Source organism: Doryrhamphus excisus, linkage group LG10 (assembly GCF_037039965.1).
Source record: "Doryrhamphus excisus strain RoL-2023G ecotype Guam linkage group LG10, RoL_Dexc_Guam_v1.1, whole genome shotgun sequence".
NCBI lineage: Eukaryota > Metazoa > Chordata > Actinopteri > Syngnathiformes > Syngnathidae > Doryrhamphus > Doryrhamphus excisus.
The window spans coordinates 12525005-12813362 of NC_136366.1; the positions used below are offsets into that span (position 1 = coordinate 12525005).

The following is a 288358-nucleotide window of genomic DNA, read 5'->3' on the forward strand; positions in this document are numbered from 1 at the left end:
TCTCCTAGCTTTCTCCGGGTACTTCCAAAAACATGCTAGGTTAATTGGAGACTCCAAATTGTCCATAGGTATGAATGTGAGTGTGAATGGTTGTTTGTCTATATGTGCACTGTGATTGGCTGGCCACCAGTCCAGGGTGCACCCCACCTCTCACCCGAAAACAGCTGGGATAGGCTCCAGCACCCCCTTGTGAGGATAAGCTGTAGAAAATGAATGAATGAAAGAACTTATTTTTTTTAAGTAGTGAAGTCCTATATTGCAGCTACACAGAAAGCTTTCTAGATCTTCCAAAATCTGCACCTCTTCCAGCTTGGCTTTCCAAATAGGTCTGTTTTAATTTATTCCACCCTCGGCCGCCTCTGGACACAAACACTCCACTTGTCCAGCTTCTACCAGGGCACACCCATATAAGGAAGTATAGCTCACTGTGATGTCACAGCGACCCAATGTTAGAAAAAACTTTATGAAACTGAGCATTTCAGGGCTCACTTCCAAACTTTGTCATTGTTTAACATGATCATTTATATGTTAGAAAAGTGGAAAAAGGTCCCCTTTAACAAATTCTAATTTATTGACGAGTCTAAGTCCTGAATCTAAACAACCGCAGCACTTCCTGTGCGAGCTCCCTGCACATCGACACAGCAGTCTGGGTATAGTGAGGGGGAACTACCGCTGTAGCTCTGGAGCCAAGTGTCCAACGTCCAGCACTACTATTTCTGAGCCGGTTAGAATGACATGTCACATATAAAAGCTGAAATCTCATTGGATGTAAAAATATCATGTGCTCATAACACATGCGGTGTTGAAACACAAAATAAGCGTTTCAAACAAAAATGTAGGGAAACCCAAACTGTAATTAACACAAGTGTAAAAAGAAGTTAAGCCCAGTTGCTAGTCATGTGTAAAAACAACAGATGCATAATTTAACCGCAGGAATAAAATTATTGTCTATAATGTGTAGAAAGAAGACAACCACTGTTATTAGTAAAGTAGCCATCTTTTGGACAAAACCCACAGAGATCCCTCAGTTTTCTATATCACTGGTCCTGTTTCTGGTCACATGCTCCAGTTTTACCATGTGACCTATAAGAACACAGATGTTTTTCAGGCATTGCTGGTGACGTACTAAATGTGTGTTTTGCTACAGAAATGGACCGACAAAACGGATTCTATCGGCAGGTAGATGTCCAGGACCACGTTCACTACATCGTGGCCTTTTTTGTCCTGGTGATCGGAACAGTGGGCGTTACTGGCAATGCCTTGGTCATGTATGCATTCTTCTGGTAAGTCAGAATCTTTTCTTTACTTTGCTTGTCTTCATTAAAACACACTCACTAAAACAATGACGCTGATGTTCGAGTCCGTGACCCCAAAACCTAAAACCTGACCTGAACCCAAAACAACGCATGACTCATTGTTGCTGCACTGTTGCACCGTACCAATAGAAAACATCCTTCAGTAGACATTCTCCAACTGAAAAAGCCTACTGTGTGCTTAAGACTAATATTAAAATATATATCAATATTCTCAATACAAAATGGACAAAAGCAGTGTTCTTTGGGATGAGCACATGGTTCGAACCAACGTCACAAACCAGAGACAGAATGATGGTTTTCACCCCGCGCCTGCAGGCACTCAATACCAGGAAACAGCCTAGTGATTTGCTAACGGTACTGAACAAATCAATGCATGTATTGTAAAGTACTTTTACAACTTCATAAAACTTCAATCGCACTTTTTTTTATGTATTGAATGGCTACAACAGAACACCAGGAGGATACATGAAGTACTCCAAAGTGTAATATATTTCTTCCACTGTACTAGGTTGAAAACTGCACATACTGTAGCCACTCACTGGGTACTACTTTAGCTACAAGAGCACCGTCTAATGCAGGGGTGGGCAAATATTTGGACTCAGAAATTGTAACAAAATTGTCTGGGGGGGCCACAACATATATTTAACACACACACACTATTTTATGCTTACAGTGAAGAAAATAAGTATTTGAACACCCTGCTATTTTGCTATTTCTCCCACTTAGAAATCATGGAGGGGTCTGAAATTTTCATCGTAGGTGCATGTCCACTGTGAGAGAGATAAACTAAAAAGAAAAATCCAGAAATCACAATGCATGATTTTTTAACAATTTATTTGTGTGATACAGCTGCAAATAAGTATTTGAACACCTGTGTATCATCTAGAATTCTGACCCTGAAAGACCTGTTAGTCTGCCCATTAGAAGTCCACCTGCACTCCATGTATCATCCTGAATCAGATGCACCTGTTTGAGGTCGTTAGCTGCATAAAGACACCTGTCCACCCCATACAATCAGTAAGACTTTAACTTGTAACATGGCGAAGACCAAAGAGCTGTCCAAAGACACCAGAGACAAAATTGTACACCTCCACAAGGCTGGAAAGGGCTACGGAGCAATTACCAAGCAGCTTGGTGAAAAAAGGTCCACTGTTGGAGCTATCATTAGAAAATGGAAGAAGCTAAACATGACGGTCAATCTCAATCGGAGTGGAGCCCCATGCAAGATATCACCTCGTGGGGTCTCAATGATTCTAAGAAAGGTGAGGAATCAGCCCAGAACTACACGACAGGACTTGGTCAATGACCTGAAAAGAGCTGGGACCACCGTTTCCAAGGTTACTGTAGGTAATACACTAAGACGTCATGATGTGAAATCATGCATGGCACGAAAGGTTCCCCTGCTTAAACCAGCACATGTCAAGGCCCGTCTTAAGTTTGCATATGACCATTTGGATGATACAGAGGAGTCATGGGAGAAAGTTTTATGGTCAGATGAGACCAAAATAGAACTTTTTGGTCATAATTCCAATAAGCGTGTTTGGAGGAAGAAGAATGAAGAGTACAATCCGAAGAACACCATCCCTACTGTGAAGCATGGGGGTGGTAGCATCATGCTTTGGGGGTGTTTTTCTGCACATGGGACAGGACGAGTGCACTGCATTAAAGAGAGGATGACTGGGGCCGTGTATTGTGAGATTTTGGGGAACAACCTCCTTCCCTCTGTCAGAGCATTGAAGATGGGTCGTGGCTGGGTCTTCCAACACGACAACGACCCGAAGCACACAGCCAGGAAAACCAAGGAGTGGCTCCGTAAGAAGCATATCAAGGTTCTAGCATGGCCCAGCCAGTCTCCAGACCTGAACCCAATCGAAAATCTTTGGAGGGAGCTCAAACTCCGTGTTTCTCAGCGACAGCCCAGAAACCTGACTGATCTAGAGAAGATCTGTGTGGAGGAGTGGGCCAAGATCCCTCCTGCAGTGTGTGCAAACCTGGTGAAAAACTACAGGAAACGTTTGACCTCTGTAATAGCAAACAAAGGCTACTGTACCAAATATTAACATTCATTTTCTCAGGTGTTCAAATACTTATTAGCAGCTGTATCACACAAATAAATTGTTAAAAAATCATGCATTGTGATTTCTGGATTTTTCTTTTTAGTTTATCTCTCTCACAGTGGACATGCACCTACGATGAAAATTTCAGACCCCTCCATGATTTCTAAGTGGGAGAAATAGCAAAATAGCAGGGTGTTCAAATACTTATTTTCTTCACTGTATAATTTTCCTTGAATTATTTGTCTAATTTTATTTATACTTTTGTACTAATTAAGACATCTGACTTGCAAGTCATGTTGCCAGTTTGTATATTAACCCTCCTCTTGTGTTAGGGTCGGCACCGACCCGTTTTACATTTTAATGCATAAAAAGAATCACATAACATTTGTTTATTGCATCAAGGCTTTTTGACTTTCAGGAAACTCTATGTCAACAAAATAAAACCAAAAAAAATTTTATTACTAAATTTTAAAATGGTTTGGTTGAAATTATGACCACTGTATTGTTAGCGTCGGTTTCGACACGGTTATAATAATATGACTATAAAGCAATGTTTGAGCCACAACTGAAATCATAAGTGTCCAATTAGCAACCAGCTCCTCTTCTCATCATGTAAGCTTCTGGGGATTCTCATTTTGTTGCTGAAAACTAACTTTTTTTACCTTTTCTTGACATTAATATATATGGGTCAAAATTGACCCCAACACCATAGATCAGGGGTCTCAAACTCAATTTACTTGGGGGCCACTGGAGCTAGGGTCTGGGTGAGACTGGGCCGCATCAGGTTTTCCGAAAGAAAAAAAACCAAAAACGCATTTATTGAAAACAGAAAAATGAATAAACTTTGCTTTGTTCCGATTAGTTTCCGATTAAAATTAACAAAGCATTATTAGAGCCCTGTAGACATGACAAAACACGACTATAGTCACATTTATACTCTTTATTTCCAACATATTGCGCAACTGCAGGGTCTTGAGACACATGCTAACTCGCAAACTAGAGAGCTAGCGACCTAAACGGTAGCCTTCAAGTTATTTCCTTTAAACTTAAATAGCCAAAAACTTACCACTTCCACACGGATAGGGAGGATAACTATTAACAGTTATTTAACCTTTAACATGAACATTAATCAAATGTAATAATTTTTTCTGGGTACATGATACCATACAGCATCCATATCAAACTTGCGCGGGCCGCACTAACATTAAACTTTCATATCAAGGCGGGGGTCTGAAACTAGTGTCCTGCAGCCACATTTGGCCCACGGGCCGCATGTTTGAGACCCCTGCGTTCATTTGACCATTTTTGGAAATTGAAATGGAGGGGTATAGTGACAAAAAAAGGCCTTCATGCCCACACCAAAAGTATTAAAACCAATATTTTCATGGATGAGGAAGCCTAAGAAGGTAACCAAGACATGAGAAGTAAATTTGATGGTAACTTATTGTTTTTAGTGTATTTTATAGCTGATTTAATACATGGGTCAAAACCGACCCGTTAACATAAGACATGATACCAGAAAGCTAACACAAGAGGAAGGTTAAAAGTTGAAATACTTAGAAAGCAACTGGCGGGCTGGATTTAAACGCTTGGTGGGCCGCAGTTTGCCTACGCCTGATATAATGTAAGCTAATGAAATATATTCAAAACTTACATCTTTAGTCTTTTTGTTTTGTAACCTGCTTAAAACATAATAATAACAAAGCTTTCTTTGCATAAACGGCGAGGTTAGTGAATGAATGTGCATGTTATTTACAGTATATATCATTACATACAAAATGTATTGCACTGTACATGAGGCGGCAAAGTCAAATCAGTTAGGCTTTGACCACAGGAAGAGATTAGTGTGAAACATCTAAAGATGGAACGGTCCACAGTCCATGGATGTGCAGCTGAGACTGACATGTTTTGTGCATTAAAGCAGCAGCGTCCAGTGAGGCTGGCTTCCCCAACCGCCGCATCACACGTACAGAGGACACGAGAAGCACTCTGACAGCTTAGACACTTAGAGTCTGGCAAACAGGAAAAATGAAATATCCGGTTATGCCCTGAGAAATGTAATGTATGGCTATAATATACAATGTGTGTGTGTGTGTGTGTACAAGGAGCTCGATGACATACTCCCACATTAAGTGGAAGCTAATGCTGGGAGTCACTAAACGAACCTATTGACTGACAGCACTGCTTTGATTTGGAAATCCTAAGGGATCCGGGCCATGGTGTTCCCCTGCAAATCAATGGGACTTCAAAGGTCATTTATAATTTGTTTTTAAACCATAGTGATTTCCACGCAAAAACAATTGAGTTGTAAAGGCCAAAATGCTTTACAGTGCAACAAAAGGAGGGATGGAAGACAGCACTATGTTTGAGAACTCGCATATAACTTCATTTAGAAAACACAGGAGCAACAGAACCAATATTGTAATAGCGGTAAGGAGCAAACTGCTCAGCCAGCTTTAATATCCCAGATGAGTTCATAGTTCATTGGGTCCAGCTCAGGGAGGCCAAGACAAACAACCATTCACACTCACATTCATACCTATGGACAATTTGGAGTCGCTAATTAACCTAGCATGTTTTTGGAATGTGGGAGGAAACCGGAGTACCCGGAGAAAACCCACGCATGCACGGGGAGAACATGCAAACTCCACACAGAGATGGCAGACGGTGGAATTAGACTTGGGTCTCCTAGCTGTGAGGCCTGTGTGCTAACCACTCACCGACGTGCAGCTATATAGATAGTTATTATTATTATTATTCATTCATTTTCTACCGCTTTTTCCTCACGAGGGTCGCGGGGGTGCTGGAGCCTATCCCAGCTGTCTTCGGGCGAGAGGCGGGGTACACCCTGGACTGGTGGCCAGCCAATCACAGGGCACATATAGACAAACAACCATTCACACTCACATTCATACCTATGGACAATTTGGAGTCGCTAATTAACCTAGCATGTTTTTGGAATGTGGGAGGAAACCGGAATACCCGCAAAAAACCCACGCATACAAACTCCACACAGAGATCGCCAAAGGTGGGATTGAACTTGGGTCTCCTCGCTGTGAGGCTTGCGTGCTAACCACTTGTGCGCCGTGCAGCTGCTCTGCCCAGCTCCCGTAAGTGTTGAACCGAGGAAGCAAGCAGGTCCAGATGGTGTATGCCCTCCATTGCAGATGTAGTTGGGGATGAGGCATGCCTGATGGAGATAGAGGTCGACAGTGTGTAGCTTCTGTCCTGTCCATCATTGCCAATCCACAAGCTCAATTGCACAGCAACGTTCCTGGGAAACTCACCGATTTTCACATCTTTTTAAACCTCTATGAAAAACGAAATCCTTGTTTTCTTTGCATGTTAGTAACAAGAAGCTACGAACTCCTCCCAACTTCTTCATCATGAACCTGGCCATCAGTGACTTCCTCATGGCCACCACACAATCACCCATCTTCTTTGTCAACTCCCTCTACAAGGGTTGGATTTTTGGCGAAACAGGTATACAGTATACATGTATACCGCATGCTTATGCAATATATAAAGCAATAATAATAATAAAGCAATATATGCTTTATTATTCCAATGGTGCTTTTCCCCCCACAGGCTGTAAGATCTACGCCTTCTGCGGAGCCTTATTTGGCATCACGTCCATGATCAACCTCCTGGCTATCTCCGTGGATCGCTACATCGTCATCACCAAGCCTCTGCAGGCCTTACAGTGGACCTCCAAGCGACGCACTTGCTTCATCATCTCCCTGGTCTGGCTGTATTCCCTTGCCTGGAGTCTTGCACCTCTTCTGGGGTGGAGTAAGGAGCTAATGTTCTCACACGGGAAAATACTTCCGATACTTTGCTACATTGTCATATTTTATCTTTTGAGGTTCTTACATCCCAGAAGGACTGATGACTTCATGCACGTGGGATTATGTGACGTCAACGCCTGCCAATAAAAGCTACACGCTGATGCTATGCTGCTTTGTCTTCTTCATCCCTCTGGGCATCATATCCTATTGTTATCTGTGTATGTTTCTGGCTACCCGCCATGCAAGCAGGTAAATTCACTCAACCTAGCTAAATAATCATTCAAGCTAGCACAACGTTGCTAATTCTGTGCTTCATTCCTCCGTTGTGTCGTGGCAGGGAAGTGGAGAAGTTGGGCTCTCAGGTGAGGAAGACGACTTTGATCCAGCAGCAGACCATCAGGACTGAGTGGAAGTTGGCCAAGATTGCCTTTGTGGTGATCATAGTGTTTGTCCTCTCCTGGTCGCCCTATGCATGCGTCACCCTCATTGCCTGGGCCGGGTAAATATCATGCAGTCTCTTTATGTTCTGATAACGTCTCACTTTCAACCAAATATAATAATAATAATAATAATACATTTTATTTGTATAGCGCTTTTCAAGATACTTAAAGACACTTTACAAAAGAATGAAGTTGAATAAAGCAAGTAAACAGAATAAAAGACACACCAAAATACAACATTCATTGGTTAATACACAGTTAACATGAGTAAAAAGCGGGGCGGGGCACATAAAAGTATGCAACAAAAGTTGAAATACTTAGAAAGCAACTGGCGGGCTGGGTTTAAACGCTTGGTGGGCCGCATGTGACCCCCGGGCCGTAGTTTGCCCACCCCTGATGTAGGGGAAGTCTGCATCCACAGGTTCCATCCATCCGTCATTTACAATAATTTTGCATCGTTTTCTGCATGTAAAATTCTATATATTGCTATCGCATTAGAAATATTCTCTATTCTCAATCATTTTTTTATTTTTCATGATGACGGGCCTCCCCGATTGCTCGTCGCTATCAAAAGTGAGGGAGATGATAGATTTTTTTTCACGTTCGGTTCTCAAACAGAATGATTAAAGTGGACTCTCGGGTAATAATTCTACTGGTTCTGGCTATGGTTTTTAACATTTCAGTTAAGGCTTGGAGAAGCTTGTCGTGGTTCGTGCAGTCATGGAACATGAGTAGTCAAGTAGGAGTGAAGTACATTTTTAAAGCCATATACAAGGCTTCTGCGTAACCGGCTTGACACTGGGACTAGTGGAGGGAATGGGGTGGGGGGGTCAACACCCCCCCTAAATAAATGGCTTGTCCGCCTCAAATGAAACCTCTGCTGTGTTTTCAAACCTGACACCACAGCACTGCGTATTAGTTTGTTGCATACTAATATACGACATATAATATACGTATTCCCCCTTCACATTTCTGACTGACATCTCACCATATATGCATGCCTACAACCGGCTCTGTGAGGACAGGCGGAATAGAAAACGGATGGATGGATGGCTAGGCTTATTTCCTGTCAGGGTTGGCCAGCGACTCAATCACATGAGTGCTTTTGGCTTAGTTTTTACACCTGATGCAACCCTGGCCGGGGGATTGAAACCATGCCCCCTGCCATGAAAGGCAGAAGTGTGTACCATTACCACACCAGGGATGAATATATTGTCTCCAGTGTATGTATACACTAGGGTGCATCAAATTTGAATGGGAAATTTTAAATTCATAATATCAATTTGGCTGGCATTCCATTTTTTTCTAATGGAACATAAAAATGTCTTGAGGAAATCCATTGAGATTTAGGGGTGCCACCTCACACATAAACTGTTGTAAAATTTCGGAAAATATGCAATTTCTAATGTGCAATTGACAAAAAAGTTGAGTACAATGAACTTCTATACAGCATCATTTTCTATAGGGTTATCAAAGGGGGCCCAAATAATAAATGGACTAATGTATATCAGATTATGTAGGACTACAGTACTACTCTCAATGAATATGAGGCATCAGCAATACTATAGCAATACTATATTACTGTTGTTGATGTTATGCTTGCTCAGCCTTTAGCTAACTGTCATTAGCAAACTGTAGCTAGCTAATGTTACCTACAGGAGAAGCAATAAGCACTAAATACCTATAAATATGACTACAAATCATTCAAATTACAAAGACAAAACCGCAAATTTGCTAGTAATATGTAATAGGAGTATAAATACCAACAAAAACATATGTATGTATATGTATGGTGGCACCCCTAAATATTCATGTATTGGAAAAATATTTTGTATGTGTTGTTTCTACATATATTGGAACACTTTTAGTACCCAGCCATATCAAAATTCAATACTTGTGTTTTTTGATGCACCCTAATGTACAGTTTATAATTCATATATCTGTCTTTCAGGTACGCCAGGGTCCTGAACCCGTACTCCAAAGCCGTCCCCGCAGTCATCGCCAAAGCCTCGGCCATCTACAACCCTTTCATCTACGCCATCATCCACTCTAAATACAGGTGAAAGCACTACATTCAGCTCATAATACTTAGTAGTAATGTGAGCTTGGAACAGATACAGAACCTTTTGTTTGAGTAATCACTGTGCTTCAACAGGGATACTCTGGCTGAAAAAGTCCCCTGTCTACACTTCCTCGCCCAGGCTCGTCGCCCGAGGGACAGCATGTCCGTGTCACAAAGCCAGTCCTCCTTCAGGCACTCCATGTTAAGCAGGCAATCGTCTGTTTCCAAAAACAAGTTTGTCCAGGTTTCCTCCTCCTTATCCACAATGGACACTGTAAGTATAGCCGCAAATACTCCAATCAATGCCTCTGTTCTAGATTGGTGTTAACAGCTGTGGCTGTAGGCAACCTGCTGATGTGGTTTTAGGCCAGTACTGTAATACTGTAATTAGTAGCAAACAGCACTATTATGGAAATAATTTGCCTTAAACTTCATTTTCATTTGACAAAATGTCAAGGGCCAATGAAACAAAGAAGCCACACTTTACAGCACTGACATGGTGTCAAATGATTGCAATTTTTATTCAAATTAATCACCGTTTTCAAATGAATTAATGATGATTAATCACCATGTGAAATATGGCCATTTTATTGTATTTTATGAACAGAAATTGGTCACCCCAAATTGGTATGAATGTGAGTGTTTGTCTATATGTGCCCTGTGATTGGCTGGCCACCAGTCCAGGGTGTACCCCGCCTCTCGCCCGAAGACAGCTGGGATAGCCTCCAGCACCCCCCGCGACCAATGAATCAATGAATGAAAATATACATGACAGGACATGAAATATATGTATTAAATGCTCCAAATGAACAGAAATTTGAAATCAAACTAACAGAAAAAGCATTGAAGTGTCCTTCAATGCACCACGCCATCATCTAATGTCAATGAGGAAGTGTCGTTCTGAGGCTGAACGGACTATAGAGATGCGTTTGTGAGATGGAGATGCATTCATGGTGTTGGAGTCGCACTGCAGTTGATGTGTTCAGGTCAGAATAAAGTTATAAAGGAGCTTCAGACTGTGAGTGAGACTGTGGGGATGCTACACTGTGTCTCTATATCCGCCATGATAGCAGAGGTGTGGCTTGCCAGGATGTAATTAATGAACTAAATCAATTTGTGTTTGTAGAAAATGTGACCGCAATATTGGGTTGTGTACATAAGTTTTAGTATTATTTATTTTTTAGTTTAGTATTATATATATATAGTTTAGTATTTAGTACACGTCCACATGAAAAGTAAAACATTTTGTTGTGAATGTGCAAAAACAAAAACCCTGCAGCAGGTTTGGAGTGATGTGGAGCTGGATCCAATGGACCAGAGCCGCTGTCTGGAGTCCAGCTGTTCCCTCGGAGCCCTGAAGGAGAAGGACCAGAGCCAAGATAAAAGACCACATTGTCAAAACAGGTAAAACAGACGCTCAAAATTCTGAATGACAATCATGAAGTACAATGATAATTATTGCAAATGTAGATTTTCACTGAAATTCTAGCCACCCTTTCGAGAACTCTAAGCACGCGATCAAAATTTGTGACCCGAGTGAGTCAACATGGTCATGCTCCAGGGTTGGGGGGAGGAAGAAGAGGAGAAACCAAGATGGTGGAACGTAGACATGTACCTGGAAGATCAAGAGGAGGCTGGCTAAAACATGAAGCAAAGAAGGCAGCAGAAAGAAAACCAGACATTGATGTCAGGGTCCTCGTGCAGCCAGACTCTCTTGGGACACAACTAAATTTGTTTGTCCTCTTGGACCCAATGACAGACTAGACTGTGGCGTTTGAGTGGAAAAACAAGGACAAGGAAAATGGAGTGGAACATGTCGAATACCATGTTTTCTCACGGAGTGGGCTCTGCTCTGTATACCCTGTTCCTCATTAAGCACCTTGAGAGTCATACCATTGGATAAATAAACACCGCACCCTAAATCAATGCTTTTTTTGTCCCCAGAGCATATTGTGCAGATAAAGTTACACACGATGAAAGACTGGAAAGTACCCAAATACCCCCAAAAATGGCATCGGGCAAGAGCATGACTCAGCACAGTTTTTGGGGAATACACAGGTTTTAAAGTATGATCTGTTTTAATTTAGTTGCAGAAATAATACTAATATCAAAATGGTCCTCACCCCTTACATTTTTCTTAATGCGAGCGACCCTCAGTGGCAAACGCTTGCACACCTCTTATATATGTTTAACCTTCCTCTTGTGTTAGCTTTCTGGTATCATCTCTTATGTTAACAGGTCAGTTTTGACCCATGTATTAAATCAGCTATAAAATACACTAAAACAAATTTGCTTCTCATGTCTTGGTTACCTTCTTGGGCTTCCTCATCCATGAAAATATTGGTTTTAATACTTTTGGTGTGGGCATGTGGGCCTTTTTTTGTCACTATACCCCTCCATTTCAATTTCCAAAAATGGTCAAATGAACCTCAAAAGAATCATATTCATAAATTGAAGGTTCTTTTGTTACCTGGCTATTACTGAGGGATATAGAACATATCTTTTAAATAAATTAGTTTGATTTATTTTCTCATTTTAGTATTAATCACTAAAGAAACATCTATGGTGTTGGGGTCAATTTTGACCCATATATATTAATATCAAGAAAAGGTAGAAAAAGTTATTGTTTTCAGCAACAGAACTTTAGTATAAACTGAAATCAAAAAGCAGAACAGGTCCAGATCTTGGTTCACTGTACTTCTTGCCATTTTTTTTCCATGATCCAAATTGGAAATGTGAAATGAGCCAGTCAAATGAGTGAATTCCCCTCACGTGTCTGGACCTTGTTTTTCTGCTGGTATACTGGAAAAGCGGTCAAAATGAAAATCCCCTGAAGCTTACATGATGCGAAGAGGAGCTGGTTGTCATTGTGTTGGCTAATTGGACACTGATGATTTCAGTTGTGGCTCAAAATATTGCTTTATAGTCATATTATTATTATAACCGGGTCGAAACCGACCCTAACAATACAGTGGTCATAATTTCAACCGGACCATTTTAAAATTTAGTCAAAAGAATTTTTTTGGGTTTTATTTTGTTGAAATAGAGTTTCCTGACAAAGTCAAAAAGCATTGATGCAATAAACAAATGATTCTTTTTAAGCATTAAAATGTAAAACGGGTCGGTGCCGACCCTAACATGTCCTCGCCTACTATTGAGGAAATATGGTATTTACCCATAAAATTGGACTACACCTGCACAATCATAATTCTGAGTGATATTTCCAACACTATTTATACCTTTAACTATGTGCAGCACAACCACAATAATAAACATATTCCTAAATAAGTGCTGTGCCACTCTTGACTGTTTTTTTTTAATCCAGACTACAGCAGTATAACAAATTAAACCCTCAAAGCATTTAGTTTTGGCTGTGTTGTCTGCTAATAGGGTTATGTAAAGATGATCTAATGGTATGTGCTGCAGCCTTATGTAAAGAACTGGTACACTTCAGTGGTTCAATAGGTTTACACTGGGGGAATTTGCTGCTGGGCTTCCTGTCTGTTTATTACCATATATTGACATGGCTCACATGCAGCTGAAGAGCAGCTGACCCGCAGCAAAAAGCATACATCTTATATCATCATTGTGGCTTTTCTTCTTACTTTGAAACAAGCTGAAATGTTCAACATCTTGCTTTCAGAATATGATTAAAACCAAGTCAAAATGTAATAGCCACTCATTATGTATAATAATACTCATAATCAAATGCTAGATTTTATGATTTTTTTATGATATTAAGAGGACATGATTTTACATTTCATCATATACATTCACTTCCTCAGATGACCAGTAGAGGGCATACTCGTATCTGTAAACAATTGGAAACCACGTGATATTTTCGATATAATTAAACATGAATAACTTTACTATATAAATATGTATAAGAGACTCATTATATAAACTAATAAAAGCACCATTTTTATACAAAAAGAGTTCAGGTAAAATAAACTGCAGTATGTCCCCGCGTATTAGTATTGTGTGCAACCAAAAATAAGAAGTACACGTCTACCACACGGACTACGTTAGCATACGTTAGCATCAAAACACTAATATACAACCAAAACAACACTCTTCATAGAAACTTATAAACCAACAAGGAATGCTGGGAAACCCAAATGTACATACACGATTAATTAATTTAATTTTTAGCATATCTTTGTTTCATACATTTGTATTTGCGCAATTCTTTCATATGTGGAAGTCACTAATAATAAAGATGATTTGTTGTGTGTAGTATTATTGACTACCACTAGATGGAGTCCGCGTACCAGCAGTGGTGTCTATTCAACGGTGATGTCCAAAATATACTCATTTATAAAGAGGCACCTTTTGGTTACTTATAAAAAAATTTTATGACAAATCGTAGTGTTGAAGATTAACTTAAGAATTGCGAAAAAATAACACGCTGTTGACAAAAGAAATATTAATGATATTCGAGTTTTAAAAAAAACAACAACATTTAATAGCATGAGAAGCTAGTGCTTATTTGTACAACTGACTTATGGCAATAGCTAACACTTCAATGTCAGCGGAAGTCCTCAAACAACAATGGCGGCGCTCAAAGACTCACCTGCTTATTCACCCTGTAAAACAAGCCGGAGCTTGTAACTGCTGTTCGGGGCCACTATCTCTCTTTCTCTTTCGTTCTCTCTCTATATCTCTCTCTCTCTCTTTCTCTCTCACTGCTGTGCGCCCTCCTACCCACTGGCTTACTTGCGGAAGTTCCAGTTCCGCTCAGGCTCTCCAGAGCTGAGAAGCTACCGACACCGCGTCTCCCCCACTCTCGAGAACCGGCAGAGAGCGTCTTCGCAAGGCAAGGTAAGCCGGGAACGTCAACCCTTCTCGGGGGAGAGGGCGTACGCTCGTGTCGCTTTGCCCGGTGCTTCATGCTGAGGCTTCACCACAAATATATTGAATGACTTTTAACCACATGCTGTTTTCAAATACGTATATTTAATATTATTAATCAGTTTAAGGAGAAAACAATGAGAAGTTAACAGTTTTAGTCTGTAATTTAAGAACCTTGATTGTTAGCTCTTCTTTAGTACTATAATCGCTAGTGTAGTGTAAACAAGTAAACTAATTATTACTTTCTCATGACTCTTCTAAGTGGGGTGTGGCTACAAGTGTATGGCTCTGGGAGAGTGCACAAAATTGGCCTCCATTATGTATTTAATTCCATTTAAATATGTTTTGAAGGCAAGTCCTGTCAGTGACAAGGCTCCATCCACACTGATAGCACCAAATATTTAAATACGCAGACAGCTAGTATAATTTCTGCACAAGAATTTGTCATATTTGTTCTAATTATATGTGTGTTATCGGTGTGTCTCGTAAATTCAGGTTAGAACATGCAGTCCTATTGGCACAAATAGGGCTAGCCGCATATGATAATAAACACATATCACTGCCAAAACTCTTTGTTGACGGTTTGTAGTCTAACATGACCAGGTAAGGCGTTGACACATAAAATTCCAAGTACATGCCTATTATTGTTATTTTTTTTCATTTCGCAGTTGTAAATGAACTCAGTGAGGACATGGAATGACGTAACTGGGCAACATTGCCACCTGACGTGTTGTGGAATGTGCATGACGTCTAAGAATCATGCTTTTAATAGCTGCCGAAACTCAAAAAAATGTTTTTTTTCCCTTCTATGAGTACCTACAGACTTTCTGAAAGAAATGAGGTTTGCCACTGCTGTAATTTGCCACATGCAGTAGAAAGGGCATTGAGGTCGCGTCTGTGATTGGTATTTACATTCAACACAGCCAACCCATGTTTGAGTACCTGTCAAAAACACTTTCTTACTCGGGGTTCATTTTGAAATTTAAGTTAAAGGAAAACAATCTTTCTCTTTTCTGTGCATTACGGCGACAAATTAAGAGCCTTATCATTTACTACGTTACTCAATATAGTCCATATAATCAGAGAAAATAAGATCAATTAGACAAATAAGATTTCTTGTTGTTTTTGTCTGGACGGTGTACTTCCTGCGATGGCTGTTTTCTCATCAATGTATTGTGATGATGGCTTTACACTTGCATTGCTCAATATAGTATACATAATAAACATACGTAAATAAGCCTTTAAGACCAAAATAAAACAGTGACAAATTAAGAGCCTTATAATTTACTACATTACTCAATGTAATCGATATAATCTGAGAAAATAAGATCAATTAGACAAATAAGATTTCTTGTTGTTTTTGTCTGGACGGTGTACTTCCTGCGATGGCTGTTTTCTCATCAATGTATTGTAATGATAGCTTTACACTTGCATTGCCCAATATAGTATACATAAAAAACGTAAATAAGCCTTTAAGACCGAAATAAAACTCCTACTTATGTTGTGTCACGGCAAATATGTTCCCTAGTAGATCTTAGTGGGAGGCGGACAGATGTGTGGAGGACAGGAAGTGACATCGGAGGTTCAGAGTTGAGTTTTAGCTTGTGTTGGGTTATGGCCCCAACAGTTTTAGGATTATTATTATTATTATTATTATTGTGCTTTTCTTGTGAGTTAATTTAAACTTGTATAAAATGCCTGTTCTGGCGATCACACCTGGTGCTTGTCTCACCGAACAGTTACTGACACCTAGTGGCCAATGTAGAATACTACATTCACAATTAGAATGCTTCTTGTGCCTTGTATTTGTGTTTATTTAGCCATTTCTGTGCTATGGAGCTATCATAGCTACTGGTCTCAGCCCACAGAGGATGAGAGAGTTCCTGTTTGTCTTAGCTCTTCTGATGATGCTGCCGCCTCTTCTTCAAAGGTCCAATACAGAATAGTATGGCTGTACCGTATACGTAAACGGTGTACTGAAAGTATATAAATATTAGTAAGTGACAGTTATATGAGCTCGTGTTAATGTGCAAGGCTGCGAATGCTGAAGGAATTGTTTTAATCCCTTGTTTTTCTGGGTGTGAACGTGCTGAAATATATGAAGTGCTATTCGGACAGATAAGGCTGAAAGTGGAGCTTTGCCAGAAGCCAACTTGAACTCTCCCGCATGGTGCTCTGCACTCTCTCATAAGGTGCGGCCGCTCATGTCTACGCATGAAATCATGTGGGATTGCAAAACAAGCAGGGACAAGAGCGCAATGTTTGTCTTGTCCATATTAGGGAGTAAGTACAATGATATGTGGGTTCAGCGTGATTTAAGAGCATGATGTGATATTCTGCAATTTACTGCTTATCAAGATGTCAAGTACCTCATATCCCCGTGGGCAAAGGAAACGCAATAGAAATGTGGATAACTCCCATAGTTGTATTGTAACCATGACTAATCATAAGTGCTGACAACAGTGATAACAGCAATAAATGCTGTGGTCAGTGTTGAAAGTAAGCAAGATAAAATATTGATTGAACTGCAGGTTGCTACATGATTGATGGGTGGCTTTGACAGAGTTATTTCATGGATTTCATTGCAGTCTATAACATTTTTTGAGACACATATCATGAAATAAATTACCATACATACATTTTCTATGCCGCTTGTCTTCATTATGGTAATCATGCTAAGCCGGAGCTTATCCCAGATGCCTTCGGGCAAGAGGTGTGATACACTTTGCACTGGTCGCCAGCCACACCTATGGACAATTATAGTCTCCAATTAGCCTAATATGTATATTTTGGAATTTGGGAGAATTCCAGAGAGACGGGAGTAAACCGTTACCATTACGTGAATATAAAGTGGTGTCAAAAAAGTGTTCCTGAAACGTTCAGATCATCAAACAAATCTTAATATTAGCATTAGTATTAATATTACTACAACTGAACACAAAATTAAATTCATTCATTTTCTACCGCTTTTCCTCACGAGGGTCGCGGGGGGTGCTGGAGCCTATCCCAGCTGTCTTCGGGCCAGAGGCGGGCTACACCCTGGACTGGTACAAAATTAAATTTTTAAATGAAACTATAAATTATTAGGGGACAATATGTCTTCATTTTTCCAGAAGACCCCCAAGATCTTTGGGAAAACACAAACAACTTTTTGGATGAACTTTTGGTTCAATTACATCTGGCGTAAAAAATCCACATTTCAGAAAAAGAACATCATACCAAAAGTAAAATATGGTGGTGGTAGTGTGATGGTGTGGGGCTGTTTTGCTGACTTGCTGTGATACATATATGGAACCATGAATTCTGCTGTCTACCAACAAATTTCGAAGCATTTGTTTGTGAGCTCAAGCCACCAAAAGGAAGTGGACTTGGACCTTGTTTTGCTTGAGCTGAAAGTCACCTTAAAGATGGAGACAGGTGTCTTCTGTTCGCCCGTGTCTCAATATGGCATTGTACGTTATGTATGCGTGTGTTCACGTGTGGCTATTTTGATGGTGAAAGCGTGCAGTATAAATAGAAGCTCCGTGCTTCCCAGGTGTTCACATCCTCGCTGTAACTTTCGCACATGATTTAGTTTCACCGCCGACCACTTTAAAGTACCTGTGGGCCGTCCAGACCGGCCTGTCCAAGTGACCAGTGATAGTCCACAACAGGTGGTGCTGTGACCGTGAGAGGGACGTGACATTTTAGAGACGACAAGGCATTATGACTCATGAATTGTTCATCTTATGTCTGCTCCCTGAAAATGTTCATGTTTTTTATTTCACTTGTGTATGGCTGACATCATACTACATGTTTATGGTTGGAAATTCAGTGTGTCTGAAAAGGAGTGGGAAGAAGCAGAGCTGGTTTAACCTTACCCCTTTTCCATGTCTTGGGGATTGCTGAGAGATGTTGATAAATGTTGACAGCTGGGATAGGCTCCAGCATACCTACGATAAAAACTGGATGGATGGATGTGTGGCAACTTCATTAATTTTTTACTGTTTATAGGGTCACAGGGGTGCTGGAGCCTATCCCAGCTGTCTTCGGGCGAGAGGCAGGGTGTTTTTGGAATGTGGGAGGAAACCGGAGTACCCGGAGAAAACCCACGCATGCATGGGGAGAACATGTAAACTCCACACAGAGATGGCCAAGGGTGGGGAAAGACAAAATAAGAAGCCAAAAAGTTACCACTTCCACACAAAATAGGAGGAGAACTCATTCATTCATTTTCTACCACTTATCCTCACGAGGGTCATGGGGGCGCTTGTGCCTATCCCAGCTGTCTTTGGGCGAGAGGCGGGGTACACCCTGGACTGGTCGCTGGACTGGTCAAACAACCATTCACACTCACATTCATACATATGGACAATTTGGAGTCGCCAATTAACCTAGCATGTTTTTGGAATGTGGGAGGAAACCGGAGTACCCGGAGAAAACAAACGCATGCACGGGGAGAACATGCAAACTCCACACAGAGGGTGGGGAAAGACAAAACAAGAAGCCAAAAAATTACCACTTCCACACAAAATAGGAGGAGAACTCATTCATTCATTTTCTACCATTTATCCTCACGAGGGTTGTAGGGGGTGCTGGAGCCTATCCCAGCTGTCTTCGGGCGAGAGGCGGGGTACACCCTGGACTGGTGGCCAGCCAATCACAGGGCACATATAGACAAACAACCATTCACACTCACATTCATACCTATGGACAATTTGGAGTCGCCAATTAACCTAGCATGTTTTTTGGAATGTGAGAGGAAACCGGAGTACCCGGAGAAAACCCACGCATGCACGGGGAGAACATGCAAACTCCACACAGAGATGGCAGAGGGTGGAATTGAACTCGGGTCTCCGAGCTGTGAGGCCTGCATGCTAACCACTCTCCACCATGCAGCCTGTCGGAGTAACTTGATATATCTTTCAGCTTCCTTTCACAGCAGATATTGAAAGGTCCGTTTATTAAGTCGCATTCCCCAGTTTTTGGGGCGGCCAAAGTTAAGTCTCCCTCTCCTAAAAGCCAGACGTGAATGCTAACATTCAAACTTCTGTCATCACCTGGAAGTCCCCTAACAATGAACCCTTGAAATCCATCAAAGTCAGTTTATTTAGCCCCACTATAATCCTGTTTGTTATTCTGCTTCATCCGGTTGTTAGTTTTCTCTTTAAAGGTGAAAACATGACCCAGCATTCCCGCTTTTCCATATAATTGCACTGTGCTGTGTGTGATATGTAGCGCTAATGACCCGGCCTTTGATCTCATGTTTTCATGTCAGCTTCCACCCTTTCTGTTAGGCAGGTCAAAGGTCATCTAGTTCCACCGGAGCTGTGGTTTGTCTGAAATTGTGCACTGTGGCTCATGCAATTTCGAGCAGGGCTTAATTGTGCATGAAATATTGCACATGTGTCTCACATTTGGAAGTGTCCCTTTTCATTTGCATGCACATGTGTTGAATCACAGCATCAGCTTTTTTATACATGCAACGTTTCCACCCTGGTGAAACATGAAGTTGCTCTAAGCTCTAACATGTCTTCTGCCCTTAAATCGACAATTCAATTTCTTACTCATCATTGGTAAGCTTGAGTAATAAGATTTATGTCTTAAGCACCAACAGAACCAATGTTGTACTGCTGATGATTTGACTGGCAACAACAGTATACTTGGTTTCATATCAATAGCTGAGTAGCAACATTGTAAAGCGCATGCAGAGGTAGACATAACCACTGCTGATAATAATAATAATAATAATACATTTTATTTGGTCTATATGTGCCCTGTGATTGGCTGGCAACCAGTCCAGGGTGTACCCCGCCTCTCGCCCAAAGACAGCTGGGATAGGCTCCAGCACCCCCGCGACCCTCGTGAGAAAAGGCGGTAGAAAATGAATGAATTAATACATTTTATTTGTATAGCACTTTTCAAAATACTCAAAGACGCTTTACAGAAGAATGGAGTTGAATAAAAGCAAGTAAACAGAGTAAAATATACATTAAAATACAACATTCATTCATTAATACACAGCTAAAATATGAGAAAAAGCCGGGTGGGTCACAGCAGTCAGATATAAAAAGTTAGACATTAAAAACAGATTTAAAGAGGTGGGTTTTTACTTGATCATCTGTACTCGCTGTTAAGTTAAGAGGAAGGAATGTACCACAATCGGCGTCTGCGGGTGCCACACCAGCGTCTATATTCATGACCGTGTTTTATGCGTATTTATTAATAAGATATATATTTTGTGTCTCTAGGTGAATCATGAGCTACAGCGTCACCCTGGCTGGTTCAGCTCCATGGGGCTTCAGGCTACAAGGAGGAAAGGACTTTGGTCTTCCCCTCACTATTTCACGGGTGAGTGAGAGAATCCACTTCCGCCATGACAGCCACGACCTTGGCATGCTGCCCATCCTTGCTATGACTTCTCAACCGCTCGTCATGTCCTGTGTGTTCATTTTAGTAAAACAAACAAGTATGCTAGGCCACCTAACCCTTCCACCTATAGCTTCTGTACACTTGGAAACCGCTTTGGTTTTGGACATTGAAATGAGGGATATCATCGTTAAGTTCCCGTCTCCACTGGAAAATCTGGCCTGGAATTTGCCATATGATGGAAACTTTAGAAAGCAGTGGTGGTTGTGTAATAACTATTCGTAACATAAAGCCTCATGATTTTAGAGCCATAATATTGGGAGAGCGCAGACCTCACAGCTAGGAGACCAGGATTCAATTCCACCCTCGGCCATCTCTGTGTGGAGTTTGCATGTTCTCCCCGTGCATGCGTGGCTTTTCTCCGGGTACTCCGGTTTCCTCCCACATTCCAAAAACATGCTAGGTTAATTGGCAACTCCAAATTGTCCATAGGTATGAATGTGAGTGTGAATGGTTGTTTGTCTATATGTGCACTGTGATTGGCTGGCGACCAGCCCAGGGTTAGACAGCTGGGATAGGCTCCAGCACCCCCGCGACCCTCATGAGGAAAAAGCGGTAGAAAATGAATGAATGAATGAATATTAGGAGAGAAATAGGCTGCCTGTGCATCGCTACACTCTCAATATTCCGGGTGTGGAATGAGCAGTGTTATTTATTTCCAGTGCTTCCTGTTATGAAGTTGTCATCTCCGCATCACGGTCCAGAGGTTGTTATTTGTTGCTCGCATTGATTACAACATATAGCCGTGCTGTTGCTTAACATCTGTGTGGTGACATTGTTACTGAGGGCTGCATATCAGCTTGGTCTATTTATGTCCTGTCACCATTATAAACATGGAATGTCGGACATGCTGTTGTCACCATGTCATGCATATCTCAGTAGAAGTTACGGTACGATACTACACTGCTGCGACACTAAAGGAACACTAAAATAACACATCCTAAATCTGAATGAATGAAATATTCACCATGTAGACACAGTTGTTCAAATGTAAGTGCTGTAGTACTTGTATGTAGTAAAGACTCAAAACTGTTATGAGTTGTCAAGAACTTGACTCCTGGCTGTGATATTTCCAGGGATTGGACATGTCATGGTTTACCAACGGGTGGCTTAAAAATAACACGAGTCGGCTGAGTTGCCAGCTCTAACCACATACTGTATGTTTCCCAAATAGTTGTAGTATTACTTGTATTACTAGTATTACTCCTACCTGTGAGGCCTTGTGCAGCATTCATTCATTTTCTACCGCTTTTCCTCACGAGGGTCGCGGAGGGTGCTGGAGCCTTTCCCAGCTGTCTTCGGGCGAGAGGCGGGGTACACCCTGGACCGGTGACCAGCCAATCGCAGGGCACATATAGACAAACAACCATTCACACTCACATTCATACCTATGGACAATTTGGAGTCGCCAATTAACCTAGCATGTTTTTGGAATGTGTGAGGAAACCGGAGCACCCGGAGAAAACCCATACATGCACGGGGAGAACATGCAAACTCCACACAGAGATGGCCGAGGGTGGAATTGAACTTGGGTCTCCTACCTGTGAGACCTTGTGCAGCCGTTTTTCAATCATTCATTCATTTTCTACCGCTTTTACTCACGAGGGTCATGGGGGGTGCTGGAGCCTATCCCAGCTGTCTTCGGGCGAGAGGCGGGGACCGGTTGCCAGCCAATCACAGGGCACATATAGACAAACAACCATTCACACTCACATTCATACCTATGGACAATTTGGAGTGGCCAATTAACCTAGCATGTTTTTGGAATGTGGGAGGAAACCGGAGTACCCGGAAAAAACCCACAAATGACCGGAGAGAACATGCAAACTCCACAAAGAGATGGCTGAGGGTGGAATTGAACTTGGGTCTCAAAGCTGTGAGGCCTGCATGCTAGCCACTTGGACGCCCTGCAGCCAAAAAAAAATGCTCTATACATCATGTTACAGATATCGGTATCAGCTGATATCAGTATATGAAATTGAGGGTTAGACATTATTGGCATATTGTTTTTTTTTTGCAAAAAAGCCGATATCGGATATCCCTAATTTCAATAATACTTGGCCATCTAACGTAGACTGTTGAATATCATTGAAAATGAAAGTCATAATGTGAGATGAGTGACCTCACTACCCCGAAAGGGAGGTCTATCGTATGTAACAGACACACGGAAACATCTGCCATTGATATGTTGAACCTTTATTTACTTCCACCGCCTGATGAGTGAGTAAAAAATTGCAGCTTGGACCGCAACGCTTATTTCATGCTTCAGGAAACACCCACGATGTAAAATGGAATACTTCAACTATTTCAACTTCTTTGCCTGGGTTAGACCAGAGTGATGATGTCATCCACCACGCTTGATTATGTCGAATAAATGACGTACAAGACAACCACAGGAGGGTACCAAGACACTGTATAGTTGACCTCGAGGTATGGAGCACATAGCACACAACATATGTGATACGTGTCACAACTTGACAGGACATCATTGTGGTTTCCAATGCATTGATGATAAACATGTGTGCATTCAGTTTATGAATATGACTGTTAAACTTGCTATTGGATGGATGACTTATGGACGTCATTATGGTGGGGGTGTATTATACTGTCTACTGTCAAGGCTCCGATTCATGCCTCTAATGCTAGCTGTGTGGTTTATAAAAGCAAATTACTGCCTCTCATTAGTTCCAGGTCAGAAATCCTTGAAATTTACAGCTGTGGCTGTAGGCAACCTTCGGATATATATTTTTATTAACTCCTCTGCATGCACTTTCAAATATTGTTGTCATATTTAGCATTAATACTGTCTGAGTAGGGCGGCACGGCGGTCAAGTGGTTTGCGCGCAGCTAGGAGACCAGGGTTCAATTCCACCCTCGGCCATCTCTGTGTGGAGTTTGCATACGTGGGTTTTCTCCGGGTACTCCGGTTTTTCCTCCCACATTCCAAAAACATGCTAGGTTAATTGGCGACTCCAAATTGTCCATAGGTATGAATGTGAGTGTGAATGGTTGTTTGTCTATATGTGCCCTGTGATTGGCTGGCGACCAGTCCAGGGTGTACCCCGCCTCTCGCCCAAAGACAGCTGGGATAGGCTCCAGCACAGGGACTGTCTGAGTACTTTGCTCTTTTTAAGAGTGAGAACACAAGTAAACATAAAGAATAATGTATCTCTTACCAATGGTGCCCCTTCTGATGTGCAGTGAAGTGACTAGACCGTTACGGTCATGGGGTATTATCGAGATTTGGAGCTTGTGAGGCCCTTTAAACTGAACAAAATCGGGTATGACAACAACATTTAACCCCTTGGCTTGAGCTGTAAAAAAATCTGGAGGAGGAAAGCATTGAAATAAATAGCCTGTGTTTTTGCAACACTGCCAGACTGCATAGTTGTCTTGAAATCTGTTAATGTGGTTTACATGGAGCGTGGCTTTTCTTAGAAACTTGGCAAATCGATCTTTGTTTTTATAAATTTTTATTACCATTATTTCTACTATCTATTAATAATACTTACTTATGTAATCTCTACTAGTGCATATTTAGTGGTTTCTCAATATGATCTGCTTGGTGTCCAAAGTTATGTTGAAGGCATCTGCTTTCAATCTGTGCAACAGAAGGATGTACAGTATCTTACCATAGTGAGTGAGCAGCAGTATATCTTCTCAATACTATAGAAATGAAAGTTGGATTTCCTTATATAAATAAATATAATAATAATAAAACGGCAAATAATAAAAACTTAAGAAACCACATATAGTTGGTGGGCAGACAAATTATTTTTTTCAGATTAAAATTAACAAAGCATTATTAGAGCCCTGTAGATATGACAAAACACGACTATAGTCACATTTATACTCTTTTTATTTACAACATATTGCACAACTGCAGGGTCTTGAGACACATGCTAACTCGCAAACTAGAGAGCTAGCGACCTAAACGGTAGCCTTCAAGTAATTTCCTTTAAACTTAAATAGCCAAAAACTTACCACTTCCACACGGATAGGGAGGATAACTATTAACAGTTATTTAACCTTTAACATGAACATTAATCAAACGTAATAATTTTTTCTGGGTACATGATACCATACAGCATCCATATCAAACTTGCGCGGGCCGCACTAACATTAAACTTTCATATCAAGGCGGGGGCCTCCAACTAGTGTCCTGTGGGCCACATTTGGCCCGCGGGCCGCCGGTTTGAGACCCCTGGTCTAAATAGTTGGCAACACAAGTTGATTGTCATGCTTACAGTCAATACTATTCTGTTGTGTTGTCTCTAGATGATAGGTTTCCGCATCCATCCTTCATTTCTCACAGGGATTGCAATGTTTAGGAAGGATGAAAAGCAAATTCTAAGTGTTCTTCCAATCAGCGGCCAAGTGAATGAAGCTAAACTTGAATGTGGCCTGGAGCGTTGTGACATGGCTTTGCTATTGATGTGGTTGTTTGCGGGGTGGAAGCCAGGGTGAGACATTTGAAATCCTCGCAGCTGCTACAGATGTTCAACATCTTTGCTCGATTTTATGTATGGTAATTTACAGGCTTAATTTACACACAGTCCAACAACTCTGGTGTCTATAAATAGAAAAAACTACAGTCGTCTGTCTGTCAACATGAGGTTGTAGTGAGAAGGCACCGACTATCATAGCTCACTAGCTAACATAACAAGAGGTTTAACCTGGCAGGAGATAAATTCAATTAACTATTTTTGCCTTTTAATTGCAGTCTGTGCTCCGTCAAAGAGGAACATCATGGGAAACAGTATTCTAGACGTGCACTCAAAGTCTTTTCATACAGACTCTGGGTTGCTTCTGACCTGACTACAGAGCATTCAGTGTTGAGCACAGGGTCGTGGTGCTTTTGTGTTGTTTTGTTTGTGTTGTCATGGCGATTTGACTAAGCGCTCCTGTTAAGGTTGGTTAGGCATGGCGGCTTTTCCAAGGGGCCTCATTTGAAGTAATAAGAGGCTGCCGTCAAACCATGACAACCTCCGTTCCTGAGCTCTTAATTGGGATGTTTGAATGCTGTAACTTATTTGGTGCCCTCTGGATTGTTGTTCTCTGCCTCTTCATTAGTGTACCCAGCAGTCCTTGCAGATAAGATGTGACATTCTGCAAGATAAATGTAATCTGTGCAGGTTGGAGGCGTGCAGGAGACACAGTAACCTGTTCCCGTGGGAATGTTGTATGGAAAGTAATGCACTGTATTTAGTCAACGTGAACCTTAACCACCAAAGAATATGACATTTTCAAGGCAAATATATGGCTTCATTTTTGGAGTGCATTCATGTGTGATAGGTTATAAAATATGAGCTATACAGTCATCCCTCGCAAAGTATGATTCAGTATTAATAAATATATAATCAATATAATAATCAATATAATATATAAATATATATAAATTAAATTAGAAAAACACTTGTCTGCACGGCGGTCAAGTGGTTAGCGCGCAGACCTCACAGCTAGGAGACCAGGGTTCAATTCCACCCTCGGCCATCTCTGTGTGGAGTTTGCGTGTTCTCCCCGTGCATGCGTGGGTTTTCTCCGGGTACTCCGGTTTCCTCCCACATTCCAAAAACATGCTAGGTTAATTGGAGACAGCTGGGATAGGCTCCAGCACCCCCGCGACCCTTGTGAGGAAAAAGCGGTAGAAAATGAATGAATATAAATTAGAAAAACTCTTTATGACCTTCACATTATTAGAGACCTGTGGTCATGAAATAACACCCCTATAGTCACCTTTACACTTGTATTACCCAATATAGTAAACCTAATAGTAGGCAATAAATACATCTTAGACATAAATAAGATAAGTTAGATTCCCTCATTAGCATTGACAGCATATTTCCTGAAGTGGCTATTGTTGTAATGTTACTGACACCTAGTCACCTTGTGTAGAATGCTACTCTAATGCTGATGTCTGTGGTTATGGAGTCAATCACATTAACAAGCAGAGAACACATGCAGTGAACACAGGAGCTGCTGTAGGCCACTCTCTAAGGCTTCTTAAAGACACAGGTTATGCTGTAGTGAGTGCACTTCCTGTCACGTCTTTTGAATGCCTTGTATTAGTATTTTTATGCTTGAAGATGCTTAATTTCGACCATGAATACATAAAATTTACTTACATATGCATATTTATTTTTAGTACTAGTAGACCATATTCAACCATAAAACATTCCAAATAAATAAAAAATAGAGGGTATATTTACATGAATCAATAAGTAAATAGACATCATTGTTAAAAATAAGTAAGTATTTTCTTCATAAAGTATTTTGTCAGAAACATTGTATTATGAATCCTGCTCTGATGCAACTGCAACGAGTCAACCTGCTCAGTTTCTGACGGCAGTGATGACATCATGTTAGTCTCAGGGCCTCTTCCATATAAGGTCAACCCTCTCAGACAAGTTGACACATGTGAGGCTTTATCGCCAAACACTTCCTGCTACACGACCTCTCATGCGGGAGATGGCCACAACCCGTCCTTCCTTAACGCCGCACTTGTTACTGGCAGGGGGCAGGAAGTTACACAGCGGGGAAGATTAGCTGCATTCCAAATAATCCATTTATACTGTTTGTCCGATGACTTCAAGGAAGCACTTTCGTTCGAGTCTGTTTCCTGTTTGTTGTGTCAAACTGTCCCTGTGCAACGTGGGTTGAAAATACAGCTCCGTCCGTGAGCCTCTGTTTTTTTTTTTCTAAGTAGACACTGCAAACAGAGGGATTCTATTATTATTCTACGGTTGTATTTCATGATCTAAAGTTAACTGTCCTGGCTTGTTTGCTCTTTTTATTGCACATCTTGAGCAGGACCATATATTCTTTTCATGCTTAGACACACTCACTTTTTTGTACTTCTAATTTAATCATCTGTATTGTGCTTCACGACAGGGTTTAAATCAGGCCCTCGGATTAATCAGGCATACAGGGAAGACTTTTACATGCCTGCTGAAGTATGGAACAACTTGTCATTACACAGCAGTAAAAAATAAGCAGCTATTATGTGGCTGGCATCCCATTCATGTAAGGACAGTTTGAGACAGGCTCTTCAACTATTTGGACACAAAGCCTTTCCATCCGTCATTCCTTTTTCTATGCCGCTTATCCTTATTAGGATCACGGGCGTATGCTGGAGCCTATCCAAGCTGACTTTGGACGAGAGGTCGGGTACACCCTCGATTGGCAACTTCTATATATGTTCTAGGAAGTTTGTTCCCATAGGAAATCATGGAAATAGAAATAATCCATTACAGTACAGGGGAGGGATGCTTCGATTTAGGGTTTTATGCTACCGATTACGATTACCCATGAGTTAGCTCGGCCGGTACCAATTCAGAGCACATTTTTCATCACTAGAGCTGTCAAATATGTGTGTTTTATTTCTGATTGCCAACATTTACATTTTACCCTACGTTGTTTACCTACCAGCATGGTCATAGTCTTTATGCTATTTTGTGTTCATTTGTCATTATATAAGGCATAAAGTTTGACTTCAACAGTTGTAACAGTTTGAACCTTTGGTCACCATCCTAAAGCTGGACACACTGTGTTGATGTTCATTAAACAACCACACACAAGACATCATTAGTGTATTGATGACACAGAGTAAATTGTTCAGTGACACAAAAGTTATTACGTACCCCATGAACGTTAGATACACTTGTAGCTTTTCTTCATGATTTTTAACTTTGTGTAAATGCTCCAATTAACACCTCTATTCAGTTAACTGCTGAATTGTGTATAGTTACCGAGTGGGGGTCTATAAAAGCAAATAACCAGCAGGGTCTCTCTTTAGTACTGGGTCAAAAAGCACAAACATAAACAGCTGGGGCTGTGGGCAAGCTCCTGGATTAGTTTTTGTTTAAATTAACCATGGCATCTTATGCACAAGATCCGAGTTCAATTCCACCCTCTCGGCCATGTCAGTGTGGAGTTTGCATGTTCTCCCCGTGCATGCGTGGGTTTTCTCCGGGTACTCCGGTTTCCTCCCACATTCCAAAAACATGCTAGGTTAATTGACAACTCCAAATTGTCCATAGGTATGAATGTGAGTGTGAATGGTTGTTTGTCTATATGTGCCCTGTGATTGGCTGGCCACCAGTCCCCGCCTCTTGGCTCCAGCACCCCTGTGACCCATGTGAGGATAAGCGGTAGAAAATGAATATATGAATGAATAAATCTTATGCACAACTGAACAAAATCACACTTGTGTTTGCTTTTTTTGCCTTCCCTGTGAGATCCTGGCAAGTCCACCACACACTTGCTATTAAACCCTTGTATAAAACACTATAAAGCCCCCCCCATCCTAATTTTAATTCATTCCTTACCATACGGGTGGCACTCATGGATGAGAAATTATGGAACAAACACTGTTTAATCCAATTGAAATAAAGAGTATATTAACTCAATCCATTTGTGTCTACAAACAGTTTACCTTATATAGTTGTACATAATATTGTCCCAACAGGGCAAACATTCTTTGTCACTCTCCATTAGTTTTACAAGCCACAAACACACCAATGCCGGGATAGCGAGCAAACAATCCAACAATTCCAATGTCTGCAGCTTTAACTGTGAGCTTTTCCTGAGCCAGGCTTCGGTAAGATGCCAAGGTGATTTGACACTGTGCATTATGACGCAAAAGAGGCTTTTTTATTGCGAGTGAGTGAGTCAAGACAGACGCCATAAAAGCTCTGCACTGAGTCAGTTGAGGCGTTGTGATCGCCTACGCAGCAAACATCTAGTATAGTAGCACCTTCAGCAGCTTTTCCCAGACGCTTGCGTAACGTGCACTTTTAAGACTCTCTGTGACATGCCAAGTCATCCCAGGAAGTGTGACTCCAAAGAAATGACTCACTGTCCCTACAAGTTTTTGGCCTCCACCTCTGTCACTTCCTCATTCCTTCCAGCTCCTTTCCACTATTGTCCAGTTGAAGACAATGGACGCATTCTTTTTGCCCCATTGTCTTCTTATTTTCACACCAGTGGAAACCATTACGCTGCAGTGAATGTGTTTTTTTCCTAACTAATGGGTCATAGGACAAACAGGGTAAAACCGTGATGAAAAAATATTAGTTACAAATATAAATGTAATATATTTAAGTTAAAAATGAAACTTTTCATTATTAAAGGGGACCTATTATGCTTTTTCAATGTTTTCTGACCTATAAATTAAATTAAAATGTTGTATTCTCGTATTAAATGATGCCAAAGTTTCAAATAATGAGGTTTGACCAATTGGAAGTGAGCCCTGAAAGAAGTTTGGGATGGCTCAAAACGCTCGGTTTTTAAAGGCGTGGTAAAACTGTCCCTTTTTGATGTCACAGGGGGGCGGACTTCCTTATATGGTTCATCGTAGGAAGCACTTGGGAGCTGTGACTAATTAAAGCCCGGAGGCGGGCCGTGGTTGGAATAAATTAAAACTGATTGTTTTGGCGCAAATCTAAGGAATAGGTGCAGGTTCAGCAAAATCTAAAAAGTTTTCTGTGCGGGTTATTGTGCGTAATGCTCTATAGGAGACCACAACTCAATACAAAGGGTCGGAAAATTAGCATAATAGGTCCCCTTTAAGGTAGGAAAAAAAATCCAAACCTGCATGACCCTGTGTGAAAAAGTGATTGCCAAGTATTGGGACTCCAGCAAACCACAGTAAGAGCCATTATCCACACATGGAGAAAACATGGAAGAATGGTGAACTTTCCCAGGAATGCCCCCTGGTTTGATGATCTGAAACATTTAAGTGCGACAAACATGCAAAAAATAAGAAATCAAGAAAAGGGCAAAGACTTTTTCACACCACTGCGCATCATAAAAGTAACTCGGTCAAGGGAGGATTCTGGATAGTTGAGTTGAATAGCCCTGGGTTATGTTTATTGTTATCTTCTGAGCTCTTGAAATCGGAATTACGTCACAATGTCATCTTCTGCTGAATGATGTGTAGACATTTAGGTCATCATGTGACACCTCTTATGCTCCATTCTCTACAAGAATAATGCAAATTAACACACATTTAACCTGATTTGTTTGTATTTTTGCATGCATTGTCACAGCTGACGGATGGAGGCAAAGCAGCCAAAGCCAAGATGAGTGTGGGAGACATCATTCTGTCCATAAATGGCATCTCCACTGACAGCATGAACCACCTCGAGGCCCAGAACAAGATTAAATCCTGCTCCGGCAATCTCAGCCTAACTTTACAGAGGTAAGAACCACAGCGACTGTGCAGTATGTTTAACTCTGATGACTTCTGTAAACACTATAAAACAGGGGTCTCAAACTCAATTTACCTGGGGGGCCACTGGGGTCTGGGCAAGGCTGGGCCGCATCAGGTTTTCCAAAAAAAAAAAAAACGCATTTATTAAAAACAGAAAAATATACAAACTTTTTCAGTGCTTTGGTTCCGATTTTCTACAATAAAAGCTCTGATAAAACATTCCACTGTTCTCAAATATCTTAATTTTTATTTTTTGCACAAAATAAGATGAAAAATAAATAAACAAATCAAGAATAAAGAAAATAAATCGATCAGTAATAAATAAATCTAATAATAATAATGAAACGGCAAATAATAAAAACTCAAGAAACCACATATAGTTGGTGGGTAGACAAATTATTTTTTTCAGATTAAAATTAACAAAGCATTATTAGAGCCCTGTAGACATGACAAAACCCAACTATAGTCACATTTATACTTTTTTTATTTACAACATATTGCGCAACTGCAGGGTCTTGAGACACATGCTAACTCGCAAACTAGAGAGCTAGCGACCTAAACGGTAGCCTTCAAGTTTTTTCCTTTAAACTTAAATAGCCAAAAACTTACCACTTCCACACGGATAGGGAGGATAAGTATTAACAGTTATTAACCTTTAACATGAACATTAATCAAACGTAATAATTTTTTCTGGGTACATGATACCAAACAGCATCCATATCAAACTTGCGCGGGCCGCACTAACATTAAATTTTCATATCAAGGCGGGGGCCTCAAACTAGTCTCCTGCGGGCCACATTTGGCCCACAGGCCGCGTGTTTGAGACCCCTGCTATAAAATATAAGCTTGCACATAGTAGGTTCAGGTTAGGGCTTCATGCTCCTCCACTAAGGCCAGACCACGTTTATTATAACAGCGAGTTCGTATTGCTGTAATTGCATTGGAACATCTGCTTCTCAACATTGTTAATTAAGCATGCAGACAAGCTCTGTAGACTGGCTGGGTTCACGTAGTGTTTAGCCCCAATCTGTTGAAGTCATCAGATCGGGCTTCAGCTTTGGTTTGTGTCAATCAGAGCAAAGGCATCAACTGTTCCTCTGCTTTGCCCATTTGGAGGACGAAGAAACCTGGAATTCTATAGCTTGTATTGCAACTATACTCCTGGGGGGGGGCAGGAGCATTCATTAAATAGGTTCCAAATAAACATGACACCTTCAAAATGTTTACCACGCATTCACCAGCCCAAATTAGTTTTACAGCCAAAAAGTAGCCTTGCATGCACACTCTGTAAAAACCCGATGACACAAAAAGTCAGAGGTCTATCACCACATTCAATCTAGAAAACAGTCTCCGGGTCTTAATTGTGGGAAAACGAGCTTAAAATAGCTCTGTGCATGCCACAGCTGCATGTAATCTTTTATGGGCAACAAAACATTGTGTTGAGAACACTACCAAGTATGCACAAAAGGCTCTTGTTTTTGGAGGATAGTTTGCTGTAAAATGTTTGTGGAAAATACCTGTGAAAAAAGCTCCTATGAATAAGAAAAAAGCGTGATTTATGATCTTGAAAATGACAGATAAGGCTCTTGAGTTTGTGATAATGTTTTTGGTGCCAAAAGATGATGAATGTGATTGAAATTTAGCCCCCACTCAGTCTGCAAGTCTCATATTTGCTTTGATTCCAAAGATAGTTATTTCAGTGGTCAATGTTTATCTACATCCTTCTCTAAACAGATCATGTAGCCCCTCTCTTTTCCTGTGTGCCACTACTTTCACAGCTCATGATATAACAATAAAATGCCTTCTTTTACTTGACATAACATCATGGATGTGACACTATACGTCATATATTAATGTGAAACTTGCTATGTTATGGTTTCTAAGGACATAACCGTCGGCTGGTTGGAGGGATTGCAAAGCAGCCAGTCTTTCCATGTAGTGCCTGGTCATAGCAGAGGTTTCTGCTCTATTGATGCTGATGTTATTCCATTGTTGCTAGGTGAGAGCTAAGAATTGAAGTAGGGGAAGGGGGGGTTTGGAAGCGCACTACAGTATTGTTATCCTATTGGCAGCGATTTAATTTTTTGAGGATGTCTTGTCAGAGCTGGATCCGGTCCACCTTTACAATTCAGATGCCTTAACCCTGGGAAAAATAAAAATATAGTATAATTCTTCGAAATGGATTGATAAAATACATTTTCAACTAAAGTGACACAAGCACGGGTCTTATTCATGTCTTAAATGGTTTATTTACTTTTTTATTGGGAATACAAGTATGAATGTGACTATTAGCTGGCGTCATGGCTCTACTGCCATTAAAGTATCCTGGTTGTGTACACTTCGTAAACAGACAAATACAACTGGCCAAGATGGAAGCAGTGTGCCAGCATTATTCAGTAGAAGTCAAGAACGGGGATCCAAGATGGGAATATTCATGCTGGTTTTCAGCCAATTTACTAAAAATAAAATAATTCACACATTGGGGGCCATTGTTAGTTGTTCCACGGTTTATTCTAAAAATAACATTTGTTATTAGTGAGATAGGGCGGCATGGTGGTCGAGTGGTTAGCGCGCAGACCTCACAGCTAGGAGACCAGGGTTCAATTCCACCCTCGGCCATCTCTGTGTGGAGTTTGCATGTTCTCCCCGTGCATGCGTGGGTTTTCTCCGGGTACTCCGGTTTCCTCCCACATTCCACAAACATGCTAGGTTAATTGGCGACTCCAAATTGTCCATAGGTATGAATGTGAGTGTGAATGGTTGTTTGTCTGTATGTGCCCTGTGATTGTACCCCGCCTCTCGCCCCAAGATAGGCTCCAGCACCCCCCACGACGCTCGTGAGGAAAAAGCGGTAGAAAATGAATGAATGAATGATTAGTGAGATATACTATTAGATATTACACTAATTTGCTTTGTAACTTATTTCAGGTAGACGTAGTTTTAAATGATATATAAATAATAATAAAATAATAAAATAATAAAATAATAAAATAATAAAATAATAAAATAATAAAATAATAAAACAATAAAATAATAAAATAATAAAATAATATTAATAAAATAATAAAATAATAATATTTGTACTGTATATTAGGAAGCTGACATTTCTTTGTCATTAGGACACATGACATATGATATTAAAAGACTTCTTAAGGGTTAAGTTAATGCTGTGATTATTGTGAATTGTTATGAGAAGAATAGTTGCCTCAGCTAGATGTAAACACTTTCTGGATTCCCACAAACAAAGCCAAGAAAACGCCTGCCCCCCAGAGGATAGAATTAAAAAGAAGTGCTGATTTATTAGCTTTTTAAAGTCAAGTTAAAACTCAAGCAACTTTTCTCTAAGTCTGATCCTTTGATTCATACTTTGAGTTGATAAGACCTGAGGTTTTCACGTCACGTCAACGGAGGCGTGCTTTGTTTCAGTGATGGAAAGCTAGTCCCAGAGCAGCCAACACTTTAGTTACACAATGCAGCTGTGGGAAGTAGCCTTAGGAAAGAATGATAATTGCTGTTTATTTATTGTCATTGAACTATGCGGCGTGCTGTAATCAAACACCATGCTCCCCAGAGATTTCAATGTTTGGCAGCACCTGGTTTTAAAAGATAATATGGAGCAACACACTATAGCGTGCACGGCAATAAAACCACATGTTCATTTTTTACATAAACTGAGCTGCTTGAACACAATCCAGGAAGCTACTCTGCTTTGGAGACGGAGAAAAATAATGGCAATACAATAAACGTGTAAAAATAAGCTGCTCTTAGTCATAACTGATGAACTCTTGACTTGATGTTTTGTTTGACTTTAGAGTCATGTTATTCCTGTATTTTTATGTATTCTGAATTGTCACAAATGTGTAAAAAGATTTTGACATATTAGTATGTATTAATGTGCCCTGTGATTGGCTGGCGACCAGTCCAGGGTGGGGGTACACCCTTGTGAGGAAAAGCGGTAGAAAATGAATGAATGAATAGTATGTATTAACAGCTCCAAATCAACACTCTAACTGTGATATTATGTGTTGCGTTCAAAGACACCCAATTAAGTTGAATTCACATGTTTTTAGTGCATTTTTGAGCATACTGAAATGCAGCAAATCGGACTTCTGCGAGAGAAGAAGAGTTACAAAGCGAGTGATAAGAATAGCCACTTATTGTTGTAACCTTGTTGTAGTGATGTTAACAGTGTCAGGTGACAACCAGGAAGTGTCTTTCCGATGATGAGACGTGTTTGTGAGTTGGAGATACATACATACACTGTATAGTGTTGGAATTGCAGTAATGACATAGTCATTGGGAAGATGTTGATATGCTCAGGTCAGAATAAAGTTCCAAAAGAGCGTCGTCATAACCGAAAGGTGTGGTTTTCCATGATATGTATTTGATAATCCCGCAAAAAAAATTAACACAATTAAATTAATTAGTTAACAGTTAATGTGTTGTTGACACGCTACTTTTTAACAGCCCTACTTCCAACACACAAGCGATGTGTGGTTCTTCTTTTAGCATTCTTATGGAATAAATGTGGCATAAAAGCCAAAGAAAAAGCTCAACAAAATAACCTTTGAGGTTCGCTGAACCAATATATTGCGTAACATCACATATGAACACCTTCTGTTGGACTTTTAAGGCATTTTGGGGGCCAAATTCCATGTTGCCTGGCACTAAACAGTGATTCCCAAACTGAGGTACGAGTATAACAGGTGGTATGTGGGATTTCAAATATTTTTAATCAAATTTTACCAAACACATAGCCTTCTGATATTACACCACCATACCCCATTTACACTTGGCATTCAAATAAAAAGTGCTGTTATGAATCACTGTTCAGCACTGTAGCCCTACTACATGATACAGATGTGTTTTTCCACTGCAGGCTACTTATTTCAACTCTAATCAGCGCATGCAGCGCATTTGGGTTGAACGTGCATAACAGGGGTTCATCATACAGCAAGATGGGGAGATGGTTTGGCTATGGTTACGACTGAAGGGGGGGAGTGAGAGATGACAGTCTAATGCTGCCTGCAGCCCCCACTGACTCCTGGCTGCCTTTGCCACATGTGGCGTCGTGGTCGGAAGACAAGTATGAGCGGACGGGAGCTTGTCCAAAAACACTCGCGGCTCCCTGACCAGCTCTATTTGTCAACCTGTGCAATGAAACGCTGATCATGCATTTTACTTTGATCCATGACATGACACATAGTGGTTAAGAGGTATTTATAATGGGATTTTATAGTACAGTACATTTAGTAGGGTCAAGTTAGGGTCTTAGTCTTCAGCTTTTAACTCCAGTGTTTCCTCAGGGGGGTCCTCCACACTGGGGGCTGTTCGGATCTGTTGAGGGGGTGCCATCCTTGGGTCCCTCCCTTTAATGTGGGGGTCCGCCCGTCTGTCGGAGTCGGGGGGCCCGGGTGCTGGTCCCCCGATGGCACGGCCTGCAGCTCCTCCCAGTGTGGACGCCCCCAAAGGTGGCGTTTCCTTGTTCCTCAGTGCCATGCCATGTCTCCCTACTGTGTGTGATTGTATGATTGTGTGTGTGTGTGTGTGGGTCTAGTATGGAGGGTGGGAAGGAGGGGCTTTCTTTTGTTTCTTTGTTTTTTCCTTTTAATTGTGGAAATTGTTTTAATTCTGTAAAGCACTTTGTGTTGCATTTCTCTGCAGGAAAAGTGCTATACAAATAAAGTTGATTTGATTTGAAGTGTCTATCTATAATGCCAAAGAGAAGCCAGAGCTTGAAAACCCTTTTAGTCAAACGCCGACCACTTTTATGTACTCGTATTGCATTACCGTACCCAAAATGAAGCGAACACTGACCTTAACCGTGATTATAGCGTACCATTACACCCTTCGTGATTAATGACACTGAAACTCTCCATCACTATGAAGCATGTGACAGCCGATACGATACAAGGGTGCATACTTCCTGCTTGGCATGTGTACACTATAAAAGCAGACCTGGGTGTTTTATTACTAAGGTATCCAGGCATCAAGTCCTCAGGCATTTTTTTTCTTTCTCTTTTATGCAATAAAACACACACATTTTTCTTTGCATTAGATCTCGCAGTGCCAGCAACAAGCTGTGTGAGTTTTACAATGGAGCAACTGAAAAGTTATTTCCTCCTATTTTAGGTTTTATGTCTGAAATAATGCTTTAAAAGTCAACAAATATTGAGAAATATTATCCAGGTCCAAAAAAATGTCTTCAAGGCACACAAAAAATATCCACAAATCTAGTGTATAATGTAAGACGGACAGGTAGCTGGCCGTTTGGGTTTCCGGGAGCCATCTTTTTCTATTTTTGTATAGTAAAATCTAAAAAGGGTGTGGGCTCTTGTCGAGCAAGATTTTGTGATAATGCAAGCCCATGCGAAGTCATGTGATGTGATCAGTCAGAAACGTTTTTCCTTGTGATAATCACTAGACGTGTGCCTCTCCATCATTCACTCAAACGTCCCGTGCATGCCAGACTGTTTTTTCAAGGATGGAAAGAAAGCTTTATCCCTAAGGCTTATTCCTCCATTTAACCTTCCTCTTCTTCCCTCCAGGAATTGTATTCATCCATGTGTGTGATGGAGGCGGTTAGCAGGGAAGTCAAGGTTGATGAGGACCACTTAAGCTCTCTTAGCTAGCTGTCATGGCCCCTTAAGTCATATACTGACTCAAATATAAGGCTTTTTTCCCCTAAAAAAAAAAGTGATGGACAGGTTAACTTAGGCACGTAGGCCACCCAGCTAGGAGTCCCGGGTTTGATTCCCTGCTCAGGCATTTCTGTGTGGAGTTGGCATTTTCTCCCCGTGCGTGTGTGGGTTTTCTCCGGGTACTTTGGTTTCCTTCCACAAAAACATGCTAGGTTAATTGGCGACTCCAAATTTTCCATACGTATGAATGTGAGTGGGCGGTACGGCGGTCGAGTGGTTAGCGCGCAGACCTCACAGCTAGGAGACCAGGGTTCAATTCCACCCTCGGCCATCTCTGTGTGGAGTTTGCATGTTCTCCCCGTGCATGCGTGTGTTTTCTCCGGGTACTCCGGTTTCCTCCCACATTCCAAAAACATGCTAGGTTAATTGGCGACTCCAAATTGTCCATAGGTATGAATGTGAGTGTGAATGGTTGTTTGTCTATATGTGCCTTGTGATTGGCTGGCCACCAGTCCAGGGTGTACCCCGCCTCTCGCCTGAAGACAGCTGGGATAGGCTCCAGCACCCCTGCGACCCTCGTGAGGAAAAAGTGGTAGAAAATGAATGAATGAATGAATGAATGTGAGTGTGAATGGTGTGAACCATCGTGAGGATAAGCTGTACAGAAGATGGATGGATGGACATTTGGAACTGAACTGTGTCATATAGAGGATCTTGTTATTTAGATTAGTAGAGAAGTAAAAATAACAGTAACTGTGAAGAAAGAAGTCCGGCGCCACCCCCTAAAAAAGTATCCCCATAATTTCCCTGAATATCCCTGTCCTACTCTTCATCCCTAATATTAAAATCCAGACGAAAACATCTTGTTGGATGAAATTTCATCATTCTGTATTATCATTTCACAGACATCATCGCATCCTGAACTCTTTCACATCATCTCCATGCCATAAAGTACAGTATGTCCTTGATGCAAGCCGCCAGGCAGCGAGACAGAAAACAGCATAGAGTTGAGCAGATGTCCACCAGAGGACCACCCTACTTGTGTTTGTTCAGTTTGCTGTGAGAAAAGACAGATAGGGTGTGAATCCACTCCGGCCCATCGGTGGCACATACAATACTGCACGGCGTGCTTCGTCGTCATCTTCCTAATGGAATGTGCCATTTGATCTCAACACCCCTTTGCTGTTTTCTTTGGCACTGCGTGTTGATGTTCCGCAAGCACGCTGGAAAATAAGCTTTGTGCATATGAACTGCTAAGTGGAAACAGTAAATGGACTGTAGGTAGAAATGACATCAACATCTGGCTCTGGAGGGTGGGGCACACTAATAGGCCGGTGTTGGAAAGGAAATACTCTAGACTTTGTTGACTGTTTTCCTATTATAGCAAGTAGGAGAGGGGGAGGGAGCCCAGTGACACTAATGTAGCTTGAGATTGGGAGCTTGCTGCATCACCTTTTGTTGTGGGAAAATGTGGGATCCTATGATGGAGTCGTTTTGTGCAAACTTTGTTCTTTGATTCACAATACTTTTTTAAAAATTATTTTCAGATTACCGTAAAACAGGGTTATAAGGGACGGCAGGGTAATAAGGGACAATTTTTGGGGTAATAAGGGACAATTTTTGTGAAAATGTTTAAAATGTAATTATGTCTTTTTCATGTTCAACAGGAAGCTGCTTTGTGTTGTTTTTTTTCAAAGAAGCATATTTTCTTGAACAAAACATTTTCCCGAAAATTGTCCCTTATTACCCCACCGTCCCTTATAACCCCGTTTTACTGTAACTTTTATGTGCAAAAAAGTCCATTGTATGAATCTTTAAAACTTGAGGGAGGCATTCCAGTGCCATAGTACACATTAATCCAATTAATCTCTCCTTGAAATGTCTGAAAAGTGCTGACATAACCAAAATAAAAATAGTGCCAAAGGACGGCAAGGTAATAAGGGACAATTTTGGGGGTAATAAGGGACAATTTTTGTGAAAATGTTTAAAATGTAATTCTGCCTTTTCATGTTCAACAGGAAGCTGCTTTGTGTTGTTGTTTTTTTCAAAGAAGTATATATTCTTGAAGAAATCGTTCAAAAAACATTTTCCCGAAAATTGTCCCCTATTACCCCACCGTCCCTTATAACCCCGTTTTACGGTAATTTTTATGTGCAACAAAGTCCATTGTATAAATCTTTCAAACTTGAGGGTGGCATTCCAGTGCCATAGTACACATTAATCCAATTAATCTCCCCTTGACATGTCTGAAAAGTGCTGACATAACCAAAATAAAAATAGTGTCAAGGCCAGTAAAACAACACCCCATGAGTTGCCACATCATATTAGCATCTCAGAAATACAATGTCCAGAAATAAGATGACTTTTTTGGTGTATTGTTGTGTCACAGAGTATAATTTTTTCCTTTTTCCTGTCTTTCAGAGCTGCCAAAGGAAGTTCTAAGGTATGGTGTTGGCCTTTAAATTGAACTGCATGTAATTGAACTGTGTCCTTCTGAGATCATTTGCTTTGCATGAGAGGCCATATTGTGTTAAATGTCACAAGCATGACTTTTATTTTGATATTGACGCGCCACTGAGTTTGCAGTGCTTTTCAATGCAGTAGTTGATAGTAGTATCTTCGTGTGCTGCATGATGTGTGTCCTCACCTCGATGCAGGATGAACCTCAAGAAATCATTAAGCCCGTCCCAATCACCCACCCGGCTCCCAACGCCACGTACACAAAGCCGTCAAGTCAGCCTGCGTACAACAAGACAGCTCGGCCATTCGGGGGCGACAGAGATGCGCCGACCCCCCCCTCCGTAGCATCCATCCCCTCTGAATCCTCCGCTTTCACGCCAGCTTGCGCCTCTCAACCGCCACACCCCCCATTCCCACTCAAGTCCAGCCTCACGGCGGCGGACTCTTCCCCCGCTCACTCCAGCATCAGCTCCCCATCCACGCTGTCCTCCTCCTCCCCATCATCTCAGGCCTCCTCCCCAGCCAGAGTGACAGCACCCACCTCCCAGCCTAATGTCCCGCAGCCGTCCGTGTATAACTCCCCCATCAACCTCTACTCCAACGTCAACGCCTGCGAGGTGGCCATGGGGCAGAGGCGCGGCCTTCTGGAGAGCCAAGGCCTGGTAGATCAGTTCAACGGGTAGGTACCATGAATCAAAGCAGTCCCATGTGTGCTTCCACAACAGGGGGGTTTCTCCTCGTGCTTTTGTCAGCAGCTACGGACGGAGGCATCTGTGGTTCACTGAGGCCACATTTAACTGTGCTACTGAAGAAAATGAGACCTTCCCTTCCACACACACATCACTCATCACCACGGTTTTCACACAATGCACATCTTGTCAGAATATTCCACAGGGTGAAGTCCTGGCAGTAGAACAGAGTATGGAGTTGAGAGATTGACCACAAGCTTGGCAGCATGGTTCCCTTCAGGAGAACACTGGAATGGATTGGAGGCCGGGTTGGGTGCCAGCATACTTCCGTAATAAATTATATCACAGGAGTCTGTGAAGTGCAAAGACTTTTTCCTATAGAACAGCATTATTCCAACCTTTTCCTGTAGCAGCTTGAAAAGAATAAAGAAAAACATTCAAATAATTTCTTATAGCATGAGAAAAATATCATTTAATTTAATTAATTAATTTTTGGGCAGCACGGTGGACGAGTGGTTAGCGCGCAGACCTCACAGCTAGGAGACCCGACTTCTAATAAATAGTTGTCCTCCCGTTCCGTGTGGAAGTGGTATGTTTTTGTTTTTCTTCACCACTCCATATGGAAAAGTTCACTAATTAGTGAGTGGTTAGCAGGCCTCACAGCTAAGAGACCCGAGTTCGATTCCACCCTCGGCCATCTCTGTGTGGAGTTTGCATGTTCTCCCCATGCATGCGTGGGTTTTCTCTGGGTACTCCGGTTTCCTCCCACATTCCAAAAACATGCTAGGTTAATTGGCCACTTCAAATTGTCCATAGGTATGAATGTGAGTGTGAATGGTTGTTTGTCTATATGTGCCCTGTGATTGGCTGGCCACCAGTCCAGGGTGTACCCCGCCTCTCGCCTGAAGACAGCTGGGATAGGCTCCAGCACCCCCGTGACCCTCGTGAGGAAAAAGCGGTAGAAAATGAATGAATGAATGAATAATTGATTTTTAGTTTCTAAGTTAAAGAGTAAACAGAGTGGTAGTGTAGGTACCTGTGGGTTCAGCGTGCCACACTTTGAAAAACCCTGATCTACATAGACCAAAGCCAAATTGCAACTTGGTGCTTATACAGTACTAGATTCTTTCCTATAGTCACAGGGTGTTTGCTTTACAAAAGCAAGTAGCACCGGATCTAAGACCACTGATATCAACAGCTGCCGTCTTACACTCTGCGTACTGTTGTTTACATTGAAGTCATTGGCTGGCTGACAGCAGTTTGCGCCTTACTATATTACAACATTGGTTCTGTTGCTGCTGTGTTGTGTTTTATACTTGCTACATTTCCCTTTCCGCTTCCTAATGTAGTCCCAAACATTATGGTATATGCATATAGTATATAACTTATTGGAATGACTTTTCACATCCTTTAGCCAAAGACATAATGAAATCATTTATGGTATGTCTCAAGTTGGTGTCAGGAATCTTGACACCAGTGTTGAAGAAACCAAACATTTCCCTGCAGGATAAAGCTAAGAAAGTTGAGGTGAATATGGAATGTATCACTTTCCAAATACAAATTCCAAGGTTGTCTGTGGAGGAAGTTGATGTCTTATCCTTGAAGGTTCAAATGTCCAACATGAAATTTCAGCTGTGTTTGGAATTTTATTTTTTTACGTTTTGTGAGTTTTGACCTCACGTCATGAGCTTTGGGAACAGATTTCGGGCAGATTTGGTCCCTTATTGATAAGGTGAGAAGCACCGTCATCTGGGAGAAAGCGCTGATCCTCCTCATTCCCTTTCATTGGTTTATCACATTATTATAAGCTCCTTCAAGGCTTCTGCTGCTGCATGTGTGCATGTTTTGTTGTGGTTGTCTCTATGCACACTCAGAAGGGGCCTTTAATTCCAAAGTATCAATCTATCCATACTTCTTCCTGCCTTCAAACCTTTCCTACGTTTCCTTTCTTTGCCAACAGGGGGGGGCGGAGACAGATAGGTTAGTCCTGTGAATGATCGTTTCTGTACCCGAGTGTGCACATTGCTGTGGTTTATGATTAACAGCAGCATGTACTGTATGCACCCTTTTTTTTGTGCCCTCACTTAGCAACCTGCTTTTCTATACTGACAAAAGTGAGTACGTGCCTCAGGTTTCGGCAAGCGTTTTATTATATCTCCTCAAGGACTGCACACAATGGATAGTCAACATTTACTGCTATAAAAGCTAACAAAGTATTACAGTATATACAAGTTTAATTTTATATTGTCACTCGAGAGGACATACTGGATCATGATCTTCTTGGGAATGTCACAGCACATTTGCAATCCCTGTTCCCCTTCAATGAGCTGTTGGCAGCACTCGTGTAGCCTCAGATGTGACACAAGCTTGAGTATATCAATTTATGTAGCATTATCCCTTTGGGAAATATATTCCAAAGGCTGAAATGTGAGGGGTCCCTCTTTTTTTGTGAGATACTGTATTATGAAGAGCTTGTACTTAATGCACTGTAGACCCAGTGCAGTCACACACACACACTTGTTCCATCTGTTTCTGTTATTGTATTGTTTATTCAGCGCCCACACAATCACTGCTCCTGTTAAGGACAGCCAGACTTGTCATGGCTATGATTACTTAGAATCAAACGCAGATTAAGAACTGCACCCTTTTGGACCGCCTTTTGAACTGTGTGCATGTAAACATATTCACTTGCACAAATTGATGTGCTCCTGCATTAAGACTCTCTATTCCAAAGATAACACTAATATTGTGATGGAGAGATGTTGTACTACTGCACTTGTACTACTAAAACTACAAAGTCAATTAGAAACACAAATCGGTAATACTGTATATAAACTTCGTATTGTGGGTGTCCCTCCCTGTTTTGGTCTTACTTTATGAAGTGTAATATCGCCATCTTATGGCGAGGCAGGGTATTGTCAATGTGATTGATTGAAGCACGTGTACCATGTTGTGACCATTAGTATAACTTCTTAACAACACAAACAAAACAGTAAATTTTTGGATAAAAAAGCCACTGACGTAATTCACAAATTGTAATCTGCATTCACAGAAAAGATTCCAACATGAATCACGCATCTGCCCTTAGTGAGGCCAGCAAGAAGAGACTGATCGAGGACACTGAAGACTGGCACCCGAAAACCGGTACTTCTCAATCCCGCTCCTTCCGGATCCTGGCCCAACTCACCGGCACTGAAAATGGTGTGTACCAACTTCATGACTTGGATTTTAAATGTGTACATGTAAATGTGAACATGTACAAAGTTCTAGCAACTACTAGTGTCATTTAAAAGAGCAGGAATAGGTTGAAGGATGCATCCTAAACAGCTGGAAACAGTTTTAGATTAGACCAGGAAGTGCCCTTGAGGTATAAAACAGGACAGACATGCACTGTAGCTCTTGAAACACGTATACAGTTCAGAAATTTGACTCAAATTGTTTTTCTCCTGTCTTCTTGCAGAGGAGGCTCCTGACAACAATGGAAAAAAGTAAGTAGAATCTATTTTTTTTCAGTCTATCCTTAAAAACAGCAGAATGCTCCTGTCATAGAAGATGTTTGAGTGGTGTTTCTGCAGTATGTCCTTAAATACTTCAACTTGCTGATATAGTTCATCTTCAAACAGCTATAATAATGCATATATATATATATATATATATATATATATATATATAACCTCATATTACAAATATACAACATAAGGTGGCTAGAAATATTTCAGTATTGAACAAAGCAAAATTTGTTCTCAATCAGAAATCACGCCACACTCTTTATTGCTCTCTGGTTCTACCATATCTTACTTATTGTGTGGAAATATGGGCTAATAACTATAAAAGCAATCTTCACTCGCTAAATGTACTGCAAAAAAGGTCAGTAAGGATAATTCATAATGCCGCCTACAGAGAACATACAAACTCCTTATATCTAAAATCACAAATACTTCAACTTGCTGATATAGTTCATCTTCAAACAGCTAAAATAATGCATAAGGCTAAAAACAACCAATTAGCTAAAAATGTCATCCAATACTTCTCTACAAGAGAGGAGAAATATGATCTCAGGGAAGAAGTACATTTGAAACACTTCTAAGCTAGGACTACGTTAAAAAGCCATAGCATTTCAGTATGTGGAATCAAACTATGGAATGGATTGAGTAAGGAAATCAAACAATGCACAACGATGAGCCAATTCAAGAAACAATACAAGCAGTTGATGTTTGCTAAATACAAGGATGAAGAGTCTTGAACCAGTCATGATGTGCTATATATATCACTATATTGACACTTACTATGGTACACATTATGTCATTGGATGGTCATATCACCTTGTACTTCGGTACAAGGTACATTTTTTAAAAAACAAAAACAAAAAAAACTTCAACTGTATTATGGAAAGCAGGAAGTGAACAAATGTAACAGTTACTGATTGTAAAAGTACCAGACGGAGGGGTAGGATTTAATAAGCTTTGCTTCTTCCTACTCCTTTTGGACATGTGGAACTGGGAACTGATTATGGGATGCACTCAATTGTAATCTGATGCATGTTCAAATGAAATAAAACCATTACCATAGTGTGCCTGTCACGGTACGTGCTGAAAAACATGAGCGAGCTTGAGATGACATCATCTTTTCCACCTGTCCCTGACTTTCCTTCTTTTCACCTGCCGATGTGTCTCTCTCTTGTGTTGTATTTGTGTGTGACGTCATGGATCAGGGCGAACAAGTTGGACCCAGAAGTTGTAGAACACAAGTACAACAAGCTCAGGGATTGGCATCACGGTGTTTCCGCCAAGGTGCTAAATGTGTAGGCGGGAGATGTTGTTTTTTTTTTCATTTAAGGCATTGACTCCAATATAAGACGACCCTGAATATAACACAATAATAATAATATTTGTCAAATATTAGTTATATTATTTTTTAAGTAAAATATTTTTTATATATAAAGTAATATTAGTAAAATATAAGTTGTATTAGATTTTTTGTAAAAAATATTTTTATATATAAAATTATAGTAAAATATTATAAAATGTATTTGTATACAATTATTTGTGACACCTCCTCTATTGTTTGTTAACTCACCCAACCTCACCTTTTTTCTCCCCATATATTAAATAATTAAACAAAAATTTAAATAACTAACTATATGATAATGTAATAATGATATAAATAATTGTATAGAAATAAATTTTATAATATTTTACTATAATTTTACTAATATTTTATATATACAATATTTTTTTACAAAAAATCAAATACAACTTATATTTTACTAATATTACTATATATATAAAAAAATGTTATTTTACTTAAAAAATAATATAACTAATATTTGACATATATTATTTTTATTAATTTACTAATTGTATTTTTTTCCCCACAAGTGGATCTTTGTGTCACTGGTGTGTGAGAGTGACGGTAAGAAACACTCTGACGACCTTTCATTTTTGGAGAGAAAAAAACGCTGAGTGGTTAGCGCGCAGGCCTCACAGCCAGGAGACCCGAGTTCGATTCTGTGTGGAGTTTGCATGTTCTCCTCGTGCATGCGTGGGTTTTCTCCGGGTACTCCGGTTTCCTCCCACATTCCAAAAACATGCTAGGCTAATTGGCGACTCCAAATTGTCCATAGGTATGAATTTGAGTTTTGAATGGTTGTTTGTCTATATGTGCCCTGTGATTGGCTGGCCACCAGTCCAGGGTGTACCCCGCCTCTAGAAAATGAATGGATGGAAAAAAAATGCTCCATAGTCTTATGCTGGAGGCAATGCTGTGTTTTAGTTTGTATCATAACTGCTTTTTGTGCAATGAACTGAAATATATTTTTGCTCTGACTTACACACAAAAAAACAACAACTTGACATAGTATTTTGGTGTATATTTGTATTTACTGTATGTGGTTATGTGTGCTGCTACACACTTTCTGTATCCTCTGCCTAATTTTCCTGTTTCTTTTCTGTTTTCTGTACTAACCACAATAGAATACATCTGTCATCTCAATAAATATCTATTTTTCTTCCTTCCTGTTGCCTTTTCTTCACATTGTATCTATTCCTTGCTATAACCACACACAAATTGACAAAAGCATTTTGAGATTTGAATGAAGTCACAATATTATACACTCTAAAGGGGGCGTTGTCATAAAACGTGAACCGCACATTTGATACTAAATTGCGATTTATTCCGAGTGTGTATTTATTTCCTAGCGATGTTATGGATAAAACATCCCAGAGCGTGCCCGCCTTGCCTGCAGCCATAACATATTCCAAGGCTCCGCCTCCTCGAAACGGCAACATCGTGGCTCCGTCTGCATTCAAGAGCCCCCCAGCCCAGAACAAGCCCTCCTCCCAGCTTGGGGGCCCAGCAGGTACAGGTATGGTAGAACTCATCCTCTGTAGTTACAAATACGCCATCAGAGGGCGCTGTGAACCACAACATAAGCCATTTTAAAGATTAAGAGCTGTATAAAAACCAAGTGGATCTTTTAATGAGCACAGATTAATGGCTTTCCTTGTGATCCCTTTTTGAGTCGGATAGATTGTGTAATTTGATGCTGTCGGCTGCACCCCACTGTAGCAGGGTCACGTCCTATTTGGTGGAAAGCTTCCCGAGACGCCTCTTTTGGAGTGGCTGCAGACAGTAAAGACTCTTCGGTTGTTGTAGTAAACACGTGCTTGACTTGATGTAAACAAACATGTCCAGTATGTCTATAGGTTCTATTCAGGACGGCAATAGTAAAGTCAACACCAATATGAATTGTTAATGCATATTGAAGCATAAGAATAATCCCTTTTATATGCAGTTAGGATCAAACAGATAAATCCACGACTCCCTGCTGTGATTCCATTTTGCTGTCATCTCATGCTGACTTTTCCCTGCTTATCTTCCACAGCCAGACAGCGATGACTCTTTTGCTTTAGTCCCCCCCCAACACCACCACCCTCTGTGCTCTTTACTCTTGCTCGCTTGAATTTATCCCAGTGCCAACTTTTTAGATAAGAACCCACAGTGAAAAAGTAATTTCACTCCCCTGCATTGTGCGTTCACTATCAAGATTGTATTCAAATGGGACTCAATATTTAGGCTTTAATCCTGATACACGTTAAAAGGCTGTTTTGGAAGTCATGGTACTTTTTTTGTTTACTGCAAAACAATTTATATGGTAGTACCTCACATTTTTACATTTCAAATACTTTGTTTAGTGTCACATTAATTCAGATTAAAATATGTGGTCTATGAAATATTGGCATTATTTTTACACACATGTTTTTGTATTATTTATTAATAACTAATTCAGTTTTTACATAATGGAATAGCAATAATAACAATAATATTAATCATATATATACAATAATTACTATAATGATACTACTATAATATCATACATTAATTTAATACTATATTGTAAAATACAATAACAATATAAAATCGAATTATATATATTATAATATTTGACAAATATTATTTGTATTAATTTACTAATTGTATTTATTTTTTAACTTGACTAATATTCTGTTACTAATCGTAGTTACTTGACTTAGTAGTAGTACTAATTTAATACTGTATTGTAAAGTTAAATACAATAAAAATATAAAATCTAATAATCACAATTAAATATTCAATAATTAAACAAAAATATAAATAACCAAATATATGATAATGTAATAATAATGAAAATAGTTGTATAAAAATAACTTTTATAATACTTTACTATAATTTTACTAATATTTTATATACAAAAATATTTTGTACAAAAAATCGAATACAACTAATATTTTACTAATATTATTTTATTTATAAAAATGTGTTATAACTAATATTTGACAAATATTATTTTTATTAATTTACTAATTTACTGTATTTATTTTTTAATTTGACTAATATTCTGTTACGAATAGTAGTTACTTGACTTGAAATAATAACGCTTCTGTTTGAGTGGTGGGTCTCTTCCCTTTCCCCCTGCAGCTCTTCTTTCTGAGGGCACAAAAACACTGACCTCCATCTTGGAAATGTTTTCACACAGACAAAAAGAAGAAAAAATGCATCCCTTTCATTTGTTACGTTATTTTCGCAGGTGTCCACACTTGACTCGGGGAATGTGTTTTTCCTCCCCAGTACAGGAGAAAAATGGATCTCCTTTCTGTGGTGGGTGGGGTTGCAGTGTGAGGGCCCAGATGTCTCATGAATCATGCAAGGACGACGGGAGATCTTCAGATGTTTTTGGCTTTTATCTTCTGACAAGACAAACATATCTGTTGTAAAGACGATAAGGATGAATTATATAAAAAAATGTTTACCGTAAATCACAGTATTCCTTCTCTTAGGCTTCCGTAAAGGTGCTGCCACTCCTTCGTTGGGCAAGGTTACCAACCCTCCTCCCAAAGGCCCAGAGCGACCCGTCCCACAACCACATCCTGAGGATCTCAACTCCCTGGTGCAGCGAGCCGAGCACATCCCGGCCGGAACACGCACCCCCATGTGCCACAAGTGCAATCAGGTCATCAGGTATTCATGAAAATATGAAAATATCACCATTAAAACACATCTTCTAGCTGAAAACATCTTCACATGTTTTCTGTGTCATGCTGTCCCATTTCAGGGGTCCCTTCCTGGTCGCCATGGGCATGTCCTGGCACCCCGAGGAGTTTGACTGCGCCCACTGCCACTCCTCTCTGGTGGACCGTGGATTTGTGGAGGAGAAGGGTCAGGTGTACTGCGAGTACTGCTATGAGCAGTTCTTTGCTCCCACCTGTGCCCTTTGCCAACAGAAGATATTGGGGGTATGAGCAGCCATTTTGATTTTTATCTTGTCTGCATTCAGTGTACATCTTTACTGCAAGTACTACTGTTCATTCGGGGAAACATATCCAACATGTACCGCATATGTATGCATATGTACACATATGTACACATACAGCTCTCATACCTTTTGTTTGTGTTTGTGTCCAGGAGATCATGAACGCACTGAAGCAGACCTGGCACGTGTCTTGTTTTGTGTGTGTGGCTTGTCAGCAGCCAATCAGAGGCAACATGTTCCACATGGAGGATGGACAGCCGTACTGTGAAATGGGTACATCTACCCACATTTTCATGTTTGAGCTAAGTATAGTCACTTCAATACAAGACTGATGTGTTTGCTGTTTATTACAGACTACTACAAACTGTTTGGCACAAACTGCCATGGTTGTGACTTCCCCATTGAGGCAGGAGACAAGTTCTTGGAAGCTTTAGGGTTCACCTGGCATGACACCTGCTTTGTGTGCACGGTAAGGTCCATGGTTTTGAACATCGCTCCATCATGCTATTGCGGTTTTGCAAAAAATTTATCTAATTAATTAATCTAATTAATCTAACGAATTAATCTAAACCGATAAGTGACTAAGATAAAATATATGTAGTGTTCTGGTCGATAGGCCCCAGTGATGTTACATTGATGACACATGACATTGACTACATTACTTTCACATTGTATGGTGTCAGCTCCCATTCAGTGTGGAAGTGGTAAGTTTTTGGTTTCTTACTGTGTCCTTCTTCCACGCTTCCTGCTAAAAACCTTTTCTTAAGTTTAGAATAATGAAATTCTAGGCTAACTATTTAGCACCGTAGCATGTTGCGTTTAAAATGGCGGCAATCTGGTGTCCCTGCATGGATCCTGTAGCATTACAGTTGAGCAATGTGTTGTCAACAAAGAATAATAGGAATGTAAAGTCGACTATAGGGGTGTTATTTCATGTCTACAAGGCTCTAATCATGTTTAAAAAAATATAAATATAAAGTCAGAAACAGGTTTTTGATTCCTAACTATGAAAATATTACATTTATTAATATTGAATCCTACCTATTCAGGTCAATAAAATACAATACAATGGCCCCTGACCCCACCTTTTGAACACCCCTGCAGTAGAGACTTTATCCGCCCAATTCAACTCAATCTCCTAACATGTTCGATTCAAAACTCAGGTTAAAAAAAAAAAAGAATAAAGAATGCTTTTGCAGCAGATTCCGTAAAACAGCAGAACACTCATATAGAAGATTGGTCAAAACAAGTGAGCGATGTACCGTAGCTACAGGTGTGGCGCTACACCTTAGTCTTCATAAAAGCACATCACATGCCTTTGTGTCATTCTCTCTTCAGGTCTGCACCGTTAATCTGGAAGGACAACCCTTCTTCTCCAAGAAAGACAAACCTTTGTGCAAGAAACATGCCCACACGGTTAACATCTGATCCGCTCCACTCAGTAACAGCAACAAAAAAAAGGGTGACAACCAAAATCATTTGGCAACAATATATGCAGTATCTTTCCATAACTATGTCAGTCAAATGCTAAATATTTAAATTTACCTGACTTGTATATGTGTGTATTTGTTTGTTTTATGTTTGTTTTTTTGACATTTTCTTTAAAGTGCAATTTTATGGATGTAAAAATGCATTTGGGCAGCATTCTCTTAGTTTTTTCAGTAATTTGAGTGGGATGAGGGTCTTGTTGTGTTTCCACAGAATAAGATTATAATGCTGACCCTGTCAGGGAAAAAAAACACATTTTGATATCAGTACTATTGTATTTCAATTATACAAGTATACAGTACATACAGTAGATGTACGAACTACTATTGATATTAAAAAGGCCATACATTCATCAGATAATTATGATAAAACTTATTATTCGTACTGTATTTTTTTCTCTGAAAATCATATTAAATCGTTAAATTAATTAGGAAGGCAGCTTCACTTTACCCGTCCTTGAGTAGAATAGCTGTACACATTCATATCTTGCTCATAATTTATATTTTATATATGTTTTCCTATGGATTGGCCCTTTCTGATGTTGATCATTTACAATATGAACACAAAAATATTTGTATATAGTCCTACAGACCTGCCATTTTTTATGTGCCTTTCTAATTTTCATATGTGGAATAAAAACAGTGTTATGTATTTTTTTTCCTCCTTAATCTGGTTCTAATACAAAGGTTTAACAAAGATGGTAATGTACAGATGCACTCAAACAAATGGATCTTGAGGATCTTGAGTGTGAGTTTTGTTTTGGAAAAAACAAACATTTAAAATTAATTTAAAATTTTATTTTTAGGAAACTGACATTTTTTTTACCCCAAAACCAGAGCTTGGATAAGAGTCATAACAATCTTAACAACAGTCAATCATAAAATACAGTATTCGATGTAGCAAATGAAAGTAGTCTGCATTTACAAAGAGACAAAAATAATATAAATATCTTTACAAAGATAATTCAAAACTCAAATCTCCAAACCATTGTACTATAACGTGATTGCACTTCCCCAAGTGACCAGAGGTGGTCGCTGTTGGCAGAAAGACACCCAGATCGAGCCTCCAAGAAAACAAGCAAAGAGGACTCTCGTGTGCCTGGAAGGTACGTCCTGTACAAGTCTTACAGTATTCCGCAGCACCGAGAGGACGCATGTGTTTTTTGGGGACGACCTCGAACTCTTAGTCTGAAGTTGGTGCCTAATTTGTACCTCAAATTAGAAGGTAAGACGCCGTAATGAAGTGGAGTTCGATCACAGGATGGCAATTGCTTGCTAACTCGCTTGTTAAGACAGTGGAAAGGTGTGTTTGATGCTGTGGGACAAACGGGACTCCGTCATGATGATGACGAGATGAGGGGGGGTTACGGGGGTGTGTGCATGCACTGGAGTAAGTTTCAGTCTGTCAATTGTTATAAAGATAGGATGTAATATTCATTTGGTAGACTTTGAAATGCATCTAAATCCACTGGACACTTTATTAGGTACACTTGCACAAGAGCAGCATTGCAATCAAAGAGTCAGACTTTTCCCATTAAACATATTCGCCATTATATGGTTAAAAATCCTGAAAAAAATGAAAAAGACTTGATCATTGTATTTCAGGCGGAAGTAGTTGTATTGGTATATTTAAAGTGAAGAAAGTTTTATTTTGAAAAGTAACAATTATTGACCTGTGTCAGGGTCTAATTGGAATTGGCTTGTGTTGAATCACTGACTGGTTTATATGATGGTACTTGAATATCCTTAAAATAATATTTTTCAGTTTTAATCATTCCCTAATATTATAATCAATCAGTGGCCACAGTTTTATGTATATCACAGATTGCACAACAATTGTTACTAAAGGTGTCAGATTCGGACTCAAAGTAACGATAGTTTACCTATACACGACTACAAATAACATCACTTTTCAAAGTATTACAATATGTCTGTACAAAATAATACCTTTTAAAGAGGCATATGAATAAAAATACTAATTTTAAATTCAACAATACATGCTGGGAAACACGAAATCTGCCGATTCCACATGCAAACTTTTCTGGGTTATACATCACGTGTGATGTTTTTGTGCCGGTACAAAATACTGCATATTTATCTATACAGTACTCTATTGAAGTTAAAGTAGGTAGTCCTCAACCTAAAGCCAGATGAAGTAAAAAACATTTACTCATTTCTAATTAGTTAGTCAGATTAGTTAGTCAGTCAACTAGACTTTCTTTATTGTCATTGCACAATAACACAGCAGTGAAATTACCAACCAAATGCCGTTGCCTGGCTCCCGTATAATAATAAATAATAATGTGGATAATAAATTGATGACATCAAATATGAACAATGTACAGCGTAAACAGTAATACAAACACTATAGGCGCTTTTTTTCTGGATACTACCACAAGAACAAGAAGAAGAGCCACATGTGTGCTAATGCAAGAAACTTCATCCAGGTCTTTGTTAAGCAATTGACAGCTCAACTGGTCTCCACCTAAGTGAGGGATTGTGACTAATTGGAGTGATCAAACCCACCACCAGCTGTCTTTGGCAGCAATAACTGTCCAAATGACTCTTGCGTTCATGCTGGGGATGTCGTGTCAAGTGAGGCAGCAATTTGGGGTCTACCGCACACTTAAAGTGTTTCAGTGTGTTGTACATGCAGTATAGACCTACTTTTATTCTGCAGATACAATAACAATAGCTCACTGTTGACTAATAGTTTGGTTGCGCAAAAACTACCAATGTCTCCATAAAAGGGGACGAAGCCTGCATTTTTGTGAACGTGCTCATTGAGGATTTTACCCTGTAGCCCACAGTGTTGTGCAAAAGCAACGACTCTGGTTTCCATTAACACGGAAGCACATGAACAATGCAGCCCGGTTACCTGCATCTGTTTTTGAAAAGACGCACTTCCTTCTGGTTATTGGAGACAGGAATGCAAAAACAGCTGCTGCCCCTAGTTGGATGTAATTTACCTTTACTCTGACATCTGATACCACACATCTCCTTTTACAGCTGATCAGGCATCTGTAAAGCAGAAGTGTAACTATCAAATATGAAGAAAGACGCCATTTTTGGGCCATGTTGATATCTTAAGAACTGTTCCAAACACACATTGGCATGACATCTATCAGACTTTATGCAGGGCAGGAAATGTCATAACGTCATCAGAATTGAAGACATACACAATGGCATGGCATCTGTAAAGCTGAAATGTATGCCTTGCTGTGTGCAGAGCAGGAAATGTCTCAATATTGAAGGAGAAGTGGACAAGGAAATCTGCCTATAGTGCCCATGCTACCAAAATATGTCATGACTTTATCACAATTGAAGAAAGAGATACAGTTTGAAGTAGTGTTCTAACACAATGGCATGGCATCTGTAAAGCTGAAATGTATGTCTTGCTGTGTGCAGAGCAGGAAATGTCTCAAAATTGAAGAAGTGGACGAGGAAATCTACCCATAGTGCCCATGGTACCAAAATATGTCATGACTTTATCACAATTGAAGAGAGAGATACAGTTTGCAGTAGTTCTAAGTAGTGTTATAACACAATGGCGTGGCATCTGTAAAGCTGAAATGTATGTCTTGCTGTGTGCAGTGCAGGAAATGTCTCAAAATTGAAGAAGTGGACGAGTAAATCTGCCTATAGTGCCCATGGTACCAAATATGTCATGACTTTATCGTAATTGAAGAAAGAGATCGAGTTTGAAGTAGTCTGAAGTAGTCTGAAGTAGTGTTACAACACAATGGCATGGCATCTGTAAAGCTGAAATGTATGTCTTGCTGTGTGCAGTGCAGGAAATGTCTCAAAATTGAAGCAGAAGTGGACGAGGAAATCTGCCCATAGTGCCCATGCTACCAAAATGTGTCATGACTTTATCACAATCGAAGAGAGAGATACAGTTTGAAGTAGTGTTATAACACAATGGCATGGCATCTGTAAAGCTGAAATGTATGTCTTGCTGTGTGCAGAGCCGGAAATGTCTCAAAATTGAAGTGGACGAGTAAATCTGCCTGTAGTGCCCACGCTACCGAAATATGTCATGACTTTATCACAATTGAAGAAAGAGTTTGATACAGTTTGAAGTAGTGTTATAACACAATGATGTGGCATCTGTAAAGCTGAAATGTGTGCAGTGCAGGAAATGTCTCAAAATTGAAGAAGTGGATGAGGAAATCTACCCACAGTGCCGATGCTGACCAAATATGTCATGACTTTATCACAATTGAAGAAAGAGATCGAGTTTGAAGTAGTCTGAAGTAGCGTTATAACACAATGGCATGGCATCTGTAAAGCTGAAGTTTAACAGGAAACAACAGTGAGTTATTTTCCGTCCTTAATCAGCACTTGCCAAACTTTGCTGTCAGCAGGTGACTGTCACACACAGTCCAAAGTCAAGTGCTAGTAAAGGTCCATAAAGTGAGTGTATAGCCCACATAGAGTGCTTTACTGTCCTTTGTGGGCACCGTTATGCCGTTTTATGATTCACAGCTCAGCGTGGCTTCAGCTTCAGCCGTAGCGTCCAGGCACTACGTCGGAGCTGTGCAAGCACATTTGGCTGTTTACGAGGATGTCCTGCAGAGGCGAGTTCACTGCTTAATGGAGAAGGAATGCTAATGAAATGATGCTGTAATGCTGCAAAAAAACACATTCAGGATATCGCCCACTGTTTGGCGGGGAGTCCATATTGTCCCCGGGGGCGATAAAATGCCTCACAGATAACATGATTTTGTCTGGAAAAATGTCCTGGGTTTAACTTAATATTTTTGATAATACTTCAGATCACAACATAGTCCAAAGACTTCATTCTTGCATGTGTGGTTTATCTTACAGTGCTAATTGTAGCATGTCATGCAGAATGTCAATTAGAACACTCCTTTTGGATGCCACACACACACACACACACACACACAGCAGTTTATGCTAAAATCCATATCATCCACTACATCTTCTGAAGGAAAGTGAACACCCAGTCTCGCTGGATCAATACAGCTTTTAGCTTTGGATTTCACTTTGGTCACGATCTTGTCAAAGTGAAACCACTCTAGTGTGTAGTCCGCCGTCTACGTGATACCTGTCCACCAAGTGCAGACATAATAGTACGGCGTTGTTAAAATAAGAAACTGTCAAATGAATGTATTGGTCTTTACTTAGTCAAAGTTCCTAAGTATTTGTCTTGACTTGGGCTCAAAATCTTGGTGTTGAATTGATCTGCGCTTCCCTAAGTTTTAGTATTGCCTTGGTGTCAGCTGGACTTGGTCTTGGTCTTGGCTGGGTCTCAAAAGCTTAGTCTTGGAATTGAATTGATCTGTGCTTCCCTTTGTTTTGGTGTTGGTCTTAACTCGGTCTCAAAAACGTACATTTTTGGAATTGAATTGATCTACGCTTCCTTAAGTCTTCGTCTTGCCTTGGTGTCAACTGGACTTTTCTTGGTCTTAACTCGGTCTCAAAAACTTAGTCTTGGAATTTAATTGATCTGTGCTTCCCTTAGTCTTAGGCTAGGTCTTGGTCTTGGTCTTGACTGGGTCTCAAAAACATAGTCTTGGAATTGAATTGATCTGTGCTTCCCTTCGTTTTGGTCTTGGTCTTGGTCTTGGTCTTGACTGGGTCTCAAAAACTTACATTTTTGGAAGTGAATTGATCTTCGCTTCCTTAAGTCTTGGTCTTGCCTTGGTGTCAACTGGACTATTCTTGGTCTTAACTCGGTCTCAAAAACTTGGTTTTGGTCTTGGTCTAGGTCTTGCTGGGTCTCAAAAACGGAGTCTTGGAATTGAATTGATCTGCCCTTCTCAAAGTCTTGGTCTTGACTTAAAACCAAAGGCCAAGGCGAAGAAGCAGCTAAGAAATAGGACTTCTTAATTATATCATCACCCTTCACTGCTTCAAAAAAAAGTATATCTGCATATTGTCTTTATTTCACCAGCTGTTTAATAGTCTTACATAATTGGTGGACAAACAACCATTCACACTCACATTCATACCTATGGACAATTTGGAGTGGCCAATTAACCTAGCATGTTTTTGGAATGTGGGAGGAAACCGGAGTACCCGGAGAAAACCCACGCATGCACGGGGAGAACATGCAAACTCCACACAGAGATGGCTGAGGGTGGAATTGAACCCTCGTCTCCTAGCTGTGAGGTCTGCGCGCTAACCACCCGAGCACCGTGCAGCCCTACATATTACATATTCACCAATACTGATTAATTGGTACTACTGTATATCAAAATTGCTAATAAATTGATATCAGTTTTTAATAGCCCCACAACCAATTACATGTAGCGGAAACCCCTAACACCCTGCAGTGTTTTTTTTTCTTAAGTATCCGTTGCACATCTCTATGCAGGATTTACTCATGTAATTTTTTCTGTCTGCGCTTTAATTCAGGAGAGGAGTTGTACCCGTCTACATGCTGATGAGTAGAATACTCCAGAAACAGAGGAGGAGGATGCACCTTTAAGGAAGAGGCCTACATTATATTGGGTGAGTATGAACCACATTAGTAATACCACAGAATTAATGTTAGAACCGTTAGGGCACCAATCATTGGTCTGTTTACCTCTCATTAACATCTCTATTCAGTCAAGTGTCCAGTAGTGGTAGTAGTGGCGGTCTGCAAAAGCAATTAAACGTCGGGTCTCTAAATCAGTCCTGGGTCCAAAAACATTGCCGTCAACAGCTGTGGCTATAGGCAACCTCCTGATATTTTGATTGACACCATGTTGCAGTCGGCATCAATGTAACGATAGGAGTTTTACAACATCAGCAACCTCATCTTTTCGTTCCGCTCCTGTCAAAACCTGAGAAGGACCTCTCGTCGTCTGGCTGTATCAGCGCGTCTAAGAGCTTGACGTAGCCCAGAGCTTGGATCAGATGACTGTATAAAAAGAGCCAAGCTAGCTCGCTGGCTGGCTAACCTGCTGCTACGGCCCCCGATTGTTATTGCAGGTGTCTGCAAGGAGAGCTAGCTGGTCATGGGCGGCCAACATCAATCCATACGAGGAGCTGTGGGCATGCATGAATAGCAGCCTCGTGTTGGCACGCCAGAATCTCTTGAAATGTAGTTTACTTGTGCTGGCCAAAAGCCAGACTGTGTGCAGAGGAAAACAAATGGCGGTTGTATTTTATGACATCCAGCGTGTACATGGATGAAGGTCTTTTTCTTTGTGTATGGAATTAGGACCACTCAAAAACTACACAACTGATTTTCATAAAGCTATATGAAGGGCGGAGTCACTGACCATTTTAATTTTGGCAGGGAACCATTCATTCATTTTCTACCACTTTTTCCTCACGAGGGTCGCGGGGGGTGCTGGAGCCTATCCCATCTGGTACACCCTGGACTGGTGGCCAGCCAATCACAGAGCACATATAGACAAACAACCATTCACACTCACATTCATATCTATGGACAATTTGGAGTCGCCAATTAACCTAGCATGTTTTTGGAATGTGGGAGGAAACCGGAGTACCCGGAGAAAACCCACGCATGCACGGGGAGAACATGCAAACTCCACACAGAGATGCCCGAGGGTGGAATTGAACCCTGGTCTCCTACCTGTGAGGTCTGCGCGCTAACCACTAGTCCACCGTGCCGCCCCCATATCATTTAAATTGAATTATTATTATCATGTCAATCACTGCCATCTACAAGACCCGAGTGGAACATTTTTAAGCACAACTTAATAACTGCATACATTTTAAAATGTTTTTTACTCCAATTTGCCAAACGACTCCTACGTAATCCCACTGTTTCTCACTTAAGGCCAAAAAGGTGGGTGTTCCCTATGTTTATTTGACTTTTGTGTAGCAATTGAAGCCAAACAAGTAATGTTGGCTCAGTGGGACCAACGTGGAACCAATAAGGTGTTGAAAAGGAGAAAGTTCAGTACTAGACTGAGAGCATGGAAAACCTCTCCCTGTTCACACACAAGATGATGGCAGCACCAGAGAGAGCCAATGCATCTCTAAATGATGGGAATATGGTCACGGTGGCTTGGTTTTCTCTTAGTAACACTATAACTGGAGACTGTAAATTTCAGCCAAAGATCAAGCAAGTAAAAAAAAAAAAAGAGTGAAAGGGAGACGGTCCTGCGGGGCCATGCAAAGTCCTTTAAATTGAACCTTAGTCTTCATCATAGAGGGTTCAAAAGGACAAGCTGGGATGGGGAGGCAATGTGAGGGAGGGGAACCGAAGACAAAGCCCCAAGGGTTCCTACTCGGGGATCTAACTTTGTCTGAGTAAACATGTCTGGAATGGCATACTCCGTGTATCGTGTGTGTGTGTGTGTGTGTGTGTCAAGTACACTACATGTGAAGTGTAGCTTGGTAGACATAGCTGGGATACAATATCACAGCTTTATGGAGTCCTAATCCACACAGTTACTGCAATTACTACGGAACTCCGCTAAGCGCACTCTTTAGAACAGGGGTGTCCAAACTTTTTCCACCGAGGACCGCATACTGAAAAATCCAAGTATGCAGTTTTTTGGGGATTTTTGCCGATCATTGTGAAACATCACATATTTGTTTCCCTTTTCCATGCATTATAATGCCAGAAAACAAGTTAATAGTATGAGCTGGCTAACAATGCACGTCATGGGGACGACGAAGCCCTCTTTAAAAAAAAAAACCTCTAACAGTGTTTTCTTGTTTGATATTACATGCTGTGTTCATGCAATAACAAGTACACTGATAACATGTAATACTTCATAATACTTACTTAAAACATTACCCAAACGTTTTTCCCTCGGCACATTGATTTCACATCGAGCGGGCATAGATACAGCGACAAATATCCACTCTCCTCAGGATGGCTGTGTCTTCCAGCACAAGACGTGTGCTCCAGTCCTCAGGTAAAAAAAACACTGATAGCAAACTCTCCTTGTTGAGTCTTCGTAGCAAAATTGAGAGACACGAACGGCCAGTCCGCCAGATGAAAATAGTTTTTCGTGTTAGCTGCTACAATAACAATATCACTTTAGCTTGGTTAAATACAAGTCTATTATGTAAACTGAGGTGATTTTGTGTGGGCTTTATCAAAATAGTCATTTCTCATGACGTCCACTGTTAGCTAGCTCATATTAACTAGTTTTTCTTGTGCTAGAATGCACAGAAAACGGAAACAAATATGTGTTCACATAAGGATTGGGAGTCACGGTGGTCTAGTGGTTAGCGCGCAGACCTCACAGCTAGGAGACCAGGGTTCAATTCCACCCCCGGCCATCTCTGTGTGGAGTTTGCATGTTCTCCCCGTGCATGCATGAGTTTTCCGGGTACTCCGGTTTCCTCCCACATTCCAAAAACATGCTAGGTTAATTGGCGACCCCAAATTGTCCATAGGTATGAATGTGAGTGTGAATGGTTGTTTGTCTATATGTGCCCTGTGATTGGCTGGCGACCAGTCCAGGGTGTACCCCGCCTCTCGCTCGAAGACAGCTGGGATAGGCTCCAGCACCCCCGCGACCCTTGTGAGGAAAAGTGGTAGAAAATGAATGAATGAATGAATAAGGATTGGGAATGATGGTTTTGAAAATTCCAAAAAAGTGCAGTTAAAGTACACAAATATTAAAGGTATTAATATTGATTACCAGGGAAATTAATTTACGGTGGTCGGGTCTGATGTACGTATATATTTTTGGCTAAAAAAACAGCTTTGATGTTCTCTAAGATGAAGTCTTGTGAGTTGTGAGTGTGACTTCCAGTGGTATTTTTCCACAGAATGTTTGGTTTTGTATTGACTCTTATTTGATGTACCTAATGACTTGCCCCCATGGGTAGTTACTGTATGTAGTGAAGCATTACAAATGGATTACCCTGGAAGGACATCACACTGCATCCAATTGTTTGCCCCCCCCCCCCCCCCTTTCTATCAGTGTAATACTGGACAGCTGTCATGATCGGTGTGTGTGTGTGTGTGCCGATAGTGGATCTGGCATGGAGAATGCATGTTACGTGGTGTGTTTGTCACCCTGCTCACCATCTCTGATCTTGACATCTGACCCCTAAAAGGGTATCATCCGAAAAGAATGTGTGCAGTCAAAGTGTTGCGTTAATGTACTGTGCCCAGAAAAAAACATGACTAATGTCTGCACAATAATAATGGATGATCATCCATCATGTTGACCGTGAGAGAGCTTTACCCGGCAGGGAGGCATCTATAAAACTGCACATGGCTGTCAATCACATAAAATCAGGCCCCCTATTATGCAAAAGTGACTTTTGAATGATGTTCTGACAGTAATATGTGAACCTGGTCATGAGAACCAAAGGTCAGCAAAATGTTATTGGCCTCACCTTTTGAGAGAAGGTTTTTGTGACATTATGAAGGATAAACCTCATTCGTCGTAGATGTCATATTGCCCCTGAGGTGCCCCAGCGCCCCTACGTAGAAGAGCCCGCCCTGTCTATATTGTCTATATCTTGGTTCCAACATTGCACCCTCCGTCTATAAATGATCGCTTTGTAGTCAGCCATGGCATGATAGAGTGGAATACTGCAATAAAAAGTTGTCCTCATGTTCCGTGTGGAAGTGGTATGTTTTTGGCTGTGTTTTTCTTCACCACTCCATATGGAAAAGTTCACTAATTAGTGAGTGGTTAGCGCGCAGGCCTCACAGCTAAGAGACCCTAGTTCAATTCCACCCTCAGCCATCTCTGTGTGGAGTTTGCATGTTCTCATGCATGGTTTTTCTCCAGGTACTCCGGTTTCCTCCCACATTCCAAAAACATGCTAGGTTAATTGGCGACTCCAAATTGTCCATAGGTATGAATGTGAGTGTGAATGGTTGTTTGTCTATATGTGCCCTGTGATTGGCTGGCCACCAGTCCAGGGTGTACCAGATGGGATAGACTCCAGCACCCCCGAGAACCACGTGAGGATAAGCGGTAGAATGAATGAATGTACCTGGCTAGGGTTAGCACAGGGGTGGGCAAACTACGGCCCGGGGGCCACATCCGGCCCGCCAAGTGTTTGAATACGGCCCGCCCAATCTTTCCAAAGTATTTCATTTAAACTCAATATACAACCTGGCATCATGGCCTGAGCCAACCTTTTGATGGTTTTATCAATTTCGTTTTTTGACATGGTCTGTTGTTTGTAAATTTTGTCATATCAATGCGGCCCGCGAGTCAAAAAGTTTGCCCACCCCTGGGTTAGCATATGCTAAGTCCAGCCTAGTCCATTAGGTGGCCATCTTGGATGTCCCTGCAGTGATCCCATAACCTGCTCAATATGGTGTATACAAAGAATAACAGGATCGCAACGGTGACTGTAGGGGTGTTATTTTGTGCCTACAGGGCTCTAATTATGTTAAAACTGTATTTTGTTTTATATGCTCTAACTGAATCCGACTAGCCTGCAGACACACTAAGTAGCACAGATCATAAAGTACTTCAAAGCGCTGAAAGATATTAAACGTTAGTGACTCTGTACCCATTTCAGTCTCTTAGATGATGTCATTGCATTTTGTTGCCAGAACATATGTCGGAGTTTTATGTTCAAATCTTTGAAATAAAAGTATTTGAAAAGTTATACTTCCTGTACTGTATTTCTAAGAAATGTGTAGAAGTGCTTCATAGACCAAGCAATAGCCCCTGTATGTTATTCTCCGAGTTCCAGATCCAGACTTTTAATTTCTCTGGAAATTCTGACCCTGTCCTTGGCGGTGGTCTCTCTGTGCGGCACAATCTATTTTTAGCAGATGGAGCGTAATAATATAACAGATCAAAAGATTAATTAATTGACCACAATGTGGACATTTTTCAAGAATGGCAATAGTTTTTTTTTATTGATGACATACAGTACATACATTGTATTATTTGGTGTTTTATATTAAAAAGCTTAATGGTCAGCCAAATAATTAGTTTTCTGGTACCGTTGAAGGTTTTTCCTGAGAAGCCGGTGTCATTGTGTAAAAGCCTTCCAGGCCTACTACCCAACACATGGATCCTTGTTCTCAGGTGTTCCCTAAACAGAGCTGTTACATAAAAGCAGGGCGGTCCATTTTTAGAAGGACATCCTTTCCTTTGGTTTATACATGGAGCGTAATTCCATGCTAATGCTGCACAGCTGTTGCACTGTAAATGTGATTAACCCTTTGTCATTGTGTTGCCTCTGATTTGGGTGCTGTCTCTACCATTTTCTCGCTGACAAACGGTAGCCTGGGCTCTCCTTGAGGGTGACATCATGGGTTTCAGGTTGCCTGTTTGCGGCTTTGGTTCCCAGGAGGTGTTTGGGAGGGGGGAGTCAAAGACCCAGGGAGCATTGTGTAGTCTTCTTGCCGACCTTCTGTTGTGTTATCTCTCTTTCTTTGCAATGTGCCGACAGCTGTGTGGACACGGTTTGTGCTCAATGTTGATAAAATATGGAATTAGCCTCTGAGGAAAAAAAAGTGTCACAAAACAACATGTCGTGTTGTGCGTTCACATTCTCGCTTTGTTCCATGAGATCACAGTTGTGGCAGATGCGGGACTGAGAATGAGAGCAGCTGTTTTGCTCCGTCCTCTCCGGTTACACACCCTGGCAGCGACCCTCTGTGCCCATCCCCAGAGGGGGCACGCCGCCGACCCTTAATCGTCTTTGTTCTCCCGGGGCGGGCACGGCGCTCCTCTGGCCTGTGCCGTGTTCCACCAGTATTCTTGGCACGGAAAGAGAGGGATGAGGCCGAAGGTGTCAAAGCGGAGAGTGGGGCTGGTGACAAGACATGACACGCAACTGGTCCATGTCTCCGAGGACCTGTGGCGCCATCAATTAGCCTTACTGGAAAAAACAATAGTACAGCTCATACAGATTGGTTTGCCAGCTTTTTACTTTTTCACGCTTTTCCAAGTGCTAACAAAATTAAAATCACAATTTAACTTTGTGAATATGGTGTGTACTTGCAGACTTTGGGCATATGAGGTTGTATTTCTAACTGTCTAAACAACAATGCCGCAACATAAACAACACAAAAATTCAAATAATATAACACCGTGAACTAGGCTGCATGGTGGTTAGCACGCAGGCTTCACAGCTAGGAGACCCGACTTCGAATAAATAGTTTTCCTCCCGTTCCGTGTGGAAGTGTTATGTTTTTGGCTGTGTTTTTCTTCACCACTCCATATGGAAAAGTTTACTAATTAGTGAGTGGTTAGCGCGCAGGCCTCACAGCTAAGATACCCGAGTTGGATTCCACTCTCGGCCATCTCTGTGTGGCGTTTGCATGTTCTCCCCGTGCATGCGTGGGTTTTCTCCGGGTACTCCGGTTTCCTCCCACATTCCAAAAACATGCTAGGTTAATTAGCGACTCCAAATTGTCCATAGGTATGAATGTGTGTGTGAATGGTTGTTTGTCTATATGTGCCCTGTGATTGGCTGGCCACCAGTCCAGGGTGTACCCTGCCTCTCGCCTGAAGACAGCTGGGATAGGCTCCAGCACCCCCGTGACCCTCGTGAGGATAAGCAGCAGAAAATGAATGACTGAATGAACACCATGAACTATTGACAATTTTTACATTTGCAACTGAACTGTGTGTGCATGCAAATACGTGCACGTATGCAAACATTGCACACGTGTTCATGTGTTAAAATTTCCTTTTCACTTCCTGATTCCTGCAAGGATTTATTTCAATGGGAGAGATGCAGGCCAGGTGTTTATAAAATGCACTTCTGCCATCTTTTTGGGCTTAAAACTGCACCAAACATGCTCTCTTCTAATGTACAGTTGCATCATCACGTCTTTGTGCCTTTCACGCGAAAACATTGAAACGATATATTTAAAAAAAACGTATAAATCCGTCTTTGGTAGAGAATGAGTTTATGGCATAACAGTGTTCCGAGTACATGTTCACGATGCAGTATTTCTGGATTCTGCTCGCCATCATGGCCGCCAAACCAATGAGTTGACATTCCTATGTATTTAGAGTCCTTGGTTTCTAATAAAAAAATGCGTAGTTAAGCTCTCTTGTTGCGATAACATTTTTGAATCTCGATTAAAAACAAGCTCCCATTTCGCACATTAACAGTTCAAGCGCCGGATGTTTACATTTAAATAGTACAGCCCCTCCCGACTCCATTGGGTGTTAGAGTTTTCCACATGTTAGCAAAAAGCACCGCATCAGACCTTAAGTGCTATAGTGTTCTGGATAAAATGATAAATAATGTAATACGTACTAAAATATGATATTAGCATCATAAAACCTCCGCTAAGAGATCTCGTAATTCAAGAGTGTTGGAGTGGATGTTGGAGTGCTTTTTTAGGTGTAGCCTTACACCGGGAGTGATGCGGCTCATCTTGGATTTTACAAACTCGAGACGCTCCCTGTTTTTTTTTTTTCTTCCAAGTGAAAATGACGTCTGATGGTGTCCAAGTCTTGCTCCCCGATGATCCCCCCCGCTCGCTGATGCACGCTTCCCGTAAGTGAAGGAGTGATGTTTCAGAGATGGATAGCATTTCCAGCACTTATCGACTGCTTTGGCAGCGGCAGCGGCGGCGGCCCAGGATGACACTGCGTTCAAATACATTAGCAAAGGGAGGGAAACTTGACAAGCTTCTCATGGAATAGAGTGGGTTCCGAAGTGCGGAGGGCTGATGTTAAAACGCTCGGCCGTAGTCCGACACGGCGGCATCGATCTCCTTTAGCTACTTCCTGTGTTTTCATTGCGTGATCGTTGGAGGAGAGCAAACAACAACCGTAGCTCCATCGCTAATGTGACCCCATCACCTCCTGGGAGAGACGCATTGACTGAAACGTATAATGCTTCTTTGCATGTCTGTCAATGAATCCTTTTCATGACACAGCAGGATTTTATACAGTCGTCCTTCCACAATTTTCCGGCTTAACTGGTGTATAAGACATGAAGAAGTCACAGGCCATGAGGTGTCAATGGGACTTGATTGCCAGAACAACAGGCTTTTATTGCAGCTTTGATTGGTTTCACAACAGGCACAATAATACAATAACAAGCATTCATTGTCTATGCCGCTTAATCCTCATTAGCGTATGCTGGAGCCTATCACAGGGCACGAAAAGACATACAACCACATAAGACACGGCGTACTTTTATGATGTCACTTCCTGTCTGAAAATAAATAAGCAGTCTGTTGGGGGTTCTAGATGCCTGACATAAGCAAAAAAATGAGTTCTGTTCACTTGTTCAGTTTAAGTTTATGAACAGGAACATGAACAAGAAACTGTCACACGCCAGCAGGTTTGTTTTGCTCTCGTCTTCCGGAATCAATCTGTGAAGTAACATGGAATAGTCCATTGCATAAGAAGGGAGGGGCAGTGGTCAAAACGCTTATGAAAGATTATGCCTTTTGATGTACTGTAGTACATGAATTAAAACTTTTTAAACAAAACTTTCCATAGGTATGAATGTGAGTGTGAATGGTTGTTTGTCTGTAGGTGCCCTGTGATTGGTTGGCGACCAGTCCAGGGTGTACCCGGCCTCTTACCCCAAGACAGCTGGGATAGGCTCCAGCACGCCTGTGACCCTTGTGAGGATAAGCGGTAGAAAATGAATGAATGAATACTAATATATTTTTAAAATTTAAGAAAAAGAACTTTCATCCATTTTCTATACCGCTTATCCTCATGTGGGTTGCGGGCATGCTGGAGCCTATGCCAGCAGCTCATTAATCCGTTTGTATGAAACGTTTAGGGCTCCCTAGACATCACAGGTTCATTCATTCATTCATTGTCTACCGCTTTTCCTCACGAGGATCGCGAGGGTGCTGGAGCCTATCCCAGCTGTCTTCGGGCGAGAGGTGGAGTACACCCTGGACTGGTGGCCAGCCAATCACAGGGCACATATAGACAAACAACCATTCACACTCACATTCATACCTATGGACAATTTGGAGTGGCCAATTAACCTAGCATGTTTTTGGAATGTGGGAGGAAACCGGAGTACCTGGAGAAAACCCACGCAAACTCCACACAAAGATGGCCGAGGGTGGAATTGAACCCTGGTCTTCTCGCTGTGAGGTCTGCGCGCTAACCACTCGTAATTTTCTGCCATATTACACATCCCTAGAATGTGTAATTTGTGTGTCTAAAGCATAACTGCTCAGACTCTAAGTCACGCCTTCCAAAACCGTCCCCGCTAATGAAGTCAATGAGGTCTGATGGACAAATGAGACAAGCAGAGACAACAAGGCTTTCCTGCTAAGACTGCAAGTTCTCCTGCTTTTCCCATCAACCTCTTACTGGAGCAGATGGTTTAACGCTCACATGGCCGCCCTAAACTGGAGGTATAAACACCGGAGGCTCATCTGCTCCCGTGTGAGGCCCTCCACTCCCAAGGGGAATGAGGAAGACTGGACAATTAACCACTAAGTTAGACTTGGTTTGACATCGCTACTTGCCTTTCCGTCTGTTGCTGAAGGCGGCCTGCTAGCACATGGATATTTTCCCAATTTTTCCACGGTTATAAGAGGAATTTCACAAGTCCTAGTCCTAACACTGTTCTATTTATGATTCTGGGTGGGGAGAAATGGTTCAATGGAACCATCTCTCCCCACCCAGAATCCCAAATGGTACCCGTCCCGTCGTCTTACATCCTTTATGCACCAGGAAGTTGCTTGCTAACCATACAAACAGACATGACACTCCAAGATTGGTCTACTTTTGCTGTGATGATCGAACCTTCTGCCATCTCCAGAATCCAAATGGTACGTCCATCTAGTCCTAACATCTGAACCTTCCGCCATCTCACCCTGGGGGCCACTGGAGCTAGGGTCTGGGCAAGGCTGGGCCGCATCAGGTTTTCCACAAAAAAACAAAAACGCATTTATTAAAAACAGAAAAATATACAAACTTTTTCAGTGCTTTGGTTCCGATTTTCTACAATAAAAGCTCTGATAAAACATTCCACTGTTATCAAACATCTTAATTTTTATTTTTTTTGCACAAAATAAGATGGAAAATAAATAAACAAATCAAGAATAAAGAAAATCAATCAATCAGTAATAAATAAATATAATAATAATAATAATAAAAACTTAAGAAACCACATATAGTTGGTGGGTAGACAAATTATTTTTTTCAGATTAAAATGAACAAAGCATTATTAGAGCCCTGTAGACATGACAAAACACGACTATAGTCACATTTATACTCTTTTTATTTACAACATATTGCGCAACTGCAGGGTCTTGAGACACATGCTAACTCGCAAACTAGAGAGCTAGCGACCTAAACGGTAGCCTTCAAGTTATTTCCTTTAAACTTAAATAGCCAAAAACGTACCACTTCCACACGGATAGGGAGGATAACTATTAACAGTTATTTAACCTTTAACATGAACATTAATCAAACGTAATAATTTTTTCTGGGTACATGATACCATACAGCATCCATATCAAACTTGCGCGGGCCGCACTAACATTACTTTCATATCAAGGCGGGGGCCTCAAACTAGGGGCCGCGTGTTTGAGACCCCTGCATTAGTAGGTCACATAGTTACATAGCGGCTTTGTGTCTGCAGATTATTAGAAAAAAAATATATATATATATAAAGTGGAAGGTATTTTATGTTACGCTTGACCCTACATTGGAATGGAACCATAATTAATGTCATTGCAAACACTAAACTAGCTATTTTAATATGTCTGCTATAAAACAAATGTTACCACCAAGCCTAAAATAGCTTTTTATGCCCACTGACAGGTAATTATTACCTATTAATGCAGCTTAGTATGTTTTTTTTATCACATGAAAGTGAAATCACTGTGCTGTTATTTCCTTAGAAGTGGATTTAAATGTGTTTTATGATGCATGTATGGCACTTGTACTTTTACCTCCCTTTTCTTAGCCCCCCCACCCTATATCCTCAATCCCACCCCTTGTTACATGCTACAGATGGAAAAAACATCCACTTCTGCAAAAGGTCACTCTACTTGTTGTGCTCCAGCTTGAAGGTACTTTAAAGACTTCAGCAGCTGTGGGTTTCGCACGTTTTGAAGCTGCGGACGCTTTTAGAGTGGAAGTCTGACTTGATCAGTGGTTATCTGAAGAATTTATGGTTGAAGGCTAAAATATAATTAGGGAGAAGGGTGAAAACTGTTTCGATTGTCCTCCCTCATGAAAGGTTTGGGAAGATAAGTGGAGCTGAAAAGTAGCAACATGACTTTCATGTGAGCGGTTTTTAAGAAACAAGATGCAGTATCAGCTGTTTTGTTGCAAAGCAAGCATGCGCTCGCTGTTTGCTGCATCCCTGTAACCTTCACGCCGCTGACAAACGTACAAAGGCGCTTTCAGCACCATACAGAGGAGGGGGGGGTGGGGGTAGCACATGGAAAATATGCGCAGAAGACGCCCGCCTCCTTCTTCACTTCACTCTCAACAACAGTCCCAATGAAGCGGCGCCTTCTATTAATCCATATGAATTGTCTACGCAGTAAAACTCCTTGTGGGGGCTTCTTAGGGGTATTTAGAGCCCCACCAGTGTATGTCAAGTTGTCCTCAGAGAGGTGCATAATGTGGCCTGATCACCAGGGTTGTGCTGCATCCACTCTGGCGTGCAGTGCAGCAGCCCGAGACGGGGAGGGCACTTTTAAAAAGGATCCAGTGTGCTAATAAAATGTTCTGTGAAGCCTAAATGGTGATGAAGTATGATGGTTGAAGACATTATTCCGGCACTGGTTAGGAGCGCCATTTATAGGAATATTCATTTCCAAGTAGGTGTGCTGCTTTTTATTGAATTCTTTAAGGCTTTTTTTTCCAGTTATTATTAAACACTGTTGAAGATTTTTCTCACACATCCATTGCAAAAATGTTGCAGGGATTCGTATTTTATGCACAAACACTTTGAAAACGCATTAATAAAGTTTGCATTTATACTATCTATCTATTAGGATTGTAAACTATCTAGTTTGACAAGCAAGCGATTCCCATAAGAGATGCCTTTAATCTTTGGATTAATCAATTGAGGAGACATGCACCAGTCCATCTCTTAAACAATGCTGCCGGTAGAGCGATCGCCATGCATGCGCTGTAGCTTAGCTTGACTGAAGATAAGAATGGATGTAAATAACATTAGCAGCGTTAGCATTAGCAGTGTGCTAGCTAAATATGCCTACATTATAACGATCTAATTGATCTTATTTATTATGTATTGTGTCAAACTAATACATCAAATGACGTAATTCGTTGCCAAAGACATCTTTTTAAAAAGTAACTTTGACTGCCAAGAGTTTTATTTTCCTCCGATTGACAGTAACAGCTTGCATGTGAAGACGACGGAAGTTGCTGAATTGCTTGCTGACAGAGGGAAACGGCGACCAATGCAGCAGGGACAAAAGTACAGGAAGCTTACATTGGTACAGAGTACGTCTGGATGGGGATCTGTCGGGATGGCGAAGGATAGACGCTGTTGTTGTTATTCATCTATAAATAGTTAATCTCTAGTTTACACCCATGCACACATCTGTAAATAGATTATGTTCTAAATCTGTCAATAAATGTATGATAAATGTAGATATTTTGCCATAAAAATCTTTTCAGATGTTTGGGGTGTCACTAAAACCAAAAATATGGACGTCAGTCACCGTTCTGCTTGAATTTGCTTTTTTTTTTGGTTCAAATCAGGTGTTTTTCCTGCAACCACCACATGTTTTACTGATGATGTATTCTTTTTGAAATCAAATAAAAAAAAATAAAATGAAATGATTATGTTAAGTTTAGGAAAAAATAACAGCAAATAATACCTTGGACTCACTAAAATAATCAGTGATAACAATTGTGATGATTGACTAATAAAGACATATCTTATCTTATCTTGATTTAGACAACACATGATTTATAGATATAAGTACATAATTACCCGAACATTGTATTCAGGTGGAGTAATTTAGTTTCTTGCTTGTAGCCGGTGGCGGACACAAAAGTGAATGACTGTTATTGATCCCTAAATAGCATCTTTGTAGCAGAAGTAGTGTGTGTGTTTTGCAAACAGCCCATCAATAATGACTTCCACTGCAAATCTTTTTGCAGGATTCAACTACGGTTATTATTAGAGCCACGCAATAAAACCATGATATTAAATTAAAATAAATTAAACAACATGGAAGTAGCTGCATATGAAGTGTAGGTAGTGGTCAGCATCCTCTACCTACCTCTACGTACGCTTTAAAATGTTGCCTGCGCCACTCAGCTATATCTCTCTGTCCATCTCCATATCCTCTCGACTGGTTGCTTTCCATTGATTATTCTTGACAGTCACCGGCACTAAGAATGTCGTCCCAAGCTACCCCCAGCCCCACCTTTGTTAAATAGTGCATACACACATGCACAATTAATGCTTGGTTATGCAATGGTTGAACAGTGTGTGCATGTGTGTGTGTGATAGGGTAAAAATGCGGCAATATTCCCAATAATTACGTCCTCTCTTCCGACTGAAGCTGACAGGAAGCGGATTAATTGGCAGACATCTTATCTCCATGCTCAACTACCTCCTGTTTCTGCAAAGATGTTCCAGAAGTAATGTTGTTACTATAGTAAACAGTTGACAGGGCTATATAGAATTTACTGACATTTTCCCATGTGTAGACCTCCCAGTGTTATTTTGCACCTGCTTTAAACAGGTGGAACTCCTCTTTGGTGATCAGTCTTCACAGACGTGCTCACAGAAGGAACTTTTGACCCACCCGCACCCGCACAGCGCCCCCTAGCAGTGTATCTTTCAGCTATGTCAGGCCTTTTAATGTGTATGCCGGACATGTACCATACTGTAGGTGTTATACTGTACATACACAAGTATGTAAGTACACACTGAGGTTTAATGTAACCAGGCAGGTGTGAGGGTCCGTGTGTGCCTTGACCCCCGCGGTTGGCTTTTGTCTGACCGTTGGAGGAAGTTGTTAATTAGCATCGTTAGCAGTCGCCGACCCTCGGGGGAACATTCGCTTCATTAAATGCTCCTTGGGTGTGCAGCTTTTGGCTCTTTAGCGACCTTTTCTGCGCTTCAGCTCAAAATGAATGTTTCCCATATAGGAACTAATGAAGTGATGCTTATTAATTACATTTTTAAGTAGCCTGGCTCATCATACACCAGCTAAACATGGAGTGTAAAAGTCAGTGCATGGCGATCGCTCTAACGGCAGCATTGTTTAAGAGATGGACTGGTGCATGTCTCCTCAATTGATTAATCAAAAGACTAAAGGCATCAGTGTAAAAGTATAGCATGCTAGCATGTACACAGCTCCAAAATAAGCATGTGAAGTTTCAAGCTTTTTTTTTTTTTGACTGTTCTGGGGGAGGGACAGCTGTGTTGCCGCGGCAATAAGCTTCTCTTTATGACATCACTTTTAACTCTAAGCTGCTGAAAATCCGGCAAATTTCACACAGGCTCGTCGCCACACATTCCGTAGCCGCTGGCTAGCTGTAACTTCATCATCATCATCATCATTCTCACAATCTTGTGTGATGAAAGGTCCTTTTCCTCAGACCGACGCTCTGAAATGCAAAACGAGGCTCATAGTCATGGCGCATTTGCAGTAACACTGTAAGTATTAGTATTAGTATTAGCGTGGGGTCTCTGTTTCATAAGAAAATGTTTGTCCAAGAAACGGAGACGCATTATTGCAACTGTACAAAGATCATTGTGAAGTAAGAGGCCTGTCACCTGGAGCTTCCACTGTCACCAAAAGCTTAGCGCTGTCGGCTGGCACGCTAAGCAAACATTCAAGCTGAAATGCTAGTATGTAGCAATGACCTCTGTGTACTGTATATTGCACAACACAGCAACACAACCAATGTTGTAGCAGTAGTGCTCATGAGCAAAACTCTTGTCCAGCATAATACCGATGAGAAGGACAAGCAACATCTGAAAGTGCGTGTAAGCTGCAGGATGTGGACCACCCAGGATAAGTCAATAAAAACTAACATCAAGAGGTTGCCTACAGCCACAGCTGTTAATACACAGTTATTTGCTTTTGTAAACAATGCACTCAGCAATTATTCGGTATGATATTCTTTTAGTGGCGACTCCAAATTGTCCATAGGTATGAATGTGAGTGTGAATGGTTGTTTGTCTATATGTGCCCTGTGATTGGCTGGCCACCAGTCCAGGGTGTATCCCGCCTCTCGCCCAAAGACCGCTGGGATAGGCTCCAGCACCCCCTGCAACCCTCGTGAGGAAAAGCGGTAGAAAATGAATGAATTAATATTCTTTTAGCATTGTTTTGGTTTTGAAACGCTCTGGTTTTTGTATGGTTATCGTTTGCCTTGCACTGTATTGTATCAATACTATATATATGATATTTATAAATACTGTGTAAATGTTTGATAGGTGTATTAGAATGAAATGAAAGCCACAATTTGAAGCTTCTGGATTGTGATTTGACTGTGAAGAGGATAACAAAAGGGGTAAAAAAAAAACATTAGGGGTCTATTCACTTAAAGTCTTCCCACTTGTCTGCCCCACTTCCGACCTCCCAAATGTGGTCGAGAGACCCCCAGTCCCTTCCCTTCCGCTCGCCGCTCTCTGAGGCTCCATGCTGGGTGTGTGCTGGAGCGCAGATGGGCGTGTGAGGTGCACTGACCCGTTCTCATGGCTCCACGGGCCCAACCGTTTTCCACAAATATGCACAAATCGGGGGCGACAGTTTGAGCACCAGAAGAGGTGGCTTGTGGTGGAAGCAGGGAGGCAGGTGTTGACCCATTTGGCTCTGCTTTAACACCACCAAGAATTCTACCGTGTTTACTCTCCTCCAGCCATTTGGATTGCGTAAACATCTCATCTTACATTTTTTAAATTAATTCAAATGAATAAACTTTGCTTTGGTTTCGATTTTCTACAAGTAAAGCTCTGATAAAACATTCCACTGTTCTCAAATATCTTAATTTGTATTTTTCTGCATAAAATAAGATGAAAAATAAATAAACAAATCAAGAATAAAGAAAATCAATCAATCAGTAATAAATAAATATGATAATAATAATAAAACGGCAAATAATAAAAACTTAAGAAACCACATCTAGTTGGTGGGTAGACAAATTATTTTTTTCAGACCAAAATTAACAAAGCATTATTAGAGCCCTGTAGACATGACAAAACACGACTATAGTCACATTTCTACTCTTTTTATTTACAACATATTGCGCAACTGCAGGGTCTTGAGACACATGCTAACTCACAAACTGGAGAGCTAGCGACCTAAACGGTAGCCTTCAAGTTATTTCCTTTGAACTTAAATAGCCAAAAACTTACCACTTCCACACGGATAGGGAGGATAACTATTAACAGTTATTTAACCTTTAACATGAACATTAATCAACGTAATAATTTTTTCTGGGTACTTGCACGGGCCGCACTAACATTAAACTTTCATATCAAGGCGGGGGCCTCAAACTAGTGTCCTGCGGGCCAAATTTGGCCCGCGGGCCACGTGTTTGAGACCCCTGGTTTAGAGTATCACCAGTGGTCAGCGTCCAACAGGTTTATTTCCCTCTGCATGCAAAAAGTTGGTGTGAAACCAGTTTGCTGCTCGCTGCCATTATAACATTGATTCTATTTATACTTTCTAATAAACGACCACGTGGTCAAAGTCTGTGATTCTTCAGTGAACTTGATGTAATCTGGCTGATAGCTAAATAGTTAATCTTCTTAACATACATATTGACCCGTGGAATGTGTGCCCCCCCTCCCGATTGTTAGCACGGGGCACATGTTTCTATGCGTGGATTAGAGTGAAGTTGCAAAGTGGTGGCGGTGCCTGGAGGTGTGAGCTCTAATCTCCCCTCATCACCTGATGTGATGCCGCGGCCAGAGCCCTATTAATCTACTAACGGTGTTTGTCTTTTTACACACACACACACACACACACACACTAATAGCAGACTCTCAGTACCAATTGATGGCACACTTAGACACACTTAGTTTTAGGGCTATTTGTTTGTATTTGTCCTTGTGAGACAAGCCATCGTGCAATATTGGGTGACAGACTGCTATGGAATTATTAGTGGTTATTAGTGGAGTATTTTTGGCTTAAAGTGCCTCGAAAAGTGCCTATTTAAAAACATTAGAGCTCTCCAGACAAGAAATAGCACCCCTATAGTCACCTTTACTATTGCTATACCCAATATAGTAGACATCAAGAGAGCCGATAAGCCATTTGAGACATAAATAAGACTCATGCTTGTGTATTTAATGTGTTCCGTTTGGCTGTTTGACTGACAGCAGGGCTGAATCAGACCGCGGGAAAAACACACTTAAGGTTCAGAGTTGAGTTTCAGCGGTATCCCTTGTTTTTATTATGGATTATCATGGCAGCTGGGAGATCAATCACAATCCTTGTGTGTCTCACTGATCTTGACAGTAGCACTACTGACACCTAGTGGCCAGTGTAGGATACTACATTTAATCACAGTCTGAATGCGTCTTTTGAATGCCTTATATTTGTATATTATTTAATTTAGCCATTTTTACGCCTAACTTAGGCAAACAATATGGAACATGTATTTTTAATATATTTTATTTTGACGTATATGTATGATTATTTTATACAGTTAAAAACAAAATTATTCATACCCCAACTGAAATTTCAGTTTTTTGTGTTTGTGTACATGCAGTATTTGATGGAGAATCAATGGTATACACAATACATCTTCTGTGTGTTTTGTTATGTTTTATGTATACTTTGCAATTAAGATAAACAATAAGAGTGTAACAATGAGGGTTTTATTTTGCATACATTATTGATGTATTATTATTACTATAATTATTATTTAGTATACATGTAGTCTCTGGTAAAGTGAAATGCTGCCAAGATTATAATGCACAATTTCAACATGTATTAATGAAGTAACAATATTTATTATTGTAGTTCTAGTTGCCTTTGTGGCGGCAAAAAGGAATTAATACATTGAGAGAGAGAGAGAGAGACAGAGAGAGAGAGAGAGAGAGAGAGAGAGAGAGGTAACACCCCCCACCATCTTTCTGTGTCTGTCTCTCCCAGGCCGTCAGTGTGGGAACGGCACTGGAAGCTGTGGGACGCTCCTGAGCGCTGACTGTGGAAATCTTAAGATCAGGCGGACGCGTCGGTGGAGTTGCCGCTTATTTTGCACTCCAGTTTTGTTGGTGGCTGCTGGACTTGTGAGGATCTCAAAGGCGAGGGCGGCGGGGGGAGGGGGGTAGCCAGCGGTGCTAATGCCGGGGCCGCGGCTGCCTCAGGAGCCGGCCTGGCATGTTCTGGTCCTGCTGTTGCTAAGTGGACTGGCATCACAGAGTCCGGGGTCACATGGTGAGTTCTGCTTGATTTCTAATGTGTTGAACTAAAAAGTGCACCCCTCACCCCCGTCCCCCCCCCCCCGTTCATGTCTTAAATTGTTTGAAGATGGACAGCCAGTTGTCTTTTACGATGAATACCAACGGTGTCCTGCTGTGCCCTGTAAGGTTTTGACAGGCGGGAGGGTCTGTGACACCCCACAGTGCATCCCCCCCTTCCTTAAGTGGCCACATTGGCATTTGTTCTCTTTCTACTAGTAAAAATGATTGACAGCTGGTAGGACTGGTTGTAAAAGACCCTTTATTATTGTATTATAAGTACTATATGATATTGCTGTGATCCATTGTTGGTTGATGTATGTTAGCCTTATATCTCAGCTAAAATATATTATTCATGCAGGCACAAAATTACTCAATTTTTGATTTACTGCTACTGACTTTATTTTTTTCTTATGAACATTTTTAGATATCACAGTGTTAATACACACTAATGTGCTATCACAACATTTCAGTGGCAAACCATACAAAAGCTCTTATTTTCTTCTTATTTTTTTCAAATTATTTTCTTATTTTCTTCAAACATCAAAAAGTATTTTTGCGTATTTTTGATCCAAATCCCACCAAATGTTTCCGAGAACACCCCCCTCCCTTCACAGACAAACACAGTGCGGTGGTCCTGTCTGGAATTGTGCTAAAGATGTAGACCAGCTGTAAAGTCCAATACTGACCCAGCCATTCTAGCAGGCTGCAACTTTCACAGTTGCTTGTGAAATACCTCGGGCGACTGATCAGGAATCATCAAGAGGTTGCCTCCAGCCACAGCTGTTAATGCCAATGTAGTTTAAGCAAAAGACCCTGGCAGTTCTTTCTTTTTGTAGAGCGACCCTTTTTGGGATATTTATGTCACTGGTTTTACCCCCGCCTACTATAGGAGACATGGCGGTTAATTGAATAGAGGTGTTAATTGGTGCATTTATGGTTTGTTATAATCCAAAATGGCCTGGATTGCTTGTTTTGGTCCCCTTTTTGAACTTAAATAACACATCTGCCCAACAACCAAACTTAATTACCTGTACCTTTTCATGTTTCATGCCTTTTATTTCTTCATCCTCTGTGATCTATGTCTCATAAATGATTTTAGTCCATAGTCCATACAGCCACAGGTTCTCATCGGCCAAATGAGCTCTACATTTGACATAGTTTCCTTTGGCTACGTTCAATGTAAGTAGGTTGTTGGCTCGGACAGGTTCATTCTAAGTAAACCACTGTATCGTCTTCAAGAGCGGCGGCATGCAGTGATCAGGCTGCCCCAGTGTGCTGTTTTCATTCACTGCGATCCTCAAATACCACAGAATGTCAGCGTGTCTATGGGGCTTTGCTTTGCGGCTCCGCTGGTCGGCTTTTGGACTGTGCTAGTGTTAGATGTTTTGATATTCATCAGTTCATCAAGCGGCGGGATGAGTAATGAAAGGCATGTTTTCTTTGTGTTGTCCAACACTTCATTACCAATACTGATATCAACCGATAACCATACAATTTGGAAATGTGGCAGAACTTATTGTATTGGACTCATATAATAAGCTATTATTCAACAGTTTCTGTTGAATACATTTACAGTGAAGAAAATAAGTATTTGAACACCCTGCTATTTTGCTATTTCTCCCACTTAGAAATCATGGAGGGGTCTGAAATTTTCATCGTAGGTGCATGTCCACTGTGAGAGAGATAAACTAAAAAGAAAAATCCAGAAATCACAATGCATGATTTTTTAACAATTTATTTGTGTGATACAGCTGCAAATAAGTATTTGAACACCTGTGTATCATCTAGAATTCTGACCCTGAAAGACCTGTTAGTCTGCCCATTAGAAGTCCACCTGCACTCCATGTATCATCCTGAATCAGATGCACCTGTTTGAGGTCGTTAGCTGCATAAAGACACCTGTCCACCCCATACAATCAGTAAGACTTTAACTTGTAACATGGCGAAGACCAAAGAGCTGTCCAAAGACACCAGAGACAAAATTGTACACCTCCACAAGGCTGGAAAGGGCTACGGAGCAATTACCAAGCAGCTTGGTGAAAAAAGGTCCACTGTTGGAGCTATCATTAGAAAATGGAAGAAGCTAAACATGACGGTCAATCTCAATCGGAGTGGAGCCCCATGCAAGATATCACCTCGTGGGGTCTCAATGATTCTAAGAAAGGTGAGGAATCAGCCCAGAACTACACGACAGGACTTGGTCAATGACCTGAAAAGAGCTGGGACCACCGTTTCCAAGGTTACTGTAGGTAATACACTAAGACGTCATGATGTGAAATCATGCATGGCACGAAAGGTTCCCCTGCTTAAACCAGCACATGTCAAGGCCCGTCTTAAGTTTGCATATGACCATTTGGATGATACAGAGGAGTCATGGGAGAAAGTTTTATGGTCAGATGAGACCAAAATAGAACTTTTTGGTCATAATTCCAATAAGCGTGTTTGGAGGAAGAAGAATGAAGAGTACAATCCGAAGAACACCATCCCTACTGTGAAGCATGGGGGTGGTAGCATCATGCTTTGGGGGTGTTTTTCTGCACATGGGACAGGACGAGTGCACTGCATTAAAGAGAGGATGACTGGGGCCGTGTATTGTGAGATTTTGGGGAACAACCTCCTTCCCTCTGTCAGAGCATTGAAGATGGGTCGTGGCTGGGTCTTCCAACACGACAACGACCCGAAGCACACAGCCAGGAAAACCAAGGAGTGGCTCCGTAAGAAGCATATCAAGGTTCTAGCATGGCCCAGCCAGTCTCCAGACCTGAACCCAATCGAAAATCTTTGGAGGGAGCTCAAACTCCGTGTTTCTCAGCGACAGCCCAGAAACCTGACTGATCTAGAGAAGATCTGTGTGGAGGAGTGGGCCAAGATCCCTCCTGCAGTGTGTGCAAACCTGGTGAAAAACTACAGGAAACGTTTGACCTCTGTAATAGCAAACAAAGGCTACTGTACCAAATATTAACATTCATTTTCTCAGGTGTTCAAATACTTATTAGCAGCTGTATCACACAAATAAATTGTTAAAAAATCATGCATTGTGATTTCTGGATTTTTCTTTTTAGTTTATCTCTCTCACAGTGGACATGCACCTACGATGAAAATTTCAGACCCCTCCATGATTTCTAAGTGGGAGAAATAGCAAAATAGCAGGGTGTTCAAATACTTATTTTCTTCACTGTATATTCATAAATAAGCTGAAGTGATCTGTAGCATTCATTCATTCATTCATTCATTTTCTACCGCTTTTCCTCACAAGGGTTGCTGGGGTGCTGGAGCCTATCCCAGCTGTCTTCGGGCGAGAGGCGGGGTACACCCTGGACTGGTGGCCAGCCAATCACAGGGCACATATAGACAAACAACCATTCACACTCACATTCATACCTATGGACAATTTGGAGTCGCCAATTAACCTAGCATGTTTTTGGAATGTGGGAGGAAACCGGAGTACCCGGATAAAAGCCACGCATGCACGGGGAGAACACGCAAACTCCACACAGAGATGGCCATGGGTGGAATTGAACCCTGGTCTCCTAGCTGTGAGGTCTCGACCGCCGTGCTGCCCTAATCCTATTTTATTCAGTTTAATATATTTTTATTAACTGTGATTGGCTGGCCACCAGTCCAGGGTGTACCCCGCCTCTTGCCCGAAGTCAGTTGGGATAGGCACCAGCACCCCCCCCCCCCCCCGACCCTAATGAGGATCAGCGGTATAGAAAATGGGTGCATGGATGAATATTTTTTTTTAGGGTGTTCCAATTGATCGGCCACAGACCAGTATCGGATCATATCAGTGAAAATATAAAAAATATAATGTTCCTGTTTTTTGGAATGTGGGAGGAAACCGGAGTACCCGGAGAAAACCCACGCATGCACGGGGAGAACATGCACACTGAGGGTGGAATTGAACCCTGGTCTCCTAGCTGTGAGGTCTGCGTGCTAACCACTCGACCACCGTGCCGCCCCCCGATCATGACATCTGTTATTAAAAAAATGCTGTATATAACACATGATATCCTGATATCGGTATCGGAAATTGAGGGTCGGACAATATTGGCATATTGTTTTTTGTTAAAAAGGCCAATATTGGACATCCCTAATGCAAACTTTTATGACCTTTACTCTTAAATGCATCAGAATCGAGAATCGTTAGGAACCGGAGTTGTTCAAATTGTAATAATGCTTATGTAAACGTTCATTTAGGAATGCCCTGAGGTTAGTCTCTGTGTGACTTCCTCTTCCTGTTCCTTCTCCATGTCCTTTCTCTGCTTTGTTTGGCAAGGAAACAGCATAATTAGCCTGCTGTTATTTTTATTGAACAAATGATTGAGGCCTGCAAATTCGACCCAGCAGCAAGTGTCCAGGCCAATGTGTTCAAGTACGGTAATGTGTGGAGCTACGTCTTTGTACATGCTAGCCAGCCATTTTATAAATGGGAAATGTGGAGTCCTGTGTCGGACACAGCGGTATGTGTCTTGTGGCGGCTTGCCTGTCCGTGTTGTGTGTTTTCTTTGTGGATATAGCACCTCTCCGCAGAATTGCCACCATCATGTTACATTTCTTTGCAGCTAGTGCGAATCGGACAGCAGTTTGCCGAGCGGTGGGATTCTCCTTTTTCCCGAAAGAAAGGAATGTCACGTAGACGGTGACAGACGGCCCTGCACCATCATCATCATCATCATCATCATCATCATGCACGGTCATGCTGCCAAACATGGAACAGGTTGCTGGATCAGTGGAAACAGATGACCTGAAAAGAGGAAGAGGCGGGGCTTGAAAGGTGGAAGATAGATTGGAATGTGCTCTTCCGACACATTCATGTGCACATTCGACGTGCGCACATGTGAACTTTGAAGCCCGTGGCGGGGTTAAGAGGCGTGAGGGTGCTTCAGGAGGATGAATGACCTCTTGGCAGGTTGCTGGTGACCCCACTGGGGGTCAGAGTGCACCCAGGAGACACTTAGGGAAGATGTGTCCGTTTGAGTGGGGAAATTTATCATGGCCACCTGGAGGAACTTATCTCTGCTCTGCTCGCTTGTCTTCCTCTGGAGTTCTGACGATAAGTCGTGGAGATTGAATGACCGTCAGGCTGGGAACAGGCATGCCAACCGGGGCTTTTTTTTTTTACCCACCATGAATCATATTTTACAGAAATAATCTCCTTTAAATGAAAATGAATGTAGAGAGAATGATAGTTGCAAGACTGCACAGGTTTGCACGGGGGACAAGTGGTTGGCATAATGATCGCACAGTCAGGAGATCTGGGTTTGAATCTCTGGGTTTGGTTTTGCACATGCTGGGGTTTCCTCCAGTACGCCAACTTCCTCCCACATTCTAAAAATGGGCTGCACAGTGGAGGAGTGGTTAGCGCGCAGGCCACACAGCTAGGAGACCCAAGTTCGATTCCACCAAGTCTCTGTGGGAGTTTGCATGTTTTACCCGTGCAAGTGTGGGTTTTCTCCGGTTTCCTCCCACATTCCAAAAACATGCTAGGTTAATTAGCGACTCCAAATTGTCCATAGGTATGAATGTGAGTGTGAATGGTTGTTTGTCATATTTTCAATATTTTGATATATTATTCAATAATTGTTATATAATTCATAAATCTATAGTATTTTGTACGTTACTGAGTCAATTAATAATATGTCAATCTATTTTGATGGAATTGTCATGAAGAGAAACAGAAAAAAGTTTACAAAAAATATACGTAAATAGTGTATTGTACATTTTAAAATTAAATTCTCGAACTAAAATAATACGTGAATAATCAACTAAAAAAAGGGGTGAAAACAAAAAAGGCAGACATACAATAAGATATAATAATAATCACAATATAAATACTGCATGTTTTCCCATAAGGCACCAGCCTATCAGCAATTATTATTTCATCATTAAATTTATTGCATTAAAATAATAATTACAACTAATATCACTGATAGGCCTTTTATTTTGTACATGGCCATATTTTTGGTGGGTTTCCCCCCACATTCCAAAAACATGCTAGGTTAATTGGCGACTCCAAATTGTCCATAGGTATGAATGTGAGTGTGAATGGTTGTTTGTCTATATGTGCCCTGTGATTGGCTGGCCACCAGTCCAGGGTGTACCCCGCCTCTCGCTCTCGTCCAAAGTCAGGTGCAGGTCCAGTCTACCCATCAGCTTAACAAGGACAAGCAGAATGAGGGCTAGTCTAACATACAACAAATAGATCAATCAATAAATAATACTGCCAAAATTATGACAAAATATAACGTTTATTTTTTGTCTGTGCCATGTAAAGTCTATGGTCTAATTTTTTACAATAAAAAAGTTAGTTACATAATAATACATTCGAAGTGTTGCTACAAATGACATATATTACAAATACATTCTATTGAAATGAATAAACTGTATATATGCTTGTGCGGTTCTCAATAAGAAAAATATGAATAAAATAGATATGCAAAAAGATTATTTTTTCTATTTTTTTAGCCTACGATCAAACAAAGCAATAGCAAATAAAAAGTCTTAACTATTCTATATTAATAGAGGCAGTGTGTGTCCAAGCATGTAAATATGGATATCCTCCATGTTTGTTTATAGAGCTCTAATGATATTCTATATGTACGTGTTGACGACAATGAGGATGAGACCACCCAATCCTCATCCCTGTGTAAACATAAGAGAGGAAATATGAATTCATCATCATTGTGGAAGAGTTGGTATGATGGTTGAGAAGAAAATAAACAAAATAAGAGCTTGTGGCCAAAGGAGAGAAGCTAATGTCACAGTAGCACACACTACATTCAACGTTGATATGTGTCATTGTGTGTGTTGTTGTGGTGGGGAAGCAGCCTGTGGAATGTGCGTGGGGGATGTAGATCAGATTTCGGGGTGACCTTGAATGCGCCTTGTAGCTGACACTGCATGGTGTGTTTGTGGACGTTTTGTAGTTGAATTAAATTGTCTTTAAGGCTACACCAAGGGTGGGCAAACTACGGCTTTGGGAGGGGCCACATCCTGTTTGTGGACGTTTTTCTCGATTTTAAGATTCTCTTACTGGTTTTTAAATGTCTTAATGGCCTTGCACCTTCTTATTTATATGATCTATTTATCTGAACCAGAACAAAAACCCACGGTGAGGCAGCATTTAGCCACTATGGCCCCCACCTGTGGAACAGCCTGCCGGAGAGCCTCAGGACTGCGGAGACTGTTGATATTTTTAAAAATTAAATTAATAAAATTAATATTAAAAAAAACACACCTTTTTAATCAGGCATTTAAGTCATATTTTTAAACTTTTCTTATGTTTTTATCTTTTTAGACCTATTTTATGCTTTTAGTTTTTAAGCTTTTAACTCCAGTATTTCCTCAGGGGGGGTCCTCCACACTGGGGGCTGTGTCGGGTCTGCTGAGGGGGTGCCATCCTTGGGTCCCTTCGACCCGGCCGGCTGGGGGTTCCTCCCTTTAATGTGGGGGTCCACCCGTCTGTCGGAGTCGGGGGGCCCTGGTGCTGGTCCCCCGATGGCACGACCTTCGGCTCCTCCCTGTGTGGACGGCCCCAAAGGTGGCGTTTCCTTGATCCTCAGTGCCATGCCATGTCTCCCTACTGTGTGTGATTGTGTGTGTGTGTGTGTGTGTGTGTGTGTGTCTAGTATGGAGGGTGGGAAGGAGGGGCTTTCTTAGTATTTGTGTTTCCTTTTAATTGTGGTAATTGTTTTTAATTCTGTAAAGCACTTTGTGTTGCATGTCTTTGCAGGAAAAGTGCTTTACAAATAAAGTTGATTTGATTTGATTTCTTTAAGGCTACACCAAGGGTGGGCAAACTACGGCCTGGGGAAGGGGCCACATCTGGTCCTCCCAGTATTTGAATCCGGCCCATCAGTTGCTTCATTTAAACTTTGAACTTGCACTTAGTCAGAATCAGTCAATCTGAGTCAAATATTCCAAACCTATTAAAAAAAAATGCTATTATCCGAAATATGACGTTGTCCCACATATATAAAGAGAGAGTCTCTTACATAACTCCCATTTCTGCATGCTTTCTGCTTTCATTTCTGCACAAAAAAAGCAAACTGCACCAGAGTTCACATCCACTTGCACTTGTCTCTGTCTGCTTGTGAAGTGCAACACTTGAACAAATGAAGCGTACCACCAGAGTTGGAACCGGTTCAAGTGTGAATGCACCCTTAGGTTGCTTTTCCCTAAATACTTCAAGTAGACGGGAATTCTTTACTAATTCAAAAGCATGTTGTGTTGTTTTGTGACATTGTTGGCCATGAAATATGATTTATACTATGCTTCCAAAATGTCCTGAGCCACAGACGGGATCATAACAATGGGAAGTATTGCTCCTGTTTTTGATTTCAAAGCAGACTCAAAAAAAAAAAAAAATGACGTCAGCCTTCCAGGAGCCACCCCCCCCACCCCACCGCTTACTGATAAAAATGCTGACCCTGATACAGATAAAATGTATCAAAATAAATGTATCTAAAAAGACTTCATGAAGCATTCCTTACTGTTTTTTTGGTGCACACTTGCAGAGCAGATGTTGATTCAAACAAAACAAAAAAAAAAGTCAAGGTCGCTTTTCCAGGATCAGACAGAAGAACGCTGTGAAATTCCCATGAACATAGATTAGGTTGGAAGGCCACAGAGTGAATCATTGTCACATTCCCTTCTTTTTATAATGTCTGATTCCACTTTTCGTTGTTTGATAGAACTCTTGTTCATGTCATGTGGTGATCTCCAAGCTTCAATCTCTCTCTCTCTCTCTCTCTCTCTCTCTCTTTCTGTCATTTGCATGTGTGCAGCCAACCTGTTGGACTCCATACTGTTTCGGAATGGCTGGAAGGGCGAGTCAGAGCGGCAGTCGGAGGGGAGCAGCGGCAACAGTGCGGCCACCGTCACCGTCCACAACATGCTGTGGTGTCACTGCAACAGCAATTGTCCTGAGGACTCTGTCAACAACACTTGCATGTATGTTAACACACACTCATCTATACTTATACTATACTGAACGGCGCAGGTTGCCTACAGCCGCAGCTGTTAAAACTTTTGTTTGTGTTCTTATTAGCCATGCGCTAATTAGCCATCGCTGGTTATTAGCTTTTATAGAACATCCATCTGACAATTGGCTAATTGAAGCATTTATGATAAATATTGAGCTTCCATCTTTCTTTCTGTTATGGTTTTTCAAAAGTATAATAGTATAATTTCATTCATTTTCTACCGCTTTTTCCTCACAAGGGTCACGGGGGGGGGGGGTGCTGGAGCCTATCCCAGCTTTGGGTGAGAGGCGGGGTACACCCTGGACTGGTCGCCAGCCAATCACAGGGCACATATAGACAAACAACCATTCACACTCACATTCATACCTATGGACAATTTGGAGTGGCCAATTAACCTAGCATGTTTTTGGAATGTGGGAGGAAACCGGAGTACCCGGAGAAAACCCACGCATGCACGGGGAGAACATGCAAACTCCACACAGAGATGGCCGAGGGTGGAATTGAACCCTGGTCTCCTAATAGTATAATTTGGCTACCAAAAACATATTTGTACGTGTTTTTCAATCCATACACTCTCTCCCAAAGATGTACTTATGTTATTAATAATAATAATATGATAAGCATAATGCGGGACGGCGGTCGAGTGGTTAGCGCACAGCTACGAGACCAGGGTTCAATTCCACCCTCGGCCATCTCTGTGTGGAGTTTGCATGTTCTCCCCGTGCATGCGTGGGTTTTCTCCGGGTACTCCGGTTTCCTCCCACATTCCAAAAACATGCTAGGTTAATTGGCCACTCCAAATTGTCCATAGGTATGAATGTGAGTGTGAATGGTTGTTTGTCTATATGTGCCCTGTGATTGGCTGGCCACCAGTCCAGGGTGTACCCCGCCTCTCGCCTGAAGACAGCTGGGATAGGCTCCAGCACCCCCGTGACCCTCGTGAAAAGCGGTAGAAAATGAATGAATGATAAGCATAAGCATTTTCAAGCATAAAAATGGCTAAATGAACTAGAATACATACTGTATAAACGCTATGAATGATATGTAGTATTCTGCACTCGCCACTAGGTGTCAGTCATGTCTGCTAAGACACACACACAACAGACTTGATCACCGCAACAACAGGTTTTTATTGCAGCTTTGAATGATCTCACAATAATCTCTATTAAAAACCTAAATACCTTAACAAGGCGGTATGAACCCCTGACGTCACTTCCTGTCCGCCAACCACACACCTTCCCCAGGCAATACATTTAGAGCAACACTCGTGAGCGCAAGTCTTGCATGGCTTATCTTATTATATCTACTATATTGGCTAACATAGGGGTGTTATTTAATGTGTAGAGGGCTCTAATCATGTTAAAAGCTGCAGTAGGTCCTAAATGGCTGTTCTCTGCTCTACCATTTATAAATTCTTGGAAATTGACTTACCACAGTTGGGTCTGGAACCAACCAAGGGATTGCTGTACTTTTTTAGTTTTCTGCTGGAGAAAGTGAACTGTAAGAAAGGCTAACCATCCATCCATTTTGTTTTCTAAGCCGCTTGTCCTCACATAGTAAGCGAGTATGCTATATATGCTTATATTCAACGTAAAAAAGGTCACTGCTAAATGAATTGTAATCATGTATATTTTGGGGAAGATTTAACTGTATAATATACAGTACACTACCTGTAGCACAGACCTAGAGCAAACGGAGTGAGGTTCCAGAGGCTGGTGAAGTTAGCTTGTCAGTTTCTGTACTTTCAGAGAGCTATAGACTAAGTACTAAGACTATTTTTAGCACCAAAACAATCTTTGAACTTTATTTGGCAACATTTGAAGAGGTTTAGCTCTGAGCCTCCAGTCCTTTGTGTCTTTGGTTTGATCCATCAATTCAGGATCAATTACAAATAATGTACTTTTATATAGAGTACAGAGCTCAGGTCACATGTTATGTTTGTCAGGACGGATGGTTACTGCTTCACCAAGGTGGAGGAGGAGGAGGAAGGGGGGCTGGCTGTCTTCATCACAGGCTGTTTGGGACTGGCTGGTTCCGAGTTCCAATGCAGAGTGAGTTCACTTCTGTGTGTGTGTGTGTGTATCACACGGCATTACACAACAGTTGGACATCCCTTACAGTACTTGTTCTGTGTCTTGGTAGGACACGTGGAACAAACACTCCAGGAGAGCTCTGGAGTGCTGCATGGATGAGGACTACTGCAACCGCAACCTTCATCCCACTCTTCCTCCACTGCAGACGTCAGGTGAGATGTATGTTATTTCCTCGTATGGCGACGTTGAAGGAGAGAGAGAGAGAGTGAGGTGAAAGAGAAGCTGCTGGCTGGGCATGTTCTCTCACCCTCTAATGAAAAGGACAGCGTCCCCCCAGGGCCTGCTTGAGTTTCTTGCCCTGAGACGGATGTGAGTCGTCTGTCCATGTGTCACCACGCTGCACACACACACACACACACACACACACACACACACACATTAAGCTAGCACACTTTTTTCACCTTTATTCGCCATTTAACGCTTTGTGTTTGGAAGTATAATTCCTCTCTCCCAATGCTAACAGGTGACGGGTGTCCAAAGTGCAGCCCAGGGGCCATTTGAGGACTATGGTGCTTTTATTATTAAAAAAAAAAATTGTTCATACTAAAGTTCATACTAACAATACACTAAATATATACAGTAGAACATCTGAGCATATCTACAAATCAAAATGGCCCTTGCATCCTATAATTTGTCAACACGTGGCCCTCAGTGCACAGTTTGGACACCCCTTGTCTATATAATAATACAGACTATTTGATATAGTGCTTAAGTACCTTAAGTGCTTCATAGTGAAATGAATCCATTATTCATTCACTCCTCAGTCACACACTGGTGGAGGTTAGTTACATCCGTAGTCACAGCCGCCGTGGTAAAATGTCACTTGTGTCTTGCCCAAGGACACAACAAAAGTGTCTGGATAAGTGATGTTTATTGACGACACATGACACTGCAGCTCACCGTTATTTCATTTATTATTTTATTTATCTCTCACATCTATGTTAGGTAGCACAAATGTACATGTGACTATAGGGGTGTTAGTTCAGGTCTACAGGACTCTAATGATGCATAGTGTGTATGTACAGTCTGTGTGTAATTAGTGTGACAGTGTGACATGTGATCTTTGGGAGTCAGGAAGGGAAGGGATGCGATCGATTCCAAGTCTGATGGGATCATTCCCGAGGAAAGGATGAAGGCAGAGGACAATTAGGAACAGAAGTAATGACGACGTGTTTATGTTTTTAGATTACGTGAACAGCAGCGGTCAGTACTTGGCTCTGCTCATCTCCATCACCGTGTGCAGCTTCATCCTCTGCGTCATCCTCATCATCTGCTGCCTCAGGTAACACACATTCATGCAGGCATTGTCAAGGATCGGCCGGCTGATATATCGGGCCGATATACGCGTATACATATACACGTATATATATACGTATATCCCCACGCTAATCCCCACGCGTGTGACTGCTTTCTTGCTGATAGATACAAGAGGCAGGAGACGGAGCCACGCTACAGCATCAACCTGGAGCAGGAGGACACCTACATCCCACCTGGGGAGTCGCTGAAGGACCTCATCGAGCATTCACACAGCATGGGATCTGGATCAGGATCAGGGCTCCCTCTGCTGGTAGGAACCAACAACTACACCCTCTCCATCCTGTAAACAGAACATTTGTTGCTTTTTCTGTACAGTAACGTTCTGTTTTTGTCGCTAGGTCCAGCGTACCATCGCCAAGCAGATCCAGATGGTGAAGCAGATCGGCAAGGGGCGCTACGGGGAGGTGTGGATGGGGAAGTGGCGCGGAGAGAGAGTAGCCGTTAAAGTCTTCTTCACCACGGAGGAGGAGAGCTGGTTCAGAGAGACCGAAATCTACCAGACCTTCCTCATGCGACATGACAACATCCTGGGTAAAGTCGAGCTAACGACTTTCTCAGCAGGCACACGGTTTGACGTGCAATGTCCATTTCAGGCTTCATCGCAGCAGACATTAAAGGTACGGGCTCGTGGACTCAGCTGTACCTGATCACGGACTACCACGAGAACGGCTCGCTGTACGACTACCTCAAGTCCAACACGCTGGATGTCAATGATCTGCTCAAGCTGGCCTACTCGTCCATCTCGGGCCTGTGCCACCTGCACACCGAGATCTACGGCACGCAGGGCAAACCCGCCATCGCACACAGAGACCTGAAGAGCAAAAACGTCTTGGTCAAGAAGAACGGGTCCTGCTGCATAGCGGACCTCGGACTGGCTGTCAAGTTTAACAGGTGACTTTCCATTGTGCACTTTGACCTCTTATTTGTGTATAGGATTTTTATTGACTAAAAGTACATGTCCCTTAGTGACACCAAAGAGGTGGATTTACCCCCCAACCTGCGTGTGGGCACCAAGCGCTACATGCCCCCCGAGGTGCTGGACGAGAGCTTAAACAGGACGAACTTTCAATCCTTCATCAGGGCGGACATGTACAGCTTTGGACTCATTATGTGGGAGATGGTGCGGCGTTGTATAAGTGGAGGTATGTTCATATGTTCAAGTAACACCTTTGAAGTACTTTAAAGTACTTAACACGTGTGTGTTTTTAAAGGCATAGTGGAGGAGTACCAGCTACCGTACTATGACTTGGTGCCGACTGACCCTTCCTATGATGACATGTGGAAAGTGGTGTACTTCAAAAAACAAAGACCTGCTTTTGCTAACCGCTGGGGCAGTGATGAGGTATTATTCCTACTAAAATATACATATGTATGTATGTATGTATGTATTTGTACATGTATGTATACATACATACATGCACGCACGTACATACATACATACATGCACGCACGCACATACATACATACATACACGCACGCACGCACATACATGCATGCATGCACGCACATACATGCACGCACGCACATACATGCACGCACGCACGCACATACATGCACGCACGCACGCACATACATGCACGCACGCACGCACATACATGCACGCACGCACGCACATACATGCACGCACGCACATACATGCACGCACGCACGCACATACATGCACGCACGCACGCACATACATGCACGCACGCACGCACGCACATACATGCACGCACGCACGCACATACACGCACGCACATACATACATGCATGCATGCACGCACGCACATACATGCACGCACGCACATGCATGCACGCACGCACATGCATGCACGCACGCACATGCATGCACGCACGCACATGCATGCACGCACGCACATGCATGCACGCACGCACATGCATGCACGCACGCACATGCATGCACGCACGCACATGCATGCACATGCATGCACATACATACATACATGTACATACATACATACATACATGTACATACACACATTCATACATACATGTACATACACATACACACACGTACATACATACATACATACATACATGTACATACAAATATACATACATATACACACTGCATACGCGTACATACATTTACACACACGTACATACATATATACACATACATACATACATACACATACATACATGTACATACATAACTATACATACATACGCATACATACATACATACACATATATATACACATATATACATATGTATATACATATATTTATATATAATATATACCTGCATACATATATACACATATATAATGTTCTATATGTAATGTATTGTGTATGTAATAAGTATTTTTGTGGTGCGTTTCAGTGTTTACGACAGCTGGGAAAACTCATGTCAGAATGCTGGGCTCACAATCCTGCCTCTCGTCTCACGGCCTTGAGGGTGAAGAAGACCCTGGCCAAGATGTTGGAGTCCCAAGACATCAAACCGTCTCACAGCGACACATGAAAACACGTTGCGTAAAAGTTGGACTTGCTGTACAGCGACGTTCAAAGCCAACACTGTGCTTTCTGTGAAAGCTGGGGGGGGGGGGGGGGGGTCCACACTGCTGGCCTGGTGGACTCAGGGACTGAAAGGAGAGGAGGACTTGTAAAGCCATACAGCAGTATTATTATGATGATGATATCCAGTCTTTTGTACTGGACGTGTTTTATTTTACATTTGTGACCTCATTAGGAGCATTTTCTTACTGACTTCAACACAACTGAATGACAAAATCAAACATGCTAAGGCTCATCAAACAACACTGGAGTTTTCAGTCTATTTCTACAAAATGTGGGTCTATTCGGATATTAATCTGTCTGGCGCTCCCTAGTGGAAAAGAGTCTCAATTGCACGAAGGTGAATGAACACAAGATGAACACACTAATATCTTGCATCAAATAGATACACATGTACAAAAATAAAATTGTTAAATTTTTAAAAATATACTTTAGCGCAAAAAATGTTTTAAGATTAAGATATGCCTTTATTCGTCCCTCAGTGGGGAAATTTGTAACAGTTCCATAATAAACATACATGTGTTATATATTTATATTTGGCCTACCTTGTTTGTCTATTTGTGCCATGTGATTGGCTGGCGACTAGTCCAGGGTGTACCCACCTCTTGCCCAAAGACAGCTGGGATAGGCTCCAGCAAAGCCACGATCCTGGTGAAGATAACCGACATAGAAAACGGATGGATGGATGGATTTTGCATGGCGACGTCTACATACCTGCATACCGGAGGCTGCCATGATCTTCAGTGATGTATCCACCAGCAATTCAAAAACTCCACTCCAATAAAATCCCCATATTCCTTGTGTCAGTGTTGCATATAAATATAATTTATTATTAGTCTTAAAAATCATTTTCTTACACTTTATACAATTGCCGGATGAGATTCAAGCGTACAAGAGGATCGTCCTGGTACAAACAAATGCATACATACATGTCGTCATGAAGCCACAGCACAACAAAGGCCATCCCTATAAGGACCTTCAATAAAATCATAAAATAACTAATGCAAAGTTTGCATAGACGGCTTTCCAAAAAAACAAAACATGTTGCATTTTCAAACTAAACACTAAACTTCCCTTAGTTGACTGGAGAAATGAACAACTGTGTTTGGGGCCTCCTCAATACGCGTACGTACGTACGTCAATTATTTGGCAAAAAAGCAACTCTCGTATTCCATTTGGTCCTAGAAAAATAGATTTGATGTGACAGATCACATCCAATGATCGACCGCTTTTTATCACAAAGATAATAACACAGCATCCGGAAGTTTCATTCAAAAAGAATCCTACAGAAAAGGAGAGATGGTCAAAATGAAGAAAAAGGACATTGAAACGTATTTCCAAAAGATAAAAACATAAATGGGATTAATTGTAATTATTATTCATTATTAAATAGAATCACACATTATCAGTCCATCGATGGTGGTGGTTGCTATGGAGACTGACTGAAGATGCTTCCTCGGTCTCACTTTCTGGTGTCCACACAGGACAGCTGTTTCCACGGCAACCAGTGCCCAAAAATAAAAAATAAAAAAAAATACCAGTTTCTTTTTCTCACCAAGTCACCATCCTCGTCATCCCGCTAGAAGACGACGTCAGTGCTCGCCGGCAGCAGGCAGGAGGCTGTCATGGCGGCCCATCTCCTCCAGGACTTGGGCCAGGCGGCTCAGGTTGCCGTCGGGGAAATGCTGGGCCTCCCACAGGTCCAGGATGACCCCAGTGGGGCTGGATTTGGTGGCAAAATAGTTGAGATACCTGGATTGGAAGACGTGTCAAATGTGAGAATTTGTAGCTAAAAAAAGTAGAATACAGTAGATCATTCATTATTCATTTTCTACCGCTTTTTCCTCACGAGGGTCGCGGGGGGTGCTGGAGCCTATCCCAGCTGTCTTTGGGGTGAGAGGCGGGGTATACCCTGGACTGGTGGCCAGCCAATCACAGGGCACATATAGACAAACAACCATTCACACTCACATTCATACCTATGGACAATTTGGAGTCGGCAATTAACCTAGCATGTTTTTGGAATGTGGGAGGAAACCGGAGTACCCGGAGAAAACCCACGCATGCACGGGGAGAACATGCAAACTCCACACAGAGATGGCTGAGGGTGGAATTGAACCCTGGTCTCCTAGCTGTGAGGTCTGCGCGCTAACCACTAGACCGCCGTGCCGCCCTTCAGTAGATCATCAGAATACTAATTTTTTTTAATGGTAACTTCAATCGAAAGCGGTTTGATGGCACTATCTACAGGGGAAAGAGTGCTGCAGTTTGGGATCCTGCAGAGGGAGCTCTGTCATAAGTAAAATGACAATATATTGCAATCTACTCATTTCATTTCTACTATGCTAAACTCTTCTGTGTATGCCCACTCCATTCATGCCGTTGTTCTATGGAACAAATGCACAGTGAACCTGTTTGACGGCACAATTATCCATTTCAATACATTTCATTTAGGTCGAGTGGTTAGCGCGCAGACCTCACAGCTAGGAGACCAGGGTTTGATTCCACCCTCGGTCATCTCTGTGTGGAGTTTGCATGTTCTCCCCGTGCATGCGTGGGTTTCCTCACACATTCCAAAAACATGCTAGGTTAATTGGCGACTCCAAATTGTCCATAGGTATGAATGTGAGTGTGAATGGTTGTTTGTCTATATGTGCCCTGTGATTGGCTGGCCACCAGTCCAGGGTGGACCCCGCCTCTCGCCCGAAGACAGCTGGGATAGGCTCCAGCACCTCTGTGACCCTTGTGAGGATAAGTGGTAGAAAATGAATGAATACGTTTCATTTATTCATTCATTCATTTGTTATCCCAGGCCTTGTGGCCACAAGACATATTCTTCAGGCTTTTTATGGGTCCGTCCTTATTTGTGTAATGGAGGTGGCTCTCTGGCCCCCCTCTTTCTTTTCCACAACACAGTCAGGGTCTGATCATGTGCAGCTGCTGCTGGTGATAAGAACCCCCTGCTGTGCAGAGACCTTCAGCATGGACACAGACCATCAAAGCTACATAAAAGGGACAGAAGTGGTGTATGTACTAACACTGTATGCGTGTATGCACAATATGTATGTATGTATGTATATATATGTATGAATGAAATAAGCTTCACAAGACTTCAGACGCGTTTGAGAGTGTGTTTTGTTGGGCACCTATCAAGGTTGAGTTTGTGCGCCAGCATCCTCCAGTCGTTGCCTCGCGTCTGCGGCGCGTCCAGGCTGCCGCACAGCTTTTGGCGGATGGAGACGGGGATGCGGAACGCATTGGGTCCCACCAGCGTGGTGATGTTACTGGCCGGGTCCAGCAGAGACGTGTCGATGCTCTGGGAGTCCTGCAAAGAAGGTTCGTTTAGTTGCTAAAAAAAAAACAAAAACCCAAAAAACAAAAATGTCCCACTCTGATTGAATAACACAACACTCCTCCATCGTTCAAACTCTAGCCTTAGTGTGGCAACTATAGCAATGACTCTTCATGGCAGAGTACCTCCACATCCTTTGTCTTGAGGAACACAGCAAGATGAAGGAAAGATGAATTAGATGATGTTGAGTAGCAATTAAAAGAAATCTAATCAAATGATCGTATTGTAGCCTAACTAGAATATTTATCAAGGAAAATTTGTCATTTCTTTAAATAATGTTCCTACAAACTGCAGGAAAAGACAACATCAAATAATTCAAATAAATACCAATTATTTGGTCAAGTCATCAACTTAAAAAATATATATTTTAATGCAACACAGTTATGATTGTATTGACTTTTATAATTCTTTTGTGTATTAATAAAGATATATTCATTCATTTTCTACCGCTTTTTCCTCACAAGGGTTTGGGTTTGGGTTCCCAGCTGTCTTCGGGCGAGAGGCGGGGTACACCCTGGACTGGTCGCCAGCCAATCACAGGGCACATATAGACAAACAACCATTCACACTCACATTCATACCTATGGACAATTTGGAGTGGCCAATTAACCTAGCATGTTTTTGGAATGTGGGAGGAAACCGGAGTACCCGGAGAAAACCCACGCATGCACAAGGAGAACATGCAAACTCCACACAGAGATGGCAGAGGGTGGAATTGAACCCTGGTATCCTAGCTGTGAGGTCTGCGCGCTAACCACTCGACCACCGTGCCGCCCTATTATAATATTACATTTAAAGGAGTCCTCTCTAAAAGACAAAGACTGTAATCTGAAATATAGCAATAATTTGTTACTGAAGGTACGTAATACACGCTAATAAATATGTAAGTAAAGGCCCTCGTTGGAGGAAAGTACTGTCGTACCTCTGAGAGCGTGGTGTCCAGCTGAAAGATCTGTCCTTCTCCCTCCACTTGGCGCACACAGATCTTACAGGCCAGGTCCACGGTGGTGCTGGAGAAGCGTTCCAACGTGAAGCAGCAGTGGAGGTTCCTCTGCGAGCCGTCCCACACTTGCTGAAAGCAGAGCTCCTACAACGAGGAAGTAACTGGGTTATCTTCAGAGAGTGGAAGACACACACAGCGGAGTGAGAACATTTTTTTTACCTGGTACTTGGCCAGCAGTTTGCTCTTCCACAGAGTGTGAGGAACGTCGTGGATAGACAGTCTCAGGTTGTGGGTGCTGTCGCTGAAGTTGAGAGTCTTTGGTTCGTCCAACAACTTGCCGCCCATTTGCTTCTCCATCTGGAGGACCTCCTGTACACACGTAGAATCACGTCTATCATTGTATAGCAACTTCCTGTAGTACTGATGTATGCACTGTTAGGACTGACGTATGTCTCATTTAGGACAGGAACTATGTGTTTTCCGGTCATTAAATGTCTCGTACCTTGAGTGCGTCCTGCGTGTCGTCCAGGCAGTAGACCCTGATGTGATATTCCATGGCGGGACAGGTGAGTGGCCCAAAGACGGCCAGTTTGAGGCGCTTGGTGGTGGCGGCGCTGAGCGACTGTCCCACCAGGCAATAGGTGCCCAGCGTCTCTGTCAGGATGTGGCAGGCCTCATCGTCCATCTGGATGTAGCACGGCGTGGTGAAGTTCTCCTCGCCCACCACCACCACGTCCTAACAGGGACAGGCAGCACAGGGACACCTTTTTCAGCTTTTCAACAAGACTAGGTTACGTATAGCTTGATTTGAGTAGAAAATACTTGGTCAAAGATCCTCTATATTCTCTGCTGTTGATGGGAATCTACTGCAGCAACGCGAGTGGAAGATGTTATATATGACAGATTAGCTTTGCTGTTTTAAAGACCTTATGACTAAAAATATTCACGTCAAAGATCCATCACATCAGGAGTGCTGTTTTTTTTCCAAAAAATTAAAAATGCTAAAAATCCTCTATATGACAGGAGTATGTTACCGTTTTTAAGGACCTAATGCATAAAATGTTTGTCACACATACACCATACTCTATGTCAGGAGAGCCGTTTTTGGTTTTGCATAGACAAAAATATGTTCTGCTGGACAAAAAATGCTAGTTAAAGATCCTATATATGACAGGAGTCCTTATGCCTAAAAATGTTTGTCAGAGACCCACCCTATTGTATGTATGTGTGTGTGTTGTTTTTTGTAAGAAAAAAATGACAAAAATTAGTCAAAGATCTTCCATATGACAGGAGTGCTGTGCTATTTTTAAGGAGTTATTGCATAAATGTTAGTCAAAGATCCTCTATATATGAGGATCACTCTGCTGGACAAAAATGCTAGTTAAAGATCCTATATATGCCTAAAAATGTTTGCCAGAGATCCACCCTACTGTATGTATGTGTGTTGTTTTTTGTAAGAAAAAATGACAAAAGTTAGTCAAAGATCTTCCATATGACAGGAGTGCTGTGCTATTTTAAGGACTTATTGCATAAATGCTAGTCAAACAGGAGTGCTGTGTATGTTGTTTTTTGTAAGAAAAAATGACAAAAGTTAGTCAAAGATCTTCCATATGATAGGAATGCTGTGCTATTTATTATTGCATAAATGCTGGTCAAAGATCCTCTATGACAGTAACACTCACTTTTTAGGAATCTGCCTGACAAAAACGTAGTCGTCGCTGTTTTTAAGGACCAAATGTCTAAAACACTGGTCACAGACGCCATCTTTTTTCACCTTTTCTTTCTCTTCCTCAGACGTTCATTTAGCGGTGTGGCATTAAACAACACTATTAGTGTAGACAGAGGAAGATTTCTTAGGATTTGATTGCGCGTACGGTCCATTTCATCGTGGGCAATCATTTTGAGACTCTTAAACAGCTCTGGATCATTAATTCAACTTCTGCTAGGAAGAAAAGGAAGAGGCATTCATTGCATATTGTTTGTCACTACAAGGTTCCCTGCATTATACTGAGAGTGCTCTGTAATAGTACACGTTGAAGTAGTACCTTGAAGAAGTTGAAGAAGACGCATAGAGCTAACCATCAATGCAAAGGGGAAAAAAAAAAGATGTGGGATTTTACCATCTGCATTTCCGACAAGCCAGAGATGTAATCAATAGTTATTACTTCCTTAAGAATAGCGGCTTTTCACCAAGTGTTATTGGCCGACCGACCTGGTGGGAGTAATTCATCTATGTCACAGAGACACGGGGAGGGAGGGAACGCTTGGCACTTTCTTCCTGTCCATAAGTCATACAGTGGCAGCCATATTGGCAAATGTGCAAAGACTTCCTCTACGTTATACGAGCTGACACAAGCAATACGGTCAATTTAAGTGTTTTAAATATGGGACTGGCCTGAATGGCTGTAAAACAAGTTTTGTTCAATCTGTAAATATAAATCTCAGGCATTTAGGAGACCAACAAAGAACTAACGCTAAACCAATGTCTGTGTTTCATGTCTATTTTAGTCACCTTTCCCTTTAAATGTGTTTCTTAAAGCCACAAATAAATCATTCTATCAGGTCCGAGTCCAAGTATAGTAATTTTAACATTAAACGTGAAATATAAAATCAATAAAACACTCTACCTTTGATAGCAGTAGTAGCTAGTCACTCTGTGGCTACTCAGCTAGCTAACACCTTTGCTAGTGACAGCTTTGCTAGCTGCAACTTTTGAGACATATTCATGTCCAACCTTCATTAATTACTAAAGATAAAATTGTATCAAGTATATTGTTCGTTAATAATAGTGTTTATGGAGTCTTTCCTTACCGGGCCTTGAGGCACAAATTCTGCCGAGCAACACTTGACGCTGCAGTCATGTGATGCAACCAGGAAGTAGACTCAGGGCAGAACAGTTGTGTTGTTGTTTTTATAATCACACATGGATTATTTGACATGTTTTTTTAGGGCTGCCAAAGCAGTCAAAGTAATTTATTTCATTTATTTTATTTTTATTTATTTTATTTTCATTTATTTTATTTCACTACGTTTAAAATTACAAGTAAGTCACCTTTGATTTACTACACTGCTGATGGGGATGTCATACAACAAAAAAAATCCAAACTCTCTCTTTAATACAGTATAACATTGACAATACATCTTTAAGATAGTCATATAATTATTTCTATGTGAAAAGTCTGATATATTTATGAGAAAACCTATTTTTTTTTTATGTCAAAATAATTATATGGAGTAAGCACATTTTTTACATTGTAGGGATGTGACTGTGTCCTCTGTAAACATGGTTGTGTTAATATTGTGTCGGTAACGTAAAAGCACTGCCCTTGGTGACGCAGCTTAGCAGCAGCAATGTTAATGACACAGTCAGCAGGCAGATGGCCTCAAAATCACAAATCGAAATTAGGTGTTCATGTAAGGACAAGGACACCCTCCCGTCCCAGTAATTGATTTTCCAGTAATAAATGTGGTAATAGTTAGGAGGTATATTTTGACAATTATTTGTAGTCATCTTACCTCCCACATGTTCTGCGGCGACTGGCTCTTGAGCTGGATCAGCCAGTCCTGTTGGCCGTCGGACACGGCGCAGTGGTGCATGGTGATGATGACGGGTCGTGTCAACAGGGCACCGGGTGGGCCACAGCTCACCACGGGGCTCAGTACGGTTTGCCCATCTTCTACTGAGGGCCTGGGGGTGGGCGCATAAGGTTCGGGACACGTTCAACAACAAAACGTCTTGTTTAAGTGTGGGACTTCTTTGAGTGATGTCCGCTTTTCCTTACCTCAACGTCTCCTTCCTCTGGACGGTGACGTACATTTCGTACACGCGGCCCTGAGGGATGGCTCCTGCTGGGATCAGCAGACTCACACCTGCACGAAAACAAACATAAATCCAACATATTAGCTAAAAGATAAACGAGGGCACAATTTTGTAGTAGCATCGGGTGTATGAATCGGTGTTGGATCCATGTGCAGAATGGTGGGAGCTTGTTTGGTTGTGACGGATGGATGGCCAGATTGTTGCGTTCTCCATATGAGCATACTTGTGGCCATGACTATTTTGTAGCCCTGCAGGCCAATGAATACATAAATTGCCACTAACGATTGAGCCCTATGAATTCTGCCATAGGCGGCACGGCCATCGAGTGGTTAGCGTGCAGACCTCACAGCTTGGAGACCAAGGTTCAATTCCACCCTCGGCCATGTCTGTGTGGAGTTTGCATGTTCTCCCCGTGCATGCGTGGGTTTTCTCCGGGTAGTCCGGTTTCCTCCCACATTCCAAAAACATGCTAGGTTAATTGGAAACTCCAAATTGTCCATAGGTATGAATGTGAGTGTGAATGGTTGTTTGTCTATATGTGCCCTGCGATTGGCTGGCCACCAGTCCAGGGTGTACCCCGCCTCTTGCCCCAAGACAGCTGGGATAGGCTCCAGCACCCTTTGCGACCCTCGTGAGAAAAAAGTGGTAGAAAATGAATAAATGAATGAATTCTGCCATCAACACGTGGTCGTACAGCCATGTCACATGACCAGGAAACAGGATTAGTGTTCGGTAGTTGTACTATTGAATAAATCTGAAAAAATGTCAAAAATGCATCCCTGGTAAAGTTAATGTTTTATGGTTTATACCAGGGTCTCAAACACGCGGACCGCAGGACCCTAGTTTGAGGCCCCTGCCTTGATATGAAAGTTTAATGTTAGTGCGGCCCGCGCAAGTTTGATATGGATGCTGTATGGTATCATGTACCCAGAAAAAATTATTACGTTTGATTAATGTTCATGTTAAAGGTTAAATAACTGTTAATAGTTATCCTCCCTATCCGTGTGGAAGTGGTAAGTTTTTGGCTATTTAAGTTTAAAGGAAATAACTTGAAGGCTAACGTTTAGGTCGCTAGCTCTCTAGTTTGCGAGTTAGCATGTGTCTCGAGACCCTGCAGTTGCACAATATGTTGTAAATAAAAAAAGTATAAATGTGACTATAGTCGTTTTTTGTCATGTCTACAGGGCTCTAATAATGCTTTGTTAATTTTAATCTGAAAAAAATAATTTGTCTACCCACCAACTATATGTGGTTTCTTAAGTTTTTATTATTTGCCGTTTCATTATTATAATTATATTTATTTATTTATTACTGATGGATTGATTTTTTTTATTCTTGATTTGTTTATTTTTCATCTTATTTTGTGTAGAAAAATAAAAAAGTAAGATATTTGAGAACAGTGGAATGTTTTATCAGAGCTTTTATTGTAGAAAATTGGAAGCAAAACAAAGTTTTTTTTACATTTTTTTGTTTTTAATAAATGCGTTTTTTTTTTTTTTCACCCAGACCCGAGCTCCAGTTGGCCCCCCAAGTAAATTGAGTTGGAGACCCCTGGTGTATACAATGGTTAATTCCTTTTTACACGTATATAAGTAAGACCGTTTCTTTGTGTGAGCGTGTTCCTGCATCATTACAAATGTGTGGAGTTGAGTGTACACGGGAGCACTTTACAACCTTCATTTCAAAATCGATGATCTTTCCCCCTCGTCATAGGATTCTCATATCGCTTCTGGGGGCGTGATTTACATTTTTCCATCTCAGATTGATTTCATGTCTTGGTCCAAAAAGCTCTTTTAGGAGTCCCTCGTGCACATGCAAACACACACTCACATTCACACACTCAGAGAGTGCATTGTTTTGTCCTTAAGTGAGGTTTTTTTTTTTTGACAAAGGGTGACAGACAGTTCATCTTTCAGGCCACGGAGAGTCATCACAGGCGAGTTGTAAAATAGATCCCTCCCTCCCCTATTAAATATATTTGGTTACCCAGGCGGATCACATATGCCGCCTGTGTAATACGATGAGGCCGCTTTGCCAAAACACAGCTGAGAACAATTTTGCAGGAATCAAAATGAAAACGGGAGAAGTCTAGAAACCGGAGAAGATGCTGTATCCTTTAATGTTCCAGCTCGTTTGTCTGCGCCTGTCAGCGTTAAAAAAGAAAAAAAAAAAGATGACATGTCCATGTTTGAAGCGAGGAAAGCCGAGCGTATGAAAAGCCGCCTGTCGGTGTGCACCTCTGCTCCTTCACTTCCACAGTGTACACCTTTGCCATCACTCAACGTCATGTGACACCAATATCGCTTACATAGACTTTGGGGTTATTCTGGTAACAGACGCCTCATGAGGAATCAGTTAAATAATCAGAACACCAAGCTAGGTCTTAAAATGCAAGTCTAGTGGGGTTATGGAACTAAACCAAAGACTGGGTTCTCGCCAGTGTGGAATTGGTTGAATGGATAGGATGGTGGGTGGTTTGGACATTGGAGTGGGTCAGTAAATGGTTGATTATCAGATTAGTGGGTGGATGGGTGGTTGGTTTCATCAGCGGTGGGTGATCAGCGTTTGGATGTGTGAGTGGGTGGTCAAATAGTGGGTGAGCATATGGTTCCATGTATGGAAGTAAGACATGGTGGCTAGCTGTGGCTGTGTAGACAGGTAGAAAAGTAAATTACCTGAGTTGGGGACAATGAGGTGGCCCCCTTGCGAGCTGAAGGAGCCAACAGCGGTGCAGGACGGGTCCCTGGAGCGGAGCAAAGTCTGGGTCTGCGTGCGACGTCCCATCGTGCTGTCACCATTGTCCAGAAGAGAGTGGGGCAGTTTGGGGGACAGTTTGGAGGAGAACTCGCCTCCCAGGTCGTCCTGTGGTGTCACCAGGCCGGAGGAGTTATACACCTTGATCTTCAGGTTGGGGAGCGGGTCGAGCAGGGGGGAGTTGGTCATGGGGATTTTGTCAGCCACGTCGTGGAGCGCGTAGACGGGTCCTCGGTACATGGCGGCTGCTGAGGTTAGGTCTGGAGGTGCCGTGAGGAGATCGGCTGGACAAAGACCAGAAAGGATACATCCGTCCAACAAAGTACATCAGTTGTTTCGTGTTTGTGATGAGAAGGGGCGGAATCAAAAACGACCTCGAGGAAATGAAAACGCCTGTCTGGTTTTTACTCATTAGGGAAGTCAACTGTGCCACAACACAACATCACTCAGTCTGAGGAGCTGAAGGCACAGCTGGGATTCATGAGGGCCAGATGGCGTCGCTAAGGCTCGGCTTCGCCGCCAGGTACAACGATGGATGTTCTCCCTCGCTTTTTTGTGTGCAAATTAACAGATGCGTCACCCTGCTCAATGTACCGTAGCTGTTATAACTAAAGGGGGGTGCGGAAGGGTTAAAAAATATCAGGTAAATATCCAGACATTTGGAACGACATATACAGTATATGTCGTAGTATACAGTATATGTAACGTAGTGTGCTATGGTGCTACATACAGTATACTAAAATACTTTTGATTGATGGCTGACCACACCTTTACGAGCCGTCTTGATGCTGACGGGCTGGAAGCCACCGTTGAGGGCGGATGAGTCCAGGATGTCCGAGTCAAAGTCCCGATGGTTCTTCCTGTAGACGAAGAGCGCCACCACCACCGAAATGACCAGGCACATGATGACGGCTATAACGATGCCCACGTAGAGGGCCACATCGTCTGTGCTGGGCGCCACTGGATGATGGACAGAGCAGAGTGAGGAGAAATGGTTGTTTAGTTCATGTTAATATGTTGCTTTTTATGATAATGGTAATGGTTTTATTTCATTTGAACAAGCATCAGATTACAATTGAATGCATCACATAATCAGTTCCCAGTTCCACATGTCCAAAAGGAGTAGGAAGAAGCAAAACTTATTAAATCCTACCCCCTCCATCTGGTACTTTTACAATCAGTAACTGTTACATTTGTTCACTTCCTACTTTCCATAATACAGTACCAAAGTACGAGGTGATATGAGCATCCAATGACATTATGTGTACCATAGTAAGTGTCAATATAGTGATATATATAGCACATCATGACTGGTTCAAGACTCTTCATCCTTGTATTTAGCAAACATCAACTGCTTGTATTGTTTCTTGAATTGGCTCATCGTTGTGCATTGTTTGATTTCCTTACTCAATCCATTCCATAGTTTGATTCCACATACTGAAATGCTATGGCTTTTTAACGTAGTCCTAGCATAGAAGTGTTTCAAATGTACTTCTTCCCTGAGATCATATTTCTCCTCTCTTATAGAGAAGTATTGGATGACATTTTTAGCTAATTGGTTGTTTTTAGCCTTATGCATTATTTTAGCTGTTTGAAGATTAACTATATCAGCAAGTTGAAGTATTTGTGATTTTAGAAATAAGGAGTTAGTATGTTCTCTGTAAGCGGCATTATAAATTATCCTTACTGACCTTTTTTGCAGTACATTTAGCGAGTGAAGATTGCTTTTATAGTTATTAGCCCATATTTCCACACAATAAATAAGATATGGTAGAACCAGAGAGCAATAAAGAGTGTGGAGTGATTTCTGATTGAGAACAAATTATGACATATTTCTGGCCACCTTATGTTGTATATTTGTAATATGCCTTTTTTTTTTTTTTATTTTTTAAAGGCAAAGTAATATCCTGACCGGATATTAATATCCATAAATCTACAGTTTTTCTTCCATTTTGCAGGTGGTGATTGATAACTGGTTTAATTGTCAGAAGTGATATGGTATTAAAAGGCTTTTACTTATCTTTGCCATCCAACATTTATTATCACAAACAAGCCTTTGTGTTAAAAATGCATTATGCTGCAAATGCAAATTATGTGTACAAATATAATGTTCATATGTATTTATTAGTTCTCTGACAAGTACACCACAAGGTGGCACTGTTATTAAAGCCCTTTCCATTCACTCTCACACATCTCAAAGCAAAAAGACAAAAAGAATTGTCCAAAACTCATTGGCCATTTGGGGAATGATGATAAAACTTGTCTCCCAAACCATAGGGGGCGCTACAAATCACATTTACTCAGTGGTGACAATTCACGCCAATGACACATTGCCCTTAGAAGCGACATCACAACCTCTGATGGACGTTTTTATCTCCACGATTACCCATGCAGCATCGCAGCAAACCAAGGCTGCCTTTGTTGTGACACACTGCAGATAAGACGGAGACGACGGCAGCGTCCCTCGCACTGTCTTTTATCTCTGCGGGGTTTTTCTGTCCACTATCCAGCTGGAGGAACCTCAGTGATTAGAAGGCCCAAGCGAGTGAGCATGCGGCGGCGGTTGTAGCGGCAGCAAAGCGAGACAGGCCCTCATTACGAAGTCGACCTTTTAATGGACGCCCACTGATGGCTTTGTCTCTTTGGTGTTTGCCGGAGGAATGTCCTTCACTGTCAGCCCGTTGAAAAACGGGGTAGAATTCTTCTGTGGCAGGGGAGTGGTAAAAGGCACGCCGAAGCCTGTGTCCTGTCATATAGAGGATCTTTGACTCGCAGATTTTGAAGTATATCCTTCAAAATTCTCTATGCTAAATTCTATTCTCTACGGTACACCTTTCAAAACCCTCAACAAACCCCGGTCCTTAAAAATCTCCAATGTCTTCCCGTCCCGTTCCTGTCCCCCAACGCATTCATGAACCCCCCCCCCCCCATATCTCACAGACCTGCTCCATCCACACAATCCCTCGCATCCCCTTCGCTCCTCAGACTCCAACCTCCTGGCACTCCCCTGTAAGACCAAGCTCCGAACCTGGGGTGACAGAGCCTTCTCCATCAGTGCCCCCACCCCGTGGAACTCTTTGCCCCATTCCCTCCATGCTTGCCCTGACCTTTCCAGTTTCAAAAAACAACTAAAAACCCACCTCTTTAAATCAGTTTTTAATGTCTAACCTGCTGTGCCCCGCCCCATTTTTACTCTTGTTTTAGCTGTGTATTAACCAATGAATGTTGTATTTTAATATATCTTTTACTCTCTTTACTTGTTTTGTCTTTGAGTATTTTGAAAAGCGCTATAGAAATAAATGTATTATTATTATTATTATTATTATTAAAAATGGCAGAGCATTCTTGTTATATAGATGATCTTTGACTCACCTCACAAACAGCACAACAGAATAAGACACACACACACACACCTTTTTGTGGTTGGGTACCACTAGAGGTCTACACGGAGCGGCTGGCCCCACAGACTCCCCGGCTAATGGGGAGGGGCGGGCTGAAGAAATCTCAAGAACATGGCCACGGCTATGGAAAACTAACATAAAAAAATACTGATAGCCTCATTTGTTTCTTGAAAGGTCACCTATACTGTCCATAATCCTTCCTTATATCATCTTTTTCACACAATTTATACTATCTTGAGCTGAAAAGAGGTACTTTAATTTTTGCGCTTGTTCGGCCGGCTGACGGCTGGCCGCTCAAATCTCACCACGGCTGTGGACGGCTGTGGACGGCTGTGGCTGTCGTGCCTCGGCTGTGGGGTGGGGCGGTGCGGCCAAGGAAAAGCACAGCCGTGTAGACCTCTAGGTACCACTGATAGAGGATCTTGACTAGCATTAACTTAGTGCTTTTGTTTAAGGCGTAGTTATTCTTAACAGTTGTAACAAGTAAGAGGAACAGCCCTGTTGAAGATGGAGTTTGGGTTTTGCCAATGAACTGATCAAGACCAAATACTCCAGTGCTCATGGTGATACGGTGCATACAGGTTGTCCAGTAGATGGCAGCATGTACTGTATAGAGGGGCAGAGTTTGCCTTTAATGGGCCTGTCAGGGTCTGACACTCCATGTGTGAGTGTCCTTGCACAAAAGGAGAATAAAGGGGAAGAAAAGCGGAGCAAAAAGCAAAGCAAAGTACATCACACTCTCTCTCTCTTTCACTTGAAATGAAATGCAGCATGACTGCCGCAGACCGAATTGCACTGTGATTAGCAAAAATCATTCGCTGAGATGCAAGGTGGGATTTGTTATTATATTTTTACACTGCAGACGTCGTCATCCTACTCCTCCATGCTGGGCCTCTAATCCTTCCGCTAGCACAGACGGGGGAACCGACAGACGAGTGATGAAAGTCGGAGAATGTAATTTTTACCCGCGCCTCGTCTGTCGAGCTTCCCTGCAGTTATTTAACGTGCACCCCAACACCACGGAACAATCTTCCACCCCACGCTTTGATGATAAAGGCGGCAACCTGCTAAGTGTACGCATTAAAATGTATCACTTAGATTAATACGTCCCTTTGAACAGCAGCCATTGTTGGGGGTGCTGCAAAAGTACAAGGACTAGAAATGAAAGGGATTATAATTACAATGCGTGTGTGAGATGACAGACATGAGAATTAACTTCCACACCAGACTGGGAATGAACTAACAGCATCCTAAAGTTTGTTGGGAAGCAACAAGGTGCAGACGGGAGCCCACATGCACACACACTCAGCATAAACTGGCTGTGAAGTGCTTTATTTCGGGTATCAATGACAAAAATGGCCTTTATTACATTTAGGGTTGAGCAATGGGTCAGTTTTTAAGAAAAGGAAGGATCCAGAGGTTAACAGTACTGTCCCTTGGGGAGATATAAGTCAAATGTACCAGGTACCAAATGGTGAACTGAAAATGACATAATGATAAATTATGGAAAGAAAAGTGAATGAAAGTAAATAAAATAACTCACATGTGTTTGCCAACTCAAGCTTGCCTTTAGCCTCAGATGACTTCTGATATAAGGAACCTTGGAGAGAGGAAAGGGATGAGCGGGGTGGGGAGGGGAAGGGAAGGGAATGGAAGGGTGAAGGAACATTGCAGGAGAGAGGGATGATGGAAATCAAATTTAAGCCAACAGAAAAACAAACGCAACAAATGAGACAGCAACAAACTCATGAGTAGGAGTAATGACGCGGGGGAAGCCATCGTTCTTGATTTGGACCCTCCCTCCGCTCCGGAATACGCGTCTAGAGAGACGAATGAGGGAAAAGCAGCGGGAACGCCGAGGGAGTGACGCCATCCATCAACGGGCTTAGAGGCTCAACAAGAGTGCCGCCATTAGTACAGAAGCGGGCAGGTGAGGGGGAAGGAGATTAAATTTGCGATGCAACAGAAAGAGAAGAAGAAGCCGCTGTCACCGCAGGCTGGGTGGAGAAGGAAGTGAGTGTGATGTGTTAGGATACTTCAAAAAGGACGGGAATTGGAGACATGTTCAAGCAGCGTCGTTGCGTTCGGTGTTACGATTGGTGCTATAGATTTCTTTGGAAAAGTGGGACAAGATAGAAGAGGCAGTGTCCTGCACCCGGCACACATAATATTCACTCCAGCGGGGGCCGCCCTCCATAAACTACTACACAAACAATGCCGTCTCTATCGGGCAGGCAGACGAGTGGCCAGCAGAAAAATCAATGAGGTGATAGACGGGATTACTTGTTCACATAATCAGGCCACATAGAGGCCTGCTGTTTCATTGACAGCCTGTTTCAGTCCATCCTGGAGACTTTTATACTTTAACTCAATCATTCACTCACTTTGGGTCACACTTTGGCCCCACACCATCACACTACCACCACCATATTTGACTGTTGCTATGGCAAAATTGAGACCAGCCTTAATGTTGTTTTTGTTCAGCAGTTGTTTTGGTCTTGGAAATCTGCTCTCCATTTTTGCCATCCTGGAAAATTTTATATTTTAACTCATTTAGTCTTTTATTCATTCACTCACTTTGGGTCACACTTTGGCCCCAGACCATCACACTACCACCACCGTATTTGACTGTTGCAATGGCAAAATTGAGACCAGCGTTAATGTTGTTTTTGTTCAGCAGTTGTTTTGGTTTTGGAAATCTGCTCTCCATTTTTGTCCAGTGTCTTCTTTATGACGGAGTCATGAACACTGACCTTAACTGAGGCAAGTGAGGCCCGCAGTTGTTTGGATGTTGTTGTGGGGTTTATGAACTCTTGTATGAGCCGTAGCTACGCTCTTGGGGTTTCGGTTCGGCCGACCACTCCTGGGAAGGATCACTACTGTTCCGTGTTTTCGCCAATTGTGAATCATGGCTCTCACTGCAGTTTGCTGGAGTCCCAAATCTTTAGAAATGGCTTGATAAATTAATTTATCCAGACTGATAAATTAAGTTTTAACAGAGGAGGCAATCAAGTGTCAGGCATATCTTCAGGTATCAAGTAATGACAATATGTCCAATGTTATTAATAATGGATGGTGGCAAATAAACAAAATTGTCCTGAAATGTCCTTGAAATGAAGCATTTAACCTTGCCATTGCGAATCAATGTCAAGGAAATATCCCGTCAGGAGTGGCGGCTTGAGAAAAGCAACATTAAGATGGACGAAGCAGAGAGAGACGGATACGGAGAGGAGTCGGCCTTACTGATCTTTTGAGACAGATCTCCCCCATGTGCATGACGGTCAAAATGTAAGAAACAAGTAGGTAAGACGGAGATGCTTGCCGTGTAAGCCTTTCTATTTCAGACTGGATGGCCATGCAAGTCTTTAAATAAGATCCAAGAAGAGAAAATAGGATCAACTCCAACAGAAACATTTAGTATCCGAATGCAGTACTGCAGGGAGTGAATCAGTGTTCCGAGGTGAGTTCAATGCTTTCCATTCCCAATCATATTTGCCTTAATGCCAGCTTTCAGATAATGGCTCCTTCTCCTAAATGTGAGTGGAAGTGGTCATTAGCATTGACATAAGTGGCTTCACCCTCTTAGCTTTAAAAAAAAAAATCAATCCTAGAAATGATCCTAAATCTATATCATGATGGCTTTATCTCATTGCAACGCTGCCAACCATCCATTGTGGACTAATGCTGTGCGGGCAAGCTGAGGAGGGTGTAAAGATCAGGGCTCATTAAAGAGTCACTGGCCACAACATTAGGTACACCAACAATGTAAGGAAATCCAAAAAAGGAACAATGTCACAAAAATCTGCCTATGCAAAGATGATAATGTTCAGTTCAGGAATTTGACGGCCACGGTATATTTTAGTACGTACAGTGGGCAACAATCACTGCATCCTGGTTGTTGTGCAAAAGCCCTTGTGTGCATTTGCAATATAATCACTTCTTATGGTAAAAATAACTCCTACGCACTCATCTTAGGACAAGTCCATTTGTCCTTCTTAAAACGTACATTACTGTAAATGCTGTAATTATAGCCATGATGTGTATCTTAAGTACAAAAAGTATGGGTTGTTCACTGGAAGCAGGCAATAATTGAGAGCGGCTGTTATTTGTAATACTCTTTATATAAGAGTTTTTTTTTTACTTTAAAAATCCTTTGGAGTGCTTGAGAAAGTGGAAAGGAAAAAAAGTCGCTCTCTCTGACCTCATAGTAATCTATTTCCAAGTATATTTTAACAACACAGAAGCAACAGAACCAATGTTGTAATAGCTGTAAGGGGCTAACTGTTCCAGTAACATGAATAGCGCCAATGAATTCATTCATTCATTCATTTTCTACCGCTTATCCTCACGAGGGCGGCAGGGGTGCTGGAGCCTATCCCAGCTGTCTTCAGGGCGAGAGGTGGTGTACACCCTGGACTGGTGGACAGCCAATCACAGGGCACATATAGACAAACAACCATTCACACTCACATTCATACCTATTCATACCTATTGGAGTGGCCAATTAACCTAGCATGTTTTTGGAATGTGGGAGGAAAAACCGGAGTACCTGGAGAAAACCCACGCATGCACGGGGACAGCATGCAAACTCCACACATAGATGGCTGATGGTGGAATTGAACTCCGGTCTCCTAGCTGTGAGACATGCGCGCTAACCACTTGTACGACGTGCAGCCCTCCTATGAATTCATTGTAAACAAAAGTACGGCAAGTGCAACATGTATCAGTTTTACATCAACAACCGAGTCGCCACATTTTAAAGCGCATGTAGAGGTCCATAAAGCTGCTTGATGTAGCGATGCTGTGGAGTTAATACAAAAACTACATCGGGAAGATGCTTATAGCCACAGCTGTTAATGCACTAATTAGAAGTGGTTATTTGCTTTTGTATGAACTGAATAGAGGTATTATGGGACCATTACCAACTACGGTACCGTTTAGCACTCTTGGAAGAAGATTGGTGAAAAATGTTAGGAGCGCCGCATCGAATCATGATCACAGGTGAGAGCTAGAGAAAGGTTACATATGTAAGTAAGTGTGTGAGTGAAGTGAAACAGAATGAGTGACAAGGAATGACGACGAGCGAATGAACACCCTGACGCTCCCGGGTGAAAAAGATGAGTTCGATACTCACTCTGCATGCACAGCCCATCCGTGCAGTTCTTGGACTGGAGCACCATGCCCTCACAGTCCTTGCCACCGTTTTTGGGTGCCGGAGCGCCGCATTCCCTCCTCCTCCAGTGGGTGCACTCTGTCCCACACGTGGACCACTTACTCCACTCTGTCCACAGGCCATCCACTACCACACAACAGACAGCACCACATGAGGCTACCGAGAACGGCGTGGATGGCGATGATGGTGGATGGAAGACATACGGGCGACGATGTCGGATTATACATCCAATATATTTTGGGGTACTTACCTGGACACAGAGGGTTACACGGCAGCTTTTGGATGCCTTGGCCTTCACATATGGAGCCACCGTTAAGTGGTGCTGGGTTGGTGCAGCTACGGGTGCGTTTCTGGTAACCCCGCCCACAGCGGCTGTTACACACCGACCACTCTGTCCATGTAGACCAGCCTCCATTTACTGCGGGAACAAAAAGACCAGGAACCTTAGAACCAGGGGTGCTCCGATCAGCATATGCCGAACACTGGCTGTACTATTGCATCATGCAGCCCGCCCAAAACAATCATGGCTGCCGTGTAGGACTTACCTATTGTAAATATCTCATTCATTTTCTACTGCTTTTCCTCATGAGGGTCACGGGGGTGCTGGAGCCTATCCCAGCTGTCTTCGGGCGAGAGGCGGGGTACACCCTGGACTGTTGGCCAGCCAATCACAGGGCACATATAGACAAACAACCATTCACACTCACATTCATACCTATGGACAATTTGGAGTCGCCAATTAACCTAGCATGTTTTTGGAATGTGGGAGAGTACCCGGAGAAAACCCGGAGAAAACCCACGCATGCACGAGGAGAACATGCAAACTCCACACAGAGATGGCCGAGAGTGGGATTGAACTCTGGTTTCCTAGCCGTGAGGTCTGCGCGCTAATCACTAGACCGCGGTGCCACCCGTAAATATCTCATGATACATTAAAAATAATAAATATAAATTATACAAGATCATTGATAGTGTATATTTATTTATAGTACTCAACTTCTTTTTACATTTAAAAAAAGAGTAAAAAAGTGCATTTATAGTCAAGTTGTAATGATGGCAACAAATTGAATTGAATTTCTACTACTTCCTAATGTTCTGCCGTGGTTACAACTGCTGCAGAGTGCTTTGCAAAAGGTCATAAAAGCAAGAAAAACTAATTAAATGACCATTGACTCACTAAATGTGTTTTTAAATATGATTTATCAACAAAAATCACACGCCGCCTCGGGGCCCCGAACAGAAATGTGTCAAAACAGTGGAGACTTTTGTTTTTTCGACCTTCAAATCTCAGGTCATTCCACTGTCATGCAGCCAGACGGTAAATTGTGGTCAGATAGCGGCACGTTCCCGTTCACTGACTCCTCTTAATGTGTCTCTTTTCCTTGCTCATCCATCTCTGTCAGCGTCTACATACGGCACGGCACACAGCGGCACCGCAGCCCATGGCTGCCGGAAAAGGGAATATTCTAAGAAAACTATTTTCTTTTCATGTTATAACTAACATATTTTTCTCTGTGTTACTTGTATATCTACTGTATATTGTAGTGTTTTTCCCAGTAATAGTGTTTTTATATTATTACTTTCTTCCATACTAAGGCTGCACAGCGGTCAAGTGGTTAGAGCGCAGACCTCACAGCTAGGAGACCAGGGTTCAAATCCACTCTCTGCCATCTCTGTGTGGAGTTTGCATGTTCTCCCCATGCATGCGTGGGTTTCCTCCCACATTCCAAAAACATGCTTGGTTAATTGGTGACTCCAAATTGTCCATAGGTATGAATGTGAGTGTGAATGGTTGTTTGTCTATATGTGCCCTGTGATTGGCTGGCGACCGGTCCAGGGTGTACCCCGCCTCTCACCCGAAGACAACTGGGAAAGGCTCCAGCACCCCCCGCCACCCTCGTGAGGAAAAGCGGTAGAAAATATATGAATGAATGAATGTTGACGTTCCGGGGCTGCACGGCGAACGAGTGGTTAGCACACAGGCCTCACAGCTAGGAAACTCGAGTTTGACTCCACCCTCGGCCACCCTGGGTTTTCTCCGGGTACTCCGGTTTCCTCCCACATTCCAAAAACAGGTTAATTGGTGACTCCAAATTGTCCATAGGTATGAATGTGAGTGTGAATGGTTGTTTGTCTATATGTGCCCTGTGATTAGCTGGCCACCGGTCCAGGGTGTACCTCGCCTCTCGCCCGGAAACAGCTGGGATAGGTTCCAACACCCTCCGCGACCCTCGTGAGGATATGCGGTAGAAAATGAATGAATGAAGTAATACTCCTTTGTACGGACTACTTCCTGCGTCTTCCATGTGTAGCTTTATCTTGTGTTTCACTGAGTGTGTGCTACGAAAGAAATCCTGCAACATTAATACACTCTTCCTGTCGTTGCGTTGCTTCCACAATTAAACATAAATGCGTTCCAGGAAGAGGGGGATGAAGAGGCAACGCAACAACAAAAGCAGATGCTGCAGCTTAGAGTATTTTGCTTTTTAGAAGAGTAAGCTGACATTAAAGCAACTGCTTTTCTCTGAAATATGCTCGTATTTGGCTTTGTTCTTATACTTATGCCACACTAGCCTCATATTTGAAGCAACGTCGGTAAACAACTCCAAGTGATGCTACTGCACATCTTCATCCGTGCTGAACAGGATGAACCCAGGTGGCCTCAGTTAAGCGGTTTGATAGGAAAACACGGACGAGTCATGTGTCACTCCGTCTGCAGCTTACAGCCCTTCAGCATGTTTGACTTCACAGCCCAATCATGTAAGTTGATGTTAGGGAGGCAGCGGGCGGGGCTCCCTGCGCTAAATCACAGCAGGAGGTCAGCCTCTTCCTGCAGCTCAGCGTGTCACCAGATGACGAACCTTCATTCGTTTGCCTGAATTTCCTCATGTATACATTAGCCTCGGCTAATGCAAGCATTCGGGATATGTAAATAAGAGCATCTCACCGTAGACTATCACGGTGGCAGTGGTGCTGCGTCGCTTGGCCACAATGTTCTTAGCCACACAGGTGTAGTTGGCCGTGTCCGAGAGGCGAGCCTGTTTGATGATCAGGTTGTGGTCGATGGTGATGTAGAAGTTCCTGTCATCAGCGGGGTCGATCACCTCCTCGTTCTTTAGCCACTCCACCTATAGAGGAGACAGAGAAGAGATGAAAAAGACGAAGAGCAGACTTCTACCAAGGTAGAACAATCCTAATTCAGATCCCTCATGGATGAGAAATTATGGAACAAACACTGTTTAATCCAATTGAAATAAATAGTATGTTAACTCAAGCCATCCATTTTAAAAATAACATTTTTAAAACATGCTGTAACTGCAATAATAAATGATGATGAAAACACAGCCTCAAAATATACAGTATATATTTTTCCAGATAATATGACAGCCATATATGTACAGTACGTACTATAGCTCCATGTCTCTCCACTATTAAAGCAGGCGGTCTCGGAGGTGCGCCTACAAAAACTCAATAACTATCACGCTCTTTCCTCCCTCCAGAAAAGCACTTCAGTTTAATAGCCATGTCAAACAAGCACACACAAAAAGACCACAAGTGAGCCTTTTTGACCTTTTCCTCATGAGCCCATTATGAAATGATGCTGATATTCATGTCCTAAAACAACATATTTCACAAAGATGTGGAGATGGTGGAAAAGACAAAAAACAAAACAAAACAAAAGCCCAAATATTTCCCAGTCTTCAAAGAGGTTGCCTGTCGAGCTGACTTCCTGTTCATTGTCAAGTCCCACCCCCAGCCCCACAACCACCACCACGGAGGACCGCTTATGAGATAAGATGCCAACGAGCAGGGCAGACCAAGATAAGCAGGATGTTTAGAAATGAGAGATAAAACACAAGGTGGACGCGCACTGTTCACACTCACAACAACAGTACAACACAGTGGCCATTGTACTCTCCCCAAAAAGCATTAGAGTACTTTAAAAGGGGAAATATTATTTGCAGAAGGAAGAAAAATGTAAATACATTAAATAGTTTAATACATTTAATAAAAAATATTTATAATATAATTTATAATATATTTATATAAATATATTTTATGTAATTTTTTAAAATTAAAAAAAATGTATTTTTATCAATTTGTGCATGATTGTATTCAATAGATCAGAAGCTGTGCAATAATAAAAATATTCTGACATTATAAATTTATTATGATAAATTTTATTATTTTTTTACATTTTATTATTATTTATTATGATAAATTAAATAACCTAAAAATGTAATTAAATAGACATTTAAAAAATATATTTTGGATATGAATAATGTAAAAACAACAGATTATGTAACATTACATAACAGCAAGAAAATAAACATTCAATAAAATAAAATACTCCTAAAATTGACATATTTTGTGATCGGACACGTATACAACGATATAGAAAAATAACACAAAGAATTTGACGGATCCCCCTCCCTCCCTCCCATCCCCTGAGTGCTTCCACTGGCTTTGTCACTCAACAGGAACACATGGGAGACGCTCAGAAGAGCACATTCAATTCAAAAGTGATGGTTTCCTAGCTGGCTGTGACAAATCACAGTTTATAACACGGGCACCACGGAGCTCATAAGACACCAATCCCCTCGTGATAAACTCGGGATTCAAACTTAGCTGTTTTCTCTTGGTGAGGATGATGTATATCCTCCGCTGATTCCACTGTGAGCGTACATCGAAGTTAAATCAAACGCTCAAAGCCACGGAGGGTTGCCTGCTCGCTGAAATTAAGCCTGCGTCTTGCGCTAGCGCAGTGCAATAAGACATGACATGAGACGCCATTGCTAATGTCCATCAGCGTTTTTTTTTTTTTTTTTCTCAACATAGCGCTTCAACATTGAGACCGTGATGTCGAATATACGTACGACAACCTCAAACCGTCTTTGGAAAAATATGTTTTAGGATATTCCATCTTGTTTGCTGACTTACTTGTGTCCTAGGCCCCTGGTGTGTGTGTGTGTGTGTGTGTGAGTGACAGGAAGAAAAGCTCTAGACCTTGAATAGGACTTTCCAGGCTTTTCTTCTCAAGGAAAAACATAGTACACAAGTCTGTGGAGTATAAATACAAATTCAATAAGCAGACATGAGTTCTTTAAAGATTAGCCCTAATCCACCCGTCGTCGGAGACCAGTGCAAATTACTGCTGGATTTCCCAGACCACACGAGGCTTGACTGCTACAGAAACTGCATGCGGCCACTAAAATGCCACCATGTGAATGGTACTGGTAGAGGCCAATGCGGATGTTTATTGTACAATAGCAAATAGTGGGAGATATTCTGGCATCGGGGTGCACGGTGGTTGAGTGGTTAGCATGCGGGCCACACGGCAAGGAGACACAAGTTCGATTCCACCCTCGGTCATCTCTGTGTGGAGTTTGCATGTTCTCCACCGTGCATGTGTGGGTTTTCTCCCACATTCCAAAAACAGGTTAATTGGTGACTCCAAATTGTCCATAGGTATGAATGTGAGTGTGAATGGTTGTTTGTCTATATGTGCCCTGTGATTGGCTGGCGACTAGTTCAGGGTGTACCCCGCCTTTTGCCCGAAGTCAGCAGGGATAGGCTCCAGCACCCCCATGATCCTCATGAGGATAAACGGTAGAAAATGAATGAATGAATATTCTGGCATCTATTGAAAAAAATATAAAAAATGTAAGTTAGCTTCCATAAAATAGGAAGCTAGGTCACATGTGAGTGCACCCCTCACATTTCTGCAAGCATTTTTATGACAGAATATCTTCTCATGGGACAACGCTATAGAAATGAAACTTGGATATGCTGTATTTCAGAGTAGTCCGTGTGGATAGTAAATCTGTACCGCTATACAAGTTGTACATTGCAGGCTCTAAAGTACATAAAAGTTTACTTTCTGGAGTTCTGCCCAACTGGAAAAAAAACAGCAGTAAAAATTCATTTCTGCATTTGCTTTGATTAGATATCGACCGTTTTTTTTCTTCAGGGAAAAAAGGTTGTTAATGAAAAGTGATGAAAATTATTCATCATCAAAATGAACACTACTTTCCCTTGAGAAGATACACTCCTGATCACATTTTAAGATCAGTTAAAAAAAATTGCAAGAATTGATATTTCACACTGTTGAATCTTAACCCCTTCAGACCTGCATTTTTTACTGTCATGTTTTAATCTGTTTCTTGTATTTTTGATGGAAAATGATGACTCACGTTGGCGTCTTTCAATCCACTGAACCGTCATCATCTCGCTGGCTGAGATGTAATCAAGGAACGGATGAGAAATGTCATTTCTTGATTGTGATTGGTTCAATAAGTATAATATTAAGTATAGTATTAATAAACCAGAATTGCTGTCGTCATCCAAATCCTGCGTTTTTATTGATTCAGATACGCAAATATGTCATGTATACACGAGGTTTTGGCTCTGAAGGGGTTAAGGTGCTTGCTTCAAAATGAAAAAAGATGATGCGGGAGCAACACAAAAAAAGTTTTCAGTAAGTAGTTTTACAGGAGCATTCAAGTAAAAAAAAAAACAAAAGTTTACAACCACAGTCATTAAAAAGCCAAAGTGGTAGACCTACAAAAATGGCCCTGAGCCCGAGAATCGAATTTGCTGTCCGTCAGTGTCCAAACACGGGACACTGAAATGTGAAAAAGTTTTATTCTCTTATGAGGAAAAAAAAAAAAATGTAACCTTGTCGCTCCAACGCTACTAGCAAGACAAGAGCCCACCTGAGAAACAGTGGAGGGGGAGTCATGATCTGGGGTGCTTTAGATTGTGCAGGGGCGTCCAATCCAATTGAGCACATTTAAGGACGGGTGGCAAGGGAAGTCCACAAAAACGTCCCAGGGGTTTAGAGACACATTTTTATCAGGAGTGTATATTGTATTACGCTGTTACAGAATGTTTCCCCTCAATGAACCACAGCTCCCCAATGTCAGCAGCACTCTTGAAGCCTACCACTATATAGGCACTGTCTTGTAGTACCAGCTATTTAGAGATCAATGGTCTGTGTGGTGTGTTGACTCAAATCTACATTGCTATACAAGGTATACACTGACTACTCTAATTGCCATTATTATAGGATTGTCCCAGAAGATATGTATATACTGTACCTACACATTACTATGGTGACTATGAAGACAAGGTGTGATAACTAACAATGTTATGATTGTCACTTTTCTGTTTGTCTCTGGGAGAAAAATAAAGATGAAGGCGAGGATGAGGTCTGTTCTCTGAAACGAGGCCGACAGCCGAAACAAAAAGGTGCTTATCCAATTTCTGCAACCAATCACGACGGGGGCCCTGTGCAGACGCGACGCATCGGGATGTCAAGAGCACTTTGATACGGCGAGGGTAATTAAAAATTGAACAAAAGAGCTTTTCAGTGTAGATGTGGTGGTGCTGGGGGGGAGAGAAACGAGGGACGGAATGTGGTAGAAATGCGAGAACGCAAGGCGAAAGTGAGCTTCGGTTCCCATTTTTCTTGCCGACTATAATTAGGACTCATTAATAAAAGCAGAGATGAAAAGGTAAGCCCTACTCAACATCACACTTTGCAATCCCTTTTCTGGTGATTACATTTCTCCACCAGGAAACATCTCACACACTTCTTTCACACGCCCCTCATTAGCACTTGATTGGCAGTGGAACTTCCGGATAGAGGTAATTGGCACATTGCTGGTCATTAAGCAGGGGAAATTGCCACATGTCAGCCGTCATAACTGGAGTCTTCACAGCCGAGTGACAAACACCAAGTTAAGTGGAGGAAGGTCATGGGAGGATGTCGCTTCTGAAGGCGGTGGCGTCCAATATCCAGCCTACACAAATCATTTTCTAGTATATATTAGAATTTGTCATGCAAAAAGGCCAGGACTCCGCCCGCATGAGTACAATTTACATAAAGAGTCCAAGCCCAGAAATGAAGGTACGAAATACTAGCAAAGGTCATCTTGAAAGTAAAAGCAGCACTACAAAAAACAGCCATTAAAATCAAATCAAATCAACTTTATTTGTGTGCCCTGTGATTGGCTGGTGACCAGTCCAGGGTGTACCCTGCCTCTCACCCCAAGACAGCTGGGATAGGCTCCAGCACCCCCGCGACCCTCGTGAGGAAAAAGCGGTAGAAAATGAATGAATGAATGAACTTTATTTGTAAAGCACTTTTCCTGCAAAAACATGCAACACAAAGTGCTTTACAGAATTAAAAACAATTACCACAATTAAAAGGAAAAACAAATACTAAGAAAGCCCCGCCGTCCCACCCTCCATACTAGACACACACACCCACACACAGAATCACACAATCACAATCAGTAGGGAGACATGGCATGGCACTGAGGATCAAGGAAACGCCACCTTTGGGGCCGTCCACACAGGGAGGAGCCGAAGGTCGTGCCATCGGGGGACCAGCACCCCCAGCCGGCCGGGTCGAAGGGACCCACGGATGGCATCCCCTCAGCAGACCCGACACAGCCCCCAGTGTGGAGGACCCCCCCTGAGGAAATACTGGAGTTAAAAGCTCAAGACTAAAAGCATAAAATAGGACTAAAAAGATAAAAACATAAGAAAAGTTTAAAAATATGAGTTAAAAGCCTGATTAAAAAGGTGTGTCTTTCATCTTTTTTTTTTTTTTTTTTAATATCAACAGTCTCCGCAGTCCTGAGGCTCTCCGGCAGGCTGTTCCACAGGTGGGGGCCATAGTGGCTAAATGCTGCCTCACCGTGGGTTTTCATTCTCTTAAGAAATTGAATGATTTAGGGTCACCATGGCAACAACAAAAACAATTTTGTTCTTACTACTTGTGTGACTGATTTCCTTAAATATATCCTTTACTATATACTTTAAGACTGAAACTGTAGACTATACGTTACACTATATACTTCCCAAGTCCCCATGTAAGGCCAGTGTGCGTGTTTTTGGGTAAAGGTAACAATTTAACTGTTGGATTTGGTGACCACCGTCCTCTTTTTTTTTCTTAAAACACCATGGAGTCGGCCGCTGCATGCCAACACGTCTCTAATTAGCCAAAATATATAAAACACACGCAATGGAATGGTCTCACTTGTTACGAGGCAGAGAGCAAGGCGAAGCCATTCATTACTCATTACTGTTCTGTCAGAAATAGAACGTAGAGCAGAGCCTTCAAGGGGTTGGGGGGGGTTGCAAAGAAAGAGAAGAGAAGTCATTACTCGCTCTCGCCGCAGGCTTCCTAAACGACACACACCTGGAGGACGGGAGGATGAGCCGCAAAAACGGTACAAGCTAATTATTCAATCATTCACAGCCAGACAAGAAGCCATATGCGGAGCATCTGCCCGTGTGACAGCTATGGAAATGTTAGCTTAGCTATAAATATTAACAAGACACAATGCGGCAAGGTGCGGGGACTAGCTTGAATGCTACACTTGAACTTGTGCAAACTTTGACCTGATTCTGTAAAAGAGCAGAGCTCTCTCGGATTCGGAGGATCTTTGATGAGCGTTTCTGTAGTGGAGCTCCAGTCTCATTTATGTTTGACTTCCTGTCATACAGATTCTTAAAAGTAGCATAGCGCTCCTGTCGTTTAGAGGATCTTTGACAAGCATTTGTGCAACAGGTCCTTAAAAGAACGACAGTAGACGCTATAGTAATCTAATGCTATTGTCATTTCACAAAAAAATACAACCCATCCATCCATTTTCTATGCTGCTTAGCCTCACTAGAGTCACGAGGGTACAGTATGCTGGAGCCTATCCCACCGTTAAATAGATCTTTTGCAATAGGTCCTTAAAAACAGCACTTGTTAACTTATTGCTTTTTGAATGTATGACTTTATTTATTACCATGTTATGATTTTTTAAAAAGTAAGGGAGCTTGAAAGACTTGCAGAATGTATGCAAATGTGCTTTACGGATGTCGATTCACAGGCTCAACAGCGTAAACACATTTTAGGGTGATTAGGAAAGTGTTTGGCAAGAAAAAAAAACCAAGAGAGAGTAAGAAGTCGCTCATTAAAAGCTCATTTCCATGCTAAATTAAAAAAAGCACCACCTGGCACAAAGCAATTCACCTTCCCAACACTTCCAGATTGCAGTAAGAAACCCCCCCTCCCTTTATTATTATTTGTAAATGTCAACAAAAACACTTCAATGTCTCCGTCTTTCCGCTCCAAACATCAAATGTCCCTTAAAGTAAGCTAACGACTTCGAGAGGACTTTTAGAGTCAAGCGCAGCATCAGCGTGATTGGCAGGTGAGCGCCTAGAGGCCAATCTTGACTGGGCTGCCACGACGGAGGTTTGAGAGCGGTCTCCTGACGCCCCCCCTATGCTCTCCCGTGGGTGGCTTTAATGAACACACACTACGCCTTTTAGGAGCTCCTGAAGTGATGTTCTTCTTGACAGTCGCTGCTCTCCACAACGTGAGGTGACTGACGCATGACAAGGTGACCTGACTCTGGCAACCTGGGACCTCAAACTAAAGTCCATCAGTCAGACCAAATGCCAAAACACTAATAAACACACACATATATATATATTACATAAAATAGGTCTAGGTTTATCATTTGTTATGTTTTGTCCACACTTTATTATTGTGCCATTGTTACCATGAATCTTTGCATCTCCGTTCCTCTTACTGACTCCAGTTTTTATGAGTTATGCACTGAAGTGAATCAAGTTCACAATTCACTCGAGTCTGCTGCAAAAAACAAAAAAACCTCAGATGGAGAGTCCCATAGACATGCATTAGGGTGCATCAAATCTGAATGGGAAATTTTAAATTCATAATATCAATTTGGCTGGCATTCCATTTTTTTTCCCTAATGAACATAAAAATGTATTTTGCAAAGTTTTGAGGAAATCCATTGAGATTTAGGGGTGCCACCCCACACATTAACTTTTGTACAATTTCAGAAAATGTGCAATTTGTAGTCTAATTGCCAAAAAGTTGACCTGGAAATGTCAACTTAATAAAATCAACTTAAAATAGGAGCATTGGTGGGTTGTGCTGCACAGTGCCTAAAATAATAAATGGACAAGTGTATGTCAGATTATGTAGGACTACAGTACTACTCTCAATAAATATGAGGCATCAGCAATACTATAGCAATACTATATTACTGTTGTTGATGTTATGCTTGCTCAGCTATTAGCTAACTGTCATTAGCAAACTGTAGCTAGCTAATGTTAGCTACAGTAGAGGCAATGAGCACTAAATACCTATAAATATGACTACAAATCATTCAAATTACAAAGACAAAACCACAAATTTGCTAGTAATATGTAATAGGAGTATAAATACCAACAAAAACATAAAGATCACCTCAAATCTCCATGGCGACCATTGAACTGTTCACCACTTTATTCCACAAAAACAGATGTATGGTGGCACCCCTAAATAATCATGTATTGGAAATATATTTTGTATGTGTTGTTTCGACATATATTGGAACACTTTTAGTACCCAGCCATATCAAAATTCAATAATTGTGTTTTTTGATGCACCCTAACATACATGTAAACACCTCATTGAGATGGTTGGCCCGTTGCAGCCTTATGTATTTATGTATTTGCCACAGTATTATCCCATAAATTCTGTTCAAGAAATGATGACATAACATCCAAATACAGTCAAAATCAGGATCTTGTTTAGACTGTAAATTGGTTGGTGCAATTCCATGCAGTACACAAATTGGGCATGGCCCCAGTTCTCTCTTGCCACATCCAATATGGCGGTGACATCGACGTATGAGTTCAGCTCCCCGACATAATGAGCCCAGATAATGCAGTTATCGTTACTTTTTAATTTCACTAGCAGCAGAAGAATAAGTGAACGAATTAAGAGAGACAAATACCGTAAAAGTCAGTAAAAAAAAACCTACATACCATCACTATTATGTGTTATTATTAATTATTTTTCACAGAGTCCACACGTGTCCACTTTTCTAAATTTTGTAACTGTTGTTGCCATGCCTTTTCCAGAAGTGACCCTCTTCTTGCTTAGGATAGTCTGAGCTACGAGCTATTGTTGCTTTAGCATTTTAGTTTCAGTCCATACAAGACTCCTTTGTTCCTCGATATTGCTTTTGCCGTTATTGTGCCTTTGCCACAAATGGCGTTCTATCTTGCATCTGATTGGCTTGAAAGGTCTAACGTGTAACAAATGAGATTCCCAAACTTGATAAAAAGTGAAAGTGTATTCACCATGTGAGAATATATTTAGTCAGCGTCTAGTCTGGACTTCAAATGTAATTAAACTACAGTAGAGACACTTTGGCCCCAGTGGACTTAATCCTGGCAGCAGGGGCCTCCTTTGCCCTCCCGTGAAATGTATCAGTGACTCGTTACCCACGATAACATAGTAGAACCCCGACTGTCCGAGGAGATGCCTGAATTCATGTGAAGCTTCCATGGAAACCAACGCGGCAGCTCTCGCTGCTGCGTCACCTCTGAACTCCCGTCTTTCTCTGGGCGTCGTGTGGAGCGCTCTTCGTTGGAAGCGCATTGGAAGAAAAGAACAATGAAGCTACATTTTTTCCACAGAGGAGATTTAAGCCTGCTTTATGAGGCTGCCACACATTATTGCGTATGAAAGGAGTCAAGTGTGCGGAGCCTCTTAGGATTTTAATGAAAGTGTCTCGCTGAGGATCTGAGAAAAGGGAAGGTTCTGCATGGAGCTTCGACCCTTTCCCTCCTCAGCTTTTACATTATTCTACTGCCAAATCACTCCCACTCCCACTCCTTGGTACACCGCTAAATAGTTGATTATGTCCATATAAAAGATGGACACCAACAACATTGACTTAATGACCAGTAAGATGATGGAGTCCATGTGTCCAAAGTGCGGCCCATGGGCCATTTGTGGCTAGCTGCTGTTTTCTTCATGGCCCCCTGCACATTTAAAAAAAAGACTAACCACCAACTATTTGAATAAACTATATTCCACAATAGGCTGCACGGCGGTCTAGTGGTTAGCGCGCAGACCTCACAGCTAGGAGACCAGGGTTCAATCCCACACTCTGCCATCTCTGTGTGAAGTTTGCATGTTCTCCCCGTGCATGCGTGGGTTTTTTTCCGGGTACTCCGGTTTCCTCCCACATTCCAAAAACCTGCTAGGTTAATTGACGACTCCAAATTGTCCATAGGTATGAATGTGAGTGTGAATGGTTGTTTGTCTATATGTGCCCTGTGATTGGCTGGCCACCAGTCCAGGGTGTACCCCGCCTCTCGCCCCAAGACAGCTGGGATAGGCTCCAGCACCCCGTGACCCTCAAAGAATATCAAAGCATTTAAGATGAAATATTTTTGACAAAACTAATAAAACAAGCTCTTTCAAAATAAGTCTGTTTTATATCAATTCTCCGTGCAGTGCAATTGGAGTAAACTACATTTTGTACCAAATCCCACTAAATTGTCAGGAAAACAGGCACTGGGTTAGGCACTGCGATTTGTCTTTCCAACCAAGCTACAGAACCGAGTCCAACCATGTCCATCACATGCAGTCAGCGTGATTTAAGAACAAAATTGTTACAAGTGTTTGGGTTTTAAGCCACAGTCAAACAACCACAGCAGCGCTCGACATTCTCATCTTCTCCTTGGGTGAAATATGACAAATCTTTCCCTCGCAACGTCTGCAACATATTTCTACTGATCCAGATGAAACCAAAGACGCCGCACATCTGTTTTGTTTAGTTTTTCTCTGGCTGAGTAAGAAACGGCTTGATGCAGTGTTCACTTTTCCGCAGCTCAGACATGGAAGAAAATATAAGAAAAAAATAAATGATGCAATGGAACGTTTGTCTTTCTTGAACCGTGAAGTAAGGTTGAGCAATTAAAGAATATGAAAGCAGGTCTCTGTACATGGAAAAAAAACATTCCAGGTATTCCTCAAAAAACATGTTTTTGATATAATGCCATTCACATTTTTAACTTATATTTTATACATTCTAAGAAATTTTTGTTTTTCTGTTACTACCCCAACCTTCCATAAGAGGGTCAAAAATGACCCGGTCAGGTTTTTTTCTTGAAATATCTTTGTAATGACATTTTTTTCATCATTTCATATTCCAGGTATTCCTCAAAAAACATATTTTTGATATCATGCCATTCACATTTTTAACTTATCTTTTATACATTTTAAGAAATTTTTGTTTTTGTGTTACTACCCCAACATTCCATAAGTGGGTCAAAAATGACACGGTCAGGTTGTTTTCTTGAAATATCTTCGTAATGAAAAAAATTTATCATTTCATATTCCAGTTATTCCTCAAAAAACATATTTTTGATATTGTGCCATTCACATTTTTAACTTACCTTTATGCAACACACAATGCATTTTCACATTTTCTATTGTTGTACGGGGTCATTTTCTTTTTCAAAGATGGAAAAAAGTGAAAAATGAAGATGTTTCCAACATGAAATAATTCTTGTGTGGTCCTAAATATAATACTAAATATCATACAAGTGATTATTCCTAACCAAAATGGCAAAATTGGCATTAAAACGCATTGATTCTAGTATGGGTCATTTTTGACCCACTTATGGAAGAGTGTAGGGTCCAGTCACTCGTGCATCAAAGTCTAAATAGGGAGGTGCCAATTTTGGCCCATTCTGATGGTTTCTTATGAAACACAACACAATTAGCTTGCCCCCTCCCCAACAACTCCAAGCTTCATGCCTCCTTCACTGACCAATCATCGTCAGCCATTTGTCAATGCGGAACCCAGCTGTGTTCTTAATCGTCACACCCGGCAAAGCCAAAGAATCGCCTGATAGCGGGGAGAGCTCCGAAAAGACTCTCACAACTCAGGGCCAGGATTGTTTGAGGACAGGTCTGTCGAGTCGAGCCTGAAAACTTTGGACCATTTAGTCTGTCAGCACTTTGAGCGCGGATAAATGTTGTGCAGTTCCACTCGGTTAACTCGCCGTTTCCAGGTCAATCACAAGTCTTGACAGGGTTCATTCCAACCAAAACACACACACACACACACACACACACCAGACTGCCCCCCCCCCAACCCCCCCACCACATCAATCTAAGCTTTCATCCTCTATTTATGTTGCTGCAAGTGAGCCTTTTCAAAAGCAGCTTTAATAGTCTACTGTAGATGGGCAGGAAGGCAAACAGTAGAGTTTCAGTAACACGGCGGCCATGCAGCTGGTTTGATTCCCCGTCTCCTCTCGGCCTCCACAGTCCATTCTCACATTTTATTAGCTGTGTTAACCAAATAGCCCAGAAAGTGTCCTCACCTGCAGTCTGGATTGTACGCGAGGGGGTAATAAGGCTTAAATGGGATATTCGATACTTATGTCGATACCATGTTGCTTTTTCTAACTTACCTCGGCCATCGGAATGCCTTCAGGTGGTCGGCACTGGAGCAACACTTCCTGTTCCAGTGATACTTCCTTCCCAAGTGGCTCTTGGTCAAAAGTTTTCCTCAAGTCTACAAAGAAAGAAAAACATTTGATTTGATTGATTTTTTGATTGATGTTATAACCCTTTTAATATTCCGTTCTCAATCACGACACTCTTTAGTCCGACTCAGAATGGGATTCAACAACTCAAAACACAAAGGAGAGCAAAACAAGGCCATTTTTTTCTATTCTAACGGCACGCTGTCGAGTCTGGCTGTGAAAAGATGCCCGTCCAGTTGAGGAGCTAATCCATTCAGCAGGAGCTGATGGTGAAGGGAAGAGGGGGGGGGGTCCATTGTGATTTGAGGGATAGGTTAGTGCTGGCAGGCTGCTCATCATGGCTGATTATAGGAGGTGGAGCAGCAGGAGACGGCACAGTGGGGGACCGAGAGGCACGGATCCGACTCGCTGTGCTGGAATAACGGCTCTGGATGAGCCACTCCAAAGAGAGGAAGAAAAAAAAAGTATGGCAACAAATAGACACAGCCGCCTGCTTTAAGGTTCATGTGACAGCCGTGTCCGAGTCAAGTCAACTGATGTGACCTCCTGTCTGTCTCTTAATCAACATTTAGTACTGTAGCGTTTTATTTACATTAGGGAGACACTAAATGCATCATCTTGTGCACACCTGGAAGTAAGAACGGCTCAAATAAAGTTGCATTGGACAAAAACAACCTGTAGATTTATCCTTATCAAATCAACTTTATTTGCACAAGTGGGTCAAAAATGACCCGGTCAAGTTGTTTTCTTGAAATATAAAACATTTTATCATTTCATATTCCAGGTATTCCTCAAAAGACATTTTTGATGTCATGCCGTTCACATTTTTAACTTATATTTTATACATTTTAAGAAATTTTTGTTTTTGTGTTACTACCCCAACCTTCCATAAGTGGGTCAAAAATGACCCGGTCAGGTTGTTTTCTTCAAATATCTTCGCAATGAAAAAATGTTATCATTTCATATTCCAGGTATTCCTCAAAAAACATGTTTTTGATATCATGCCATTCACATTTTTAACTTTTATACATTTTAAGAAATTTTTGTTTTTGTGTTACTACCCCAACCTTCCATAAGTGGATCAAAAATGACCCGGTCAGGTTGTTTTCTTGAAATATCTTTGTAATGAAAATTTTTTATCATTTCATATTCCAAAACATATTTTTGATATCATGCCATTCACATTTTTAAATTATCTTTTATACATTTTAAGACATTTTAAATCAACTTTATTTGTAGAGCACTTTTCCTGCAGAGACATGCAACACAAAGTGCTTTACGGAATTAAAAACAATTACCATAATTAAAAAGAAAAACAATTACAAAGAAAGCCCCCTCCCTCCCATCGGGGGACCAGCACCCAGGCCCCCCCCCCCCGACTCCGACAAACGAGCGGACCCCTCAAACATCACTACTATTAATTTTAATAATGGCGGCAGCTCATAAGTACAAACTGTGACTCACGATAGCTATAGTTTACGTCCGCTTCATGCTCCGTCTCCTTTCTGCTCCGTTCTCCTTGGGCCGTGATGCATTCAGGCGCATTCACAATTGTGTTAAGCGCTAATCGTGCACTGGCACTGTTTTTAGTTAAAAACCAATGTAAGCGCTCACTCTAACAGTGGTTTGTAAAAGTGTAAGGTCGCCAGAAATCTTTGCTCTTTTGATGTGTTATTGAAGTATACGTATTGATAGGTTATCACATGGTTTGTCTGGTATCAGGCCAGGTACCTTCGGTCTCGGGCTGATACTGACACTTGGGGGCATGATACTGGGCCTGATACCAGACAAACCATGTGATGATCTTATTATCACATACTATTAATCATGAGCTTATTATCACGTACTATTTAATCAAAAGACCATTTTGTTTCCAGAAAATGTTCAGTTTATTACATGTATTATATCTAAACAGTGTAAACACAATAATTGCAAAAATATTTCAACAATAATATTTTATCAACAGTCTTATCTTATCAGAGTGTCCTCCTCATTAATGATGATGAAACGTTCCATTTCTATTATTCTGTTTGCTATTTTCCCTATTTGTCTTTCGCCGGGAGTGTCAACCGCTGACATGTTGACAGAGCACAGACGGCAGCAAAACAAACGCTGTGTGTTCACGCTCGTGCGCTGTTCTCTGATTGGTTGTTTCACAGGCACGATACCAGAGCAGCATGCTCTGAGTGGACAGCTACAGGGGGCTGATACTGGACATGGTTAAACTCTATATTTTATCAGTATCACTACCCTGGGCTTTGACACAGTATCATTTCGGCCTTTTCCCATATCATTCATGGGCGGTTTCTAGGGTACAGGGCCAATTAATACTGTAGTATGTGATAATTCAAAGTACAACTCAGATCAATGTATTTGGGTAACATCCCATCTGCCACCCTTGCATTGCAGTCATATTACAGACATAAAGGTCATGTGTGACTTCTTATGTTGAGACCCGAGTAGCATCTATAGATACACCATGACATACCCAAAGCGGACCACTTGGACAATACAGAGCTGAATGCGGTTCAGAGTGCATCGGCGTGTCCCCTCCGGTGTCTTCTTGACAACAATGCCCGTTTTGTAACACGCATTTTATGCTGCAACAGCGTCGCCTTGATGCTGCAACTACAACTAAAACTGTCAACTAATCTTGGTTTCTTTTTTCAACGAAAAAGGAGAGAAGAAGCCCAAATAGCCACAAACTCGGGAGGCTTATCATTTGGAAACGATTGTGTGAAAACATCAAAATGCAGGATGGCAATCATAAACACAAGCTGTGGCCTCTTTTCTGTGTACTTCTACTCGTGTTGACGTTATACTGTGCACAAGGAGACAAGGACAAATCCTGTTCAAAGGGACACATTTGCGAGCACGGCACACTTCTCCAGCCTGGAGCAGAAGGATGAAGGAGGACATAGAGTCAAGACTGGGATGAAGGCAGCCCAAGAGTACTTACAGGCGATGCGGACGTGGGCTTTACGGCTCTTGGTGGTCCCTGCGGAGCTCCAGGCCACACATTGACACCAGAAATCCTCCGGCCCGAAAAGTTCCTCCACTTGCTGCCGAGTGATCTCAATGCTGGCTTCTCTCACCACCAGGCCTGTCGGGAAGAAGGAGGCGCATGAGTGCTTTGCACACGGAGATCATGGAGTCCTGCTCATTTTTCACATGACCTTTAAACGACATTGGTGGAGTAGTGTAGTTCAAAAGTGAAAGCAATATGGATCCTCTATGGATCCTTGTTGCAAAGCATCCAAATGGCCAATCCTTGAATCCCACTTGAGTGGTTAGTGCGCAGACCTCACAGCTAGGAGACCAGGGTTCAATTCCACCCTCGGCCATCTCTGTGTGGAGTTTGCATGTTTTCCCCGTGCATGCGTGGGTTTTCTCCGGGTACTCCGGTTTCCTCCCACATTCCAAAAACATGCTAAGTTAATTAGCGACTCCAAATTGAGTCCTGTGATTGGCTGGTGACCGGTCCAGCTCCAACTCTCGCCCCAAGACAGATGGGATAGGCTCCAGCACCCCCGTGAGGATAAGTGGTAGAAAATGAATGACACTTGCCAGTCCCCTAAATATCTGTACCAAATTGTGGCGAATTTGGCTAAACACCTTGAACTTACGGTAATGGTAATGGTTGTATTTCATTTGAACATGCATCAGATTACAATTGAGTGCATCCCATAATCAGTTCACAGTTCCACATGTCCAAAAGGAGTAGGAAGAAGCAAAGCTTATTAAATCCTACCCCTCCATCTGGTACTTTTACAACCAGTAACTGTTACATTTGTTCACTTCCTGCTTTCCATAATACAGTTTAAGTTTTTTTTAATAATGTACGAGGTACATTTAATAATGTACCTCGTACATGTTTACATTTGTACATCGTACATGTACCTCGAGGTACATTTAATAATGTACCTCGTACCAAAGTACGAGGTGATAGGACCCTACATTACATAATGTGTACCATAGTAAGTGTCAATATAGTGATATATATAGCACATCATGACTGGTTCAAGACTCTTCATCCTTGTATTTAGCAAACATCAACTGCTTGTATCGTTTCTTTCCACTTACAGTGGGTGGTTGGTAGTATGCAAGAATTTTAAGTCACCCGTCATTTAGTCATCTGACTAATGGGTGTATCTGTCATAAAAATAACAGCACAGAAAAAACAGTAGGGGTGCGTGTTTTTCAAATTGTCACCCTTTTGGGTGCAACGTGGTTGAGTAGTAGAAAAGTACACAAAACACATAGTCATGAGGGTACTGTGTGTATGTGTGTGTGCATCTGGCCCTGATTTCAAAGCTTTGGGTCCGGGGGTCCTGTGGGGTGGATTCTAAGCGTCACGGCTAAGACAATCCGGTTTGCTAACCCCTCTGATTACTGCTCATCTGGGCGCCAGGCCTGAAAACAAATAAATCCCATACTGCCGACAAATGCCACGATACCCCTTAGCTGCTAGAATGAAATCATGGCAAAAGTGGGCTGTATATACTGTAACATACATACATGCCAGCCACTATATTAGGTACACCTGCACAAACAGGTATGAAACATTTTAAATCACTGCAATTGCCCGCTCAATTGCCCCATTACAGCAGCATTAGCAGCCAGGCTGTGCCATTACAAGCCACCACTTTGGATTTAGACGCTCATGATCATGTTTGGATACCAAAAGTCAGACCCTATCATCAGCAACACGAAAACCACAATGTGCCACACGAGGCCTCTTTTTTTTTTTTTTTGTTACTTCCATTTTTAGTTTGTCTCCATTCTCCGTTTACAGCTATATTTTACTGGCGTCGTTTTTTTCCCCCCACAGACTGTCAGCACCACACCTATAGACTATAGACTGACAATAGCACAATAAGTGGTAATGGGCAACATATAAAACTGGTCAAAAAACCCAAAACGCATTTATTAAAAACTGGAAAAAAAATCAATTAAAAAAATCTATCTTCAATGCTTTTGCTTCTGCTATATCCTACACTTTTTCAGTACTTTGGTTCCGGTTTTCCACACCAAAATATCTGATAAAACATTCCACTGTTCTCAAATATCTTAATTTTTATTTTTCTATACACAAAATAAGATAAAAAAAATAAACAAATTAAGAATAAAGACAATAAATAAATCAATCAGTAATAAATAAGTAAAATAAGAATAAAACAGCAAATAAGAAAAACGTAAGAAACCACATACAGTTGGTAGAGAAATTATTTTTTTCAGATTCAAATGTACAGTATTAACAGTTATTTAACCTTTAACATGAACATTAATGAAACTTAATAATTTTACCCAATTAGCAAATTAGCACCGTACTCAGTTCCATGGGAGCAGCGTCGTAACTTTAACAACATGTTTGATGAGATGCTTTATCTTGACGTGTATTTTCCGTTTAATTCCAAATCATATCCTGCATTTATTTGTACCCAGCGTCATAAGCCTTTAGCTTAATTGCTAATCCAAAGCAAAACAGGGCGGGGTAACAGGGTAGGGTAACAGTACAGGTGGGGCAAAATCATGTTAATTGTGTCCGGTGTGCACACAGTTATAAGCTGTCATTTCAACATTAAACTTTGGTATCAAGGTGGGGGCCTCAAACTAGCGTCTCACGGGCCGCGAGTTTGAGACCCCTGTGTTAAAGGAAAGATACATTTGGGGGGAATTTTGCACATTATCCATAATTCTTATGTTAAAACAAATTAAAATTCAACATAACCAGATGATATTTTCACAGCATGCTGCAGCAGTGACTAGTGGTTATTTTGGGTATATACAATTCTGCTTTACTTGAATGTCAAAATAGTGAAAAACATTGCAAACACAATGATTTACTTGAAGTGCTTTACAGCAGCGGCATTGCCGCACATCTGTGGGGTGAAATAGAAAATGTAATACAGTCAACATTACACAAGCCTGTAGGCGTGGGCTCAATTTATTGCGCTCATTTTAGTTTCCATAAATCAGATTTGACTTCTTATGCAAGTTGGATGTATTCTCTGCATTTTAGCACACCTCAGGGACACGCTGGTTACGTGACATCATTGTCAGGAGTGATTTTTGACTCACCGCTATTGCAGTGTTCATTCAATCAGCGGCCTAATCTGTGGCATAAATCCAATTCCGAAGACAACCGCTGTGCTAAAGGGGACACTGTCAAACTCCGTGGGTAGAGAGGAAAGAAATAAGAATGATTAGGGCCAATTTTGCCACATGAGCTCAGCTAGGACTGTTTTCTATCTGTGGGTATGCCGTGGTTGGGAGTGTCTTGAGTTTCCTGGCTGAATGGAAAATGCAAAAGGAGAGAGAAGTGGCGCTGTTGAAAATGAACATGCCATTTTAGTTCGGGTTCAACGCTTTCACACAGACTCCTTGTTCTGGTGCAAGCACATCCCACACACCAGCTTAGCGCTCATGCAATATTTACAGCCAGCACACACAGGCAGAGGAGGAGCGGCCGTGTGCATGTGTAAAGCGTGTACAGCATTAGAGGAAGTGTGTGATGAGTCACCTGTCCTCAAGGGGGCGCTGTGCTGTAGCAGTGACTCAACAATTCAATGTAAACGTGGTTTGAATGTAATTTAATAGTCGCACATACAAGCAGTTGATGTTTGCTAAATACAAGGATGAAGAGTCTTGAACCAGTCATGATGTGCTATATATATCACTATATTGACACTTACTATGGTACACATTATGTCATTGGATGCTCATATCACCTTGTACTTCAGTACGAGGTGCATTATTAAAAAAAAAAAAAGTACAACAAAAAAAAACCCTTAAACTGTATTATGGAAAGCAGGAAGTGAACAAATGTAACAGTTACTGATTGTAAAAGTACCAGATGGAGGGGTAGGATTTAATAAGCTTTGCTTCTTCCTACTCCTTTTGGACATGTGGAACTGGGAACTGATTATGTGATGCACTCAATTGTAATCTGATGCATGTTCAAATGAAATAAAACCATTACCATTATCAAGTTCAAGGTGTTTAGCCAAATTCACCAAAATTTAGTACAGATTTTTAGGGGACTGGCAAGTGTTCATTCATTTTCTACCACTTATCCTCACGGGGGTGCTGGAGCCTATCCCAGCTGTCTTTGGGCGAGAGTTGGAGCTGGACCGGTCGCCAGCCAATCACAGGACTCAATTTGGAGTCGCCAATTAACCTAACCGTATTATGGAAAGCAGGAAGTGAACAAATGTAACAGTTACTGATTGTAAAACTACCAGGTGGAGGGGTAGGATTTAATAAGCTTTGCTTCTTCCTACTCCTTTTGGACATGTGGAACTGTGAACTGATTATGGGATGAACTCAATTGTAATCTGATGCATGTTCAAATGAAATAAAACCATTACCATTACCATTACCACATGCCAATAAGTGGACTTTGGTGACTTCATGGGTATTACCCGAGTGTTTTCTGACATACTCCGCTTCAAACGCATCGAAGGGATCGGCCGAGCAAAACAGAAATAAACCCGCTGACCTCATCCGGTGACTTCATAGCTTTACTCAGCCTGCAGCTCATCATGTCATCGCATCCAAGTACGAGAAAAACAAAGCGAGTGGTACTCGGAAGATGGCAGACTTCAGCTATTTGTGTTGTGGCCGTAGCTGGAGGAGTGAAGAGGTCACCTTGTTGGATTTTTTTTTTTATTGACGAAAGCAATTCCTTTCCTTATTGATCAGTCAAGCAGAGAATTTGATGATAGGGTTTCATTTGGTCACTGTTGATTACCTTGTGACCATGTTTACTGTGTTCTCCTGCACGGACTGCAGTGTGTAGCTTAACAAGCAAATAAAGCAAGAGTTGTCCTTACAGCTATAAATCTACCTAGACATATTTGCCAACACTTACCACTTCATCCTGTCATGACACCTCATCTGAATCTATGCTTTACGTACCGCTACCCCTGACACACATCATGCTTCACGACTGACTGATGTACGTTTACGTGTTGCGACACAAATTGCCTCCCATGAAACAACAAAACAACACTTTGCCCTGCGTGAATGTGTTCATTCTGTCAAAAATGCTAATGCACTTTTGTGTTTTTTTATGTTACCTGTCTGGTGTTTCATGTGTAATAAAAATATTAAAAATGCACGCAATCCTTGGTAAATATTGTTTCATTGCAAAGCACTGACCCCCCCCCCCTTGCATGTCGATGGATGTACAAAAAGGCATTGGTGAACAATATGACCATATTGCAAACTCACAGGTAAGACGCTCCACGCTGTGAAAAACACAGTGCAGACCATAAATCAAGCCCCGTATGGTTGATTACATCGCAGCTACTGCTGGCACTAAAAAAGCAGCACCACCGCCTCCTAAACAGCACCATTACTTTGGAGAATGGCGGCTGTGATTCTTTGGAGGTTTGCATAATGAACCGCCTTTTCAATTTTTTGGTGACCTTTCTGAGTTTAATAGTCTAAAACTTTTTCTGTTGATGTATTTACTGATTTTTTTTTTTACTTCATATGCTGTATATCCTCAGAGGACCTAGACACCATCTTGAAGTTTGCCTTTTCTGATTTTGGATCAATATTTGCAATAAAAGTGACTGTTGGAGAACGTGAACTAGCTGCAGGTCCAGTAACACTTCCATTGTTCTTTCAATTGCTTGCTCTCTACAAAGAATTTGACTACTAACTGCTTGCGCTAACAACCCGGAAGAAGACCTGTTAAAGAATTGAGACAATGTCTGAAGGGACGGCATGGTGCCTACACAAAAGCATAGATCATTTATTCACCTACAAACCACATAACACAGCATTGATATTAATTGTAAAACAAATATTCATTCATTCATTTTCTACCGCTTATCCTCACAAGAGTCGCAGGGAGTGCTGGAGTCTATCCCAGCTGTCTGTACACCCTGGACTGGTCGCCAGCCAATCACAGATCACATATAGACAAACAACCATTCACACTCACATTCATACCTATGGACAATTTGGAGTTGCCAATTAACCTAGCATGTTTTTGGAATGTGGGAGGAAACCGGAGTACGCGGAGAAAACCCACGCATGCACGGGGAGAACATGCAAACTCCACACAAAGATGGCCGAGGGTGGAATTGAAGCCTGGTCTCCTAGCTGTGAGGTCTGTGTAGAACAAACAAACAAGTCCCATCGTGTCAACTAACCAATTAAAAGTACAACCCATCGTCATGGTAACCCAGTGCAAATATAGGACATAAATGCTGTAGCTCCATACTGTAATTGCATTTTAAAATGACAGGCAATGTTAACACTGGACAGAGAAGATGACAATTAGTAGCTCGGCTCCAACATGATGTACGGTGACATTTCCCACTGGGATCCTACGATCACTCCTCCGGTTATGGCCATTTTATTTTGAACCAGCTTTGATGTAGTGTAGTCGTCACTCCGTTTACGTACTAATTGTCTGCCTTCATGCTCGTTTTTGATGTGGTGGAATATAAGGTTATGTCTCTCAAGTACAGAGAAGATGCGTTTATGTCAAAATGACCCTTTTCCACTGCATGACACAATAAGTGACACAAAGAGTGACACAAAGAGTGACATGGCTGTACCTGCTACTGACCAAACCAACCAAAGTCAAGAGGATTGGTGCAACATTTGGGGAAAGTGACAAAGATTTCGACAAATCTGTGAACGCTACCCGAGAGACGTTGGAATATAACTCATGCAAGATGTGAGCACAATCCAAAGCGTTGCACTTACAGTATATTTTATTTTCGCTGTGGTATATATTAGCTTTTGCTTTATAAATGCCATCTAGTCTGGTCCATTCATCATCCCTTATTTGACACTCAACCATCCTTTTTTTTTTATTCCTGACTTCTCTTGATCAATTAGTCTGCGAGGCTCCATCTCCGAAAGGTTTCTCATATCTCTAGAATGTCATGAACATATTCGATAATTTGCTTTTGTCTCCTCATTTCAAGGTCCAATTATTTGTATTCACAGTTCATAAAGTACACAGTGTGCGATACGTCTGGAAAAAGTTGCTCTGCTTCCATGTAGAACACGTTTTTTATGTCTGTATGTCTACTGCATTCTCATATTGTCTAGTCTTTATTTTCAGAACATCACCAGTTGTGAAAGCAGGACTCAGGAGAAAGAGAAAGAGAAGCACTCTGAAAGCGAGAGATCCAATTTCTGCTGATGACATTGCCTGAAATATTGACCAGGCTGGACCACAGGGCTTTTTAAATCCTATTTAGACAATTTGGCTGAATCATAAACAATGAGGAAGCGTCACTTCACTGGCATTTTGCATGTTAGTAGAAATATGCTATAATTAAGTGAGCTCCGAATCACATTTTCAACGCAACATTTATTTTTTTCGCACATTTGGTACATATCGAATTACCACACTTTTTCATTCACAATCCTTATGCGAAAAATTAACAGAGAAAGAAATATGTGTTTAACGAGTTAATTTCAGTTAGCTAACAATGCACGTCATCGAGACACACCTGTTTCAACTATAAAAACCCCGAACAACGTTGCACGGTCGGAAATATACATGCTGTGATCATGCATTAACACGTACACTGATGATAGCATGTAGTAGTTGTAGTATCTTACCATATTTGGATTCAAAACACGACCCAAATGTCTTTTCGGTGCGCACTGATACACAAACTTATGCTAGTTCCATCAACAACAGCAGCATAGACGGCTGTGTCTTCCAGCACAAGGTAAAAAAATGCTGTCGGTGTGAATTGTGATAGAAGTGTTTGTGTAGGTGGCTGCCATCTACAGGACTGGAGTGGAAATGCTCCATCAAGGCTTCATTTGTCATTTACAAGCTACTATGGTAATGGTAATGGTTTTATTTCATTTGAACATGCATCAGATTACAATTGAGTGCATCCCATAATCAGTTCCCAGTTCCACATGTCCAAAAGGAGTAGGAAGAAGCAAAGCTTATTAAATCCTACCCCTTCATCTGGTACTTTTACAACCAGTAACTGTTACATTTGTTCACTTCCATAATACAGTTTAAGGTTTTTTATTTATTAATTTATTTATGTTTATTTTTATTTTTTTTTAATTTTGACCCTTTATTTTGAAAAAGCGGTAGAAAATGAATGAATGAATTTTATTTTTTTAATAATGTACCTTGTACCGAAGTACGAGGTGATATGACCATCCAATGACATAATGTGTACCATAGTAAGTGTCAATATAGTGATATATATAGCACATCATGACTGGTTCAAGACTCTTCATCCTTGTATTTAGCAAACATCAACTGCTTGTATTGTTTCTTGAATTGGCTCATCGTTGTGCATTGTTTGAGGTACTTACTCAATTCATTCCATAGTTTGATTCCACATACTGAAATGCTATGGCTTTTTAACGTAGTCCTAGCATATAACTACGTAGCCCCCTTTGGCATTAGTGTTCAGCCTTGGCGAAGTTCTGCACTCTGCTGATTGTTGCAAAATTGTCTACTTCGGGCTTATCATAGTGTTTAAAATGATGTTTTATTTCCTAAAACATTCTCAAGGCTACACATATTTACTTGTCTCGGTGCCATGTTTAAAGTCTGTGCACGAAGTAAAGCGCATCAATGAATGCGCAGGACGTAGCCCTTGGGTACGGCTGATGTCGAGCAGGGGGGCTCGGTGCAATGCGTGGGATGTTCTCTGTTGATGCTTTCAGCGTAAAAAAAAGCCTTTTGACACAAAAAGGTAAAAGACACAACTGTAGACCTTCAAACGCCTTCTTTGCAACAACAATTGAGTGTACAAAACACACGCCAAGATCCCCACGGTCCGCGGGGGCCAAAAGGTCCAAACTTCAATACGCCTTCTCTTTTACAGCAGAACGCAGCGCACTTTTTAAATCAGCGTGCTTGCTTTTGTGTTTGTCTTAATACTCATCGGCATCCACGTCCTATGGATTCCAAGAGTCGCAGCAGGAATACGTCTGCGTGGGAGTGTGCAGATGTGTGTGAGGGGGTAAAAACAAAACAGCAGGATGAAAAAGGCTAAATGTGAAGTGATTTGTACCTGTGGGGGACAAAAAGAACCCCATTTCCAATACGGCGGCTGAATGTAGCCAATCAGTGGCTCTGATGTTGTGTGTAATGGCTGTGGTGCCTTCAGGGGGATGGATTCGGTGGGAAAAAAAACAAGCTACTGATTCACAGGCTTTCTCCTTTTAAATGTTCCTATTGGGAAGCTCAGATGGGTTATGGTGTTATGTTGTCGTTGACATTTAGAAAAATCAAGCAGTATGATCTACTGTAATAATTCATCTCATTTGCATGAGGAATTTAAATATTGATCGGCCTAGTTTTAATAGGGAGGGAATCATGGCCTCATAATCTTGTAGAGATTTGTGCTCCCCTTCAATGAACTGCAGCACTCATGCAGCCCCAGCTTACACCGCTATTCACTAATGTCGAATATAGTATATTATACAGTATCATCCTCTGCTTCATTATGTCACAGTACAATGCTGGATGGAATTCATGTTTCCCCTCAATGAACCACGGCGGCACTCATGCAGCCCCAGACCATGACACGACCACCACTATTCACTAATGTCGAATATAGTATATTATACTGTATCATCCTCTGCTTTATTATGTCACAGTACAATGCTGGATGGAATTCATGTTTGCCCTCAATGAACCACGGCAGCACTCATGCAGCCCCAGACTATGACACGACCACCACTATTCACTAATGTCGAATACAGTATATTACACTGCATCATCCTCTGCTCCATTATATCACAGTACAATGCTGGATGGAATTCATGTTTCCCCTCAATGAACCAGGGCGGCACTCATGCAGCCACAGACCATGACACGACCACCACTATTCACTAATTATGAATATAGTATATTATACCGTATCATCCTCTGCTTCATTATGTCACAGTACAATGCTGGATGGAATTCATGTTTCCCCTCAATGAACCACGGCAGCACTCATGCAGCCCCAAACCGTGACACCGCCACCATGCTTGAGTGGAGGAATGACGCGGTGACTTGTGTTGCCAGCTATTTAAACAATAGATGTATGTTGAGCCATTTTCTATACAAGGTGTACACTGACTACTCTAAAGTATACCCAAGTTTAATGTCCCTTGAGAAGATACAGTAATAAAAATGCTAGCTGAAATGTAAGGGGTGTACGGTATAAACTTTCGTAGCCTGGGGCGACAACTCAAGACACTTCATTTCGTCGGCTTGGCCTCACCAGAGTTTTCGTCCACACGCTCCTCCACCGTGTGCTCCTTCTGGTGAACCCACTCGCTGTTGCACTTGAAATAGATCTGAGTGGCCGGCGTGGCTTTGCAGTACAGGTTGACGGGCTTGTTCTTGACGATGTAGGCCTCCTCGGGCTCCATCAGGAATACGGGCAGAGGCTCCGGGGGATCCGACGGAAAGGTTTCCGGCAGCTCGCCGAGACCTATGAAGTCATCATCAACTAGGAGGAAGACAGGAAAAAAGTGAGTATTAGAAGACTCAATGAGGTCCACTCTCTTCCTGTTTACTTTCCATGTCCATTTGGATCTGACGTTTTGAGGTACAAACACAAATTTAATCAAATATTACCAGGAATTGAATATTTCTTCTCTGAAATATGAATGTTTAACTCACCGCAGGCGACAAGCAAAAATTGTGGCTCTGACAAAGCTAAATATTTGGAGGAATTTCCCAGCAAATGAAGTTGATGATCTTGCTTTTGTTATGCTTTTGTTTCCTGCTACCACACACACACACACACGAGCGCGCACAGCAGATCTAATGACCTGAGGCTTCTGGCCCACTTTGTGCCATTCCTCCAATAGTTCTGCACTAGACAGATACGCTTCCCTGTAATTACAACTCCCTTTCATCTCTACGTCTTGAATCGCGGGCACCAAACAGCGCACTAAAGCACGGGCAGACCAATAGGGTGGAGGGGAGCTTTGAAGAAGAGGAAGCAAGCCCGTTTGTCACCTCCAGAACTGTTCTATTCTTGCCATAGAACCAGGAAGGCAGGCATCAATAATTCAACAAAGATTGGGTGGGGGGGCAGGATGTTGATGGCCCATTCTGGGTATGCAGGTTAACATAGCCTTTGGAAATATGGCCTAAAACCACAGCATATTTTTTTTGTGAAACCTGGTGGATGATTTTGGTTTTTGAAAATTGCAGTTGCAAAAACAAACACCTAGCATAACAACAGTGAAAGAATCATGGAGGGAATAAAAAACAAATGTTCATCGACTTATAAACCATTGGTTGCCAAGTTGCTAAGACGTGTTAGTAGACGGCGGCCATGTTTTTCTACCAATCTTCTCCAAATTGATATGTAATGGTTTTATTTCATTTGAACATGCATCAGATTACAATTGAGTACATCCCATAATCAGTTCACAGTTCCACATGTCCAAAAGGAGTAGGAAGAAGCAAAGCTTATTAAATCCTACCCCTCCATTTGGTACTTTTACAATCAGTAACTGTTACATTTGTTCACTTCCTGCTTTCCATAATACAGTTTAGGGTTTTTTGTTGTTGTTTTTAAATAATATACCTCCTACCGAAGTACGAGGTGAACATAGTACGGGGAAGCCCTTTGGCTTAAATTGCTAGTCTTTCATGAGCTGAATAATATTTCATGAGCGTTATTGTGCACCTTTAGTGTTCTTTGCTTCATTGATTGTGGCACCATCTGGTACTTTTACAATCAGTAACTGTTACATTTGTTCACTTCCTGCTTTCCATAATACAGTTTAGGGTTTTGTTTAGTTTTTTTTTTTTAAATAATGCACCCCGTACCAAAGTACGAGGTGATATGACCATCCAATGACATAATGTGTACCATAGTAAGTGTCAATATAGTGATATATATAGCCCATCATGACTGGTTCAAGACTCTTCATCCTTGTATTTAGCAAACATCAACTGCTTGTATTGTTTCTTGAATTGGCTCATCGTTGTGCATTGTTTGAGGTCCTTACTCAATCCATTCCATAGTTTGATTCCACATACTGAAATATGCATAGAAGTTTTTCAAATTTAGTTCTTCCCTGAGATCATATTTCTCCTCTCTTGTAGAGAAGTATTGGATGACATGTTTAGCTAATTGGTTGTTTTTAGCCTTATGCATTATTTTAGCTGTTTGAATATGAACTATATCAGCAAGTTGAAGTATTTGTGAGTTTAGAAATAAGGAGTTAGTATGTTCTCTGTAGGCGGCATTATGAATTATCCTTACTGACCTTCTTTTGCAATACATTTAGCGAGTGAAGACCGCTTTTATAGTTTTATTAGCCCATATTTCCACACAATAAGTAAGATATGGTAGAACCGGAGAGCAATAAAGAGTGTGGAGTGATTTCTGATTGAGAACAAATATGTGCAGTTGCATTAGCATGACCACATTTTCCCACGTGTACCTTGAGCCATTCAAAAGGGAATTTGGCAAACCCAAAAAAAAAAAAAAGAGTCAGGAAGGACAGAAAGACGTTGGTTTTATCAGTGCATCTGTAATTCTTCCATGTCCTTGTGTCTCTCCACCTTCCTGTCCTGTGTGGACACGCCGGAGCCTTGATGTCTGACAGAGGTTGCCTCCTGGTTGCTTTTGCGGTGCTAAATAATCTCTCGGCCTGGCAGATATCTCCCCGTGATGTCTCTAATGTTATCTCTTCCTCCATACCTGCCACGGCCCCCGAGATGATTGCTGGGAAATGAAAAGGCGGGGAGGACGGCGGAAGGTGGTGGGGGGGCCAGGGGCGTGACTGACCCGTCCTCACCAGGAGGGTGTCTTGTTTACTTTTGCTAATCTCTGAATTACACAGAGCCCAAAGTAACCTCTGACAGTTAGCATGTCGGCTTATTCGCAGTCAAGTTTCATCTGTTACTTTTCAAGATGTTGACTCGACTTTACAGACCCGGCTTGTTCTGTAGTCCTCAGTCCGCCCACGTGTCCAGCTAGGGGACCCTGACCCAGAAAATAGGCCGCAAGAGCCGACGGAAACTCATTAAAGATTGTGTTAGACGTCTTTCACCCGCCATTGCTATTATCTCTCCATCTCTCGCTCTTTCTTCTTCCCTTCTGGCGCCTTCGCTCTGCCGAGCTGTGAAGCGGCAGACATCTGAGGCGACCATGAAAGCCTCGCACACGCTATGGTCGCTGAGGGGAATGCAGCAAACTTGCTCACAGATATTCTAATTCATCAAGTTCCTCAGTAAGAGAGGGAAGATTCTTGCATTGGACGTGAATGGAAGTGGCCCTCAGGTGGAACATCAGCCCGGAAATGAGAAATTAAAAAAAAAAAAAAAAGACTTACTCATGTGTGATGCAACAAGAGCTCATCATAATAGTACTTATTGGAATGCTGATGCACAAGCATTCACGGTAACGGGACACCTGCTTTCCCCTCAAAGTGCCTCCTAACTATCAACCATACTGTATATACAAATGTGAGGAAGTCCGCCCCTCTGTGACATCACAAAGGAGCAGTTTGACCACGCCTTTTGAGTCATCCCAAACAAATATGTAAACCTCATTATCTGAAACTTTGGCATCGTTTAACACAAGAATACAACATTCTAACTGCATTTATAGGTCCCGTTTAAAGCTACAAACACACAAAACACCATGTTAGTCAATGTTACTAAAAGCAGTTTTTAGCTGTGTAAATACCAGCAGGGGGGTTAAACACTCCTATATACACTATTGTGGGACCTCTTACATAGTGAAAAATGGTAATGGTTTTATTTCATTTGAACATGCATCAGATTACAATTGAGTGCATCCCATAATCAGTTCCCAGTTCCACATGTCCAAAAGGAGTAGGAAGAAGCAAAGCTTATTAAATCCTACCCCTCCATCTGGTACTTTTACAATCAGTAACTGTTACATTTGTTCACATACTGCTTTCCATAATACAGTTTAAGGTTTTGTTTTGTTTTTTTGTTTTAATAATGTACCTCGTACTTCGGTACGAGGTGATATGACCATACAATGACATAATGTGTACCATAGTAAGTGTCAATATAGTGATATATATAGCACATCATGACTGGTTCAAGACTCTTCATCCTTGTATTTAGCAAACATCAACTGCTTGTATTGTTTCTTGAATTGGCTCATCGTTGTGCATTGTTTGAGGTCCTTACTCAATCCATTCCATAGTTTGATTCCACATACTGAAATGCTATGGCTTTTTAACAAAGTCCTAGCATAGAAGTGTTTTAAATGTAGTTCTTGCCTGAGATCATATTTCTCCTCTCTTGTATAGAAGTATTGAATGACATTTTTAAGTAATTGGTTGTTTTTAGCCTTATGCATTATGCTAAATAGCACAATACAGCACCTTTCAGGGGACATTTTACACAGAATAATGGATAAAACATCAGACGTGTATCAAACAAACAAACTAAAAGAGCTAAGCTAAAGCAAAGCTAAAGTGATGGCGTGTTCGGTAAACTGTGAGCCGTTTCAGGTCAAAGCCGCAAGTGTTTCAAACTTGAATTGACGTCTCTCGATGCTGCCAGAGCTTCTCTCAGCATGGAAACGGAGGGGAAGTTGCTCAAGCTGTTGCAAGTCGTTCTTCTTCTGAACATCTATGTTGTATTTGAAGATTCTTATCCGGCAGCTCCCATTCCTTTATGAGTCAACACCACTGAATACAATGCAATATGGATTTTTCTATTAAGTATTTGTAATTATTATATTTGTAATTATATTAATCACCACACTGCTAAATTGTCTTTATATTGAGAGTTTAAAAATTTAATGAAACATCCTCGCAGCGTTTTTATTCAACTGGTATTCGTATAATTAGGGCGAGTTTTTCTAAATTCATGTTCTTATTAGGGAATAATTTAGGAGGCAAAGGGGAATATTTGTTGAAAAGTGTAATCTTGGGTAAACCACCGTCATAAAAAAAAAAAAAACGAGAGTAGAGTCATCCCTTGCCACTTTGCAGTTCAGATTGTATGTTTTTTCTCCATAAATTACTAAATTATCGCTGCTTTCTGGTTGACTACATGCTGTTCACAAATTTGAAATTCTTAAACATGACATCCCTAAATTCTGTATTTTCAAAACATAAAAATGGCTAAAGTCACTAAAATACAAATATAATGCATTCAAAGACATAATATGTTGTATTCTACACTGGTCCCAACGTATCGGTAATAACATTGATGAGATCATACCCACCGCAAGTAGTCCAGAGATGTGTGAGTCTATATTAGACCTTATGTCTAATACGTCTACTACATTGGCTACTATGAGTGTAAAGGTGACTATAGAGACGCTATTTTATTACCAGAGAGCTCTAAAAATATTCAAAACCATACTTAGAAGGTTAAAAACAGGTTTTATTGTTGATAGAGCAAGGATAGAGCAAAGCAGAGTGACATATTTGTCACTTTTGCATGCTTCTAAAGGGAACCTATTATGCTTTTTCCACTTTTCTGACCTATAAATGTAGTTAAAATGTTGTATTCTCGTGTTAAACGATGCCAAAGTTTCCGATAATGAGGTTTCCGCGTTTGGAAGTGAGCGCTGAAATTTGGGATGGCTCAAAACGCTCGGTTTCAGAAGGCGTGGTAAAACTGCCCTCTTTGTGATGTCACAGAGGAGCAGCTTCCTCTCAATTTCAGTTTATTATCAACACCTTTAAAGTTAGGTTCACAGCTAGTGTCACAAACCCGAAGTCCTAAGCACTCGGGAGTGTGACCAACCCCAGTGGAGTGGGTGTGCCTGGAGGCGGGCCGTGGGTGGAATAAATTAAAACAGGAAGCAGGAAGCACAAAACCCAAAGAAATACAGCTGGAATAGGTGCAGATGATTGTGTAATATCCCCTTTAACACTGTTAAAGCACCGTTTGTGTCGTCGGTCTGTCATTTGAGCTCAAGTGAACCAAAGCGTCCAAAAGCCGTGTCGGTCATCTTGTTTGGTGCACCGAGGTTTCGGATGGTCTCTTTCACATTTGAGCAAAGCATCCGCACTACATGTGAAGGCATGCTGAATTCCAGCAACACGTGGGCACGGACAAGAGCTTTGGGAACTGGTCTTGGCAGCTGAGTGGTTGTCTCCCCGAGCTACAGGAATGTAGCGCTATTAAAGGATGACTGCACGGACGCAGGCAAATCAAAGCTCGAGCGTCTACCACTGGCACCATTGCATATTAAAAAAAGCACGAGGGAAGACATGGAAGCAGGACTTTACAAAGAACTATGATCTAAACATTAGCGGGGGGCTTCTATATTTCTCCCCGGCTATGAAACATGAATACTTGGATGACATGAATCTATTGTACAGAGCTCTAATGGCAGCGCTTAAGCCCAGCAATGACATCATCATCACTGCCCTCAAAGACCTTAAACATGTCTGCTCTTCCCTCTGCGTAAAACACGGCTCTTTCATTTTTCATGAAACGGGACAATTTAAAAAATGTTTTAAGAGGTTCACTTCAGTCAGAGATGAAAATGAAAGTAGAAAAAAAAAAAAAAACAACAGCCGCTTCAAGGCGAGATCATTAGTTGGCGATGGTCGCCCACGCCAATCCCAAGGGCAGAGTACACACGACCACAGCTGCATGATTGTGCTTCTAGTTTATAGGTATATACTATGCATTTTATTATTCCAAATATTGTACCATATTAAATATTTTTACATAGATTTTTTTTATCATGTATGTGTGTTAAAGTGAGTTTTACACTGGTCTGTATATCATATGTGTTGGCTCTATTACACAGCTTCCTCCATACTTGTAGGATTTCTGTGCTGTTTTTTTTGTATGTCGTATATTTGTGTGTGTGTGTGTGTGTGTGTGATAAGAGTGTTTGAATGCTGGCACTGTGACACCACAGTGCGAGATAAGCTCTCTATATTCCGCGCGTACTCAAACAGATTTATTGTCCAAAGGAAGACGGCGGATCCTTCCATGGTGGGGAGGGAAGAACGCAGACATAAATTTCCATTCCACTCCCCCAGTTTTGGGGTAAAGGCTGTGTGGTTAAGTAGACAACAGAGGGCTTTACTAGGCGATGTTTTGATACGCTGCGATAGAGAAGGGGCGGAAAGGTGCTTTACAGCCGAGTGGTCAAGCAGAATAATAAAGCACTCACCTGTCATGTCATGTGAAGCGGGATAAATCTACTGTCAATCGCATCTACCTATAAATCCGCATGGAGCACACCTCCCCATTATATTGAGTGAACATAAATCAATGCTAACTATCTTCTTCAGTCAATGCTTGTTAGTATTGGATTAAGTAAAGACCCGTTCATCCCGCCAGCTTGGATCAATAGCTGTTGTCTTTAAAGCATTAAAAAAAAAAAAAAAATCAGCAGAAGCTCCATGAGAAGACGGAAAATAAGCACACGTTTACTTCCACTCTAATGTGTATTTGTGGCTGAGTGCTTCATACACACAAATGTGCACACATTATCTGCAGGTGGGGTCGCAGCTAACGCTTCATTGCAGCACGCCATTTATTGATTCCTGGCGACCCCATCATCCTCTCAGCCCCGTTGTCCTATCACAGCCGGCCCGGGTGCTCATATTTCATCTCCAGGGGAAGCCCAGCCGTCACACAGTCAAGACAAACAACAAGACGGCGCTCTCTCCAGTTAGCTGTCAGATCCTTCCAGCGTAAACAACAGCGGGTTCACAAATGGTGCCACAATCAATGAAGCAAAGAACACTAAAAGGTGCACAATAACGCTCAATATTCAGCTCATGAAAGACTAGCAATTTAAGCCAAAGGGCTTGCCCGTGCTAAGTTACATTATATAGGTACATTATTAAAAATAAAAAAATCTTAAACTGCATTATGGAAAGCAGGAAGTGAACAAATGTAACAGTTACTGATTGTAAAAGTACCAGATGGAGGGGTAGGATTTAATAAGCTTTGCTTCTTCCTACTCCTTTCGGACATGTGGAACTGTGAACTGATTATGGGATGCACTCAATTGTAATCTGATGCATGTTCAAATGAAATAAAACCATTACCATTTTTCACTACTCCATAAGCTCCAACTGGTTCAGAACTCTGCTGCCCGGATCATCACCAGAACCCCCTCATCCCACCACATCACCCCCATCCTGCAGCAACTCCACTGGCTCCCAGTGACTCATAGAATCACCTACAAAATCCTTCTGTTCACCTACAAGTCCATCCATAACCTTGCCCCCCCCCCCCCTTACCTCTCTGATCTCATCCACATTCTCAAGCCATCCCGTTCCCTCAGATCTTCCGCGTCCCTCCATCTCACTGCACCCTCTGCACACCTTAGCACTATGGGGAGCAGAGCTTTCAGCCGCTCTGCCCCCCACCTCTGGAACTCATTGCCACCAGACCTCTGTAACTCTGCCACCCTTCCCATCTTCAAAGCCAAACTCAAAACTCATCTGTTCAAACTTACCTATTCTCTTTAACTGCTTCACATGGTCCCCCCTCCCCCTATTTATTGTATGTTGTCTTTTATCTTGTATTTTATATTGGTGTTTTTTTATCTTCTGTACAGCGACCTTGGGTGTCCTGAAAGGCGCTTTTAAATAAAATGTATTATTATTTATTATTATTACTACTTAAGAGGTCCCATAATAGTATATATAGGAGTGTTTAACCCTGACACTGAAATTTACACAGCTAAAAAGTGCTTTAGGTAAGACTGACTAACATGGTGTTTTGTGTCTGTAGCTTTAAACGGGACAGTGGCCCAGTGGACAGTTCAAATGTTGTATTCTTGTGTTAAACGATGCCAAAGTTGATTATGTGATGCACTCAATTGTAATTTGATGCATGTTCAAATGAAAAAAAATCATTACCAATACCATTACCAAGTTCCAGATGCTTTGGATGTTTTGTTATAAGTTAAATTCCTAATTTGGGTTTAAGATGAAAAATCTTACTTTCGGGAGTTTTCATGGACTAAAAAACACCACAACAGGTCTGCTGCTATGAATCCTGTTCCAGGATGATATACTGCTTAAACATTGTGCTTCTCAAATCTCTAGAGAGGAAAGACAGGAAATATAGACGCAATAAAGCAGCACCGGGCAATAATTAGGAGCCAGAAAAGTTGTTTTTAAGTTGGAGAACCAATTTAAAGCCACAGTTTCATATTTGTGGCTTATGTAGCTAGTATATGTATGCACGGTGCCATCGTCATTCCTGACCTTCACCCCGCCCTGTCTGGCCGCACTCTGGCGGCTGCCGCTTGCCAGCTTCATGCCAGGCATTGGCCGCTGTCCGTGCAGTGGCATCCACAGTGCCAAGGAGGAACACAAGGTCAAAATATCACCCCATCTGTAACTGGAAGCCATGAAAAGTAACAATGTGGGACTGATTCTGCTTTGCAACTTAAATGGCAAACATATGGTTAGCACGCAGACCTCACAGCTAGGAGACCCGACTTCGATTCCAGATTCCGAATTCGATTATAGTTTGCATGCTCTTCCCGTGCATGCGTGGGTTTTCTCCTACATTCCAAAAACATGCTAGGTTAATTAGCCACTCCAAATTGTCCATAGGTATGAATGTGAGTGTGAATGGTTGTTTGTCTACATGTGCCCTGTGATTGGCTGGCAACCAGTCAGGTGTACCCGGCCTCCCGCCTGAAGATAGATGGGATATATTCCAGCACCCTCGTGACCCGGATGGAATTCTAAAATTCATATGCTGACTTTGGACGAGAGGCGGGATGACGCTTTGTTTGATGATTCGTGTGTATTACATTTATGCCGCCATGTCTTCCAAAGCATTTGATCACATGTACGGTCATGCCTGCATATGTAGATGCCCTCTGGTTGGCTGCCTGGTGCCAGAAAGGGGACGCCTGCTGTTCTGAGCCAATTAGCCAAAGTACAGTCATTGCATCAAAGTGCGGAGGAGGTAGACTAAGGGTGACATGTCTCGTCCTTTCCCAAAAAATCCCTCCTGTTCACAGCCCAGTGGTCAGTACCAGGGTTTAGGGTTGATGGCCATGTCTGGCTTTGGGCTTCCAGGGGGGTGTGACAAGTGACGGTCTGTTTGGGCTAAAAGAACGTCCTAATGACTGGGAGTGAGCTGAAGCGGGGTGGTGTTTTAGGATGTGCATCGGTGCATGACACACATATTCCAAAATTGTATCGACACCTGTCATTGAAGCCTTGGAGCATAAAGATAGCAAGAACCCAAAACCTGCATGATAATTGGGATTTGGGTACCTATATGGAAAAGGTGTGAAGTAACCTACATCCCTTTTCCCTTCTCCTGTGGACTCCACTCGCAGAATACCATAAATTAGTCCCGTGTGGTGACACGGTGCTTGCTGGGTAATTTGGACAATGGGGCGTTTGACAGCTCACCCATCACCGCTACAGCACCCCAGGGAGCCACTACTCCTACGGAGCTTTTTACTCCCTCCTCTCCTTGCAAGCGCCCCTTTTTTTAGTTTTTATGCTTTGCTCCTTTTGCACTGATGGAAGGACTTGCTAAGTAGTGGCATCATCCTCCAATCAACCACCAAAACGGCTTTTCACTTGGGAGGGATGAAGGAAGGTGGGGGGGGGGGACACACGACAACAACTCCAGAACAGAAGATTTTTATTCCTAATTATGAGAGAGCAAGCGTAAAATATGATGGAAAACAACAGCATTAAGAGAGAAATAATTCATTCATTTTCTACCACTTTTTCCTCACGAGGGTCACACTCACATTCATACCTATGGACAATTTGGAGTCGCCAATTAACCTAGCATGTTTTTGGAATGTGGGAGGAAACCGGGAAAAACCCACACATGCATGAGGAGAACATGCAAACGCTACGCAGAAATGGCAGAGGGTGGAATTGAACTTGGGTGTCCTAGCTGTGTAGCCTGCGCGCTAAGCACTCGTCCGCCATGGCAGACTGCTACCATGAGTGTCTATAAAAAAACAAACAAAAAAAAAAACAACAGAAAGCCTCCTTTCATTTAACCACCAAGTCGAAACACAGACAACAGCTGTGGCTGTAGGCAACCTCCTGATGTAGTAGCAAACCCTGGGGACTATGTTGAACCGGAATGTGGGAGGAAACCGGAGTACCCGGAGTACCCGGAGAAAACCCACGCATGCACGGGGAGAACACGCAAACTCCACACAGAGATGGACGAGGGTGGAATTGAACCCTGGTCTGCTAGCTGTGAGGTCTGCAAGCTAACCACTCGACCGCCGTGCCGCCGAGAGAAATATGCTTTGAAAGACAAGCTAGCATAGCCATCCATGTTACGTTGCTATGATGCTTTACTTTATGCTAACCAGTGCTTGTCAGGCCCCTAAAAGGCGTGTGCCAAATTCTGCGGTGATTTGGCTAAACACGTGAAAGTTGTGTATTGAGCTTTGTGAGAAATTTCAAGTCAAAATGTAATCTGGTTTAATGTCTAAAAAAAAAAGAGTAGACATCACTACCATCTGATGAGGGCTGATCATTAGACATGTAATTTACCGTGATTTATTTTCTGGGTCAAATGACAAAACGAGCGGTTGATAAGAGACTGAGTGAAAACCATAGCGGCCATGATTTTCCTCTTCACTGGGGGAGGCCAAATCCCTTTTGACACTTGACTCCACCCACTCAGACACGCCATCTCTCATCTCTTTGCTTTGTTTTAGGCGTTGGTTGACCTCAAATATTTAAACCCCATTTGCCTTTAGTCCAATGGTTCTCAAGTCATTTGGCTTAGGGACCCACCGTCACCGTTTAATGACAAGTAGTGACCCACATTGCAGAATTTTTAAACGCCAACTTGTCAGATATCTTACTTGTTAAATAAATTGTTTCTATATTTAAATTTTAAATGTAAAAAAAAAGTCAGTGGGCTGCAGGGTGGTTAGCATGTTAGCCTCACAGCGTACATGGGCTCCGTCCCTCTGAGTTCTCCGGCTTCCTCCCACATTCCCAAAATATGCACGCTAGGTTAATTAGCCCTTAGGTGTGAATGTGATTGGCTGGCGACCAAGTTTGGGGTGTATCCCGCCTCTCCCCCGAAGACAGCAGGGATAGGCTCCAGCATACCTGCAACCCCCGTGAGGACAAGTGGTACAGAAAATGGATAAAAGGTTACGTGGTTTTCATAATTTACAGCATCTGAGAAGGTCAATCAGAGCTTTTGATGAGAAGTGAAACGACAAATCAAGCAAGTCCACTTGCTCTGATTCAACACTCAGCAGGGAAGTTAAATAATAATCGGACCACCATTTCTTCCGAATGGGGCATTAAACGCTAACCTGGGATTAACCTGCTAGCTCAACACTAATACTCAACACTAGACTAGCCCTCCTCATAAACACCATTATCGGATCCTTCCGGAGGGGCGTACATGAAATCCATAAATCCATAAAAATGACATGCACATGGCCAATTATGCAAATTAAACAATTAGGTCATCTACCCCCTGGAATGCAGCCCTACGGGAAATCAAATACAAAAATGTAAATAAATAAATAAAGGACATGAAAATGACATTGCACACATCTGTACTTTGCATATGAAGGACCCACAAGGATACACACCGACGCACAAGTTTCCTGAAGCACTCAAAACATCCCATTTCCCTCACACACACACACACACGCACGCACACACACACACACACCCAAACCCCAGGCACCACTTCATGAGAAGGGCTGAAAGTGTGTCACCATGTGTGAGACGTCGCCCCCTGAGCCCCCCCCCCACACACACACGTACAGTATACTGTATACATACACAACACCTCAGTGGTTTTGCAAAAAAGTGTGGTGCAAGTACATGGGGTTTGTAACATGTGTGTTAGGGTGCATCAAAAAACACAATTATTAAATTTTGATATGGCTGGGTACTAAAAGTATTCCAATATGTCGAAACAACACATACAAAATATTTTTCCAATCCATGATTATTTAGGGGTGCCACCATACATCTGTTTTTGTGGAATAAAGTGGTGAACAGTTCAATGGTCGCCATGGAGATCTGAGGTCATCTTTATGTTTTTGTTGGTATTTATACTCCTATTACATATTACTAGCAAATTTGCGGTTTTGTCTTTGTAATTTGAATAATTTGTAGTCATATTTATAGGTATTTAGTGCTCATTGCTTCTACTGTAGCTAATATTAGCTAGCTACAGTTTGCTAATGACAGGTAGCTAATAGCTGAGCAAGCATAACATCAACAACAGTAATATAGTATTGCTATAGTATTGCTGATGCCTCATATTTATTGAGAGTAGTACTGTAGTCCTACATAATCTGATATACACTTGTCCATTTATTATTTTAGGCACTGTTTAGTGCCCATTGCCTCTACTGTAGCTAACATTAGATAGCTACAGTTAGCTACAACTAGTTCCTTTCAGACTAGCAGTCTCAGCTTGGTCTTTGGTCTGGTCGCCCTTTGATAACCCCATAGAAAATTATGCTGTATATACTAAGTTCATTGTACTCAACATTTCCAGGTCAACTTTTTGGCAATTAGACTAGAAATTGCACATTTTCCGAAATTTTACAAAAGTTTGTGTGAGGTGGCACCCCTAAATCTCAATGGATTTCCTCAAAACTTTGCAAAAGACATTTTTATGTTCATTAGAAAAAAATGGAATGCCAGCCACATTGATATTATGAATTAAAAATTTCCCATTCAAATTTGATGCACCCTACTATACATACACAACAACTCAGTGGATTTGCAAAAAAAGTATGATAAAAATGCTGACTGACTAAATAAAGCGCAAGGTACAAGTACATGGGGTTTGTAACGTGTGTGCATATGTGCGTGATGGCTGAATTAATGTGACAAGGCAGATGTAATGCAGATTCATAAATCTTAGCCTCGGGATCAGTAGATGGAGAGCAGGAGGTGATATATTAAAGGGCAGGCGTGCAGACACGCACACACATACTACAGCCAGTGAGCCATTATGGTGCTGATAATAAAAACAAGACTCCAGTCGCAATAGCTAGCTAATAGACATGACTGTATATCTGGCCCCTCGGGGTGATTGTGTACACAAACACACACACACACACTGCATTAGAGGTACACAAATCACCAAACTCTATCCGCTTTTCCAGCAATTCATTACGTGGCTTTGAGGCCCAACAGCTCTGATGTTTGACGTGGCTGTAATGCTGTTAGCACCGTAATAGTGTTACATAAGATCCACTGTGTTGTACAACATGCTAATTCTTGACTTATTGGACCGCAATGAATGAAGAAAAACACGTAACGCATCACAGGAAATTGACCGGCTGATCCGTCGTCCCACGCTGCCAAGTTCCTCAACAGATCGGTACACAAAATAACCAGCTGATGACTTGCTATCACATCAGATGGTCTTTTAAATGCTCCGCTAAGCCCGGAATAACCGTTTGGGAGGTTGAACTGCGAGCACGCAGGCTGGAATCAGACATTAGAACAACATTTGTGTTTAAATTGGTCAGTACGGTACAGAGTACAAATGAGGGACAAAGTGTAACCGCCATCTTGCGTCGTTCAAGTTGTCCTGTTTGGGAACACTTGGCCTTTGAGGCAAATTATGCAAATGAGCAAAACAAGTGGATAAGATGAAAGCAGTGTGCAAAAGAAAAGGAAAAAATATGCAAATCAATCAGAAATAAAACACATTAATACCTTGCAATGAACAGCACATGTGGTTACTGCCACCAACTGAAACGCCACAATCGCCATTTTGCTGAAGTGGCATTCAATGTCCTCTTGAATAACATCTGCATCCTTCAGCAAACAGCTAGTGGACCTTCATTTGTTGTTAAAACGCCTCATCCCATCTTGTGTTGTTTTGTGATATTTACTGCACTGAAGTGGACTACAATATTGATTCAAATGTAGGAGTTGGAAGGGTCCAAATCCATCACACCTGTTCATGCGAGCTGCAGAAGCTTGCATAGGGAAGTGTGTGGTGTGTCTGTATGGTGGGGGGCGTGACTGCATTAGGGAATCACACACCCAGCTCCCCTCACCGGGGGACCACTGTCAGCCTGTGATTTCACCCGTGTCCCCTCCGAGCTCCAGCACCAGTGAAATAGGTCAACCACGTATAATGGCGGGGCAACGATGGAGCAAGTACGACTCCCCCTCACCCCCACCAACACTGCTGAAAGCAAGCAACGGAACACCCCCCCCCCCCGGAACCCCCTGCCGATGCAAAGGCAGCTGTAGGAACCAGCCACAACATGCCGAGCTCCCAGCCACAACAGACTTTTATACAGGCACGCTTGAGTGGAACAAGTGGAATACTGTATGTATAGGATGCACTTCCATCCTATATTGCTACAAATATACAGATCATTTTTTTCTTTTTTAGAAAAAAAAAAGTCAGAAATAAGAGGTTGCTTTATAATCAGGATCTAAATATTTTGACATGTAAACTGTCTTGTCAGAGCTTTTCTACCTGTCACTCCAGGCACCCCGAGAGATGGATTTTCATTGACATTGAAGACATTTACAAAAAAAAGTTAACAGTTGCATTGCCATTATCCTGAAATACTAAAATTAATTAATTCAATAATTTTCTACTGCTTTTTTCCTCACGAGGGTCGCGGACAAACAACCATTCACACTCACATTCATACCTATGGACAATTCGGAGTCGCCAATTAACCTAGCATGTTTTTGGAATGTGGGAGGAAACCGGAGTACCCGGAGAAAACCCACGCATGCACAGGGAGAACATGCAAACTCCACACAGAGATGGCCGAGGGTGGAACTGAACCCTGGTCTCCTAGCTGTGAGGTCTGCGCGCTAACGACTCGAACGCCGTGCCGCCCTGAAATACTAAAATAATAATAATAAAAAATAATAAATTTCATAAAAAAACACACTTTACAATGCCCTAAAACTGAAGAATACAAGACAAACAGTATGCAGTTAAAATGAGAACTACAAGCAAAAAAATTGGATTAAACATTATGGACGGGTTTTTGCAGACTTAAAAGTGGACAGGTCAGCACAAACAGAGCGGGTGCATCCCCCCCAAGGTATGCTTTGCTATTGAGGGTGGGGACAAGAGGCTGCGACAGAGGAACGAAGGGTACGGTTTAACGGTTTGGGGAGTTGAATGTTAATGCGCGGTGCCAATAAACAGTTCCACACCGTGTTACACAGTGTAAGTATTTGTTTATTGCAAACATTGCCCAAGCGGGCCTGCCAGAATAACCGAGGATGACGAGTGGCGTGGAGTACTGCATCTGCAGGCATTAACGAGGCTCCCGTTACTTAATTGGTAAAGGCAGAGCATGTCATGTAAACAGCTGATTTAAAAGTGTCTTATTAAGAATAAAATCAATGGCTGGCTTCCCGAAGTCGATGTAAATGCAGGTATTGATCGCCGGGGTTTAATCAGATCTATGTGCCCATGTCGGGTTTCCAAATGCGATCCCATGTATGCACAGGCATGCATGTACATATGCAATAATAAACCTATTGGCCATTTTATTAGGTGCAATCCAATACAAGAATGTGCTGTTATTGCAGAGGGGATAAGAGTGGGGGAAATTCTCCATAATTCTTGATAAAGCTAACAGCATAACTATAATGATATGATTATATGATTCTTCATATGTTAAACATAGCGTGCATATAGAATAGAAGGGTAAATGTATCCTTAATGGAAACCTATTATGCTTATTTTTCAACCGTTTGTATTGAGTTGCGGACTCCGGTAGAGCGGCTACACACAATAAGCCGCACAGAAAACCTTTTCACCTATTCCTGCTGTATTTCCTTTGATTTGTGCTTCCTTAAAAACGGTCGTTTTTAATTTATGGTTTTAATTTATTCCACCCACCGTGATTGGTCACACGCCCACTGCTTCCCAACTATGGCCCATATAAGGAAGTCCGCCCCTCTGTGACATCACAATTTTTTTTTTTTTACTGGTTTCCTCCCCCATTCCAAAAACATGCTAGGTTAATTGGCGACTCCAAATTGTCCATAGGTATGAATGTGAGTGTGAATGGTTGTTTGTCTATATGTGCCCTGTGATTGGCTGGCCACCAGTCCAGGGTGTACCCCGCCTCTCGCCCCAAGACAGCTGGAATAGGCTCCAGCACCCTCATGAGGAAAAAGCGGTAGAAAATGAATGAATGAATGAATGACACCAAATGGTAGCACTGTTACTGAATCCCTGAAGTCCGCCTGACTTGTAATTTCTCACACAGCTCAATGCAAAAAGCACCAACTGAAAGTTTAGCATGTTTATCTCAGTCACTGCAAAATACACACCTTTAAGGCACTGACAGAATATTCAACTTTGAGTAAAACATGAACGACATCAAGCGAGTTCCCTAATCTTGCAAATTTATCCACAAAAGAAAAGTCCTTTGGTGTTTTTTTTAATTCTCATTTAATTTTCAGGAATATTGAAAATGACCAACTTTTGGTGTCAGAAGCGGGATCCTAGGATTGAACATTCAAACTCTTTTGAGGTCAGATCACGTCCATTCCATTTTGATTTAACATCATCACATTCACGCCCATTTTGAAGAGAGGAATTAAAAGTACACATTATCATCTTACCAAACAAATAACCATCTCTCTGCTTTCAACTCATGTTACTACCCCTCTGTGACCTTTTCTCCAGTGGAACAGGACACTGCACGTCTCCATCTCCCTCATGTATTAATGATCCGTGGCAAGCTGAGGGCATCTGTCTGACTTCCAGCCCGTCCGCCACTCGACCCATTTCCAAGGACACAGTTCCGGCGTATATGTGTATATATTGTATGTAGAGCTGCCAAACTGTGGTCACATTACGCCACCGCCCGCAGGGGAAATGCAAATAAATAGCCCAGACAGAAAGACAAGACGGACAGATAGCGTTGCGATCTAATGAAGTCCAGGCCACCTCGTCTCTTCTCTACAACAATCGTTTCTATGACTTTGGCTTGTGCAGCAGATGACGGCACAAAGCAACCAAAACCAATTATCTTGCTTGTTCAGAACCCTTATGCGGACATAGCCCAGCATTCTTACTGGTTCAAATCATTCAACAGATTCTAACAGTGATAGATGAAAACATAACTAGCGCCAGCATTCAAGCTGCTTTGCTGTCCTTCTGCCAGCACATAATGTTTGTGTGCATTTGGACATAATGCAGGCGGTTTTTATTTTGGTCTTAAAAAAAAAAAAACAGATCTACCCGTGGAACATTATTTATGTATGTCACCAGCTCAATATTACATTTTTTTTCCAACCAAAAAACAGCAGCACCAAATGGGATGTAAAAGAACAGATTCATTCATTAATTCATTTTCTACCGCTTTTTCCTTACGAGGGTCACGGGGGGTGCTGGAGCCTATCCCAGCTGTCTTCAGGCGAGAGGCGGGGTACACCCTGGACTGGTCGCCAGCCAATCAAGAACAGATTTAAATGACAATTCAACTTTTATTCAACACAGTATGTTATATATTTTATATTAATATTATATTATATATATGTTATCATCACAGTATATTATTGCGAGTCTCTGTCCGCCTTACAGCATTGTAATCTCTGGATTACAACGCGATCCCCAAAAATGTAATCACTGTAGCCCAGACGACGACCGCTCAGAGGGACTTTGATTGGCGGACCAATAAGCAGACAGGATGCTACTCAGTACACTCTCGCAGGTAAAAATACTTGCCACTTTAGATTTGCCGAAGCATTTCTAAAAAAGGAATATAGAGATATCAACAAAAATACCAGTGGCATTGGAACTTGTTGGCGCCATGGTAAACATATCAGGTAAAAAGGACATTTATGTAACTTTATTGCTGAGCCGGTACTAGCAAGAATAATTAGCTCTAAATCTGACAGCCAATCACAACTGCGGGAGAGCAGTAAATCAAGCCGCAGCTGCTGGTTGCTAAAAGAAACAGGCTGAAAATTAGAAAAGATTCAAACTTTTAAAAGCTTAGATCATGTTTTACAAAGTCATGCTTTTTTCTTTAGTGAGCGAAAAGGCAAAGGTTGATCTTAAAAGGTTGCTGACTCATGGTCTTGGTAAATCAATTAGAAAATTAGATTGTATTGGTTTAAGGTTATATTAAGTTACAGTAGCCAGCAAGACTTGGCTATGCTAGGCTGTGAAAATCAGGGTTGAGGGATTTATTTTTTTTAATATAACGAAAGAAACAAACAAAAAGATTCTTCCGATGGTAACAAAATGACTTATACCGGTATAAATGATAAACGTAAATATGCCAAGTCAAAGACTGCACGCACATTGCACATTGATACATAAAATGACTGAAATGCTGCCATTGTGAGAGGGAACGTTCAGTAAACTGCCCGTCCCGAACTAAACAGGTTGAAATGTCGATAAACACCAGTGAAGGTTGACGGAGCGTGAATGGAGCTAGAGGAGTTAGCTTAGTTTAGCATGCTAGTGTGCATGCTAGTATATCATGATTCATTCATTTATTTTGTCACGCGAGGGTGCTGGAGCCTATCCCAGCTGTCTTCGGGCGAGAGGTACACCCTGGACTGGTGGCCAGCCAATCACAGGGCACATACAGACAAACAACCATTCACACTCACATTCATACCTATGGACAATTTGGAGTCGCCAATTAACCTAGCATGTTTTTGGAATGTGGGAGGGGAAAACCCACGCATGCACAGGGAGAACATGCAAACTCCACAGAGAGATGGCCGAGGGTGGAATTGAACCCTGGGTGTGAGGTCTGCGCGATAACCACTGGTCCGCCGTGCCGCCAGTATATCATGTCCATATCATCCAACCCTCGTGAAAATAACAGACTCAGTCCTGGCTATTAAAATAATAGGCTAGGTGTGCAGTATATTTGCATAGGTTAGGTTTACATTTGAACATAATATAATAATATTTTCGTATGATTTCATACTAAATTTACAAGTATATCCTTCCAACAGCCATAGTGGTGCTCTCAGTCTATACAAGTTGACACTGTAATCAGTCTGTATGGTTTGTTTATTGCCTCCCGTCTCATTCCTCCAACCCTCAGATGCATTCTGACAAGGCAGAGAAATCCTCGTCGTCTGCAGGGTGAAGGGGGGGGGATGAAAAGATCTTGACTGTGCGCCTCCCAGCCGCCCTGTTCCCAAATATTTGACTTTGCCTGTGATCCACAAAAAAACCCTCGCAGGCTTCTGTTGGGCTTTTCCGCACCACTGAACTGTGTTTTCAACACAGGTGTTGAAAACAAAAACACTGACAGCGCCGATGACTAATTCAAAAACAAAACTACACAGGAAGTTGATTGTTTTTTTTTTAATTGCTATCATTTGCCCAACTGAAATAAGAACTGTACATGAGTTTTGTTTTTTTTTGTATTTTTTTTCTTAATTGTTGATTATCACATGTAAAGGTCAAGTGTATCAAGGTAAAGGCGATGTACTTCGTTGCAACTTTAAGCGTGTTTGAAATAAACCAAACCGTTTCCCATAATAACTTGACAGTTAGGGTGCATTAGATATGGCAAATGGATAAACCTGGATACGTTCCTCCTCACACGGCGCTCAGCCATGAAATAACACACACATATTACAAAAGCCTCTAGCCAACATGCATGTAGGAACAAACGTCACAGGATAATGGAGCTGACAGATCAAAGCGGGAACACAGAGCGGCAAGAATCTCTCCGAACGTTCCAATGGATGTTTTTCCCCTAACAGCCCATTATCCCTGCGGTGATGGTGTTCACGGAATGACCACGGATGCTTACACCATCGAGATGCTTCACTTAAACATTCAATGATTATTGCATTGTGTATGCTGGAGACACTTTCCACGTGGTCTGGTTTTATTTGGGGTATTTATTTAAGTGCTTTGGAATCGCTGTCTTGAATTGAGGCCACGCGCTCGTGACTCACTTTCCTAAGGTGCAAATAAGCCCCCCAACATGAAAGGTTTGTACTCGACACCACCGAGAATAAGAGGCGCTACCGATGACATTTACTGTCGCATTGCATTAGTCGCTAATTAGAAGAAAGTACGACAACAAAGCTGCAGTTTGGCTCAAGGCTAACATACTGTATATAACCTAACATATAGGAGGAGTACCCCCCCACCCGCATGAGATGTTTTGTCGCAAGGTCATCTGCAACTCTCTGATTTGCTTTATTCAAGTAAAACAGCCTCATGCATATCTCTAAATAATAATTTGGAGACATACAGTAGGTCACATATGTCCATGTTGGAACATGGAACATTTTCACACTGTAAACCTTGCAAGCCAACCTACTTACACTCACTGTTCCCAGCGCCTTTTTTCCCCCAGTTGATCAAATTTACTTAAGATTTGTCAGATCAAAACGCAATCGTGTGCAAGACTTCAAAACATGTAATAGCAGCAATAACAGATATATGTTCTGCTTCTGTTGAGCTAAGATCGTAAAAATGCTAAATCACGTGTGTGCACATGTGTAATATAGAATTCAATATGTTGTGTCTATAGGAGTTGTAGGTTTGACACACACTGTGCCTTTAAGAAGGGAAAAACATCACTTTTTTAGGTATTGCATTCATGTATTTAGATTATTTTTTAGCATAATTTAAACTCCCCATATATATTGACAATTATTTTTGCGTGGATGCGTTTCAATGTGAATGTGTCGTGTTAACCCTCCTCTGTTTGGGTCGCCACTAACCCGTTTTACATTTTAATGCATAAAAAGAATCACATAACATTTGTTTATTGCATCAAGGCTTTTTAACTTTGTCAGGAAACTCTATTTAAAAAAAATAAAACCAAAAAAATTTTTTTGACTAAATTTTAAAATGGTCTGGTTGAAATTATGACCACTGTATTGTTAGGGTCGGTTTCGACCCGGTTATAATAATATGACTATAAAGCAATATTTTGAGCCACAACTGAAATCATCAGTGTCCAATTAGCCAACACAATGACAACCAGCTCCTCTTCTCATCATGTAAGCTTCAGGGGATTCTCATTTTGACCGCTTTTCCAGTATACCAGCAGAAAAACAAGGTCCAGACACGTGAGGGGAATTCACTCATTTGACTTCACATTTACAATTTAGATCATGGAAAGAATGTCAGGAAGTACAGTGAACCAAGATCTAGACCTGTTCTGCTTTTTGATTTCAGTTTATACTTCAGTTCTGTTGCTGAAAACAATAACTTTTCTTGACATGAATATATATGGGTCAAAATTGACCCCAACACCGTAGATGTTTCTTTAGTGATTAATACTAAAATGAGAAAATAAATCAAACTAATTGATTTAAGAGATATGTTCTATATCCCTCAGTAATAGCCAGGTAACAAAAGAACCTTCAATTTATTAATATGACTATTTTGAGGTTCATTTGACCATTTTTGGAAATTGAAATGGAGGGGTATAGTGACAAAAAAAGGCCCACATGCCCACACCAAAAGTATTAAAACCAATATTTTCATGGATGAGGAAGCCTAAGAAGGCAACCAAGACATGAGAAGCAAATTTGATGGTAACTTATTGTTTTTAGTGTATTTTATAGCTGATTTAATACAAGGGTCAAAACCGACCCATTAACATAAGAGATGATACCAGAAAGCTAACACAAGAGGAAGGTTAAAATGCTTGTGCTGGCGACGGCACGTCAGCTGTGAGCCAACTCCAGTGACTGTGTCATATTTTCCTTGTGTCTTTTTTAATATAGTCAAGCCATATTGTGGCTGTTTGCACTAAGCACCCTTGCCTATCACGACGATGCCATGCGGTGTCAACATGGCATATTAAAGGCAATATACCATGAGAGCCGCCTCCAAGTTTTCATATCAGCGCCGCATCCCCACTGGATCCATTACGGTTTATAGGACTGTACATTAGCCTTTGCCTGCTGTAGACCGCCGACACACACACACAAGCACAGACAGCTAGATTTGTAGTACTGTATATCTACAAACGTATAGATGGGGGGTGGGGGGGGGCAAGCACCATCAAATGTAAACCAGAGGACACATTTTTTGATCCAGGTCTTGTATTGATCTTATTACGTTGTTCAAGTATCCGTGTTAGGGTGCATCAAAAACACAATTATTAAATTATGATATGGCTGGGTACTAAAAGTGTTCCAATATATGTCGAAACAACACATACAAAATATTTTTCCAATCCATGATTATTTAGGGGTGCCACCATACATCTGTTTTTGTGGAATAAAGTGGTGAACAGTTCAATGGTCGCCATGGAGATCTGAGGTCATCTTTATGTTTTTGTTGGTATTTATACTCCTATTACATATTACTAGCAAATTTGCGGTTTTGTCTTTGTAATTTGAATGATTTGTAGTCATATTTATAGGTATTTTGTGCTCATTGCCTCTACTGTAGCTAACATTAGCTAGCTACAGTTTGCTAATGACAGTTAGCTAATAGCTAAGCAAGCATAACATCAACAACAGTAATATAGTATTGCTATAGTATTGCTGATGCCTCATATTTATTGAGAGTGGTACTGTAGTCCTACATAATCTGATATACACTGATATACATAATTGATATTATGAATTTAAAATTTCCCATTCAAATTTGATGCACCCTAATCTGTGTCTATAGTACATTATGACAAATCATCTCCACTACTGTGGCTCACAAACAGCAGCTGCTCTCGTGCCAGTCTAGCGAGGACCGAGACTGTGGTATTAAAGGTCGTGACCTTCCTAAGAGCCTTCAAGCCTCACCACACATGGTGATGAGGTCAGTGCAGGAAGCATTTCAAATTGCACGTCTCACTCAGCACCTCTATTCTCTTTGGTCCAGATGTTCTTCAAATACCTCCGAAATCTTCTACTCCGTGCAATTTAAACATGGAAAAACAATATGCGGCTAATAAATAACATCAACAAGAGCTTCATTTCCTGCCACGGCTCAGCCTGGTGATGATGCTCTTGTAAGTCGAGGCGCTGATTAGGTTTGTCTGTCCGTCCCGCTGCACAAACCCACCACTTGACAAACGCTCATCAGGCACATCTGTTCCAAGTGCAGCAAACAAGACGCGTGTTCACAAACAAAATAGACGACAATTAGTCACATTGGAAAGTCCTCTGCTGCTCCATTAGAGAGGAGAAAAAAAACTGCTGGCTGATGCAAGCAAGCACAAACAGGAGCTTGCCAGAAATACACTTTTGCATTATGATGATGCTGCCGCTGCATTTATACTGCAGGCATTAATGCCCCTTAATTGCCATTTACTTTTGTGTGTACAATGACATCAACAAATCATCCTTTATTCAGAACTCTAAACATATGAATTTTCTAACTGTACATAAAACCATTATTTGCACTACATGCAACCCCCCCCCCCCCCCCCATTTTTGGTATATTCTATTTCACTGCATAAATTACAATCCCATTCCAACATATGTTTCGAACTAGCCAATGTAGTACGAATGCAGTCTTCACAGACACTACCTGTGTCCATTGCGTCATCATCTAAGTGTGTAAATCAGAACAAAAGTAACACAAGCATCTCCAGTGTCCGCCTTGGAACAAAAAGGCAAAAAAAAAAAAAAAAAGAATGCGGGCCGCCGCCGAGCCGTCAGTCACGCCGCATTAGGAGACGGCCGAGGTCAGCTCTGGTAGTCAGAGGTTAAAGCCATTACGAGCGGGCCGACTCAACTTGACGACCTTTGACCCTCATTTCACAACACGCTCTCTGTCATTGCGTCTCCGGCATTCCTCGACGCTAAAGCGGCGGCAGGTGTTTTAAGCCTTTTGGCATCTCAGGCACTAATGATCTACTAGTGATCTATTGATCACTGGTGTTGATGTACGAGTACTGTGTTTGTTATTTGTTTTCAAATGTTAAAAGGACCCATATTATAGTAACGTATAGTACTGTTTTATAGTACATTTTCTCAAATTTCCCGATGGTGCGCCTTAAGTTCCAAAATCTGTAAAAAAGTGAAGCAAGTGAATTCAGAGCTTGCCATCATTCCATGAGGATTAACAAAAGAACTCCAACCGCTGGACATCGATCTGTAAACAGGACATGCAAAGTGAAGTGGACGCGATGGATGAAATACAGTGAACGCACCTTTACTAAGCCTGGGAGGCGGCGCCGGGTGAGTGACGCCACCATATGTGAATGATTTGTGGATGCATAGGCGAAGGTAACTGTTTTCGAGCTTTGGCTAAAACCGGCATAATTGGTAAACATCCACGTAACAATGTGACTGACTCCGACAATGGTGAGAGGGAACCCGGCATGTTTGATGCCGAAATTGGTGTTCAATTCAAACATAGAAGATGAGGACTTTGATAGATTTGTGGGTGAAGGTTAATTAAAAAAATACGGTGAGTGAATTGGTAAATAAGGGCCGTACAGCGGTCGAGTGGTTCGCACGCAGACCTCACAGCTAGGAGACCCGAGTTCAAACCCGCCCTCGGCCATCTCTGTGTGTAGTTTGCATGTTCTCCCCGTGCATGCGTGGATTTTCTACGGGTACTCCGGTTTCCTCCCACATTCCAAAAACATGCTAGGTTAATTGGCCACTCCAAATTGTCCATAGGTATGAATGTGAGTGTGAATGGTTGTTTGTCTATATGTGCCCTGTGATTGGCTGGCGACCCGTCCAGGGTGTACCCCGCCTCTCGCCCGAAGACAGCTGGCATAGGCTCCAGCACCCCCCGCAACCCTTGTGAGGAAAAGCGGTAGAAAATGAATGAATGAAAATGATAGTTGGTATCCCTCCAGGTTTTATTTAAAATGTGTAGCAAAGCTTGGTGGGTGCTTACATTGTTGAGCCAGGTCAGAGGCGGTATCATGACCATGAGGAAGGACATTACTCCAAAATCAACTGATCTTTTCTCTCACAGGTGGAGTAAACGAGAGGGGGATGGGGGACACGTATTATTGTTAGAACGTCATTAAAGCGATTGCTATTTCATAACGGGGACCCTGAAATTCTATTTTAACAGTTAAAACATTTTGCTTTCCTTTTTGTGAAATGACTCCCTCCCCATTCCGTTTCTCCGTCCTCCAAACACATTACAGTTGATGTGCTTTTATTTTTGATGAGAGAGGGGACCAAGGGGTCCAACCCTTGTGCACTCTCAGCCTCATGTTTTAATATTTCATGGAGTCGTGCAGTTATACCCACAAAACACGCATTCTCAAACACAAACACACACACACACACACACACACACGTGCACGCGCCTGATGCTGCAAGTTACTGCTGAGAGCTGGTGTCTCTGGCAAACGCTAATTGAACTAGTCCACGGGTCAGTGAGCTTCCCTGTTTTACCGCTCTGGCAGATATATTCTGGCAGGGGGGAGGAAGGAGGCCGAGCTCGCAGGAAGTTCTGGGTCTTGAGTTCGTATGGGAATACTAAACATGAACGGGGGGTATTTGAAACCAGATATGTGGATCGTAAAGAGTGTTAACTGGAGAGTTGGGCGTCTGTTTAGGCCAACTACTGCTTTTGTTTCGCTATCAAAGAAGACATACTGTATTATGCAACTTCTTTCACCGGTTATAAAAGTTCCTTTGTGATCAAGAAGTACAGCGCACTTAAAAGCCTCTGTAGCTGGAAGGCGATATTGCATTTCTACTAAGCTTTTGGCTTCGGCATGATCACGGTTCTGTGTAGTCGCTTGCAAGAAAAGAAAATTCGAGGTAGCTGACAAATTGTGGGCCTATTATGTAACACTGGGGCCAAAATCAAAATATATATAACGACAAGCATCACGGCAGCTAACAGCAGGAGGCTGGACAAACAGATCAAGAAGGCCAGCTCTGTCCTGGGGTGTCCTCTGGAACAGGTGGAGGAGGTGGGCAAGAGGAGGATGATGGACAAAGGCTCGCTGCACTAAGGAGCTCCATTCGAGACAGGATGATACATCCAAAGTGTGTGAAGGAGAGATATTGTAGCTCTTTCCTTCCTGGAGCTGTCAGGCTCTGTAATAAAAACAGCTCCCAAAATTCATGTACGATAACGGCAGAGTTAACCATGCAATAAACAAGTTCAATAACCGTGAAATACTGTAAAGCTGTGACTAGGTCAACGTGTATATAACTTGATTTGTATTACCTTGTTTATTTTGTGCGTGCTATGTACTATACTCTTGTACTATCACTGTGGTAAACCTGATATTTGCCCTTGTAGGACTAATGAAGGTATATCTTATCTTTTAGCTTTTTTTTTTTACACTTTATTTTAATAATATTACAACATTGACAACGTTCTTACTTTGTCACTCCTAATTTTACTTCTACTTATTTCTACACCCCTAATATATTTTCATATGTGGAAACTATCGGAAAGGGAGTTTCTACTTAGGAACTTTGACATAAAACAGGGAGTTCCAACTGATGGCGTGGGACCCAAATGGGAGACGCAGACAGCTAAACATTCATTCATTTTCTACCGTTTATCCTCACAAGGGTTGCATGGGTGCTGGAGCCTATCCCAGCTGTCTTCGGGCGAGAGGCGGGGTACACCCTGGACTGGTGGCCAGCCAATCACAGGGCACATATAGACAAACAACCATTCACACTCACATTCATACCTATGGACAATTTGGAGTCGCCAATTAACCTAGCATGTTTTTGGAATGTGGGAGGAAACCGGAGTACCCGGAGAAAACCCATGCATGCACGGGGAGAACATGCAAACTCTACACAGATATGGCCGAGGATAAAAAAAAAAATCTGTCTTTACCCACACGGTCATTTATTAACAAGTAATGACAGAACCACTGTTGTAATTGTTGCAATAGCAGTAAAGAGAAAACTGCTCAGCCAAAGGAATTGAGGAGGAATTCATTGTTTGTTCATTCATTCACTCCTGCTTATCCTCACGAGGGTTGCGGGGGTGCTGGAGCCTATCCCAGCCGTCTTCGGGCGAGAGGCTGGGTACACCCTGGACTGGTGGCCAGCCAATCACAGGGCACATATAGACAAACAACCATTCACACTCACATTCATACCTATGGACAATTTGGAGTTGCCAATTAACCTAGCATGTTTTTCGATGTGGGAGGAAACCGGAGTACCCGGAGAAAACCCACGCATGCACGGGGAGAACATGCAAACTCCACACAGAAATGGCAGAGGGTGGAATCGAACTCCTAGTTGTGTGGCCTGCACACTCACCACTCAGCCGCTGTGCCTCCAGATTGTAAACAATTACAACAATTCAAAACAGTACTCCAATTGAAGAGCATCCACCTGCTCTTTCTACGTCTGCATGCACTTGAAAATGTTGGTTGCACGACTCAGCTGATCCGTGGTTGTGTGTGCATGTATAATTCCCACAGGCCACAGAGTATATGTTTTAAGAATACACTCACCTTTATGTGGAGGAAGAATCAGACACAGGAAATGTGAAGAGAGCATGGGAGAGAGAAAGAAAAAGACAAATTAGCAACCAAGTACAAATCAACCACAGTACACAAAACAAAAAACCCATGAAAGTCCTGCATTGGGTTTTCGCACACAACAGTATTGCTATTTCCGAACATGTAAGCCAAAGAAGAAGAGCTCACACTGAGAACTGAGGAGGAACACATGTTTCCGGGAGCAGGACCAAATATGCAGAACACAGTCCGAGTTGACTGAGCGGGACCGACCGGTTTTAATTAGCATTGCGGCTCTATTTGTTTTCATTTGCGTGATTTATCCTCTTTCATTTGGCAGCTTGCTAACATGTCCCAGACCACGAGAGCAACACAGCCCGGGGGTAAAAGGATCCGGCTGGCCCTTGAAAGAAGCCGAGCGGGATGGTAGGCTTTATTGGACCGCAGTCCAGGCCACCTGTCGTGTGGAAATATACTCGCAGGATTCTGAGCAATACCAACGGATCTGCTTCAGATGGGATATTGCGTGTCTGATCCTTTACGTAAACACATTTTCTTTGACGCCAAGGCCTCGGGGGAGGGGGGCGGTATGAAGGTAGGATGTAGCCCGAAGACCTAAAGATGGGTTATTAGAGATTTGGACAAGCACTTTCTGGACGACATAAAGCTCTTACCGCCTGAGGGGAGGCTAGCTTAATGGTTTTCAGGCTTGATATTACAAACAGTCGTATCGCCAGCATGTGGGCTGATGAAAAAGAATCAATCATCGGTTAACATCTGCATTTACCGCAGCACAAGCTATAACCTCCAGAATGGCAAATGGACCAAGATGTTTGACCTAGATCTCTGACACTGTTCAGCCTCGAGCACTAGCAGAAACAAAAATAAACAAACCGCGAAGAAAAACACGTTAAAGGTCTTTAGGAACAAAACCACCCCTTGTTCTGTGTTTGATAGATGGATATCATTATTTTTCTTTATGTCCAAAGACCGGATCTGCCTTGACTCAAAAGAACTGAAACTGCACATGAGCAGCTGATCAAGCTCATTTCAAAGTCCAGGCAGTCCAGCCTGCAGGCAAGAGAAGAAGACGGGGGGGGGGGGCTCGGAACATCAATGAAGGGTTGACCAGCAGCGCTAAGATTTAAAGGAGATGTAAGTGGTCTCCATTAGCAAAGGGTGACTGCAGGGCAGATGGAGGCAGTGCGAGGGACAGGAGATGAGGTGGCCTCTGAGACATCAGACCCAGGTGCCGGCAAATGAGAGCTTCTACCATTTACCTTCCAGCTCTGAGACGGGAGGCAGGAAATGAGCCGGCAAGGATTGCCTGTGAAGTGTACCTTTAGCGTCTGCATGGTGCTAATCAAGAACTACAACTACTGCGCTCAGGAGCTGATTTAATAATGTATCGAGAGTTTACATTTTGGCCCCGATGCAAGCGGACAGTAAGGAAAACAGTGACGATATTCGACCAATGTGCTAATGATTATAGCAACTCTCTTTGACCACATGGTCATTTAGAAACAAATCTATTGCAAAACATAACAGCAGAAGAACCGATGTTGTAATTAGGGCTGCTCTGATCCAATATTGATATTCGATATGGGGCCAATATCGGAAAAAACAACAACAAAAACTAAAATCTCCAATATTGGCATCTCGATACAAGATTCCAGTACTCCATCCAGCATGATCACACTAACTGATCAACTGTACATTTTTCAATTGATTTCTGTTCAGGGGTAATTATTACAAAATAAATGTGTTTTTTTTTTGCTTTTATTAGTGTGAAACAATTTTTGTACTATTTGTCACAAACCTGGATTTTATTGGATGCATGTTTTGGAGCGATACGAATACATGGGAAATACATAAACTGTTCAATCATTATTATTTTTGACTCAAGATGACATAAAATAAATAAATATCTTTATTAAATGAATGAATTAAGTGTGGGCGGCACGGTGGTAAAGTGGTTAGCGCGTAGACCTCACAGCTTGGAGACCAGGGTTCAATTCCACCCTCGGCCATCTCTGTCTGGGGTTTGCATGTTCTACCCGTGCATGTGTGGGTTTTCTCCGGGTACTCCGGTTTCCTCCCACATTCCAAAAACATGCTAGGTTAATTGGCCACTCCAAATTGTCCATAGGTATGAATGTGAGTGTGAATGGTTGTTTGTCTATATGTGCCCTGTGATTGGCTGGCAACCAGTCCAGGGTGTACCCCGCCCCAAGACAGCTGGGATAGGCTCCCCCCCGCGACCCTTGTGAGGAAAAAGTGTTAGAAAATGAATGAATGAATGAATGAATTAAGTGTCCAGGTTTCATCAGTATTTATTTACTACTGGCAACATTTAATTCGACATTACCAAGCAGCTCTCCGCATCTTTATGCTATTTTGTGGTCATCTGTCATTATATAAAAGCCATGAATTCGGAATCGAACAGCCATAACTCCTAAGAGTTGTAGCAAATAACCTTTGAACTTCAGGTTCAAAATCAACTAACGAGATAGGAGAAATGCTGCTGGTGATAGCGTCACCATTCATTATGTTTTTATATTTGTTAAATAAGGAAACAAATATGTTTCGAGGACGATTGGCTGGCGACCAGTCCAGGGTGTACCCCGCCTCTCGCCCAAAGACAGCTGGGACAGGCTCCAGCACCCCTCGTGAGGATAAACGGCAGAAAATGAATGAATGGATGTTTTGAGGACATGGCTGTCACAAGATCCGAACTACAGCACCTCTGCTGGTTGCATCCCAGTACTGCACTAACCAATTTGCTTCAACTCCAGACAATCGACAGAACTGTTAGCGAACAATGACATTTTGCAGTTAGGGGAAAGATGTAACAACTGTTTTATTCACTCATCTGGTGTTTTTAATTCAATTTGTCCATGACGAGCAACCCTTGGCCCCCGCAGTTTGGCAGCGCAATAAGCGGAGGTCTCAACCCAGCACTTTAATAAATGTGTTAATTCCGAACGCGGCGGGCAGAAACAATGCCAACATGGGAGATGACTTCCCCGGTATTCATTTCCGCCGTCTGTCTCACGCCGCAAGCAGAGCAGGAGACAGGCCGCGGGAGGGAAATGAAGACCATACATCACAGCTGAGACACCCCCACCCCCCTCATAAGTCTGACATGGCTTTAGGAGCATATAGAGACACGGACTCAAATAATATTGAATATGATATTAGAGTAACATTTAGATAAGATGGACCTTCCACTGGTATTATTATGCAGGTGGATGTTCATTGTGTGTCCGTTGAATATTAACAGGGGCTTTTTATTAGCAAACAAATCCCCATGGAGATGCCGCCTCCATTCAACCTGAATGTCTCCATCATTAAGTAGCATGAAAATCCTTGAGGTAAAGAGCGTCCTCACTGAATAACAACTCTTTGTCTGATTACAAAGCCAGTGATCACACACCCAGAGAAGATAGAACAGGGAGGGAAAGTTTATGAAGATGTACAAGATGTTTGTTGCCGTGGTGATAAGATGAGCTCATTAGTGTAGCCGGAGACAAGGTGGATGACAGGTAAACAAGCTTCCAGGAGATAATAGTCATAATCACATGCTTAAAAAAAACATGCAGACTGCGACATGACAATCACATTGAACTATTTAGGGTTTCCATGTGTCTTCCATGATAAAATTCACAATTAAAAACAGATGAATACCGCATTTATTTCAATCATTTTATATAAACAACTCAAAACACACACTTGTTTCCATTCTTAACATGAAATTTTCATGTGAATTCTTAGTAGTCTGACTGCCGAAAAGCCATAAAATATGGATTCCTTTTATATTGTTGTTGCTTAAAAGTTTTGGTTGAAATCCTGTTTGACTGCCAAACTGTTCAAGGTCCAGAGGGTTCAGTGTAGTCTCGTCCAAAATTCAAGCACTTTCCAAGTACAAAAAAATAAACAAAAGAAACAAAGAAAACTTGTTGCACCCCATTTTGGCTCAGCTTCCAGATTTTTTTCATTGTTTGACCCCCAAGTACTTTAAGTTCAGAGTGTTTCCTGTAGTTTTTAAACCTCAATTTATGTATTTATGGACATTTCAAGCAGCTATGGCATTAAGTCAGGCAAAATGATCTGACAGGTTAAATAAAAGGCAAATAAAGTAAAACAAAAAAGTGTTTTGATTTTCGAAAAGTACATATAATGCCATTCGGTTTCATTATGTTTTAAAAATTAAATTAGTTCTGGCGGTACGAGGTGGGCCGGTTGATTTTCGTTTCAATGCAGATCCAGTAGCTCTGAAATTGGTAACCGATAACAAGATGGTGTTTCGATCTGGTACGGGATCATGTCTACCAAGATTGAAGTGCGCTCGTGTTGCAGTTACAGATTGGTTTGTTTTGATAAACGTTTCCACAATGAAAGAGCGATGCTCACCAGTTCAATTCATGGTGGCAACTGAAAAACAAGGGCATTGTAAAGAAACAAAATGGCAGTATATCTACTTTTCGAAAATCAAAACACTTTTTTGTTTCTTTACTTTATTTGCCTTTTATTTAACCTGTCAGATCATTTTGCCTGACTTTATGCTATAGCTGCTTGAAATGTCCATAAATAGATAAATTGAGGTTTAAAAACTACAGGGAACGCTCTGAACTTAAAGTATTTGGAGGTCAAACAATCAAAAAATCTGAAAGCTGAGCCAAAATGGGGTGCAACAAGTTTTTTGTTTCTTTTTTTTTGTATCCTGTACTTGGAAAGTGCTTGAATTTTGGACAAAATTTTATTTTTCTTTTATTTAACCTACAAATGTGTCAGCTCATTTTGCCTGAACCGGTATATATACACACTCCCATTGGTCAATCTAATTTATAGCACTGTAAAGCATATATTTTTCTGAAATATGAAGTTAAATAAACAGTTGACAAACAATTTTTTGCATCCTTTTCCGCATTCTGCAAACATAAAAAGTGTTTCCAACAACTTCACATCACAATTTCACACCTGAGCTCTTCCATAACAGGAGAGAACAGCATAAAAACAGTACCTCGGTACTTCATGTAATCCAGAGAAGAGTCCCAGGTTGATTGTTTGTGCTGACAAAGTGGCCACAAACGAGCCAGTAGGCCAGCTTTCTCCAGCCGCAATTCATCAGTTGCTACTACTGGCTTTTCTATTGTGTTGTTTTTTTAGTGAAAAACCATGTTAGGTGTCATGGGGGGCCTGGCCAAAAAGTTATAGCGGGGAGTTCTGAAACAAAGGTAAGTGCAGGAGAGCAGATTCTGGACTCCAGACAGAGAAGTAGTCAAAACCTCCGGGAGAGTTGTGTTGTCTCTGTCGTCCCTGTGTGACGTCGCTGTGAATAATGTACACAAGTGTGAGTCAGAGGACACGTCTGACACTTTTATTGGGAAGGAATACAGTCAGATGGGTGGGGGGGTGGTTGGTAGTTTTTGGTGGCGGTGACCCAGAACCACACATTAGCGGTATTGACGCTACACCGACACGGGTGTGATTTTGCCGCATCATGACCCAAAAGTAAGCGCCCACATTACTTTAATCTCTTCAGCATGAATACATACTTTGGCTACAACATTGATTATGACTAACTGAGGAAGTGATGTATGGATAGCCATAGCGCTCTTCAGGGTCGTATTTTCATCATGTTTACAGGACAATGCAGTCCCCTTTACACTACCATGACACCACCGTTTACACCGCCATTGCTCAACTGTAATGAGCAGGCCCCGGGATCAGTGCAGGAACAAAGTAACACGCCAAAAACACACCACTTCCACACAGACTGAGAGGATGCCATGCAGTGTGAAGTGCAGTGTAATCTCATCTAATGTCATATTCTAATGTAACATTACTGACACCTAGTGACGAGAATACTACATATAACTTGTCTTTCAATATTTTCACTTAATAATAGTCCATAGTCATGCATGAACAGCAGTCATTTACAGTATTAATTAATACGGTACGGCTGTATAAACGCAAATCTACACCATGAGCATCAAGTTTCGTCAGGTCTTCCTCAGACAATTTTTTCTCAGGGAAAAAAGTACCGTCTTATATTCGGTCGATACTCGATACCATTGTACGACTTACTGTTCACTGTACACTGTTGTCGCCCAACAAGGAGTTCAGCCATAGCCATCGAGAAATCAGTTTGAGGTCCCTGTGGTCATAGACCCCCCCCCCCCCCCCCCATCCTTCATGATATCCTTGAAAAACAAAGTAGCAGTATGCTAACTTGGTAATGGTATTTGTTTTATTTCATTTGAACATGCATCAGATTACAATTGAGTGCATCCCATAATCAGTTCACAGTTCCACATGTCCAAAAGGAGTAGGAAGAAGCAAAGCTTATTAAATCCTACCCCTCCATCTGGTACTTTTACAATCAGTAACTGTTACATTTGTTCCCTTCCTGCTTTCCATAATACCATTGAAGTTTTTTTTGTTTTTGTTTTATAAATAATGTACCTCGTACCGAAGTACGAGGTGATATGACCATCCAATGCCATAATGTGTACCATAGTAAGGGTCAATATAGTGATATATATAGCACATCATGACTGGTTCAAGACTCTTCATCCTTGTATTTAGCAAACATCAACTGCTTGTATTGTTTCTTGAATTGGCTCATCGTTGTGCATTGTTTGAGGTCCTTACTCAATCCATTCCATAGTTTGATTCCACATACTGAAATGCTATGGCTTTTTAACGTAGTCCTAGCATAGAAGTGTTTCAAATGTACTTCTTCCCTGAGATCATATTTCTCCTCTCTTGTAGAGAAGTATTGGATGACATTTTTAGCTAATTGGTTGTTTTTAGCCTTATGCATTATTTTAGCTGTTTGAAGATGAACTATATCAGCAAGTTGAAGTATTTGTGATTTTAGAAATAAGGAGTTAGTATGTTTTCTGTAGGCGGCATTATGAATTATCCTTACTGACCTTTTTTGCAGTACATTTAGCGAGTGAAGATTGCTGTTATAGTTATTAGCCCATATTTCCACACAATAAGTAAGGTAGAACCAGAGAGCAATAAAGAGTGTGGAGTGATTTCTGATTGGGAACAAATATTTCCGGCCACCTTATGTTGTATATTTGTAATATGAGGTTTCCAGCTCATATAACTCGACAAACAAGATGGACAAACAAAAAGGAGCACTCTAAAATGTCTGCCCTCTCTAGAGTGGAATTCTAGTTATGTTTGTAAAGGCTTGTCTTTTTGGCCCGGGAATGAACTGGGTCTTAATATTTGATAAGCCGGCACGTGTTTGTCAGCTTCTCGCATCAAATGGTGGATATCAAAAGGGTCTGCTTAAAGAATAAATAGACGTGTAATCCACTTACATCATTGATTTATCTTTTTATCCAATTGTGCCGCCTTGTGCAACCTCGCTCGAGGCTATATCTTTTTTTTTTTTTTTTTTTTTTTTTAAAGAGGAAGCCTCCATATTCAATTAACAGTCAGAAGGTATTTTACAAAACCTATCCCAGCTGGTGTCCCCCTTCTATGGAATTCTGTCAAAGAGCCAGATATTGTTCCGTTTTCTTCCTTATTATGATTGCTATTTGATGTCATTGTTTTCACGCGGCAATGAGGAGAGGAAGTGTGGAGTGTAGTCCAAATAATTGGTGCAGGATTCCCAGCAGGGGAAGGTAAACTGGAAGTGACATCCGGGCTGGTGGATCGGCAGCATGCCTTCCTCGTCTCAGCACTCGGGCTAAAAGTACCCTCCCGGCACTGTTCCACCGCAGCTCCACGGTTGTTGGGTTGGGGTGGGGGGAGACCTTAATGGTGACCCACCTCCTCACTACTTCCATTATTTATTTATACTCTGGGCTACGTATCAGCTGATTTGATGTGATGCCAAGTTTGGGGGCAGACCGAGTTAAGAAAGAGGGGGAGGTCTGTTGAGGTTAAGTGCTCTGGTGTCTGTGACTTCGGGGACATGAAAGAAAGCAGGAAGACGAGGAGGGAGGGTGTGAGAAGGAGGAAAAATATTTTCCCAGGAGGGGAGATCTCACAGTGGTCATAGATGAGGTTTGGCCCCGATGCCACAAGTAAAGGTTTGCCAAGCCTTCCTTCCTGTGGTAGTCTTTAACAAGTCACAGGGGCTTCTCGGGAGTAAACACAGGGATAATATGATGCATGATCCAGTAGAAACTGTTTGGAAAAAGGCCACACTTGGATTGGACAGACGTTGTCACAAGCATTAAGGGCCAATAGGATCAACAAGTGGACAAGTACACTCAGTCAAGTGGAACTTCTGTCAGAACAAATCAAGTCTCAAAACTTACACAAAACAAAAGTTCAAAAGTTGAGCCAAAAATACCAAAACTTCTTGGTAGCAGACGGTTTTAGATGAATTTAACTTATTTTTCAAGGCACACAGAATATTGTGTTTTTGGGCTATATACATAGACATTGTATATAGTACCATTATTTAGAAAGGTTAGACTCATCTTTAATCAGGAAACAAAGTTTGTTCCTACCTTTCTTTAGTAACCAGAAGTAGAACATGGCTAAGTGTCAGCAAACTAATTAGTTAATGATGTGTTAACGGTTTAAGTTTCCTTTAACAGCGGCGATTTTTTGATGTGCGCTCCTCCCGTTTGACCCTCGGGCCACACCGTAGCGTGATTGAAGCACGGTAACTCTGTAGCCACGAGCTGGAACAAAAATATGTTTCAACATTGAACGTTTGTGGGCGAGTTTAACAGCTAATATGCTAATAAGAAAAACAGTATATAAAATATATACAAATGCCTGTCGACTGTATTGTTTTAAATGATAAAATTTCTGAAAAAAATTCTGAAATTGATATCCCTTTACATAAAATTTCATGTAATTATCATTGTAGTTGCACATCAAAGAGATTTCCCCTATTTATTATACATAAAAATGTATTTTTATCTGCGATTAAATGATTAATTCTGAGTTAACTATGAACAAAAAAATTTGATTATTCACGATCAAATATTTTAATCGATTGACAGTAACCAATGATGATGAAAAAAATGAAACATTTTTCTATTTACAGTGTGTGTATGTGTGTGTACGCATTTGCATGTGGCGTACCCTCATCGTATTTTCCCAAATATAAGACGACATGTCTAGACATCTAGAGTATCATTCATACATGCAAAACTGGCAGGTGGCTCCCCAGAGCTTTTTAGCCTGTCGCTCACACGCTACTTACTTACTCATTGTTCAACTTGTGTTTAGAGCTTCATACATGCAAAGCAACAGGTTGTTAACTTCAGAAATATTATCCGATGTTGTATTCAATGAAACTAAAGTGTATGTGGTTCTGATAAAAGTGCCACGATGGCAACATCATCGTTACCGTCTGAACGGGGCTGCCATTTTCCTGCGTGTCATTGGTTTTACTGTAGGACTGCGTTATTGCAGCAGCGCCTTCATGCCGCCTCTCACTTTGTCTCTGACTGTGTACTTGTACGCACAATACAAACACATTAAAACCTAGCAAAATCCCCTGCTGAGATACCAGATTATACATTGAATGCAACTCCGGGCTGAGTGGGATCATCATATCGGAGGAGGGAAAAAGTCAACACTGTTCCCTGCCACACTCCATTAGCAAGAGCACAATTCATAATCAAATTCATTTTATTTAATAAAGTGGAATAGGGCCTGCTGCCTCCATTACCATAATGCTACTTAACATTAATCTCGATCATTAAAGAAGACTGATACGCAATCCCCCTGGCACACGGGTCTTAGTGATCAACCGAAGCTGGGGGGGTACTTATAGATGCAATAATGTCTTTGTAGTGGGGATGTTTTTTTTTCCACAAAATGACAATCATATATTTTAATTGATTGACAGTAACCAATGATGATGCAACATAAACAAAAAATTTGGATTTTACATGAAAATGATCTTTTAAAAACTTTTACAAAATTTTATTTACAGTGTTTGTGTGTGTGTGTCGTAACATCGTATTTTCCCAAATATAAGACGTATAAGACGTCGAGAGCATCATTCATACATGCAAAACCGGCAGGTGGCTCCCCAGAGCTTTTTAGCCTGTCACTCGCATGTTACTTTCATTGTTCGATCTTGATGTGTATGTAACAGTTGCATGTTGATTTATAGTGCTCACATTTATCCTTTGAGGTTGTTAAAAAACAAATAATTTAACCCAAAATTGAAAAAGATGCTTGAAATTTTCAGGTGCTAGCATTTGGCTTAAGATTTTACCATGCTTGAAACTGTAGTGAGGCTTAACTTTTGAATAATATTATTTACAATGCTGCTCCCCCCCCACCAACACCACCAAATACAGTAGCTTCAGAAATGTTGAGGCATTTGCTGCCAAACACGGCATGTAAACAAGTCATTAGTTTAACGGGGACCAGCAGCGAAGGCTCAGTTATGACACTCCTCATCTCCTCTCGCCACCTTGCTTTGCTGTCTTACAGGCGACGCCGTGCATTCTCCTGACAAAAGCTCCGCCCTACGCCTTGTACAAGCCAGTGAACCTCCTCTCAACTCCCCTTGTTGCTCTTCCTCTCACCGTCATCGTCTTCCCTTTTCATCCCACCTCCTTACCTCTACCCCCCCCCCCCTTCCTCCTCCTCCTGTCAGGCTGTCTACCTCCTTCGTCTTCTTGCTCTCTTAATCAATAACCCTTCCCAACATACACTCTTGACGTCTCCTTAGCATCCCCACTGCACTCGCCTCTGCTTTTTGAAGAGGATGTCAGACAGTCTCCGGAGACGTGACCTCTAACCATACCTCCCTCCTATCTCTTCATCGCTCTGGTTCCTGTCACATCTCGGTCCCCCATCTGCTACATTTAAAAAATAAATTGGATCACCTAGAAATAAAGTAAATAGCGATGGTGTGATTATTTGGACATGTGAAAGCGGGAATGTTTGTCTTGCATCCAGTTCGTATTCATATGGACGTATTTACCTGATTTACCTTCTCTGGATGAGCATGGCCCTTTTTTTCGTGTGTTCCTGCGCTTCTCACAACTTTTTTCAGTGATGAAAGCCCGCTTTTTGACAATGCCTCTGCTGAGGACTGGAATCGATGTTGTCTCTGATCAATAATTAGTGCTCTCGCCATGCAGAAAGTGTTGCCATCGGTGATATATTGAGTGAAAGTGAAAGCACATGCATGCTAATAGGCTGATCTGATCTATTTAAAAAAAAAAACAAAAAAAAAAAAAAAAGGGAGTTTTTTGATTCCTGCTACAGATTACCTGGAAAATTTGAAGCACTTTTTGCTCATTTTAACACTTAACATTTAGATCAAGAGGGTCATATTTTGTCTTGGTTATTATATTGACAAGTTATTATATCTCCATGTTTGCATGAAATGATGACTGGATATTTTTAATGAGGTTCCCCAGATCCAAAAGGTGCCATGTGATTAAATAGAGACCTTATAATGAGCAGAAAAATAGCCATAGTCGTGAACGGGTTAACATCCAATTGTTTGGATCCTTTGCTCCTTTTAACTTCATGTTTAGTCAAGTCATCCCCCCCTTCTCCCCCACCTCCTCCCCGGCCTGCACCCAATCTGTTAAGATGAGCTTAGTGAGTCTTTGTCCCTGTGAGTGGTGGTAGAGTCTGCGACGGCCCCCCGTCTAGGCACCGGCCCCCGTCTAGGCACCGGCCCCCGTCTAGGCACCGGCCTCCCATCAGATCAAGCACCACTAATTAACTTGTTTAAACAAACTGGGAGCGAGAGTCAAGAGAAAAGCTTTCAGTCTCATAGAAAAAGCCATTAAAAAGGCAGCAAGGGGGCGGTTGGGGATTGGGGGGGGGGTGGGTGGCTGAACTTGGTGACACAAGCCGGGGCCGGTGTTTAGTCTTATCGATGGCCCGGAACCTGAGGCTTTTGTGTATTCTGTATGTGTGTTTATATGGGAAGATTGTGGCGCTGTGTGTTTACAGTGCAGGACAGTCAGGAATGAGAGGCTTTCTGAGGCGTCCCAGATGCAAGCAAGGTGACCTTTAACCCCCCCAAGTATTGGATTTAATCACAGATTGCAAACATGGATTTCCTCTAAGAAAACAGCTACGATCAAACAGAACAGAACCTACTTCAGGGAGGTTGGCTGACCACAAGGGATGATTGACCAGTGGAATTGAGTCAAAAACGCCAAAAAAAAAAAAAAAAAAAAATGGGGATAACGATTTAGTTGAACCAGACTGAAAAAAGCCTAACATGGCATGTACTTGAATATCAGCTAAAATGGCTGCTATATTGCGTACAACTACAGCGAGAAGGTGGAATTTCAAGTGTTGGGTGGCCAAACAACAAAGAATTTGAACAAAAATTTGCCATGAAAAGTACAGAACCTAAGCAAAAAACAGTTTTTTTGGTGTACTGTAGATAAAAGATGTCACTGCTTAGCATTTTAGCTAATGAATTTTGCACACAAACTGCAATACACTTTCTCAGGTCCTCCGAATAATTAATAACATTCATTCATTTTCTACCGCTTTTTCCTCACGATGGTTGCGGGGGGTGCTGGAGCCTATCCCAGCTATCTTTGGGCGAGAGGCGGGGTACACCCTGGGCTGGTCACCAGCCAATCACAGGGCACATATAGACAAACAACCATTCACACTCACATTCATACCTATGGACAATTTGGAGTCATCAATTAACCTAGCATGTTTTTGGAATGTGGGAGTACCCGGAGAAAACCCACGCATGCAAGGGGAGAACATGCACACTGAGGGTGGAATTGAACCCTGGTCTCCTAGCTGTGAGGTCCGCGCGCTAACCACTAGACCGCCGTGCCGCCCCTAATTAATAATACCTTGTTATTGTTAAGTTATAAGTTAAGCTATTTAAAAACATATATACACTGTAGTGGCTGCACGGCGGATGAGTGGTTAGCATGCAGGCCAAACAGCTAGGAGACCCGAGTTCAATTCCAGTTTGCATGTTTTCTCCGCGTACTCCGGTTTCCTCCTACATTCCAAAAACATGCTAGGTTAATTGGCGACTCCAAATTGTCCATAGGTATGAATGTGAGTGTGAATGGTTGTTTGTCTATATGTGCCCTGTGATTGGCTGGCCACCACCCCAGGGTGTACCCCGCCTCTTGCCCAAAGACAGCTGGGATAGGCTCCAGCACCAAGGACTATAAAGGGTAATTACTATAGGCTCACTTTGCTCTGTAGTTCTGGTTTTAATTCCTGGCTCTTTGGAATGAAACCTAATTACACCTAAAAATAAAAATAGAAGCCACAGTTGAAGCTTAAGCACCATTAGATCCCAACTGCGGCGTTCCAACACTACACCTCACAGCTACTGCTGGCCAACCTCTGGACACAGCTCCTTATTCATTATTCAGGTAACACAGAGGCCAAATCGATTTCCTGCCCTCCAGGCCCCTCCTTCACCTCTCACCTGCCTTCCTTTCCTCTTGAATCAACATTCTGCGGCCGGAGTGCAACGCCCTGGTATTTCTGGGGGTACGGCCCCAGAATACCTTGATCCTTAAATCCCTCCTAAGCAGGTTTCGGTTTCAAACAGGGAGATGAGAGCCTGCAAACAGCGCACGTGGACATATACAGTTGGAGAAGCAAACTCCAGAAGAATTAGTATGACTTGTGCATGCGGACAACGTGTCGGAATATCCAAGCCTCTGCCAGCACTACAGGGACCTGCTCCTTCAGACACATTTTCACCTCATCTGCGTTTAAGGACATTAATATTGCACCAGGCACGGTGGCAGGGTTAAATGGATGACTGGGGGGTTGCTGAAGGGAGGGGTCTGAATGTCAAATTCAATCCCTTCACCTCCTCCATTCACTCCCGCTCTGCCTTCCTTGCCTTTTTTTGCACTGATCGGGGACGACGTGAGATTTTTTTTTTTTTTTTTTTTTTTTTTATGGTGGAAGGGAGGCTAGAAGGGAACAAGGAGCCACAGTGCTAGCATGTGTTTTCTGTTTGGGCGGGGGGGATAGATGATACTTTTATATTTTAGGATTGAGTAAGGACCTCAATGCACAACGATGAGCAAATTCTAGAAAGAGTCTTGAACCAGTCATAATGTGCTATATATATCACTATATTGACACTTACTATGGTACACATTATGTCATTGGATGGTCATATCACCTCGTACTTCGGTATGAGGTACATTATTAAAAAAAAAAAAAAAACCCCAAACTGTATTATGGAAAGCAGGAAGTGAACAAATGTAACAGTTACTGATTGTAAAAGTACCAGATGGAAGGGTAGGATTTAATAAGCTTTGCTTCTTCCTACTCCTTTTAGACATGTGGAACTTGGAACTGATTATGGGATGCACTCAATTGTATAAAACTATTATATAAAACCATTACCATTTTTATTGTTTATTAATGCCATCTTGGAGTGCACCACTTGGTGGCAACAAGCAGAGGCGCTGTTTGTTCTGGATCCAAAAGAAGTGTGAAAGAAGTCGTGAGGAAATGAAACACAAGGGTGAAAATTTGTCAAAACATGCATACATTATTATTATACCCGAATGTTTGACGCCCATAAATGACTGGCTTGAAATTTCTCCCATAATGACTAAGAAATTTGGTAGAGGAGGAAGACGTTGCTACCAAGTGGCCATGACCCGCACTAATCTCTGGGCTTATTCATGCTACTCTTGTTACTTATTCCCCACCAATGCATTACCTATTGCTGAATTCATCACCAGCACTAGCTGGAGAAAAAAAAAAAAAAAAAACAGAATAAGAAAGCACGATTGGAGACCCCAAGGAGACCGACATCAGCGAGGTCACTTGGAGGTTAAGTTAACATGCATACTAGCTTCTGAAAAATTAAAGGCCAGAGCTCACGGAATCTGCACTCTGAGCACCAAGTGGTAAGACCTTGCAGAGGAGTGGTGAAAGGAGTTCAATGTAGAAGGGCACGCACACACACACACACACACACACAGAGCTCTTCTACTTGGCTGAACCGGCACACTGATTGAGAGCTCAGCTAGGTGAGATAGGCAGCTCAAAACTCTTCTTTTGTTCTCCTTGCCATCTGCGTCCACATGTCTATTGTAGCCCTTTCAGAGAGTGTATACACAAGAGGGAGGGGGGCAAGGTGTCTGCAGGACTGCAAACTATCTGTGGTGTCGGGTTACTAATTTGGCCATGATGCAAAACTCCGGCCAGACTGGAGTTTGTTCAGTTTGTTTATTGCATATTACTGGTACATACTGTCTTATGCAGGGGTCTCAAACTCAATTTACTTGGGGGCCACTGGAGCTAGGGTCTGGGCGAAACTGGGCCCCATCAGGTTTTCCAAAAAAAAAAAAAAAAAACAACAAAAAACTCATTTATTAAAAACAGAAAAATGAATAAACTTTGCTTTGGTTTCGATTTTCTACAAGAAAAGCTCTGATAAAACATTCCACTGTTCTCAAATATCTTACTTATTTTTCTACACAAAATAAGATGAAAAATAAATAAATAAAACAAGAATAAAGAAAATCAATCAATCAGTAATAAATAAATAAATATAATAACAAAACGGCAAATAATAAAAACTTAAGAAACCACATATAGTTGGTGGGTAGACAAATTATTTTTTTCAGATTAAAATTAACAAAGCATTATTAGAGCCCTGTAGACATGACAAAATACGACTATAGTCACATTTATACTCTTTTTATTTACAACATATTGCAACATCTTGAGACACATGCTAACTCGCAAACTAGAGAGCTAGCGACCTAAACGGTAGCCTTCAAGTTATTGCCTTTAAACTTCATTCATTCATTCATTCATTTTCTACTGCTTTTTCCTCACAAGGGTCGCGAGGGTGCTGGAGCCTATCCCAGCTGTCTTCGGGCGAGAGGCGGGGTACACCCTGGACTGGTGGCCAGCCAATCACAGGGCACATCTAGACAAACAACCATTCACACTCACATTCATACCTATGGACAATTTGGAGTCGCCAATTAACCTGTTGTTGGAATGTGGGAGGACCCGAAGAAAACCCATGCATGCACGGGTAGAACATGCAAACTCCACACGGAGATGGCAGAGGGTGGAATTGAACCTCAGTCTCCTAGCTGTGACGTCTGCGAGCTAACCACTAGACCGCCGTGCCGCCCAGTTCTGTGTTTATATAGCCAAAATCATCTAAAATGGCCGGTAAAAAAAGGAATTTCCTCCACTATTTGTCTGCAGTGCTGTATTTCCTCAAATAAACAAAATTGAGTGGATAAACACCCTTGACCACTACTGTATTTGAGGAAATGGGGTGTTTCAATGAGGCCTCTATAAAGGTGAAATGAATACTGTTGCTGGGCAAAATAGGCCTCTGGTATCTGCTGTCCAAGTGGAATGACCGAGTGTTATTGTGTTGTCTTAGCTTTTCTCTTCATTAAAATCCTCCTACGTTCGCCGGGCTAAAGGTTTGTCAGTAAATAAACAGGATGTGATGCTTCACATTCAATGAGACGCTACATAATGTCAGTTAGCCCAAGTAAAAGCATGCTGCCAAGTGCGCCCTGGCTTATGGACTATGTGCCTGCACTGACCCAACATGCACTTTTGTCCATGTCTATTCAAACAAGTCTCCAAGAGACACATTGCAGCATCTCCAAGCATTTGGGTCCCCCCCCCATCCCACCCCCGCCCCCCCTTGCTAAATTCTGAAGCCAAGTTTCTACGACAGTTTGCGCAAAGCGGCATCAGCATTCCCGTGACATGTTGGAGGCAAGTGGATGTAATGTAGCATTCATCATTCAAAACTCATTCCGCTTTTGTTCATTTTTCTCCTCTACTTTTTTTACAAAACCGCCATCCCATTTACCATTTTCATTACATGTGTTGTTAAAAATGAATAGGGTGGGTCCGTGCTTCATCTCCTGTCACGCTATTTTTAGGTTACCAATGTAGAAGAACCATGTTGGAACCAAAAACTAGGAATTCTAGCAAACTGTAAAAACAGCCTGGATCATTTACTTAGCCATCAGGTTAAACTGTACAGATGGGAGCCACAATACAGAATAATTACAAAAAACAAGGCAGCCAATCACAGGGTTTGTTCATCAAGCTACTTTTTGGTTGGGATGGGACCAGAGCTTCGACTACCATTCATTCATTCATTCATTTTCTACCGCTTTTCCTCACGAGGGTCATGGGGGGTGCTGGAGCCTATCCCAGCTGTCTTTGGGGTACACCCTGGACTGGTGGCCAGCCAATCACAGGGCACATATAGACAAACAACCATTCACACTCACATTCATACCTATGGACAATTAAAAGTCGCCAATTAACCTAGCATGTTTTTGGAATGTGGGAGGAAACCAGAGTACCTGTACGCTAACCATTCGACTGCCGTGCCGCCCATACTTCGACTACCAATTATTAAAAAAAAAAACGATTAATCAATGGTTTATGTTTTTGATTAATCAGATTAAAAATATGTTTTTAATTTCTGCCTCTTCATTCAGAAATAGCTGCACGGTGAATGAGTGGTGTGCGTGCCCCACAGCTAGTAGACCCGGGTTAGATTCCCCGCTCGGGCATTGGATACATGCTAGGTGTTTAAGGTGTTTAGCCGAGTCACAACAAGGTTTGGTAAACACTTTCAGGTGACTGACAAGCACATGTATGCAAAATTTGAGTCAAATTGTTGTAAAACCAGGCCTCACAGCAAGGAGACCAGGGATCAATTCCACCCTCGGCCATCTCTGTGTGGAGTTTGCATGTTCTCCCCGTGCATGCGTGGGTTTTCTCCAGGTACTCCGGTTTCCTCCCACATTCCAAAAACATGCTAGGTTAATTGGCGACTCCAAATTGTCCATAGGTATGAATGAGAGTGTGAATGGTTGTTTGTCTATATGTGCCCTGTGATTGGCTGGCCACCAGTCCAGGGTGTACCCCGCCTCTCGTCCGAAGACAGCTGGGATAGGCTCCAGCATCCCCGGCGACCCTTGTGAGAATAAGCGGTAAAAAATGGATGATGAATGGAGAAGTGGCAAAAATGGCAAAGACTGTTTTTCATGTGAATATCTTGTTTTGGATGACACTACATATTCATATTTACATAGTTACATTTATAAAAAAAAAAAACATGAATCGGTTACCACATTAGTTGTTGATTAATTGGGTAATCCATTAACTATTGCAGCTCTGGATGGGATGCTAACAAAATGTTAAAAAAAAACAAAATTCACAACACATCAATTCAAGTAAATGTGTTATGAATAGTAATTTGGCTTCTCCAAAGAGAATGAGATGTTTGACTGCAATGGCCAAGCATCCCATATTAAATATTATAAGAGAAATACAAGTAGTTCTCCCCCAGCCAAAGATCCCAGTGAATAAAACTGCCGCTACAAATAAGCAAACACAGCTGTGGGTGCATAATGAAGTGCACTTGGACAACACGTGCACCAGCAGCCGTCCTCCAACCTCGCTGTCTCGTCTCCCAAAACGCACGTGCACGCACTCGAGCGGTCCCCGAGTGTCACTAGTCAGGGGGCCTTCGCCTCCTCGCTGGTGTAATTATGTCGTCAATTAGCCAGCAGGTGGAAGGATATATATATGACACACTTGCACATTTTCACCAAGCTCCCTCCAATTTCCTACCGCTTCTCAATGGTAGATAATTTTAGGTTGGTAGGCTGGTAGTTTAGCTTCTTTTTTTCCGTGTGAGCTGACAGCCTTGCTGATACATCACTCTCGGATTAGCATGAATACTTTGCTTAGTTGGTGCACCCCCCTTTTAGTACTGGTAGATGCTATGACAGATTACTGTAAAGCTAATGATATATAAAAGCCTCATCTGAGAAGTTAGCGCAAAAAGCCTGACATAAAGCAGCCAAAGACAAATGCGGCCATAAATTGTGACGGAATTGTTCCCGAGCAAAGCCAGACCAGGGCCCGGTCTGGCCAAGAGGATGTCAGTGAGTCATTGCTTCTGCCCCCAGGGACTACATTCTACTTTTCTCATCTTTGCATCCCTTTCTCTTCCCTCTGCTCTGCTCCATGGTTGAACAGCTGCAGAGCAGCGCGAGGGCGGAGGGAATCTTTGACACACAATGATGTGCTACTGTTCGATGCCACTTTTCCCATGCCGGTAGTCAACTGGCGGTCTTTTTGGTAACTGTTGCAGGACCTCTGGATATTTCCCTCCGTACCTCAGCTCCCCCCGCCCCCGTAGGCAGAGTCTTCTCCCCCTGCCGGGGATACTCAATGGACTCTGTGTGTCTGTGTGATTGCGTGTTTGTGTTAAAGGCCAAACTCGGGAGGGGTTCTGTCATTCAGTCGTCAGCCTTTCAAGCAGCAGTCATTAGTCTTTAGGGGACAAGCGTCTCTATTCTAACATCAAATACACACACAGAGCTAATGTTGCAAGCCTTTTATTCATTTCTATACTTCCAGGCACACAAATAACTAATCGTCTTTGTTCAATCCATGCAGCTACAGTGTCCATGTGTCCCAATGTCTACTCCGGAGGGAGTTGGAAGCACCGCCTTCCTTGCCTGTCATCGTGGCTTATTTAATAACTATCCCAGAAAAGTCAACCAGACACCACAATGCAACCCAAGCAGCGCCCCAAACCACAGTTGTAGCCTCGTACCTCTATAGGAGGGCGCGATCGTTACAGAGTCCACTCTGTAACGATCGCGCCCTCCTATAGAGGTACGAGGCTACAACGCAAAAAGGGAAGGTCACGGGGGGAGCGGATATCAGCTGTAAGAAAAAGGAAGGACTGTCGAAAATGTTGGGTAGCCACACCACGGCAGTTTAATTGCACCAAAACAACCCCGCATGTCATCCCCTCCCAACCAACCTAACTAACTAACCCCCTAACTAACTAAACATCCCACCCGGCAACAAAGACAATCATGAAACACCCAAATTAATCCCGAAAGTTTACCCCCCCGCCCCGCAAGTGTCCAAAAGTTCCCGAAGAGTCAGTGCTCATTCACAAAACGGTGGCGAAAGCCGCGGTTCCACTCACGACCACGCATCCGCTTGTCCGTCCGATCCCGGGTCCGGAACCTTGCCCACGGTCCAATCGCTCAAGCCAGGAGGGAAAAGGAAATCCCGTCAGGTGTCGCTTGACAAAGTTGGTCCTCGTGGGTAAAACGCCGGCTCTCAGCATCCATTTGCGTGTGTGACGTCACAATTGTCTCTCTTCCTCCACACCCCCTGGCGCGCTGGAAGAGCCTCCTTAAATATTCGCCACCTACAGGCGAGTCTGCTCACTGCAGTCGCTCTTGCAGATGAGGAGGATGCATGATAATGATGATGATGCTTGTATATATGGTCCTGTACCTGTTCCCCCGTACACAGATCATGACAGTAGTTTTTTTTTACAGCTGAGTATCTTGTAGCAACGCACTTATGGACCCCACTACCTCAGCTGATGGACTTTGTGGCCATTACATTCCCCCCCCCCAGCCAGCGGCTTACCGGGGCCGTAATAGGGCTTCATGTCTACCACATTTATAGTGTCCACCTTTAACTTATCTGTCATCCACCGAACACTATAGTTTACAGGACCCAATTTTTTCTCTACCCGAGCAGGACCTACCCATCTGGGAGCAAGTTTGGCAGAGAACTTTGCTGAAGCTTTGGACAGTGGGTGTGCCCTAACCCAGACCAGATCCCCGACAGCAAAGTGTACATCTCTGCGACGTGCATTATAATATCTGGCTTGTCGAGCTTTGGCCGCACCAACATGTCTCTCCACTTCATTGTGCAACTGTGTGTGTGTATGTATTGTGTGGTATGCGGATGTGTGTGGTGATGGAGCTTTGTGTACTAGTCGTTCCAGCGGTCCCATCAAGTTTCTACCAAGGGCCAACATGGCGGGAGTGGTGCCTGTTGTCTCGTGGACTGCTGTGTTGAGAGCAAGCCGAAACTCAGGCAACCATCCATCCCAGTCTTGATGATGGTTCCCCACAAAGGAGGCAATCATTGTCTTCAATGTCCGATTGACTCTTTCAGTCATGTTTGTTTGGGGGTGGTAGGCTGTGGTCAGCTTATGGGACACTCCCCAAGCTTCACACAACCGGGACATCAACTGACTAGTGAACTGGGGGCCACGGTCGGACACCATGTATTTAGGAACTCCCCATCGGGTGAAGATGTCGTTCTTCAAGATTTGGCATACCTTGGGGGTTTTAGCATCCCTCAGTGCAAAAAGCTCCACCCACTTCGAGAAGTAGTCCACCACCACCATCAGTACCGCGTTCCGGGCCCTGCTGAGTGGGAATGGCCCCATGAAGTCCACTCCAATCATCTCCCCAGGGGCCTTGACCTCAGGGGACTGAAGATGTCCGGCAGGCTTGCTGTTAGGGCTTTTGTACTGTTGACATGTACTGCATGCCCTGACGTGGCTCCAAACATCTCCTCGGACCGTGGGCCACCAAGCCACTTCCAGAACTTTTAGGAGGGTCTTTGTCCTCCCCAGATGGCCACCGAAGGGGCTGTTATGGAAGTAAGCCAGGAACAGCGGTACCAGGGCACCAGGCACTACGAGTTGGTACTTGAAGCCACCGTGCTTTGATGGTATTCCTCGGTACCACACACCTTGTTGAAGTTGATAGTGGATGCGTCCCGGCTTAGGATGGTCAACCGATGGTCCACACTCCAGGCAAGTTGGATCCATTTTCTGGGCTTCCGCAATGTCTTGGAGCGTACCGGGGAGGTCCAACCAGTAATTCTTCGGGACGGCTAGACATACTTCCCCTTCTGATGACTGGGGTGCACGGGACAGGGCATCGGGCACCACATTGCAGCATCCTTTCTTGTAATGGACCCTAAAGGAGAAACTTTGCAGCCTCAGAGTCCACCGTGTAAGCCGAGACGACGTCTTGGGGCAGTTGAATGCCCATGAGAGGGCGCTGTGATCGGTGAACACGTCGAAGGTGGTCCCCTCAAGGAAGTGTCTCCACTTTTCAACAGCCCAAACAACAGCCAGGCATTCCTTTTCCGCAGTGGAATAACGTACTTCCGCACCATGGAGGGCTCTGGAGGCAAAAGCAATGGGCCGTTCCTCGCCTTCCACGCCCTGCATCAGGACAGCTCCCAGGCCTACGTCGCTGGCATCACAGTGGACCTGGAAACTGACATGTGGATGGGGTTGAGCAAGGACTGGCGGTGACTGCAGCAAGGCTTTGAGGTGGTTGAAGGCCTCTTGGCAGCTTGGGCTCCATTCCCAAGGCACATCCTTCTTTTTTAGATGGTTTAAGGGCGCTGCGAAGTCAGCCAGCCTGGGGATGAATTTGTGGTACCAGCCCACCAACCCCAGAAACCTCTGGAGACTTTTCAGGTCAGTTGGAGGCGGGTAGGCAGTAATAGCCGAGATTTTAGCTGGATCCACCTCCACCCCTTTCCCGGAAACCAGATGTCCCAAAAAGGTGAGCTGGCGTTGGAGCAAGTGACACTTTTTTACGTTGAGCGTTAGGTTTGCTTGATGTAATTTTGCAAACACAGCGTCAAGGTCGCGGAGATGTTGTTCCTCTGTCTTCGAGAATACAATGATATCGTCAATGTACACAAAACAGGTCCTGCCCCTCAGCTCCCCCAAGACGGTCTCCATCAACCGCTGGAAGGTAGCCCCGGCGTTCCGCAGTCCGAAAGGCATAACCTTGAACTGGAACAAGCCAAGGTGGGTGGTCATGGCAGTCTTCTGCTTGCCCTCCACATCCATGGCCACTTGCCAGTATCCGCTCTGCAAGTCTAGGGAGCTGAAATAGGTGGCGCCGAGCAGAGACTCCAATATCTCATGGACCAGGGGCATGGGGTACGCATCATGCAGTGTTTTGGCATTGAGGCCCCTGTAATCCACGCAGAACCGGGGTGTCCCATCCTTCCGGGGAGTCAGCACTACAGGAGATGCCCACGGCGATGTTGATGGCTCAATTACTCCATCGGCCAACATTTTTTTGATTTGCTCTCCGATTATTTGCTGTTTTTGGCAGGACACCCTGTAAGCCCTCCGCCTCACCGGCACCTCATCGGTCGTCCTGATTTTATGGGTAATGATCCGGGTGGCCCCAGTGGTCTCAGTCCAAACGTTTGGCCACTTCTGCAGCAGCGGCCTCACAACTTCGGGCTGAGCCTCAAGGAACGGAATGTTGGATGGGTGGCTTTTGGGCTCCTCGACAACAGCCATGTAAAAATTCACAGAAGACTGAGTATGACTCCAGTGGAGTTTATCTCGGGTCTTGTTGAGAAATCTAAACTCCTTCCCACCTGACATAGCATATTTGCGGAGATGAGGTTTCAGTGTTATCTCAGTCAGGGCCATGAAGTCAAGACCTAGGAGCAGCGGCATACACAAATGATTGTCAGGCATCACATGTACTATCAGGGTGCCGTGGAAGTCCTGCAGGGTGAGGAGCAGGGTGGCTTTTCCAAGGGCCCTGTTCTCTTGCCCATTGGCCATGATGAACCTTGGAATTCCGCTTGGCTCTAGGATTTCCCCCTCCTTCCTTATCGCCTTCCACAAGGAGTGACTCATCAGGGAGTAGGAGCACCCCGAGTCAAGGACTGCATCCCCATGCGAACCTCGCAAGCTTACAGGCACGACCAACAGTGCTTGTTCTCCCACTGCAAAGGCGAGGTCAGCTGCTGTGCCTCGGCTTGACCCCTGCTCCGCCTTCTTGCCCGGCCTTTTCACTGGGTTAGCCTGCTGTACACGACTCCAATAGTCCTTGGTGTTACTCCAGTCCCTCTCAATCAGGGAGCCAACCTTAACCATCTGGTCCACTGTGGATACGATACCCCGCAATCCGCTGGCCAGCCTCGGGTTACAGGCACCGAGTATGCGCCGCACGATTTCCTCTTCCACCATGTCAGGTCTCCATTTTAGGCACAGGGCGCGGTAATCGTATGCAAAGTCACGCAGACATTGATTGGGGGTTTGCACGTTGGAACGGAGCTGCTCTTCGATCTCCGATTGGTAGTCGGTGGGTAAAAAAGCCTCAAGAAAGGACTGCTTGAAGGTAGCCCAGCATGTTATTTTACTGCGGGCAGCCAACCACCAGCTCCGTGCAGGTCCCTTTAGGACGGCATTGAGGGTTCCCACCAGTTCGGCATCACTCAGAGGCCTGAGAGCCAGGAAGTTCTCACACTGCTCAATGAATTCCGTTACATCAGCAGAACTCCTGGACTCTCCAAACTGGGGAAACTCCATCCTTATAGGGGGTCGCGCTGTGACCGCCGGCGGAATGGGAAAGGTGGCATCGATGGCGGGTGGCTGGTTGCTGCCTGATGCTGGAGGTGCAGGGGTGGAGAAGCTAGCAGGTCTCCAAGGCAGGCGACTCTTGGTCAGGGTCTTCTTAAGTGCTTCGTCCCACCTTGCATCTCGGCGTTTCAAGCAGGCTACGACAACTTGATCAAAATGTTGTAGTTTGGTGTCCACATATGCCTTTAGTTCTGCCGTCATCGTCTCCATCGCCGCTCTAAGCCCCTCCTCTCGACTGAGTGTGCTGTCCACGGCCTCCTTGAGCCTATTCTCCAACACGTCTACCTTTTGTTGGAGGGCTTGCAAGTGTTCCATGTACAGCCCGGTTTCGTCATCGCCCTCATCAGCCTGTGCAGCGTCCTGATCTGGCTGGTCCAAATACATGGACCCTAACAGGCTGGATAGTTCGGTGACTGCTGTGTGGCTATGCCTGTAGGTGACATGTCGGCAGGGCTCAAGGAGCGGCGTCAGGTCCTGGGCTGCTTCAGCCCCGTCCACTCTGTCGTCCTCGTCTGACCCCTGCTGGCTGGAAGCTGACATAACTCCGGTTTATGTATGCAAATGTATATGCTGTATGTTATGCTGTGTGTAAAAGTAGATGAGTGACAATATGCTGGGATGGAAAAAAGGTGGAAATACCTAGGCCAAAATTGTTTACTGTATAAATTACTCTTGCGCAAAATGCGCGTTCCGGTGAATGAGGGCGCTAATGCCCGTGTGTGCGTGCGTGCGTAAATGTGCGCGAGCCGATCTTGTTCCAGCCCACAACTTGTCGGAACGCAGCGCGCGCGTAAAGTTTACCCTCCCCAAATGTATATACCAGAAGCACTGGAAAAACTTATGAAACGCCGATATCAATACTACAACAACCCCGGTACCCCCCGTACTAGCCACCACTCTGTAACGATCGCGCCCTCCTATAGAGGTACGAGGCTACAACGCAAAAAAGGAAGGTCACGGGGGGAGCGGATATCAGCTGTAAGAAAAAGGAAGGACTGTCGAAAATGTTGGGTAGCCACACCACGGCAGTTTAATTGCACCAAAACAACCCCGCATGTCATCCCCTCCCAACCAACCTAACTAACTAACCCCCTAACTAACTAAACATCCCACCCGGCAACAAAGACAATCATGAAACACCCAAATTAATCCCGAAAGTTTACCCCCCCCACCCTGCAAGTGTCCAAAAGTTCCCGAAGAGTCAGTGCTTATTCACAAAACAGTGGCGAAAGCCGCGGTTCCACTCACGACCACGCATCCGCTTGTCCGTCCGATCCCGGGTCCGGAACCTTGCCCACGGTCCAATCGCTCAAGCCAGGAGGGAAAAGGAAATCCCGTCGGGTGTCGCTTGACAAAGTTGGTCCTCGTGGGTAAAACGCCGGCTCTCAGCATCCATTTGCGTGTGTGACGTCACAATTGTCTCTCTTCTTCCTGACTGAGATAACACTGAAACCTCATCTCCGCAAATATGCTATGTCAGGTGGGAAGGAGTTTAGATTTCTCAACAAGACCCGAGATAAACTCCACTGGAGTCATACTCAGTCTTCTGTGAATTTTTACATGGCTGTTGTCGAGGAGCCCAAAAGCCACCCATCCAACATTCCGTTCCTTGAGGCTCAGCCCGAAGTTGTGAGGCCGCTGCTGCAGAAGTGGCCAAACGTTTGGACTGAGACCACTGGGGCCACCCGGATCATTACCCATAAAATCAGGACGACCGATGAGGTGCCGGTGAGGCGGAGGGCTTACAGGGTGTCCTGCCAAAAACAGCAAATAATCGGAGAGCAAATCAAAAAAATGTTGGCCGATGGAGTAATTGAGCCATCAACATCGCCGTGGGCATCTCCTGTAGTGCTGACTCCCCGGAAGGATGGGACACCCCGGTTCTGCGTGGATTACAGGGGCCTCAATGCCAAAACACTGCATGATGCGTACCCCATGCCCCTGGTCCATGAGATATTGGAGTCTCTGCTCGGCGCCACCTATTTCAGCTCCCTAGACTTGCAGAGCGGATACTGGCAAGTGGCCATGGATGTGGAGGGCAAGCAGAAGACTGCCATGACCACCCACCTTGGCTTGTTCCAGTTCAAGGTTATGCCTTTCGGACTGCGGAACGCCGGGGCTACCTTCCAGCGGTTGATGGAGACCGTCTTGGGGGAGCTGAGGGGCAGGACCTGTTTTGTGTACATTGACGATATCATTGTATTCTCGAAGACAGAGGAACAACATCTCCGCGACCTTGACGCTGTGTTTGCAAAATTACATCAAGCAAACCTAACGCTCAACGTAAAAAAGTGTCACTTGCTCCAACGCCAGCTCACCTTTTTGGGACATCTGGTTTCCGGGAAAGGGGTGGAGGTGGATCCAGCTAAAATCTCGGCTATTACTGCCTACCCGCCTCCAACTGACCTGAAAAGTCTCCAGAGGTTTCTGGGGTTGGTGGGCTGGTACCACAAATTCATCCCCAGGCTGGCTGACTTCGCAGCGCCCTTAAACCATCTAAAAAAGAAGGATGTGCCTTGGGAATGGAGCCCAAGCTGCCAAGAGGCCTTCAACCACCTCAAAGCCTTGCTGCAGTCACCGCCAGTCCTTGCTCAACCCCATCCACATGTCAGTTTCCAGGTCCACTGTGATGCCAGCGACGTAGGCCTGGGAGCTGTCCTGATGCAGGGCGTGGAAGGCGAGGAACGGCCCATTGCTTTTGCCTCCAGAGCCCTCCATGGTGCGGAAGTACGTTATTCCACTGCGGAAAAGGAATGCCTGGCTGTTGTTTGGGCTGTTGAAAAGTGGAGACACTTCCTTGAGGGGACCACCTTCGACGTGTTCACCGATCACAGCGCCCTCTCATGGGCATTCAACTGCCCCAAGACGTCGTCTCGGCTTACACGGTGGACTCTGAGGCTGCAAAGTTTCTCCTTTAGGGTCCATTACAAGAAAGGATGCTGCAATGTGGTGCCCGATGCCCTGTCCCGTGCACCCCAGTCATCAGAAGGGGAAGTATGTCTAGCCGTCCCGAAGAATTACTGGTTGGACCTCCCCGGTACGCTCCAAGACATTGCGGAAGCCCAGAAAATGGATCCAACTTGCCTGGAGTGTGGACCATCGGTTGACCATCCTAAGCCGGGACGCATCCACTATCAACTTCAACAAGGTGTGTGGTACCGAGGAATACCATCAAAGCACGGTGGCTTCAAGTACCAACTCGTAGTGCCTGGTGCCCTGGTACCGCTGTTCCTGGCTTACTTCCATAACAGCCCCTTCGGTGGCCATCTGGGGAGGACAAAGACCCTCCTAAAAGTTCTGGAAGTGGCTTGGTGGCCCACGGTCCGAGGAGATGTTTGGAGCCACGTCAGGGCATGCAGTACATGTCAACAGTACAAAAGCCCTAACAGCAAGCCTGCCGGACATCTTCAGTCCCCTGAGGTCAAGGCCCCTGGGGAGATGATTGGAGTGGACTTCATGGGGCCATTCCCACTCAGCAGGGCCCGGAACGCGGTACTGATGGTGGTGGTGGACTACTTCTCGAAGTGGGTGGAGCTTTTTGCACTGAGGGATGCTAAAACCCCCAAGGTATGCCAAATCTTGAAGAACGACATCTTCACCCGATGGGGAGTTCCTAAATACATGGTGTCCGACCGTGGCCCCCAGTTCACTAGTCAGTTGATGTCCCGGTTGTGTGAAGCTTGGGGAGTGTCCCATAAGCTGACCACAGCCTACCACCCCCAAACAAACATGACTGAAAGAGTCAATCGGACATTGAAGACAATGATTGCCTCCTTTGTGGGGAACCATCATCAAGACTGGGATGGATGGTTGCCTGAGTTTCGGCTTGCTCTCAACACAGCAGTCCACGAGACAACAGGCACCACTCCCGCCATGTTGGCCCTTGGTAGAAACTTGATGGGACCGCTGGAACGACTAGTACACAAAGCTCCATCACCACACACATCCGCATACCACACAATACATACACACACACAGTTGCACAATGAAGTGGAGAGACATGTTGGTGCGGCCAAAGCTCGACAAGCCAGATATTATAATGCACGTCGCAGAGATGTACACTTTGCTGTCGGGGATCTGGTCTGGGTTAGGGCACACCCACTGTCCAAAGCTTCAGCAAAGTTCTCTGCCAAACTTGCTCCCAGATGGGTAGGTCCTGCTCGGGTAGAGAAAAAATTGGGTCCTGTAAACTATAGTGTTCGGTGGATGACAGATAAGTTAAAGGTGGACACTATAAATGTGGTAGACATGAAGCCCTATTACGGCCCCGGTAAGCCGCTGGCTGGGGGGGGGGAATGTAATGGCCACAAAGTCCATCAGCTGAGGTAGTGGGGTCCATAAGTGCGTTGCTACAAGATACTCAGCTGTAAAAAAAAACTACTGTCATGATCTGTGTACGGGGGAACAGGTACAGGACCATATATACAAGCATCATCATCATTATCATGCATCCTCCTCATCTGCAAGAGCGACTGCAGTGAGCAGACTCGCCTGTAGGTGGCGAATATTTAAGGAGGCTCTTCCAGCGCGCCAGGGGGTGTGGAGGAAGAGAGACAATTGTGACGTCACACACGCAAATGGATGCTGAGAGCCGGCGTTTTACCCACGAGGACCAACTTTGTCAAGCGACACCTGACGGGATTTCCTTTTCCCTCCTGGCTTGAGCGATTGGACCGTGGGCAAGGTTCCGGACCCGGGATCGGACGGACAAGCGGATGCGTGGTCGTGAGTGGAACCGCGGCTTTCGCCACCGTTTTGTGAATGAGCACTGACTCTTCGGGAACTTTTGGACACTTGCGGGGCGGGGGGGTAAACTTTCGGGATTAATTTGGGTGTTTCATGATTGTCTTTGTTGCCGGGTGGGATGTTTAGTTAGTTAGGGGGTTAGTTAGTTAGGTTGGTTGGGAGGGGATGACATGCGGGGTTGTTTTGGTGCAATTAAACTGCCGTGGTGTGGCTACCCAACATTTTCGACAGTCCTTCCTTTTTCTTACAGCTGATATCCGCTCCCCCCGTGACCTTCCCTTTTTGCGTTGTAGCCTCGTACCTCTATAGGAGGGCGCGATCGTTACACAGTGGGCGGTGGTTTCCCTTCCAAAAACTGGGCTCTCAGGTCTGAAGAATGGGGGCCCATCAGGCATGCCAGCTGCCCCCGGAGGTGAGCAGGCTGCTCCCCACCATGTAGCCAGGTCACCGAGCCAGAGGGTGAGTGGGGGTGGAGAGCAGGGACGGGTTGTGCCAGAACGTGGAAGGGGGAATATGGCAAGCCGAAGGGAGACAGGATGCAGAGAGAAACGGGACACCGGCGTCAGCGCCAGCAACACAGTGGGCGCTACAGAAACATGTTTTTTTTTCCACACGCTTTTGGCCATTCAAAAACTACATGCCATGATTTTGCATTTTTGCAGTAATATAACTTCAACTAAAGACTAATGCTTGAGCTACTGGAAATGATACTCCAGTCTCCATTTTTATTTGCTGCCCTCAGTCTCCTCCTGGATGAAATGTTTGTTAGTTATTGTTGTTATTCTACTAAGCAGTAGAAATTCAATGCAGTAATCATCTTATAAATTATAAATAACATTCAGTCACCTTACGATTCATATTACCCAATAAAGTAGGTATAATCAGAGGAAATAAGCCATCAAAGACAGTAGAATCGACGGCGGACAGGGAAGCGACGTTGGGGGTTCATAGTGTTCATGAGTAGTAATTATTATGTTATTACCCTGCAATAAAAGCCGGTTGTTGGTGGTCTCACTGAGCAATTACTGACACCTAGTGGCCAATGTAGGATATTACATTCCGATGTGGCTTGCACAATGTTTGTATTTTAGTTCATTCAGCCATTTGTATGCTTGAAAATTCTTAATGTGGGTCAAAAGTATGCAGAGGGAGTAGTGGCAAGACCAGGGGTCTCAAACACGCGGCCCATGGGCCAAATGTGGCCCGCAGGACACTAGTTTGAGGCCCCTGCCTTGATATGCAAGTTTAATGTTAGTGCGGCCTGTGCAAGTTTGATATGGATGCTGTTTGGTATCATGTACCCAGAAAAAATTATTACGTTTGATTAATGTTCATGTTAAAGGTTAAATAACTGTTAATAGTTATCCTCCCTATCCGTGCGGAAGTGATAACTTTTTGGCTATTTAGTTCTAGCGCTCTAGTTTGCGAGTTAGCATGTGTCTCAAGACCCTGCAGTTGCGCAATATGTTGTAAATAAAAAAAAGTATAAATGTGACTATAGTCGTGTTTTGTCATGTCTACAGGGCTCTAATAATGCTTTGTTCATTTTAATCTGAAAAAAATAATTTGTCTACTCACCAACTATATGTGGTTTCTTAAGTTTTTATTATTATTATTATATTTATTTATTACTGATTGAGTTTCTTTATTCTTGATTTGTTTATTTTTCATCTTATTTTGTGCAGAAAGATATTTGAGAACAGTGGAATGTTTTATCAGAGCTTTTATTGTAGAAAAAAAGTTTGTATATTTTTCTGTTTTTAATAAATGCGTTTTTTTTGGAAAACCTGATGCAGCCCAGTCTTGCCCAGACCCTAGCTCCAGTGGTCCCCAAGTAAATTGAGTTTGAGACCCCTGGTCAAGACAAACCGGTGAGGAAGGCGGGCTCTGTCATTGGCACAGAGATGGACAGCCTAACATCTGTGGCAGAGCAATGGACGCCAAGGAGGCTCCTGTCCATCATGGACAACCAGCATCATCTCCAGTTTCAGTGGCAGATTACTATCACTGTCTTGCTACACCAAAAGACATCATTTCCCGACATTCCTTACAAAGCACATCAGAATGTACGAGATCACGTTAAGACTGTAACACCACAGTACACGTATGTAATTCCGATAATTGAAAGGGAAGCGGGAGTAGAAAGGGCACAATGGAGCTTTAATTGGGCAACACTGCATGCATATGGCTGCCCTCATTAATTAGGAATAGGTCTGATAATTACAGCAGGATGCTCGTACAGTTCGCACACAGTGACAGCAGCTGGCCCTGTAGGACTGTTGAGTAAATATAATGAGTGTTGATTATTGGCTGGTCATAATTCTTGCCTCTGTCCAAAGTTAACAACATATGCGCCCTCCCTTCCTCCCTCCCTTCCCTTCCCTTTGCCAAATAGCGAACCATGCTCTCTATTCATTACATCGCTCTGTGCCATCCGACGAGCTGCTGCCAGTGCCAGTCTGGTGGAAGACATGGCGAGGGGAAAGACATCACACACAGTGAAGGACGGGAGGCACAAAAAAAAAAAAAATGTATTCAGTTGGGATTGTGCTTATCAAGACATATGGCGGTTGCAAAAAACGAGAGAACAAGCACCATAAATAGCATTCCCAACTCCATTTTTCTTGATCTGAGCTGCCAGGGAGAAGCTAGGTGGATTTACTCAAGTATGCCCGCTAGAGTCTGCACACCTCGAGCTTTGATTTATCTGCTACATCCCCTTGGCAGCATCTGGGTTAGCTACCTGTTTAAAACATCTTTTATCCGCAACCGGGCCCCTCTTGTCAGGGGACGATGACTTTATTTCTATTTCCAAGCAAACATTTTTTATGAATGCAAAGAGGGATGCTCTGAAGGTGGCTTCAGAAAAAAAAAAAAAACATGGCCGCCCTGTCCAAGTTAACGTCACCCTGTTGAATATTTTCCTCACCATCACCGTGAGCTGCTTCTAAAGGAAGGAAGGGTGGTAGTAGAAGGGTGGTGATCTGAGCCCCGGGTGAGCCCCCAGGACTCAGAGATGCAAACAACGTGGCTATCAAAGTGAAGCAGAGCAGTCAGAGGGACTGCAATATGAGCTTGGAAACCACTGGACATGTGGGGGGGGGGGGGGGGGGGTGCGAGGATAGTAGCAGACATGGTAGTGGACGAGACGAGACCGAGTACAGCTGCTATGCATGTTCACTGGAACACTACTTGATGCCGGGTTTGAACATAGGATACCCGTGTCACGACTTTGGATACGCTCACATGCTATGGAAAATTATTATTATTGATAGTAATAGTCTTGTTTAGCCTTACGAGATGGCCATCGCCGTAGAAAGAGATCTCTGTAGGAGAGTGTATTTCTACAACAGTCAATCATCATCACCAAACTTAGCATTTTAGTGAAAATTTACACTGATATTACATATTTATATTAGACTAGATATAAATAGTACATATTTATATTTGGGCTATCCATTAATTAAAATATTTAATCATGTTAATCACGTTTTATCCATAGTTATTTCGATTAATCACAGATAGAGGTTTTTAATCGATACCAAGTGGGGATGTAAACAATTCGATATGCATTGTGCTACATGGGCTAATGTACGATTCAAAACAGATCAACAAATCAAAACCAGCAAAAAAATAACTAACTAAATAACGATGTCAAATTTTATTTGAAAAAATGGATATCAATATTGGCAAATTATTTTATTCTAAAAATAATATACCATTAGAAATCCCAATCGCAATAATGTATGTTTTTTGTGATTAGTTGAACATTTTTCCTGATGACGAGGTAGTACGCTGCTCTTATGTTGCCAACTCATTCACTCCCAAAGACATATTTCTATGTCTCTTACGTATTTTTGTTTTCTTTTTTTTTTTTTACGTACAAGGGGTGATAATGCAACTCCACAATAGAAGAGAGCATGTTTGGTGCTGAAAAAAAATGTCCACAAGGTGGCAGAAGTGCATTTTTATAGCAGCACAGCCTACATGTTTCCCATTGAAATACAGTATATGCTACACAGCAACCAGAAAGTGAAAAGGCATTGAATGCATTGAAGGGAAACTTTAGCGCAAATTGTAAATAGTTAAATGCATCATATCTTCAAAAAAATGTTTATTTTCATGTAAAAAAAATGTTTGTGTTTATGTTGTGGTATCGTTTAGCTGTTTTCCTCCCTATTTTTGGTTGAGAACTGATTTTGCTGAAACTTACCTATGATCTACTGCTGACTATGAAAGAACGAAAAAAATCCAATCTCATTTTTTATAGCATGTCTATATAGCCTAAGACCACTTCTGTGCGCCTTGAAAAATCAGTAAAAATCATCCATAATGGACGGACGGCTTTGAAAAATGACTGGGATGCAATGAGTTACGGTCAAGGATTCAAAAAGGTGAATTTTCTCATTTTCTTGTGCATGTGTACCTAATGATCTCTGGTGAACGATTCCTAAAAGTTGACTCGTTTGGCAATGTCACTGCCCGTGGCTATCATCCGACCATCTGTTTGCTGCACAAGAACTTGACATTTATCAACATTCTAGAACCGAAAAACATTTGATGATCCAGCCTGTCTGGAACATGACTATTACTGTATATCATCCTCCTCTCCAAGAAAAAATAGCTGACTCAGCAGTGACCTCTCTGTACAAACTCTCGCAATATATCAAAAGCAAAATATAGCTTTCACACGCCCCCACGTAGCTAATAAAAAAAAGAAAACACCTGGCAGGAGGAGATTATCTTTAACAGGAGTTATAAGGTGGTAAAACATGGCCACCGAACATCTGGATGTCAGAAGAGCTGACAGATACCAATTAGAAGTTCTCACAGAGGTCACACTTAGGTTAGTGGTTTCAGCAGCACGTGACGGGGCTCCACTTGGGGAAGAACAACAAACAATGGCTCTTAATGGCCGGGCGTCCACGTGGCCATGAGCTAGAGGAAGTCAGCACATGTTCTGCCCACTGACCACATCCTGGTTTGGGACTGGGACCGGTTGGACAGGGAGCATTTAGCCACCATCTCAGGGTAGCAATGGGCCTCAGGTGACATGTTCACAGTCCCAAAAGTACATTAAAAAGTGGTGAGGTATTGCATTCATTACTGTATGCTAGTTGTCAGCTAATAATCGGGATTTGGCAAAGATTAGCTGTCATTTCATGTCAGGAGTGTACATTTCTAGCCCGGTCACTAGAATTAGGATGATAAAATCCATTCATCCATCTTCCTTAATAATACAATGAACTTGCCAATTTTTCCGGCTTCAATATATTGCCATGTGCTTGCATGTTTTGTTATTTTTCCCTCATCTCTCGCCTCCAAACAGGCAGGAAGAGGGTTATCCAATGCCCGAGCGGGGAATCGAACCCGGCTCTACTAGCTGTTTGGCACGCACACCACTCATTCACCGTGCAGCTATTTCTGAATGAAGAGGCAGAAATTAAAAACATATTTTTAATCTGATTAATCAAAAACAATCGATTAATCGTTTTTTTTAAACAATTGGTAGTCGAAGTATGGGTGGCACGGCGGTCGAGTGGTTAGCGCACAGACCTCACAGCTAGGAGACAAGAGTTCAAGTCCACCCTCAGCCATCTCTGTGTGGAGTTTGCATGTTCTCCCCGTGCATGCGTGGGTTTTCTCCGGGTACTCCGGTTTCCTCCCACATTCCAAAAACATGCTAGGTTAATTGGCCACTCCAAATTGTCCATAGGTATGAATGTGAGTGTGAATGGTTGTTTGTCTATATGTGCCCTGTGATTGGCTGGCCACCAGTCCAGGGTGTACCCCGCCTGAACGTATAGAAGATTAGCAGTCATTTAGCTGGCTATATAAATCTTCAAGATGAACACTTGCAATACACACATGGCGTCACTTTTCTTCTGCACTGTACTACTTAGCTGCAGTTCACATGAGGCGTTTTAGCGCATTACGTAAATCTACTTAAAGCCCTTTTTCATGCGCATACCCCACTTTGGGAGCCTTGGGCTTAGTTTTGACTTGCTTTATCACTTTTGTTGGGTATACAAGTGGGGGAAATAGGTTAAAAATGTATTTCTATCTTCTAGGACTGTCAGCAAACATCATTCTAATTCCAGTCAGTGGCGTACGAGTGTGAGTGAAAGGCATCATTGTATCATCTCATTACAGCAGGAAGGTCACAGCCCCCGGGGATGCAGCCTCACCTCTGCCCAGCTTCATCAGCCTCAATAAATGTCCCTCTCTCTCCCCCCGCAGCGGCCAAATTATTTCCCAAGCTAATGCTAATTAAACCAGCCAGAGTAAATAAAGATGAAGCTCACAGATATCCACTCGCGCCGACACACATCTGGAGATATCGTTTGTCCGAGCAAAACATGTTAGATACAAGTGTTGATAGAAGAATGGAACCAGTCATTTTTTTTTCCTTTCACACACAGCTGGGCCTGTTTTGTCCAACAATGTCAGCCGCATTAGCTGTGATGTCAGTGATGGATGTCCAAAGGCAGGCAAGACGCCGGGTCTTTCAACATTGGACCAGACCTGCTTTAACCACAGGACACTTTTAGGTTGCATTCACACTGGTGGTTCGGTACTCTGGTCCAAACCAAAAAAAAGATTGTTGGTGGTATTTTTGTCATGGCACCAAAGGCTGCACAGTAAAGAACATATACAAAAAATAACAACTTATTTGGGAAGCTTTGTTGATATTACATGATGGAACTCATTGATTTGCGGGGAAAAAGAAATTATGCAAATGATGAAAAACTTTTTGCTTTTAATCCCAACTTGCCTGAGAATGAAGCCTTAAGCATGCACGTTTCTACAGATTACCTGTCAAACACCTGCAGAATTAATTTCCTCCCCACACCAGTTTTGTGATTGAGTTAAGTGTCGGGTTTTTAACCACACTGACAACTTAAAGAAAGTGAGAAGCAAGCTAATGCGTCCAGACAGCCAGGAAAATCTCATTGTAATCTCCTGAAGCAGGCATGGAAAGCGAACACTAGCCGCCAGCTTTCAACACAGCATTACGTGGTGGTGACGTTATATGCCAGCACCATGACAACAACGGGAAAGTTAATCATTCATAGGCGCTGACATGATTTTGTGGTACTACCATGTCACCAGATGGCTGCTGCTTAATATTAATAACAGGAAAAGAACAAGTTAGAGTTTAACTTTAGAGTTTGACTTGAAAAGGCTTTTAGTAATACTTTATTATATCCGTTGATTTACCTCAACAGCAAAGAGGACACAACCATTGTTTTTACTTTAATAATGATTTGGAGTGCATGAAAAAAATCTGTCTTTAACCACACGGTCATTTATTAACAAGCAACGACAGAACCAATGTTGTAATTGTTGTAATAGCAGTAAACAGAAAACTGATCAGCCTGAGGAATTCATGGTTTGTTCATTCATTCACTCCCGCTTATCCTCACGAGGGTTGCAGGGGTGCTGGAGCCTATCCCAACCGTCTTCGGGCGAGAGGCGGGGTACACCCTGGACTGGTGGCGAGCCAATCACAGGGCACATATAGACAAACAACCATTCACACTCACATTCATACCTATGGACAATTTGGAGTCGCCAATTAACCTACCATGTTTTCAGAATGTGGGAGGAAACCGGAGTACCCGGAGAAAACCCACGCATGCACGGGGAGAACATGCAAACTCCACACAGAGATGGCCGAGGGTGGAATTGAACTCGGGACTCCTAGCTGTGAGGCCTGCGCGCTAACCACTCAAACACCCTGCAGCCCAGGAATTCATTGTTAAAAAAAAGAAAACACTACGCCAAGTGCAACACCAACAGCTAACTAGCCACATTTTAAAGCGCATGCAGAGATAAATTGCAGTCTCGCATTGGCCTCCGCCTGAATGACATGTAAAACGGTAAAACGGTGAAAGCCACCCCCAATACAGTTCCACTCCACTCCAATAGGTGTTGCCATATTTGACAATTGCCCACCATTTTCCACAAAAGACCGCCACAGGTGAAAAACAGCCAATGTGACAGACATCTAATGACTGGCTTCCTCGCCTCATACATGACCCCTCTACAAAGTGGAAAATCGGTTACGTCCTGCAATCCTGCTTAAACACGAGCACCAAAACCTCCTTGATGGAGGAAACTAAAGAGGAAGCTGGAGCCAGAAAGGGAAACAGCCTTCATGTGTATTCTTCCTCGGGAGGTAGATGAGGATGAGGGCTGTGAAAGGACACATTGTTGGTGTCAAGGCCAGTCAGCATCAAAAGAGTGATTCAGGTTGGGAGAGGAGACTTGCCCCCCCCCCACAAACCCCCTCACCAACGTATACACACACACACAAATCTCTGAAGACCCCCAAATCATGATGGTGGGATACAGTTCCTCCTGACAGCCAAAGAACAATATTTGGAATTGATGTGTAAACTGGGACTAGGGTCATGAGGGCACATGGCGAGTCAAGTCGCAGGATGCATAGCCGTCATCATTTGTTGTTTCTACAAGGAGATTTATTCCGCTTCTGCTTGAAGGCGCAGAGAGAAGCCCAGGCTTTATGGAGCACTTTAATTACAGCCACTAAAGCACTTAATACTGGCGACTTGTGTGTTTGTAAATATGTGTGTGTATGAATTAGCAAAGTTAGGTGTCAGACTGAGATTTAACAAGCTGCAATAACAATATTTAATGAGCTTAATTAGGAAGCCTGTTGATCCCCATGGAGGTGCCTCATCTCCAGGGAGGAATAAGCAGAGGAAAAAAAAAACTTTTAAAGAGCTAAGGAGCAACAGGTTTCATCTCGCTCACTGCATAATAATCCTGTTCCCTTATGTCACACAATTGTCCAGCATAACTGCATACGGAAATGGGAGAAATGTAAAAAAAAGACTTACAGAAAGAGATTTTTTGTCATTTAAATTTTTAATGGGATTAATTTGACATTTTGTAACTATTTTGTGCACTGCCAGGTAAACCTATTCATGTTAATATGAGACTGCAAGCTATTTTAAAGCCAGTCCTCACACATCATTCATTGGTATGACCTTATATGGTTTTTGGAATGCTTCTTATTAACTATCTTGGCAACCTCTTGACAAGCAAGTGTGAATCAACCTTCCTTCTCTTCCTCCTCCTACTCCTCTCTCCCTATTTTTAATGTCACATCATGAAGGGATAGGACGTTATTTATGACTAAAAGGAGGAATAAAATCATGTAAAGTTGACTTTTTTTGGTGCCGGATGATGCAGAAATGAAAATACAGTATGTCATGTACAGACAACTAATATCCAGTGGAATTTTAGGTATTATAATTTTTAATTTAAGTGGTTAGCTCGCAGGCCCCACAGCTAGGAGCCCTGAGTTCAATTCCTCTACCATCTCATGCGTGGGTTTTCTCCCACATTCCAAAAACATGCTAGGTTAATTGCCGACTCCAAATTGTCCATAGGTATGAATGTGAGTGTGAATGGTTGTTTGTCTATATGTGCCCTGTGATTGGCTGGCCACCAGTCCAGGGTGTACCCCGCCTCTCGCCCAAAGACAGCTGGGATAGGCTCCAGCACCCCCGCGACCCTCGTGAGGAAAAGCGGTAGAAAATGAATGAATGAATTTCAAAACAAAACACAATTTTCAGATAACATTCATCCTGGAATTTACAAAGATTAAAACAGCCAAAGAATTGGCAACAATTACAAAATAATTACGGTTAACAATCAAATTTTATGTTTCAATGCTTCAATATTTCAATAACCACTGTAATAAGTGGTGGTGGTATTATATTGGGTGGGAAAAAATTGGAGTCAAGGAGGAATAGCACAAAAATAATGCCTGTCAGAGATCCTCTATTCAACAGTAGTGTTCTGCTTGAGGGTAAAATGATGGGTAAATCATCATCATACCTGTGGGTAAATGATGTGAAATCTAAGCTAGCCAACAATGGGGGTGTGAGGTAGCGATGTATACACTTCTATAGGACGTTCGGGATGGGTCCTTAAATCTAGTGCCTCTTCAGCCTGTCCAGGACATCATGGAGATTCTGCAGTCTAGTCAAGCCTGACATTGATGGAGTGACTTCTGAGATAATCAAGATAAAGTAGCCACACAGAGAGAGAGAGAGAGCGAGAGAGACATCGGTATCTGATGACCGACTCCATGGCAAGTCCCCCCCCGAGGGATTTCATATAAGCACACAAACTGCTCGTCTTCTCGGGCCTCATATCAGCTAAATGAGTGTCATCTGGCAGGTAGGGTGTCACGGCACCCTCAATGGGAGCGGGGGCGGGGAGGGAAGAGCCGTCGTGGTTCCCATGGAGGTCAAAGAGGTCCCTCGGACAGCACAGTGCATCCATACATTGAGGGCCTTGAGCAGAGCTAAACAGAGAGGTCATCTTTCAGTGGATATCTGCAGGTTTCTCCCATGCCTCCAGCACTTTGCTATATTTAGTCCCATTGCCTCCCAGGACTCTCTGCACCCGTCCCAGTTTTCGGGCTTGAAAAATTATAAATCACCCTGTTAGGAGGGATGAAATTTAAACAGCTTTGCCCCTCGGATTTCGAGGTGAAGTGCTCCATTAGAGAGGCCGGGGCGAATGCTTGCTTGCATGGCAACACACGGCAAATCAACACAAGCGTTTAATCACCTTCGTCGTCTTTTCTTCCCACACCACCAACCTCCTGGAGTCTCCAATTAACCTAGCATGTTTTTGGAATGTGGGAGGAAACCGGAGTACCCAGAGAAAACCCACGCATGCACGGAGAGAACATGCAAACTCCACACAGAGATGGCCGAAGGTGGAATCGAATTCGGGTATCCTAGCTGTGAGGCCTGGTTTTGCACCAATTTTATTCAAATGAAAGTGTTTACCAAACCTTGTTGTGACTGGGCTAAACACCTTAAAGCTACAGTAGCTGTATTTTGTTTGTTTATATTAAGCTGCGTCACAAATTTCAGGTTATGTTTCCGATGACTAAATTACTGATCTTTTTTTTTTACTGATTACAGAATCAATCTCGGGTATCCTAGCTGTGAGGCCTGATTTTGCACCAATTTTACTCAGATGTGCTTGTCAGTCACCTGAAATTGTTTACCAAACCTTGTTGTGACTCTGCTAAACACCTTAAAGCTACAGTAGCTGTATTTTGTTTGTTTATATTAAGCTGAGTCACAAATTTCAAGTTACGTTTCTGATTTTTTTTTTCCACTGATTAAGGAATCGAACTCTGGTATCCAAGCTATGAGGCCTGGTTTTGCACCAAATTTTACTCAAATGTGCTTTTCAGTCACCTGAAAGTGTTTACCAAACCTTGTTGTGACTCTGCTAAACACCTTAAAGCTACAGTAGCTGTATTTTGTTTGTTTACATATATTAAGCTGTGTCACAAATTTAAAGTTACGTTTCTGATTAATAATTTACTGATTTTTTGAATAATAATAATTTGACCCGCATTTGTGTGCAGTGGAAGAGTTTGTGATCGATCCCTGCTCTGCGCTTTTTGGCAATAGAAGTGAACCAAACTATAATACAGCTAGAAAGAATCAGGGCTCAAGTATACTACAAAAAAAAAAAAAAAAAGTACATACTTTTCAAGCGAGGCATACGCTAGCACAGGTCAATGGAGATTAGCCTGGAGGACAGCAGAAGTGTGTGAACCCATCTTATCATGTTGCCAGCATCCGGAAAAAGGGCTGGGCCCGCTGACAGCGCACATAAAGAAAGCAAGCAGGCAGTGGGAGATATGGAAGTAGGAAACCAGAACCGTGGCCCACACAACAGGAGAGCAGGCGGAGGCCAGGAAGGAAGGTTGGGATTTGAAAGACAACAGTACTTTAAATACATTCAGGGCGTACCGTGCTGAAGTTGACTGCAAACCCCCCCACGGCCCACATGTTCTTGTTCCACAATATACTGTTTTACTACAATTTCCCTGACTAGGTGGATTATTTCCAGTTATTGAGTCATTCTGATTATTTCGCTTATGCAAGGTGACAGATGTCATTAACGGCAATCACATTAACGACATTCCATGTAAGCATGGGCGAGCAAGATTCCTGTGGGTTTTGGATTATTTGGAGGCCATTTTATTTCTATTACGAAATTGGCGGTAATCATTAAGTGGTGACAAGCAACATAGATTACAGTTATTCCATCACTTGGCTACATGATTACGTGTTAATGCAATTGTGCTACGCCATGCGCTGGCCCGCCTCTTCCAATCATGTTCCGCATGCGTCGCTAGTCAAGGGTGCCGTGGCTCCAGATTGATACATAGCATCCGCCCGGTGTGAATACACCTTTAGAATGCGGTGCGCCTTCACCGCTGGTCTGTTAGGCCCGCCACACGCCTTGGGGGGCTCCCGGGGGAGGCAGCGATTAACGATGACGGTGAGAGTGTGTATAAGTGTGTGTAAGGCCTGATCGTTAGAGCGGCCAACTTGTGTAATGCAATTATAGAGGCTGCAGAGGAACTGCTAATGTCCACGCGGGCAGCTCCGTCAGATGGATCAGGTATTGAGTTTTGGATGCTTAATTCACTTTCCAGCACACACAGACGCATTAGTTAGATTACCCAAGCGAGGGAAGGAGTGGCCAAGGGGGGGGGTCGCTGCACAGATTTGTTTAGCGGTGGCTGTCAATTACAAGGTTGACCCTGGCACTAAATGGCATCCAGTGGAAGCAGCAGGGGGGTTGGGGAGAGAAGGCAAAGGAGACAAAAGCAGGACAAGATTGGTAAAGACACGAGCATTTGTTGCCAAAGATAACAAGTGGCCTGTTGTGGGAAGTAAACAATGGTCCAAACATGTCCAATAAAGCAGAGTGCTGCGGTTTGGAAGGCTCGATGTGAGCATCAGGGAGATTAGTGGAGGCAACGTTAGCACTCGGTCCGACAGTAGGTGGCTACTTACTAATATGAAATGGACAAGAAGCGATTTGATTTGCAGTTTGCTGCGGTCAAATGCAATTTCAGAGACTGATTGTAAATGCAATCACCCAAAAACCATCCATTGTGTGCAACATGAAAGGATTTTATTCTTTTGTACTTCTATTTTTTTTGGGTATCCAATATCCTAAGAGTACCCGTCATAACCTCTGTTATTCCATAAGAATTTTAGGAGACAAAACATCTTTTGTGTATTAAACTTTAATTGTGTCCTTGCTTCCACTTTTGCATGTGTGCATATTACATTAGTCAGACACAGATATTTATTCCTATTCCTATTGTAAGGAAAGCATCACGTATGCATTTATGCAATCAGGAAATATGCTGCAGATTGGAGCTGCCTGCGTCTTGACGCCTTTGTTCACACAAACGTATCATTGTGTCGCTGACGGCACCCTCACGCTCGTGATGGGAGCTGGAGAACCATCATCATCGTGATGTCAAACTGCCATCCAGCTATTTTACATTAGGGTGATGGGGTGGCGCTGGAGCCTATCCCAGTTGACTTTGAGTGCATACAGTGTAGACAACCCATCCATTCATTGTCCTCACTGGGGTCACAGGTGAGCTGGAGCCTATCCCAGTGGACTTTGGGTACATAAGTATAGACAACCTATCCATCCATTATCCTCTTTGAAGTCACAGGTGAGCTGGAGCCTATCCCAGTTGACTTTGGTTGCATACAGTATAGACAACCTATCCATCCATTATCCTCTTTGAAGTCACAGGTGAGCTGGAACCTATCCCAGTTGACTTTGGTTGCATACAGTATAGACAACCTATCCATCCATTATCCTGTTTGAAGTCACAGGTGAGCTGGAGCCTATCCCAGTTGACTTTGGGTGCATATAGTATAGACAACACATCCATCCATTATCCTCTTTGAAGTCACAGGTGAGCTGGAGCCTATCCCAGTTGACTTTGGGTGCATACAGTATAGACAACACATCCATCCATTCTCCTCATTGGAGTCACAAGTGAGCTGGAACCTATCCCAGTTGACTTTGGGTTAATACAGTATATACAACCTATCCATCCATTCTCATTGGGGTCAGAAGTGAGCTGGAGCCTATCCCAGTTGACTTTGGGTGCATATAGTATAGACAACCTATCCATCCATTATCTTTGAAGTCACAGGTGAGCTGGAGCCTATCCCAGTTGACTTTGGGTGCATACAGCATAGACAACACATCCATCCATTCTCCTCATTGGGGTCACAAGTGAGCTGGAGCCTATCACAACCTATCCATCCATTCTCATTGGGGTCACAAGTGAGCTGGAGCCTATCCCAGTTGACATATCAACAGCCGTATAAAAAGGTCCTTTTAGCAGTGACAGTTACGTATGGTGTTCCAAATCCCTCCACACAAAGATGTCCCACAGGGGATTCAAACCCTGATCTCCAGGCTATGAGGCTGACAAGCTAATCAGTAGAAATTCAATTTTGTGGCAGCTTCCTAAATGAGTAGCAGGAGAGGAGGCAGAAGGTTGGGTACAAGTGGGGGCCACGGTTTCCACAGTAAACACCTCCCCTTTCCCCCCCATGTAAACACATGTAATCACAACAAGATGGCCACCGAAGCACAGCTCCTAATTGTATTAACTCTGAAGTGAGATGAGTGAGATTGAACAGAGATGCAGCATTGTCGCCGTCTTATTCAAAGGTCTGCTTTGACTCCTGGGGAGAGACCACCACCGCTGCTAAGGATGGAGACAGGATGCAGAAGATCCTGTCACACCACCACCACGCCCCTCCTAGCCGACACAAGATGAGGAGTGACGTGAAGAGAAAATCTTTAACGCTGATGGATGTTAGACAGCCGTCTCCCTCACTATCACTTAACCCTTAAAAGATCCTACAGGGACATTTTGGGCCATTCCACTTCCTGATGCTGAGGATCATTCCGGCTGTTTTGAATTCATAGAAATGATAAGACAGTTTTTCAACTTGAAATGTTGACGTTCCGGGGCTGCACGGTGGAAGTGGTTAGCACATAGCCCTCACAGCTAGGAGACCAGGGTTCAATTCCACCCTTGGCCATCTCTGTGTGGAGTTTGCATGTTCTCCCCGTGCATGCGTGGGTTTTCTCCGGGTACTCCGGTTTCCTCCCACATTCCAAAAACATGCTAGGTTAATTGGCCACAGGTATGAATGAGAGTGTGAATGGTTGTTTGTCTATATGTGCCCTGTGATTGGCTGGCCACCAGTCCAGGGTGTACCCCGCCTCACGCCCGGAGACAGCTGGGATAGGCTCCAGCACCCCCAGCGACCCTCGTGAGGAAAAGCGGTAGAAAATGAATGAATGTTGACGTTCCGGGGCTGCACGGTGGACGAGTGGTTAGCACACAGGCTTCACAGCTAGGAAACTCGAGTTTGATTTCCCCCCTCGGCCATCTCTGTGTGGAGTTTGCATGTTCTCCCCGTGCATGCATGTGTTTTCTCCGGGTACTCCGGTTTCCGCCCACATTCCAAAAACATGCTAGGTTAATTGTCCATAAGTATGAATGTGAGTGTGAATGGTTGTTTGTCTATATGTGCCCTGTGATTGGCTGGCCACCAGTCCAGGGTGTACCCTACCTCTCGCCCGAAGACAGATGGGATAGGCTCCAGCGACCCTCATGAGGATAAGCGGTAGAAAATGAATGAAAAAGCCATTTTGGAAGACCTATTAGGAGTCAAGTCCTCGTTTCCCGCTCTGACTGACCCATCCCCACGCACACACAGAACAAGGCCTCATTACTAAGTCAAATTGTCAGCAGAAAAAAAAAGAAAAAAAACAGAAGAAAACGGAGACTACAAGCATAAATATTTCGTCTCGTGTTCCTTGTGCCCGGCTCTGAAATAAAACCATTACGGAAACAACTGCCAACAAGAAAAATGGCAGGCAAAACCAAAACCAGGTTGCGTGCGTATCTGGTGTTGCACAGCCAGACAACACACAATAGAGCTCGGATTACCACACCAGATTTCCTAAGCGAATAAATATGCATGGTTTCCGTTCTTATACTGAGCGTGTTTGTTTACGGTTTTTCTTCCACTTTTCCACAAACAAAAAGCTGCACAAAGAAAGCGAGAATAGCTTTGAGTTAATATGCCTTAATCTTGCATTCTCTCCAGACTAAAAAGACACACGATTTTTAGTTTTTAGTTTTTAGTCTGAGTGGCTCCACAATCTCCTTTCATTCCACGGGCATCCGCCTTCCTCTGTTTGATTTCGATTTGGCTCTTCTTCTGGACAACATTGCTGCTTTTGTTGGCGGGGTCTCGTCACGGAATGGTGCGCCCGCTAAATAAAACATTTGCTGTGGAAAGAGTGGCGATAGCGAGGGAGTGTGTGGCCGCGGCAGGAAGCCGGTGTGCCGTTTTAGCCGCGTTGTGAAAACAAATGTACGTATATGACTTAGCCCTGGTGTAAATGTGACGGCTGTGTGCGCTAATAAGCAGCCACTGAAAGACGCCCATCAGGAGGGATGGGTCCCTTTGCACAGCAGACGCCCTGATCCAACCTGACGGATCAGCTTACTTCACCTCCAAAAATACAAAATACCAGCACCCCTTTACATAGTATCACTAGTGAATTATCGGTTTCCGTTCTTCCAGTATATGAGCTGCAAACCATTATGGTGTATCACTTTACAGTAGTGCAGCTGCTGGACTCTCTACGGAGTTACAGTATACGCACACAGGCCTGGAATTAGCCAGAAGATGTCATTTTAAGGAGTCTAATCTAACTCATGTTTTCCCCAAACCGTTTCCACCGAACAGCAGGGTGTGAACACCATGTGGGCGTATGGAAACCCAACAAAATACACCTCAATTAATTGGAATTAGGCAGTTGGCATGACGTCTGGAGTTGAAGAGGCCCCATCTTAAGGATTAACTCCACAAGTGCAGGATCTATACGGTTATATCAGTGAGTTTCTAGAGTGGATTTATGCCACAATAACAGCTTTGTATAAATACTTAAATAGGCTTACACCGGGTACAAAGAAATACATCATTTGAATCTTTGTCCTCATTGATTCATTTTCTATCGCTTATCCTCATGAGGGTTGCTTATTAATAATAAGAATTAAAAAAATTTATAATTAATTAACCACAGTGTCTCCTATAGTCCGGGTCCGTGGTCTGTAAAAACTAATAACTGCTAGGGTCTCAATAAGTACTGCCAGGTCAGCTGTGGTTGTAGGCAACCTGCTCATTCATTCATTCTCTACCGCTCATCCTCACGAGGGTCACGGCATGCTGGGGTCTATCCCAGCTGTCTTCGGGCGAGAGGCGGGGTACACCCCGGACTGGTGGCCAGCCAATCACAGGGCACATATAGACAAACAACCATTCACACTCACATTCATACCTATGGACAATTTGGAGTCGCTAATTAACCTAGCATGTTTTTGGAATGTGGGCGGAAACCGGAGTACCCGGAGAAAACCCACGCATTGACGGGGAGAACATGCAAACTCCACACAGAGATGGCCGTGGGGGGAATTGAACTCGGGTCTCCTAGTTTTGCACATGCATCAGATTACAATTGAGTGCATCCCATAATCAGTTCCCAGTTCCACATGTCCAAAAGGAGTAGGAAGAAGCAAAGCTGATTAAATCCTACCCTTCCATCTGGTACTTTTACAATCAGTAACTGTTGAATTATATTAGGAAAGCAGGAAGTGTACAAATGTAAGTTTTTACTTTTTAAAAAATTAAAATTAAAATTAATTTTTATTTATTTTTTGTCACGTACCGAAGTACGACGTGATATGACCATACAATGACTTAATGGGTACCATAGTAAGTGTCAATATAGTGATATATAAAAACAACTGCTTTGTATTCTTTCTTGAATTGGCTCATCGTGTGCATTGTTTGATGTGTGTTTTTTTAATTATATTTTGAAATATAAATATAATTAAATATAGCAGAATTCAAAAATAACCTACATATTCAACCCAGAAGACCAAATTTTGGTTTGCAATATTTGAGTTACGTCACGAATGTGTCGCTCCTTACTATATGCATAGTGTGAACACAAGTTAAAAAGAAGTCTTATGACTTTTTGACCCCCTTTTTTGTACAACCTATGGGAACACACGACACAGAAAATGTATGCGCCAATATTTTCCGCTCTACACCTGAGCAGATTGGAGATGAAATAGCAAACACCATGCCATGTTTACAGTGGAAATTCCAAGCCAGATTGCTAATCTGTATACAAAATAGGCTCCTCATTTCAAAATGTGTCACCTGGTTTAGGAGAGGGGGGGGGGGGGTTATTGTATTGTACAGAAACAACATCCATTATTCACCCGCTGCCAACTGTCTGCTTTTCCTCCCTGAAAAGTGCAAGTGATCTTTTCCAAGCATGTATTGATGATCTATAATTGGTCATTTCTTAGAGGAGAGCATGTGTTGGACTGACAATGTCGGCGTCATGTAGGACAAACAGGAAGCGACAATGGAAGCTCATTAATAATAATGCTGGATGACACTTGGAGCGCTAAACTTTTTCCCTACCTCCTGTCATTAACAACTTCATCTGAACAGCTTTCATTAGCAGAACAATAGCAATCAATCAGTCAGAGATGTCAATTAGACGCCCGGTAAACATCCTCGCTGTTGGATGATGTGTACAGTCATTAACTTTTATTTGTTACGTTTGATTCTCAGTGGAATATGTTATATAGTCTCATATTATTGGATTGAATCTCGACGGATGTAGAGCAAGGGTGGGAAAATATTTGGCACTTCGGGGGGGCCAGAACATATATTTAAAACATACACACTATTTTATGCTTATAATTTTCCTTGAATTATTTGTCTAATTTTATCTGTAAAAGTGTTATACTATCAGCTGTACATCAAACTATGTCATTTAATTTTACACTTTTGTTGTTTTTGTTTACTAAATAAGACATCTGACTTGCAAGTCATGTTGCTAGTTTGTATGTTAAAAGTTGAAATACTTAGAAAGCAACTGGCGGGCTGGGTTTAAACGCTTGGTGGGCCGCATGTGGCCCCCGGGCCGTAGTTTGCCCACCCCTGATGTAGGGGAAGTCTGCATCCACAGGTTCCATCCATCCGTCATTTACAATAATTTTGCATCGTTTTCTGCATGTAAAATTCTATATATTGCCATCGCATTAGAAATATTCTCTATTCTCAATCATTTTTTTTTTTTTTTTCGTGATGACGGGCCTCCCCGATTGCTCGTCGCTGTCAAAAGCGAGGGAGATGATAGATTTTTTTTCTCAGGTTCGGTTCTCAAACAGAATGATTAAAGTGGGCTAGCGGGTAATAATTCTACTGGTTCTGGCTATGGTTTTAGGGCAACGTTTCAGTTAAGGCTTGGAGAAGCTTGTCGTGGTTCGTGCAGTCATGGAATATTTAACGAGACTTTTTGGAAATCTGAGGGAGAAGAGAGGCACGGCACAACCCCCCGCCCCCCCGAGTGTGTCGAAAACAAATACCGTCTCATGTCTTCCAGGGCAAAAGTCGACTTATTTTGCCCACAATGGCCTCCTCCCATGGTGCAGCCATACAGTGTATAGTTGAAGTACTGTATACTAGTACATGTTAAAGAGTCATAAAAAAAAATCAAGTCCTTCTCCATGGGGCTTCTGTCTGGACCCCATTTAAATGAGCACCACTGAGCTTGGCCTTGTTAAACACTGTCTGCCAGCACTCGGCACACTGGGGACTGATGGTGGAGATACGACACACACACACACACACACACAAGTTGTACAAACACAGAAAAAGCAGCTATCTCATGTTGCGAGCCGTTACTGGTAACAGTAACAAAAGCTTCAAATGAAAAGCAAAAAGGTCAGGAAGTCAGTAAAGAGGGGACGACTGAGGGGGGTGATGGGTGAAACTTTTCGGGAGCCGCTGATAGATTCCGCCGTGTTTGCAGAGACTTGTAGGGAGTAATTACACACATCACACAGAAGACAAAACTGTCCATTCATCACACGCCTCGCCCAAACTAACGCGTATTCCGACTCGTCCATCAGCGTACGCAAGGGGCAGCTTCATCATCGTACGCGCGGCGCATACCAAAATTGTGAAAGTTTTAATTTAGCACCTCATTTAACTGGGTAAAACAACAACTTTACAAGCTGGCATTCTGACACACATTTAATTCGGCTCCTTCCACCAGCGCCGTTAATGGTCTGCTCTCTTTAAAAGTCTGCCTTGGCAGCTCCGGAGATAACAGATGGAAGAAAAATGAGGGGAATTATGAGAAAGATTGATTTCCTGGGAATGAATGGTCTGGTATTCGCACAGATTTATCTGAAACAGACTTTCTCAGACTCTGTTATTATTGAATAAACACACCAAGGCCCTCGCACACACACATGCACACACACACTGCTTATAGATGGGTAAAGCTAAGAAAAGCAGGAGCACACTGTATTTGGAAATGCAAATATTGGATGTGGTTAGAGGGTAAAGGAAGGAGACTGTTCAAGCAACAATTTCTCTCAGTGGGGAACCTTCACCTTAAAGGAAAGTGCATTTCTTCATCCTTACAAATGGAAACCAGCAAACAATATTACCCGATTTTTGGCAGGATGGTGATAAAAATTAATAAAGTAGTAAAACTCGTAAATACAATGTAAAAAGACTAAAAGAAAGAAAAAAAAAAAACAACCCAAGCAAGTATTGTAGTTTTGTGTACAAATAAGGATCACACAGAAAAAATGACTTACATGAATACAGTTCTCTAAATGTATTTTCTTTTATATATTCTAAATTTAAACTCATTTTTAGGGAATAATGAGCCTTTTTAATTATAAAAAAAATTGCATTTATTAATTTTTTTGATCAACTTTAGTCTAATTATATGACTTTTGTGGAAGATATTTTAATACATCATTTTTTGTAATCTGTGAATGATGAATCAAACTGAATAAAAACTCGCGAAAGCATTCATTCATTCATTTTCTACCACTTAGTCGTAGGGGGTGCTGGAGCCTATCCCAGCTGTCTTCGGTCTCCAGCCAATCACAGGGCACATATAGACAAACAACCATTCACACTCACATTCATACCTATGGACAATTGAGTCGCCAATTAACCTAGCATGTTTTTGGAATGTGGGAGGAAACCCACACACGCACGGGGGGGACCTGCAAACTCCACACAGAGATGGCCGAGGTCTCAATTTTTCATGCCGCCCCCAGAAATGTTTTTGTGCCGCCAGACAGGAAAATGCAAAAAAAAAAAAAAAAAAAAAAAAATGGAGATCACACTCAAATTGCACGTTGAATACTATAAATTTGTACATGTTGGTAGGTACTGACCTAAAGAAAGACTATCTGAGAAAAGCCACTAAAATCATAGAAAACTTTGCTGTCATCCATCAGACAAGACCTCAGTTGTGTTTTCATACAGTATGATCAATTCTACAACTTTTTTGATTGGCCGCCACCAAACATGGTGTCACATTGCATTTGGGTTAAACCATTTCCAATGTCATAATGGCGTTCTTCATAAAGTGGAAATTCTCCATAGTTTCCATTGACTTCCTGGTACTTGTACCGAGTGTTTCTTCAAAATGGAATAGAAATGTGGGAGTACGTGGTCACTCATTGGCCTCCTCCCACGCTTGTATCCCTCAAGTCCCATAAAAAAAAAACTTTTATTCCAGCAAAGAAGGATCCATAATGCAAAGCAGAGGCTGTAACTGAGTCAACCCAGCAATGGCGTATAACCATAAAAACAAACATTTATCAGTGGCGAGCCAAAACATTTAAGAGCACTGAAATAACAGACGAGGATGCTGATAAAGAGGAGACAGGAAATGGGGGTAACCCCCCCACCCCCTGATCTCATGTTTCAAGTGGGACTCGTGGTTCTGTGACCCGCCCCCATGTCTGTTCTACTGACATACACTGACCACAAGCTGATACGAAGGGTGGTGGTTTGATGAGTTCTTCCTCACAGCACAGACGGGTGGGGAACACTGTTCAGATCCTTTACATTAAAGGGTGTCATCCTTTGTTGTGTACATGGGTTTTAAGCCTGCGGTTCAGTTCATTTTGGGCATTTCGGTATGGGAACAAAATATAAAAGTGCTTTTGTGTACAGCTTTAATGATTTTGGAATAACGGGGTTGCACTCCATCCGCCTATGCACCGTACCAAAAAGTATCAAATGTATCATTACACCTGGAAAGGTCACCTATGATTCTATACATTCTATACATTTGCATTAGTCCCATTCTGCTGTTGCACAAGGCAGGGCAAAAGCAAGAACAGGATTAAAGGTTTTAGCTTTGTCAGTCAGAGGTCGGCGAGAGATTGCAGCCGTGCAGTGGGGAGAAAAAGAAAGGTGGAAGGTGATTGGCCAGTGAAAATGCTAATGTCGACGCCTCCACTTGTGACTCAGGTGCCATGCGTCACGCACTGAGTTCATCTCATTCTTGTCGGAATTATTTCCCATCTCGGGAAGATAAGAATGGTACTCGCACATCTGAGCTCAAAATACAGTGGAGAATGTTTCCTTGAATAACAAAGATGGTAGCGACGGGGCTTGTTTTTCCAACTAAAGGCTGAAAAGAAACAGAAAACACCCTAAAAAGGGGATTTTTTTAATTTAAATACTCAGTTTTACAATTGATCAACTGGTTGTAATTAGTTTTTTTATAGGTCGGGTCTGGAACTAGGGTTAACTGGTGTTCAATGAAGTAGGATCTAAAATAAATTAACTGCAGTTAGAGTATAGAAACTGTTTATGACTTTCTTAATACGTTTTTTTTTTTACATTATTAGAGTCCTGTAGACGTGAAATAACATGCCTACTGTCACCTTTACACTAGCTAACGAGCTAGATAGAAAAAAAATAACCACTTCCACACTGGATGGGAGAACTTTTTTTTTTTTCCCACTCCATCATGTCGGCCATGCCATAGCTGACTTCATGACAAAACCATTCAGAACGATGGACAATGTAGAGTCAATTAAGCTAACACTTTTGGAATGTGGGAGCAAACCAGATTGCTCGGAGAAACCATGCAAACTCCATACAATACAACTTGAACAATATTAGTAAAAAGAGACAGAAAAATACAGAATATTCCAACTGATGGGTGTTTTGGCCTAAAGTTCAACTTTTTGTGTAACATTCGTGCACATATTTAAAACTGTCTCTAATCCTCTTTGCTAGAATGGCATGTATGGCAGCAGGACAAGACATTCATTTTCTCTGTCCTTGCTGCTAACGTGGGCTGAAATAAAATACAGCACAGAGAGCTGCCAAGCGCGGGTGTCCACAGATCATCGCTTGCGATTCAAATATTAAAAATAACATTTTCATGTTCATCCAATGTTGTCTTTTTGAATGAGATTGCTACTGCAAGAGAGTTTTGATATCAAACTGGGGGTGTAAAAGGTACGTAATCGAATGTTTTCCATACGGTTCAGTGGAACATGGTGGTTTTATTTCATGCGAACAAGCATCAGATTACAATTGAATGCATCACATAGTCAGTTCCCAGTTCCACATGTCCAAAAGGAGTAGGAAGAAGCAAAGCTTATTAAATCCTACCCCTCCATCTGGTACTTTTACAATCAGTAACTGTTACATTTGTTCACTTCCTGCTTTCCATAATACAGTTTAGGTTTTTTTTGTTTGTTTGTTTTTAATAATACACCTCGTACCGAAGTACGAGGTGATATGACCATCCAATGACATAATGTGTACCATAGTAAGGGTCAATATAGTGATATATATAGCACATCATGACTGGTTCAAGACTCTTCATCCTTGTATTTAGCAAGCATCAACTGCTTGTATTGTTTCTTGAATTGGCTCATCGTTGTGCATTGTTTGATTTCCTTACTCAATCCATTCCATAGTTTGATTCCACATACTGAAATGCTATGGCTTTTTAACGTAGTCCTAGCATAGAAGTGTTTCAAATGTACTTCTTCCCTGAGATCATATTTCTCCTCTCTTTAAAGAAGTATTGGATGACATCTTAAGCTAATTGGTTGTTTTTAGCCTTATGCATTATTTTAGCTGTTTGAAGATGAACTATATCAGCAAGTTGAAGTATTTGTGATTTTAGAATGAGTGAGGGACTAAGTGACACAAAAGCAGTTTTAATATTTTGCATTTTGCGTCCACATTCCAAACCTCAACTATAAAGTGCGACTGATTTGGACTACAAAAGTGACTTATTTTTATCTCTTACTCATGGGCAAAATAGTCATTAAAAAGTGACATGCCAGCGAGCCACTTCCTGTCAGGAAGACAAAAAATGCAGGAGGACATTAGTGGTTGAGTACCGGGAGGGGGGGGGGGTGCAGGTCATGATGCCAAATTAAAGGGGAAGAGTGGAGTGTGCACTTACACTCACCCATGATGTGCTCTGTCAGCCCCCACTGCCTATAATGGCACGAGAAGGGCCACTTAACGAGTAATCATCCCCCCACCCGCCACCCGCCTTGGGGGCTGTGTCCTCCACTCACTCCATTCACTCTCAGATTCCTGCTATGATCTCTAATCATAAATGAAGTGTAGATCAGGAGCTGGGACAGTGGTTCCCCTTGGCAAGGCTCCCATAATGACAGGGCTCTTTGGTTAGCAAAGAGGCCAACAAGGCCTTTGAATGAGGCATGGCTGCTTCTAATGCCGCCGTCGCTTTGAAGGGCCATTTTCTGGCAAAGGCGATGTCACAGGTACGAAATGAGGTCACCGCCCCCACCCGGTCTTTACTCTCCATCTCGACCCCACTGCCTGGTTGCAAGCGGTGCATATTATGGAATTATTTTCATTTGGAAAGGAAAATTCTTATTAATGCTTCCTCTCAAATACACACTTAACCATGATACAATCTGGCATCTGTAAAGCTGTAAACCTTAGAGTCCCACTGCAATATCGTAAAAAAATATTTTTTGGCCGACATCTTGAAAAGCATAAAGGAATGTTTGTTTTGCAACACCTAAACAAAATAAAAATCAACCAACATCATCCATGTTGGCATAAAGCACGAGTTCATTTAACTCCTACATTAACAGTTTGCAGGGCTGCATGGCGGTCGAGTGGTTACCACGCAGGCCCCACAGCTAGGAGCCCCGAGTTCAATTCCTCTGCCATCTCATGCGTGGGTTTTCTCCCACATTCCAAAAACATGCTAGGTTAATTGGCCACTCCAAATTGTCCAAATTGTCCCTAACCCTATTTTCAAGTGACTGACAAGCACATGTGAGTAAAATTGGTGCAAAACCAGGCCTCACAGCTAGGATACCCGAGTTCGATTCCACCCTCGGCCATTTGTGTATGGCGTTTGCATGTTCTCCCCGTGCATGCGTGGGTTTTCTCCGGGTACTCCGGTTTCCTCCCACATTCCAAAAACATGCTAGGTTAATTGGCGACTCCAAATTGTCCATAGGTATGAATGTGAGTGTGAATGGTTGTTTGTCTATATGTGCCCTGTGATTGGCTGGCCACCAGTCCAGGGTGTACCCCGCTTCTCTCGCCCGAAGACAGCTGGGATAGGCTCCGGCATGCCCGTGACCCTCGTGAGGATAAGCGGTAGAAAATGAATGAATGAGCAGGTTGCCTACAGCCACAGCTGACCTGGCAGTACTTATTGAGACCCTAGCGGTTATTAGTTTTTATAGACCACGGACTATAGGAGACACTGCGGTTAATTGAAGCATTTACAGTATGCATGTCTTGTAGCCTTTTTTGCAACACTTATGGCAAAAGTGCTTTAAGCACAAACTGTACTCTTCCATTTCTTCCATGTTTGCACACCAAGCACTGTATTATAATCAAAGGTTGCACTGTACAATAATGATGTGCAAAAGGTTTTCCATAGAGTGTGGTAACTAAATATAGCTTCCCTCCATACTGCATGTACGGTATATAATGTACACAGGTCAGCTCCTCCACTCTTGCCTGTCAAGTTGTGGTGGCAATCCGTTCTAATGGACCGCTAATAGAAGTGAATGTTGAAGTGAGCAGCTCCCCTGTTGTGGAAAGTGTCACACTCGGGTGATTAATGACACCCACTCCTGTCCATCGTAAGTCCATAACTTTTTCCTCTCTCCTTCCTTCCTTGCTTCCTTTCAGTAATCTTTCTGTCCTGTTTTGCTTCCTTTTGGGTCTTGTCTTGACATTGCACCAAGTCTTTTCATGTGCTTCTCAGGAAGGAACACAAAATGAAAAATGTGGAAGCTTTGGAGGCACCAAAACAAGAAGCAAGAAAATGTAAAAAAAAAAAAAAAAAAGACGTCTTAGCAGTTGCTGTAGGCATGTTTCCACCAGTGGCTGAATGCAGACGTTTCTTGCGGTGTCAACTTAACACTTCATCAGGCCTGTACTTACACTGACGTCAGGCTTCTAAAAACCTGAACGGCTAAATGAAATATGGTGGTTTTCCAAAGACTTAATAAATGCCTTGAAATTTGACAAGAGTGGAAACTAAAACAGAGAGATGTCATGTGAGAATGGAGGAGCCAAGGAGGGTTGACTTCAATGTTAGCCAAGAAGTGGCTGTCATTCATTCCAGCAATAGGCTTTAGAGGGCATAGACTGTACACTATATGTTCACTTTTTCCGTATGAGAGAATAAACTCCAGTACCACCCCACACCCACTAGCGTATTTACATACTGTTACTGACCAGTAAAAAAAACAGTATCTCCAGTTATTTCAGCTGGAAAACAATGAAATGTTTATTTGCCTTTGTGGTAGGAAAGCAGAAAAACATTCAATAGCTTCAAGCTTTTCATTCATTCACTACCGCATTTTCTATTCTCACGAGGGTCACGACTGGATACCGACCTGGACTGGTCGCCAATCAGCCAATCACAGGGCACATATAGACAAACAACCATTCACACTCTCATTCATACCTATGGACAATTTGGAGTCGCCAATTAACCTAGCATGTTTTTGGAATGTGGGAGAAAACCCACACACGCACGGGGAGAACATGCAAACTCCACACAGAGATGGCCGAGGGTGGAATTGAACTCGGGTCTCCTAGCTGTGTGGCCCGTGCGCTAACCACTCAAAGGTTTTGGTCTCTTATATATATATATATATATATACACACACATACATATACATATACATATATACATATACACACACACACACAAAATCTACATACTGTTCCTTTCCACAGAAAACCCCGTACCTCCAAATGGTTTTAATTTGCGAAAACAACAAAGAAAAAAAACTTTGTGTTTTTGCACATAACCCTGCATCTGCATTTTATTTTCCACAAAAAAAGCCATGATCTTGTCCTGCCACCCCTCTCTCTCTCTCTCTCTCCTCCTCCGTGTTGCCGTGCCGATGTTTGGAGTCATCAGGCTTAGTTATACTCACTTCTTTTGTGTTTTGCATTTCTCTTGTATATTTACCTACTGTTGCTGTCATTCATTCGTTGAGTTTATTTGACACGGCCAGGCACACTTTAGCATAAATAAAGTGAAAACAGTGTGAGCTAATTTGCAGCACTTTACAATGAAAACATATTGTATTTTTTTTGCACATTTTTGTTTCATGTGAAAATCTGCTTAAGATCTTATATGGGGTTTTAAACATTAAGAGCCCTCTAGTCATGAAACAACACCCCTATAGTCATCCTGACACCTGTATTCTCCCAATATAGTCGATATAATCAGAGAAAATAATACATATTAGATACAAATAACATAACAGACTTGCATGCTAGACATTCCAAGGCTGTTAAATATGGACATTGCTTTCCAACGGTATTGCCCAAAATGGTTGACATAAGAGTGAATAAGCTCCTATTGGTGTGTGCCGCAGTAAGTGTGTTCCCTAGCGGACCTTAATCGCGCACAGACAGGAAGTGACGTCAGAGATTCAGAGTTGAGTTTTAGTTTGTTGCCTGCTTGGCCCCAATTATGGTATTATTATTGTGGCATAATAATATGTTGTTGGATCATTTGTGCCAATGTAGAATACAACATTCACAATTAGAATGCTTTTTCCGTCGTGTATTTATATTTTAAGTATTCAGCGAGTTGCTTAATTTAGGTCAAGAAGGAGGACAATTTGTTTAAATATGTATTTTTTTTTTTACTAATAGGCCATAATCAACCACAAATAGCAATCATTCATTATGTTCAAAGCACAATGTACTGTAGCTAGGGACCGCTGTATACTGTATACATGTTTTTCTGCTCATAAATACTACATGGAATCAAGTGGAGCAGAGTAGCAAAGTCAGCAGGCGTTTTTGTCATTAATTATCACTCGCTACCAGCTTGCCTCCAACCCCCCCACCAAGACCTCTGACACCCCACACAGCGCTTTTATACTTATCTTGTGTGTATTGTTTACTCCGTGCCGTCCTACTTCACCTACGTGAACACAAGACGGAATCTTAATATCCCTCAATTACATCCTGTTGCCACTTTTAATTGCGTCACGCTGGAAGCTCGGCGAGGTCGGCCAAGGGTTATCATGTGAGGTAATTCCTAAGTGCCGCTCCTGCCGCACAATGCGCTCATTGTGCACGCAGGTTGTGTTTCAGGAGTGACCGCTACGGTTGTAATGTTAGCGCCCCCCGAGGAGCCGCTTGTCAAGCCACAGGGAGGCCTGCAAGAATAATAATGATAGAAATAACAGTGGCTTTAACGGCTGCTCTCAGATCAGCGCAGGAGAGAACACACTGCAGCGCCGATCATAAAGTCTTAAAGTGCACCGAGTCACAGTATTTTAGAGACCATATATATTAAAGATCCTTTAACTTTTCCGCTCATAAACGGTCCCCGGAGGAGACATCATCAAAGAAGAACATAAGGACGCCATTGTGGAAAAAGTTGAGCACCCTGGGTTGCCCAACATAGACGCGTGTTTGCACTGAACAATAAACTTTTGTGTGTTAGTTTCCTTAAATACTTACGTCTTAACATGCGAGGTCACTCTAAGCAGGTAAAGACACAAGTCTTCTTCTGTGGTGCTTGGCTCAAAATGTACAGTACCAACCAGTGGCTTGGTCTATATTAGGCATGGGCCAGTTTACGTCAAAAAAAAAAATATATATATATATATATATATATATATATATACTTTCACAGTATTATAAAATGTTATTTTGACATATGTATATACATATACACATACACACGTCAAAATAACATTTACATTTTATAATACTGTGAAACTGACACACCGTGCTATGTTTGTCCAGGGTTACCATCCCGGTCCATACCTAGTATGCATACAATAAGCTATTATTGTTGGAAAACCACTACAATATTCGAAGCAAGTAAAATCAATGATATATATATATATATATATATATATATATATTTTTTTTTTTTTTTTTTTTTTTTTTAACTGTCTTTTTTAACTTTTTTTTAAATGTCTTTTTAGCCTTCTGACTGGCTGGAGTGTCTTTTTGTAGGAGATTCCTAAAAACACCAGAGCGTTCCTGTAACGTCTTACATAAAAAAAAAAAACTAATTATCAGCCAGATATCGGTATAAAAATGCAATACCTGTTGATATCAGTGTCAGATTTTTTCCAGATCATGAAAATGCCGTATACAACACATGTGTTCATTCCACCACAGGATATATGTCATGGGTTGATATCGGTATCGGAAAATTGAGAGTTGGACAATATCGGCATATCGGTTTTCATCCAAAAACTGCCACAGTAACCCCCAGTATATTGCAGTTAATTGGTTCAATTTTTATAAAAAGTACAAGCTCGAAAAGGGCTGCATGGCGGCCAGAGACCAGAGTTCGATTCCACCCTGTGCAGAATTTGTATGTTCTCCCTGTGCATGCGTGGGTTTTCTCCGGGTACTCCGGCTTCCTCCCACATTCCAAAAACATGCTAGGTTAATTGGCGACTCCAAATTGTCCATAGGTATGAATGAGAGTGTGAATGGTTGTTTGTCTATATGTGCCCTGTGATTGGCTGGCCACCAGTCCAGGTCGCTAGCCAGTCGGGATAGGCTCCAGCACCCCCGCGACCCTCGTGAGGATAGAAAATGCGGTAGAAAATGAAGCTTGAAAATCTGTTTTGCTTTGAAATGACACGCCCATAGTCACCATTACACACCTACGTATTATCCAAAATAGTATCTATAATTGGAGAACATAAGCCATTTCAGACAAAATTTGTGCTTGTGTGTGGTGCTGTAAATGTGTTCCGGGTGTGTGCACGATAGGAAGTGACAATAACAACGGTAGCTCATGTTATTTTGTTTATCATTTTTATTATTCCTATTGTGACATAATTCAAACCCACAATAAAAGCCTGTTATTCCGGCAATCAAGTGTGGTGCTTGTTTCACTGAACATTAAAAGGAACAACAACAGTGCCACCTTGTGAAAAGTGTAGACTACTACATTTAGAATTTGAATGCGTCTTATTAATACCTTGTATTCGTATTTTGGTTCTTTGTCAGGCTTGAAAACGTTTCTGCTAAAAGTCATGCGGAAGAAATGTTTCAAAGCAACATACTGGAGATACCTGAGATCCATCTGTTCTTTCACAAAAGGCTTTCCAATCAAGACCCTGTCACTGAGCGCCCGGCAACCTCTCTTGGCAGCTCCCCGCTTATATTTGCCTCAACCTGTCTCCTTTGTCAAGAGTTCACAAGGTTAATGAGAACTCTTTATTTCCCAGAACTCACAACCAGGAAGGAAGGGGGAAGCGACAGTCCGTCTAAGTTAAGGTGAGATTAAACTCAAATCTTGTCTCTCTGTAGGCCTCCCTCCTCCAAGGCCCAAACAACGTGAATTTAGATGACTGTGTTTTATTTAGCACACAGTGACTCACTTTGGCCGTGCAGTAGTTTGACACTAAAGAAGTCAATCTCAGCCTCATTCCCATCAAGTCAATGACACGGAGTTGTGGCTATTATGTCATCACGTCATGCCCGTCAAAAAAAGAAACCGGACCCGTAACGACCCACCTCATTCCTGCACTCTCTCATTAACAATGCAGGAGCAAGATCTGGAGGTCTGGAGCAGACAGATAAGGTTTCTCAAAGCTAAATTTAAGCTGTGATGAATACAGACGTAACTTGGAATTTGGTAGAGGAAAGAAATGACTAGTGTTTTTCTAGTATTGACTTAAAATAGCAAAAGGTCCCGGTCACACACTACATGGGATCTTTCACCAAAATCTTTTTCTATAGATTGCCCAAAAAGAAGAGGATTCTTTTCATTTTTGCAGTAAATTCCTAAAAACAGCAGACATCTGAACTGAGAAGTGAAAGCATTACACAATATACGACTTAACGCTGGATAAAATTAATCAAACATGTGAGGAGAAAATTGCATTTATAGAAACAGCAAAAATTGCAATATTTTCTGACTTTGTAGATGAACATTGACACTGAAGACGTCAATGCACAACAATGAGCCAATTCAAGAAACAATACAAGCAGTTGATGTTTGCTAAATACAAGGATGAAGAGTCTTGAACCAGTCATGATGTGCTATATATATCACTATATTGACACTTACTATGGTACACATTATGGCATTGGATGGTCATATCACCTCGTACTTCGGTACGAGGTGCATTATTACAAAAAAAACAACAACCCTAAACTGTATTATGGAAAGCAGGAAGTGAACAAATGTAACAGTGCCATCTCTGTGTGGAGTTTGCATGTTCTCCCTGTGCATGCGTGGGTTTTCCTCCGGGTACTCCGGTTTCCTCCCACATTCCAAAAACATGCTAGGTTAATTGGCGACTCCAAATTGTCCATAGGTATGAATGTGTGTGTGAATGGTTGTTTGTCTATATGTGCCCTGTGATTGGCTGGCCACCAGTCCAGCCCGAAAAAAAACTGGGATAGCCTCCAGCACCCCCAGTGACCTTTGTGAGGATAAGCGGTAGAAAATTAATGAATCTGGAGGCTAACTAGTTAGCTCACTATACGGTATTGCTATGTGTCACTTCAGAAATGCCGTAGCCTGCACACAAGTGATGTAAACAAAGCTAGCAGTGCACTACGTCTATGTATGGCATATGCATGTCAGACTGCCATGAATACTGTGTATCAATCATGTGACACATGTCACATCGTGGATGGATGATGAGCTGATGGTGATCTTTTTTTTAATGCCATACGATCGACCCACATTATGTTTGAGATACTACAAGAACTAGAACGTATAACATGTCCACTATATTAGCTAATATGAGAATAAAAGGTGACTATAGGGGTGTTACTTCATATTTACAGAGCTCTAAAAATGTTTTAGAAGGTCTATGCTCTACATACAATGATTATTTATTTAGTTACTTTTTATAATAAGCGTTTTAATGCAGTTGATTGATGCCTGAGAATGTTTATTCCACCTGCAAATGTCATAATGTAAGGAGTACCGAGTACTCACGCAAGGACTCCTGTGACATTTCCATCTGCTAACAATTACTAATATTCCATCTTGCATTGACACCATATCCAAATGAGTTAAACAGTAACGTAGTGGAATTTTCGTAGCCCATTTGAAGATGTAAGCCTGGTCAACACCTGATTAGCTTAGCCCAAGTTACCATGGCGATACAGCTGCTTTAAAAGAGAGCTACCCTCACTGAACACACAAGTACGGCTTACAAGTACGATACTTGTTTCTCAGAATAACCCCGTTGGTGGCAGAAAATAACGTAATGGCAATAGTTTAACCCTGGAACAGACCAATTTTGACTTTTCGGGTGCTTTATAAACCAAACCAAAATCTACTTTTTCCTAGAGAAAATATATATCAGGCCACTTTGGTTATTTCCAGAGGCAAACATCACTTGTATTCCGACACGCATACTGAGCAACCCGCACAGACGGATTCCACCTTGTTGCCTGTTTTTTGTTTTTTTTTTGCACACAATCCGACTGGAGGAGGCAGCAGATTAACGGTTTCGGTTGATGCGGCGTTATTTCCACATGCTGCCTTCACAGACAGTTCTGAGAGAAGACAAAGACTCGCTGAGATAAGCTTTTGTTTTGTATAGCATTTTTCTTTTTATGGTAAATAAGTCCTTTTGATAACCTAATTAATATATTAGTTACATCCTAAAAAGCAGTCCTGTTATGTAGAAGATCTTTGACTTGTCATTGTGCAGTACATGCTTAAAAATAGCCATACATGTCAGATTTCCAAACTTTTCAGACATCGACTGAAAAACAGAAATCACACAATCTTTGATGTGTTACCAATTATCGTATGATATATTAAAAATGATGTATTTTTAACTGCACACATGGGCTGCTAATTAAAAATGACTTGTGAATTTATTTGTATGTGTATCGAGTATTGTAGTATAAGTGGTGACAAGCTGTGGTAAGATGTGATGAACTGTGGTGCTTTGCTTTGTAACAACATGGAAATAATTAGTACAATGCAACTAATGTTACATGTAAATGTAATTATGAATCATATATAATAAAAGGCACATCATACGGAAATCAATTAGGAAAAAAGGCACAGCAGGGCAGAGCTAACATTATTAAAAGCTCACCTCTATGAGGATGAAAGGAAGCATAGTGAATACACATACACAAGTCTCAATCTGTGTCACACATGGTGTGTTCAAGGACCATCGAACTCAGTGGCCGCATAACCGAAGAAGACAACATTATTCGTGACAGCAAAAATGTACTTCCACGGGCAAAATGGGGTGCTTTCTAACGCAGTCAGTAAATCCAGTCAGCAAACAAATGACAAGATGAGAAAACACTCACGTAATTAGTCACAGCACCACGGTACACCATGTGATCCTGAAAATATCATCAAACTTATGTGTTCATCTAAAATATACACATACTTCATTCCGTCATTATGTGAATCTACTTAAAGCAGTTAATTTTTGTTCATGTACCTTAAGGGCACGCATGCCCCACATTGGGAACCTAGAATTTTTTCAAGTAGATTCCTAAAAACAACTAATTAACTATTTAATTAACTAGTAACTTAGTTCAAATTAATTTATCCATCTATTATGACTTTTAAACTTTTTTCTTATTTGACGCACATTTTTGCTCCGAGATTAATCAGCATCACCTTAAGCAAACCTTTGTGGACTTTCAGTCCCAAGATGCTCCACGCCGGAGCGCACATTCGTGGCTTTTTAGCACGTTTAAGTTTACTCCCATCATCAGTTCCCAGAAGTTTTGCGCCAACTTTTCTAGTCGAGAGACGGCAAGATGCATGCGGATTTTACCTTGAGCCAGGCCGGGGTGCGCCAGGAGCAGGAGCCCCAGCAGAGTGAGCATCTCCGGGGGGGACCTCCTCGTCCGTCTTCCCGTGTCGTCTCTGTCAGCTTGTGCGCCTTGGTGGCCCATGACGAGGAGCCAAAACTGCGCTCCTGGGGGGCTGCTTTTTTTTTTGGTTCTTTTTTTTTCTTCCCACAAACAACCGTTAAAATGCAGGTCTCAGTCCACCCAAAATAATATTTAGAAAAGAGCCCTCAAAAAGTGTACGTGAATAAATCCAAGCAGGTCCGCGGAGTTCCACCGAGGAGAGGACGTTGCTTTAAAATGTGTGTCCGTTTGTCTTCCACTTGAGCCGCTCACTTGTGGATCGATGCCCCGGTGCCGGACGCATGCTCCGGTTAGTCCACGCCGTACGTGAGCAGTGTCTGAGTGCCGTGACTCCTCCGCGGACTGACTGGAGGGACTGGAGCGAAAAAGGCGAGGAGAGGAGAGGTCTCTGCGGGCTACCTTTGCTCCTGCAGCCAATCCACAAGCTCCAGGAAAGTGGCGGCGTTCTAACAAAACCCGGCCTGGATGATGGCGGCGAGTGGGAACGGATGACAACACACCCACGGAAAGCATTCTTGGTCGACAAAACTCGGAATAACAGCCGTGACGACATTAACGTTGATTGGAAAAGGGGTGTCATTACAAACAGGTGTGTTCGCTTCTGGGTCACGTGACCAGGAAGGGGCACCCTTGAAACTCTTTCTAACTGTACGTGTTTTATGAACTGTTACTGTGCTATTGATAAGTTAACCCGAATAATAGCATCGGCTGTCAATAAAATAAATCCAATTAACTGGGTTGTTAATTCCCAAACGCAGAGAAACTCCTTTCTATTAGTTTGTATTGTTTGAAAAAATCATATCATAACGTTGATTGGAAAAAGGGGTGTCATTACAAACAGGTGTGTTTGCTTCTGGGTCACGTGACCAGGAAGGGGCACTCTTGAAACTCTTTCTAAGTATACTTATGAACTGTTACTGTGCTATTGATAAGTTAACCCGAATAATAGCATCAGCTGTCAATTAAATAAATCCACTTAACTGGGTTGTGACAGAAACTCCTTTCTATTAGTTTGTATTGTTTGATAAAATCATATATACATTTGATTTTACTTATTGAGGCACAATTTTTGGATGAAGCTCCCATTTGCTTGTGTACCTAATAACTATAGGCAAGCATCATCCGCTTTCCTCGTTCCAACCACTGTGATCAAAGTCTGATTTTATATGCATGACGGATGTCTAAGCAATATACCCCGCAGTCCGGTGATTAATGAGAAATATGAGCCTGACACTATCTTTTCCAGAATGAAAAGCGATGACTTTTAAAATATGAATCTCATTCGCCGGGCCCTCCATCACCATTTGCAGGCATGTCAATGGGCAGCTGTCAGCATCAGGTTCTGGCTTTCATGCAAGGAGATGCAGGAAATTACGGCCCTGTCCGGCTTTCTGGAATGAGCCGCTCCTCGCAGGAATGTGCATTCACCGATTTCACATTTGGTTCGGTTGAAAAAATCTCAGGTGCGTTAGTGGTACGGTTCTTTTAGTCAAGCGTGGACGCAACCATCTGAACACCGGTGTGTAGGCCGCTTGAAAGATGGACGTCCAACTCAGCAGACTTCATTTTGGTTTGGAATGTTTGACTTTTGTCATGGAATTCAGTATGTCACTAAAGCTGCCCTTAAAAAGCACATTTTAGAAGCTTTTGGTAAAATCTAAGATGCTAAAAATAGCAGAATATAACACTAACCTACATAGAAGATTTCAAAAGATTTCAGTTTCGTCACATAATACTGTAAATATGTCACAAATGCTGCCCTTTAAAATAGCATATGCATCCAACCCCACAGACTTCATTTTGGTTTGGAAGATTTGACTTTTGTCATGGAATACAGTATGTCACTAAAGCTGCCCTTGACAAGCAAGTTTTAGAAGCTTTTGGTAAAATCCAAGATGGTAAAAAACAGCACAATATAACACTAACCTACACAACAGATTGCATTTTGGTTTAAAATATTTCAGTTTCATCACATAATACTGTAAATATGTCACAAATGCTGCCCTTTAAAAGTATATTTTAAAAGCTTTTTTAGAAATCGAAAATACTAAAAATATCAATATCAAAATAGCATTTGCATCCAACCCGGCAGACTTCATTTTGGTTTGGAAGATTTGACTTTTGTCATGTACTTCAGCATGTCACTAAAGCTGCCCTTAATAAGCATATTTTAGAAGCTTTTGGTAAAATCTAAGATGGTAAAAATAGCACAATATAACACTAACCTACACAACAGATTGCATTTTGGTTTAAAATATTTCAGTTTCATCACATAATATTGTAAATATGTCACAAATGCTGCTCTTTAAAAGTATATTTTAAAAGCTTTTTGAGAAATCAAAAGTAGTAAAAATATCAAAATAGCATTTGCACCCAACCCCGCAGACTTCATTTTGGTTTGGAAGATTTGACTTTTGTCATGTAATTCAGTATGTCACTAAAGCTGCCCTTAAAAAGCACATTTTAGAAGCTTTTGGTAAAATCTGACATGGTAAAAATAGCAGTATATAACACTAACCTACGAGCCAACCACATTTGTCTGTCAACTAGCATTTCTGAGCTGTACATAGCATTTGTCGCAATCATCACATCACATACTGTATCGTCTTCCACATGCATGACATCCAATGAAAAGCAAGTACCAAGAAGCAGAAAGCAATCCTTTAGCATTGCGCACGTGAAACACTATCTCCTGCTGCTTATATCCACTTAACCCTGCCGTCAGTGTTGTCACATCAGAGAGCAGGAATCCTCCCATTCTGCTTTATTTTTCCTCTCCTCTGTGATCCAATGCGATGGCTCATATAACCTCATTTTTGTGTGGAGGTTCTTTGCTGACTGGAGTGGAAAGAAGCAAAGCGCTCGGCTGCTGTTGCTCGAGTCCATCCAATTCAAGGTTAAATGACGTGCACGTTGCTGCTGCTGCTGCTACGCTCAACTGACATTTATTTGTTGCCTGCTACCTTGAACAAGTTTTGTCATTGTCGCCCAAAGGAACAAAGGGAAGAGTTGAGGGTGGAGATTATTTTTCCAGGGCTTCATTGGCCTTTTCACTTGCTGTAAATTCCATCCATCCATTTTCTATGTCGCTTATCCTCACTAGGGTTGCGGGGGTATGCTGGAGCCTATCCCAGCTGACTTCGAGCGAGAGGCGGGGTACACCCTGGACTGGTTGCCAGCCAATGGTGACAAAAATATATATACAGTCAAACTTCAGTATTAAAACGCCGCAATTATCGATTTCGATTATTTCACCAAAATGTACACTATTTCAATCTTATGGGCGTGGATGGGGTATTCTCATCATAGCTTGTTTATTCAGCCATCTTGGATCACACACCCATCACCACATAATAATAATAATAATAATAATAATAATAATAATAATAATAATAATAATAATAATAATAATAATTGTCCATAGGCATGAATGTGAGTGTGAATGGTTGTTTGTCTATGTGCCCTGTGATTGGCTGGCCACCAGTCCAGGGTGTACCCCGCCTCCTGTCCAAAGAGCTGGGATGGGCTCCAGCAACCCTGCAACCCTTGTGAGGATAAGCAGTAGAAAATGAACGATCTATATAGCGCTTTTCAAGGTACTCACACTACTGTTGGTATTCTACATCTGTAGACACAGCTGCCCTGGGGAAGACTGATGGAATCATCGCTGCCAATCCACACCTACTCGATGAGGGACAGTACTATACAAATAAAATTTGTATATACTTAAGAATAGTCAGTAGTATTATCCCTCAAGAAGCTATGCTGTCTTTGTCCACACCGGACTGAGAAGAAGACAACACCTACAGTATACTGCTGACCCGTGGGGGCCCAGAAGCAATATGGTGGTGTGAAAAAACCCCTGAATATAACAGAAATCATGGGAGGTGGGGGGGTGTGAGAAGCCACCCAGAAAGCTAACACCCCCCTAACCCCCCCTCCAAACCTCACTCTCCCATCACTGTTACATGAACACGTCTGTCAGGAGAGATGCAGCTAGATGGATGTTGCCATCTCAAAGGAGACTTGACACAACCTGGGCCTGAAGGTGGGCGGGGGGTGGGGGGGGGGGGGGGGGGATGAACAGGTCTGGGATTAAAATAAAAGTCACTTCAGTCTTGCACATTTTAGACCAACATCCCCCCCCCCCCACCCCTCTAGAGACCCTCAAAGTTTATTTGTGCAGATGATGATAATGAATAAAAAACACTGGGGTGTCCAAATAGTATGGGGGGGGGGGCCTTATATGTTATTCTTCACCTTTGATTGACTTAATTAGAAACCTCAGACCAAACCTCATGCTGTGGTCTTTACACTTGACATCATTGAGCTCACTGTTCCCCTAGGAGGATGCTGTGTAGGAGGGGGTCCAAAGCAAGACCCACAAGTACACCGCACTGACAGCCCATGCTGAAAAATGAGGATGGATATACGATCGTGGAAAAAATGATTAGACCAGCCTTGTTTCTTTAGTTTATCCATCCATTTTAACGTCTGCTACAACTGAAGGTGCATTTGTTTGGACGGATAGAAGGATGATAACAAAAATAGCTTCCATGGTCTTCATGATGCTGACCAAAACCACTTAAGTTCTTCCATCAATAGCTATAGCATTGTACATTTTTTTCCATCATTACATTTGTCCAAATATGGTAATGGTAATGGTTTTATTTCATTTGAACATGCATCAGATTACAATTGCGTGCATCTCATAATCAGTTCACAGTTCCACATGACCAAAAGGAGTAGGAAGAAGCAAAGCTTCTACCCCTCAATTTGGTACTTTTACAATCAGTAACTGTTACATTTTTTTGTTTTTTTTACCAAAGTACAACAATAAAGGTACTTACAGACAAATAGAGCAGAGGAAACTAAATATAATACAATATGCTAGACATGATTAGGATTTTGGCACAGCCAGAATTTTAATATTTGTAAAAAACAATCCAATTACATGCCAAACCGTTAAATATCATTAAAAACAAAAAACAGCTTACATGTGTTACAGGTGACTAAGTAAATGGTTTGTGATTGTTTTCTTAATTAATTAGTATGTTCAGAGCATGCTGGGGGGATACTAAAAGGTGATTTGGATCCCTACTTTTAAAACAAAGCAAGGCTTTTAACCAAGGCAGCAGCGGGAATATGCTGTATATTATCTATCTTTATTGAATATGTTTGTTAAATCCATATCCAGCATTTATGGCGTGCATCTTACCATGTTAATACACTGAGTCCGTTTGTGTTCTGCATTCATTCAATTTAATTGAATTTGGTTAATGTCCGTTTTGGTTAAAGTCAGACTTTTTGGAAGAAATTAATGATGCTAACCAGGGTTGTATTTATACATTCATTCATTCATTCATTCATTTTCTACCGCTTTTCTTCACGAGGGTCGCGGGGGGTGCTGGAGCCTATCCCAACCGTCTTCGGGCGAGAGGCGGGGTACACCCTGGACTGGTGGCCAACCAATCACAGGGCACATATAGACAAACAACCATTCACACTCACATTCATACCTATGGACAATTTGGAGTCGCTAATTAACCTAGCATGTTTTTTTGGAATGTGGGAGGAAACCGGAGTACCCGGAGAAAACCCACGCATGCACGGGGAGAACATGCAAACTCCACACAGAGATGGCCGAGGGTGGAATCCTAGCTGTGAGGTCTGCGTGCTAACCGCCGTGCCGCCTGCTTTCATTCAATTTAATTTAATTTGGTTAATGTCCGTTTTGGTTAAAGTCAGACCTTTTGGATGCAATTAATGATGCTAACCAGGGTTCCACTGTATATATACATGATCAATATTATTATTTACTGTTATTATTTTCTATTCATTTCTTTTTTCATTTCTATTTTTCCGTCCCTGAATGATAACTGTCTATTGTTTCACAGTGTCTATTTTTAGTGTTAAACACAGAACATGACCAAACTACAAGCAAAAAGTAACCGCAAAGACATGGAATAATCGCCGTTTCGGACATGTTGAATTGTGCAAGTGCAAACATGGCATTTCCTTGATGGAATTAAAATAAATAAAACCACGACTATGATTCTGATCCATCAGGCTTTGCACTGCGTACTGTTAGATATGTACCTAAAGTAGCGTCCGATATTCATCAGGTTCAAGTTCACATTTAAGGCCTTGAGGGTTAAGTGATTACTTTTGCGGGAGTCTCGTCTCCTCCTTTCCACTAATGGAGTCGTTTAAAGCTTCAAATATTAGAAAGATCTTCCACTTTGCTGCTCACAGACAGAAAAATCGCTAGAGGAACTATTAGATGTAATTCAGACTGCATTTACTCCCGCCTTACTCACAGCACTTTACATTATCCAATCCCACCGTTCCCGACCTTGCGGAAATGTGTAAAATGACCACGACCTCTTTAGCGGCACATTATGAAACAGAAAATTTCATGCAAAAAAAATAAAAAAACATGACATGTTTGTGTGTATGGCGATTTCTGCAATCAGCAGTGTGCGCTCTAATGTGAAAAAGGCTCCAGACTCAAAATTACAACAATCTGCATTAACGCATTCGATATTTTGGTATCATTTATCATCATCCTGAACGCCCGATCGCAATTATGTATTTCATGCCTAAATATGACATTTATGCTAATAAGATTAGCAATTAGCTTCCTGGGAAAGGTGAACAATGTAGTGATTCGTAATCATTGCAGTTAGCCAAAAGACACCCATCTTCATTTTTTTTACAAAGAGTTTCTCTAACCTGACAAACAGTACGCCAGACATCCCATAATGCAGCTGGGCACTCAGTGGTCCGTCTCAGGTCGTAGATCAATTAGACAAGGAGACAGACAGTCGGACCGGCCTATAAACAAACAAACAAAATGGAGAATGGTAAATGCACGGGTCATGTAATGCAGTTTGTGTGATGGAGAGAAGGCCAGGGAGCGTTTCCATCACACACACAAACACAAATACACACACACACACACACAAGGCGGAGTATGTTTCTAATTTGAAAGATAAGCATCTGTGAGTGAAAATGGAATAGGAAATTAATCACAGCTTTAAATGAAGTCACCTTTAGGGATATCCGTCTTCCTCTGTCCCGAAGTTACAGCTCATTAGCATTAAAGCTACAGTCACATAAAATGGTGTGTTCCTAAATGCACTATTATTAAAATGCTCTAAATTCTGATAGCACACAATGTTGGGCCCTATTTAAAATGATTTATTATATAAATGATGGAACCTTCAGCTATTACTGTGCTTTTCATGGTTACTGTATACATGTATTTCATGGTAATGTTATACTGTATTCAAGTCAAAATATTCTATACCTGGCCTCAAAATTTGGGGCATTTCGTGGCCCAGAATATTCGCTAATTTCATCCAGCACACCACTGTGAGTAGACAATTTGGTAATTGGGTATACTAGGCTGCGTCAAGATGGGCGTGGCGGCGCACCATGGGAGGTGTTCACATTTGCAGCTTGGCGCAGGGACAAATTTGTGACAAAACAGAGCGCCGATGGTGCCCTAGAAGCTCGCCAGCTCCGTTTTGGTCTATTCTTGGCGCAGGCGAAGCGCAGCCTTCACTGTGGTAAATTGGCTGAGAGGCGCACAGTGCAGACACGTCACAGGCTGTAAATGAGGCCCCGGGCAACACTTTTGATGTCAACATTTTTTAGAATATGCCAAGGGGAAATAAAAACAAGCTGTGTGAGTATCTGTCTTCGTCCCAAATTACAAGTCCGGTCATTCCACAGTTAGTGGGTAAAGACAAAAATGAAGAGGACTGACTCTCACAGTGTGTGTGTGTGTGTGTGTGTGTGTGTGCCACAATAAAGCTGCTGGCCATGGCTTTGGGCACACTTTACTGCCGCTCTTGATATCAGTATTAAAAGTGATTTGCGGCGCCGTATGTGGCAAGGAATCAAAACTTCATTTAGGCAGATAAAGATGCCATTTGGGAGCGAGATAAAGTGCTGCATCATGGGAGATGTGTTCCCCGGCGTGCTCTCTCCGTCTCGCCCTTACAGCACCCTCAGATTTACTGGCTGCCTTTTTCCTGCTCCATAAAACAGCAAATCTGCTCGCCAGGCGACACAGGCAAATGTTAATGGATTCATTTGTCAAGAACCTTCCACTTATTTACAGTCCTCTTCCATTACCGCCGCTACGCCTCAAGCAGGAGGAGAGGAGAGATGAGAAAAAACAGTGGCCAATGTCAAAATATCGATTTGCCTGTCCATCAAGGCCGAGACTTCCTGTAACACACACACACACACAGGCAAAGACATCAGTGTCACCAGTGTCTTTCAACCCGACTGCTTTTTTTCTTGTATTTCTACCACTGATGCAATTGTGACATGTACCCCGCTGGATTACATTGGATTCATGCATCCTGCTACACCACCAGGACAAAAAAGGTCTCTCCTTTGTTACATTTTATGTCAAGGGCTTTACCAAAAATTGGCGTCTGCTTTTTGATTTTTTTCAACTCTATTGTGAGCTTTATTTTGTCAAGAGATTTACAAATTTACAAAATTGTACCCCACCTCTCTCCCGAAGAGAGCTGGGATAGGCTCCAGCATACACCCACCACCCTAGTGAGGAGAAGCAGCATAGACAATGGATGGATGGATTTACAAAATTACAAAACAACACAATAAGTGGTGAGAACGCTCATTAAAATCCTATTTTTACAGACCAGGCGCACCTACTCTGCCCTGTACAGTGCAGTCCGGCACAGTGCAGTGCACCCACGCCTCCATCCCTCCCATTGGTGCAAGTGGTAAAGATTCGTGAGAGGGTTTTACACAGCCGAGTGTAATCTTAACCAATCAAATGAACACCCATTGCCTTTAAATGCACAGGGCCCACTGGACTGCACATCAGAGGCCACAATGAGCGTCATGCACCACGTAGACCACTTCCTTGGTCCCGTCATCTGTTCCTGACAGTTACATTAAACACAGCAGCAGGCCAATCAATGCATCCTGGTTGCGATCCACCAGCATTTTCCTGCTCTGCATCCAAATAGTAGAACCTTTGATGGTATATTCTTACACAGCCGAGTGTAATCTTAACCAATCAAATGAACACCTCCCATTGCCTTTAAATGAGCAGGGCCCACTGGACTGCACATCAGAGACCACAATGAACGTCATGCACCACGTAGAACACTTCTTGGGACCCGTCATCTGTTACTGACAGTTACATTAAACACAGCAGCAGGCTAATCAATGCATCCTGGTTGTGATCCACCAGCATTTTCCTGCTCGGCAGCCAAATAGTAGAACCTTTGATGGTACATTCTCCATATCTTCTCTTGAATGAACAGTAAAATAAAATATCCTATACATATATATATTTATATATCCATTAAAATATGAAGCTCTGTTCTACTTCTTTAAATGGCAGGTATCAGGCGCAGTATCTGAGCAAGCACCACACTTTTACAGCACGAAGCAGTGATCCTCTGTGCTGCCTTCATTAATCCCCCTACAGGGATTTTTGTTTTTGATTACGGAAACATCAGACAGAAGTCAAATGACAGCGCCAAACAGAAAGAGGTCACACACAAGCCAAAAAGCTCAAAGTAAGCACTGCCAGTTCTTCGAGAAAAAGCATCCCCGTGTGGCTTGGCAAACGTCACAACTAATCTTTATTCTCTCATATACAACTTAGCATGTCGTTGTGTTTATTTAACACCCTGACAAATATTCTGTGTTGTGCAATCATTGCGTAACATGTGCATTTATGTGAAATCTGCACCAATTACAATAATCAACTAATCCTTCCCAGAGTGCTGATAATGTCCCCAAGCTGATGCTTCATCAGCTTTGTCAACTTCACGAGTCCAGTGGTACTTCAGTAAAATAGCATTAACCATGAATACAGAATATAATTAATTAATTTGCTTAAAATGCTGTAATTAATTTAATTTTATCATTCATATATTGGCTGTATTGCATTTTTATGTATGTTTTTACATGTTTTATTTTATTGTTTTGAGATGTTTTTTATTGGTTTTGATCAGCAATCACAGGTAATATAACATATAAGCATAAACGAATAGCATCCCTCAATCCCCAAACCACTGAAAATCTAATTTATATAATATTTTTGTATGCAAACACAGCTTCATATACATACCATGGGTGGCAATCATGTTGCTGGTAAAAAAAAATCCTGTATAATTAGATATTTTAATAGAATTATTTTAATAATATAATATAATTACTTAATTTCCTATTAAATTGTGAGAACTATTTAGTTTTTTGTGCAATATTGTGACAGTAACTGTTTATTCAGCACCATGGAGAGTGTCATGTCTTTATCAATACAACTACAACAAATTTTAAGACCGGTTGAACAATTGCATGAATTTACATTTTGCACTGTTTTATCTTAAGGTGGTTCTAAGGAGAGTTTCAACATGAAAAAAACAACATTTTTGAGTCAGAAATGTTTTTGCAAAAAAGCATTAAAGTCAAATAGGCTGTTCATCAGCTGATTAAAGAATTAAGACCACATCCTTTCACAGCTAAAATCTTGGCAAAAGTGCAGCTTGATTGTCATTTTCATGCATTGATTATCTCTTGAGGCGGTACGGCGGTCAAGTGGTTAGCATGCAGACCTCACAGCTAGGAGACCAGGGTTCAATTCCACCCTCGGCCATCTCCGTGTGGAGTTTGCATGTTCTCCCCGTGCATGCGTGGGTTTTCTCCGGGTACTCGGGTTTCCTCCCACATTCCAAAAACATGCTAGGTTAATTAGCGACTCCAAATTGTCCATAGGTATGAATGTGAGTGTGAATGGTTGTTGGTCTATATGTGCCCTGTGATTGGCTGGCCACCAGTCCAGGGTGTACCCCGCCTCTCGCCCGAAGACAGCTGGGATAGGCTCCAGCACCCCCGCGACCCTCGTGAGGATAAGTGGTACAAAATGAATGAATGATGACAAAGGCAAAAGAGCTTAGTCTCTTTGAACACGGCATGATTGTTGAGCTGCTTATGAGCAAGGCCTTTCGCAGCGTGCGATTACTGTTGTGATTGGACGCAGTAAGACAGTCATTTTTACATTTATGAAAGGATCCTGAGGGTTATGGAGTAAAAAGTCAAGTGGTATACCCAATAAAATGTCACCAGCCCTGAGCCGGAGGATTGGATTGGCTTCCCATCAATACACAGAACGATCCTCGGCTGAAATGAAGGTTGTTACTGGTGCCGAGTGCAGTCCGACCATAAAAAAACACCCTAAAAACAAGGGTTTTAAGAAGAAAAAACTATCTAAAAAAACGTCAGGAAGGGGTGCCATCATGATCTGGGGTGGTTTTTGTGCATGGGCGTCAAACGGCAAATGGATGTGGAGATGTTCCAGGCGGCATTACACATTACTGAAGGCCCTCCTCTGTGTGGTAATGAGTTTTTCCAACAGGACAAACAGGACAATATGGATGATTCAGATGAAGAATGAGCACTGGGAAGGAAGACCAGGTCAGCAAGTATCAATCTACCTGAAAATGCTCTTATTACTTGTGATATTCTTTCTATGAGTCACTATACACATTCACTGATCTTCGTCCATACATAAACGCTATACAGCAGTTTGAGGAAGCGTCCTCTTTGCAGAACCCCCCCCACTTCCACCTCAGGTTTGACTCCGTGAAGTAAACAGTCATTCATCACCGTGAGAGAGGGAATTGTCTGAGGGACAGCCTAAAGCATTTGAATGGGGCTGCAGAAAGACACAGGGGGGACCGGTAGATAGATGTTGTACGGGGGGGTTGTACGGCACCAGATGATGACGGTGGAGTGGGGGGTCAGTGTGACCACCTTGGTTAAGTGTGTCAAGGACAGGAAGGGGAGGAGGCGCAACTTTGGCTCCGGGGTGGAAATCTGCTGCAGGAATTTGGAGATGCGCCGGTGTGCTTTTTTTACATTTATCTATTAACGGTGCTTCACTGCTTCTCACACTAGTATTAATACAGAAGCATTACTAATTGTGATTATTAAATCCACTGGAAATTTTCAAAACAACACAAACCATAATGTAATAGAAACATACATTGACTAAGATGATGATATGTATATTCATTGTAAAACTACAGTAGATTTTTTTCACATTTTGTTAATTGACAGCCTTATTCCAAAATGGAATCAATTATTTTTTTTACCTCATAATTCCACACACAAGCCCACATAAGAACATCATAAAAATAAAGTCTGTATAATAAATATGTAAATAAAGTTTGTAACTGTATTAATAATAAAAAACAAAAATAACATTCATTCATTTTCTACTGCTTTTTCCTCACAAGGGTCGCTGGGGTGCTGGAGCCTATCCCAGCTGTCTTCGGGCAAGAGGCGGGATACACCCTGGACTGGTGGCCAGCCAATCACAGGGCACATATAGACAAACAACCATTCACACTCACATTCATACCTATGGACAATTTGGAGTCGCCAGTTAACCTAGCATGTTTTTGGAATGTGGGAGGAAACCGCAGTACCCGGAGAAAACCCACACATACACGGGGAGAACATGCAAACTCCACACAGAGAAGGCCAAGGGTGGAATTGAACTTGGGTCTCCTAGCAGTGTGGTCTGCACGCTAACCACTCGACCGCCATGCAGCCTGGTGTCTAAATCATTCATTCATTCATTTTCTACCGCTTTTCCTCACGAGGGTCGCGGGGTGCTGGAACCTATCCCAGCTGTCTTGGGGCGAGAGACGGGGTACACCCTGGACTGGTGGCCAGCCAATCACAGGGCACATATAGACAAACAACCATTCACACTCACATTCATACCTATGGACAATTTGGAGTCGCCAATTAACCTAGCATGTTTTTGGAATGTGGGAGGAAACCGGAGTACCCGGAGAAAACCGGAGAGAACATGCAAACTCCACACAGAGATGGCCAAGGGTAGAATTGAACTCGGGTCTCCTAGCTGTGTGGCCCGCATGCTAGCCACTCACCCGCCGTGCAGCCTTCTCCCTAAAGCAGTGCTTCTCAATTACTTTGTCATGCCGCCCCCAGACAGGAAAATGCAAAAAAAATGGAGTTGAGTACTATGAATTTGTACATGTTGGTAGGTACTGACCTAAAGGAAGACTATGTGAGATAAGCCACAAAAAATATATATATATATCATGTACATTTGTATTTACAGCCATACTGATAGTTTGATGGCATCCTGCCTTTAACGTGTTGTTAGGTTTTCATTGTGGTTAACTTATTCACATATTTTATGTCACACAAAAGCCTTTTAGTTTGCTTTTTTAATTGCAAAATTAATTAAAATCAAAACACACTGGTTAGCACGGCAACGCTCCTCTAATTCCTAGTATCGCCTTCAGTTCCCGATAGCGGTGCGATTATTATCGCTACCAATAATTATCAAACATCCCCACATCTCACATATACTTTGTTAACGTTTATGAACTTTTAAATGGCCGTGCCGTGTTCCCACAGCCATTAGCCTCTGCTCCGCGCTAAGCCTGTGCAGCACTCAGGGAGACAGCATGGGAGACATATGCTCCTTCTCCTCCCCAGTCTTAAATGGTACTCTCAAACGTATTGATGCTTTAAAAAGGAGCCGGATCAATAAGGAGACGTCTTTGTGTCCGTTTCATCCTGACGGTCGTATACAATGGAGGACCAACTGCACAGTTTATGTTACACTTTATTGCTGCTGTTATCAAGATGTGATAATCGGACAGATAACCTCGCTTACGTATACGAGTAATGGGACACCTCCAGGAAGTGAAAATGGAAAGAAATATGTGACATATGTGGCACCTCCTATGGTTTGTGGTCAAAATGCTTTGGAAGAAATGCTAGCATACATGTAATACAGATATTCTCAAAGTTTTTATCATCATTAGACAAATTTTCAAGGAGTTATTCACAGTTTATTGACAGACATTTTGCTCGATGGCAGCCATGTTTCTTTTAACCAATTTTGTTCAAATTTTACAGACGCGTTCTTGTCAGTCTCCTAAAGGCGTGTACCAAATTTCAAAGTTATAGCGGTTGATTTTTACAGCTATGAGAAAAATTTCAATATGTAATAAGGCCATTTCTAAATCTTTGGGACTCCAGCTAATCACAGCGAGAGCCATTATCCATCCAATCATCCATTTTCTATACCTCTTATCCTCCACAAATGGCAAAAACAACAGTGGTGACCATTCCCAGGAGTGGTCGGCCAACCAAAATGAGCCAAAGAGCACAGCGATCACTCATCAAAGAGGTCGCGAAAGACCCCACAACAACAGCCAAAAGAAGTGCAGGCTTCACTTGCCTCAACATCCTGGACTGGTGGCCAGCCAATCACAGGGTACATATAGACAAACAACCATTCACACTCACATTCATACCTATGGACAATTTGGAGTCGCCAATTAACCTAGCATGTTTTTGGAATGTGGGAGGAAACCGGAGTACCCGGAGAAAACCCACGCATGCACGGGGAGAACATGCAAACTCCACACAGAGATAGCAGAGGGTGGAATTGAACCCTGGTCTCCTAGCTGTGAGGTCTGCGCGCTAACCACTTGAACGCCGTGCCGCCGTTTTTCACACCACTGTAAATGTAAATTTTTACTTTCTGAAATATTCAGGTTATAGACTATAGGTGTTCAATAAGTGGTCCAACATATGGAATCAAACTATATTTCTTTGTGGAAAAGGCTATATTTTATTAACTGAGGGATGAAACTACGCCAAATTAAATTGTAGGCAATAATTAATCCGAAAAGTCTTCTTGGCATTTTATGTTTTGTACAGCACATTGAGCTGTGTGAGAAATTTCAAGGGGGGGGGGGGGTACGTTTCAGAAAGATAATAGCACGAGTAACACAGTTAGGGTGCATGTTTTTGACAAACTTTCACTGTTTTGTGTTCAACGCTTCAAGAGTCGAAGAATTAGCTTACACAAACAAATACCGTACATGCAGTCATGTGAATAATCAATCACACGGTGTGGCCCAACCCCTTTGTCCATATTTGTGTTAATATAGAGATTAGAATGTAATTTGCACAAGCATTAAATGTGCTTTCGGGTGAAGACGCACGCAGCTGAGCAAGTGGCGTCTTGGCAAAGTGCGACAGACAACCAGGCCAGATGGCCGTTGAGAATGTTTGGGTGTCGTTAGGAAAGGAGCAGATTTCCTACTTAAAGTTTGTCTTTCGTGCATTATTTTTTTTCTCAGCATAAAGCCGTCAAACAATCACCGTACTTTAATATCACTATTTTTATATTCTTTTATAACCATTTCACTCAACAATGTTGTAAAAAAAAACTGAATTTTTTTTGGAATTTGCTCATCATCCACATTCCTTACGTGAGAAATGTTTCTTCTCTGTGCATTCTAAAGATATAAAAATGGATAAAAAAGAAAGAGATTATTATTATGATCAAGTCTTGAATTATAGTTGTCTTGCTTATTATTAAATAATGTTCTATGCATCCATCCATTTTCTATACTGCTTATCCTCACTATATTTTTTTTAATTCTACATTTCTCACATGTATTACATAATCTGAAATTATTCATTCAATCATTTTCTACCGCTTATCCTCACAAGAGCTGGAGCCTATCCCAGCTGTCTTCAGGTTAGAGGCGGGGCAAACCCTGGACTGGTGGCCAGCCAATCACCGGGCACATACGTATAGACAAACAACCATTCACACTCACATTCATACCTATGGACAATTTGGAGTGGCTAATTAACCTAGCATGTTTTTGGAATGTGGGAGGAAACCGGAGTACCCAGAGAAAACCCACGCATGCACGGGGAGAACATGCAAACTCCACACAGAGATGGTTGAGGGTGGAATCGAACCTGGTCTCCTTGCTGTGAGGCCTGCGCGCTAACCACTCGGTCGCCATAACTAGATTTATTACTATTTTTCCGAAGTGCTTCCTTACTTTCTTGATGTACTCTTATTATGTCGTTTTAGCGGCTTTACAGATGCCACGCCTGCTGTGCACAAGCTAGCGTGCTAGGCATGGTAGTAAAAGGAAATTAGAGCCACTTAGCAACATTACATAGTTTCATTTTCCCTTGAGAGGGTGTCTATTGGAGGTGTGGCACTTATTTATTCAAGTGTACACCCAGCAAATAAACGGAGCAGGGTATCTATTAGAGAAAAGGAATTTTAAGGAAATATGGCACCAAGTTAACTACACACAAGTTTCGATTCCCTGGTTTGGGCAAAAGTCCAAATTCCTGGTTAAACGCTAACATGAAAGACTTCCATGTCACCTGTGTGTGCATCAAACCTGCACTTTTTGGTCCAGGTGTGTGATAAGACACAGCCTGGTTTGTGTTTGGGATGATGGGTGGCAGCTCCGTCTGCTAACGGTGATTTATGAAGGCCCGAGGGGGGGGAGCCGCACCTTCCTAAAAGCTACTGTAAACATGCTGTAATGACAGTTTGGGAATCTGTTTGACCTCCTTTTTACATTCCTGCATGGGAAAACTCCTCCGGGCTGACAAGTCCACGATCGGGATGGATCATCAAAGAAAAGCTTGCCATTAGAAAGTAGAAAACCTCCGATGGCTTCACCGTCCGGAGGGGGCGGAGGGCGCTGGGGATCGTGTTCTCCTGCAACCCGAAACCCGAGCTCATCAAAGAAATTCCAATAAGCAGTAAAGACATTTCCCGGTGAGCATCCTGTGGGGTTACAGGCGGTGCGAGCGGCCGCTGACGAGGGCGGGGTCACCGTGTCAAACTGCAATCTGGTGCCATTACTCAGCGTGGGTCAAAAGTCACATGTCACTCACCCCATCTGTAACCGCACGGGAGCCAAATTACCGAAAGAGAAGCAGCTTTTTATGTCTTTTATTGCAAAAAAGTATGAAAACAAATGTACTTGTAAATGGTACCTATTACAGTATGCTAATCTTTCGGCCTTTTGTATTTAGTTGTGGACTCCTATAGAGCAAATATGCACTGTAACCCGCACAGCAAGCTTTCTAGATCTTCCAGAATCTGCACCTATTCCATCTGTATTTGCTTGGGTTTCCAAAACGGCTTGTTTTAATTTATTCCACCCACGGCCCACCTCTGAGCACGCCCACTCTGCCATGATTAGTCACGCTCCTGAGAACTTCTGGACCACTACCGAACCCCACTTTCTAATTTTGTCGGTATAGGAGTTGATAATAAATGAATAAACCCTCTGGAGAGCTACTTGAAAAGTGGTCAGGAGTGGTAACGTCCACATTTATTATTTGTGGGACTACCTTTTTTAAAAAAAAAAACTCAGAACCACTGATTGTGGTGAAAAAAAGCTATTAGCAACTCCAAAAATTGTATTCCGAAAGTTATAAACAGGTTTCCTATGTTCTAAGTATGTCGCTGCTGCTGTTTAACGTTGGTCGTGTTTACTTAGAAATGGGAGCCAGGAACTCTTTATTCGGATGTACAACAACGGCACGGCAGACGAGTGGTTAGTGCGCAGACCTCACAGCTAAGGGTTCAATTCCACCCTCGGCCATCTCTGTGTGGAGTTTGCATGTTCTCCCCATGCATGCGTGGGTTTTCTCCGGGTACTCCGGTTTCCTCCCACATTCCAAAAACATGCTAGGTTAATTGGCCACTCCAAATTGTCCATAGGTATGAATGTGAGTGTGAATGGTTGTTTGTCTATATGTGCCCTGTGATTGGCTGGCAACCAGTCCAGGGTGTACGAAGACAGCTGGGATAGCCTCCAGCACCCCCCGCAAACCTCGTGAAGAAAAAGCGGTAGAAAATGAATGAATGAATGAACTCAAAATGTGTCAGTTGTTTTTTTTTTATAATGAATCCCCCTGAAGTTTGTGCGAGAACAGCCTTTAGCATCAAAATTGAGATAAAGAAGGTGAACTGCACCCTCCAAGTTGTTTTTCCACTGATAATGACTTAGCTGCAGCACTGGAGAGTCCATCAGCACCAACAGAAACACTTATTGATCCTCCCTACAGAAAGAAGAGCACCTAGCAGACATCCAATAGGGTGTCGATGCACAAAACAAAAGAGCAGCTTTAATTGCATCATGGTTGCACTCGAGTACCAGATTGAAGCCCTGGAGAGATTTCTACCGGACCCCTGCCGAGATGGGCGGCGGTCGAGGGGGCTTGAAGGCACAGACGCCACCCAGGGCTCAGACACAGGACGTGGTGGGGACACCTTCTGGGCGGGCAGGCAGGGGGCGGGTGATATTATGGGTGATACCCCCGGACCCCTGCGCTGATTCTGCTCCAGGTTAGGAGGAAGAGAAGGAAGAAGGAGGGGGGGGGGGGTCTAAGGCTTCTTTAACCTTTCCATGAACCTCATATTCAAAATAATCACTTTATAGTGTGAAAAGTAGTTATATGACTGTGCAGCCTCTGGTACTCATTTTCTCAGTCATAGTACTTTTGTCATGAAACTGACAGATTTAATCCCACCATTTGAAAAAAACAGGCTTTTTTTTTAGGGGGGGGTCCTTTTTTCCACTGCAAAAATGTCTGTGCAAGACTATCTTCAGTTCCCACACCTCTTTTCTGTTGCTGCCGTCTTGTTGCAACAATGCAAACAGTCTCAGTTTCATTGACATTAGTCGAACACTTAAGTGCCGTAACCTAATCCCCCCCACCCCGTTTCCCCCTCTGTAACAGAAGGGTTTCAACCTTTTAGCCAGCGGGCTGGGAGGGGATTGGAGGGGAGGGCAGGAGGGTGTTAGCGGCGCATTTTATAGCATAGGACTGCAGAAAAGGTGGTTTGTGGGGGGAAGGTTTGGGGTCATTTAGATAAAGTACCCCCCCCCCACCACCACCAATAGAAAACTGTGCTTATTATCTACTAAAAATGCTTTTCTTTTCACTGTCTGCTCACTGAGCTTTAATGACAGGTTAGTGTCAAAGGGAGGAAAGCCGTTAAGCCCTGTATGGCAAAGGGAAACACTAAATAACGACCTGGCAAGACTTAGGGGCCTTCTATGGGACTCACTGTTTAGCCTGAAAACAAGTCTCAAACCGCTTTCATTTGGGTTCATTCATTCATTCATTTTCTGGATCATGCTGGAGCCTATCCCAGCTGTCTATGGGCGAGAGGCGGGGTACACCCTGGACTGGTGGCCAGCCAATCACAGGGCACATATAGACAAACAACCATTCACACTCACATTCATACCTATGGACAACTTGGAGTCGCAAATTAACCTAGCATGTTTTTGGAATGTGGGAGGAAACCGGAGTACCCGGAGAAAACACACGAATGCATGGGGAGAACATGCAAACTCCACACAGAGATGGCCGAGGGTGGAATTGAACCCTGGCCTCCTAGTTGTGAGGTCTGCGTGCTAACCACTTGACCGCCGTGCCGCCCGCATTTGACTTCTTATACACTAAAATTAGTCTCAAACGTTCAACAAATGTTCTAGGGGTAGAAAAGCTGCTTGTACGTATTTGGAATTGGGTTTTTCGAGGTGAAACATTTGGTACAGTACAGCGTACTGTCTGGCTATAGTGTGTCATAACAAAGGAGAGCGGCCTGTCATGCATATTACAATAAAGTAGTTGTTTTGGGAGGTCTGTGTCAACCTGAACATGACAATTTATGAAAAAAAAAAAATTGTGGCGGTACGGCAGTCGAGTGGTTAGAACGCAGACCTCACAGCTAGGAAACCAGGGTTCAATTCCACCCTCGGCCATCTCTGTGTGGAGTTTGCATGTTCTCCCCGTGCATGCATGGGTTTTCTCCGGGTACTCCGGTTTCCTCCCACATTCCAAAAACATGCTAGGTTAATTGGTGACTCCAAATTGTCCATAGGTATGAATGTGAGTGTGAATGGTTGTTTGTCTATATGTGCCCTGTGATTGGCTGGCCATCAGTCCAGGGTGTACTCTGCCTCTCGCCCGAAGACAGCTGGGATAGGCTCCAGCACCCCTGCGACCCTTGTGAGGAAAAAGCGGTAGAAAATGAATGAATGAATGAAAAAAATTTTGTGTACAATTATAGCAGTGACATCCCTTCATAATATAATATGACTACAATTCCAGGTACTCCCGCATCCTCCCACATTCCCAAAACCTGCATGTTCGATTATTATTATATGTTTCGATGATTAGCTTTGTTATTAGCAGGGAAAAAGAGGACAGGAAGACACACTGCTCAGTCAGCATTAATACCACTAATGATTTTTACATTTTAAAGCGCATGCAGAGGTAGATAAAGTTCTGGGATGTTAACCACTTGTGATAATTCAAATGCAACTACTTCCATCAGGAGGTCTCCTACAGCCACATGATGCAGACAAGACCAAAAAAAAGAACCCAAACAGTTTAGTTGATCTGCTTCCAGAAGCTAGGTAAAAATAAACTACAAAAGTGCTGCAAATGCGAGTGTGTCTCTATCATGACATCCATGTTGTGTTTACCCCCCCCCCCTCCCCCAGGACCCTATGCACTTGGCACTGTTCTCTGACTTCATTGTGCTGTAAGTAGCCCACTGGGGAGGAAGACGAGGGAGATTAGCCATGTTTCCTGTAGCTTTGATGTTAAGTCCTTGGGGGGAGGAGGGACTAAGAAGAAACGCTGTTATAACAGTCGCGTTCTTCCTTTATCTGCCGTGTTGCAATCCCGAGTGGAACGTCACCTCCGTATTCACTAAGCTCCGATGTTTGACCTCAATTTTGGGACCGGAAAACTCTACTGTTGATGTACTCAAGTAGACACGTCTGTACACGCTGCTGGCATTGTACTGAGTGCAGTATATACTGAATAGGCCGACTATATACTGTATCTAGGCTGCACAGCGGTCGAGTGGTTAGCGCACAGACCTCACAGCTAGGAGACAGGGTTCAATTCCACCCTCGGCCATCTTTATGTGGAGTTTGCATGTTCTCCCCGTGCATGCGTGGGTTTTCTCCGGGTACTCCGGTTTCCTCCCACATTCCAAAAACATGCTAGGTTAATTAGCGACTCCAAATTGTCCATAGGTATGAATGTGAGTGTGAATGGTTGTTTGTCTATATGTGCCCTGTGATTGGATGGCCACCAGTCCAGGGTGTACCCCGCCTCTTGCCCGAAGACAGCTGGGATAGGCTCCAGCACCGCCCGTGACCCTCGTGAGGAAAAGCGGTAGAAAATGAATGAATGAATATGCTGTATCTATATACAGTACCTACTATAATCAGTCTAAAATGACTAAAGCATTTGTTCCTTGTGACCAAATATGTCCCTCCGACATAAATCTTTAAGATTTCAATTTGATTTCCTGGCTTCCTGCCTTGAATGACAGCTCGTTTACGTCCAAAACTCTTGTCAGTGATGTCAGAAAAAAGGAAATCAGACATAAGTGAGAAATTCCACACACACGTTGGAGGTCATACAGAACCCCCTCAGATCCTCCTCATTAAAAATTCACCTCAGACCACCAAACCTTTCCTGTTGCATGTCGTTTCCATCCTGCTGCAACACTCCATAAACATCACATCATAAACACTGTATTCTGACACAAGACAGTGACCCAAAACTGGGTCACGGACCCATCCTGGGACAGCTTGTCAGAGATGACATTAAAATAGCAAATACACAGCCAATGTCTGACTTGTCTGGGTTTTATTTGAAGCAAAAATACGAATAAAAAACATAGGCATGCTTCTCCTTAATAGGTATGCTATGTACAGATATCTCCAACTGTTTAATTTATATATATATATATATATATATATATATATATATATATATATATATACTGCATGCATACAATTCTGAAGAAATTAAAATATATATATCAAAAATAATGATAAATAATAAGATATAAATAAATATAATAAATAATATATATATTTTTTTTTATTTCTTCAGAATTGTATGCATGCAGTTATGTTCCTTCTCATTTCTTTAACAATGTCATTTTTTATTTTTGCATCAAATATTCTTTTCTCTCCTTTTGGTTGATTTATAATTTCTTAAGGGACTGCAGTTTTTTGGAATTTTGCCCATCATTCACAATCCATATGTGAAACATGAACACATATTTCTTTCTCTTTTCTGTGCATTAAAGCACCAGACACAGAGTTAATATGAGCTAGCTAACAATGCTGTCATTGGGTTACACCTATTATATTATACTATGAAGCCCTCTCAAAAAAAAACCAACTAACAACGTTGCATGGTTTGATATACTATATACTATGGATGATAACATGTAATAGTTGCAGTATGTTGCCATATTTTGATGGTTTAAAACCTACTGAAACTTTCTAGGAGCATTGTTACACATGGCTGTGTCTTCCAGCACAACGTGCAAACAAGGACATATAGACAAACAACCATTCACACTCACATTCATACCTATGGACAATTTGGAGTTGCCAATTAACCTAGCATGTTTTTGGAATGTGGGAGGAAACCGGAGTACCCGGAGAAAACCCACACATGCACGGGTGCACGCATGCCAAAATTTAAATAATTAAACAATATATATAATTACACCACAAATACAAACTCATATATTATATAATAATGATTTTCTTGGCGGCACGGTGGTCGATTGGTTAGTGCGCAGACCTCATAGCTAGGAGACCAGGGTTCAAATGCACCCTCGGCCATCTCTGTGTGGAGTTTGCATGTTCTCCCCGTGCATGCGTGGGTTTTCTCTGGGTACTCCGGTTTCCTCCCACATTCCAAAAACATGCTAGGTTAATTGGCGACTCCAAATTGTCCATAGGTATGAATGTGAGTGTGAATGGTTGTTTGTCTATATGTGCCCTGTGATTGGCTGACGACCAGTCCAGGGTGTACCCCGCCTCTCGCCCGAAGACAGCTGGGATAGGCTCCAGTTCTCGTGAGGATAAGCGGTAGAAAATGATTGAATGAATGATTTGCTTCCATTTATTATCCAATACTAGCACTTGTTTTGCCATAATTTAAAATATTTTTAATGATACATATACATCTAATTTGCATTTTTATATTAACATTTTCATTTTGTATGTATTGTTCAAACATAACGTATCCTGTTTGGTGCTTGTTTTAAATGAATTGTATTTATTCCTTTTTGAGTGAGTCCATATTGAGTGGAGCTTATCGGAGTTCCACGCCTCACCAGATGGCACATTGTGTGTTCTTGGCAGTCCGACCCACCGGAATATTGAGATGAGAGAGAGCGAGCAGCAGATTGCTTTATTTATTCTCAAAAATGTGTGTAACCCGTATCTGTCTCCTTGTGTATAAAAGACTGGATGATGAAGGTGGTGGTGGTGATGATGATGATGCCATGGATATGGATTAGGATGTAGCACGGGTTGGCCAATATGGGATTTAATTAAATGAGGACTGTATTATTAAACGTACCATGGTGCCCAGGTTGATGGGATTAAATGTCTGTTGTGTTTTATTGGAGGATGTTCATTGTTAAAACATTTTAAAATGTTCATCTCTGTTACATAAATTAACCTCGAATGAGGATGCTAGGATTCCACCTGACCAATAATGTCCCGCCCATTTCCATATTCCGACATTTACTTTCCCCCCCAAACAACTCAAAGGTCAAACAGCCACTGTGAACGTTGTGCCGTTCCTTGAAGAAGACGCTCCCTTGGTCTTCACGGGCAATGAACGTGCTATCCGTCAGATCTGCTGAAGCAGCAGCAGCAGTAAAGTCACGTCTCCTGTGATGACAATCACCCTGACGCCCACAGCAAAGACACAATCAATCCCTGTGGCCCAAAAACCGATGGAAGGGAATGGAGTAGATTTAAAGAGGACGGAATGGAGGAATGTTGCCGGAAATTGACTGTGAAGCAGAAATAATGACGACGTGATGAAGTCTTATCCCTTTTGGAATCAGTGCTGAGGAACTTCATCATGCACACATTCACACACACATTTACACATACAGGTATACAGTATATTGGTTTAGGTATGATGGACTGCCTTTGTGGAAGGTCACCTTGCAGAAAGTAAGGCACTGCGGAGGGAGTTTTGGTTATTTTTATATACTGTATTATTGCTATGATGGCGTTTGTTATTATTAATCACCTATTATTAATCATCATTATTGCTATTGCTTACTTTTTAGCATTGTTATGATAATGCTGGTTATTAGTATTCTCAAATATTATCATCATATTGCATAAAAATTAATTGTAAAATGCTAATTATTTAAAAAACCAACAACTTCCACCCGAATGGAGTGAGGTTACAGGGAGAAGAGATACAGAAGGTGGAGAATTTAAAGTACCTGGGGTCAATAGTCCAGAACAATAGAGATTATGAAAAGGAGGTGAAGAAGCGTGTGCAGGCAGGATGGAAAGGGTGGAGAAAAGTGTCAGGCGTGATGTTTGATAGAAGAAGACTTTCAGCTAAAATGAAAGGAAAGGTAAACAAAACTGTGGTGAGACCAGCTATGTTGTTTGGTCTCCAGTCAGACAGTGCCACTGAGGAAAAGACAGCAAGCAGAACTGGAGGTAGCACAGATGAGGATAATGAAGTTCTCATTGGGAGTGACCAGGATGGATAGGATCAGGAACGAGTACATCAGAGTTACATTACATGTTAGAGGCCTTGGAGATAAAGTCAGAGAGGCCAGACTGAGATGGTTGGGACATGTCCAGAGGAGAGATAGTGAATATATTGGTAGAAGGATGCTGCCTGGTAGGAGGCGTAGAGGAAGTCCAAAGAGGAAGTTCATGGATGTAGTGAAGGAGGAAATGAGTGTAGTTGGTAAGAGAGAGACAGATGCAGAAGCCAGGGTTGGATGGAGGAGATTGATTTGCTGTGGCGACCCCTGAAGGGAAAAGCCAAAAGAGAAAGAAGAAGATAAGAATACAACAACATCTTGAGTAATTGATTCCGTGATTAGTCCCTGGCTGATCTAGAATCAGGAACAAAGCCTCCAGTAGTGGAAGAGCGGTGCTGTCATTGAAGTCAGTATAATATGATATAATATTGTAAGACTCTACAGCAAATCATGTCACGTCCAAGGACGCGTCAGGGTGGGGGGGGCTGCGACGCTCAATCACTGCTGTGGGTGCAGCACGACTATTTGGAATAATTGACTGTGGATAAGTGTACAGTGTATGAATCCATGCAAAGCGCTTAACAGCCATGCCATGATGCATTGCAACGTGCTGCCCAGCAAAGCTCTATAAAATCATTTACCGCTCTGTAAATCTCCCTAATAGATGGAAAAGTGGGAGGAAAAAAAATCAATACTAAAAACAAATACACATTGGCAACACACACGGGAGCTGAATTCATAATCCATAGCTCACTTTTAGTTATGCACAGATATAATTATACATTAACATAAAAGCTTTAAAAGCTTCAGGCCTCTTTGGAACTTTATGGAAGATACATTTGATAATAAAATGCAGTGTAGATTTGAAACCGTGTTGCTTTTTTTTAAGTGAGTTATGTCATCAAAGCACGTCTTGCATAAAACATAACGCGCTGGTAAAAAGATAGCGCTGTTCCTATATCTAGTCTGACTGGTGTGTGTCTCACCTTGTCTTGATGAAGCCTGCATGGATGAGAGGTGAAACGTCTTCTAAGACAACCCAATCATGCTGCAGAAACTGTAAAACAAATTGCATTAAAATGTACCAAATGCGACTTGGGTGGTCTTATATTTGATTGTTTTCCTGTCTGGCTACTTGTTGCTAGGCAGAATTTGTCACCCATTTGTGCCCCAGAAGCCAAAAAAGCAAATCTGGCATATATCAGGTAAGCTCACAAGGCTATTTGAACAGCATACTTGGGATTAAAAGCATCACCAAATAAAATGGAATCTAATTTCTCTGTATTAAATATAATATAATGCTTATTGAAAACACAAAACATAGATGGGCTACACAAAAAAAATAATGGTTGTTAAATGGATATATTACACAGCAAATTTAAATCAAACACAAAATTTTACTATTAAATTGTTGGCTTTCATTTTTGGGGGACCGTTTTGGAGCTTAAAAACATTTGAAACAGTAGAATCTGAGTTTCAAGCTCGCCGCCAAAAAAATAGCATAGGCAACAACAATGGGACATTTGTGGCACAATGAATTGTGGTCATGTGATTAGAATTGCGGTCAATGTGGTCATTGCCGTTACAACATTTTTGTAACAAATTAAAATGATGCAATTTGTTAGAATAAATTAATTTAATTTAATAATACATTCATTCATTCATTAGTTTTCTACCGCTTTTCCTCACGAGGAATGCTGGAGCCTATCCCAGCTGTCTTCGGGCGAGAGCAGTCCGGGGTACACCCTGGACTGGTTGTCAGCCAATCACAGGGCACATATAGACAAACAACCATTCACACTCACATTCATACCTATGGACAATTTGGAGTCGCCAATTAACCTAGCATGTTTTTGGAATGTGGGAGGAAACCGGAGTACCCGGAGAAAACCCACACATGCACGGGGAGAACATGCAAACTCCACACAGAGATGGCCAAGGGTGGAATTGAAACCTAGTCTCCTGGCTGTGAGGTCTGCGCGCTAACCACTCGACCGCCGTGCAGCACATTTAATAATGATTACAAATAAATTATATTAATTCATTTCACAATGAATTGCGGTCATGGGATATGAGTGAGTGGGATACATCACAACCAAAACATCAATGCCTTCATGCTAGTGTCATGTATATTTACTCCGCCGTGACATCGCCATCCACAGCCCTGGCATGCACATTACAACATTTTCTGCCACCTTTGTTTCGGAGTTTGTTTGAGTGAACTTTTCAAGAACTTTCATCCACTTGGAAGGCTTCATTATACTCTCCCATTCCACCGCAGAGGAACTGGACCTTTGGACAGCTCCAGAAACCTCATCCGGGACTGCGTCTAAGACGGCCACACTCTTCCGGATGAGGCTGAAATCCTTCTAAATCGGATTTTTATTTTGTGGCCAATTGTGATAATAAAGCCACATCCCAGATCGGGCCAATTTTGTGTCCCGGGTGAGCTCAGCAGCTCAGCATCTAATGCCTCATTGCTATCAGCGCTGAATGGACGCGTGCAACATGGCGGAGAGGCCTGATTGGTGCCACTGGAGACTGCCGCTAAGACGTCTCAGTGTGAGGTCCTGCTCAGCTAATGCAGCTTAGGAGGAGACACATCAGTGCAGTTTAGGAGATGACCAGCCATGTCTTTGCTACAGCCATGTCTCGGTGTTTGCATGCGGATAATAAAATGAAATAATTAGCCAAAAAAAACTGCATGAAGAGAAACCACATTTTGGGTGTCGGTTGTGATGTGGACGGACTTAAAGCTTAATAGGTTGGAGTTTAAGCCTGCACTTTCTTCAAGTAGAAGCGCTTTAACTGTCATGGTTAGATCTGTGTTTACCATTGCTCCCGTCAAGGTTGGAATGGTTAAAAGAAAGCAAAAGGCACCATGGCGACAAGAAGAGTCCGGCATGGCACAAGTAGCAGGTTTATTATGAGATTTACAAAGAAAAGTTATGTGTTTTTAGGCTGCACGGCGGTCGAGTGGTTAGCGCGCAGACCTCACAGCTAGGAGACCATGGTTCAATTCCACCCCCGGCCATCTCTGTGTGGAGTTTGCATGTTCTCCCTGTGCATGCATGGGTTTTCTCCGGGTACTCCGGTTTCTTCCCACATTCCAAAAACATGCTAGGTTAATTAGCGACTCCAAATTGTCCATAGGTATGAATGTGAGTGTGAATGGTTGTTTGTCTATATGTGCCCTGTGATTGGCTGGCCACCAGTCCAGGGTGTACCCCGCCTCTTGCCCGAAGACAGCTGGGATAGGCTCCAGCACCCCCGCGACCCTTGTGAGGATAAGCAGTAGAAAATGAATGAATGAGTTATGTGTTTTCAATCAACCTGTGGAGCTCCCCAGGGGTCAATCCCGGTGCCGCTATTGTTTCCTCTGTACATGCTTTGTCATCAAATATTTGCTTTTGCATCAAACAGATTCATGTGTGGATGCAAAACAACTTTCTCCAGCTAAACTGAAAATTCTTTGGCCCACAGAAACAAAGACAAAGTGTTTTCAGTCACCGAGAGACATCATCAGGTTAGAAACCTAGGGATAATAATGAACTCAGATCTGAACTTTAACAATCACATTAAATCAATAACATCATCAGATTTGGACAATTTTAAAAAACATTGCCAAAATTAAGGGAATAGCGTCTAAGCTATGAAACTGCTGCAGTGCATCCAGAATGCTGCTCCTCGAGTCCTGACTAGAACCAGAAAATGGCTTCCTGTTGCTCAGAGAATAGACTTTAAAACAGCTATACTTGTGGACAAGTCTTGCGCCAAAGTACATCTCTGACATGTTCGAGTCCCCTAAACCATCTTGGGCTCTCAGAAGCTCAGGTAGTGGTCTCCTGATTTATCATGATGAGGCTACGTTTCAGTTTTATGCTGCCAAAATCTGGAACAGTGTTCCAGAAGATGTGTGACAATCCTCAACCTCGGCAATGTTCAAATATAAGCTGAAAACACTTCTATTCAACTGCGTATTTGGCAACTGAAAGTATTTTATCTGAATTTGATTTTTTTTTATTTATGGAATTTTCTTTAAAGATTTTAGAATGATTCTATGTTTTTTTTGGATGAATGGTGCTCTGTAAATAAACGTGCTTTGCCTTACTGACAAGCCCAAATTGAAACAATATGGCTGCCTCTACCAAAACGTTTTAAGCATTTAATGATTATATAACTGTGAGGATATCAGATATCAGGATATTATCTGGAAGCAAGCTTGTCTTGCAAAGAATTTGGAACACAATCCATAGGAGGCGCCACATATGTCATTTACAGTCCTGTACAAAAATGATGATGCATGAACTAACAAGATCCCAGCAGGGAACATCAGCAGCAGGCGTAGATCAACGAGGAGGAGCGTCTCATTATTTGGCTCTCAGGCTGATTAACACCTGCACGGATGCCAAAAAAAAAAAAAAATCTCCAGGCAGGTTTAAAACTGCGAATGAATCACAGGTTTGTGTTTACTGAGCAAAGTCATGAATAACCATGCGGTGCAAGTGTGAAATCATTAGCATCGTTACGTTTTAGCTGCCTCCATGTTGTCGTCCCTAAAGATAAGATATCACGACTGCCCTGGCACTGCAGCGAAAGGTCAGAAGGTGGCTGCTTTCAGAGAGATAAGGAGATATTTTTTGAACTGAAACCATCAAAATGTAACTCATATATAATAATAATGTGTGTGACAGGGATTGCACAAAAATGTCCAGGATGATTTGACGACGCTTTGTGGGCACACACAAAATAATCCATCGTTATCTTGCTAGTGTTTTCCCATCCCACTTGTTGTATGTTATCATTTTCTGTGCATTCTAGCTCGAGAAAACGAGTTAATATGAGCTAGTTAACAAAGGACGCAATGGGAAATACCTATTTTGACACTTTAGCCCTTGTTAACCTTCCTCTTGTGTTAGCTTTCTGGTATCATCTCTTATGTTAGCGGGTCAGGACCTCCTGTTTGCGTCCTACCATCCTACCAATATATTCACTATCTCTCCTCTGGACATGTCCCAACCATCTCAGTCTGGCCGCCCAAGGTCTCTAACATGTAATGTAACTCTGATGTACTCGCTCCTGATCCTATCCATCCTGGTCACTCCCAATGAGAACCTCAGCATCCTCATCTCTGCTACCTCCAGTTCTGCTTCTTGTCTTTTCCTCAGGGACACTGTCTCTAATCCAAACAACATGGCTGGTCTCACCACAGTTTTGTTTACTTTTCCTTTCATTTTAGCTGAAAGTCTTCTATCACACTTCTATCACGCCTGACACTTTTCTCCATCCTGCCTGCACACGCTTCTTAAACCTCCTTTTCATAATCTCCATTGTTCTGAACTGTTGACCCCATTTACTTCAAATTCTCCACCTTCTGTATCTCTTCTCCCTGTAACCTCACTCTTCCATTTGGGTCCCTCTCATTCACACACATATACTCCGTCTTGCTGCGGCTAATCTCCACTCTTCTAGCATCTTCTCCACCTGTTCCCTACTCTCACTACAATCACAATGTCATCTGCAATCATCATTGCATGAATTATTCTACAGTGATGTAAAACCTTTATTTAAAATGGGTGAAAACATGTATAATATGTGACCTTTAAAGAAGGTCATTAACTGGGAGAAAAGGATCTTGAGAGCAAATATCACATGTGGCAAAGCGCCCGATGGGCAAATACTCAGCAAAGTCAGGCTGCATGTTAATACACACAACACACATCAGTATAAAAATGGGATTCTATTGTGTGATTGCCAAGTTTGCTTTTCTAGTTTTTTGGCCATTTCACATAGCTGCACAAAAGCACTGCATGAAAAAAGTGGTTAATTATTGTTGGCCGACGGAAGAGTAGCTTATTGCCAAAGAGTTGCGTAACGTGGTTAAAAATATGAAGTAATGCAGCTTGGCGAGAAGGAAAAAAAAAGCCCACAAAAGAGAATAACTAGCCAAAATAGCGAGTGTTTTATGAAATGTCACGTCTGAATAAATAAGTGACTCCCCTCCTCACTTACTTGTAATGATTGCCCCGTCTCCTTCGATCGCTTCGTGCCCCGCAGCATCCTCCCTCCATCCACCAAGGCTCATGGGCGTCCTCTTTGTCATTGGTAGCGCCGACCTCTACCTTCCCCTCTGGCACAGGGTCAATAACTCACAGGGCCCGGACTCACCACCGTTGTCCCTTGTGAGTCTCTCTGACAAGCTGGGGGGGAAAAAATGAGTTCATTACCAATGGCGCTGCCAGGTGATGGATTTCATAGAGGAACCCAGGTAACAAAAAAAAAAATCAAAATAACAGGGAAGCTACTCAAGGTGACCTTCACTGCTAAGACATCTTTATCCGACAGGCTCCCATGGGGACGTATCAAAGGAGGCAGCATCGGTTTCAGTGTCAGACTTGTTTGTTTTTTTTTTTTTTGTAGTCGGGTACATCGTTACCCGAAACAACCTTGAGCTGCAAACTCGGCCATAAGATGTTCCCCACGGAGTCTGATGGTAGTTTCCATCAGATGATTGATACGCTTTGTGCTCCATATGGTCATCTTCATCATTTAAGTTGAGCAGAAGGTTCTGAACTTGACAAGACCAATCCCTATGAGCTGATAACGCTTTTAATTTCGGTTTTTAATTCATTTGAAAACTGTGATTAATCTGATTTAAAAAAACAAAATGATGAGGTTGAGGTTTGATGCCATAACATTCACCGTCTCCTTTCTGTTGCGTTCTCCTCGTACCATTGAACTCTGAGGTTTCATTTTTATTCATATACTCCCATCACGGGCGGCGCGGCGGACTAGTGGTTAGAGCGCAGACCTCACAGCTAGGAGACCAGGGTTCAATTCCACCCTCGGCCATCTCTGTGTGGAGTTTGCATGTTCTCCCCGTGCATGCGTGGGTTTTCTCCGGGTACTCCGGTTTCCTCCCACATTCCAAAAACATGCTAGGTTAATTGGCCACTCCATAGGTATGTCCATAGGTATGAATGTGAGTGTGAATGGTTGTTTGTCTCTATGGTTGTTTGTCTATATGTGCCTTGTGATTGGCTGGCCACCAGTCCAGGGTGTACCCCACCTCTCGCCCGAAGACAGCTGGGATAGGCTCCAGCATCCCCCACGACCCTTGTGAGGAAAAAGCGGTAGAAAATGAATGAATGAATATACTCCCATCACAGTTGGCGTACCCCACTTTGGGGGGTACACCCTTCCATTTCGCCCAGGAAGCTCCTGTTTAAAAAGGGGCCCATACATATTTTCATTAAAAAAATCAACATCATCAACAATGGTGATGGTATCGGCTCTCCAGGACAATGTTGCAGTGCAATTTTGGGGGTAATATCGCAAATTAAAAGTACTTTTAGAAAATGTAAGTAAATAAAAATAAGTGAATAAAAGGTGAGTCGCAACTTCATGACCAGTGGAAAAAATGAAGCACATATTCTTTAATGAGCCCCGGCCTAGTCTCAAAGCACCAATCACTTCTTGCATCCATTGGAACTTATGTTGCTAATGATGTAATAGTCAAATTTAGTGTATGATGTCATTTAGGGACTTATAAGACAACATTTTATATGAAGGATTCACTGATCCGTATTAAGTGTAACTTGCCAGATGGAAATATAATGGTGGAAAATTGTTGGAAAATTGTGACCTTTGATAAGGAAAAGAGCTAAATTTGTGCCTCAACGCCACAGATGTGAGGAAAGTGCAAAAAAGACAATGCCGATTATATGCTATAATGGTACCCATTATGTCATTGTACGGTCATATCACCTCGTACTTTGGTACGAGGTGCATTATTAATAAAAATAAAAATAAAAATAAAAATAAAAATAAAAATAAAAATAAAAATAAAAATAAAAATAAAAATAAAAATAAAAATAAAAACTAAAAATAAAAATAAAAATAAAAATAAAAATAAAAATAAAAAATAAAAATAAAAATAAAAATAAAAATAAAAATAAAAATAAAAATAAAAATAAAAATAAAACCAAAAAAAACCTTAAACAGTACTATGGAAAGCAGGAAGTGAACAAATGTAACAGTTACTGATTGTAAAAGTACCAGATGGAGGGGTAGGATTTATTAAGCTTTGCTTCTTCCTACTCCTTTTGGACACGTGGAACTGGGAACTGATTATGTGATGCATTCAATTGTAATCTAATGCATGTTCAAATGAAATAAAACCATTACCATTACCATGTTTGATTTATTTCTAATAGCATTTCACACAAACTGCTCTGAATGTAAAGACACGGAAGCGACAGCTTCTCAGCAGAAAGAGCGTTAGGTTTGTTGAACATATGGTTTCCCAAGAACGTGTCTCCATACAACATGCTATATTTTTGCATTTAAGCTGGACTGCAACACTTTGAGGTGGGACATTTCATACTTTGTCGCGCTCTCAAAAAACATCACTTGGACAGGCGAGCATCAAGCGGTGAAGTATGGGCCCTCGCTGCCCATTCCCAGCACCCGCTAGTGAGGCGGCATCTGCAGCGCTTGAAGGCAGCATGGCAGCCACGCAGGGCAGCACCAGACCAAGCTGTTAGGCCTGCTGTCTCCTAATCCATTCCAGAGCGGCGGCGCAGTCGGAGGGGGACTCCACGGAGGCGTCACTCCCGGGGTCAAAGGATATGGTCAATACACGCGCTCGGAACATGTGGTCGGTCACAGTCGTTGGCCGCTTGCTAAACGAGTGTTTGTTTCTGTACGGAAAATTGCTGCCAAGGTTTTTTGCTGTCTATGTTTTCTTCAAGGGACTACATCCTTTTGTCTTTGTGCACCCAAGCATGCCGGTTGGGATGGCGTTGCCAGGATACCAAGCTGCGTGCTTGAGAGACAGGTGAGACATGTCGCCAGGAGAGGCAGGTTTTTATTTGGAGAGGCCGCACCTAACCGTTGTCAGTCTTCAGAGCAGCGTGTGTGTCAGCTGTCCCCAGCAGGCGGAGGCATTGGAGTGTACAGCCCCAGTCTGCCGTTCCTCGGATACGCTTGCTTTCCAGTCGCTCGAGGGCCCGGAAGCTAGCCAGGCCAGACGTGGCACAATGAGTTGGTCACCCTGTGCTTGCTTTTGGTCAAAAACTATAAGCCTCAGTGCTTATTTTGTGTGAAGAGCTTTTCGGTTTTAGTCATATTTCTATAATAGTTTCATCAGAAATGCTAAAAGGTCTTGTTAAAGACTTTTGTCGAGGAGTTTTAGCCCTTTCTGATTAGCGTTTTATGTTTTTTTAATGAGCGCAAAGAAAGTAACAAGCCAACTAACTTTTTAACTTCAACCCTCCTCTTGTGTCAGGGTCGGCACCGACCCGTTTTACATTTTAATGCATAAAAAGAATCACATAACATTTGTTTATTGCATCAAGGCTTTTTGACTTTGTCAGGAAACTCGATTTCAACAAAATAAAACCAAAAAAATGTTGTTTGACTAAATTTCAAAATGGTCTGGTTGAAATTATGACCACAAGTACAGTGAACCAAGATCTGGACCTGTTCTGCTTTTTGATTTCAGTTTATACTAAAGTTCTGTTGCTGAAAACAATAACTTTTTCAACCTTTTCTTGACATGAATATAGTACATGGGTCAAAATTGACCCCAACACCATAGATATTTCTTTAGTGATTAATACTAAAATGAGAAAATAAATAAAACTAATTGATTTAAGAAATTTGTTCTATAACCCTCAGTAATAGCCAGGTAACAAAAGAACCTTCAATTTATGAATATGATTCTTTTGAGGTTCATTTGACCATTTTTGGAAATTGAAATGGAGGGGTATAGTGACAAAAAAAGGCCTACATGCCCACACCAAAAGTATTAAAACCAATATTTTCATGGATGAGGAAGCCTAAGAAGGTAACCAAGACACCAGAAGTAAATTTGATGGTAACTTATTGTTTTTAGTGTATTTTATAGCTGATTTAATACATGGGTCAAAATCGACCCGTTAACATAAGAGATGATACCAGAAAGCTAACACAAGAGGAAGGTTAACAAGTCTGATTTGTGATTTTTTTTTTTTGGCGCCATTTTTAAGAACAACTGATTCATGCCATTTTTGATGCAATTGTACTAATTCATCCATATATTTAGTTCTAACCAATTTCCATGTTTGTTTACCTTTCGTGGCCTCGTTGTTGTCATGACGCTGCAGAGTAGAGGTGTGGGTCCAATGAATGATCTGATTGGTTGAACTGCAATGAGAACACAAATCGATTCATTTGTATTTACTTAAAACTAGTCCAGTTTGAAACTGAAACATATTTTTGGACAATTTTATTTTGGATCATAATATGTTTATGTTATCATTTACATGCTGCATAAAGTTCCAATATAAGTGGCTTGTTGTGTGATGTAAAAACAAATACAGAAGAGGTGAAAACACATAACTGTAAAACCTTTATAGTATGCTGAGATTTTTATGGGATGTTTTACAGCCCAGCTGCCGCAGACACACTTTGTAAGTGCTTTAATTTACTGATATGTAAGAATAGCCTCTTAAAGTACAATTAGGAGTGAATGTGTAGTTTATAAATGTGGATTATTGACTTTTTTTTTTGCATGAAAGTGTCATAAAACTAAAAAAAGAATAGGACGTTTTAGTATTTTGCCGACATGCTCACATGGCACACAGATAATATTATTAATGGCCTTACAAAAAAAAACCTCTTTATCCTCTAATCTTGGAATAATTAATGATGTCTAATTTAAGCATGTGCTTTGTGATTCATGAACACGTCCGTTAATGAGACCATAATAAGGCGTCATATCCCCGTCCTCGTCTCTCATTAATCATGAACACCAAGGTCATTTGATGCCGTTTTATTCTGCCAATGCCAACAATAATCACAACAGAACTAGTAATGGAATTGGAAATTCTAGACACGTGTAAAAATGTTGCTTTAAAAATTATCTCCCAAAAACATTGTTAAAATTAAAAAATATCACTTAAAAATACATAAATAATAGTATTAGTAGTAATAGACGAGTTTATGAAGTAAAAAAAAAATACAAACATGTTAGGGATTTTTATTGCTGACTATTGATTAAAATATGTAATTGTGATTAATTGCATTTTGTCCACAGTTAACGCAATTAATCACAATTTATTGCAGATAGATTATTTTCCGTCATAAGTAGGGATGTCCGATATTGGCTTTTTTTTGCCAAAAAACGATATATGATAATGAATGAACCACAGGTGATATCTGTTAATATCGGTTTTCATGATCGGGAAATATGGCTGTGGTGGAAGACTGGTTATCTCCCAAGCATCCTCCCATGATAATAATGATAGCCATGATAATTTGGTAATGGTCATGGTTTTATTGCATTTGAACATGCATCAGATTACAATTGAGTGCATCCCATAATCAGTTCACAGTTCCACACGTTCAAAAGGAGTAGGAAGAAGCAAAGCTTATTAAATCCTACCCCTCCATTTGGTACTTTTACAATCAGTAACTGTTACATTTGTTCACTTCCTGCTTTCCATAATACAGTTGAAGTTTTTTTTTGTTATTTTAATTTTAATTTTAATTTTAATTTTAATTTTAATTTTAATTTTAATTTTAATTTTAATTTTAATTTTAATTTTAATTTTAATTTTAATTTTAATTTTAATTTTAATTTTAATTTTAATTTTAATTTGTTTTATAATGCACCTCGTACCAAAGTACGAGGTGATATGACCGTACAATGACATAATGGGTACCATAGTAAGTGTCAATATAGTGATATATATAGCACATCATGACTGGTTCAAGCTTGGTCACAATAACCCATCCATCCCTCTATTCATTTTCTATGCCGCTTATCCTCACTACAATCGCGGGGGTATCCAACTGACTTTGGAAGAGGGGTCGTGTTACAGCCTGGACTGGTCGCCATCCAATCACAGGGCATATATAGACAAACAACCATTCCCACTCACATTCATACCTATGGACAATTTGGAGTCGCCGGAGTACACAGGAAGAACATGCAAACTCTGAGAATCAAACCCAGGTCTTCCCAATCTCCTGACTGCATGGCCAACATGCTAACCACTCGTCCACTAATATGCCATGGTATAAATGATACTGTATAAATGATAAATGATAATAAAAAAATACCTGCAGTGCTCCAGCACTTTCTGAGCTTGTGAGACTCGGTATACTCCAAAGACAATTCAACTCACAGCGGCAACAGTGGGTTAAAACATTTGTCTATAAATACTGTAGCTGGTGGAATCAAGCAGAAAGACAACGAAATGAGAGCAGAATACATCCATAGCAAGTTAACATATTGCATAAGAACAATAACGAAACAGCAACAGTGTCCATGAATACACTTGATCATGGTGTAGTTTAGAGAGGTTAGAGAGGTTTGAATGGTTGGCCCTTCATTTTTCCATTTGGATCCCACTTTGAGCCTTTAACTGTGATCCCCAGTGCATCGATGATGAACTTGGGTGTTACGACATTTAAACAGACAGGCAGCGTACAGCCTCTCATAACTCAGAAAGGTTATTCTCTGGCAGCAGATATAGAGAAATGTCAGCAAATATTGCGGAGGCCTTTTCTCAAGACACTGCAGACATCATGCCGATATTTACACAGCCACGTACCTACACCCGTCTGAAGGATAAGGATCTTCCAGGAATTTGATAGCGGCGGAAAGCTCCCATAACGTCAATCATGAATGTTTTTCTACCAAGCAAAAAGTGGCGTGCCCTCGGTAGAGAACAAACCTCTTTCAATTTCAGCTAAGGTGGGAAATAGAACATTTTGTGTCATATTGTTGTTGGTAGAAGTTTCTGCAATTAGTAGCGTGACCTGTTAAGAATGAGGCAGTAATTAACTCGACAAAGTCCAGCTAGCTAACAGGCTAGTTCTTTCCCTTTCTTTGCTGTTTCCCTGTGACAGTCAGCCTATTTGCATTGTGTCTTCTTAACCAAAGATGCTATTAATCTAATATTAGTCTATTATATTAGCCTAATAGTTTAATATTTTCTGTTATTATGTCAACTATAATGGGTTATATAAGTTTATTGGGGTGTTGTTTCATATCTCAAAGGCTCTAATAATACTGACAGTCGTATTTAGAAGCTCATAAACATGTTTTATATGCTCTAACTACAAAAATATTTAATTTATAAATAAGGAATTCACCTATTGTGGTCGGGTCTTGAACCAATTACCGACAGTAAACGAGGGATTACTGGTAGTGGTAGTGTAGCAGTATAGTGTGTGCATACAGAGAGCGGGATTGCTAGTACCCGTTTCCCCAAAGAAATACAGATGAAGGGTGCAGATTCTGGAGGAACTAGAAAGCTTTTTGTGCTGGTTATTGTGTGTACCTGCTCCATAGGAGTCCACAACCGCAAAATGAGCATAATAGATCCCCTTTATATTTTCCGTGTCAGACACAAAAACTGGATTATACTAAATAATGCAGAAACCTACCCAGGTCATTGAGATGTCAGGAAGTAAACTTCCCTCCTTTGATCAAATAGTAAGTCATTCATTCATTCATTTTTACTGCTTATCCTCACAAGGGTTGCGGGGGTGCTGGAGCCTATCCCAACTGTATTCGGGCGAGAGGCGGGGTACACCCTGGACTGGTCGCCAGCCAATCACAGGGCACATATAGACAAACAATCATTCACACTCACATTCATACCTATGGACAATTTGGAGTGGCCAATTAACCTAGCATGTTTTTGGAATGTGGGAGGAAACCGGAGTACCCGGAGAAAACCCATGCATGCACGGGGAGAACATGCAAACTCCACACAGAGATGGACGAGAGTGGAATTGAACCCTGGTCTCCAAGCTGTGAGGTCTGTGCGCTAACCACTCGACCATCGTACACTGAGTCAGCAGGCTGCTACAGGTTAAAGACATTTGCATTTTGGGTGTGTTGGACCAGTTCTAACAGGACTCTTTGGATTTACATAAAAAAATTTCATCACAATCATTTGTGTATTGTTTGCGTAATGCAAAAAATTTGTTAATGCTAAAAAATAAACAAAAATATCGATCAAAACATCAATAATTCATTCAAACACATTTGGGGTTTTTGGGTGGTTTTAAAGAGACACCTCCCCCCTTCTGTCGCATTGACACGGGCTATAAACCAGCCTGGTGCCATTAATCCAAAAGACAACCCGAGGCTGTTCAAGGCCCCCCAGAAAAAGACAAGAAGGCTAATTTACGTGTTAGCCCCGGCAGCAGCCACTTCAGCGTGTGGAAGCGCATCATTATTATATGCACCGTTTAGCAGATGCCCATTTAACATGCAGTAATTAGATCACTTCAAGAAAATAAAAATGTAGAGGTGCCAAAATAAGCTCCCCTGCTGGAACATGAAGAACCCCCCCCCACACACACACACACAAGGTCACATGTCAGGGTTTTGTTGAAGAGAAAAGATGCTCCAGTAAGCTTTTGTTTTGCTTCATCAAACATGCTGAATAAGACGTAGCATATCAATCCATTTAAATCACATTGACTTTGATTTATTTTCACAATATTGTCTCCGCCTACCACCAGTGGACAATTATCATTATGGTAGTCTCAATAAGTCCGTCCATAACTCCGCCACCCAGTCTTCATGTCACCAGTAGGGTGACCAGATCCAAAACTCACCAGATGTGGGACGGGGAGTATGCTTGTGGGGGACAATGTGGGACGCAGATGACGCTCGTGGCGGACACCGAAAATGCATATGGCACAGCTTGCCAACTGTTCAGTAACATATAATATATACGACTGTAACAAAATATCAAGTATAGAGCTACAAATAAAAACACAGAACACAGAATTGCAGTGAAATAAAAAAAAACAAGACAAAGTGCTAGTAAATAGGTCAGTCTTTTTAATTTTAATTTTAATTTTAATTTTAATTTTAATTTTAATTTTAATTTTAATTTTAATTTTAATTTTAATTTTAATTTTAATTTTAATTTTAATTTTTTATTTTAATTTATTTATTTTTAATTTTAATCATAATAAAGGATGTAATTAGTCAGTCTCATCATATCTTGAGGTAACCTTGTGTAACTGCATTTCCTTTTCTTCGCATTCTTCCGATTTCATTCATTCATCTCAAATTTCTTTTCAATTTAACGCATGGCTAAAAGGCTGGCTGTTTCCGTGTGTTTTGCTGGCTGTTTTTGGTGGCCGTTTCTTTAAACAGCATTCACTTCCCTGCATGGACGCTGGAGGCTGTAATTTTACAGAAAACTACAAATTATACATGTTCATTAAATTAAACCCTGAGAGCAACACTTTGATATTTTGTAAGCAACATGCAACATGAAGATATGCTAAGTAGTTATATATACAGTATTACAAGAGAAAAACTGCATCCCAGCTTTGTCATGTAGGTGAAAAAGCATATTGTTAGTAAGTTTGTTTTTGTTCTTTTTTTCCCTATTTTTTGCTGTTGTTTTTTACATTTTTTTAAAAATTACAACTTTTTTCTTCAATAATCTTCATGAATTCTCTTTTTGTAATTAATCCCCATAATATTTTGACTTTATTGCAATAACTTTATCGGAATACAACCTTTTTCTGTGAATATTTTGACTTTATAACAAATGTCGTTACAAGCTACACACAGAGATGAGGGTGGAATTGAACTCAGGTCTCCTTGCTGTGAGGCCTGCGCGCTTACAACTCGGCTGCCGTGCAGCCCGGTTGTTTTATATGTTTCACAAATTATTCTTTATTTAGTTTATACAGCTAAAATTACATCATATTATTGTAACAATGTTCTCGTTTTTAAAAATTATGTTCAATTCCAACTTTTTTGTTTTAATATTTTAACTTTATTCTTTTTTTGTAATTTTTTTTACTTTTTTTTATTTTAACTTTATTCTTGTAAAATTTCTGCTGATTTCTTATTTATTGCCATTTTGTTGTCTTGTTAAATTACATTATTAGAATGTGCTACCACCCAATAAAAAAACAGCCAATAAAAAAAAAAACAGCTACGGGCCACAAAAGAAGGGCCTTTTGTGACCCCAAAAGAAGGGCCTTTAGTGGCCCTGAGAGCAGCGCATGATGTCTCCATTAAAAACAAAAGGTGCCTTCTTTTGCATTCCTTCGGTGCATTCATCACATAAAGTGCAGTAAAATATGAAAATAGATAACTTTTCCCTTACTGTATATTTCATAGCCAAAAGTCCTATTTGCTTAGTGTTAATAATGCCCATCCATTTCATTTCGACTTTCCCGCTTCATCACACCCACACGGCTCACGGGGTCCATTCTCCTGTCCAGGGAGCACATAATAAAGGCTGCCGCAGGGCCACACACACAGACACACACACGGTCGCTGTTGTCTGATAGGCCAAAGATTGTGCGCTCCGTCAGCCTTGAGGAGCAGATGTTGAGTTTTGTGCCTTTAAGGAGATTTTAATGGTGTAATTTATGTGAAGATATAAAGTGAAATAGGTCATCATCAGCTTTCAGCTCTCTCTCAGACGGGGGCAGTCATCCCTCGAGCCGAGCAGAGTAAAGTGCTACCTGAGGAGTTAAATGGCCTAAAGAGGAGGATACGGGCCACAATACCAAGAAAGGAAAAAAATACAACTATGGAACAGTGCAGTAGATTGTTGCAGGGAAGTGCTTCCTCTAACGACCCGAGCATTCATGTCGAGAGGCTTAGAAAGTTGCCTTAGAAACACACAGTGGACTCTTTAAGGGTGTGTTCACATTTCTCATCTTTGGTTCCATTTAAAGCAGGGGTCTCAAACACGCGGCACTAGTTTGAGGCCCCCGCCTTGATATGAAAGTTTAATGTTAGTGCGGCCCGTGCAAGTTTGATATGGATCCTGTATGGTATCATGTACCCAGAAAAAATTATTACGTTTGATTAATGTTCATGTTAAAGGTTAAATAACTGTTAATAGTTATCCTCCCTATCCGTGTGGAAGTGGTAAGTTTTTGGCTATTTAAGTTTAAAGGAAATAACTTGAAGGCAACCGTTTAGGTCGCTAGCTCTCTAGTTTGCGAGTTAGCATGTGTCTCAAGACCCTGCAGTTGCGCAATATGTTGTAAATAAAAAAAGTATAAATGTGACTATAGTCGTGTTTTGTCATGTCTACAGGGCTCTAATAATGCTTTGTTAATTTTAATCTGAAAAAAATAATTTGTCTACCCACCAACTATATGTGGTTTCTTAAGTTTTTATTATTTGCCGTTTTATTATTATTATTATGATATTTATTTATCATCTTTTTGTGAAAGCTAAGCTGGTAAAACTAGCAGAATATAAATATAACCAATGTGTTCAACCCAGGAGACAGCATTTCAGTTTCAAATATTTCAGTTATGTCACAAACGCTGCCCTTCAAAAGTATATTTTAGAAGCTTTTGGTGGAATCTAAGATGGTAAAAACTAGCAGAATATGAATATAACCAATGTGTTCAACCCAGGAGACAGCATTTCGCTTTCAAATATTTGAGTTATGTCAGAAACGATGCCCTTCAAAAGTACATTTTAGAAGCTTTTGGTGAAATCTAAGATGGTAAATATAGGGGGATACGGAAAGAACATTTTGGTTTGGACTATTTGAGTGTCACATATCGTCCAATCAAGTCCCTACTTTATTCATACGTTGTTTACTGTGAACGCTAAGCAAACCACACCAAAAGTGTGTTTTGTTTTTTTTTTGGTCCAGACTCAAGTACCAAACCACAATTGTGAATGCAGCCTAAACGTAGCAGATGGACTGAACAAACTTGACCAAAATCAGCGAGGCTTGAAAGCCACTTTCTCCCCATTTGCATCCCGACAGCTGCTCCAGGCTGCCTCCATATTAGGGATGGGCATAATAACCAATTAGTAGATTAACTGATGACTCACTGGAATTGATTGCTGATTAATCGCTACGACTACCACCAAGCAGTGACCCTGGCAGGCTTCCTGGATTATTTTGTGAGCCAGTGTCAGCCAGTGAAGATGTCGTCATTTAATAATGTAGTGAAAGGAGCATTTATATGAGTGTGGCCCTGGGAATGGCAAATTGTGATTGGCTGGAGGGATCATTGTTGCTTTGCAGATAAAAACCTTCAAACGTAATTTATAGTATGCAATGTTATCACTCTTTCAAAGGCATGTTTGGAAGGTTAATGAACACAAAAACTACATTTGAACTCTTAACAAATACTTTGTGCCACAGTTTTTTTTTGAATGTTGTTTTCATTTTGGCTGCTGTGTTAAATAAATAGAGTATATACAGTTATGTATACATACTAGCATTTTACGGGTTACACTCCATAAAATATTAAATGAATACCTGATGGATATATTTCAAGCTAATTTTAAAATATTGACTCATTGAATGTGGAAGAAAAATATGAATACATGATATTTTTACAGCGGTTTTGGTGAAGCTGAAGCTGAATACAGTTTTTTAACATTAATAGAGCCCTGTAGTCACAAAAATAACACCCCTATAGTCACATTTAGACTCCTATTGTTCTTTGTTTTCACCACATAGCGCAGGCAACACACTGCAATCACTGCAGGGACATCCTGTAACTGACAGCTTCACTGGCAAAACAGGCTACCAAGCTAACTGCATACCCTCCCCAATTTAGTTATTCTAAATTTAAGAATGTGTTTCAAACAGAGTGTGGAAGAAGGACAAAGAAAAGGAGAAAGAAAAACTTACCACTTCCACACGGAATGGGAGGAGAACTTGTTTCATGTCCGACATATGAGATGACTGACGCTTGTGACTAAAATACAAGATATAACTTGTCTTTTCATATTTTTGACGAATAGGGGCTTAGTCGAACATGAAACAGGGGTCGTTAATTAATGAATTAATTTAGGCAAAAAACATGATGATGTAGTGAGGGACGACTAACTACTGTATGTTTTCAGAGCAGATTTTGGAAAGCTGACATCATTTGGGTCAAATGTGTGAGTATAATCTTAATGGTAGAGGCTACTTAAATAGGAATACTAATAGAAAGAAAGAACTAGCATGCAGATTGGATGGTCAGAGTGACGCCTCCTCAAGGTTCATCATCCATCACCCTGCATACATTAGTGGCCCTGACCAGCCCAGAAAAACACCCATGGCCACCCATCAAAACACACACACACACACACTAGGCCCAAGCAAATCAAATCAACAAGCATTTATTTACATTACTGAAGGCTCTAAGTAGATTGTGGAGAAGTCTGTGCAGCTGTTTTTTACAATAACAAAAAAAAACCAGAATAGCACCTTCAACAAGAGCCACCAATCTTAATTTGGAAGAAAAATGTGTTGGTCCACAGAGATATCTATACCAATGCTAACTGGATGTGTGTCATTTCACATAACACATAGCCCTGATTAGCTGATGCCGGTCTGAAATGCTGCAGCTAGCATGCTAACATGTAGCCCTGATGACCTGGCGTCGGACTGAAATGCATCTGCTAGCATGCTATAACAACCAGCAAGCTGATGGTGGACTACAATGCTGTAGTTAGCATGCTAACTCTGAGCAAGTTAACACCGAGCAAGAAGTGTCAATGTCTAGGGAAAAACCTCAAAAATAATGTTAGCACACCAGCATGCTACCAGTGCTAACATACTAATAGCTAGCATGCTAACACCCAATCTGCTTTAGTTAGCATGTTAACTCTGAGCAAGTTAGCACCGAGCAAGAAGTGTCAATGTCTTGGGAAAAACCTCAAAATTATGTTAGCATACCAGCATGCTACCAGTGCTAACATACTAATAGCTAGCATGCTAACACCTAATCTGCTGTAGTTAGCATGCTAACTCTGAGCAAGTTAACAACGAGCAAGAAGTGTTAATGTCTAGGGAAAAACCTCAAAAATAATGTTAGCATACCAGCATGCTACCAGTGCTAACATACTAATAGCTTTACATGCTAACACCTAATCTGCTGTAGTTAGCATGCTAACTCTGAGTAAGTTAACACCGAGCAAGAAGTGTCAATGTCTAGGGAAAAACTTCAAAAATAATGTTAGCATACCAGGATGCTACCAGTGCTAACATATTAATAGCTAGCATGTTAACACCTAATCTGCTGTAGTTAGCATGCTAACACCTAATCTGCTGGAGTTAGCATGCTAACACCTAATCTGCTGTAGTTAGCATGCTAACTCTGAGCAAGTTAACACCAAGCAAGAAGTGTCAATGTATAGGGAAAAATCTCAAAAATAATGTTAGCATACCAGCATGCTACCAGTGCTAACATACTAATAGCTAGCATGCTAACACCTAATCTGAAAACTGCGTATGTGTATGTTTTTATCTGAAAAACTAACATGTTTACCATGAGCATGCTAGTGTTGCGAACATGCCAATGGTTAGCATGCTAATCTTTGAGGAAACCTTGGAACATTTCCTGAATGTCTTCTTCTTCACTCATATATTGGCTCTAAACACGCATCATGGCCGTCTGCTGCCTGCTGAATTACAGGTCAGGGGAGACCAAAGCTTGTCTACCACTTAAACATGCACCCTGACTGTGTGGCCAACATGCTAACCACATGGCCACAGTGCAGCCACTATCATATATAAATAAGCAAATGGTTTACACTGCCAAAAAAATCCCATATGTTTTACTTACAGTAAAACAGAGCATTTTAAGCAATCCCAAAATATGTCATCTTTCTACTAATGTGTGTCGAAAATGTCCTGATAAGCACATTTCTTGTGCAGCTAAACAACTTTGCAGCACATTTCTTTTTAGAGTGTAATCGCCAATGCAGAACATAAGTGGAACATATGGTGTTGATGGGCCCAGTGCACCAAAGGGTCCCATCACCTCAAATGGGCTCCATTAGGGCCTCAGTGGGCACAACCTCACAAACGTGCTCAACCGACTCCAAAAACAGCTTTTGTTGTCACCACACCTCCGCTGTCCTCCGGTTCCTCGCTGATTTACATACAAATTGATCTTGAGGTAAAATCAGATGTCATTTTTTTTTCCGCAGGGTCAGAGAGAACACGCTGAGATAATGAAATCAGGGTCCGCCGAGTGCTACGCTCGCACAAGCTAGCAGATGGGCCTCCGTCTTTTATGCGGCGCCTGGTCGTGCTACTACGGATGGATGCACGCCCGCATGTTGGTGCAAATGCATGCTCGTCAAAATGACTTAACCCGACACCAATGACAAAATGAAGGCGTGTGCTCATGAGCGATGATTCGTTTGACAGCCGCGTGTAAACGCCGGGCTTCAATTTGCTCGCTCATTGCATCTCGCTAACGCACGTTAAGCTTACATGTTTTTTTTTTTTTTTTAGGTTGCATCTTTTATGATTTATTGCATGTAAACTTCCTCAAGTTAGGTTCTTCCATAAATAGGTTGCTCCTCCCCCAGTTTCACCACATAAATGACAGACAGTTTGGGCTTGAAAAATGGCCGCGCCATGGGGGTGACAATTAGAAGGACAAGAACCTGATGGAGCGTCACATCCCATTAATGCTGTCTGGGGATGAATTAAAAAGCAAGGTAATATATGAGGAATGTTACTTCGGTGGGGCAGGTGATTACACCAAACATTCATCATGTATTGTTATTTACACATTTTATCCTTATTAAGTATAATTCTTTTTCTACTCTATCATTTTCTATTAGCTTTAATGACATCCATCTAAGGGGCAGCACGGCGGTCGAGACTTCACATCTAGGAGACCAGGGTTCAATTCCACTAGCTAGCTAGTGAGCTAACCAGTGAGTCTCAAATTGATTTCTTCTAAACTTAAGAAGCCCAAAACTTACCACTTCCACACGGAATGGGAGGGGAATGTTGTTTTTTTTTCCACTCTATCGTGTCGGACATGCCATGGCTGTCTTACTGTTTTGTGTTATTACTGCTGCCTGGTGAGCAGAATACTACATATCACTTATATTTCAATATGTTTTGACTAATAATGACCATAGTCTAGCTGCACGGCGGACGAGTGGTTAGCGCACAGACCTCACAGCTAGGAGACCCGGGTTCAATTCCACCCTCGGCCATCTCTGTGTGGCGTTTGCATGTTCTCCCCGTGTGTGAGTGGGGTACTCTGGTTTCCTCCCACATTCCAAAAACATGCTAGGCTAATTGGTGATTCCAAATTGTCCATAGGTATGAATGTGAGTGTGAATGGTTGTTTGTCTATATGTGCCCTGTGATTGGCTGGCCACCAGTCCAGGGTGTACCCCGCCTCTCGCCCAAAGACAGCTGAGATAGGCTCCAGCGACCCTCGTGAGGAAAAAGCGGTAGAAAATGAATGAATGAACATCCATCTAACAGTTTTGCCTTTACCAACATAACAGTGGTGGTGTAGTGTTTCACATAGCTGACTATCATGACATAGGATCAATTCCAACTCAATGCTTCAAGTGATTAACTGGCAATCAGTCCAGGCCGGCCATTTTTAGCATCGAAAGAGCCATTTGGGATGCTTTCCACCAAATTAAAACCCACTCGCAGCCACAAAATCACTACATTTAAGGTAACACTACTTGTATATTCTTTCCTTTTTTGTCTTCCTGGCAGGTTAGTCATCTTTTTTAAGCCTTCTCCACCCATTTTGGATCAACATTGACAATAAACACATCAATTAGTTCCGGTTCCCGCACCATTCTACGTGTCGCTTTAGTTGCCATTGTTGACAAAGGACGCTAACAAGCAAAACAGATGACCAGCCATCATGGCTTCTCACCAAGTTGACACAGCAGAAAACACTAAGGGTGTTACCATACAACACATCCCAGCCGATACTCGGCCAATACAGACATTGATCCGATATCCACACAAATCATACTTACTTTTATGACTTATTTTGTAGCGTGGAATGTTTGAAAAGACTTGATCAAATTTTTGCGGTAACTAATTTTGCTGCGGGCGAGTGGTCAGCGCGCAGACCTCACAGCTAAGAGACCAGGGTTCAATTCCACTCTTCCAATCTCTGTGTGGAGTTTGCATGTTCTCCCCGTGCATGCGTGGGTTTTCTCCGGGTACTCCGGTTTCCTCCCACATTCCAAAAACATGCTAGGTTAATTGGCGACTCCAAATTGTCCATAGGTATGAATGTGAGTGTTAAATGGTTGTTTGTCTATATGTGCCCTGTGATTGGCTGGCCACCAGTCCAGGGTGTAACACGCTTCTCGCCCCAAGACAGCTGGGATAGGCTCCCGCACCCCTGTGACCCTTGTGAGGATAAGCTGTAGAAAATTAATGAATGAATGAATAATTTTGCTGCTGCTGTGTTGGACCAGTCGGTCAAACAACAATGCTTTCCCTTCCACTCTCTCATGCACTCCAAATCATAACTAAAGTAAAATACATACAATGAGTTGTGAGATATTTCAACAAAAAGTTATGGCTTTAGATACAAAAGTTGAATAAAAAGGCACAAAAAAGAATGATAATAATAGTCTTTGTAGCCTCAGAATGCTCTCCTTGAAGCTGCCAAGAGAAAAAAAAGTAAAAAAAACGAGTATTGTGAATAAATGCAACAGAGGGTCTATGTTGTAATTCCTCTACTTGAAATCATAAACACGAGGAGAAGAAAGAGAGGAACGACGTGAGGCCCGCAAGTCATCAGTCAGACTGACAGCCTTGAAATGGAACAATGGTGTGGTCTCCTCCCCACCTGGGGCTGCACGCTGCTTTACTTAAATAACTCTTGTATTCATCACATTGCTTCCAAACATACCCACGCCACTGTGTCAGAACGGGAAGAAGAAGAGGAAGCTTGTAAATGCGTTCGTCTCGGGCTCACAACATTGGGCGCAGGAGCGAGAAGTGTGATTAATGCATACCGCAATGAAATATAGGAGTTACAACTCAATCTTTTACCCAGCCCAAAACGCCATCTTGAGATGCAGAACCTTAAATCAGTGAGCATTTAAAGCGGGGCTATTCAACTCAATTGTTTCTCAAAGATCCTCTATATCACAGGAACACTGTGCTGTTTTTAATCGCCTACTTTTAAAATGCTAGCCAAAAGTTCTCTACATGAAAGGACCTACAGCAAAAACACAAGTTTAGTAGATCCTGAAAACCTGAGTGCTCCTTCCAGTGCTCCTTCCAGATAGAGGATCTTTGGCTTGTATTTTTGCAGTCGGTCCTCAAAACAGCTGAACTCTCCTGCAAAATAGAGGATCTTTGACAAGCATTTTTCTTTTTAGTAGATCCTCAGGTTTTCAGGATCTACTTTTATCTACTTTTTCTTTTTAGTAGATCCTCAGGTTTTCAGGATCTACTTTTATCTACTTTTTCTTTTTAGTAGATCCTCAGGTTTTCAGGATCTACTTTTATCTACTTTTTCTTTTTCGTAGATCCTGAAAACCTGAGGAAGAAAAGTAGATAAAAGTAGATCCTGAAAACCGGAGGATCTACTGAAAAAAAAATGCTTGTCAAAGATCCTCTATTTCGCAGGAGATTTCAGCTGTTTTGAAGGATCTACTGCAAAAATACAAGCCAAAGATCCTCTATCTGAAAGGAGCAGTTTGCTATTTTTAAGAACCTACTACAAAAATGCTAGTCCAATATATTTTCTATATACTGGTCAAAGGTCCTACAAATGACAGGAGCACACTGTACTGTTTTTGTATTGAGTTGTGGACTCCTATAGAGCAGCTACACACAATAACAAGCACAGAGAGCTTTCTAGATCTTCCAGAATCTGCGCCTATCCAGCTGTATTTCTTTGAATTTTGTGCTTCTGTTTTAATTTATTCTACCCACAGCCCGCCTCCAGCCACACCCAGTTCGCCCCGCTGTGATATCACAAAGGAGCAGTTTTTCCCCGACTTCTGAAACCCAGCATTTTGAGCCATCCCAAACTTCTTTCAGGGCTCACTTCCAAATGCGCAAACCTCATTATCTGAAACTATGGCAACGTCCGCTTTAAGGTTATACTGCCAAAACACAAGTCAAAGATCTAATGCCAGGAGAGTGCTGCTGTTTTTAGGTACCTACTGAAAAAAAATACTGGTCAAAGATCCTACAAATGACAGGAGCACACTAGAGTTTTTAACGCGACTGTTTTTGTATTGAGTTGTGGACTCCTATAGAGCAGCTACACACAATAACAAGCACAGAGAGCTTTCTAGATCTTCCAGAATCTGCGCCTATCCAGCTGTATTTCTTTGGATTATGTGCTTCTGTTTTAATGTATTGTAGCCACAGCCCGCCTCCAGCCACGCCCAGTTCGCCTCGCTGTGACATCACAAAGGGGCAGTTTTTCCCCAACTTCTGAAACCGAGCATTTTGAGACAGGGCTCACTTCCAAATGCGCAAACCTCATTATCTGAAACTATGGCAACGTCCACTTTAGGGCTATACTGCCAAAACACAAGTCAAAGATCCTCTGTATGACAGGAGTGTTCTGATGTTTAATATTCAGCTACAAAAATGTTACTTGCTCCAAAGTCCAAAGTGGGGCGTTGCAATGCCATTGACAGTCCACATTTGGCCTGTGGGCCGCCAGTTACTACCCCGATTTCAAGCCTTCGAGCCACTCGTCATGATGTCGTGCTGAGGTGACAAGGGAGCTCATCACGGCGGAGTATGTTATTCTCCTCTCTGGCCACGCTCAACAAGATGGGACAAATAAATCAAAAAAACGCCGATAACAAAACAGATCGCAGCCCGTCGCACCACCAGGGGTTTGATCGGGGGCCGCCGTCTGATGAGAAGCGAGCCAATAGCGTTGTGGCGTGGGTGCAATAAATTTACCACAAATTGCCTGCCTTGATTGGGTTCATGATCTGTGGACTTGAGTGTTAAGAGCCTCCAGTAAAAAGGTCTGACAAATGGGACATGCTGAGTTCCAGCACTACTTAATGCATTTAGAAAGATGGGAGGGAAAGAATATTGAAAGAGATGCAGGTAGTCCCTCCAAATGGGGGTGGGGGCATCACATAGACCTCCTTATAACACCTACAGTGGCACATACAGTACATCTTATTGTAATGTATAGGGTCCATCATATATGTACATTTAACAATATCGTTATCATTGTTTACAGTTTGCAGGAATATCAGCTGTGATTAAGACACCAATAAACTCTGCCCGGCAACAAGAGGCAGGACAAGGACCGACAATACCAGCAACTTGAGTTCAATGTTGCTATAAAGTAGCAACATTCTGACTTTATTCTAGTAGAATAAAGACAAATACAAATGAGAGATATAGTGTACTTTATGAATTCTTTGAGGGATATTTTCGACAATATTAAAGTTATAACTTTGTTCTAGCAAAACAAACATTATTAATTGTAGTTGAGTTGACATTTTGAATGAATGAATGTCAACATTATAACTTTATTCTAGTAAAATTGCAGTAAAAATTTATATTATAATGTATTTTCATGAATAAAACAATTTTTTTAAATGCATATATATTAGGGATGTCCAATAAATATCGTATACAATATCGGTTGATATCGGTATCAAATTTATTTCCCGATCATGAAAACTTATTTATTATTTAAAAAACCACTGTACACAACACATACTGGACGTTTTTTCCAGTAAAATTCCAAAACAAAATACAGATAACAAAATTGCATTTTGTTATCTTGAGCTAAAAAAAAATTATTCAACAGTTTATTTTAATACTCAGGACAATCCTAAACATTTATTTTTTAATTTAATATTTACCCGTTTGCCCTGAGCAATACCGATCAACATAAATTGATAGAAAAATGTACAGTTAATCCATGTGATCGGGATCGGCCAATCGGTATTAGCAGCATAAAACCCTGATCAGTGCATCCTTGATTTTTGAAGAATAAATTGTTGTTATGGGAATTGTTGTTGCGGCTGTTTTTGATTGTTTTTTGTTCTTACACCTTTCCTGACACAGAGCAAATCTGTTTTGCATGTAAGGGCATTTACATCAACAATCTGCCCCAATGGCTGGACGGGGCAAAAAAAAAAAAAAAAAGAATAAATAAAAAAATACAAATGGTTTTGTGAATTTGCAGGGTTGCAAATGTTGAATCGTGAATGTGCAGGGAACCACTCTAATTCCTAAGTCAGGGGTCTCAAACTCGTGGCCCGTGGGCCAAATGTGGCCCGTGAGACGCTAGTTTGAGGCCCCCACCTTGATACCAAAGTTTAATGTTGAAATGACAGCTTAAAGCTGTGTGCACACCGTACACAATTAACATGATTTTGCCCCACCCGTACTGTTACCCTACCCTGTTACCCCGCCCTGTTTTACTTTGGATTAGCAATAAAGCTAAAGGCTTATGACGCTGGTTACAAATAAAATGCAGGAAATGATTTGGAATAAAACGGAAAATACACGTCAAGATAAAGCATCTCATCAAACATGTTGTTAAAGTTACGACGCTGCTCCCAGATGGAACCGAGTACGATGCTAACTTGCTAATTGGGTAAAATTATTAAGTTTCATTAATGTTCATGTTAAAGGTTAAATAACTTAATACTGTACTTTTGAATCTGAAAAATAGAATTTCTCTATTTGCTGTTTTATTCTTATTTTACTTATTTATTACTGATTGATTGATTTATTGTCTTTATTCTTAATTTGTTTATTTATTTTTTTATCTTATTTTGTGTATAGAAAAATAAAAATTAAGATATTTGAGAACAGTGGAATGTTTTATCAGATATTTTGGTGTGGAAAACCGGAACCAAAGTACTGAAAAAGTGTAGGATATAGCAGAAGCTAAAGCATTGAAGATACTAGTTTTTTATTGATTTTTTTTCCAGTTTTTAATAAATGCGTTTTGTTTTTGTTTGTTTTTTTGAAAACCTGATGCGGCCCGGCTTCACCCAGAACCTAGCTCCGGTGGCCCCCAGGTAAATTGAGTTTGAGACCCGTGTCCTAAGTGGTACCAGAACCGGCACTAGCAGACCAGGACCAAGCAGAATCCAATGTGCGCCGAGACGTCATCCCAATCATTGCAAAAAGGTCACTTGGAAGCAAAATCTCATATTCTAATGTTATTGTTATGATTGTAATGTCAGCGTGACGTCAAAAGTGACCTATGTTCCTCTTGCCTATCACATTGGTGGGGTTTTTCTAGATTAATGAGGTTTTTACTCAGGTGTGTCCTTTTCCTGCCCGTGACGCCATCCTCCAACTACATGATTATTCCATATGAAGATAATTAACCTCTCCAGTGAACATGTTTCAGTTGGAGAAACCCCCGTATGTGAAGGTCATTCGTTGCCCCCCCCCCATCCCCCGTCCCGCTCCCTTCTGCCTTCTATTTGGCAGGTCTCACTATAAATCACAGTGGAATTGGCATGATGGGTATTCATGAAGGCAGCTACTGCCTCCCGGTCTTTCCCCACCGCTGCCATACACTCCTCTTCTTCATCTTCTCCATGCCACCCAAAAGCTGCACAGATGTGTACAATAAATAACGGCACATGTGGACAGCATCATCCATTACAGTGAACAGTGAAGTAGTAGCACGTGTCATGTCTTCATTTTCCTGCCTTCCGGGATACTGATATTTCAATGCAGAAAATATTCCGCTTGTGCTGATATCCCGATCAAAGATGACAAAAAAAATGTCTGCTTCCCAAAAACTGCTGTAAGAAATAAAATGTATTATTTTTCCACTTTAAACAGGTCTTCTACCGATATATTCACTATCCCTCACTGTCCCTCTGATGTACTGATGTACTGATCCTATCCATTCTGGTCACTCCCAATGAGAACCTCAGCATCCTCATCTGTGCTACCTCCAGTTCTGCTTCCTGTCTTTTCCTCAGTGGCACTGTCTCTAGACCAGGGGTCTCAAACTCAATTTATTTGGGGGCCACTAGAGCTAGGGTCTGGGTAAGACTGGGCCGCATCAAGTTTTCCAAAAAAAAAAAAAGGCATTTATTAAAAACAAAAAATATTTAAAAAACTTCGCTTTGGTTCCAATTTTCTACAAGAAAAGCTCTGATAAAACATTCCACTGTTCTCAAATATGTAAATTTTAATTTTTCTACACAAAATAAGATGAAAAATAAATAAGCAAATCAAGAATAAAGAAAATCAATCAATCAGTAATAAATAAATATCATAATAATAAAACGGCAAATAATTAAAAATTAAGAAACCACAGTTGGTGGGTAGACAAATTATTTTTTTCAGATTAAAATTAACAAAGCATTATTAGAGCCCTGTAGACATGACAAAAACTTAAAAAGCCAAAAACTTACCACTTCCACACGGATAGGAAGGATAACTATTAACAGTTATTTAACCTTTAACATGAACATTAATCAAACGTAATAATTTTTTCTGGGTACATGATACCATACAGCATCCATATCAAACTTGCGCTGGCCGCACTAACATTAAACTTTCATATCAAGGCGGGGGCCTAAACTAGAGTCCTACGGGCCACATTTGGCCCGCGGGCCGCGTGTTTGAGACCCCTGCTCTTGACCAAACAACAACTCACCACAGTTTTGTTTACCTTTCCTTTCATTTTAGCTGAAACTCTTCTTCTTCTTCTTCCCTATCACACATCACGCCTGATACTTTTCTCCACCCGTTCCATCCTGCCTGCACATGCTTCTTCACTTCCTTTTCATAATCTCCATTGTTCTGGACTATTGACCCCAGGTACTTTAAATTCTCCACCTTCTGTATCTCTTCTCCCTGTAACGTCACTCTTCTACTTGGGTCCCTCTCATACACACATTCACACATCAAATAGTACAATTTAGTAGTGGTACAACATTTACTATAAATTCCCATATCTTCCTGCAAATGACCATAAATCCCAGTCAAGTTGGAAAAGAATGAAATGCGATGACTAGGGAGAAACAAAACGATACAATTGTGAGGGGAGATTGTGCAGGTGGACCTAATGCATGTGTATTTTCCTCACCGTTGTCCAATATGTGTCACTGGAGTTAATACACAACCGTAGAATCGGATCGATGCTGCATTGAAAGACAAGTATTGGATATCGGAATGATTTCCAACCAAACACAAAGACACGACAAAGCATGTTCGCGGAAACAGCAGTTGACGTCCGTGCATGTGTGTATGTGTGCGTGTGTTGCCAGCACACATCTGTCCGTGTCAATAAGAATGTGTTGTCGGTGGCTATGGTGGGGGGGTGCACTTGTGAGAGAGGCAGGTTTGGCCCCCGAGGCGATGACAAAGCGATCAAAGTCTACATGTCACATATAAATTGCTTTGACCTTTTTTTTCCCTCTACACCCTCCCTCTCGGAGTGCCTCATAGCTCGATGGCATCAAGGGACATTTTAGCCAAGTGGAAAGAGTGCTCAAGTCTGCAAAAAAGAAAAACATCAGCAAATGGCAAAGCAGGGACAGAAATTAACAGTGGTTGGAGTTTGTCCTTTACAGGGTCAAAGTGAGCACCGTGTCTCCTGTGCTTTCCTTACGCTGTCTAATGAAAAAGCATGGGTACAAAATGCTAAACTTTTAGCTTTTGTGTAAACTGCTTTAAGGACCTTTACAATGAAAATGTGAAAAATAGAATTTGCTTTGACTATATCATGAGGCGCTTACGCTTTCTGTCCATCATTTAAAGGGGAACCTACTATTCTCATTTGGCCCCTTTGTATTGGAGTTGTGGACTCCTATAGAGCAGCTACACACAATAACCTGCATAGAAAGCTTTCTAGATCTACGCCTCCTGCAGTTTTTCCGTGGACTTCCTGCTTCCCACCCAATACAGGGCTCTACATTATAAACAAAAATTACTTGCCCATGGGAAATCCTTAAGACAAGGGTCTCAAACATGCGGCCCGCGGGTCAAATGTGACTCTCAGGACACTAGTTTGAGGCCCCCTGTCTTGAAATTAAAGTTTAATGTTAGTGCGGCCCGCGCAAGTTTGATATGGATGCTGTATGGTATCATGTACCCAGAAAAAATTATTATGTTTGATTAATGTTCATGTTAAAGGTTAAATAACTGTCAATAGTTATCCTCCCTATCCGTGTGGAAGTGGTAAGTTTTTGGCTATTTAAGTGCAAAGGAAATGACTTGAAGGCTACCGTTTAGGTTGCTAGCACTCTAGTTTGCGAGTTAGCATGTGTCTCAAGACCCTGCAGTTGCGCAATATGTTGTAAATAAACAAAAGTATAAATGTGACTATAGTCGTGTTTTGTCATGTCTACAGGGCTGTAATGATGCTTTGTTCATTTTAATCTGAAAAAAATAATTTGTCTACCCACCAACTATATGTGGTTTCTTAAGTTTTTATTATTTGCTGTTTTATTATTATCATTATATTTATTTATTTATTACAGATTGATTGATTTTCTTTATTCTTGATTTGTTTATTTATTTTTTTTGCCCGACGGGAATATCACTGATTGGATTTGCTTGCCCGAATTTTGTTTTAACTTGCCCCGGGCCATCGGTACATCGTTATTGTCGAGCCCTGCAATAGCCTGTTAAAATTATTCCACCCACATCCCGCCTCCAGGCACGCCCACTCTGTTGTGATTGGTCACATTCCCAAGCGCTCCAGAGGACTTCCGGATACATGGATGCGGATTTAATGAGTGCAGGCAATTATAAAGACATGCAGAACCATCCAAAACTTCTTTCAGGGCTCACTTCCAAATGTTGCAAACCTCATTATCTGACGCTTTGGCATTGTTTAACACGACAATACAACATTGTAACAATATTTATAGGTCATAATGTGTTACTTTTGGAACCTGGTACACTGTGTTTTGTACTGTGGGCTTTTAATGAGCAAAATTTAAGAAAAAATTTTATTATTAATAGAGGTCACTATTTTAATAAATAATAACAAAATAGGTGGTTTTAGTATGTACTTTCTTTGAGGTATTCTTTTAAGATTTATTAAAGCGGTACCTATTCACTGTCCTCTTAATTATTCACCATTTACAACAAACCATCGAAATTTAAAACATTAATACACAAAACCACATCATGAAATCCAATCAATTTTGAAGGATGTCTAGGGCAAGATGGCCGACTTAGCATCTGCGCTAAATAGAATAAATGACCAAATGGTAGTCATATATTTGGTCTCGGCATGGAGCTCCCTCCCTGCTGCATGCGTACACGCTCAATCTGATGCATTTTGCATGGGAAATTAATTCCATTATTAAACACGCCGCACTTCAGAAATTTCAATTACCGGCAGCAGCTTGAGGAGGAGAAAGGCAAAGCAATGCATGCCCGTTCTAATGCATGAATATTGTATTAGGTCCACATCGTCATCATGGCTCCATCGCTACACAAGTCAAGTGTCGGGCCCGGTATGGGGGGGGGGGGGGTCCAGATGGCCGGCACCAGACAACAGGTTCATGTATGAAGGCTACTTATGCAGTCATCAAGAAGCCAAAAAGTGGTCAAGAGTGTCACAGCGGAGAGCTCTAAAACAAAATGGCCACTTCACTTAATGGGGTTAATGCTCCAAGCTACTACACCTCAATAAACACTGCTGACCTGGCTGCTTGTTAAGAGGAGATGCAGACTGCATGCATACAGCACTTTGTTTATACAATAGACTCAACTCAGCTGGATCACTAACATAGGATACGTCCTTTTTTTAACCACTGGCCAAGTACTAAGGCACTGTTCAATTAACTGCAGAGTCTCAGGACACATTGTGCATAGAATTTTACAATTTTTCAATGGAACTCTTGCACTGGATGTGTTGCGTTTCTCTCGTCATAAATGCTCCAATGATCCCAAAAGCGAATAACCACCACCTTGGTCTTTAACTAGAGCGGAGTCAAACAATTGGCAATAACATATGTGATGGCGGTGGCTCCATTTGACGCTTTATGTACCTCTGCGTGTGCTTAAAATGTCGCTACTCAGCTGTTGGTGTAAAAGTCACACGTGTTAAAGGTTTTTTTTTACCATCAACCCATCAGCGGTTTGTTACAACATTGGTTCTGTTGTTGACTATTTGCAAAATACTTGTTCTTAAATGCGCCGTCAGTCCTTGTTTATCGCGGTTAATTGGTTCCAGACCCAGAATCAAACCCAGGTTGTGTGTGGCCAACATGCTAACCACCGTGCAGCCCATAATAATTATATAATATTACAATAATAGTACTTCTCATGTTAATACACTGCCTGAGTCCATCTGTGTTCTGCATTCATTCAATTTAATTTAATTTGGTTAATGTCCGTTTTGGTTAAAGTCAGACCTTTTGGAAGAAATTAATGATGCTAACCACGGTTCCACGGTATTTATATATTCATTCATTCATTCATTCATTTTCTACCGCTTGTCCTCACAAGGGTTGCGGGGGGTGCTGGAGCCTATCACAGCTGTCTTCGGGAAAGAGGCG

General features: G+C 42.0%; 4 protein-coding genes and 1 long non-coding RNA gene across 14 annotated transcripts in view; 3 read left to right on the forward strand and 2 right to left on the reverse strand.

Moving 5' to 3' along the window:
* The window catches only part of opn4xa (opsin 4xa), a 16902-nt gene extending 3978 nt beyond the window's left edge, over positions 1–12924 (forward strand). For 2 of the 6 annotated variants that reach the window (XM_078794146.1, XM_058055026.2), the window contains 9 exons: positions 1148–1283; positions 6723–6856; positions 6962–7165; positions 7239–7410; positions 7499–7660; positions 9553–9660; positions 9757–9937; positions 10943–11067; positions 11153–12924. In XM_078794146.1, the coding sequence (XP_078650272.1) occupies positions 1150–1283; positions 6723–6856; positions 6962–7165; positions 7239–7410; positions 7499–7660; positions 9553–9660; positions 9757–9937; positions 10943–11067; positions 11153–11270 (1338 nt within the window). In that variant the 5' untranslated portion in view covers positions 1148–1149 and the 3' untranslated portion in view covers positions 11271–12924. Of the gene's footprint in view, positions 1–1147; positions 1284–6722; positions 6857–6961; positions 7166–7238; positions 7411–7498; positions 7661–9552; positions 9661–9756; positions 9938–10942; positions 11068–11133 lie in introns of all 6 variants that reach the window. The other 4 variants (XM_078794148.1, XM_078794147.1, XM_058055053.2 and 1 more) reach the window with 4 other exon arrangements.
* Positions 12925–14318: 1394 nt separating this feature from the next.
* pdlim5b (PDZ and LIM domain 5b) lies at positions 14319–51852 on the forward strand. Of its 4 annotated transcripts, none has more exons than XM_058054994.2 (13): positions 14319–14484; positions 20745–20844; positions 30972–31123; positions 40198–40219; positions 40434–40915; positions 43978–44126; positions 44386–44413; positions 47123–47289; positions 49241–49421; positions 49516–49696; positions 49866–49986; positions 50067–50182; positions 51052–51852. In XM_058054994.2, exons 2-13 carry the CDS (start codon positions 20752–20754, stop codon positions 51139–51141), a joined length of 1782 nt encoding a protein of 593 aa, XP_057910977.2. In that variant the 5' UTR covers positions 14319–14484; positions 20745–20751; the 3' UTR covers positions 51142–51852. The 4 variants fall into 4 exon arrangements, with proteins under 4 accessions (XP_057910977.2, XP_057910986.2, XP_057910995.2 ...); XM_058055003.2 differs by having other exon boundaries at positions 47123–47283; XM_058055012.2 differs by having other exon boundaries at positions 40746–40915.
* A 388-nt stretch (positions 51853–52240) lies between these two features.
* bmpr1bb (bone morphogenetic protein receptor, type IBb) lies at positions 52241–91608 on the forward strand. The gene is made up of 13 exons (XM_058065002.2): positions 52241–52425; positions 57585–57680; positions 76138–76422; positions 85238–85403; positions 87381–87486; positions 87578–87680; positions 88714–88810; positions 88951–89095; positions 89184–89376; positions 89439–89736; positions 89812–89987; positions 90057–90187; positions 91172–91608. The coding sequence occupies exons 3-13, from the start codon at positions 76329–76331 to the stop codon at positions 91310–91312; spliced, it is 1650 nt and encodes a 549-aa protein (XP_057920985.2). The 5' UTR covers positions 52241–52425; positions 57585–57680; positions 76138–76328; the 3' UTR covers positions 91313–91608.
* A 290-nt stretch (positions 91609–91898) lies between these two features.
* unc5cb (unc-5 netrin receptor Cb) lies at positions 91899–231464 on the reverse strand. Of its 2 annotated transcripts, XM_058064998.2 has the most exons (17): positions 230513–231464; positions 139419–139649; positions 129146–129289; positions 126112–126215; positions 113756–113936; positions 111059–111226; positions 110770–110934; positions 107179–107235; positions 103003–103194; positions 102156–102518; positions 99443–99530; positions 99177–99348; positions 96163–96396; positions 95880–96029; positions 95640–95804; positions 94512–94690; positions 91899–93117 (listed from the first exon to the last, which is right to left on the reverse strand). In XM_058064998.2, the coding sequence occupies exons 1-17, from the start codon at positions 230631–230633 to the stop codon at positions 92958–92960; spliced, it is 2874 nt and encodes a 957-aa protein (XP_057920981.2). In that variant the 5' UTR covers positions 230634–231464; the 3' UTR covers positions 91899–92957. The 2 variants fall into 2 exon arrangements, with proteins under 2 accessions (XP_057920981.2, XP_057920983.2); XM_058065000.2 differs by lacking the exon at positions 107179–107235 and having other exon boundaries at positions 91900–93117; positions 230513–231253.
* A 4852-nt stretch (positions 231465–236316) lies between these two features.
* Positions 236317–288358, reverse strand: part of LOC144901101 (uncharacterized) — an 88480-nt gene continuing 36438 nt past the window's right edge. Inside the window, exons 6-9 of the long non-coding RNA XR_013629271.1 lie at positions 265214–265287; positions 261112–261299; positions 256086–256156; positions 236317–237449 (exon numbers count right to left, since the gene is read on the reverse strand). This is a non-coding gene — a long non-coding RNA (uncharacterized LOC144901101). The remainder of the gene's footprint in view (positions 237450–256085; positions 256157–261111; positions 261300–265213; positions 265288–288358) is intronic.

Excerpts from the sequence above, each read along its gene's own strand:
- unc5cb (XM_058064998.2), bottom strand. The coding sequence starts at position 230,633 with ATGGGCCACCAAGGCGCACAAGCTGACAGAGACGACACGGGAAGACGG. Across the intron at positions 103,195-107,178 it reads GCTTGAGTTGGCAAACACAT|TGGCGCCCAGCACAGACGAT; the intron begins GTGAGTTATTTT and ends TCCATCATCCAG. Across the intron at positions 93,118-94,511 it reads CACAAACTCAACCTTGATAG|GTATCTCAACTATTTTGCCA; the intron begins GTGCCCAACAAA and ends CTTCCAATCCAG.
- pdlim5b (XM_058054994.2), top strand. The coding sequence starts at position 20,752 with ATGAGCTACAGCGTCACCCTGGCTGGTTCAGCTCCATGGGGCTTCAGG. Across the intron at positions 40,916-43,977 it reads CTGGTAGATCAGTTCAACGG|AAAAGATTCCAACATGAATC; the intron begins GTAGGTACCATG and ends CTGCATTCACAG. Across the intron at positions 44,127-44,385 it reads ACTCACCGGCACTGAAAATG|AGGAGGCTCCTGACAACAAT; the intron begins GTGTGTACCAAC and ends GTCTTCTTGCAG.
- bmpr1bb (XM_058065002.2), top strand. The coding sequence starts at position 76,329 with ATGCCGGGGCCGCGGCTGCCTCAGGAGCCGGCCTGGCATGTTCTGGTC. Across the intron at positions 87,487-87,577 it reads GTTCCGAGTTCCAATGCAGA|GACACGTGGAACAAACACTC; the intron begins GTGAGTTCACTT and ends GTGTCTTGGTAG. Across the intron at positions 90,188-91,171 it reads ACCGCTGGGGCAGTGATGAG|TGTTTACGACAGCTGGGAAA; the intron begins GTATTATTCCTA and ends GGTGCGTTTCAG.